The sequence below is a fragment of the Glandiceps talaboti genome, chromosome 15 (genome assembly GCF_964340395.1).
Source record: "Glandiceps talaboti chromosome 15, keGlaTala1.1, whole genome shotgun sequence".
Lineage (NCBI taxonomy): Eukaryota > Metazoa > Hemichordata > Enteropneusta > Spengelidae > Glandiceps > Glandiceps talaboti.
The window spans coordinates 17,422,000-17,686,878 of record NC_135563.1 but is presented as its reverse complement, the minus strand read 5'-3'; the positions used below and the strand labels follow the sequence as shown (position 1 = coordinate 17,686,878).

The window sequence follows — 264,879 nt, the reverse complement described above, 5'->3', positions numbered from 1 at the left end:
AAAATAATGTGAAACAATACAGCCCAAGTCTAGATCTGCATTTGTAACTCAAATTGTAAAACACAAAATAATGTGTAAAAAGTTCATTATTGTATTTGTATGTACTGGGAGTGATTTGTAAACAAACCTTTTCACACTTTTCCCCAAGTTTTAATTTAAATTCAAAGTTTTTCCTTATCAATATTCAATCCATATGGCCACTTTATAACACACATACTAAATAGTGTAGTTTTCATTACTACCAGTACCCTCAGACCACTTATTCTTTTTAGTGGTCTGAGCAGTACCTAGTTTTTCCAGTTCATTTCAGTTGTTCCAAAAATCACCCTGAGTTAACATGATCAAAGGTAAAAAATATAAAATTAAATGCTAAATGTTTCATTGCCACTTTCAGTTAAATGAAAAACATAACAGATTTTTCATGTTCTCTCAGGTGCAATGCGAGTTGTAATGCTATAAACAAGAGTAAGTATTACTCTGGTAATTGAGCTTCTGTTTAGTAAGATAGACACAAACTTAAACTATTGTAGCAACATGTTGATACAACAGTGATAAGCTATTGAATGGATGTTAGTCTAAGTAGGGAGGTGTCTGCAGAGTTTTATGGACAGAGTTCCATGAACTAGCACTGCACTGTTTTAGTACTTCCAATGTTTACACTATCTGGATCACAGGGTGGTCAGAATTGCACAACAGAGGAACTGCTATGACCCATGTGGGTAATCTACAACACTGAAGAACGGATACATTTAGTTTATGCCTATCTTAGTAAACCAAATGTTCGATTACCAGAGTCGTATATTGGCTATATGTGTATACATTGTATTGGATTTTCTACCATCTACATATATACTGAAATAATGTATGACTGTATTTAGGAAATAAATTGAAACCCAGATAATATGTTAAACCTTTATTCAAAACATTTACATCTTGAACTGTAAAGTTTGGCAAAAAAAAAAGAGTTGTTTGGTCACTTTCTACTTAGATTCATCTCTTCATCCTGAAGTCAGATCTTGAGATTTGATGCCATAGATAGCATCTAGAGTACTTTCTACTTTGGGCTGAGGGAGCCCTGATTGTACTTGTGCGTAAGTTTTGGAGAATTTGAAATGAAAGTTACTTGATATGAGCTTGTAGACAGACAGATAAATCTACAAGGTGATATCTGGAGTGCTAGTCGTACAAATGACCATACTGTAGACCAAGGACTAGTGCAGAGTGTGGACCCATCAATGAATGTACTCTGGAGCAAGGACTACCCAGATTAATAAAGTTACATATGCACAGACTTAGGACCTATCAAGTAGCCTTGTCAGATAAAAGTTACAGATGACAAGAGTTTTGACCTACCAATGACTGCACTATGGCGTAAGACCTTGTCAGATTAATAAAGTTATAAATGACCAGAGTTTGGACCTATCAATGACTGCATTCTAAAGCAAGGACTAACCAGATTAATATAGTTACAAATGACTGTACTCTAGAGTAAGACCTTGTTAGATTAATAAAGTTACAGATGACAAGATTTTGCACCTACCAATGACTATAGTTCCCTGGAGTAAGGACTAGTTTAATTAATAAAGTAACAGATATGCAGACTTAAAACTGAACTCTGGAATAAGGACTACAGTTCAATTAATTAAGTTACAGATGAACAGAATTTGGCCCTTCAAAATGACTGTTTTCCACATATGGAATACCATAGCAGAATATGTATCCTGTTGCTTTTTTTTACCATTTTTTCTATGATATGGATGTTGGTGCCAAGAAGTCGTTGTTTTCATATACATGTTTATATACTAGTACTGATATATCACTCAGTATAATATCCCTGGATTGTACAAAATATATAACAAAATATTACACATGAAATGTAAAAATATCTGAAAAATTTTATTTGTGATTAAAATGTTTTTACATATTTACAAGTTATAAAAGTCTTTCTATCCAATTTCAAGTGGCTACCTATTAAGGTCGGTGTCTCTCTGTCGGTGTGTCTCATTTAGTTTCCATGGTAACACTTTCTTATTTCCTGAAAGTGAAACAGAAATAGAAAATTCATCAGTCTATAGTAAACCAACCAAGCATCCGTCCGTCCGTCCGTCCAACCATCCATCCATCCATCCATCCAACCATCTAATGAACCAACCATCCACCAAACCAACCATCCAACTAACCAACCAAACACAAACAAGTAAGAAACAGACTAACCAACAACCCATCCATTCATCCATCCATCCATTCAACCAACCAACCAACCAACCAACCAACCAACCAACCAACCAACCATCGTACCAACAAACCAAAATACCTCTGGGGTACTCATTTCATATTATTAGCTTTTTATAGCAACACACTAAGCATGCTTACTGAACAAGGGAAACAATGTTACTAAAACTGGCCTGTGAGGGCAGTATACAACCACTAACTGGTACTACTTACTACGAGTATGTTGGCAGTGTTTTCCCTTGAAAGGCGCTGGACAGATACATTTTCCACTTGTACACACACCTCCATTGAAACATAAACATTTTACTGTAAATAATAAACATGGTATAAGGTAAATGAATTTAGCCTTGTGGGTGTGTGTGTACATTCAGTTGTTGGAATGTGCATTCGCATGCAGTGTGTGTGTGTGTGTGTGTGTGTGTGTGTGTGTGTGTGTGTGTGTGTGTGTATGTGTGGTGGCTACATATTTCATAAAAGACTTAGATACATCATGTTGTTCAGTCTTCTCAAATCAAAGTGGTATCTGATAGGGCATGGCACGTTGTATCTTAGAATTTTGTTTCAAAAACAACAGATCTTCGTGTAAAAAAATCAAACCTAACTTTTAGGGGGTCTTAAAGCAGGGAGTTTGTGACAAAGCACATTCCACAGAACACATAGTAATGGACACTTGAACCTTAATATAATATGTTATGCAGCATCAGTGATATGTAAGAAATATGTTACTGGTTAAATTTCATGAAATTTGGTTGACATGATGACAACTGTACAGTATTTCTTGCCTACCTTTCACATCACAAAAGCTACCAACAAAGCCAGGATTACATTGACATGTTCCAGGTTTGGTACATGTACCATGTGGACCACATTTTGGCTTGCAAATGACTGTGAAGGAAAGAAATCACATTTTTAGACCATGACAAGCAGTAAATCAAGTTCAAGTTTAGTAACAACTGTACCAGCATATCAAAAATGATAATACATATTTTGAAAGCTCTTTTTCAACAAAATGCTCACAGTACTACCAACTGTTCCCCTGGCATGAACATACAGTGGTACCCTTGATACGACGCCTATGAATTCTGACACTCTGGACACACAACCCTTACGCTGCATATATCTAGGTGCATCAGGTTTAGCCAGTATATCACAATTATATCCTACCAGGTACCCAGTTATTTGGGGGCCTGGGTGCTGCATCTAGGTGCATAAGGTTTAGCCAGCATATCACAATTATGTCCTACCAGGTACCCATTTATTTGGGGGACTGGGTACTGCATCTAGGTGCATCAGGTTTAGCCAGTATATCACAATTACGTCCTACCAGGTAGTCATTTATTTGGGGGACTGGGTGCTGCATCTAGGTGCATTGGGATTAGCCAGCATATCATAATTATGTCCTACCAGGTACCCATTTATTTGGAGGACTGGGTGCATTACATATATGAATAGGATTATGATCCAACACACAATAATTAAATGCTACCTGTTACCCTTTTGCTTGAAGTGTCAGTAGGCTATGACAAAAGTGCAGTTAATGTCTCACAAATCAAAAATGAAGGCGGCACAGACATGACTGAAAACAAATCTGAATTAGCTGTTTTCATTAAGATCTATATTCATGCTACCTCTAACTCAATAATCTGATTACATGGTTTGCCCATCTAACTATACAATCATACCACCTATCCATTACCAACATACCATTTTGGCAAGAAACACCCTTAAAACCAGCTGGACAGTGACATCGGTTGTCTTCACCACATACGCCACCATTCTGACATTCTGATCGGCACTTTGGTTTGTCTGGAAGAAAAATAAAAACAAATCTTTACATTGGTCTAGTTCAACAAGTTTGTAAAAACTATCTTGTTTTAAGTAATTACATCTAATGTAATACCTAGAAATGTCAAACTTTTCAAATAAAAACAAAAGCATCATAATCTCTGACATGCCACTTGGTGGCGCTATTCACATTTGCTATCACCATAGGAAACACACGACGGACCATGTTTTCACCCCTATTTCTTTCAACGGATTCAGCAAAGAAATGTCAATCAAAAACCCTCACATGTGGACCTTTATTTCATCATACATGTACAATGATGTAGAGTTGAAATGAAAGTGGTTACGACACAAAATACCACTAATGGTACTTTTGACATCTCCAAATCTGTTGACAAAAGATACAACTTACTTTTTTTCCTCTTAGCTGGAAATGTTTTACAACAGAGAACTCCACTTGTAATTCCAGGTTGGTGTTTGCAATTATATTTTGTACTCTTTTTTTGTCCTAATACAGCATCTATCTTTCCTTCAGCAAGGCAGGAAGACTGTTTTTTGTGTTTCCGTTGACAATCTTTCCCTATGCCAGCCATGCTCCAGCCATTTCTCCCTGTACACCTGCAAGAACATATCAAAGGCAATGTGTTTAATTATAACTGTACCTTTCTGTAAGTTTCAGCTCAAATACAGTATATAGTAATATATCTGTAACAGGTGGAGTGGTTGACCAAGAAATTGAACAACTGTTATTTTCATAATCATAAGAGTACCTCAGTCACAAATTTTTATTTCAGTTTACAAGAATCTACCTACCTAGTACATTGCCCCATGGCATTGGCTACGTTGTATGCATAACATCCATCTATGCTAGTAGCATCTTTCCAGGTAATCTCTTTGAGTGCGTCTGTATCCTGTACACTACAGACATGCCAGCCTGTAGCACACAGTATTTTACCATTTCTTACATGTCCATACCATGACCCTGCACATGCCGTAACATTTGGTAAGTGATGTAAACCCTCCACTGTGTTGTCATGACAACCCTTTTCCGAAAACTTGATTTCTAATTGGAACAGAAGGAAAGTATATTATTTTACATTATGGTATGTCAGCGTATGTTGCCTTGAAATCTAATATGGACGATTTTTAACTCCATTTTTTCACTATTCAGGACACAGATATTTATTCTTCTTCTTGTGCTCCACTTTTGACACATCACAACTTAGCAAGTATCTTGAAACAGAAATTCTTATTTTGATCATTCAGGCCAAAGAAAATATCTTATATCACATCAAGCTGAAATCAAGTTATATGGCTTTGAAAAGAAATATGAAATTATACCCAGGTTATTCTACATCACACTGACATGCACATATGCGGCTGGTTCTGTGGCGCTAAAAAATAGGACTCAAAATTAACTTTCAAAATTGCAGTCATTTTCCCCAAATTTTAAAAAGAAAAGCTTTCACAAGTATTACATTATCCCCAAATATTTTTCTTCATTCAGCTGGAAAGTACTTGTGACATACAAATTTTGTTATTATTCATCTTCAATTTGTAGTGACAAGGCCCCTTAGGACACTTGTTTTTCCTCACTTGAATAACAACAAATATTCGAGACTACCGTAATACCATTTACTCAAGCTGAAACATATCCATTTACCTGGATACAACACTGTTACATCTATTGTCTGTGACTCATTGCCAGCAACATTCACAGCCATACATTTGTAAACTCCAGCATCTGATTCTCCAACATCTAAAACTTCTAGCATCCCTACAAAGGAACAGACATAAATTTAGTGCAAAAGAAAAGTTATGTAACTGCATCAACTCTCCCCTCCTGACATTCTTTGCAAACTTTAAAGAATTCTTAGTTGCTACCTAGACAAACTTGACAACTTTATTTCCAATTGGTAAAAAGTTTGACCAAGTTTTTTGATTGTTTGTTTGTTTGTTTCTTGTTAAAACTTGGTTTTGTTTTGTTTTTTGACAGATCAAGAATCTTTACGACTAAAGCACAACTTAGCAGCATTATCATAACACAAGTGTACTTCGGCAAAAAGCCATACTTTTTTGATAGCTCTGCCAGACAAATGTTTTTCATACCCAAATCTAAATCCTAATCTGACATTGGGCCTTTAAAATTTGTACATTTATCACTAATCATTTGGTAGTAAAGTTCTTTACCTAATTCAGCAGTAATCCTGACATTGCTTGAGTTGTTCGACAGAGGTTCACCATTTCTATACCATCGGATTTCTGGTTTAGGTTTTCCAGTGGCACGGCATTCCAGCATCATCAGACTTCCTTGCTTAGCTTGGACTCTACCTTGAGTTGATACGATGATGTGAGGAGCTTTCTCTAGAAAGTGATGAAAATGTCTGTCAAATGATAGCATTGCAGCAAGAATGTAGCACAGTGGACTGACTGTACAAAAGACACAAAGCTAGGGGACTTAGTTGGGATAGGTATAGGGTTAGGCTCCCTAACACACAACTGATTTGTATCAATAATGGAGACCAGTGACTGACTGACTGTACAATAAGAATAAGGGTACATCAAAGTTATGGAGTTATGGTTGGGGTAGGAATAGGGATAGGCTCCATAGCATTAGCTGATCTGTATCCTTAACAAAAGTAGATCAGCGGACTAATGGTACAAGAGATACACCTATGTATTAAAGCTACGGAGTTACAATACAGTTTATGTTGGTGGAGGAATCTACAGGGTTAGACTATAAAGCAAACCACCCAATGTAACACAGCTGGCTCAACGACTGTATAAAGTGAAGGATACATGTTTGTACCAAAGCTAAAAAGTTAGGGTCTACAGTTCAGACTTACCCTGTGGTTTGCAGCATAACACACCAGACATTACACCAGGTATATAAGTACATGCTCTCTTCAAAGTACTGTCAATGCAGCAACTTGCATCAATTCTACCACTTGCTAGACAAGAATTTTGGCCTGCATTTTTATGTGGACAGTCACGGCCAACACCTCCGAGATCATCCTGTAGTGAAAAGAAAAAAGAAACAGTGTTAACAAAATTGAAAAAAGAAAACCATGGGGTTTTTTTGACGGGGTGGTGGTGGGGGGTGGGGGGTGTTAAACAGTATTCAAAAGAAGAAATGTACATTGTATACTTGAATTTTTCAAAATCTTACAATTTTTTTAGACGCTTGACAGATTATGGTATTAAATTGTGATATCATCTCGTGCAAGGTTTTCCCACAAACCCTTACAGGAAGTCCCCAAAATGGCAGAACACAAATGGGCTTTTCACAAGATTTCAAAGTTGAATATGTTACCAAGGTGTTCCGGGGTGCTAACCAAAGCTTGATACATACATAGGTTAATCATAGTAACAAGTATGACAAGTGTTCTAAACTCAAATAGAGAAATAATCCTGACTGGACTTTCCTTTTAGTATATGTATCTATCATAGTGTATGTAATAAATTCCTCATATGTGTTACAACACTTTGCCAAACAGTATGAACACTTTGCTTTTTTTTTTTTAGACAACATTAGAAGTAATTGGATATGAGATCATTATCAAAGCTGACCACTTATCCCCACTGAGTGACACAATCAATAGCAGTACATACACACAGGTACTATTAAAGACATACACATAGCGACTGAAGTATTGATACAGATACAGATACAACTTTATTCAAAATCCACATGTGTTTATCTCAGTACCTGACTGTGTGTGTGCTGCTATTGTGTCACTGCTTTGATAATGTATCAAACCAGCATTTTTGAAATGATCTCATATCCAATCATTTCTAATGTTGCCTTGCTCATAAAAATGTATGTGTCCCTAGCAAAGTGTTCATGTATGGATTTTAGTCAAGATTCCAGTGTGTAGGTAACACAGACAAAAATGTGGTATTACAAAAGTAACAAACAGCAAACCACTTATCAACATTAGTAAAAATCCTACTCAAAAATGTTGGTGCAGAAACCAGATTCCTTCTTGGTAAATTCTTATCCTTCTTATAATACCATGTCTTTTGTATAAACCAGATCATATGAATTTGATCAATGTATCATTGACAGTTACACAAAGGCAACAATTCTGAAAGTTTCCAGAAAGTAGTTTGCATTGCCGTTGCTTGAGTTCGCTCTATGTAGAGAGTCATTCACTCTCTTTGTCTGCGTTGTTTATGTTAGCGTTTCCCGTGGAATGCACAAAAACAGGCACAAGTGAATGACACAGGTAGAAAAGGTACATAATCTATTTTTGTTACAATGTAAGTAGTTACATCAGTTTTAGCCAAGAGTTAATTTACTGGGGCACTCCAAGCTGAAGTAGTGTCTTCACTAAAGTGTGACAGATGTGATCACTGATATTATCAAATTTGTGACAAATTTAACACAATATTCTTTGAGTGTCTTTGTTAAGGGTGGTAAATAGGTAAACTCTTAACAAATAAACTGTTTTTCTCGTAGGGTTTTGTTCAGAGCAGTATTAGGTAAAATCTACCAACATTCCCAGGTATTCGCTACCAGAGTTTTTGTTTTGAGTACTAAGTAGGTAAAATGGACTGGAGTACCAAAGGTATTTACCAGGATTCCATGCTAAAATTATGGTACAATAGCCTGTTTACTGCACTGTTTGGATACATCATTAGCTGGTCATACCTCCTAGCCCTCATAATCAATGCTAGTAGGTACGACCAGCTATAGCTAACGATGTATCTCAACAGCGCAGTAAACAGGCAAACGGTACAAAGAACATAAACCCATTGTATAAATTTAATTTGTTTTTCCTATATTTCATACAAAAATATCATCCCTCAACATTGTTTAAAGTATTCTCCAATTATTTTAGAACATAAAGTTTCCGACATATGTTTTCAAAGCACTTCGTATCAGAACCTCAGATCAAATATCTCCTTGTTTTTCTTGTGGCTTACAATAGTGAGGAGACTAACTGACTTTCCACTAATGAGAGAAAACCATCAGTAAACTTGACTCCAATCCAAATTATAGACTTTCCTTGTGATGTGAATTCATTGATTTTGTACCTGTGTCATTCTCAACAAAAAAGAAGAGTTTAAAACAATAGGATATTGTGTGCTCACACAAACAAAATCAATCACAAGCATGTTTGTTTTCTAAATTTGTAGGTAATAGGTTGTAGGTACACTGAACCGTCACATCAAGCTAACAATGAAAACGAACAATGCATCTTTGGATGTTTTCCACAAGCTTTCAGGTAAAAGGACACATACAGAGATGACGAGCAGCTCACTGTCATTTTCAGATGAATGGACACACACACAGACAGATGAGGGCGACTCACTGTCATTTTCAGATAAATGGACACACAAAGAGATGAGGGTGGCTCACTGTCACAGTACCAATAATCACAATAAATGTTGGAATTTGTAGATTCACTAAGATACATAAAAAAAAAATTACTAGAAGACACAACAATAAATTTTCTGTAAAAGCCAATGATTCAACTCCTGGTCCACAAACATCTGCTCATCAGATGATGGCCCACCGATACCAGTACTACATCAGTGTTAGACGTAAGCAGGTAAAATCTAGCTGACTTCCCGAGTCATTTTACCGGGGTTTCCGACCAAAATTATGGTATAATGTATGGGAAAGATGCCAGTTTTACCAGATCTACTCCCATTCTGTTACCAGCGTTCCCTAACCTTAGCAAAAATACTACATCATTATATGACTTGTACAAAACACAAACTTTCATAGCCCAGTTCACATCAGGATTAAAATTTATGGGTGAAAACAATTGTCTGGGGGAGCTATAGTAAAAATGAGTTCAGAACTAAAGATGACCTGTGATTGAAACATAACCCAGTCCCTTTAACTTGGCATGTTACTGGGTTGACCAATGCAATCTTCACAGACATGACACCAGCATGTAAGTCCTCAACAAACAATAAAACTTTTTTGGCATTTACTCTTCACCTTTTCCACAACTCTTCCACATTTACTAGTCTTGGAAGAATGCCCTTGCTTTGATGACAATAGTTACCTAGTTATTATATGACACTTGTGCACAACTAAAGAATGTACAAATGTAGGTCACCTGCAGAGCTTTTCAGTTTCATTGAAGCACTTGAATGCACATCTCTACATGTGTAGGACCACGTCTTTCCCCTCTACTTTATGTTGTGAGCCAACAATTATCTAGTAAGTAAGTGATTTGTACTTAGCCCTACATGAATGACTGGTAAACATGCACGTAGCCTGGAATTCATGCTATTAAACTGAGTAACCATAGGACTTTCCATTTTGGATTCATTTCCTCCAGTATACTGAAGACCAGAACTGCATAGTTTCTTGTCATTGGTTGTAAATTGCAGTGACTTTTCATTATTGCTAGATTTGAAAACTAACTACAGGTCCTTTTAAGTTACCCGGTAATGGTTTTTATGCTCACTACAGGGAACATTTATAAGTTTCCTCCTGTAGAACCAGATAGTATGACTACAATAGAGGGGCATGGTTCATAAAATTGTTAGTCCAAAACACAAATAGGAATCTATGATTGTGTTGTTGATTTGATAGTCAGGCACACCCCTTACGCTAAAATTCCTACATTTTCTCGGCTGTAAAACTATTATGGGTGGGGGGTGTATAGACTGCTATATATTGTACTAGTAGGGAACCCAGGTGAAAACTACCTGGGGAGTCTGGATAACATTTACTTCATTCTATATTGCCATTTAAAAAAATACCAATTTCACAACAAAATCACACTGTAACTATGGAATTTGTCATTCTGATGAGGATCGTCAACCCAGACAGATCGAAAGCTTAATGCTAAAAACTTTGAACTGCTTGCGTGTTATAGCCTATGTAAATCAATCTACCAAGCTGAGAACAATTTGGGTCAAAATTACACTACGATAAACTTGTGTGATGCACAGCCAATACAACATATCTGTTCTACGTTTTCTTGTATAATTATTATTGCAGTAATATATGCTTAGTTGTATTTCATTTGTATATACTCGAGTCTAACTATAGCAGTGAGTTCACAGAATGGCTGATACTATGTGATAGATTGCAATGCAATGCATGACTGGTATGCAGCAGTGCGTGAAAGCAAGGCACCAGTCAACTAATTTGTTCACAAAATTGATAAAACCAGTAGGAGTGTGCCGACAGCCTCTAACATTACATCTAACAGAATAGGAAGGTCTAAAGGGGATGGTCTGGACCATTAAGGTATTCATTAAATTAAAAAGACCACTGGAGTAAAGTTTCATTGATTCCCTTTCATAGCTATGCAACCATGGGTGTCCTCAGAGAAATATCTCTGTCAAACCTAGAGTTAGTATGTGTAGATGTATACCCTGGAATGCATGTTGACAAAATATCTCACTACTGGAAATAATACCAGAGAACAGTTTAGATTCACAACCTGTCATTAGTTCATCCACAAATCATCAAACTTCACATATTGCAGAGTCTTGAGAGACTTGGAAGGGAATGCTTCATGAATCAATAATATATGCAAATGTACCAGAAATGTACCAGTGACTTGTTCTGTTTTCAAATACAGGCTTTGAATCTACAGGTTGCCGGTTTGAGCCCTGTCGCTACTGTTTGTTTCTGAGTGGCTAAAGTCCTTGGGTAAGATTTGAACCACGATAGTGCTTCAGTCAACCCAGCTGTATAATTGGGCACCTAGTAGGATAAAGGTTGCAATGAGAATGCTTTAATCCTGTGCGCTTATAGAGGCTGCAATGGATTGTATGCTCCTCAGGGAGTTGAGGAAGTAAGGGGCCATTGTACCACAATAGATCCGTGCCAGGGGTAATAACTATAAAGCGCTATGAGCACAGAGTGGGAAAGCACTACATAGAAACCAACATTATTATTATTATATAGCTGTGAGATACAAACAAATATACATCCAAGGAGTGTCAAGACAAAGAGATTGTGGTACATGTCATGTCATCACCAGAGGTTTTCCCATCAACCCTTGCAGGAAATCTCTAATATGGCTGGACATATGTCAAGTGCGGAAGGCTTCTTTACAAGATTCCAAAGTTGATGAAGTTGCCAATATTCTATCACTCAAAACCATATTTAAGTTGATAGCAGTAAGTTACACAAAGGAGGCAATAATTCTGACTGGTCATTTCCTTTAACTTGGCTATCTAAAAGTAAAACAGTCCATAACTTTATCCTTATTCAGCATCCTCTGAAACAAACTATGAATATAACTAATTCTGTCCACTATAAATTCAAAACAGTCAATGCATACTCTGACATAATTTTTTCAGAGTTCTCTCTCCCTCCCTCCCTATACTGGTTGGTAGAAATCCAATATCACTCAGAAAATGTGACCTTAACAATGTGCACCTAATCAGTCCTATTGTTCACTCACAGGTAAATCATGAACTGATTATCTTCTGATATTGATTACCAAATGAACTGTATTGCTCATGATTATCTGGGGAAAACCCAACTGCTACCAAATTTTTTTAATAACTCATGAACTTGATCATTTCACAACCTGCAATCGCCAATCTTCTAATAGTGATTACCCCCCTCATGAATATTCACAACTGACCAGCACACCTGGCTGGGGAGATCCCAACTGAAATATTTTAATAACCAATGACTTACACTATGTATACTCATTAATACAGCTGTTCAAGTGGCTAGACTTGAGATCTAATTGACAGATATGTGAATGCACTCATTTTTCTTAACATCACCTGATAATTGTGACAAAGTCCTGGCAGCAAATCACATGTATTATCTAGTACCCTACACTAAAACGATTTTTGATTCGCCTGTTCTTGTCTACACGCTTGTATCACTTGGTGCCAACATGTGTAACACAATGACAGATCTCTCATTCTACTACCCTACGCAGAACAATTTGATTGTTCTGTCCTCATCTTCAGGCCTGTAATCATTCGGTACCAACACGTGTAACACAATGATGTATCTCTCACTCTATCTATTGTACCTGATAGCAGACATCTAAACGTGTAACAACATGCTGGATAAATCACACCACATCAAACATCAGAGGTAATATTGATAACGTTAGACTTTCAAAACATTCCAGCTGACAAAGCTTTGGAAATTTTTCCTATGAAATACATAATCTCTAATTTTAGTGTAATTTTAATAACATCTGTCACTGTTGTACTGAACGTGGAGACAAAACTTGGAAACCAATACAACTAATCTATCAACATCTAATATTATCATTCATTAATATTTACAAAGAATAGTGAATCAAAATCAAAATTCGTATGCTGAAACTGTAGGTTTTGCAAGAATCAAGTTTTTGGAACAATCATAAAATTGTCATCAAGTTAGGGAAGGAGTACAGCAATTTTCCTACACTGCAGTCCTGCGACTTGGCTGTCTGGGGTTGGCGGGGAAGGGGCCTACTCCTCCTGTTTGACTTTACATAACATACATTTAATATATATGTGCCCTTTGAGGTGCGTTTTCTAGCCCTTTAGTCTAAAATGGTGTGTTTATTTTGAACTGAAATCTAAAATGGGGTCCATAAATCATAACTGTGTCATTAATTGCCCAAAAATGTTGCCTTGTGAGGGGAAAAAATTTGAGAGTGAAAACTACATTTTACAATCCACCATTTTCTTAATATGGAACTACTACAAATATATTTTGGTTTAAGATTTGATCTTCTAAAAACCTGTAACGGTCTAAAATGGGATCTTGAGTTTTGGTCAAAATAGGTCAAAATGGGGTCTGGGGTTGGCAGTACTGGCCACATACCCCTACAAGAGTTGGCTGCTGGTACCACTCCCAAACCTGGGGGCGGTCATCTGGGATATAAACAAAAGAGAGACAAAAGAGAAAGAGTAAAGGCTAAGTACAATTGATATGAAATATGGTAAATAAAGCTATACAGCCTAATAATCTCCTTGGTCAAATTTTAATCAGCCTGACAAATTCTAGACTCTAGAATCTCCAAAGTTGACAACATTGTAAATATTCTTACCTGGTTGGTATTATCAGCACATTCCTGGCATAAACCCCTGTCATGCACTGCATTGTATGCATAGCAGCCATCTATAGATAAAGCCTGTGACCACGCTATTGTACGTAACAAATCCACGTCCTGCCAGCTACACACATGCCAACCTTCAGAACATAGATTACTACTGTTTCTAATATGACCTTGCCATGAACCTTCACACGCTGCTAGTCTTGGATGGCTTGTAAATGCTTCCCTACTTTTATCAGCACATCCTGTAACGCAAACAAAATATGGATTGTCAATCAATCTCTTATCAAAGTGATCAACTTCTTTGTGACAAAAATTTACTATGAAATGACACATCAATTGAAATTTTGAAAATGAACACTATAAAGAGAAATTTTAATTATTAATTTACTAGTGACAAACATAAATATCAAATAAAATATGCCTGTTAAAATTTAAAGGACAAATTAAAAAGAGAAATGTTCATTCCTAAATCATTAATATTCTGTATATTTTCACGTTTACCATTACATTTTCATATTTACATTGACCACCTTGGATTAAAACAATATATTGTTGTAGTCTGTAGCTACATTTTTGTTCTATGGATATAATAAAACATTTTATTATAATTGTTTAAGCTGTATATTTTCAAAACAATTAGGAAATACCTTCATCAACACCAAAAGTTGATTTTAAGCACAGTACTTTTTTCTTATCTTCTCTTATTGTTAACACAGAAAAAATATATGTTGTGGGTAACTGTCAAAACTTCAACTGATTAAATCATTTACATATACATACACACATACATGCACGCCTACGCACGCACGCACGCACGCACGCACGCACAAACAGAACACATATTGACAAAAAGAACAGATGCACGTTTCTGTACCTAAGAGTAAACTTTTTTTGTCCACATACATTCTGATTCTTACCCCTGAATGAGTTGCTCACCCTTAAGCACTGTGCTGCTGCATTAGTACAAATTGTTAGCTAGAGTTGGTGAACAACTGTGCCTTTGTCAATGTCGTTGGTGTTGGTTAAACTTCACTGACATCTCAATCAATGAGATTTTCACCCAATGGACTGTAACGTTGTCACAATATTGAGACCAAAATGACCTGAATATACCTGCACACATTCAAAGAATCCCAACGTACACAATACATTGTCAGTCAGTACAACACTGTACAAATACCCCAAGGTAAAACACATACCTATTTATTTCAAACCTTTCATGTCCTGTTGTAACAATCATTTACAAAATCAAATAAGAAACTGCCTTGAGAATCAAATTGACAACAGAGAGGATGAAACTCATGTTACACTATCCAGATTTAAACTTCCATTGTACCATTTACCTGGTCCAAACTGTTACCAGAAGAACTTTGTTTAATAATAGCCTAGATTCTACGCTTCACATGATTTGGACTATCAATGACACCCATAGAATCTAGGCTATAAATACATGTACTTTACAATGCCAAGGGTAAATCATTGAAAAACGAACGCAACATGCAGCCCTCACAATGATAGTTCACTATAAATTGTATATTGATCGGTAAAGTTGAACGATGAAAAATATATCTAAGTTATACTACTTCACAGTCACTATGAGTATGTACATACCATAACTTTGTAAACAAAACGAACACTTCCAGAGAGAGGCACTGAGTACCACCACTGCTAGTACCGATACCTTACAGGACCAACACATCTCTGCACTATGATCAGATCACTGGCACATTAGATGACCAATTCACAATAGATCTATAAGACCCGCCCTCCAGCCATCGAATTTGTTACCCGATTTGTCAGAATGAATGTCCATAAAGAGGGTGATTATTTCCCATACTGGGGCATGCTGGTACAAAAACAATTGATTAGCATGCTTTTCTAGCAACTAATTTGTTATGCATTGCTTCCATTCAAACACACAGACCCATGTAAATTTTGTGTAGTGTCAACATCTCCGCCATGTCGGCTACAACTATAAAGAAAACTCCACAAAACTTGATGAAACCTTAAAAGGAAGGCTAAAAATAAGTAAACAGAGCTGACATTCCGATCTTGCACCAGATGAAAGAAACACGGACCACTGTTATTCTCATCAAAGGGGGATTTTCTAGTACACATCACACTAATCCTAAATTGGCTATTCTTAAAGATGATTGAAACAGGGATGAATCATGAGAAGTATTCTTATCAAAATACCACAAATACAAAGGGTAAAGTAAATCATGACTGAAATTCTTTCGGTGAAATACATCATACAAGTTTCCCAACAATACATTTCTGTGTTATTATCAAAATTTCCCAAATACAAAGAACAAATTAAATTGACAAGTTCTTTCACCAAAATATTATAAGTTTTCTAAGATTCAATTCATTTCCATGTTATTATCATAATAACCCCAAATACACAGCAGAAAACAAATAGAAGTTCTTTCAGCGAAGTGTATCCTTCAATAAGTTCAAAAGAGTTGATTCAATATTTCTGAATAATGTGTTACAGTAGGTAAAGACAAAATCATTTTGTAATAGTAGTAGAGAGTAACAATTTTGGACTCAGAGCCATTTCAAAATTGCCAATATTAGTAGAAGTAATAAACAAAGTGACAAATGGGGACTAGAGATATTTTGACAACAACTATCATCAGACAACTTTTTCAAAATTTTTAAACTTTTTTTTTCACACGAGAAGATAACACAATGAGTGATATTTTAAATGAAGTGACAATTTTCAAACACAAAAACATACACTGCTACTAAAAAATTATGCCTAAAACCACCAGGGTTTTAGCAATCTGTCTAACTAACTGTCACAGCTTACAATCAATACATTCTGAAGAGCTGCAAGTCTCCTTTGAGGAGTTTTGAATAGTTCCAATCAGATAGCATAGGATAATCATTAGTCGACAGTAAGCCTTTGAATAGAGGGGGGAGAGGCAACATTATTGAGGAGCTCTAGCACTTAACAAGTATTTTAATTGGATGGTGGGAATTACATGAAGCTTTACAGCTTTCAAGATCTAACAATATCAGGGAGCTGACTCATTTAACTTTTGAATTCTGAGTTGCAATCATTCTATGGTGGAGTTGTACAATAACAAGGGGCTGACTAGCCTGCAAAAAGATTCTTCCTGTCCGCAATATCTTTCAGAGGTTCTACAATGTCTTGACACAGTCAATTTCTATCACAATAAGAGGAGGCAACTGTTCTTACTCCATAATTCTTTGTTACATTTTTTCAATTCAATAACAGTTGGAACTGTATTGCACAAAAGCTGGTATATAACAATAGCAAGACTTGGGCTAGCTAGTAATCTACTACCAGCTTTTCGAGTTTTATGGTTTCTCAACTAAAAGTCATTCCCAGAAATTTGCCTATCTAGCACGGCATCCTGGTAAATGATATTGTCAAACCAGATAGCTTAAATTGTCTGGGATACTTAACCCTAAATGTTGAGTATTACAGTAAAATTAAATTTTATATGTATGTCCAGGGGAAGCCAGCTTAGAAACTTGGCTATCTAGCAAACAATACTATCAAGCCAGATAGCCTCTGGGTTACTAATACTAGTAAAAGTTGAGTATTACAGTAAAACACTGTTATGTGATCTCACTTGTCTAACTACACTACTCTGTACATTCACTTCACAACCAAGTTATTTATTGTACACATTACAACTACTACACTCCATAGAATAGGTAATACTTGTGGTTGTATTCATGATTTGACACCCTGACTGACACAAACAACCCAAACAGATAAGTTAATCAATAGCAACAGTTATGCTAACTCAGCATTTTTTTTTGTTCCTCCTCCTCCTCAGTTTTTGAACAGTGGTTTAGATATATCATGTACATTAGTGTTTAAAGGCCAAGGTTTCAATACCAGGACCACAATGCAAAACACTAAAAAAAAAATTTCAGTTATTTTCATCAAAGGTATTCAGTGTTATATTTTTTGTGTCACTGTATGGATATATCCATGAAGTGACTACAATCTAAAAATACACCTGGCCATAGATTTGAAATTGTACACTTAATAGACACAGGTATGTACGTCTTTTACCCCCAACCTGGCATCATTGTCAACCTAACTTAAGTAATCAATCTTGCCAAAGGCAAAATTCCATTGTACTTGACAAACTGACTTCTGTATTATAAAACCAGGACACACATTTGTAAGTGAACTCGATACGCCACTAGCATCTACAAGGTGGCAGTGTTTCCAAAGGTGGGGTTTTCTTACCGGTTGTATGTGTGTCAGTGATAAAGACTTTCAACCATCCTACAAAGTGTCTAAGACTAAAATAAGTCTAATTCGGTCTGGATTTATTTCTGCTCTTTCCATGCATTTTGGTCTCTGCTTAGTTAAAATGAGATCTTTGGAAAGTATTAGATATTATTCCCCAATATTTTTCTTCATTCAGCCAAGGAAAACATGAGTGACCTAAGGGGCCTTGTCACTAAAAGTTGCTATACAACTCACAAGTACATCTGTAGTGTCAATGTGACAAAACCCTGAGGTCAGGAGTATACAAGTGTTATTCCAGCTGAATGAAGAATGCTCTTGTACATAGGTTATTTCATATGAAGATGATTATGGCAATATGGGAAATAGACTTAATGTTAGAATACACACCATGCCCCCAAAAACTTGTATTCTGATGAACAGTAAAGTGTAAATCATCAATTGCATTTATATAGCTGCAAAGCCTAGGTCAAAAAGATCTTCCCTCTGACAGTCACAAAAGCAAACTGCACAATAAACAGACCTTGAGTACACTAACTTAAGTAAAATACAATCACAAAAAGCACTCACAACAAGTTATTATTTCACACTACACTTCACTGTAAGGTTATAGTAATTTCCAATCGCATCTCAACTACTCGGGTAATTTCAAGCTACCAAAAGTTTTTTGAAGCAGAAAATAAAGAATCAGCCCTCACAAGTTTTAAGGCCGAAGACTAATTTGAAGCATTTTAATAGAACTTTCAAAAAGAAACATGATACATGGTAAAAAGTATAGGCATGAACATCTAGCACATGTTGTGAATATATGGAAATGTAACAGTTTATTCTGCAGGCTCCATCAGTAACATTGATCAGTTGGAGTCGTTACTGCCTGCAGTTACATCTCACATTTTTGCAATACAATGCATAACAATACGATGAGCAAATCTGTTACATGTTATATATTTCCATTGCCTTCTAATGTCTCAGCACTGTAGCAGGTTTGTTACAAGACTGTAGCAAATGTGTTACAGCACTGTATCATGGTTGTTACAACCCTAGCAAATTCTTTATAACACTGTAACAAATTTGTTACACTTACAGTACTGTGGCAGGTTTGTTGCAACACTGTAGCAAATTTCTTGCAGTACTATAGCAAGTTTGTACCAGATTGTAGCAGGGTTGTTAAAATACTAGCAAGTTTGTTATAACACTAGCAAGTTTCTTATAGCATTGTAATGGGTTACAGCACTAGCAGTATTGTTGCATACGAAATGACACACTTGTTGTCAAATATTGAAATAACATGCATTATGGACCTGTAGCTGACATATTCAGGCACACTTTACATAAATAAAGACAATAATAATAATATTGTTTACATTCTTGGTCACATCTAGTTGCTATAACTTGAGGTTGAGATGAGTTCCTGTAAAAGTGCATACATGTTAAACTTTTAAAGAATGAACCATGCAGACATTAAAATGATTTACCACAAAGCTGACCTTAGTAACATGGAAAGGCCTAGATTACCAAACCACATCATAGCTACCAGCTTCCTTTTCTTCCGATCCATTAGCTCAAGAATTTTCAACCCCCATAATTTAGTTAATTATCGGTGATCACACAGGGCGTTAATTACTGTCGTATGTAGACTTTGTATGATACATGATTAATCTAGGAATTTCTACTGACTGAAATATCGCCTGTGGGTTTGACTGGCTGGTTGGGTATAATTAAACAGTCTAATATGTGTACTGTCTGTTCACAATTATGGCTACAAGAAAGCTTTTTTTTATTTCTCCAAGCACATCATCTAATGTCTTCAGTATTCTTGTCTAACCATCAAAATAGTATTGAATGTGCGTTGTACATCCTTCTTTATCTTGTTCTTCAAGTTTTGCACATAGCTATTGAAATAGACTCTGAACTCAGAGACCACAGCTTTATGGCTTGATACGATGTTAGTGTCTGGTGTTTGCCAGCATGCTCACGAATGTTGGTGCTATTACATGTACAGATAGACTAGTCTGCTGTCATGATCACAAATGCCTGTCGGGGCTAAGATAGACTAGTCTGTTTACAGTGGAGGAAGATCTCATACCAATAGATTTATCCATAGATAATCCTGCTTGCAGACATACATGTGGTAAGTCGGGACTCGATTCTGACCATGTCCCTCTCCTTTCTCCATCTTTGTCAGAATCAAGTCATACTCCTGTCTGCAAGCAGGACTAATCAATAATCAGATGTAACCAACAAATGAAACACGCCTGCCCTTTTTGCCCTCTGCCCTCAACAAATTACAAACTGGTTTTGTGGCCATGTTGTCCCATGAAGACTATCAGCTTGATATAGTACATATGGCTGTAAGATGATATATGTTGTATTTCATACATGTACATCATTATTGTCAAATTCAATAGACTCAAACACAGTTAAGTAGATCCGTATGTCAGGGGAAGTATGGCCCACACTGTGATTTATAATCTCATACTGCCAGACCACCAGCCAGTGATGACCATATGGAACACATTCTGACCATAAAGTACAACTGGAACACATACAATTGGTAGATTCTATTTCATTTCCATGTTGGAGTTGTCTATTATTGTCACTCAGGAGTCTGTTTAACATTGCAGAATGTTTTAATCTACATGGTTAACTCAGGAACCGCTAGCCTACATGTAGACTTGAAGGACTAGCGCTACAACACTATCTGTTATCCTATCTGACATTTTGATTTTGAATTTCGCTGTCCTCGTCTGTGATGATAACAGTGTCTCACTGGTCTACAAGCCACACCTCGCCAAACACATAACGTGTGTGCAAAATATTAGTGACAATTGAATAGAATACACCGTACATAATTAGAATGAGGTCTCACTTCCATGATGACACCTAATTGTTGATTCATCATGTGAGCTGATGGCACGATTTAAATATGTCTCATTATGTATTCGACCAATAAAGGTCTATACGGAAATGTCATTCTAGACTAGAGGGACACAGCTATCATTGTAGATGAGGAAGGATAGCGAAATTCAAAATCAAAATGTTAGTTAGGATAGCAAATAGGGAACTTGCAAACCCGCCATGTTGAATGTTTCATCATGGTAAATGTGATAATAAATACTAATCAATTAGTATTGTAAACAATGTTGATACATTGTTTGTAACCACAAATAATCAATTCATAGTTACACTGACCATTGTGGGAGGTTAATTTTATCAGTAGCTCCAGATTAGGTATTACAATAACCACAGATAATCCCATAGTCCTTTGCATCTGAGCATGCTCAGTCTGGATTGCAAGATCCCTATTGAGTGGTAGTGCCAGTCCTTCGAGTCTACATGTAGGCTATTAGGAACTGCAGTCAGGCCTGAAAAAATTTTGTTGATTTAATTTCATGGTACAACTGATTGTTATTCAAGGAATTTGTAATACATTAACACACATTGTATTTAACTGTACTCAGTACATATTATAAATATAACAATATCTATTTCTGAAGTTAAGGAACTTTCTACAATTTAGAATCATTTAGACACAGTGTTCATGGTGCTAGCTGAACTCCATTATTTCTCAGTATGGTAAGAGAGATATTAAAACAGAGCGCAACTAGCATTCTAAACAGGCTAAGAATTATTTAACTTGTTTATTTTTTTAATGAAGAACTGTAAGTATATGACTTGGAATACTATCAGGACAGGTGTGGATAGATTAGTTTTGCCAACATCATATCCCTGTCTATAAACATTTCATTTCAAGACATGTACCAAGTCTTTCCATATAAGGCCTGGCATTTGGTGGATGGACAGTGTCCCTGAAGTACGAAGCAGTATGCCTAATTTAATGCACCACTGACAAAGCACAGCAATTTCTTGTGACACACTAACATTCGATGTTTCCTTAACCTTAATAAATATGGTGACTCACAAGAAAAACATAAATATTGTGTAGCTTTCACCATCTTGACAGAAAACAAAACAATATTGTCTTTCAATAGAGGACATATTGGTAGAGAAATACCCTAGACCTTCACGCTGGTAGATTTGAACTGCGTAAATCCTCTCTACAAACGCCAAAACCCACCAGCATGAAGGCCTAGGCTACTACTGACTACATCAAGTGCAAATTTACTTCTATCTGCATTTGTGATACCCTATTTCTTAGGAGAGCTGTCACAAACCAAGCTACCTCATTCAGTCAAGGATGGCATGAGTCTTGATGCCCTATCTGTTGTAAGTTATATGACTGGGTATGAAAGGCTCGGATAGATTCCAGTATAGCAGTCTACAACTATAGCAAGGCATGAGAGTACAGTGACTTAAATGTAAGAAATAAAGATCAAATGTTCCAGGTGATCGCCAGGTCATAACCTTTGACCTCGGGCACAATCTACAGGTAACCACACATAAAACCAGAAATAAAGACTACTCTGTTATTAGGTCGCATAATGCACCTGTTTACTCCTGAACCAAAATTATTTGGTTACAGCCTTCGAAAAGTACGCCTGAACAAAAATGGTATTATCTTTCTGAATTCCTATAAATCTTACAAAATCCGCATGGTTTTAGAGCACAGCAATCCGACACTTACACATGAATAGCAGCACAAAGTGTGCAGTGTGAATAACAATAATATCCCCTTTCACAACACCTACACAAAGGTGTGTCTGGTTGAATACACTGTAATCTGCAGTAATCCCCTATATGAGCTATGCAATACCTGAATTTCTTGACCACACAAACATCTTGATTCACTGAGCTCTGCTAAATATGACAAAACATTTTATCAATTGAAATTGGTCTTTGTACTTATTATGACATTGACCTTTTGTAAATTTCACAGATTTTGTCGGCTATAAATTTTGTTATCTTCATGCTTGTGGATTTCGGCCAAACATCAAAAGTTTTGACTGTGTACATCCTCTCCACAAACATTGAAATTCACCAGCGTGAAGGTCTAAGCTATCGCAAGTACAAACAGCCCCACTGAATTCGGCCCCACTGAATTCTCTCCTCTGAACAGTCCATGCTCTTTCTTGTGCAGTTCTCATTAGGTACATGGTTCCCAATTAAAATTAATTAATCAATTATCATAATCATTCATTAAAATATGCAAATGTTTGAAGGACTTATCAGGGCAGGGTTTCCCTTAGCCAAGAGACTTGGCTATCTGACTTTAAAATGTTGTCATACTTCCAAACCATTATTTCAAGTCAAATAGCTAAGTCAAGTTACTAAGTTGTCTGGACTATATTGTCAAGCCACTATATCTGTATGTTAAATCAGATAGCCAAGTCTCTCACAACCTAGAATCGATGCGGATGGGGATTTCATATTTTGGTGACGGAGAAAACCAAAACTTAAAATCCCCATCTACATGGATTCCAGGCTAACTCTCTCATCCACATTTTACCCATCCTGTACGGAATGCTGGTTGGCATTCATATCCATTGATCTATTGAGCATTGATATTCAATAGGGCAAACAATTTAAAATGAAGATTTTACAACTAAAAGTGTATTATTTCTAAATGTTGGGTTGACCAGTATCGGATAGCCAATCAAGAAACTTGTGGCCGACTCAGTTCACTATCATTTGAATGGTAGCTTGAAATAGTGGGACCATGGCAACTCTCTAAGCTAGTATGATGAGAACCCAATTAAGTCACTACAAAAGTTCTATTAGAAGACATATTGGTAAAGGAATAGCTGAAAATAAAAAATTTCCAGAATTAATCTGATTTGGTACTCTTCATACTTCTCTGCTAATGGTAGGTTTTTATCAGTACGTTAACGTAGATTTCAGTGAAGATGTCTGAACATGTTAAATCTGATAATTGTGTGGGTTTTCAATTATTGCTCGATGAAACTTAAACAACTACCAGAAACAGATACAAAAAGATGCTGAATAAAAAGACCACAGCTGCCAAATCTAGTGCTCGGAAAAAAACAAGTAGTTATAGATTTTAAAAGAGTTGTACGAAAGATAATGATATTAAAAGGCCTTGGATTCAGAGGGAAAACAAAATGGCCTCAAAGTCCTTGTATCCCGCCCTTGTATAGCTGTGATTATTTCAAGGTTGCCTGTACCAAGTATCTATAATTGTAAACTAAATAACAGAGATTAGACAAATATATCAGAACAGATAACAAAAGTCTTTTATTATGTCGATAATTTGATAATCAGATACTATACATAGGATAATGTCAGGGCAATCACAATATTGGTTGTACAAGCTACAACAGGTATAATTAAGACCAAAGGTGTTAATTTGATAAAGCCCCACGTATTATGTTGTTTCTCTTTATTACCTTTTATCATGAATCCAGTGGAAGAGTTGCGAAAAATAATCGATAAAAAACATGTTAGGCACAATCGGAGACACTATAATTCCAATTACGCTAATCCATGGCAGCAGATGTAATGACCAAAAACACAATTTTTTTTACTTCTCTTCTATTCTATTGGATAGTATTTATCTATTAATTTTGCCGGTTAAGGGTGCTTTATCTGTAACGACATTTAATACATGGTTAGGCTTGTTCCAACACAATGGAAGTGGTTTGATTTCCATAACAACATGAAAGCCTGCTGCAAGACAAACAAGCCCGATATCACTACCAGACCACTTATGGTTCACTCCAAACACAGTCAAAAGACTGTCATTTCATGCCTGAAAACATCATGAATGGACAGTTAACTATTCTAGAGTCAGACAATTCTTTTGCTACCTATCAGTTATGCATGAATGTTATGTTACAGACTAGCTTGCCAATGGTATCTTTTCTTCACTTTGTCTCTCAACAGCCTTGAAATTTAGTTGAGTCTCAGCACATATTGGCCAAGATTTGCCATTTGCCTTTTCCTAACCTGATGTGGGCAGCTATAAGGAAGCTACTTATCAAGCTACTTGAATATACTTGAATAAACTACACTACATTTCATTTAATATGTACAGCACTTCTGGCTTGTTTGTCTGTAACCCCTATCCCAAGGACATTGATTATTATTCAGCCTCTTTGCTTTTCAGTTCTACTCCCCTACTCTGAAGAAGATTGATCAAGTTTGGCTCCACTCCACTCCAAACCCCCCATCCCCACATACACTCTGGAGATTGATCAGGTTTGGCTCCACACCCACCCCAACCCCCATCCACCACGTCCCTGAGTCCCCTCTTGATTGTTACAATCAATGGACTTTTACACATGCAGGTTTTGTATAATTATATATATATATATATATTGCACTGGATAGTAGGGGCAAAAACCAACTACACGTAACAAGTACCGCTGCCACTCCTGATCCTGTAAGTGACAAAAGTTGGCAAAGTTTGGTGGCCCCATTTCAACCCTGTGATCCCTGGGTAGTATCATTAATTATTCATTAAACAACATAACACTGCAAATCTGATATCTAGAGCAACAATTTATTATAAAAACTTTATTTGAAGATAGTTACTATCAATACATCCACAGTCTGACTGTATCACAGTCATCACAGACTGATACATCATAATGATGTATGTGGATGCTCAGTTGTGTGAACAATGTGTAGGGCAAAACAACTGTAATGAACAGGTATAGCATTAGCTGCTAATGAGGTATCGAATCATCTCTGACCCCAAGATGTTGAGATTGATGCACTGCCAACACTAGACTGTGGTATGTAAAGCTACATGAATGATATGTGAAATATTGCATCAGCACCTCTCAAGATTATAAACCTTTAGCGGTACCCAGACCTTGGTTCATTCACTGCAAAGGTCTAAGGTACTTAGTGTTCCCATAGAAGTAGACAGTGATTGACACCTTCAGATAAGTATGTGACAAGTGTTAAAGTCTTCACAAATCATCCTGTATTGTTCTTGCTAAGTGACCACTAATTTGACAATACACAGACAAAACACATCTCAGACCCCATGTCTCCAAAGTCATCATTTGGACAGTCATAGCAATCTATGGCTGATATCCCTGCTGTTACCTGTAGCGATACACAGGTTGTATTGATATCAAGTCAGATATTTCTCCATGATCTACATGTACTTGTGTGTCTGTGATGGCATTTGTCACTCTGTGTTATGGTCTGTGTCGCTGTAGTGTCATCTGTAGTAAATTTAAAGAGATATTTAAATTGTATCCTCACACACAGACTGGGTCATCTATGTAATAAATTTAGTCAATGTCTTTTTACATAGGTAGTATCTTTAGGTTGCAATGATCTATAGCCTGTGTTTCTGGTGTCACCTGTCTAGTGATACACAGGTTGTATTGATATTGAATCAGAGATTCTCATGATCTTTTGGCTTGTCACTGTCTACCAGTAGGTGGCCTCAGTGATGACACAATAGTGTCGACTGAAGAAATATTTGATCTATTAGTAACTATTAGATTTAGTGAGTATCTTCAGTTTGACATCATCAGTGATATACTGTCTCTGCAGATGCCATCAAATTCACAATCCGTGATACACTGATAATTTATTGTCCTATGTTCTTGATGATTTATAATCCAACGTTTTTAGCTGTGGCATACCCTCCCCTTTCATTGTCTATGGTTTGACCCACTGGTCAAGAAGGGCACACTGATAGGGCCCTCCTACTTTGTGTACTGGTAATACATACCCCATCAACCGTAACCCACAATATTGTTACAGGTCAGTGTTGTTTTTGTTGGTGACATGAAAAACACCAGGGTTGGTGATGTTTTTGTCTACCACAGGTAGGTAGAACAAAAGCTGTCAAGTACACCTAATGAATGTAATAGCACTGACCTCATGCCAGTTGTACAGTTTTTTAAACTGTGTGTGACATTAATTCTATCATCTATGGCGTTTGATTAGCACTGATATCACCTACTGTGTTAATGATGTACTCATCAACACCCCTTGTTTATTCTTTCTGTCTTATTCCAGTTGCACCACAGATTTTAGTGTGAAGTTAGGGGTGGTACCATCTCTTTTCATTCCTTTTCTATCACACCAACTGTTTTGTTGACAAAAATGTTAAATTACAGGGTATATTCAAACTTTAAGTGCAGAAAATCTTCATTAACACTCATCAATTAAGAAGTGTTCATTAGAGAAATTTTCAATTCTAAATCAGTTCAGTGAAAATGAATTGCAGCTGGATCTCCTGTCCCCACATGCATAATTGCGACATTGTTTGAACCAATTTCATTGAATCAGTCCACCTCAGGAGTGTTTTTGAACAAATTCAAAATAAAATGGTTCAAAACCGATGCAAAAGCAAAAGTGAATTTAGTCAAATCCATTACTCTGTATTCTTGTGGGGGACAGAAACCGACTTCAAAACTGCTTTAAAATGAATTGATTCAGTCTCAATCATACATCAATGGATTCAGGCATAGACCCTCCACCCACAGGTTGGGACAGGGCTTTTGATAAGAATGTTTAGGTTTCGGGTTCTTGAGTTGTTTTTGATCATCAGATATGGTAGGTTCTGTCTGGCATTTTGTTGATTTTTTGAATTAAGTACCTCCTTAGCACAACAAGTACTTAAGAGGTGTGTGGTGACTGCTTTAAACAATGGATCATTTTGTGCAAATGACCTGACAAGACTCTAATCACATCTTTCATCCCCATTAGTCTGTTTTCTTTGAACTGCCTAACAATCACCAATGACTTGTTCACTACTCTAGGGGGTGACAGTATTACATCTGTAAGCCAAGTCAGTCACAGGACTGATGGTGCTAATACCTTTTCCAAAGAGTAACTGAAGCTGGGAACCACTTTAGATGGTGTTTTGTTGTTACAAATACTTAATGCTATGATTTTTATCACAATTTTGTCTGATTTTGATCCTATCTGTGTTTACTAGTTTAGACTACAGATTTGGATAAAGACACCTTATCACAAAGTTGGATCAAAGATTCCCCCCCCCCCCCCAGCCCCTCTCTTTTCAGTATCTGAAACGAACTTTATTCATGCAGATCCGGTTTGGCTTCATTTCATTCATGAATTTGTGGGTTTTAGGGGTCCTACAATGTTCCTCTGGGAGTTGGTGGCGGTGGGAACATGAACCAAAGTTGTGACCCTGTGCACACTTACCAAATATCACAACAAGATTTTTTTACCTTAATGAAATATAGAAAGGACAATTATATCAAAACTACATATTTAGACTCTACAGGTTCAACTTTGTACAGTCAACCTTAAATATATCATAATACAAACAAAAACTGACCACTGAATCAAAATCAGGACTTTCTCACAGTAATCTTTCCATATTTGCTCTTCTCTCAGAGTCTCACTATTGTAAAATAAACAATAACATGCCCATGATATCGGTGTCACTCAACAGCTACAGTAGGGTCTATGGTACCATAGAAGAGCTATCACAGTCACATGTCAGTGCCATACATCAGCTATCATAGTCACAGTCAGTGCCATACAACATTTATCAGAATCAAGGCTCGGTGCCATACCACTTTTATCAGCATCACAGTCAGTGCCATACAACAGCTATCACAGTCACATGTCACTGCCATACAACAGCTATCACAGTCATATGTCAGTGCCATACAACAGCTATCACAGTCATATGTCAGTGCCATACAACAGCTATCACAGTCACATGTCAGTGCCATACAACAGCTATCACAGTCACATGTCAGTGCCATACAACAGCTATCACAGTCACATGTCAGTGCCATACAACAGCTATCACAGTCATATGTCAGTGCCATACAACAGCTATCACAGTCATATGTCAGTGCCATACAACAGCTATCACAGTCATATGTCAGTGCCATACAACAGCTATCACAGTCATATGTCAGTGCCATACAACATTTATCAGAGTCAGGGCTCGGTGCCATACCACATTTATCAGCATCACAGTCAGTGCCATACAACAGCTATCACAGTCACATGTCAGCACCATGAACAGCTCTCTCTACACTGGTTTGCTATCAAGTTTAGACTAGACTTTAATAGTAATTCTCATTGTGAAACAGAGAACAAAGTGGTTTGGACTAAATAAAGATGATGTTCTGTCGGCTTTTGTAAGTTAAGACACATGAAAAGAAAAGAACTCATTATGAATGCATAAAAGTAAGCAGTTTTTATACTGATCTTCCTTTAAACCTACTTCTTGGTAGTAAAGAAGGGCTAATAGATGATACATAGACTTGTAAATGTGTTTCTTTTGTGTTCTTCTTTCCTACAATTGGTGATGTATGAGATAAATACATTTTAGTATGCACTCAAGTATTTTATTACCTAGTCAAGTACAGCTAAATATTTGGGGAATGTCATGGTGAGCTTGATAGAAATATTTGTACCACCATAATAGCTATAGTGCTTCATCAAGCCTTTTTTTTTTTTTTGCTCTTTTGAAAACTGTTTTCTTCTTTTTAGTTGATCCGTACTTCTTGCATGGAAAGGGTAGAACATGACATACTCAGTAGCAAAGTCTGAAAATATCGACCCAATAAATAAAATCAAGTATCTGTCAGCGTTGATTGCACTGTTTGTGTTTGTACACTTATAGGGAATCTTACATTGGGAAGGTATCTACCTAGTCTGGATGCCAACTGTGGTCTGTGAGAGAAGGTATAAATCGTAACGATACCGTATAGGAACTAGACTAGTATCTACCATCAGTAGAATGACCACATGACTAGAATCAGCTAAGATTTGAGTTATTTGAAGTGAACATGATTACCATGTTCTACTTCACTGCTGTAAATTGTAAGCTACTTTTGGGCTGAATATACAACCACTGTAGGGGAAGAGCGAGAGCAAAATCCACACATAGCTGGATTGTACTATGGTTTTTATTATCGAAACACAGGAAACTGAAGGTGTGTTAGATTTCTCCCTCTCTTTTTTGAGTGATTCTAAAACATATAACCTGATCTTTGCAATGGCCCATGGTGACACCACTTGGTACGATCAAGTGGTGAGTTTTTATAAGCTGTCATTACAGGAACAATAAGGAAGGAGAACCTCTCAAAGGTGGCTCTCAGCTATACTACCATATCTACACTACAGACTACAGTGCAATACTGAAAACACGTGAATGAAAATGCAATTGGTTCATGGACATGAGATTATGTGAACTGTCACATGGTAGCATTCTTTTTGCAAACTTTGCTGTTTTGGATAAATTTATATACATGTACATTTAATACTGGTGACAACAATAACAGAAATAGGGAACCCTAATGACATGTCCTGGGAGTGCCAGTGCAAGTACACTGAGGTGTGTGGGTACCTACATGTAATCAGGGATGTTAGCATTGTGCTTACCGTGTTCAGGGTCACACAGAACACTGAAACCACTCATGCAAATACCAAGATATACACTCATACATTATAGACTTCTGACGAAGTAAACTGAGTAAACCTTTCAAGATTCTTTTTATATCTTCTCAATAGTTTACCTTTGGTAGCCAGAAGATAAAGCTAAAAATACCCCACCAATGATTACACATCTACATAGTAGATCAAAGCCAGTTGTCAAGCAACAATTATCACCAACTAAAACTTTAAACAAGCATGCTTGTATTTCAAATGGAATAAAGACAAATAACTGACAGCAGCATCGAGATGAGTGAATTCAAATCAGGTGTTTGAAAGGCAGACTGTGTGGTCTAGAAAAGGAAATGTTGTCTATGTCTTGACTTCCCTGACAAATGACTAGCAGGTATGTACAGTGTTTGTGTAGTGGTACTGACTTGTTTGGATAACACACTTAATTGAGAAGTATTGAAATACATGGATAAATTTAGTACCTGTATCAAATAGCTTACATAAATATGACCAACCTTCAATACCATGTAGCTTAAAGACCACACTCTCATTTAGGATTAAAAAGATGGGTGTCAAATACAAATGTCTGGTAGAGCTATTAATTTAAAAAGTTGGTCCAGAACAAAAGAAAGATCCTCTCTAATAGTAATATAAATTTATGGTTCCATCGATACGATAAAAAACTAATAAAAAACCTGGGATTGAATCATGGACATTTTAACTTAATTCTTAAAGGTTCATCATATTTTAATAGAATTGCAATTATAACTTATGTGTGGAAAACATTGCCCTGGCAGCACTGTAGAAATTTTTAATTAGCTAATCCAGAACAAAGAATGATCTTATGTAATATCCTTAGGTCTCCACTGATAAGATAACAATAATCCCCAAACCTGAGATTGAATCATGGGCCTTTAACTTCAATTATGAAAATTTTGATAATTAATATCTTTTATCACAGAACTACACTTGTATATTTGATTGGCTGCAACCACAATTGGTGGCAAATGCTAGGAAAGGCTCAATTCAATACAGATGTGACAGGTTGGTCAACATTACCTTACAGACTGGATGAGGAAGTGGTCACTAAACTGAACACACAGGATGACCTGCAAAATACACCACCATCACCTACGGTACATTTAATTTTACCCTGATTAGTTATCATACCTACATGTTCACATTTATCTAAGTGCCTTTTTTCTTAAATCTATATCCTGGCTTAAAGACCGACACATTCTTACACCGACAATTCCTGAAACCCAAACCTGGTAAATGTATCAAAGTTTGTTTTGAATTGGAGCGGAAAGGTTTTTAAGAACAGGCTTAGCCTTTGTTCCTTTTGATTGAGTGTGAACTGAAATGCAGAAGAATGTCTATGAATACCTGAAACCAAAAGTAGATTTTTTAGTGCTTTAAAAATTTAGGAGAGAAAAACAGTCTGGCAAGGCTAGCTAGAGTACAGCCTACAGACTTGACTTGACTTGTCATTGGTTGTCAAATCTAGCAATCATTTCCAACTTTATGGAGGATCACAATCCAAATTTCAAAGGAACATTTACATTTATTTATAAATCCTGTTTTGTCCAACTTGTATTTTTTCTGTGTACAAACAAATACTCCACTGGTAGTGCATAACAACTTACAAGACTGTTCATGACAATCACAGCCTACAAGTGCCTGTGGTAAGTTTAATGTTTCAATATATTTAATTACAGTGTTGAAGGCAAGACCCTCACTTTCAATGTCATTTCATTGTTACCTATCAATATTGCTGTGACACATTTTCTGTACATGCAAATAAAAAACATTGGGTGAAAGTACTCCCTATACAATTTATTTTATCAGTACATAATGATACCACAAAATAAACCTGAATATTTCAACCTGACGAGTGATAAAAACCAGTTTCTTTACCAACCTCACTAAATCACATTTTTTCTTTCATTACCCTGTCACTTGAGTCATCCTGGTTTGTTTTCTTGGTGCCCTTAAGTATTTTTCTTGAAACTAAATCCTCCGAGTGATAAGATTAGAAACTGCTGACCAAGGTTAGAGTTGTAATAATCACGGTTTATCAAGTTTAGTTGCATTTTATAGTTACAAATCCTATCTCTTACTTATACCTTAGCAACCCTATACACTAATAAAATTTCAATTGCTTAGATTTAATTGGCAGATGTTTGCACAGGTTTTTTTTTTATAGTTTTCCAAGGCTTATGTAAATTTACATGTCTATGGTATTTTACAGTCTCTTTCATACATACATGTGTATGTGTGATTTTTACTTTAAACAAAAAATATTTTTCATAAAAAACATCAAAATATGTAGGAAAAAATATTTAAAAAATAAAGTATAAAGTATAAACACCAAGATGTCATGTAATAAAGATACTAAAACCCTTGCCATTTTAATTTTCAATAAAAAAGTATGTTTACACAGCCTTACAGACAGATCATGGCCATATGGATGAGGATTAGGCGTTTATTTTGGATTTTTAATTTCCAATACATCTTTATTAATTTTTTGCAATTTATTGAGTTACAAACAAGGACTTGGTAGGTTTCACGTTGATTTTTTTAAGTAGGAAGCAATGATAAAAAGTTTTATAAAATGTTTTCCAAAATACTGAAGTACCCAATCCTCATCTAAAGTCACTTTAAATAGCGGTTGATTTATACAAATTAACATGAAAAATTAATGCATAGTACAAAAATATAATTTAGATGCATGTCTTGTCTTTGTTACTTTGAATGTAAATTTTTTCCTTTACATGTACAATTAGCTTTTGCATTGGATTTGTATTGTTTGTGCTTCAGCCCTTGACAAAGAATGTATAGTACTGATGAAATGTGTTTGGTTTTTTTTTATTTCAAATTTCAATATGTAATAAAATATGGGTTATTGTCACCATACTTTAACCTCTTCTAGTTCTACTTTGAAATCATCTGTATATTTATTGACTGTTAAAATCACCTTTGTGACTATTCTCCTCTGGCAGCCAGTCAGTAGATCACAGACTGGCATGTATATAGCCTACAGGTCTTTGGCGAAATACATGTTGGACTTTACTCAGAAAGCTCACACGGGTGAGTAACGAGATTATTTTGAAAAATTGGCAAATATGACATTTGGCCCCAGAGTTCATTAAGTCATGTTTGACTATTGATATTATGTTGTTGTGGTGCCATTTACATGCAGTTATTTATTTAGAGATGTCATTTATAAGTGTCAGAAGGCATAGCTTTGTGACACACCACCACCACCACCACCATTACATTAGATACAGATAAAGCAAAGCCATCTAGCTAGTAACATGAAAATTGATGATAACTCGTTTTTTTTTTAATTTACCTCCACAAGAAGTATGGTAGGAATACTATGCAGAAATATTATGATGACTGACTTTTTAATACTACCAACTAGTTTGGTAGTGATTTTGAAATTTTTTTTTTTAAATTCGGCTTTACGTGCTGATCTACGTTTTTCTAACAGTTACAAACAAGTCTGGACCAGACATCTGCCACTTCATAATCGTGTTGGTGATACACCAGGCAGCATATTTGAACGTCTGTTTAAAATATTTAATTAAAAATAAAAGGGTACATCTTGTTTTCCAGGCTAAAAGCATCCCTTTCAGTTTCCGATCTACTAGTGTTTCGCATTGCAAGATTCAAGTATCAAGCATCCACGCTTTCTTACATTTCAGGAATGACGATTCTTTTTTTCAGCTACACACGACTGTCAATGTATGTGCATGTGAATTTATCTGTTACTCCTTTACTTTACACATAGACCCTAGGGTCTATGCTTTACACTGCATTCACAAAGATAACTAGTACACACTGTGCAAATGTATGCACACTTCGCTCAACACAATACGGCGGAGAAAGGTCACTGGCCGGAGCTCAATCATCAATGGGTCACTGACAAAAGTTACTGACGAGCGATCCATCGTTCAAACAGGCATTGCATAATTTCCATAAATACAAAACTATCTTGTAAATCTGGGGAAACGCAGGGAAAAGGAACGGTGCACATGGCACTGAATGTGAAACTGACTTCAAAATAACCATTCGCTCATTTATTTCTCAGCTGCTACCAACGGTAAACTTTAAGGTAAAATACAACTCGTAAAAACATCGGTGATACTTCCATTCCAAGCACTTCAAATTGTGCAATCTCACATAACACAAACTAATCTTTCAAGTTTCATGCGAAAGCATATGAACAGAACCACAACCATACATTGTGTTTCGCTCAAGTTTAACCACTGCTTTTACTGACTTAGGTTGCAATAGAAAGACGAAAACGTCCGAAAATTCTCACATAAGAAGAAACTGACACAAGAAAATGTACACGATATCCTCATTCAAACAGTACACAGAGAGTAAACATGATTTACTGGACGAACTTCTCGACAATGGTCAACACGAGTATTGCATATCGCTGCTCTGAAGGTCAAATTATTTACAGTGTATGGTTATAAATTCTCTTACCTGCAACATCGAGGTTGTTGGGAAAACTCACTGAGCGAGATACAATTACAAACTGCAAAATCGTGGTTAGATATATGAGCCCCTCTGCCGTAACCCTTGCCATGTTGGTCACCCTCCGTCCGTCTTTCAACTCTCCGTTCTGTTGTTTCGGCTGCTAAAACACCTGATTTGCATATCAAAATACGAACATGCGCTATGCGAAGGCGGCGGCGGCGCGCTTCATGCACTGGCGACTTGCTTTTCAAATTGCACATCATGTGTAACTTTATTTTGTGCACTTTATCATAGTTTAGAGACCACGTTGGCATCTAGACTATCTTTTTGTTCATACTCGATATTTGTTTGAAAAATTTCCAAATACAAAAAATTAACAATTTTATAATCAAAGTTTAGCAAGAACACAGAAAAGATGAAAAGAAGTTTGTAAGTCTCAACTTCACATTCCTTGTAAATGAATATGTTACAACCATACGACTATTGTAATATATATAAACTCACAAGCACATGAATGTGATACTGAACATGCAAATACAAAAAGAGTGTTGTATTTCTGTGCCTGTGTTTCTTTCGGGGGGGGGGGGGGGTGTTAAAACCATAGAAGAGATTCTACCATATTGTGGTGTGGAAAAATGTACATAGGACAGAGCCAATTCATGGTGCATTTTCAGTGGCCTGTCACAATTTACCTGCAAAGTACAGTAGTCATTCAATATGCAGGTGAAAGGTGGTTTTCTGTTTGTTGACAAACACGATGTATCATGTTATGATTACTTTGAAAATTCTTACCCAACCAAAAGTGTGATCTCCAAATTCAATTTTGCTCATCACAGTTCACCTAGGGGAAATCACTAATTAATACTGTCTAGGTTTTTGTGGCATGGGACCCCAAGGTGCATGTCTGTAAATCAGACAAATTTAAATTTCTCGGACAGTCTAACACATTTCATTGAGACCAAGAAATTTATTTTACAATTTCTTTACATGTCATACACAAATGAAAGTAAAGATTTCTTGTTTTTTTCATTTTTCTTTATTCATCATTATTATTATATATGTTACATACATTTATTTATTACTTTTTTACTTGTTTACCTACATAATATACATATACCAAATATCAGAGTAATCAGACAGAGTCTACATAGTTTACATGTACTGATTATCATAGTAATCATCCAGGGTCTAGATATCATATACATAAGTCACTTCACTTTCCAAGATTATGAGTGAGTTTCTATGTGACTTCATTTCCAACTATGTCATTGAGGCAGGGGATGAAAATCTTTTTAAAAATACAGTTCATTTAATTGCAGTTATATGTTATATCTGAGATGTGTATCAACACATCCACGTATATATTCACAGCAATATATTCACATATCACAAATATCTCTGTTTGTACATGATTAAAATTGACCTATATTTTGTAAGTAAATAGATAACATGAAAAATGAATGATAACTACACATATGATATACTAATACATTTATGGATAAAAGTGTTTTTCTAGATTATTACAAAAATATAGAAGTAGAAGTGAAACGTGAATCCAAATATACATTTGTGTACCAAAATTATACATTCCTGTCTAAATATGGGCATTTGTGTATCAAAATTATACATTCCTGTCTAAATATGGGCATTTGTGTATCAAAATTATACATTCCTGTCTAAATGTGGGCATTTGTATACCAACATTATACATTCCTGTCTAAATATGGGCATTTGTGTACCAAACTTATTCATCCTGTCTAAATATGGGCATTTGTGTACCAAAATTATACATTATTGTCCAAATATGGGCATTTGTGTATCAAATTATACATAATTGTCCAAATATGGGCATTTGTGTGGTAATCTACCCATGTGAGGATGGATGACACCCAGATCTAAAGACTAAAATGTCAATATTAAGGCTGTGATACTACTCTGGCAATCGGGTTCTTGGTTTACTAAACAAGGCACAAACAACAACTACCATTGCGACATATTGATATATGCTATTGAATGGATATTGATTTAATTGTACTCACAGTAGGGTGACATTTTTTAGGACTTCCAAACTCTTGCAGTGTACATTTTTTGGGGACTTCTAATGTTAAATTATCTTGATCACAGATAGCATGTGTATACTGAGGCATGTAATAACTACATTTCTTTCATTAGTCTAGTACAAAAAAATATTTGTGACATGTGTGTAGTAAAAAACAACGGTAGACTTTGTGATCAAATTGATAAAATACCTTGCTGGGTCCTGAGTATGAGTTCTGTATCAAAGTTGGTAAGAGTAGAAAAAAAATGTACACTACTGTGGCTAAAAATATGCACCAACTTTGAAAATTACAAGATTTATAGAATTTAAAAAGATTTACATGTTCTAGACAAAAGATGTAGTTAATGAACTCTTAAAGCATAAGTACAAATGGAATAAATTAAAAGTATGGAAATAAACTGTCTTGACACACCTCCATTGAATATTATCTTCTAAAAAGTCAAATTCACCATGTGGACAAATGCAAAATAACATTTTCTTAGGTTTTGACAGTTCTAGTTACATTTAAACCCACATTACTACATATACCCCCGGTATTACAGTACCTGAAGTTTGAAATCTGTTTAGTATATGCATACAAATATCTTAAAAGGTCTACTAACTGACTGTATTTTCATGTTAGACATGTGAGTCTGTGATTCCTAAAATAATAATTACTAACTGATCTGCATTCAATGTGTCTACTAGTATGGAAGAATTTGACTTTGGTGTATGACATGTATTGTCCTACTGTGGTAATCTGAGTCAAATCATCAGAAAAATCATGACTAGACACAATATTTCATGCTATTCTACACAAAGTGATTGGTCAATATAGTCATGTGACACATTTCCAAGTGCTGATTGGTTAACAGCCATGTGATATTTTTATCAAGTGTTGCCATTCTCCATGTGCTGCTTAAATTTGGCAACATAGTCATGTGACACTTTTTCCAAGTGCTGATTGCTCAACACAGTCATGCACCATTATTTCCAAGTGCTGATTGAGAAAGTCATGTGACATTTTCCAAGTATTGATTGGTCAGCAGTCATGTGACCAAACATAAGCCAATGAAATCTTATCATTTCATCATTTTGTAAACTGAATGAATTCACAAGAAAGGTAAATATGAAAATTTTCAATATGTTAATGAATGGTGTTGACACAGTTTTGGAACAGAAACAAGCAAAACATTACAACCAAGAAATTTAATTTTGATCATGTGATCAGAATTGAGTTAGACTATCTTTACCAACCTTATAACTTATTTAAAATGTGTTTAACAATACAAAATGAATACAATGCTATTAACACTGGAATAGAACACAACTAACTAGGTTTACTTTCACTAAATATTTCTGGTATGTAAAAATAAAGGTGCTGTACATTGACTAAAAAAAAGCTGACTCTATGGTTAATTAAAAATGTGGTGTCCCTACATATTTAGATAATGATAAAGTAAAAACAAACTACTACATATCCTCATTAAGGTAACATAAACACTTAAGTGTAGTAACACAATTTTAATAATTATACATTAATTTATTACACTGGGTTACCTGAGACATGTGGAACACATTTATATGCTGTAAATAACAAATAAATCTCAAAACATAACAAGGAAAACACTTATTAATCTTTCAAATGACAGAAATCTGTTTATGTTATCAAGGAATATTCTCCATCAACTGTATATGGATGTGTGGATGTAATACAGTCAATTAGTGGTATATGGCAAATACTGCCCTCTAAGGTACTATATGTAAATGTCTTTTGTTTTTCTCAATCCTCCTCATGAAACATGAATAGTATATATACAGTATACATTAACCAATATACATAAGATATGTACATCAATATGTTTACATCTGTTATGAAATAGCTATCACTCTTATCTGTCTCTGAGTTTCTGTCTGTCAGTTTCTGTCTCAGTTTTTCTGTCTGCATCTCTGCCACTCTGTCTTTCTCATTTTAATAGTATGTACAACTGTGTCAGCTTCAAGGAAAGTCTAAAGAAGTCTACTAATTCATTATTTGTTATTCAATAGATTCACAATTTTAAACAAATTTCATTATTTTTCAAAAACTAATCTTCCTATATGCATATAGTTAATTAGTTATAAATACAACACATAACACCAACGTGAAACGTTTACTGTTTTCACAATCGTTTACAGCATCTATATCAAGAGTAAAAGTACACTGTTTCATCTGCTAATTGACCACATTAGAAAGGCCACATGCTAGGCTTGTAAATAAACCAATGGAAACAGTATACTTTTACACTTGATATGAATGCCATAAACGAGTGTAACACACAGAGAAAGTGCCTCACTTCAGTATTACGAGTTGTACAATTTGACAATACATACAATTCTAGACTGTATTGTAGCACAGTTCATCTAGGTATGAGTGTTATAAAACTAGCAAGGATTAAAATGCCTTCTTGATGACATATAAAATTACTAATATATTCACACTCTTTACATCAAAATATTACAACTACGGTAATTCTGTGATAAAAGGACAATTCACATCATACTCCTAGCACAAGATTTTGTATGCTTTCAGTTTTCATTCTGTGAAAAACAGTGCATATACTTTTATACTACAGTGATATCAAACTAATGAAGAATCTAAGCACTGCATCACTTGTATGTTCAAGATGTCATCACTGTCATCAACTACATATACATGATGACGTCAATGTTGTCATCTAAGTGTCCAAGATACATGATGCCATCATTGTCGCCATCTAAGTGTCCAAGATAAATCATGACATCATTGTCGTCATCTGAGTGTCCAAGATACATGATGCCATCATTGTCGTCATCTAAGTGTCCAAGATCTCATTGCCAGTATCATCATACCAAGACCAGTCAGCAGTATCCAGGGTCTCTATTGTTGGGTTACCTTGTAAAAATCCTTTATACATGTATTTGTTTCTGTATTTCATCCCTGAAACAAATGAGAAACACAACTATTACAGACGATATGAAATATCACAGACAAACAGAAGTACCATAGTATTGACAAACACAGGTATCACCGACAAACACAACTATTACAGACGATATGAAATATCACAGACAAACAGAAGTACCATAGTACGGACAAACACAGGTATCACAGACAAACACAACTATTACAGACAATATGAAATATCACAGACAAACAGAAGTACCATAGCACAGACAAACAGAGGTATCACAGACAAACACAATATTACAGACGACATGAAATATCACAGACAAACAGAAGTACCATAGTACGGACAAACACAGGTATCATAGACAAACACAACTATTACAGACAATCTGAAACATCACAGACAAACAGAAGTACCATAGTACGGACAAACACAGGTATCACAGACAAACACAACTATTACAGACAATATGAAATATCACAGACAAACAGAAGTACCATAGCACAGACAAACAGAGGTATCACAGACAAACACAATATTACAGACGACATGAAATATCACAGACAAACAGAAGTACCATAGTACGGACAAACACAGGTATCATAGACAAACACAACTATTACAGACAATCTGAAACATCACAGACAAACAGAAGTACCATAGTACGGACAAACACAGGTATCACAGACAAACATAAATACCATATTACAGACATACACAGGTATCACAGACAAACTGATGTATTTGTAAATTGCTGACAAATACAAGTTTTACAAACACAAATATCACAGACAAACACAGATATCACAGACAAACACAGATATCACAGACAAACACAGATATTACAGACAAACACATAAATTACAGAAAAACAAAATATCACAAACAGATATTACTGACAAACACACTATGTAATAAACAGTTAATAAAATTGACCTGTACATACATATAAGTATACTCCTGGACAACTGCGAAGGGGTGGGGTGGGGGGGGGGGATAGACCAAGTTGTTTGCTTTGTATAATCAACAGGGAATAAAAGTGACCAATACATACCGGTACACACAAATGGATTTCTGAAGTATTTTATTGGAATTGGAGGGGCAGGGGAGTTTTTTGCTCTTATTAAGTAATAAACAGTAAATAACAGTGACAATACAAAAACGTGTATTTCTGGAGAATTAAGAGGTATCGTGGGTCTTAGTTTTGTGTACTAAACAATGAATAACAGTGTCCAACACATTTATACATACACACAGGTGTATTTCTGGAGAATATTAAGGGATGGTGGGAGGGGGTTCTTAGTTTTGTGTACTAAACAGTGAATAACAGTGATCAATACATACACACAAGTGTTTGGTGATAAGGTGGTGGTGATATTAATTTTCAGATTCAACTATCTTCTTTGTCCTGCCACCCTGAATCTCTAGCAAAAAACTTTTGAGTACTATGTTTATCGTGTAGTTCCTTGAATCTTCTCTGTTCTTCCTGGTCTTCTTGCTGTAATTATACGAAGTATATAGATATCAGTTAAATTCCTTTTTTTCATCAAAATATTTTTTTTTCAGTTTCAGCTCAAAATACAACATTTGTAAAATCTTATGTTCCGCTTGACATATGACATGTTAAAACTTTGGGAGTAACTTTTTGTTGTGTACTATAGGTGCTTGTAGTATTTTACTTGTCTGCTTCATGTATAGCCTTTGTAGATGTTGTCTCTAATTTCAAGAAAAAATTGTCCATTTGTCAAAAACTGTACTGAACTCAAAAAAACACAAAAATGTAGTAGTTTAAATTCTGAAGACTTTGTCACATTGAATATTTTGGCGGGAAATCCACTTATCGTATGATGGCATAACTTAGAGGCTATTGATGTAGTTTCTCCTTTCATGAAATTATCGTCTGCCAAAAAACTGGTAATGAAATCTGTAGTAAAAATTCTGATGTTTTTACACAGAATATTTTGGCGGGAAATGAACTAACCGTATGATGCCATCTCATGACAATGGCCCTTCCTTCAGTCTGCATTGGTTGAGAATACTTCATTTGCATAAGTTTCCGTTTATCTGGTGACACGGCTTGTTCTATGACCAATACAATCTTAGCCCACTGAAACACAATTATTAGATAGCATATAACTTACATATCATTATATATGATTTTCCAATAGTTTTCTATGTTCAGTGAGGAAAATATGACTGACATAAGGGGCCTTGTCACTACAAGTTGAAGATGAGTAGTGATAAAACCCTGATGTAACAAGTGTTTTCCAGCTCAAAAAAAGAACATTTGAGAAAAATATGAAACCATTATATCTGTGTAAAGTTAATTTTACACAGAAGAAAATAAGTGATTCTAAACATTTTTGACTTATTCTTTAAGTACCACAGAACTCATCACATAAACACACGTTCGTCATGACACAGAATAACCAAAGCAAAATTCTGCATTTTGTGTTCAAATGCATCAACTTGGCCTTATGCGGTATAATGAAAGATGTTCAAAGGGGATAATAAATATGGACTTTGTGAAATGTGACTCATCATACCTGTCGAAGCCATTCCTTTCTAGTTTCAGCTATCATAGTGTATGTGTTACCCATCATAGCAATCAACATGTTGATAAGTAGTAGAGTAACCAGGACCATATAGATCACAAACAAAAACTACAAAACAAAAATAAAGCAAAGACAGATCAGTACAATTAGAAATATTAGATATTGAATTTCAGATTATTTTATTTCATTCAGCCACAGAAAACACAAGGGACATAGGGGGCCTTGTCCCTATGCATCAAACGTTAGAACCTGAATGTCATGAGAATATTCTGGCAAAATGTATTGGAGATTAATAGTTATATCTGCACAAGTATATAGTATGTATAACTGGGGAAAAATAAATGCAATTACTAAATTTTTACCAACATCCAGGCAGCACCTGTGTTGGGGCTAAAAAGTAAAATAAATACATGTACCAACCTTTGCCATATTTTGATGTCTTGTATCGTTAAATGTTTTGTAGATATCACCAAATTCTCCAAGTGACATTATAAACATCCCCAAGACAGCATTAACAGGATGACTGAATAGCGAATCATCAGTTCCAATGTAGATGAGGTACATTCCTACAAACAAACAAACAAATAGAGAATCATCAGTTCCAATGTAGATGAGGTACATTCCTACAAACAAACAAACAAACAATCATATAGAGAATCATCAGTTCCAATGTAGATGAGGTACATTTCTACAAACATACAAACAAAAGCACATGGAGAATTGTCAGTTCCAATGTGTTCTACTAATTCTAGGTACATTCCTACATTACAAACAAACAAACAAACACGCGCGCACACACACACACACACACACACACACACACACACACACACACGCACTCACACACACACACACACACACACACACACATGTGAATCACCACTTCCAATGAAGATGAGGTACATTCCTACAAACAAACAAACAAACAAACACACAGAGAATCATCAGTTGGAAAACTACCAAAATACCCAAGTATTCATAGTGGTATCAAATACTATGACAAATGTTGTACTTACCTTGAGAGAAACCAATCAAAAAGACAAGATAAATGGCAAAGAACCTCAGAAGATCACCTCGAATCATTTTATATATCATCACCACAAAAGGTCCTACTAACTTGAAGGGCCTAAAAAACAAAACAATTTTGAGTTAGTTTGAATATCCTTTTCATCATTTTACTCCTGACACACTATAAAAGAGAATTGCTACTTAGAGTTAAAACATTTTTTAGAAACGTTTTTTTTGAAAAAAATGGGGGGAAAATGTTGACATGAATACAAATTGTCATTTACATCTGTGAACATTTATTCTATTGTTGATCTGTCATGTTATGATGGTATGGATTTTGATTCTGCTAGAAATTTGATTTTCATTTATATATTTTAATCTATAAGCACATAACATGCTCTGGCCATATTCTACTTTAATTAAAAAACTGATTTACATTATTGAAAAAATTACACGAGAAGTGTTGTCTTTTTGCAACTACATTTCTGACAATCCCAGTGAACGTCATAGCATTTAGAAATTGCAACCTTTGACCTCTGGTAAACAATGCCAATGAATCATGGGAAATACAAGAAGATAATGAATCATGGGAAATACAAGAAGATAATGAATCATGGGAAATTCAAGAAGAGCTGCTCTGACATGTTGAAAATATTAAAATTTGAATAATCAGCAGTTTAAAAATACAATATTATCAGTATTTATGATAACTCGTTGGAGTTTGCCAAATGTTAAAGTTAAAAAAACTCAAACAGTACAAACAGTTGAAAAATTGAATATTGAAAACATAGTGACCTCCACAAAGAGGCTGCTTTTTTTAAATACTTGTCTTCACCTTCTAAACATGAATGATTAGTACCCTGAATAACAGTTGCTTTTAAATTCATTTCTTCATACAATGATAGAAAGTGATATTTTCCCAACAAACTCACCTCAAAAAGAAAAGGAAATATGGACAGGTCATCAGCATAGCTAGTATCACCATGATGTCTTCATATATGGGTTCACATGTAATACGACCAGGGATGGCAAACAGTATACAGAACAGCGAGCATAGGAAGACTGCTTTGGCTGGAGCATTACGCTGTCAATATCAATGATATATTGTTATTTGGTGTCAATATCAATGATGTATTGTTATTTGGTGTCAATATCAATGATGTATTGTTATTTGGTGTCAATATCAATGATTTGTCATTATTTGGGGTCAATATCAATGATATATTGTTATTTGCTGTCAATATCAATGATTTATTGTTATTTGGTGTCAATATCAATGATGTATTGTTATTTGGTGTCAATATCAATGATTTATTATTATTTGGTGTCAATATCAATGATGTATTGTTATTTGGTGTCAATATCAAAATATATATTGTTATTTGGTGTCAATATCAATGATATATTGTTATTAGCTGTCAATATCAATGATGTATTGTTATTTGGTGTCAATATCAAAATATATATTGTTATTTGGTGTCAATATCAATGATGTATTGTTATTTGGTGTCAATATCAATGATGTATTGTTATTTGGTGTCAATATCAATGATGTATTGTTATTAGCTGTCAATATCAATGATGTATTGTTATTTGGTGTCAATATCAATGATGTATTGTTATTTGGTGTCAATATCAATGATGTATTGTTATTAGCTGTCAATATCAATGATGTATTGTTATTTGGTGTCAATATCAATGATGTATTGTTATTTGGTGTCAATATCAATGATATATTGTTATTAGCTGTCAATATCAATGATGTATTGTTATTTGGTGTCAATATCAATGATGTATTGTTATTTGGTGTCAATATCAATGATGTATTGTTATTTGGTGTCGATATCAATGATTTGTCATTATTTGCTGTCAATATCAATGATTTGTCATTATTTGGGGTTAATATCAATGATTTGTCATTATTTGGGGTTAATATCAATGATTTATTGTTATTAGCTGTCAATATCAATACAATTTGTCATTATTTGCTGTCAATGATTTAGGATATCACTCGGACACGGTCTTGAAAATACACATAGTTTTTGTAATTTTTATATTAAGATAAAAGGTAACTTTTACCACTTTCTCTGGGCTGTGCCTGCTAAAGGCCTAATTACATAGATACAAGTAATCACTGGTACATATGTATTGTAACAATAACATAGTACACACTCACCAAGTTAGTAAAGAGAAAATTCCTCCAACCTTGGAAGTACAGTTCTTTCGCATAATATATTAAGAACAATATTGTTCCCAATAAAGCGCCAACTTCAAAACCTATACGGACCTAGAAGTCAACATAAATACAAGAAAAGTAAGATGAAATGAACATATATAGATATGTAAACATTGAATAGAGTAGATGTGGCCTACAATGGAGTCAACTCAGCTGGGGACTGGATAGGACAAAGTTTGACCATGTTCATGGTTGTTTTATTTGATGGTAATAAACACTTAGGAGTCATGAATATTCATGTTCTGCTATTAATTATGCATGTCTGCTGACTCCCATGAGACAAAGCATGCCAATGGAAAGGTCCTACACTGAACAATGAATGAGCAGGAAGTTTCAACTTTTATTTTTCTCGGCAATCATGTGCACTGTAAGTGATGTAAAGTTATGAAATTACTCTCCAGAATGCAAACTTTACAAAATTTGCTTCCTGAAGTCACCTTCCCTTTTAAAGCCTGTTCATTACAATAAGGACTAGCTGCAAATGAAAAAGGTTTTGAAACTGTTTTTTGTGAGATATAATGACTTACTCATAGTATCACACAACCCTCAGGCCCAGTAGTTGATCACTCATGTTTAATTGTATTTGTGTAGCTGTACACATGATATAGTACAATAAATATAATCATATTGATTTTTGGGTCCACACCCAAAATTCAGCACTCCAATATGATCACGATTTCAACTTGTCACTGTACTACTTAGGGATACAACCGACTCCTAATTAACATGTACAATGTCTAATTATTGGTATTTGAACTATTTTCAGTGGTTGTATTGTTGGTTCTCTGATTGAAAAGATAATACTTCAGTTACAGCTAATGTAGCTTTAATGTTACAAGGGTAGAATGGAATGAAAGAACTGACCTGGTTCTGTAACGTGTGATGATACTGTAAATAACAATCGTTGTAGACTGTTTTATTTACAAATTGACTGGTACCATTTATTGTTGTATTCACTTCTTGTACTGTGGGATACAAATCCTGGAATTAGGAAGAAAGCATAAAAAGACATGTATTAGGACACAATCACATATAAAAGTGAATATTACTAGTACTTGCTATTCCTTTTGTGTTTTTCTAAAAAGAAAATATGAACAGCGTTTTGGAAACTGAGAATGTTTGTAACAAAAAGATTGATTTGGAAACTAACTTTCACCTGTTTTCTAGTCATAACAAAAAACAGTTACATCAAATCAAGGAAAGTAAGAATTCACAATAGTCTATAAATGTAACATTACCCGTCCTGGCCGGAGATAAAATGCTATTGTGAGTTCCACTAGATAAAGTATAAAAAAGGCAGCTCTTCGAAAGAAGCGATATCTGGCATAATGTTTCCATTTCTCTTTTAATATGTTTACAATCAAACCATCCATCATATCGAGATTTTCATGTCCAATCTAAAAAAGTAAAAAAATATAAATTGACAAAAATCGTTAAAATATGTCATGGAACCTGTTATTATACATGCTAGTGGAATTATGGCATTAGTGGATGGACTATCAGAGAACTAAGAAACACAAACTAAAACTACTTTCATGGCATGTTGACAGAATCCATCAGTGGACAGACATTATTGTAGTTACAAGTTTTCTTCCACCTCATTAAAAGGTTTGACAAACAAACCACTTGATTATTCAAGATGTACAAAAATACATCTGCATTTCAAAATTCATGACATTTTCACTTATAAACTGTATGTTCTTATAAGTTTTCTGACAGTGGGATGGGTTAAAATCACTATCTGATTCTGTAAATTGTATGTAGCAAACAAAAGAATAATTAGGTTATTTGGTTGAGGGCACCTACCAAGGTGGGTAAATCATTAGTTTTGAGCTAGTAAAAGCTGATGTGCATTTTGTGCATTGTACTTCACTATGTCTTGTATGATGTTCAGAGAATGAACAAAGATAAAGTTGACTTAATTGTTTTGCTACACATACAAATAATACTATACCTGGTTGACAATGATGTGTAATGCCCCTTTGTCATTGATCTCCCCATCTGCATGAATACTATCAAGTCCATTCAAAGCATACGCGGCACAGGTCACATTACCATATATCCAGTACACTTCTCTCTCCAACTCCAAGATATGATCAAACATTTCCTTTCTGGCTAACTTAGCTGCCAAGTTCAATGGTGTCAAACCTTGTCGGTTGCGTATGTTTGGTGTAGCGCCCATTGAAAATGCTAAATCATACATATTCTGAAAGCAAAGAACATAAAAAAGAACTTGATAAGATGACAGGTTTTGTGGCTGTGACAATTTTTAAAACTTTTGTAATAACATATGACTGTACAAACAGTACAAACAGAAATTAAAGTAGACTGCACCTCAGGGACAAATTTTCATGAAAATCTAAGTTTTTAAATCCATTCCAAACTTTGACATATGAAAGTTAATTCCTGGTCCTTTTGAAATAACTAATAAAAGAAATGTGAATGTTCAAGTTCTTGCTTGTTCTGAAACTTACATTAAACGTAAAGTTGACTACTTGTTTTGTCATATAACAAGATAAACAGTTGACAAAGTATTTATCAGAAGTTATCAAGCAAGGCCCATAATCACTTCAAGTTCAGATCGATGCCAGATCCTTATTGATATGTGAAAGTGAGTGAAACCAATGCATTTATCTGTTTTTACTAAACGATGTGAATTCACGCAGTATCCTTCCTCTTTAAGATCAACCCAGCAAAGGTTCCAAGCTGCATACATACTGTCTATTATATCATGCATTAGCCAGGTTGAACAAAATAGTACAGATTCAGGGAATATATACTTCCTGGTCGTTCTACGTCATGACAATGCCGTCCATGTCACAACAATGCGTGTCTACTTCACTGATTCTGCTGTGTTTGAAATATGAGTCAAAACACTCAAAATTGCCATTACTTTCCAAGATATGCTTTGATATTACTGGCCCTGGTATAATTATGTTATTCTCCAATATTTTTCTTCAGTCACATAGAAAATACTCATGACCTAAGGGATGTCAATATGAGTCTAGCGACTCAAAGTGACAAGGGCCCCTTAGGTCACTCATATTTTCCTTGGCTGAATGAAGTGTTTACCTTCTTGTTATGTATGACAGTCATGTGTAAGACTGTGTTACCATTATTATCCTTCATGTTAGGGTCACCTCCTTTCTCTCTCAACACCTTAAAACTTTCTTCTTGATCAAGGCACGCAGCAAATGCCAGAGGATACTCTCCCCAATAGGTGAGTCTAAAGTTTGAAAAGGAGTTTGAAAAAAGATCATTGAAACACTATGGACAAATATGCAAAATATCTCTGATGTAATTTTTTTCCTAAGTCATGTTCAGGACTATACATGTATGAGAATAAACTATCACCCACTCATGCAGACATAATCTAGGTTTTTTCACCCAGCTCCACCCATTCATGTTCAAAATTACATGTACATGAACTCGCTCTTCATAAAGTTTTTTCACTCATTTCAACCCATTCATATTCAAAATTATATATGTGTACAGAACCAACTTTGTCTGCAGCACTCTGCAGCTGCGCTGTGCACAGCAATGAAATTCAGTACTGCATGCAGCGCTGATATTCAGCACTGTGTACAGCTGTGAAATTCAGCACTGCATGCAGCGATGATTTTCAGGACTGCATGCAGCTATGAAATTCAGCATGGGTACAGCGATGATATCCAGCACTGTGTACAGCAGTGAATTCAGCATTGTATGCAGCGATGAAATTCAGGACTGGGTGCAGCGATGATATTCAGGACTGCATGCAGCGCTGATATCCAGCACTGTGTACAGCAGTGAATTCAGCACTGTATGCAGCGATGAAATTCAGCACTGTGTACAGGAATGAAATTCAGCACTGTGCTCTGCAGTGAAATTGAGCACTGCATGTAGTGATGAAATTCAACACTGCACACAGCAATAAAAATGATGTCTGCACACAGTGATGAAATTCAGCACTGCAACAGCACCGACCTGTCTTGGGCACAACAGCGCTGAAGCAGCACTGCAAGAAATGCTAAAAAGATTTTCCCTGTGTACATGTACATAAACTCACCCTTCATAATCTGTCTTTTCGCTCACTTCAACCCATTCATGTTCAAAATTACATGTTCGTGAACTTTTCTGGTCCTCTGGAGTAAAGAAGTTACCACAACATCTCTCATTTACCCTTGCTTCATGTTTCATTAGAAAGTTGACCATGTCAGGATCTTCATTCACCAATGCCATATGTAGGGGTGATTCACCTGTAATAATCAACACCAATAAATTAGTAATGCAAGCAGTCACTTTTATTTCAAGTGTCCAATACCAAAATGGACACTGGTTCTTGAGGGAAACACTTCGACTAGCAAACTATACTTATACTATATGCAGGTAAGGTTTATCAAAAAAACCCAAAAGATTTTACAGTTTGGCCACGAGGGAAATATTAAGTAACAACCTGTGGACAAAAACAATCTGTGGAATAGGCTAGATTGCTTTATTTACCTCTGTTTCCTTCATTTATTGTCATTTGTTTTCAATTTGTTTCTTTTTTTGTTGTTGTTATTGTTGTTGTTGTTGTTGTTCTTGTTGTTGTTGTTGTTTTCAAGCGTGAGCACCTAGTTGAAGCTACAGGCTTCCAACCATAGACCCGTCCACCAAAGTGGCGGTGAAGGGGTCTATTTTTCAACTTACCATAATATTCTTCTCCAAGATAAATATCAACTACTAACTTAGGGTAAGCTTCAACCAATTTTTTGGCAAGTTCATTATGTACGCGTGAGTTATTTAGCAGGCAAATATGTAGAATAGTCTCTCCAACTGTTCCTCTTTTGTCTATATGCCAGCATACATCTCTCGCACCATAGTCTGAAAAATAGATAAAATTGACAATCTCAACATTTAGATACCATACCTAGAGATGTGAACACTTTGAAAGACCAGTCATCAGAGAAATAAGAATGTATACATTGTTTATGGTTCCAAAAATTCATTCAAACAGCGGAATATAATCACTTTGGAAAAGTAAATTAGAAATTATCCTGACATTTTATCCCATTTATTACTGACCTCGATCATACAATAATTATGAATAATGTTTAAGGGGAATGCCACTCCAGGAAATCAAGACATCACGTACAACTATTTGCAATTTCAGAGAAACATCAAGTTGATCTTGTGCATTTATAGTGTACCTTTGCTATAAGCCATTGCATCATGGGAGATAACATAAATATTGTATTCAATGGTTGAACACTGAATATTCATGAGTACAAAATGCTATACACTTCAGTATGAAACAGCTGTCATGGATTGGAATGAGATGTCACACTACATTTCAATGTCTAAAGATACATATGATACCTGACTCCATTTACTTAAAAGTAACAGTGATAAAGTTTGCTTTTTTAATCTAGTTTTGAAGTGACTATATAGGTTTCATCTGAATCTTTCATTACACACTGATGACATCTGAAGGATTGAGAAGAAAACCATGTAGTCACATTGGAACTAGATTAGGTATTACTTTATCACCATTAATACATTTATTATTACAATGTATTTCTTGGTATGAACATAACAATATTTAACTTTTCTCAAGTATTGTGACTGGATATCAGCTACGACTGTTTCAATTAGTCACCATCTGAAGCATACTTAGTATATAACGTTGTGGTTGAATATGATGATTAATAATCTTTTGCATTAGTATATTGATCCCTTCTTTTCAATTTTTTGTTTACTCTGTCTTGCTGATTTAAAGTAAAGGAATGAATATTTTTCTACAACATGTATATGGATTAATAAATAGAATTTTAGATTTTTTAAAATAATAATTATAGTCTAAAATGGCAGACACTATATTCGAAAAGATTTATAACAATGTTATCATGGCAATGAAGACATTTAGACATGTATCTTAAATTTACAGATATATTTTTTAGTTATCTGTGGTTTTAGCTGCTTCCTCCATATTTTAGTGTTTGTTTATCGTTCTACACATTTTAGTTCTGTTGCGTAATGATACACGTTCATCTGTTCTGGCCAGAAAAACACAAAACCCTTTCAATGACACTCACCGTGGTGTTCCGTTAAGGTGTGCAACGACACTGAATTACTTCGCAATATGTGTGACTTCTTCGTGTTTTTGACCTTGTTTTTCTGTCGTTCATCGTTCCTTCGGCTTATTAGGGTCGTTATTGGTATTCTTTCCGTTTCTTTACCCTCATTGTACAAATACTTCGGCACTTCTCGCTTGATTGCGGCGTCAATCTCTTCGTGATTATTGTCTCGCAATGCAGTTCGCATAAGATCGACCAACAACCCACCACCTTTCAAACTAGCCAGACTGTACAGTTCTTCAGCGGTTTCGTCACTCTGTTGATTAACACCCCCTCCTACGCATTGAGCGTCTGCTCCAAAATCTACTGGCATTGTTGTAAGAAAATGTGTATCTTATTAAAAAGATCGCGAACAGGACAACACTGCTTCACCACTGCAGGACTTTCACTTCATCTGTGAGCGGCCATTTTTAATGTATGCAAGGGATTTGTGCTTCCGTATCCAAGATACGAGATCGAGAAAGCAACGCGCGCTACTAAACTAGCCGCATTGTAGATACACAGATGTAAACAATGGACGGACACTAATGGGGATTTTTTTGAAGTCTCAAATCGTGTCCTGTCACTAGTAGTCTCAAATGGGCTTAGGCGCGTTCTCATGATAAGGTTATCACTACATTTACACCCAAAAGAACACAGTTGTGTTTGTAATGTGTATATAGAACGTAGTGTTTCATCATGGAAGTTGGGGGGGGGGGGGGGCGTAGTTTTAGACAACAACAAATATAATGTCCGTAAGGGCACCAAATTCCAGATACATATAATCCTAAATTGGAAGCTTATAAACAGTTCAAACCGTCACCTTTTCAATAAATATGAAGCGTTCATACTCTGTTACCGTGCAGGCGAATAAAGGAAGGCACAATATTGCGATGGGAAAGTTATTCATTGAGATTGAAAATTAATCAACTTCGATTTCATTCTGCATTCAAGAATTTCTTCTACATCAATAGCTTTGACTGTTATTTTGATAATCTGACGCTATACACTTTTAAAAATATCGTCCCAATTAAATAATAATATCAACTGGTTCTAAAGTACTGTAACATGACTCCGAGCCTAGAAAGACGAAGATAAATATAAGGTCGCCTGTAGATGGCAGTATACTTAACCAAGTCGATTTCTTCACAAAGGTAAAAAAAGGGGGGCAAAATTACGGTTGTTTGCAAGTGTGAAAACGACTTATTACATAATGGTTGCAAAATGTCAGTTACTTTGTATTGCCAATAGCAACACGTGCCCATGGCTCAAATAAAACCATGAAATTCAGAAGGGATTTTTGAAATGATATAAAAATATATATCTGAAAAACTATGATACAATGAAATAATAACGGAAAATCTGTGAGGGTTTTTTCAATATACATTCATGCCTTTGAACGGCTTCCCATAAAACAGTTCAGTATTTCTGATAAGTAAAATTACCTCAATATATTGATCGTTAATTGTGGTTATTTATTACCTGTATTGATGTCCGTTTGCAATAGCATGGACACTTGTTTGTAATTATACAAATTGCCAAGTAGTGGGATATTGAGTGACACAAGGTTTGGCCACTACTAGTTCTGCTTGCAGACAGAGTATGGACACGATACCGACAATGTCTTTCAATAGACGGAGAAAGAGAGGGACACAGTCAGCATCGAGTCCCGACTTACTCCGGACTAGGTCACTACTTGCCTATACATATTTCAACGACTATGACATGTCAAATTAATTGTGAACATGTGTTGTTATTGTTATTGTTGTTGTTGTTGTTGTTGTTGTTGTTGTTGTTGTTTACAGTAGATTAAGCATACTATTTTGCAAAGTTTGATATTTTAATACATATATATTTTTTAAATTATTAAAGATGACACATTTCAGATTTACAAGAAAAAGGTGAACCTTATTTATCCGCAGAGAGCAAAGATATATGTATCTTTTATTCTCGTTGCAAGTCAAAGCCTATATTTTTGCTGACGCAACGAAAATGAGGAGGCATTGTTTGCAATCATAGACCCTCCACCCACGTGGATGGAGGTCTATGTTGCATTGAAGGGAGCGTACGTCACGTGTGGTGGTGTTACCGTTGCCGTAAAAAGGACAGTGATTTACGACGATATGTGGAGATCAAGATCCTAGCAAAGTGTTTTAACCCCAGCTTTGACCTCAGGAGAGTTGAAACCCACGGGGCTCAAACTGATACCAAGGGTGAATTGCCCTCTCAACTACTAGTATTACTCATACATGCCTTATTTCTGGTAATGAAATACCAGAAATAACCCGTAACATAAATTACCCAGGAATTTCAAAAGTGCGAACGATCTACTGAGGAATATTTTGTATATTTGTCATCGTATTTCTGATCAAAATAGAGCTGATGACTTGAACTCAAGTGTCCGTCAACTTCGGACATGAGGCCCTGACCTAACATATAGACACCAGACATTGTCCGTGCCGAGGATATTCATAATTTAATTCACTCTAGAGGTTCAATTTATATATATATATATATATATATATATATATATATATATATATATATATATATATATATATATATATATATATATATATATATGTACATCAACATCTCCTGACGAGTGATTTACTCACGAAACAGGCTTGTAGAGACGAAAAACCCGACTTGATTTTCTTCTACCCTCAACATATACTCCGCTCTGTGTGCAGACGTATCGAGCACTGTACTACGGACAAATCTTACCACTGACTTCATATATATATATATATATATATATATATATATATATATATATATATATATATATATATATATATATATATATATATATATATATGACATAATAACACATTCATTCATTCATTCGTTCGTTCGTTCGTTCGTTCGTTCATTCAATTGATCGATCAATCAATCCATCGATCATTTGATCAATCAGATTTATATCTTGAGAGCAATAATCCGTTCAGTAGCGCTAAATAGTTATAGCACTGTAAGTTTCGGTGAACAAATGCGTTTGAAAAAATACAGGCTAGAGGCTTGATGGGTGTCAGTTGGCAAGGGTATCCACAGTTTAGGAGCAACGTGCGAGAATGAACGACCTCCATAGTTGATGTGTCTGTAATTTGTTGTTGTAAGCAGATTCTTGTTTGTACAACGTAGAATGCGAACGGGTACGGTGTGTGGCTAAAAATGTACCCTGGAGTTGAGTCATGATTGAAAGATGATATACTGTTAAACTTGATGTGTTACTTATCTTGCCATATTGGCAATTACAAATGTGCAAAGGACGTGGGAGGAGTACCATAACGATAGAGCATTGCTACCATACTAGTATTATAGCATCGTCGTAAACCACAGCCTCGTTTATTACGACACCTTCCAACAAGACGCCCCACCAATTTCGTTATTTCGCAGTTTCGCGGAAGGAATAACGGTTCTGGTTTGTGAGAATGGTCTAATCATAGACACTGTCTATGGTCTAACGTAACCATGTGATTTCTCTGAAAAAGGGGCGACAGAAGAACCAACAAAATGGGCAATTTTTCTCTTTTTTCTTCATCATTTGTCCCAACATTCTCTTCATTTTTGGTTTGTTCTTCTTACATGCTAACATGGTTACTAAGTTATTGTATTAAAACACCATTAGCTTTAGAAACTGCCCACTGACACTAGACAGTAAATCGTTGTATGATTCCATGACACGTATTTACAACATTTAAAATCGTATCATTATGACAATGTTTTAGTGAGTGTGACAATTGGAGTACTTTCCAAGTAAACTAAATAACGTGTAACCATTCACAATAAACAGTAAAAAATGTGGACTTAGTCCGAATTACGCATCGTCCAAGATACACCTCTTTGTGGCAAAGGTACTGAGTGTCTTGCTTTTTTCGCAGCCAAGGTGGAATATGAATATCATACCCTGGCATGTGATAATAGAATGAATTCCCATATTGCACCCTAAAAGAGAAGTAAATTAAAATGCATACTTAGTAGACAACTTATACATAGCGACAACAACTGTACAATACATTACATTTTGCGTTGCTGCCATCCATCTACTAATCAACCCAATACGTAAATCTAATTAACGTGTATTTTTCCCATGTTATATGTAAATGTTATTCCAATGTCTATTGTTAAAGTCAAATTTAAACTTTTAAATCATCATTTCCCGCTTCGTAATGAGGCCCCTAAAGACTATGATAATTCTTCTCTTTCATAATACTTTAACAAACCAACCACAAGTCCCATTATAAGTAAGGGGTGGAATTTCTGTCTGAACTTGAGCATTGTGTGCAAATAATCAACATGAAACACCGAAGGCAAGCGTGAAATTAGTATGGTATTCCTGCATACCTGTGGTTTCTTACTGCTGGCAAAATACCAGGATTCCTCCATGAACTGCTATCCCAGGGATTGTTATAATACTTAAATTTCCATATATGTAAATATGCTACTCCTACATACCGGTGGTTTCCCTGGTCTGGCAACGTACCAGGATTCATTCCTGAACTACTGACCCAGGGACTGGGCCCATACCAGGAATTACTTAGTCATTTGTATAGCATTTACATACATCATGGAGGTATACTAGTAAGTTCTCCCTTTATTCTCCTCGATGTATATATGGGAGCGGACTGGTACTACAATACTAGTAATTTCAGAAACCATAAATGATAAAATGTGAATATTTTAGTAAATTCTTATTTCTATAGTCATAAAACTTATGCATAACGTCAAAACATCAAATAAATATCTTTCAAAACTGCAAAGTGTATCAGATAAGGTGTTCTCGGCGCAATTGGAGAATTTGGAAAAGCTGATATTTCAGTCGTGAACCCTTCCTCTGACAAAGTGATTGCTGAAGACATGTATGGAAATAAGAACCCTTGAAGTAGCATTTCAACAACTTTAAGCAAGAGTGGCAGGCCAAACTTACTCTTGATTTGAACAGTTTCCAAGATATCTGCTATAAATTTACATTATAAACTGTTTGCGTTTATATGATTGTAGTAATAAAGTTATTATTTCAAATACATGAGGAATTAGTTAGTTAGTTGGTTAGTTAGTTAGTTAGTTAGTTAGTTAGTTAGTTAGTTAGTTAGTTAGTTAGTTAGTTGGTTGGTTAGTTAGTTGGTTAGTTAGTTAGTTAGTTAGTTAGTTAGTTTGTTAGTTAGTTAGTTTGTTAGTTAGTTTGTTTGTTAGTTTGTTAGTTAGTTAGTTAGTTAGTTAGTTACAATAGTTAGTTAATTTCAGTAAAACAACAAGATCGGCAGAACAGATGTCAGTCAAATAAAAACTGGTACAAATTGTTGAATCCACAAAGTTAAAGACTTGTTGAATAAATATATAATATTGTGTGAGATCGTTACAAAATTATGATAGATCACTTACACTGCTGTTGCGTTGAATTTTCAAGTTTATTGCTCAAAATGTTGTCTCAGTCAGTCGATAAATTCGAGCCATAAAAGCAAGAACTCGTGAACATCGTGACATTTGAGATATTTGAGGTGAACTATCCAGACGAGCGCTAAAGGATTAAAGATCGTTGAAACTATTTTACGCGTTGACTGAATACACGTGTAGTGTGCCTTCGTTGCATTCTGTAGAGCTACTGTATTTTATCATAACACCACATCAAGAGGCGCAACTCGTGTTTTAATAGGAAATTGCAGTGTCAAATATAATTCATTAAAGGGACACGTTCTACAACTTCATAGTTCTTGGCCATGTTGATGGTTATTTTTATTCCATCATATCTTTATATTATTCCAATAACTAAAACATATCGACTTTTTTTTTTCTAGAAACTGGTAGAACTCTCACCGCGTAAACTTATACAGATTTATAGAAATTTAAAAACTCTCGATGAGGTACGTAGCCATTTCATTATTGCGGTCCCAACTATCTCAAACACGCTGCGTTTACGTCGGTTTACGTCGGTTTACGTCGGTGTATGTTGTATTCTAATTTTGAAGTATTAGCACGAGTTGAGTTTTTGTAGGTTAGTTGGCCCACTTATATAAAACCATATTTTACCTTTGACAATACTAGTTACCACCTGCATAAAAGAACCAAGCACTAGTTGAATGTGTAGGCTATTTGACCCACCTATATAAAACTGTAAATCAAACTCTACTAAACTAGTTTTATATTAATGCCAATGCATATTTTCCATTGCACTGAAATTGTATTCTAAGTTGTTAGCATACTGGATAGCATGGTAATGGTAACTGGATATTTTTGTACACGTAGAATAAAATACGTCATCGAACTGTTTATGTAAAAATCCTCAATAACAGTTTTGAGTTCTGCCAATAGCAATTGACTCAGTAAGTAGAATACAACCGAATACAATTATCCAACAAAAGGTATACCAAAAAACGTATAACTCAATTTGTACCCCCGAAACATAAAAAGGGACCTCGGTTACGGACTGTCTCAGGGTCTTTATCACTCTTAATATATTTACCCGTCATTTCACTGAAACTGTGAAGGTTCTTTTGGTCTGTTTATAATCCACGGTATTATTAAACATAGTAGGATGCATAGTATACAAACAGCCATTACAGTAAAGCTGCCTGCGGTGTGTTTAGTACAAACTATAGGTGGATACAAAGAATGTTGCACCTCAGCACTGTTTATAGCACACCGCGTGGGTGGGTTCGTCCGCAATTTCCTGAAGGTGGAATCATACCAATTATTTTCACATGAGACTTGAAGGACCTTTTAATTCGAATATTGTTGTCTACATTCCTTCCCCTGTCTAGTGCAATCCACGTTTTAAGATTGATGGGAGAATTGAACACATGTCTGGTTTTATATATCTTTGACAATACTAGTTACCACCTGCATGAAAGGACATCGTCGTATTCAAGGTTCATGTCTGTCTTGCGCTGGGTGTTATTGTACCTAGATAAGCATTTTATGTCTTCATGTCCAAAGTATCTAAACTTGAGACTAAAAGCCATCGTAATGCATACAAACCATTCAAACAAACAAACGTTGTTTTTAAAAAATGACTTTATCCTATAGAAACTAGGAGTAGTCAATCTAAAACAACACAAATCCTACAAAGTAGCTTTTAGTCGTTTTAATCCTTGCAAAAACACAGACTCGTCAAAGCAAGCACTCATCCTAAAAATCGCGTGCTAAGCAACACTATACTTGTATAGCACTGTTAGGTTTTCTGGAGTTTGTTTTGTTAATTTCACCGTATTCTTGTGTGTGATAATCTCCTTGCCATGCGTTTCCAATTTGTCAAAGGACTCAGTCAACAACAAAGTTCTTTCCAGAGGGCTAACTTCATCCGAGGCGTTCTACCGACAGGACTGCGTTTGTAATAGACATACTATGTGAAAAAGTAAATTATACATGTTGACTATTGAGCGTAGGTCAAGAAGTTGACACGAGATTTACTCTAAGTGCAAAGGGTCAGAGTTTTAACATTCTCGTGACTTCGAAGGATTGTGTTGCAGATGTAATGTGATATTACAATTGTAAGAGGGTAAAACACTACGTAAAAATGAACTTCTGGAAATGGCATTAGTATAGTCAGCACAATGCAATATTTTAGTTCTTGTCGCTTTTTATCCTCTTGTTATCATCGTAGCATATCTTTCCAAAGTTTTCTTTTGAGTCTCGCTATTATTCATTACGGTGGACACGAGAAGGCAACGTGATATCTGAACAATGTTATTTGATTCATATCATTTTTCAAAAAAAACAAAACAACTTTGAAGTATGTTTTAATATTCTAGTCGCTTTATGAAAAATTTCGCAAATCTAAATTTTAAGTTGTTGCTTTACTAGTATTTATTTATTTATGTTTGTTTCTTTTGTTTATTTATTTATTACTCGTTCCTTCCTTTCTTCTGTCATTCCATCGTTGTTGTACATTGTAAAGAACTTATCGTAAAACTAGATGTGATCTAGGCCTGTTAAGCAGTAATACGGTTGTTACCAATGTGTACAGTTTTGGGAGTGTATGAGATTGCCGTGTGGTTGCACGAAAAAGTCCAAGAAAATAAACCACTTGTTATGAGCTATTTGTGATTAGTTTGTTATATCATAAGTTTTTCTTTATTTCGTGTAAAGTGTTGGCAGAACACATTATTCGTGGTCATCTCCCAAATTTGCTTTAGAGAAACAAAATGTCGTTTTGTAGTTTTTTGTGTGTGTTTTTTACACACTGTGGTATTTAAATGCCAAGACTTTAAATCGCCAACGCGTTATTTTTTTATGTCTCGCGTCTGTTACCTTTCCTGGTATTAGCACTTCTCTCCCGCTCTTCCCAGCTATTTGTCTGGATATTTCTCCTTGTCACCAGCTGATCTTTTGCTTTTAAACTAGTTTAGAATGTGTCTGCCTTGTATCTCATAGAAAGTAGTCCCCGCAGCCTCACCCTTACATAAGCAGCGGGAGTTGGTCGAATTTGCAACAGGGCAAATACCGTTACTGTGGGAAACGTTTGCAACCTTGAAATTGGAGTTAATGCTCCGAGCTTCGAAATCCAATGCTCCCTGAAAGATATTTGGCGGAAACAAAGGGTCCTATGACATATTAAATTGTTGAATTAACTCCTGTATGCTAAAAATCTCAGATATTTCTGTAACTCGTTTTATTATATCAAATTTACAATGAATTAAAAATCTTATTCGTCCCACGCATTCATAAGACATAGGGATCTCATCTGCAACAGATACTGACTACGTGCAAATTTGTCGGGAACCTCCAGATCGGAAACTGGGGCATGGATAGAATGTAACGACCCAGCTATTTTGCAACTCAAAGGTCGAAGACTGGTATCCGTAACGGAAAAGCCTCCGGATAGATTGCATGATATATGTAGAAGTTGGTGAGTGAGTAGAACGCTGATGAAATTGTCCGCATAACACGCACTGTCAACTTAATATCAAGTATTTTCCGTTGAATTACTCCCTAGAAAGGTCCATTGTTTAGACGTAACCCAAGCCTGGATATACGTCGACTTCAACGAGTAAGTTGGTAGGAATGGTTTTCTTTTGACATATGCTTTCTCCAGTTCTACACCTCGCTGGGCTCAATTATTGTATTTTCTTGCACACTTGATGTGCTACGTATAAATGGGCCCAATTTGTTACCGCCATTCAAAGGTTGAAGAAAAAGCAATTAATAGAAATTGGTCGGCACTGTTCTCTGAATGCCACGTAGCCGGCGGGGTCTACTACATTTAAGATTGCGTTAACACATCTCCTCACCCTCACTCCTCTGTCAACGGTGAAACGGCAGCCATTGCCATCTTCAACGTAACTCATTATCAAGGTACGTTCCAATATTCAAACTTACGCAAACCCTTTGATTTTTAACAGCAGACTTTAAACAAATGTATTATAACTCATATATATGTAGTATTTTTAAATCGAATTTCTGTAGAACTGACCTCACGATGCGAAAAGGACATTGGCTCGAGTCCAATACGATGTGTATGTGTGTGTGCCTTGAGATAGATTTGGAGTCACATTCCTAACGCGGCAGGAATTGACGAACTTTGAACTTTTTATTTTTTCCATCAAGATGGTGACGAAAGAGTTTAGAAGTCGGGAAGTTCATCTTTTTTGCTCTTATTTATGAAATATAACTTCTTGACCGTTATTGGTTTATGCATATTGGTATTTTCTTCAACGTACTTTAGTTCTGGGAATTACTAGTATTAGGTAACCGCCAATTATATTGATACAAAGTGTAAACAGAACAGGATTTGAACTACATGTGCTAAGTTAAAGTAGGTAAATATGACTTAGTAATACTGTAACAATACTACATACACCTGTCCAAACTTATCACGTTGATAAGCTATTGATAAGCTTCGTAAAATTGTCAATATATTTTCTAGAATTTATCACAAATTGACGATGAACTACAGGGTTTGCAAGTGCTTTGATGGAATATTTTTTTTACAAACCCGAGACAGTCGATCGACAGACAAGTAAGACTGGTAAAACAAACAAGTCATATAGACCATACGTCGGTGAATTTAATTACGTGTCACACTCATTCCAAAAACGTGATCGTCTAAAATGCATAAATTCTCGTCATTCAGAGGCAAGGATTTCAATGACAATTGTTGCACAGACAGTTACTAGATTTCAATTGAGACGAATCACAGTCGTATAATGTAAAGTCACTGACCTCGAATACCAAAACAATTGACTGAGCAAAATTATCCCTCGTTGTTTTTTTTCAGTCAAGTCATTAAAATTTGAAGTTGTCCTTCTTAAGTAAGATATGCAAACAACGGTGTATGCTGTCGACGATCGTGATCGATAAGAACGACACATAACGTTAGATTGGGTAGCTCCCGGGGGTTATACTAGTACTGTAAAGGAGGTTATGTATTGGGCGAATCGTACACGTGTACCTATGTTACTATAATTGATTGAGTGAGTGGGCGAAATGAATGGTTATTAACATCCAGTGAACATACCTTTATTCACATCGTGTCTGTTTTTTTCAAAGCCTGCCATCGGTGGAGACACTTACTATATATTGCAGCTGGTGAACCGCTTCCAAGATTATTTCTAAAATGCAGCTTCATAAAGCTTGGAGACGACAGTGTCATCTTCTCTTGGACATTTTCCTGGGATGTCTACTCATTTCTGTAAGTGCACAGCCAATGGACAGTAACCAAGACAACGTGAAAATTGAACTTAGATTGGCTGAAGGAAAAACCCCTTATGAGGGAAGAGTTGAAATTGCTGTGAACGGAGTTTGGGGGACGATATGTGATGACTACTTCTCTATAAACACAGCAAAGGTTATCTGCAATGAACTTGGATTGAGTGGCGCGGAGGCTTTCTATTACGGTGGCTATTATCCCGCCGGCAATACCGAAGGTAAGCACTTCACTTCACTTCACTTTACTTCACTTCACGTCACCTTTAAGCTTATACGATCCAGAAGAATTCAAATAAATAAAAAAATTGAAGTGTTCGGTCTTGGCAAAGTTGTAAAATTCCCATTTACCACTTACACACAACAATTTAAAATGTCGAAATGTGTGAAGGTCATCTCAACGTTATGTTCAGCAGTAACATCATCGTGTTCGTGTATGAAGCCGCAGTTGAAAAGTGTTTGCCTGCACTATTCAGAGAAACATGAAGCCACAGTTGAAAAGTGTTTGCCTGCACTATTCAGAGAAACTTGACCAGAGAAACCTTGTCAAGTTCAAGTGGTAAAACCAATACAATACACATATGTTTACTCAGTGCAGGGGAAGGCACGCTGCCAACGCCACACAACCATAATACTCCACTCCTCAAGTCCCTCCTCGGAGATTTGCAAGGAAAACAAACACTTTCTTGCGTCTGAGAGAATATACATGTAGTCATACAGCTCTTTTGAAGCATTTCTTCGGTTTTTGGACACTTCGTTTTGTTTGTAACCATAGAAACGTAACACTAACCGTCCAACTTGAAACAACATTTAAAACGATGATTCGTTCCTATATCCGTACGTTCTACTCTTCCCTATTTCAAAGCATCGACATGCAATAAACGGGTATAAAAACGTGGTATAAAAACGACCATTTTCTTTACTTTTTTCAATGAGTTTGATTCGTCTTTTACTTGAAAATCATTTGGTTCTCATTTCTTCGGACTTTAGTTCGAAATGTATATAACTTATCTTTACTTCCATCTGTTACGTCTACGTCAGTTCAAGAATACAGATGTCTATTTTCAAGGCAGTTCCGAACGTCGACCTCTAAACCCAATTGCACCCGTACTGAGGCTGTGTACTAACACAGTGGTGATTGACTTTCACACGTTGTCCATCCAGACGTCCCGACCTTTGCAGTCTATCACGCAACCAGTGTTCCGTTTATACGTACAGCCACACGTAATCTTGCTTTTAATTCTTTATTTGTATGCATGTGAAATTATTTACCGTAATTTCACGGGTGGAGTTTATAGTTATTTGGGGGTAATTTTTGCGGCATGGTTTTTCATTGAAAAGTACCTATATCTGCAAACTTAACCATACTTTAACCATCTTGTTCTATTCGGAACTCAAACTGCCAAATGCATAAATCGGATTTGATGACAGAATTTATCCTACACATAAATAATGTTGAGGAAAGTCTATTACGTCATCAACTATGTTTACAACACCTGAAGGTGTTTTGATGCCACCGAAGGCATGCATCGAAATTAGCATTACACTTAGAATGATTTACTCATAGACCCTCCACCATTTGGTCTATGGTTTAATCGTGGTTTAAGTACATGTGTAAGTATTTTCACCCTAGTTAAAAAGCTGATAAACTTTGGACTCTAGCTTGTGTCTCTTTCATACACAATCAGATACAATGAACATATTGATTACAACACCTTTTGTACGTATATATATATATACGGTAGGAAACCACCCATACATGCAATATTATGTGTCCCTGTGGTCGGAAGTGGGCTCCTGTCTACAGTACTAGCAAACAGGTTTAATATTGCGTAGCACGTTTGTCAATAAAGAGCTAAACATTTCTTCATTCACCCTGGGGAAGAATGAAAATGCAAACAACAAATTTGAAGTGTGAGCTCTAACAACAAATTAACGATTTCGCCGGGTAAACTTCGACTTTTTATTTTCATTCCTTGAGGATCATTTTCATTTAAAGAATGAAAACACGAGGAAAACGTTCAAACGCAATCACTGTAAAAAATCGACAATTTCGGTAAACTTCAACATTTCAGTCGATCTTTGCTTTTTTCTTACAAATTTCGTTTGGTTCTTCAGTACCCTAGGTTCAGGACGTAACGTCGAATGGAACGTGATAAACACCAACTTTTATAATAACAGGCAATGTTCTATTTATTTATATCTGGTTGAATAAAGATTCAATAAAGATTCAATTCAGCTCTTGTTGATTTCTTAGAGTACACCCCAAGGCAAGGACATTTTTGTCTCACCAATGCATTGGAAGCTTCATGGTGTATTTGAAAATTAAAATGAATTACGTATTTGCTGTTTCCTGCCTAGGTTGTGAGTTTTAACCTTTAGATTAGAGAGTAGTTCCGAATATATTCACAGGTACGAAATCACGTCTACTGTGTTACCCCCTTCCGATAAGTGAACGATAGTGAACATTTTCTGACAATTTTCTTTATTTTTGGTAAAATATCTTAATAAAGGATGCTAAGGTGGTTTTTTTTTGGTAAAACTAACAGATTCAATAACTGAAAGTTAATATACCGTGACGACTGAACAAGAATAGTGCTAATATTATGTTAACTACTTTGTCACGCTGTGAACTTCTAAAACTTGTATATCTTTCATCTACTCGTAATAATAAGCCAATTTTAGTGCCTGTGTCATTTTAACTTGAAAGGATATGCGTGTTTAAGAGGTACAATTTCCTGTATTATTATATTATGTTAAAAACCATACATTTGGAAATATAGCCTGCATTTTTATTACATTTCGTTTTGAATGGAGAATTAGTAAAAGAGGGACACGGTCGATTAGCACTTATTTCACCGATGCAGTAAGGTTCAGTCGGCCATCTTACAAGGTTCGTTAGCTCGGAGGCAGTGTTTACGTGTCTACGCTGTGCCTGGTCAAATAAAGAACGTGCAGTTATTCTCCTCGACCGTCTCAACGTTCCCAAACAACTTTGCCGTCTGTGACTGCAGGAAAACAGGGCTTGTCCCTTGTTGACCCCGCCGACTGTCTGGTTTTAATAAAAAGAATGGATGCATTCTATTTTAAAGGACATTCTACTATCCTCGGACAATTTGTCTGGTTTTGGCCTTTAAGAAGACTAAATAATTAATATGGCATTTCCTCTCAAGTTCTTTAAGGGTGATTTCTTGTCAAAAGGAGGGTTGTTCATTGCGCCCACGCACCTGTATGTTACACAGAAGAGACATTGCAAGGTAAAACATGTGAAATTAACAGACGCTAAGAGGTGTTATAATTATATACCATTATAATGTTCATTTCTGTACGCCTGCATCAAAGGTGGTCGCATTCGTTATGGCTGTATAGTACTTTCCAGTAATATTAGAAGTGCTAGGTTTTGGAGAGAGACCAAAACAAGAAGATTACAATATTATAATAAAAACGTTGGATTCTACATGTATGATTATATGGCATGGATGGAGAACTCACCAAGTTAAAATTATACATGTTTGTATAAATAAACACTGTGTAGTTTTCACAACGTTCAGGACCATTTTCATTATTCAAGTAATCAATGCTCTGCCATACTGGAACCCCCCCCCCCACCCCGTCACTACCACATCCACGAACACCATTTATCAGTACTCCCATCAGAAACCGTATCCCAACAACCATAACCACCTCTACTACTACAGACATCAACAGTACCGTCATCGTCGTCATCGTCACCCACCATCACCATCATCATCATCATCATCATCACCACCATCATCGTCGTGGTGGTGGTGGTGTCATAGTCACCATCATCATCATCATCATCATCACCATCATCACCATCAGCACCGCCACCACCACCAGCACCACCATAACCATCATCACCACCACCTCCACCACCACCACCACCACCATCATCATCATCATCATCATCATCATCATCATCATCATCATCATCATCATCATCATCATCATCATCATCATCATCATCATCATCATCATCATCATCATCATCATCACCACCATCATCACCATCGTCATCACCGTCACCACCGCAACCACCACCAGCACCACCATAACCACTATCATCATCATCACCATCATCGTCGTGGTGGTGGTGGTGGTGGTGGTGGTGTCATAGTCACCATCATCATCATCATCATCATCATCATCATTATCATCATCATCATCATCATCATCATCATCATCATCATCATCATCATCACCATCACCACCACCGTCATCACCGTCACCACCACCAGCACCACCATAACCACCATCATCATCATCATCATCATCATCATCATCATCATCATCATCACCATCCTTACGTAAAAGCTACAACCCTTACTACTAATGTGTATAATTTTTTTTATGCCTTTCACTTCTTTGCCGAAGTTGATGAGTCTAAATTTAGTGATATTGCCTTATATGGACTCCCCTTTATCCGGGTGCAGAAACAACAAACACTTTTAATAATGTATATCCTTTTTTTAGGCCAATCCAAGCAATAAACATCGAAGTAGATGAAGACTGGTTTAAATGTCTGGTTCAATTATACATGTCATTGACCGTGTTTAAATTTCAAAACGCTACATATTTGACCCATACACAACAATATGGGCATGTTGGCATTAATTGGTTTTACTGTTGTCGTTATATTCACATCCATCCTCCGTAAGATCGACTGCTTTGCTCGTGGCATGCGGGTTCTTACGGCGAGTGAATTTTAATTTACCGTATGACCATGGCAGTATATAACCCAACAATCAAAGCTATCATGCTACCGTGGGACACAACACCATCAATCACTGCTCACAGCTGAACATACATGACTGATCAAATGGGGTATCAAAATCAACCAATACAAGGTTGAGAGGCGTAATGAAATGAACATGGTGAAATGGATCTTGTTCAAAGAGCGTACCATACCCTTCAGCTCCCTGAATTGCTCACCCTCTGTTCCACGTCAAGCGTTCGTGACCGCAAATCCCGGTATGCGATTCAGGGATATGGTCTAACAGGTGTGATCCTTTTCTAACACATATTCTCATTTTCTCTTGTTCGAAAAACACGACAAATCAGTTTCTCAGATTTCAACGTTTGTAATATCATTTATCGAGTAGTCGCAAAGTCTTGTTATGTAGTTCGGCATTAATGTCCCATTTGGTACCATGGTAACGCCCTACTCACGGTAACGTCTTAGTTCATAGCCATGAGAACGTCCCACTTATACGGACCATCATCATAACGTTCAAATTACGGCCATGGTAATGCCCCAACAGTAGTCTTAGTAACTTCCTCCTATTTGCAACCATGGTAACGTCTTGGTTGTGGCCATAATAACGTCCCACTTCTGAGTCTGGTAACGTCTCAGTTTTAGCCATGATAAATTCTTATATGTATTGTCCCATCGTCGTCATGGTAACCCTTTTACTGTGGAAATCATAATATATGCCAAAGGTTCAGATTCAAAACACATATGGTTGGCATGATTTTAAAGTCCTGCCATGATATATCCCAGTGATTGAATACATTCTAGATTTACAATATACAAAATTTAATGTTACAGCATGTATTCACATAAAATGTGATAAACTCTGACTTTTGAGTATTCCAGACACGTGGGAAATGTGTGTTTTTCAGCTTTGCGGCTATAAAAGTGTGTTTCTTTCCTTCATTTATTTAAATATTCGATTATTTGATGGCGTTGATGAAGCTCACAACATAAATCTACTATAAATGAGACAGCACCAGAGAAATTAGAACTAGTGACTACACAAGGAATGATAAAAGTACGTTATTTTTATTACTTTAAACTCAGAGTTTGTTCTCTTCAAAGTCAACCGAGAAAGACCTGTTACGTGGGAAGTATAGAGACGCACGTAATGTCTTTAGGTCAATGTACTACTAAAACCAGAGAGAGCTGGAATACTCCATATGTGTGTATTTGGTGATTTTTTTTATGATAGAATGAAAATAGGGGAGTTGTCCCCGTTGTAAAACGTACCACAGGCAAGTAAGAAGAACGTACTTATCTCTGCGGTAACAGTAAAATACACCTTTGAAGGAGGCGAGCACGGGAACATACAACTCTGGCCAGTGAGAATGACGGGGTGGTAGGGTAGTAGATGGGTAGGGTAGTATGATGTTTATCCTTGGTTGGTACATGCAATATGCTATGATGTTTATCAACTAGTCTGTAAGATATGACATTTATGCCAAGCTATCAACTGAAGCCTAACACGGCTGACCAACACTACGTATCTTATAATTTTTCTATCAATCTCTCTTTTGGAAATACGTGATAATACATACAGTAACTTTCGTTTGAAATTTACACTATTTTAACGAAATAAACATTACATCTATTGGAAATCAGTACCTAACACAGATAACCAAGTACCAATGATGGCCCATTTCTTTTATCCCAGACTATAACACCGGTAAGACGGATGTCTCAGTCTAGCCACACTTTCAGACTGGAAAATAAAAGGTCAAAGGTCAACTAACACATCTGTTTTTACCAGTCCGAGGATTGGTGAGAGAGTCTACGACTTTGTCCTTTGTCAAATCTGAATGGGTAACACTAGTAGCTCGAGTTGAAAGAGACAGGGATCAAAAGCCATGACCCTCTTACATCGGTATTGAAAGATGGTAAAAAAAAAACAGAGCGAAAAAAGTGTTTGGACTGCGTGCGATTTTTTTCAGCAAACAGACGTCAAATATTAAACTCAGAAGAACGCTAATGCCAGATTGGTAACGTGTTACGATGATTACTAGCCGGATCAACTCGCTTTCAGAGGTATTTCCATTGGTCTATGATATACAGGGACAGATAAAAGTTATAGTTAGTGGCATAGTTATGATATAGGTCAATTTGTTTACGTCATGGGTACACAATGGAAGCACATGCAACAATTTATTAACATAGTTTCACATTGGTGCTACTTATTTTTCATGTTAATGACCCTTCTTCTGTCTGCATGTCGGTTTTATCATTGTGGTGTTGCCATAACGATGATCTGAGATTTTGAAGCAACGGTAGTACGGCTTACATTACTGCATAATGTAGCGTTTTGTGTATATTGTGCTTCTGCCTAATGGTGGAACTACATGTACTGCCCAGTGATGGAAACAGTGACAGAAATATAAAGTAACCTGGACACGTGCATGGGGATAACTTTGTACATTGAAAGCCCCATAATATTATTCCCCATATATATATATATATATATATATATATATATATATATATATATATATATATATATATATATATATATATATATATATATATATATATATAGTAGCATTTATTAACTAGTTTGTTTTAGCACCAAATACCTATTACAGAATTTCCAATGAAGAAATGTAGTTTAAATTTTTTTTTATAGATTTTATATATATATATATATATATATATATATATATATATATATATATATATATATGTGTGTATATATACATATTCTTTGATTGAACTTTTATTGATTTGTGAGATTGATTGGTTGATTGATTGTAATTTATATTTGAGCCTATCATTCGTTTAAATATGCAGTGAGCTATTTTGTGTGTCTCTGAAACTGAATCCATGAGGGCCATGCCACAATAAAGCCACAAACAGTATCACTGCAGGTGGATAAATAGATTTATGAATCTCTGCATGAGTTTTTTGCCAGTTAATTAATAAGTTGTGCGGTTGCTCTGTTAATATTCATCTGATGCATTCCGTCACCATGGAAATCATTATGATTTAACACGTCCTATACTGTGTATCAAGGTTTCCAAAATGCTAATTTTGTCTCTTGGGTGGTCCAGGCCTACACTACTGAAACCACACGAATGTTGCTGTGGATATTTCATCAGCAAAAGTCGATACAACAAGTCCAAACTGACTATCATTTTACTGATTGCATTCGAGATGTTTATAATATCAACATTAGACACTCGTGCGCTGTTTTCATTCTTTTCAATTCAAATTGTATACCTACAATCATTAAATACGGGTACATTGCACACAGCTAACAGGTTGTTTTTACAAAAACTCGCCGACACACGGATACTCTTGAATTAAGGATCGTAATTTCACCTCAGGTGTTGTTCGTACAGATAATAGATATGTCGTGGTATCTTGACATCTGGAGACCGTTTGTCTCAAACTACAACCGCTTAACGTAACACGAACAGTTTTAATTATATTTCTTCCACATTTGAGCCGTTAAATATTTGTCTTTGTTAGTGGAAACGTTGTAGGTCGAGTTTTGTTTTGAGTTCATTTACCCAAATTGTAGTGTTTTTACCTGTCCCTTACACAAAGACCTACCTACCAAACGAGCTACCTACTCAGGCAGGCACGCACGCACACATGCATACATACCTACATACATACATACATACGCACGCACGCACGCACGCGCACACGCACATACATACATACATACATACATACATACACACACACATACATACCTACATACATACATTCATTCATACATACATACATACATACACACACACACATACATACATACATACATACATACATACATACATACATACATACACACATACATACATACATACATACATACATACATACATACATACATACATATCAAGTTCATAAGTACATTAAGTATATTTTCTCATAGCAAAGTGGTTTTTTTTTTAAATTCCGGCATACACCGCGTCACTTATCATACACGTGTGGAAACCGTTGTCCTAATAGAAATATATGAAACTAAAGTCATTAAAAGGCCAAGAGGTGTACACAGGATCACCCAGACAAAATGTTTGATTACAGATTATCAGCAAACTGACGCGAACAGTTTTACGGATCCGTGGCAGTGGTTTACAAAGGTAGAGGCATATAGAGGAAAGCCATACAATTGCTAATGGGGGGTTTGGCACGGTTGACTACCATTACTAAACGGCCACTTGAAACGTCGCAAGACCACATAAAAATACCCGACATACCTGCTTCTCTAATACCATGACAATTTTCTTCCCAGCTACTATTGCTGTTTTTCCTTTTAGATATAATCATCACTATTTTTCAATTAAGATTATCAAATTTCATGCATTCCAGTTGGAAAACTTGACAAGCCAACAACGATAAGTCATAGTGAGCTGCATACACAAACTGCATACTTTTGATAGGAATCTCTGGCAGCCATTGTTAGTTGCCCAAAGTTTGACTCCATCTTGGTTGGTGTTTCCATTTTTCTGACTCTTCGAAGCCGCATAAAAATGGGACTTGGTATTACTATTTTTGTATCGAATGTGCAGTACAGTTTTTTCATTTACAATATTTCATATATTCCCACAGTCCATTTAGACGCCACACTTTTTTTTGTGTTGCATGGCACCTCAGACCACTAAAAAATCGTTAGTGGTCTGAGATGGCACATTCAAAGCCAGTTTTTTTTATTCGTCCACCACTGATAAAAGGATTAATTTTTTGTATTCAACTGCTGTAATGTTTGTATAAAATCATGCTGCAAATATCGTAGAAGTAAAACGAAGTACTGAGGCGTGTTTGACATCACGTGATACTATTGATAGGTGATTGTACCAAGTCTGGGTCAGACGTAAAGGTCACCGTGACCTTGTATTGAAAGGGCATACACAGAGTCGAGGTAAATGAAGTTACATGCCTCTGTGATAGATTAGATATCACTGAAATGAAACACCAGATCAAACTAGAGAACAAGTGTTTGTATAACGTAGAATATACTCCTTAAACGTTTGCTGTTACTTTGCTCATGAAAATTCCAACCTATTCTCAGTTAAAATGAAGAAACAAACCAAGTAAACGTAAAAATTATGGAAATAGGGGTAAAAATTATATCAAAATGAAACCATTTTTTATATAGAATCCAATATGGCCGCCAAATACTATGTCATGAAAACAAGAGAGTGAACCCCAGTTTCTTTATTATTTCAAAAGGCCAGGAACAAACTTTCAGAGAATAAAAAGAACTTTAATTTTCAAGAAAATTTGTCCCTGAGGCGCATTCTACCTAACGACATCAAATGAACAAAAAGCTTGACAGCATTTCTGAATTGAACCGTTTCTTACATTTCTGAGTAATCTCTGATTGATGTCAAGTGATTCCTCTGTTAAGATTAATCTAACCATGGTAACAATCTATATGTTCATATTTTCTTCTCTGTAGACAAGATCTGGCTCGACTCACTGCGATGTCTAGGTAACGAAAGCAGTGTGGTATATTGTGCCCATCAGCCCTGGGGTGTGTCAGATTGCTCCCACGAGGAAGATGTCGCTGTACGCTGTAAGTCATCGCAATTATCGAGACAAACGTGGAGCCCGGCTCTTACAGCGCCAGTAGTAACGGGAAGTGGGCAAGGAAATCAACTTGTAGAAGACCAGGAAAATGAGGAGGAAGGACAAGAAAATGAAGTTGTAGAACAAGGAAATGAGGCTAGTGTAGAGGAAAATACTAAAAAGGTGAATAAAAAGAAGAAACCGGTAAGACATAATATATCATCGTGTATGTGGTATAAAAGAGTCATTTTCGTAGAAGAAACTTGGTGGGATTGGTGAATCAGCAACGACATGTACACAGACCACCAATCAGTGCCAGCTTTATATCTAGTGATACTGGAGATCCGAGATACATCATTATGATCATGTTCATACATTTTATCAACGGTATTCTGGTGTCACAAAAATACTGGAGATACATGCATTGAAACATAATAGTCAAATGCAATGTAAGTCAGATTGGGCTCTGAATAGGGCTAGGCATAATGCATGTAAAATGCGAACGACAGGCCCATTTGATAGCGAGTAAATTGACGATAAATTCTTTTCAACATGATACATTTTGAACATTTTATGGCATGTCGTTCGTCTAAAACTAGTATGAATGACCAGCCTGTGGTTCTGCGAGTGAAGGTATAAATCGTAAAGATGCTGTATAGAACCTAGACTAGTCTAAAACTAAAGACCTTTATCTTGATTCGCAGGTCCCTGTTCAGAGGACGCCAGCAGATTTGGCAGGTCTTAAGGTCCGACTCCGAGGAAAGAGTACACCGCATCCCAAATCAGAAGGCTTCGTCGAAATATATTACTATAAGCGTTGGAGACCTGTCTGTGGAGATGCGTGGGATATGCGAGACTCTCGTGTGATTTGTGGCCAACTAGGTTTTAGCGAAGCCTTGCCGATCAAAGCAGCTGAATTAAAGTAAGATAGTAACCATGGTAACGAGGGTTTCTAATACATCGTGCTGCAGTCTTGTCAAAGTTGTGTAATAGTCGATTTCCGGTTCCAAGATGCATTGCGCGAGAGGGCGGCTTTGATGTTGTTATTGTTAGTCTTGTTTTGTCTTTAGTACGCTTGAAATGACATTTTTATCAGGAAATGATGGAAAAACATGTTGACTTCTTTGATTATGAGTGATTTTATATAACAAAGACTAAACGCCATTAATGATAGAGAGATTTTACGGCTGAACCCAGGGTACGGTCAGGTGACAACCAAACCCCTCAGCGCGTACACCATAGTCGATTTTCCGGTTCCAAGATGCATTGCGTGAGAGGACGTCGCTTATGTTGTTAGATTCAGTCTTGTTTTGTCTTTATTACATTTGAAATAACATTTTCATCATAACATGATGGAAAGACATGTTGACCTCTTTAATTATGAATGGTTTTATAGAGCAAAGACTGAACGCCATCGATGACAGAGAGGGATTTTACCGGTAAACCAAGGGTACCGTCATGTGACAACCACCCCCCTTAGTAGCGCGTGCAAACCCCTCCGCGCGTACAGAATATACATGGCATTGTATGGAGAGACGCGCAATGCATCTTGGAACCGGCAACAGGTCTATTATGAAAGGGATTGGATAGCCCAGAACCTCCAGAGCATCGAGACGGAGACTCCCTACGACCTCTCATATCACCTTCTCGAGCTCTTCCTCCTATAAATTTACACCCAAGATACTATGAAACTTTCTTTAAATATTATAACCCTATGTATGACGTGTTGTTTTGTAAAGTATTTTATATGCGAGACATCAAACTACCTACTCTCTGAGTCATGATGGCCGGTGTGTGAAAGACCTGGTGGAGATGGACGGAGGATGAGGGGGTCATCATGATTAGAAATGAGTGATGGGGTCTGAGACTTTTTGTTGGCCCGATGGAAAAACAATCCACCGACCACACCTCCCCCATCTGAGAAACTGACCAGTCCCTAATCATGAATCACGTTATTGAAAAAATACTATTCACTGTTCAGACTTCATGTTACATGTAAATTTGTCTTTTATAGTCAGATCTCCATTCATACAGTACACAGGCCACTTCTTTATTCTCAAAATATGTAGGAAACAAGAATATTAATACATTCTATTTCTATTTTTCCTCTCAGTAATGGTGTAGGACATCGTGTAAATCACGCTATGCTAACCAATTTTAGTTGTAGTGGTAACGAGTCAACCTTACAGGAATGCCCCAGCTTCATTCTACCACACCGCAAATACTGTCTTTCAAAAGAAGCCGCAGTAGCAAGGTGTGAAAGGGGTAACTTTGTGGAGGATTCCAGGGGTAGAAAGGCGACTGGCGATCCTCAGTATGTAGGTGACGAAGCAGTGGTATGTATTATATTATATTACTGCGAAACATGTGCTATTGTCAAAAACTAGCGCAAACTAACACTATTGTAGTTACATGTCACGTGGTAGATTGCACAAGTTGGTGATAATAGTTACAGACAGAGTTACATATATACATGTAAGCATCCTGTAATCAAGATAGTGTAAACACGTTGAATGTGACTAACTTGAGAGAAAAAATATTGAACCACCCTACTGTGCATGTGAGTGTAATAATGCCAACGTTCATTGATAGCTTTCTGCAATAATAATTTTGGTTTGTTTGTTTGTTTGTTTGTTTGTTTGTTTGTCTGTTTGTTTGTTTGTGTATGTGCATAGACTTCCCTGCGTGCTAGATTCCTAATAGCTGGTCTGCGCGCCACTGTCGTATCTGTATAATATTGCAAAAATACGGCGGGGTTTCAGAGTTCGAAATAACCCCCAAGCTCGACAAGAGACAACGAAACATACCGGCTCTTTGAGGCGCGCAAATATGTCAACTTTCTTTTCCTGTCAACTGTTATAAAGAAAGTCATTCTTTAATAGAAAAGTACATCAGATGATCTTTTCAAAAATAATGCAAAACTTCGGGGTATTTTGCTAAATAGCGTTACGGTACAATTATTTACATCGTAGGACGATAGGACAGACTACGATCATCAATACCACAGGAATGACAAGATCCTTCACACTGAAATGTAACCCAAGTTATCTCTGACTCCCCTTTTTACATACTAACACTAAATATGCTTTTACTTTTCGTTCTTTATCTCGTAGAAACATCGGATTATGAGACTCAAATCTGGGGCTCAGCTTGGTGAGGGAAGGGTAGAAATCTATCATAATGGAGAGTGGGGGACACTTTGTGGTCATCGGTTAACCATGAACACAGCCAATGTTGTCTGCAGAGAGTTAGGTTTCGGTACAGCCAGGGAAGTCTTCCTAACAGCTGCGGGTTTTGGTCAAGGTATGGATTGACATGTATACACTACAACGCAATGATATTACAATATGAGACGATACAATGTAATTAAATGCTATTGCCCAATCATTTTCTTCGTTCAGCCAAGGAAAATACGAGTGACCCAGAGGGCTTTGTCACTACGAGTCGATAGACTAGTCCACAACCCTTAGGTCACGAGTATTTTCCGGACGAATGAAGACAAATATTGGAGAATAACATAATGATACGATACAATGTAATAAGATGCATGTAGTGTGAGTAGCGATAAAAAACACAACACAACACAACACAACACAACACAACACAACACAACACAACACAACACAACACAACACTGGAATACTAACTCATAGTAATTTGATATCTTCCTATTTATTTTGCAGGTACTGGTCCAGTATGGCTAGAGGATGTTCGCTGCACGGGTGATGAAAATTCCATTTTAGACTGTCCTTATTTGTTCTGGACCAATGGCATAGAGAGTTTTGACCCATACTGTTCCAACTCCCATGATGCTGGCATCAAGTGTCATGTTCCTGACCAAAGAGGTAGACTTAAGGTGACCGCTTTCGTTTGTGTTGTTTAAGTCACAATTATGTTATGTTATCTCTCTCTCTCTCTCTCTCTCTCTCTCTCTCTCTCTCTCTCTCTCTCTCTCTCTCTCTCTCTCTCTCTCTCTCTCTCTCTCTCTCTCTCTCTCTCTCTCTCTCTCTCACTCTCAGCCACTCTCAGCCACTCCCCCCCTCTCTCTCTCTCTCTCTCTCTCTCTCTCCCTCTCTCTCTCTCACTCTCAGCCACTCTCTCAGCCACCCCCCCTCTCTCTCTCTCTCTCTCTCTCTCTCTCTCTCTCTCTCTCTCTCTCTCTCTCTCTCTCTCTCTCTCTCTCTCTCTCTCTTTCTCTCTCTCAGCCTCTTACAGTGTTCTGTCTATTTTTGGTCACTAGTTTGTTAGTTTACCACTTTGAAATTAGTTAAAATTATTTAAAGGTATTTAAATCATGCTAATCAGTTTACAGAGTGTCTAAGTAACGTTCCTTTCATGTGTCATTCCTGTATAGATGCCATGCATAACAATTCAAACCTTTTCAGCATTGTATGAAAATATTGACACATATCTTTTTACTTTCTTCTTGTGTGATTTTCATGTCATTCATACTCATAGCTAAGTTCATCCATCACATTAACTATGCACTTTGCATGAAAAAAAAGCACAGCTCAATCCTACTCTGTGCTTACAATAAGCGATGGACCCCAGCTCTAAACGCAGGATACAGCGGCATGGTGGAAAGTGGTGTATAATATTTGGAAGTGAAACAATGAAGCTATGCTAATGTCAAGCTTGCCTGTATTGAAAAAAAAGCCGAAATAAGCCGACACAAGCACGAAATAAGCCGAAACACGCACACAAAAAACCGTGTCCTGCTTTGCCGTCCTCTTATTGCCGAGCACTTGGTCGTGACCAACTCACCCTTGCACAGTGCACGTCGAAGGTCATAGTTCATATCATGTTTATTCACAATGCACGTAACAACTGCCTTCTTCATTAACTTGAAAAGTCGAAGTAAGATCCACCCAGTAACTTATCAAATAAAAGACTGAAACTATTTAAAGAGATAACTAATTTTAATTTGTTTATAATTATAGTTTCAGCAAGATTTGTGCTCTAAATTTTAGAAATGAACAATTTTGGTGGCTTGAAACATAATACCAATGCAAACTACAAATACATGTTTGATAAAGGATGGTGGATGAAATTAATTTGTTGTTAAATGTAAATGCACCCATAGGATAGTAAATATTTCCGAAATTAACTTGTAACCTTACTAACTAACTAATTAGAAACACTTTATTGATTCCTAATTCATCATTTCATAATATTTTAGTAATCTTTTCATAACATGTATAATTTCACTTAACAACAGTTGCTAAGTTACGGTAGTTCTACAATAACAATACTTGTTAAGTTACAACAGTTCTACAATAGTTGCTGAGTTACGGCAGTTCTACAGTAGTTGCTAAGTTCCAACAGTTCTACAATAGTTGCCAAGTTACGGCAGTTCTACAGTAGTTGCTAAGTTCCAACAGTTCTACAATAGTTGCTAAGTTACGGCAGTTCTACAAACAAAATTTAAGTTGGACAGAATAAAATGTTTATATTCATTTGAATCGAATCGAAAATTCTATTAGAAAAAGTGAAAATGTATATATGCTGCAGTGGAGTAATAAAGAAGGCATTTGTTGCGTTGTCTGACTATAAGATGCATACTGATACACAACAGATCAAGGCAGTGGGTGGTCGGACCAAATTGGAGGGTCGTTTAGAGGTACAGCATGGTCGGACATGGGGCTCTGTTTGTAGCGATAGTTGGGACATCATTGCTGCCAAAGTGGCCTGCAGACAACTCGGATATGGACACGTACTACAGGAATTGTCTGTAAGTAGTAGAATATCGTTCCTAGAAAGAAATTTTAGGGAGTGATGGTGATGATAGTGGTAGTGGGGATTAGGGTGTTGCTAAGGGTGGTGGTGGTGATGATGATGATGATGATGATGATGATGATGATGATGATGATGATGGTGGTGGTGGTGGTGGTGGTGATGGCGGTGATGATGGTGATGATGATGGTGGTGGTGGTGGTGGTGGTGGTGATAATGATGACGATAATCATCACGATGACAACGTGGTGACAGAAACCGTCGCTACGAGTGTAATATGGACGTCAAACAGTTGTAGAAGTGATGCGGAGTGCAATGAAATATTAAATGATTTGTTTGTAAATCCCAGGTCATTGATTTATGCACCTTGCACGTAGGTAACATACATGACCAGACATAACAAGACACGGTTCTTTATATCAACAGATGTAACATGTCCATCTCATACTGGTATTTCATATATTGCAATTATAGTGCTGTTTGAAATGTATTCTAAACATGCAAGCGTCTTCTTTCACCCTCTTTAGAAAATAACTTACTTTGGTGGCGATGATTCACCAATAATTATGAGTGGTGTCAAGTGTCGAGGTGATGAACTGTCACTGAATCAATGCCAACATGATGGATGGGACAACGTCCAATGCTCAGATCACAATATTGCTGGGCTTATTTGTACAGATGGTAACTGAAAACTTTACTTATTCCCACCTTTTCTTTCTATGTGTGTGTGTGTGTGTGTATGTATGTATGTATGTATGTATGTATGTATGTATGTATGTATGTATGTATGTATGTATGTATGTATGTATGTATGTATGTATGTATGTATGTATGTATGTATGTATGTATGTATGTATGTATGTGTGTGTGTGTATGTATGTATGTATGTATGTATGTATGTATGTATGTATGTATGTATGTATGTGTGTATGTATGTATGTATGTGTGTGTGTGTGTGTGTGTGTGTGTGTGTGCGTGCGTGCGTGCGTGTATGCACGATAATACTATAAAATTATCATTTCGCCATTATCTTACACATACCATGCATACTGTCCAAGCAATGTATTAGCATCTATGTCATACAGATAGTAATGCATCGTAATCGACTGTTCTGCTATTTTTAAGCTGGTCTTCCTGACCTGGTGCCAAATGCCAAATTGATTGAAACATCAGCCTACACTGAAGATCGCCCTCTACCAATGTTGGTATGTGCTATGGAAGAGCATTGCACATCGTCATCGGCTTATACTTACAGTCCAGGTTCCTATGAGTTTGCCTTCGGTACCAGGAGATTGCTACGTTTCTCAAGTAGTATCGCAAATCGCGGTACGATTGACTTCAGACCAAATCTTCATAAACTTTACTGGGAATGGCACCAGTGTCACGGGTAAGTTCTTGCAAGTTTTCGCAGAGATTAAAATATTTTCTGCATCCATAATACGTTATTCATAATTCAGTGTGGGCCTTGCACTCGGATCGTTTCTTCAACTAAGACATTGGGCAAATTTCTACCGTCTCCATTAGACTTCTAACCAATAGCTTTATTGGAAACCGTTCGTACTATCTCCGTCAGACTAAGTTCTAACCAACTCATTCCCACTTCTAACCAATAGGATTATCGGACGCATTTTCTACCATCGCCGCCAGGCTTCCAACCAATAGGGTCAACGGGCACATTTCTACCATCTCCGTCAGATTTCCAACAAATAGGGCCATTGGGCACATTTCTATCGCCGTCAGATTTTAAACCAATATGATTACTTTTTACAAATAATGTTATTACTTGTCATGTCAATGCATAGATCAAAGTGAATACGCTAAAATATGAATTAATTTATTCAAATATTTATTTAGATAAAAAGATTGTCTTATAAGTTGGACTTTGTGATTTTACTATTGCAGACATCATCACAGTATGGAAGCATTTGCTACCTATGACATCACTGATGCTGAGGGCACAAAAATAGCAGAGGGACACAAGGCTAGTTTCTGTTTAGAAGACTCACACTGTGATCCTGGAGTGGCTCAGTTCTATAAATGCCAAGATTATGGTGACCAGGGTATCTCTGTAAACTGTATCGATGAATACAAACATAGTATTGACTGCCAATGGATTGATGTCACAGATGTACATGCAGGGCAGTTTTTATTAAGGGTAAGAAACTCGCCACCACCACCATCGTGTCCTCAAAAGTGTATTTTACCATATAGACAATGGACGGTGGTAGCGTGTCCATGAACATGCTATAGAAACCGGTTAACCTGAAAGAATGTTGTCTGTCTTGGCAAAAATTTTGCTTTGTTTAAGCTCTATTTTATCCCTGGCACGACTATTTAAGTGAAATTGTTACATTTTAATTTTGTTACATATTAATACTGGGTATCAGATGCGAATCACCTGAAGGTAGTTTGTGTAAAGAAAACGTAACAATCATGGTATTATGTTTGTAGTGGTTGATGGAATGTAGCAATGTAGGTAAAAAACTTTACAAATTCATGCGACATTCTGTTTCCTGCTAAGTGCTGATTGTAATAAATTGATATTTATGTATTTTAAATATTGTTTTGTTCGTATCTGTAGGTGCACGTTAATCCACACAAACTTGTTGCAGAGTCGGACTACTTAAACAATGAAATTCTATGTAATTTCTACTACAATGGTGTGGAGGGACGGGTTACTGGCTGCAGATTTGGTATGTTAATGCTGATATGATGTCACTGAATCCCGAGAGTCAACTTTGTAAATTCATAAACAAGACACAGTTGGACTAGCCCTGCTTGCAAACAAAGTACGGGACTCAATTCTGACGTTGTCCTTATACATCGAAAGAGACAATGTCAGATTCGGGTTCCTACTTACTCCATCCACATCAATAACCGCACACCATAAACAAAACATCATAAGCTGTATTGTGCATGCACAAAGTCATATGTGCCTTGTAAAATTGTGTCGTATAACACTTCCACACGACAGACCTGTATAATTCACATAAAATGAGTGATTAAGATGTTTTCTCAGTATGCAAAAAAATGACAAATGTAGAACTACCATTATACCTTGCACAGGTTATTGTCGGTGAACAGAAACCATGGATTATATACCCTGGTCGTTCTACGTCACTGCAACCTGTGTGCACATCACTTGTTACGTGGTGCTTGAAAAATGAGTCAAATCGTTCAAAATTTTTTCGTGATTTTTCATAAATTTTGTCTGAGAAAGTATAACTATGTACCTCCCTATTATTTTTCTTCATTCAACTGGAAAATACTCGTAGCCTAAGGGGTTTGTCCCCATGAGTTTACCGACTTGATAAGGCCTCGGAAGAAAAACATTGGGGGATATCATGTTGGAAAATGTGGTCTTTCCTGGGGGGTCACTTTGCCTTTGATCATCGAAGCTGAAGGGCAGTTTGAGAAAACCCGCTCTCAACTGCAAAACAGTGCCCTCTATGTCAGTTAATAATGACTGCTCCCTAATGTCTAAGTATTACATTTCTAATAAACTTCTTTATTTTTTATTCCAGCTAACGATGACTAATCCATGACAGTGACAAGATACAAGAAAGTTTCGAGGACCAGTAAGGAGCCAAGAATTATTAAATTTACACATTTTTTTTAATTGTGAAACTAGATATCTAGGTATATGGTGCTTTTTTATACTGAAATACCCCAAACTACCCTCAGTAAATATTTGATAAAGAATGACATTTATTTCATTATAAGTTATATGTAATATTTTAGATAGATTTCAATTGATTTATATTGCAATCACACAATATCGCATAGTCCTACCATGTGTATTTAATACAGCACATTTCAAGTTATCACCCACCATATGTGTTTGATACATGATAGCAATTTCTTGCTACATTTTGCCTATTATGGAAGAAACTATTTAAATGTATTGCAACTTGATGTAGACACGTGGGCGCCGATGTTTTGATGTCACCATTTTGATGTCTTAATGTCTGGCAGGTTAGTTCATTTCATTTGGACAAAATGTAGCAAGAAACATTCATTCAATCTTGTTATCTTCAAAAGTGTGGCATGTGCAGTTTCTTATTGGTTTCTGCGCAGTTGAACAGTAACTTGAAACGGGCTGTAAGATATGTGCTCAAACCAGTATAGAATATATTGTAATAAACTTACGTTGTTACGTGAAGTAACAAAGTGTTTGAAATTACATTGTGAAATTTATACACATCACTCGTTCTGTTATTAGTTGAAATTTTAGAATACATATAGTAACTCAAATTACTCAGAGAGTATTTTTGTGATCGAGAATGCGTTGTTTTATCCTCACTTGCAATATTGAGTTATGAGTGACAGAGGTGGGAGGCATTTTCAGGCTCATGCGAAATAAAATAATTTACAGTAAATTATGATCTTGTATGATGTATAATGTCATAGCCAATCATTATCATTTGTGTGTTATGCAAATCGTGTCTACATGTAGCCAATCATTATCATTTGTGTGTTATGCAAATCGTGTCTACATGTTCATAACTATAACGTCAGCAGGCCAAAAAGAGAGCAACCAGATAATGAATATTACATTTTGCAGACAAAAGAGAAATTTCCCGCCAAAATCCAGGCAGTTTTGTCTTGTTTTTCATGTATGTTCTTTAAAATATATAGAAAAATATGGAAATTTAATTCTAAATAAACATGGCAACGTTTCCAAGATCATTTACGTTTTTTTTACAAACACAAGGGAACTGTTTATGACAAACTCACTCAAGGTTCAACTCAACCGAACTATTAAAATCCATGGAGCACTATTGGTCAGTATTATTAGTGACATCATCTCTGACCTTGCAACCCGTTCCTTCCAGATATACACTTTTCAAAGGCGATCTTTTTCAAATCAAATTCTTCATAGATTGATTTAAAAATAGACTCTCTGATTCTGTTTTATTTAAACAAGCACTAGAAGCTAGCCTCACCTGTCACTTTCTTTTTATCAAGTAACCATTGGCAAAGAAATGTTAACTAAAATTTGGGTAATTGCTTATAAAGAGAATTTGTGTCTGTTAATAAATGGTCAATATTATCTGTAGGTGGTGTTGTGACAAGTTGAAATCTTGAGCGAGAGTTTTGATTTTGAATGTGTCTCCCGTTAAAAACACTAGTTTATAACTAATATCATTTTCTATCAGACAACGAAAAAATATTCACTGAAAATTGTTAAAATGCCAATAAGTAGACATTATACATTTTTATTCAGAGTGGATCAATTTTATCCATGAATATTACAGTAATTAGTTGAGGTCATGATCACTGTTGAGGGTGCTGATTTTTGGGTACGGACCCCAAAATAAATTATTTGATTATTGTACCATTTCATGTATGCAGCTACACCACTATGTTTACCCACAGGTGATTCAATACTGTTCAGGATGTACGATATTATGAGTTAGTTATTGTATTTAACAAAACATTTTCAAAAAACTTCCAGTTACAGCTAGTGTAGCTTTAAGATACTGCAGCAAAAATGAAGACTTTTGGAGTTGTGGTTGTTACTGGAAGGTTTGAACCATTAACTAAATCTTTGACAGCACAGCTCCTTGTAGATTTGCCGAATTACTGTATTTTTTTTGCCCTTTTCTCTCTATTATTTGACTCTGCTATTGAATACATATTTGTTTTTCAATTTTTGTTGAATACTTAGCAAATATTTGGTGAATATGATATGTACAATTTCAAAGTGATTTGCATTCTCAATTTTGAACTCCACACAAATTTTTTATTCGATTTGACTTTTATGTATAGCTATATTCACCTTTTGTTTTAATGTTTTATATCTTTTCTTTAATAAATGTCTTATTCTGTCTTATGGTTCGGGAGCTTTTTGTTTTAATGCACATGCTTTGACAGTTTCAATCAGTCTGTCTGTCTGTCAGTCAGTCAGTCAGTCTGTCTGTCTGTGTGTCTGTCAGCCAGTCAGCCTGCCTGTCTGTCCCATTCTCGCAAACCAGAGGTTGACCACATTCACTTACAGCGTCGTAAATTTAATCAAATCAAAACCTGAATGGGTTTGAACCCCCACTGCAGTGGTAACACGCAAGTGGTTTAACCACTTAGCCACTGACAACCCTGCCATGTGACACATCACATCTCATTGACTACCCTCATCTTTCATCCAATAGAGCAATAGGGTGACTTTCAGGGCAAAGCTGCAAGGGGACAGTTCGTTCAAAGTTTATTGCTTCAAATCAAACACACACACACACACACACACACACACACACACACACACACACACACACACAGACCACCAGTCATTTTACCATGCTATAGCACTTCTGAATCACAGTTCAGTTGCATTGTAAAAACAACCGGTTTGACATACTAGTACAAACTAATAACAAAATTTATTGGCATCCTTGGCAATACAAAATAAATAAATTATCCAAACCATGTATATTTCAGATTATTCACATCTCCAAAGATAAATGAAAGTAACGCTAACTATATTTATCAAACATTGGGCAGTTCATATACCTGTAATTTCCTTTTTGGAACCACTTTGTTTGAAAATTAAAGCAACTTCAATCACCCAACACTTTGCCATACAAAAGTTTGTTCCTGGTTCTTTGTAATAAAAAATGAGGGTCTACAAGATAATCAACATTACTTTTCCATTAACTTAACTTAACACAGTATTTGGTGTATAATTTTGATAACATTTTGACCTGAACTTCAACAACTTCAGTGGAGCGACTCCTGATTTTAAAAAAAATTAATGAGAATAGTTTGGCTTTTTCTTGCGCACATTAACAGCAAAAGTTGCAGGTTTTTCTTTCTGAGGCATATTCTGCTGACATTTCCTGCAGCATTTCTAAGAAAACAAATCATAAAACCTATTCTAAATGTAAATCACTTAAACAAAATTTATGAATGTACTCAACATCAGTTAACAAAAATATACACAGCAATACAAAGATTTGAATTGAAAACTATTGCATTTAAACAACTACTGCCTGGCTATGAGGTTACTACTAGATGTCTATTACCTTGAGGCTAAAAGCAGAGGGAAATAGTTACAACAGCACAAGGGATAATATGGTGTCTACTAGTGCCCAAATAGGGCAAGGCAATAAGTGTTTTATATTAAAGCACAAGGGATAATATGGTGTCTACTAGTGCCTGAATAGGACCAGGCAATACATGTTTTATATTAAATCATGAGGGATAATATGGTGTCTACTAGTGCCCGAATAGGGCCAGGCAATAAGTGTTTTATATTAAAGCATAAGGATATGGTGTCTACTAGTGCCTGAATAGGGCCAGGCAATAAGTGTTTTATAGTAAAGCATGAGAGATAATATGGTGTCTACTAGTGCCCAAATAGGGCCAGTCAATAAGTGTTTTATAGTAAAGCATGAGAGACAATATGGTGTCTACTAGTGCCCAAATAGGGCCAGTCAATAAGTGTTTTATAGTAAAGCATGAGGGATAATATGGTGTCTACTAGTGCCCAAATAGGGCCAGGCAATAAGCGTTTTATAACACATCACATTCTCAGGCACACCTTTTTTTCAGTCAAAGCAAATCAACGATAAGTACTGCATGAACATGACTCATGCTCCTATATGCAAATTGAGGTCACTATGGGTCACTTCCATACCACATGATATAATCTAAACCAATCACTGAAGACTTCATGAAAATGTGTTATAATACAATATATGAAATCTGAATTGTACAAATCTTTAGTACTTGTATTCCTTTTATAATCAAAGAGTCTGTTTCCTGAGTCAATTTCTTTCATCAATAAATAAGTTTTGAAACAATACATCAGATGTACATATTTTGGCGTTTTCAAAAGTTGGATCCCCAGTTATTGATACAGGTTTCTTTTTGTTCTTGAGCTTAACCTTGGCTTCCCTGGGAACCATTGCTATGAAACCTTCTACCTTACTCAATATACAAATCCACACAATATGGCTATGGAGAGCAGACATGATAAAACCCCATTAATGATGATTTTTAAAAACTTACTGTATACAGACAATCTATTAGAAATAAAACTGTTGAAGTTTCTTGAATATTTCAGTTTCAATATCAACTTTACATAGACACAAGCTGAGTATATATATATTTTTCTTGGCTGAAAATACCAAGTTTTTTTACTTGGGTGAAAATACTGATATAAAACCTTGTTTGAACTATTCTGATCTTGATACATGTATATGCCTCTGAAAGCATTAAAAATCATCTCCTGGCATTGTTAGCATAGTTGATAGCCCAATAGCAGATTTTAAGACCTTTTAGTACTTGTATATTTAATCATATTGAATTGTTTATGAATCCCAGGTTTGAGTTCCAATTTGAACATGGTGGTTTACTAGTATGATACTACCAGTAACTTGTCATATGCAGCAAAAAAGTTTTCTCATTTATCAAAAAAAGGAGAAAAAAAGTAAACATGGCTTATGTTCCTTTCAAAATTTATGTTTTCGGACTGTTCAGAATTTGATTTGTCATGATTCATAGACTTAAACTTGACTTTATTCATTTCATTAAATGATGCGGTCAACAAATTCATTTATCTCATACATAAATATACATACCAATAAATACAAGTATGTTCTGTTTTTCACTGAGTATTTTCATGTTTCTTAGAACCTTCAAGCACACTACATTTTCCAGAATGTTCACATATTTTTGTGTGAACTACAAACTAAAAGCAATATTTTGTAGTTTGCCAGACCATAATTCAGGATATATACGGGTTGAATTATTTTTCTGCCATGTCCTGCTGACACGGATGATAACTCTTTTTATTAGAGTTTTTGCATATCTGGTTGTTTAGTATCAAAAAGTTCTTTCGCTAAACATTAAAACTTTTATCAAATATTGTGATTTGGCAAGTGGACTGCAAGTAATACTAGTTGAATGAGTTGATGGGTATACTATCAAAACTTGTCAAATGCTGCAATTCAGAAACTAGATTTTTACTGCAGCTGACCATCTACACACAGATTGTGTATTCCAGTTAGTATTCTGCCAACACTTGTCCCCACTTGTTGCTACTGATTTGTACTCAACCCCCACCCCCACCCACCCCAAATCTAAGACAAAGTTCCACCAAGTCCTAGAGTTCACATCTGTTACGAACTTGCTGACAATTTACACCTTTTGATAAATTTGAACAATATTTATATTACTAATAAATATAAACCATCCACTTGCATAGGAGAGATCAACAGAAAATCCACACATACAAGAAATCAAGTGTCACCTTTCAGAAATCTGTATTTCATGGTCATTAATTTCCAAAATTATACATTCATGAAGTACTTTTTCATATTATTTTTACTGCGTCCAAAAGTAAATTATGCACGATTTCAATAATTTAAAATTTCCATAATATTCTTGAGTTTTCTGTACATTTTAGAAATTTTTTTATAGATTTTTTTCAAAAATGGAACACTGAATAAAATATTAGTTACTGGTGGATACTTTTGTTATTTGATGGAGAAATAATGTGATGGTGTAACATAAGAATGGATAACTGTCAAATGTAGTCAAACACTCAAACTGTTAGTACAAACATACCTAGACTGTAGTGATGTCATCAGTCAAGGCTTATCAACCTGTTCTAATGTTAAGGGAAAGAGTGATTAGACGGTGCCCACAACAGCTGATATGTCAGTCTAAAACATACCAAGTACCGATAATATTACAACAGCAAGTCAACTACTGGCTAGCTAATACAGACTCAACCTATCACTAAAACTACCACTGCAACATGTTGATATAAGTTATCAATGGACATAGATGTAATTACACTCACAGTAGGGTGAAAGTGAGTTATACTCAAGTGACCTCACATTCAACCTCAATCAGAGATTACACTGTATTGATTACAGGGTGATTATATCCACATGACCAAGGCTATCAACCACATGTGCAATCTACGACATACAAAAATACTTTAAGTTTGCTGATAGCTTGTTTTCGTTGCTGTACTGTACGTGGTGGCAAATGTGGTGGCAAATATATACGGCAAACAACTTGAAAAGATACAAATACAAGCCTACATTTGGAATGCGTGGGAAGCACACATATGACGCTCTTTCTGCAATCATTTTATTTGGAGTTCAACTGTTGGAAAATAAAAGGAAAGCTCCAGTAAGGGTATATTTCTGTCTTTTAATACACTTGTATTCATAACTGCTATAAACTTAAGTATGATTCTGGGTGATAAAATTTCACTTTGGTCACTTACTCAACTTTGAAATCTTGTTAAAAAGCTCTGCTGCACTTGACATGTATTCAGCTATTTTGAGGATTTCCTGCAAGGGTTGATGGGAAAACCTCTGGTGATGACATCACAATTACTAATCTCTTTGTCTTCACACTCGTTGTGAAGTCAATACCAGTGTACTAAAAGCAGAAATAAGTGATTGGACTTTTTCTTGAAGACAATTTCTATGGTTTTTATATATCCTCTTATTCATGAGGTATTGCAAGACTTCTGGCAGCCCCCCCCCCCACCCCACCCCACCCCACCCCACCCAACCCCAATAAAATTTGTACAAATCCTTGGCTCTTGATAGTTTAGTATTGATCTTGTCCTGTACTCCATAACTTAGTTGCCGATCTTCTATATGGTGATGTGTTTTGATACGGTGAAGAAGTATTTAATGATTGATTTCTTCCTGGACTGTAGCCTGTAAGTAGAAAAGCCAGAATAAGCTTTTTTACACATAGCACATGACTTTGTACTGGTATAGCGAACTTGTAAGCCTTCCATTTTGAATGATGCATTGTGGGAAACAGAGCAAAATTTATTATTCTTTAAGACAAAAATCCATAGCAGCTGTAAACAATGTATGAACTTGTTTGCAACCACATATAATCAAGTTTTAGTTTAGACACATTGTATACCTATATGCAAATAAGCATGCAATGTACATAAATTCACTTAAACACAAGAACCCTATGGCATGTGATTGTCACCATGGATACTCAGGATAAGGGTAATTATCATGCATTTTCTGCTGCATTCCCATCCGCTTTACAGTTAGAGAAAACATTGCAAGCATACTGCATGCAAAAATCCAAAATGTAAAAGATTGGAACTCATGTGTCATGGGGGTTCTGTCATAGTACATACCTTGCTGTACTGGTGTCTGGGCAGTGTATTGTGGTGGCGGTGACCCTTGACCTGGTGCAAGGAACACATCAGGTCTGGCATGACCTCTGTAGTACCTTGGTACTATAAAAATATGATAGCCTGAAATAAAGATTGTAAGAAATCTGATTAGTTTCAGTACTCCTTGTTTAATCAAGTTACTGAAGTGGCCTGGATTTCAAATCAAAACAACGTACATTTTAGATTTTCAGGGCTTGAGCTTAATTTCCAATCCTGGTAGTCCAATTTAGCCAAATTAACAGTTTCAGCTACACTTTTCTATTGAATTTCATTGATCTGACAGACTACCATCTCATGAATGAATTTGGTAGCCTAGATATGATGTTTATTTAGTATAGTCTATGTATGTGCTGTGGATTACTGCTTATTTCAAGCCCCGGAAAAATATGGGTACACTTTTAGATTCTTTTGTCTTCTATTTCAAAATTATTGTATGGTGACCACTATTTTTCTGTTCATTTTAACTGAGAATGGGTGAGAGTTTTCTTGTACAAAGTAACACCAAAAGTTGAAGATTTGTATTCTCGAGATGTATAGAATATTGCTGTACATACCTATGAAAAGTAAGCCTATCGTTGCAAGTACTAGTAGAATATGATATAACCAACTCTGATAATTATCTGACATAAAACGGATGATTCTTGCAGAATTCGATAACTTGACAGGTTCAACTGGCAAAGAAAGAAAAATTATGAACATGAGAGAATGTGGAACTGTTTGACAATAACACAGATAAAGATACTTATAGGGTTGTTGTACTGTACTGTACTGCACTGCACTGCACTATACTGTACTGTACTGTACTGTACTGTACTGTACTGTACTGTGCTGTGCTGTGCTGTGCTGTGCTGTACTATACTGTACTGTACTGTACTAGACTGTACTGCACTGCACTATAATGTACTGTACTGTACTGTACTGTACTAGACTGTACTGCACTGTACTGTACTGTACTGTACTGTATTGTAAATTTCAATTATCATAATAATAGTGACAAAAAAAAAGAACAAAAAAAGGAGATACTTAAAAGGGGAATGCCACGCCAGGAAATCAAAGTAGTTTCATAAACTTTAGGTTCTGGACAGTCATTTCATTATTTCACATCACATAGTGTTCATGGATTTGCCAAGAAACACCAAACTGAATCCTGTTTCACATTTATAATAGTAAACCATTATTGCCTCATGGGACAGCAGACATGCATATGTATTAAATGAGCAATAAATACTCCTGACTTTTAAGTGCTTATTACCTTCTGATAAGAATTTCATATACACATGAATATATCTTAGATGAACAATAAATATTCAAGACACCCAAATGCTTATTACCTTCAGTGTTCTCCAAGAGGGGATTTAGCAGGGCTCGACGCCCTGGTATTGACGTTCAGTGCCCTGCTTTGATGTTTTGCGCCCCGGTATATCAGTCACATGCCCTGTTGTCATAGTTTCTCACTCTCTGTTTAAGATCCTCCGCCCGTATAGTTCCAAGAACATTTGTATTCTTTGAACCCATTACTAATTGTTATCACACGTTAAACCATTTAACCAAACTCGCTAGGAAAACAAATGCCCTGAAACAAACAATTGTTCGCACTTTTTCCGAAGTAAAGTGACACCATGCGCTATGCCACGCAATAACGTGTTTCCCCTCCACTGTCTATGATTACATAAATTACATGGCAAACGTGATGTTGTAGACTTTCGACTAGTATTCTTCAATGTCGTCAAAAAAGTATAACAGACTCATATACTCATATACCTTTTCATAAAGTGGTGATGTTGTGTCCAATCATTAGTTTTCTGTTCAAATTTATTCTGAAAACATTTTTAGTTAATAGTTGGCCATCATATATCATGACGTTTGACCATGGCGCCTGTATACAAAATACCAATATGGCAGATAATGACATCACAAACTCATAAGTCATCAATAGTAAAGTATAGTAAGTCTCACGTATCGCAAGATTTCGGCCAGATGCGACACCATACAGGTGTACACAAACGTTTTAATGCTTTTTAAGTCTACTCATCTCTGGACATTTAGTTTGAAATAAATTGTAGCTTTTCTGAGTGTTATGCAAATCATATGAATACATTATGCAAATGAGCCACCCTGCTGTCAAAACAATCCATGGAGAACACTGCTTCAGATAAATAGGCATGAATATTTACTGTTCATAATCTATTCCTATATTAGAATGTAGTATAGGGGTAGACACTTGATTTAACTCTCCTCTTGTTGTTCCTAAGCAACTATGCAAACAAATATGGCTGCCATTTAGAAAAACTGTGACATGAGCACTGTTTTTTGTTGTAAATTTGTTGTAGCATCCTTATTGAACTGAAGGTATTTGTGTAATAACATTACTGTATGTATGGTGTGTGTATATCCCTTGTTCTGTATCATCTTTACAAACATACCTGGTTTTCCCTTCATATCCACATAATGTATATTGACTGGTACTTTGAGATCCTGTCCTGTCATTGTTGATGTTATCTCTATATAAACCTGTACATTGTCTTCTTGTAGAAGTCTAGTCGTGTCTGTCAGAGACACTGTGTAGCGTTGACTGATTTGGCCCTCCTGGACACTACCTAGTTCAACAATGGACACATCACTGGACATCACCTGCAATGTATGAGTGAGTGAGTGAGTGAGTGAGTGAGTGAGTGAGTGAGTGAGTGAGTGAGTGAGTGAGTGAGTGAGTGAGTGAGTGAGTGAGTGAGTGAGTGAGTGAGTGAGTGAGTGAGTGAGTGAGTGAGTGAGTGAGTGAGTGAGTGAGTGAGTGAGTGAGTGAGTGAGTGAGTGAGTGAGTGAGTGAGTGAGTGAGTGAGTGTGTGTGTGTGTGTGTGTGTGTGTGTGTGTGTGTGTGTGTGTGTGTGTGTGTGGCAAACATCAGTAATATGTACACAACCTGTGCACACCTTTCTCACTTTATTGAAAAATATTTACGTTCAGATTTTGTAAAACAATATTGATGATTTACAATGTCACATTTATAAAACAATGTCACAGTAACACGTTCCACAACAGGTCAATCATTTTTTTTATTACAAATTTTTGAGGTAGGATGTCACTCCCGACTTTTTTTTCTCCCCTTAAATACACACAGACACAAAGTAAATTTACCATAGTTAATGTATTAATTCTGTTGTGTAAAGTGTCGCACATGTTTCTGGGCGGTGAATATTTAAACCAAGTTATGAATAGCAGGTCAGTATTTATAGTATGAAGTGTATGGTTTCAAGTGGGTACTAGTGCAACATCACTAATCACGGGTTTGAATGGTCAGTGTGTATATGTATGTAACTCACCCTCACAGTATCCCGTACTTTCTTCACACCTTGGATAAGTAATTCACCGTTAGGATGTGCATTACTGAGTGAAATCTCACTTTGGCTGACATGAAAACCAGGGATGAATGGCAGACTTAAAACAGACGACTGGACTTCTTGCTGGTGTTCTTGTCTTAAAACAGTTACTGATAGTTGTAGGTTGGTATTAATGGTACTCAATAACTGTGCTGAGTATCCTGATTCTAACTGACTCACAATGCATAAATATTGACCTGTAGGTAGAAAAACAAGGAAGTCAAAATTTAATGTTAAAATTGTTATGAGCTGACACACCAAACTTCTCAAATATCTTCTTTTTTATCATATACCCAGTATTGTGTCAAAGGTAACCTAATGGGAAGCGTGTGCATCATGCCCCACATACTTAGTCAAAAGATTTGGCTTTGATTTGTACTTTTTTATGAATAAAATAATGTTTCATTATCAATTTATACAGTTATGTTATTAAAATGATGTTTCCATGCCACTTCATAGGATGTATGGTAAAACATACGCTTTGAGGAACTTGGAAGTACAGCCTTATGGGCCCTCCAAAGTCAGGTCCATCTATCGTACAACTTCAGTTGGCAAATCTGGGCTGTAAAGATGATCATTACTTGAAAAAGATCTTACCTGTATCTACATCAAAATCTGCATACACTTGGAATAGATCATGTGCTTTGATTTCTATGTGTTTGTCCTGGAATGCCATGTTACATCTGAATGGCACACTATGCAGTACAAGTTTATTATACACTGTGGCTAGCTCTTCACTGCAGTTTTCTCCTATGGTTGGAAACAAACATGTTATTACAACGGATAAGTTATTTGTCAAGTAGGGATTACTATGGAAATCAAGCTATGGAAATTAAGGTAAACTAAGATAGACACAAACTAAAACTATTGTTGTGCATGTGGTAGGTTACATAAGTGATTGATAGTGGTAACACTAGTTTTACTTGTATTGATCAGTTTGCCTCTAGCTTGATTTCCATTGCAGTAGTTTAGGTTAGAACATTTTACACAGAATTATTGGAATTTGCTTTCAATATATATTTTTGGAATAGCTACACAACTGTGCATGATCACATTGCGATGGTAATACCATGGCACTACCATAGATTTATGTGTACCAATGTACTGCAGCATGTCACATACAAATATTGTCATGCAACAAAATGTTATAAAGGTTGACCATATTCCCTGTATTTATATACTAATGCATTACAGTAGGGCAGGTGACCTTTGACATAATATTATGACAAGTCATTGACCTTTGACATACTGTTAAGACAGCTTACTGACCATCATCATAATAATTTGACAGGTTATTGACCGCTGGCACAATGTCATGACCTGTTATGGACTTTTGAGATGCTGTCATGACCTGCAACTGACCTTTTACCATAATTTGACAGGTCACTGACCTTTACCATAATTTGACAGGTCACTGACCTTTTACCATAATTTGACAGGTCACTGACCTTTGACATAATTTTGAAAGATTACTGACCTTTGACATGACTTGTTGATCCTAACAGGACTGGGAAGGAATAGGAAGAACTTCTTACCAAGTTACTGACATAGGCAATAGTGTTACTATCAATGTACACATGTCTTATCGGATGGACCGTTATCTAAACAAGTAAAATCATAGAGAAAGAATTTATTTCAAAATGTACACTTTTCATTTATATCAAACTAGAACAAATTCTTAATATTTAGAAATAAGTAGGTATAGTAAAGATAATACTAACTATTTATATTCATACTAGATTAGCAAAATCAGTGCCAGCCTAGCTGCTAGACACTCAAGCAATTCTGTTAACTTTGAAAGTGACCAAAGGTGTTGTCGAGGTCTTGCCTGAGGTATGGTCATCCTTGGTAACCTTCCAAGCACAGATCTGATGTCTTGTTATAAGACCATGTTAGTGCTTGTCTCCAGTGAGGATCAACCCTCACTGAGTAAACTTTCATGATAATATAGAGAAAGAAATGAGGTTTCCTTCATTAAATGCTTGACATGATATGCGTACTGTACTGAGATGTGCTGGCACCCTCGGCTCTTGAAATGTAGCCAAGCCCACAATGGGGATGGGCACCAACCTGCACACCCCTCTTTACAATAATCAAAACCCAAAAGGTCAATTGTATAAACACAAATGGATAGAGTACAATCCTTTTTGGGGGCGTTTATTCTTGCACATAGGGGTGTATTTATACATTGACTCACCTCGGTATGAGTGACAAAGTTCTCTGAAATGTTTTGATAAATGGTTGTCGTTCCGGGTCTTTTTGCTACGGCTATCCCAGCCTGCCGGTCTATGGACAACACACTACTATCCTGAGAAATCCAACTTCCTCTCCTCCCTAGAATGCGGAAAACTCACAATAAATAACAAAAGTAGCACATATTTTTTAGTAATTGGTTAATTGTATATCATTCTCCAATTTCTTTTCTATGTTCACCCAAGCAAAATTTAGGTAACATAAGTGGCCTTGTTACCCCTTATCTCGAACTTGTACCGACAACACTTTTGGATCACAAGTATTGGAGAATGATACACTACATTCCGTATAACATTAATTTTGGAAAAATTTAGGAACGAATTGGGGTTTTGAAGATTTTGGGTATTGCATAATCAATGACAGAAACATACGTTGATCTTATGTAGATATGACCACAAAATAAATCCTATATTTTCCCTTTATTTTCAAATATTATTTACAAAGTGACAAAGAAAAGTGTTGAATTGCTTTGAAGGGTAAATATAAACTATGAGTGGTTGCCTGATCCATGCAGATTTTTTTGCAAACTTTATATCTTCATGTATTACTCACCGTCCTTTGCACGCAATGGTGAACTAAAACAGATAATATCAGCCATCACTATATCGGAATTACCAGACCCAATCACACGATCTACTGGCACGTTGATGTAATCGGCAATACGAGGATTATTCTTATCCCAAACCTAGATAAAAAATACAGAAATTAATCAAATTTATGAATGTTTATTTTTGAGTATGATGATACAAAATCCTATGAAATGTTTGATAATTTGATATCGTCTTAAACTTTAATATGTTTCATAGATTGCACAAAGATTGCACAAATTCCTCCCTATACATTAAAGTTGTACTTTGCCACAAGATATACATGTAAGATGAAATCTGGCAAACAAAAACAGCATTGAATTATAGTATATAAAATCACAGCTTGTAACAAAACTTGAACATTTTATTTGGTGAAAGATACTCATTTTAAAAACAGGTAAAACAAACAAATGTATTGTATATTGATAACTCTTACATATCACTTGTACTGTTTCCATGGAAACTGCTTTACACATCACCAGTGCATTTACCACAGTAATTGTTCTATACATCACTCATACTATTTCCATGTAAATTGAAAAACTGTTTTACACACCACTTGTGCTATTAGTATTACCATGGAAACTCTTTTAACTTGGTATAAAAAATAATATTTAGCTTTCTCACCTTGAATATTGTATTTCCAATAGATGTTGCCCTGGCAACAAAAGTACCATTTTGGAGGCCCTGGTTCACTTGTAGTAGGTCAAACCTGTGAAGGATTTATAGCATAAAAATGTCATTGGAATTGTTTGCCTTCTTATGTACAGTATATTCTTATATAAAGAATTACATCCTTGGACATCACCAACAGACCACATAACCAAGGAATTGGAAAACTTAAATAGAAAATGTGCAAACACTATGATTCATGTATATTTACCTGTTAATTCGGAAAATTAATTCAGTATTTGTAGCATGGAATTTTTCACCGACGTCGTCATGGAAACTAATAATGAAGGACAGAGCAATTCCAACAGGAAATGAGAAGAGTTTTTGTCCTGTTGTTGTAACAGTTGACTCACAGTTGATGGACAGATAGGAAACTGGCTTGACCTGGAATAAGAATGGTATATAGAGTACAGTTACCAATGTTGGTTGTTTGCTGACTGTCACATACTATGACAGAATTCTGTGAAAGTATGGCTGTAGAGAATACCACAATCACTCTTTGCAAATACCCCTAGTACACCACACTGACACTCCAACATCATGGGGTTCTGTTATTGCATAATTATCTAAAACTGCAAATTTCATACAAAATGCAAGTGTTCGTACGATTTCAAGTACATATGGAACAATTGGGCACTCATTTGATTGCAAGTATTGCACTTCAGTGTCAATACCAACAGTATAGATGCAAGTATCACTGGTACATAACAATACATTTTAACTAATGACTGTTGAAGGGGTGTGCTTACCTCAGCCATTCAAAATCAGATATACGAGTACTTGGTCATTATTCCTGCAGCATATGTGCAATTGTCACCTTCAGAGTATACATGTATATCTATGGCATAATCACCCAGTGCGTCGCCTTTAATTACTAAAGTATTTGACTCCGACCACTTAGATGTTGACAGAGAGGGACAAAATTATCAAACTCTCCTGGGTTTTACTTACTTTGACCAATATTACGAGTGTTTGATTAATTCCAAATTCTTCATGTGATGTGACTAAAATTGATGAGTGTCCTGATAATGCTGAGGACTTGACATGACCCATGGCATCCACGTCTACGACTGCTTTACTTATACCACCGCCATTTTGTATGCTGTATGTCATCTGAGCTGCACCGTCTCTGCAATGACAGACACAGAAAATGAAGAAGTCAGTAGAAACTGGTTGTACAGAGTGAAGCCTTTTGAAAAATTCATTCTGATTGGTTACGAAACATTGGAAAAGTGATTTCTGTTGTCAAGTGAGATGAAGCACTTTATAAGGTTTACTCTGATTGGTCAGAAAATATGAAAATGATAACTGTTGTAAGAAGACATGAATCACTTTGGTAACATTCATTTTGAAAAGCAAACATCATTTGTCAAATGGCCTTTTGAGAGATTTTTTCTGAATGATTGAGTTACTCATCAACCCCAAATGGTTGCACCTTGTTCTCAATTTGACGATTTCTAACCAGGCAAACATCAAATAGTTATGTTTCGTACCATCACCATCATTACCGGTATATTCCTAAGACAAATTTATATACTAACAAAATAATAGAACTAATAAATTGATTGCAGGCCTTACCTGTTTGTCTTTAGTGAAGTGTGAGTGTTCGGTGACATCAGCAACACACTGTGACAGGTATCAGGATTAACAAGAGATAACTTGGCAAATACCTACAAAATGAAAATCATCATATATTACCAACTAATAGTTACGAAAACTTGTATGAATGAGGTGAAAAGACACACGTTTATCATCTTCTTTCTCACAGTTACACTGTTTTCTCTAAGACTAGCATCAGCACCATTTCCTCCTAAGACCTTTAAATTGTTCCTATCCAATAAGTGTATGCTGCTTTCGTACTTGGGATAGGCGATATTTGATAGTTCACTTTTATTTCTTTTTATGTTAGCAACAAGTACCAACTGTAAATGGTCTGTTGTCAATAGTTGTATCACTGCCATCACCATCACAATCCTCCTCCTCCTCCTCCTCCTCATCATCATCACCACCACCACCACCACCACCATCATCATCATCATCATCATCATCATCATCATCATCATCATCATCATCATCATCATCATCATCATCATCATCATCATCATCATCATCATCATCATCATCATCATCATCATCATCATCATTGTCACTGTTGTCGTGGTGCTTGTCATCATCATCCTCCACACCATCATTCTCATCCCAATAAACCCTAGTGGTTGTTATACAGCCTACCTCAATCTGTACTTCCTCTGTAAGTACAATATCATTGATAATCTGATTATGACCAGGTTTAGATATTGTCACTTTGAGTTGTAGAGTTGCCTGTCCAGGGTTGACTGCATGTAATCGCATCCCAAAATTATTCTCATTTTCACTGTTGATGCCAATCTGTAAACAATCACATCAAATCTGTTGTTGTTGACATTAGATCATGAATTATATAATGCATTTATTAATTTGACACTGTGCCCCCCCCCCCCACACACCCACCCACCCACCCACCCACCCACACACACACACCCTCTGTTACTGGAGTTCTAAATTTCCAAAAGCTTTGCAAAAACACTGCTGCAGCAGGAGTTGGAGTCCAATATCTTGGTGGATTAGTTTTAGTGCTAGAAGAGACTTCCTGTAGAGGCTTCCTTCAGATTATGAGAGATTTTGACCTTTTCCAATATTTTTTGGCTCTTGCGAATTTATTATTATACTTCTTTGAAAATGGCTGCAAAGCAGGTGACTGGAATGATTCTTTTCTTGGAAGGCAAGCAGCATTTAGGAGTTATGAATATTTATGTTCTGCTAGAATATGTGTATCTGTCAACTCCAATGAGACAATACAAATGTCCATTGCAAGGACTCTCACTGAACAATGACTTAGGAACAAGTTTCAACACTGTTTCCTGGTGACGGCACATAGTGTAAGTGATGTAAAATCATGAAATTACTCTCCAGAACCCAAATTTACAAAAAATGTGATTATATCCTGCAGTAGTGTTTCCCTTTAACATTAAAAGTTGTGTTTTAAGATGCTCTTTGCATTACCAGCAAAGTTGACTCTAAGCCTACTGATGATTTGATGAAGAGCTTTAAGCTGAGGTTAGTGAGATGAACCCAAAGACATAATCCCCTTAATCTTAAATAAGTATTGCAAGTATTTCCTGTATACTTTACAAATTTATCGATGGGAATACTATGTTGTGAGAGAAACACATCAGCTGTGGCATGTTATGGCAGTGAGTGACATGCATCAACAATGTCCTTTATTTGTACATACCAGACATGGATACCCCATGGACCCTATGCTGTATGTATGACCACATGACTGGAGGAAATAAATGGTCAGCAACCACAAAGTTCAAAGGTCAGATCAAAGGTCAAGAAGAAAATAAAGTAATAAGGTTAAAGACAATCTTGAATTATTGTAGGCTTCAATTATGTTAACCTCCACTGGCACTTGATGAGGATGTACAATAGCTAATCTGATTGGTTATAATGGAGTGATTCACACTCTATTGACCAATAAGGTGATTCATTGCATAATACATGAACTTAGATATCAAATGTCCACTCCCATATTGAGATTCAAAGCTATAATGCTCCAGATGGTGCAGATTTCAAAGAGGAGTGTTCTGATTGGTGAATAAGCTGCAAGACAATGGTGATTTGTGGCCTGTGAGGGCGTACTACATACATAAAAAAACTTGTCCCCATCTTCAAGGGTTGCCAATGGAGGAGTACATACTTGCACAGCCTTGATAAGTCAAGATGAGTTGACATATGATAATCAAAATATATAACAAAGCCTTCAACAACTGCAGATTATTCAAAAAGAATAAAAGAAAGACAAAAACACAACTGACAACTGAACAATTAACAAAATAATGTGCATGTCGTTTGCATGGTACAGGACAGTGACAATATTTGTCTGTTAGAAATCTGGTTTAGTTAGGGGGTCTTAACCCGTTCTTCGTCCTAACCTTAACTCCCTAGCTTTATCAAAATATGTCTTTTGCAAAGCCAGTCTTCTGTTCTACATTCTTTTCATAAACAAAGTAAAAGTAACAGAAAAACTTTTTTGAAGGTGTATACTATATTAAGCTTAAACATAGATCAAAAAGTTCCTTTATTGCATAAAGTAAAATGTTTGTTGAAAAGAGTGTAAGAGTCCTTACCTTGTAGTACACAGATGATAACGTTACAACATCAATGTTGCTAACAGTCCAATAAAATCTCAAACCAGGTATTGCATGACCAAAGGAGAACGGTGTCTGGAATTCATTGATTCCCATAGCATACACTGGCATCTACACAACAATAGAATAAGTTTTTATCATTAGCAAATCAACCTATAGTTAGCGGGTTTCAAGTAGAGTGCCTATACTGTTATCAACACTGCAGTGTGCCCTCCAGGCTCTAAGTACAGTGGCATATAGCTGCCCTCCAAGTAGAGTCCATATACTGTCATCAACGCCGAGTTGCAGTGTGCCAAATATGCAAATTTGACATACCACTGATGCACAATGAGTGGTGTTACCCTATTTCTTGCTATGTGGTGGCCAGATCTTTATTTTGTTCCTCTCCCCCCCCCCCAACAACAACAAACAAACTGATAAGTAGTTATCCAAACAAAAACAATGGCGTCCTCCAGAATTGCAGCTCAATGGCTGGTGTTCATAATACAGTGGCTTCATTTACATGTAATATATCTATTCAAAATCATCAAATTTTCAACACTAAACTTATATAAAACTTTGACTTGGTCCTAAAGTGAATTTCTTTTATTAAAATGAAAATGAAATAACTTACCTCAGCCCCAGTCTCTAGCATAGATGATGGAGCATATATATTGACACCAGTTAGTCTTACTACATAGACATCAATACTATCCTGTAATGAAACATATCAGAAACTCAGTAGTCATGAATATTTATTGTTCATCTAACATATATGCATGTCTGCTGGCTTCCTGAGGCAATACTGGATAGGTCACTCCTAGGACTGGGAATGTGAACTGAGTTTCAATTTTGTGTTTCTTGGCAATCGCATGAAATTAATGTGATAGTAAATAATGAAATGACTCTCAAGAACCTAAAGATTATGAAAATGACTATATTTCCTGGAGTGCCATTCCATTTTAAAACGCTGTCAACTGTAAACGTACAAAATTGTTTCTTTAAGAAGATGAACAAAACACAAACTAATTTATTTCTTGAATAAGTGACATGTAATTTCCTTCTTATCAGTTACTCTTGATCATCCAAGTTCTGCCCTCAATTACACTTACCTGTGAGTAAGTCACTGTTTCTCCAGTCTCTGTATCAAATGCCTGTGCTGTACCAATAACTTTAGTATGTCCTAAGGCCACAGCATTAATAAGTCCGCTTCCATTTATAGTTGCAATCTGATCATCCCCAATACTGTATTGTATATGGGCCTGAGGTTGCGGCCCGCCATGGCTTCGTACCTTTGAGAGGAAAGAAGGAATTCTCCATCAAAGTCAAAATACCTTCTTTTTTTCTACTTTTTGTGCGTTCCATTCCACATGACCTATATGTATTTGCAGTATGGGTGTAAAGACTATAGGGAACAGATACGGAATACTAAATTTAGTTACACACACAACAACTCGGCAAAATTTGAGTGTTTTGCTATATTTCAGACATCTTCATAACAGACAAGTTGTCACTTACACATAATATAATAAACACACATTACTGTTTAAACTCATAATTTCCACTTCGTAATTTTATTGTGAACAAAAAATTAATACCTATAGTTTTAATGTATTAAATATTTAACTTGGTTGGACAGGAAACCTGAAAATGGTGAGAAATAAACTTTTATATTTACTTACTTGAAAGACTGCTCCAATAATCAAAGTAACATTTCTCGGGTCTAACCTCAACGAAGGAAACACCTGAGGAAAGAAATAACAAAATAACAACTTATTGGGTGTTTTGACAACCATAAATTGAAATGTGATAACACATCACAATGACCAAAATCTAGAGTATTTCTGCTGGACCATTAAAAGGTTTTTCTGCATCTTTGTCAAGAATCATCAATTTGACACAATATGTAGACATACTTTATTTCCTGGACTGGCGTTCTCCTTTTAATAAGATGCACTGAAAATGTTGTGCATAAGCCATCTTGATTGTTGACAAATATGGAACGTAGTCACTTACTTGTATTTCTCTGGCTTGGCTGGACACAATGTGTCCTGATTTGGCATTGGCAATAAAACTGAGGGTTGTTCTTCCCAATGCAGCACCATGGATTACATAACACGCTGTATACTCATCATTCCCGCATTCTGACTTTTCCCTGAAGTGGAAATCCAGGCAATATTAAAACGAAAAGTTTGTGGTCAAAATATGAGTTTTGATGACCAAGTTAACACAACGGTCATTTGTCATTTTCAATCGACAAAGTTGAAAGCAGAGCTTCTATATACAGTAGCAAAATCAACACAAATTGTCGACAACTCTAACTTTTGATAAGTCCATGCAGTTTTTGACAAAAGGGGTTGTTATGGGTGTATTTCCATGGTGATTTCGATGACACAAAATAACAAGTTAAACTAACCTGACTGAGATTATCATTGATGCTGGGTAGGGCTTCAATCCCATCAACATGAAATAAGACCTGTGTAATGGCTTGCCACTGGAATCTAACACTCTCACTTTGGCTTGGATGTCATGACCAATCTCAACCTGAAATTAGTAACAGAATTGAACAAACTGGATTGGTAAAAGAATTGAATAAATTGGATGTCTTATCCAATCTCAACCTGAATTGGATTGGTAATAGAATAGAAGAAATTGGATCTAAAATTTGTAAAGTTGTCATGACCAATTTCAGCCATAAGACAATTTTTAATGCCATTGAATACATCCATTGACTGGGTCACCATACAAATTTTTGAAATAGAGATTGAAATTATATAAAACTTTGTCATTTTTGAATCCAAAATGGCCACCGAATATTGATAAAAGATTGATGATTTCCTTAAAAATAAGCTGATGAACATCAAAAATTCTTTCATTATTTCAAAAGGACCAGGAACAAGCTTTCACATTGCAAACTTTTGGAGAGAATTGAAGAAGTTTGATTTTCAGGGAAATTTGTCCCTGAGGCGTATTCTGTCATTAACTTAGCTTGTGAATCTAATCACTGATATAAGTGTGTTGAACTTACTTTGTCTACCACTCTGACTTCAATTAAGTTCACACCTGAGATGTACACATTTGCTGTTGCATGTGTCGGGGAATCTAGGCACAGATCATAAGTTGTAATAACTAAAGAACCATCCAGTTGGGGAATAACCTGTAAGAATGAACAAAAAAAAACCACAGAAATAATAATTTCTCCTTGATTTCATCATTAAAACATGTTGGAGTGTTACTATGTGGTAATTAATGCTAGACAATTTAAATAAAAAAACAGTGCACGCATATCTATTACGGTTCTCTCAGGATAAGAATGAATGAAAATGTTTCCATGGATGTTGTCAAGCGAATTAGGAAAGACAGCTTCTTATATGTTATTGTGAGAATTATCCAGGCAAAACTCTACACATCACTACACTGTTCACTGCAACTAGTGTGGAAATATGATCCATCTACTACAGCCATAAAGTTCCTATGTAACTTGTACATAAATATGCCAGTGAGGTAACTAAGACCACATACCTCAATTTGTTTTTTCTTATCTTGATACGACACCTTGGCAAGGTTTCTGTCACTAGTCTGAACCCAGTAATGGCCAGATCCTCCTTTCACAGTCAAAGATACCTACAATTGTGATAATCAAAATATATACTGTACATTTGAAATCATGATTAAATGATCAGTTTTACTTCAAGAGCATACTGAATCTGTCATTGTCACACATACCTCATCGAGTAATAATGATTAAATTTCGATCTTGAGTAAAAAGAAGTAAAACATAACAGAAATGAATGACAGCTGTTGCCTTTAATGTTAATTACTATGATAAGACATAGGGATACAGAACTTTTCTCTCAATCAGTGAATGTTTCTGAGGGCTTCCTCAGGGCCTACACAAATAACTTCAATTCGCCCCATCTCTATCCATCAATTCAGTTTATATCACATGTATATTACAGTAATACATATCGGTATCTTACCTTACTGGATGGATGATTGAACACAGACACAGTATCAGGTGTGATCACAGCACTGTTAACAAGTAATAATTCTAAAGATGTGCTGATAACTGGTGAAATATTAGGCTGTAAAGACAGATAATATTATTATGATGGCTAAGTTTCTTAAGATTAGATTCAAAATAATTTTTTTTTTTGAGAAACTAGAAACTTTTCACTATATTCGTATTGCACATTTGTAGCTAGAAACATCATTTAGGAGGGTACATTGTGAGACTTGGAACATTTTGATGGTAACGTGAACGTGAACGTGAACATGAACATGTACAGGAATTAAGATGTTTTCATAAATGTTGGATTCTGGAGATTCATTTTATGATTTCACATTGTATAAATTTCACTCTGACAATTGCCCTGAAACACCAAATTTTAACTCTTTTCACCTGTATTCAATGGTACATTGGTGCCTCATGAGCCTTAGTAGACACAAATATGGAAGTGACGTGAAGTCATGAATATGCATTTTTCATCTGATAACTATTCATGTCTGTTAAGAGTCATGGAAACTCACTGAAAGAACAACAGAGGTGAAAGAGTTTAAATTTGGCATTTCTCCAGAACCCAAAGTTTATGAAAATACCTCTATTTTCTGGAGTGGTGTCCTTTAAAGGGGACAAGAATGTTTTGAAATCATTCTGCAAGTCACTGTGTGTCATTCACTGTCCTGATAACATAGAAATCATTCTGCACGTCACTGTGTGTCATTCACTGTCCTGATAACATAGAAATCATTCTGCAAGTCACTGTGTGTCATTCACTGTCCTGATAACATAGAAATCATTCTGCAAGTCACTGTGTGTCATTCACTGTCCTGATAACATAGAAATCAGGATCACGTAAGGGAAGATGCCTCCAGGTATTTTGGACTCTCCTCCAATACAAATTAATTTTGAATACCGTACTTACACTTTGTGATATCTGCTGTGCTTTGAGAAGTTTTGTGTCATATCCTCTGATGGACGCTGTTACACTCACTAAGCCTAGCTGGGACATCAAAACTGTTGTCTGAAATGCTGAATATATCCATCTCATATGTTATCATCAACAGAAATAATCAAGGTATGTTCCCAAAGTCCCTACTAAAATTACAGTACAACGTTTGGAAACCTGTGCATGTTTTAACAGGTTTCCCCTATCTGTTACCATGGTTACCCATTAAATATATGGTACAAAGTATGGTAGTCTATATGCAAGTTTTACCAGGTTTCTCCTATCTCTTACTGGGGTTCCCAACTGAAGTTACAATACAAGGTATGATAATTCATGCAAGTTTACCGTCTCTATCACCAAAGATCCCATCCAAAATTTGGGCACAAGGTATAAAAACCTATGCAAGTAGTTGTATGTTTCCCCCTATCTGTCAACAGGGTTCCAAAACCTAAGCAAAATACATCAAAAAGTTTCAGAGAGGATATCAACCTTTGTGGGTAAATCTAAACTTACCTTTCAGCTTCTTACTTCCTGGATAATCACCATCAACGTCTGTTAATGTTGTCACATGATTGACAAAGGTTGCTAGGTACTTATCACTGCTATCCCATGTGATAGTTAAAGATGTAAAGTTATCAAAGTTATGACCATTTTTATCAGCTACATAAACCAGGATTTCTAGGTTGTCAGAATACCGCACAGGAATCTATCAAATAAATAAATACAGTAATAGGTAGAAGCTGTTAGAAATGTGAGAAAAGACATAATAACATACCAAAAGCAATATCACTATTAAAATTAGGGTACTTTATATCTGGAACCAGATGTAAACTTACTTGATTATGAGAATCAGCTGTGATTGGACAAGATATTTCTAAATTAGGGTATTTCATAACAGGAACCAGGTGTAAACTTACTTGGTTATGAGAGTCAGCTGTGATTGGACAAGATATTTCTAAATTAGGGTATTTCATAACAGGAACCAGGTGTAAACTTACTTGGTTATGAGAGTCAGCTGTGATTGGACAAGATATTTCTAAATTAGGGTATTTCATAACAGGAACCAGGTGTAAACTTACTTGGTTATGAGAGTCAGCTGTGATTGGACAAGGTGTGTCTAGATTTGGGTATTTTATAACTGGAACCAGGTGAAGACTGGTAGGTTTGGCGCATGCAATTCTGTAATGACAATTAACATATTGATTACATCATCAGTATACAATTACATCATTACTACATCATGGATCACACATTCTCTTACCAAAACATTATGGAAACACCAAAATTCTCACTAACAAAATATCACACCCATAATGAATGGCATCACAGTTATAATTACATCATTACAGCAACACTACTGACATCATTAGTAAACAATTATGTCATCACTACCACCATTCATCAAATCACTGTTGACTACTGATTTCATCATAATTTCAAACATGAATGACATCATCAAAGACACAATGGTGACATCATCACTGGCCTATAATTACATCACAACTGCAATATTGATGACATCATCACTGGCCCATAATTACATCACAACTGCAATATTGATGTGATCACTACTAGTGCTATAGCCCCAAAACTACATCATCCCTGACCAGTGATACACCAGTTAGTGTAAAGGAAAACTACACAATATAATATGATGTGATAAAGATACCTTAGGAAAGCCTCAGTGACAGCTGGGAATGGATTTTTAGATGATGGTTGATTTCCAACAGTGACCTTCAATTCTTGTTCACCAAAGTCAAGACAAACAGCATCAAATAAATGATAGTTCTCTGAGGATAACAACAACAACAACAACAACAACAATGATATGTATTGTAGAGTTATATGTCTGCAGTTATATTGTACAGCTGATTACTTGTATCATAGCATTATACATAACATCATTGAAGAGTGCAGGTCATAATTATATCACAAGGTATTAAATATGATAGATAAAACCTCTTTGCAGGGTTTTTCCAAATTCCTATGGAGTGCTGGTCAATATCACAAGGTATGTTTGACAGAACATCTTTGAAGAGTTCTTCCAAGCTCATAAAGAGTGCTGGTAGAAATGACCGCTTTGAAGGGTCTCCCCATCCCTACAGAGTACTGGACAGTCATTAATATTCACAAGGTAAGTATGGTAGACATGACCTCTTTGAAGAGTCTCCCCACCCCTAAAGAGTACTGGACAGTCATTAATATTCGTGAACATTAATAGTCATCATTATTAGTACTTTATGCCATTTTTCATTCTTGATATTTGCAGATGTTAATTGTACACAAAGAGATCAACATACTTGTAGCTCCAAGCCCACGTAGATGACTGAGCTTCAACCACAGTTTATCTTTAGCTTCTATAGTTTGGTAATACTTGGACGGATCAAGAATCCAGGGTTGTGGTCCTCCTGTCAGTACCAGTGTTTTAGACGACCCTAGAGCCACTACAGCTAACTCTTCAGGATCCAATGGCTAAATGTAAAAAAATACACAAAACAAAAACACAGGAAAGAGATTAGACTTGACTCAGGCAGCAAGGAAAAATCATCTTTATTCTTTAAACATTAGAATCAATACACCATATCTATCTTACCCACCTTGCTGTAATTTTTTTGAATGAAGAGTCACAAGAGGGCATACAACATGATATTCATGACTATTTATCTGAAGGTAATGAATTATGAATTATGAATATTCATTGTTCATCTAATACATATTCATATTTGTAAGTTTCATGAGTCAGACCAATGCTATAATAATGAAGGTGAAATAAAGTTTCAATTAGGTTTTTCTTGGCAATTGTGTGTAATTTATGTTAATGAATGTTAAATCATGAAATGGTTTTTCAGAATTCAAAGATTAAGAAGTACCTTTATTTCTGGCGTTCACCTTTTAAAGAAACATTATACAGAACTTGACAGATTTCTGATAGCAAAGTTTCATTGAAAGTGTAGACTTACCTTGAGAGGTGGGTATGCTGCTATGGTAATGCTGGCTTGTAATTTACTGTCACCTTCTAGATAAATAGCATTAACTTGTGTATTACCAGCTATAAGTGCTTTCACACGTAGTACAGCACAGCTTCCTTCTGGTGGATCAATATCGTCTGTAGATACAAATATCAAATCTTGTTACCGCTATGATATACATAATCAGTACGTATGTACCAGTGTTTTACATGCATCAGTGCATGTACATACTATTGGTATTTGCACTGCAATGCAATATGGGAAACATTATTGCATACCTGTATGTAAATGAGAAGGCTATCATAATTTGATGCATGCTGCATGCGACTACAGCTGTAGGTTTTCAAACAAAATTTGCATAAATATATGCCATAATTTTATAGAACCTCAAGATGCTTGAGTGATAGTGTGGGTACTTGGGGTATTGCACTTGTGCTTGCAGTGTTTTCTACTGCATATTACTCATACTGCACTAGACTTTTTTAGCACTCACCATGTAACTGTTGAAATACGGAGATATCTCCTATACTGACTGAGAACTTAGCATGTCTGCAATCTGTCATAATAATCTTCTCCCCTGTTGTTTTCAGAGTTGCACTCACTATCAACGGTAGATCTAAAGTCGTACCAATTTCAGCCTCTACTTTGGCAGGTAGAAACTCCATCTCACCAGGAGGTATAACAGACACCTACATGATAAAATTACACATACAATGTCATCATCATGTACTATAAAACCTGGAAATTTTCACTGAAGACTTATTTTTGTTTATTTTGCTGGACAACAAACATGCAAAAATAAGTAGTGACTAGAATACCTTCTTGTACATGGGTACGATGTACCAGTAATTTAGTAAAAATTGGTCTTTGAGAACTAGCTGAAAATTTTAAGATTGCCAAATTTTCTAGTAGCGACAATATCTAGGTTTACAATATACTATATATATACAATATCAAACCATCACTCAAATAATGTCATCACAACTCACAAAGATTCTATTCTTAATTTTTCTTTAAAACCTGAATCATCAAAAACGAGTCTTCATACAAGTAGAAGACACAGCCCCTCAAATACTTCACTTCCAAGTGCATATGTCTCATGTGACAGGTCACATTTGTGCCAGGTTTGAATGAAATCGAATATAGCATATCTGACTAATGACATATTGTGGACAGGATAGACACACAAACAGTGTTTTGTTGCATACCTTGGCAGTTCCGTAATGAGCTACATTTCTGATATCTGATGCAGTTATAATACTTTGTCCAACGCCACCAGTTGTTGTCACCATTCCATGCACGTTAACACTCACTATCTCCTTCTTAGATGAAGTCCATGTGTAATTTCCACTGCCTCCGGTTGCCTACAAATACAACAACATACAATTATAATAAACTTTAAAAGCAGAAAAACTAAAGTAACTCTAAAGTAAACTGGAAAGTTATCACACTCAGTGGATAGTGTTTTAATGACTGATTTTAGTTGTCATTACAATGTATTGTTCTTATCACATCAAGTGGTTGTTATAACTAAGTAGTTGTCATATCAATAGATTGTAGTCGTCATAACAACTGACTACTACTCATAAACAGTTTATAGTTGTCATCATAGATTACAGTTGTCATAACTACTTGTCATAAAGTTTATAGTTGTTATCACAGATTACAGTTGTCGCAAAAACTGACTACATGTCATAAACTGTTTATAGTTGTCATAACAACTGATGATGTCATCAAAAGTCTTGTTCCAGTTGTAACTGGTTCAGCTTTAACTTAAAACCCTGAACATTCAGTGAGAGTAATATTTGCACCTAAAATATAATATGAATATGAGTAGACTTTGAATTTCATGTTGTCACTGTATTCTATCATTTTTTGTATACTAACCAACATTGTGTACTGGTAAGGGGCTCTCTGACTTGGTTGCCATGGAAACGTCACTATCTTTGGAGTAACGATGATTGGATCAAAGATTTCTGCTTCTTGTTTGTCTGACACTGGTACTGGTAGCTTTTCAACGTTTCCATTCTGGTAGTAAAGAAATAATGTGTGTCAATGTCTATATTATACCATGCAAGTCACTAAGAAAATGTATGAAATTGTTTATAGATCATGGATTTCTACAAATTACTGTGACTGTTTGACCAGATTTGTTACAGCTGAAAAAAAAAAAATCAACACATGTATGCTCCTTTGGTAAATCATCTTTTAACAAGGTTTGAATGAAATGACTGGGTATGTGTAAAATGGTAAAGATATGCCAAGTATGAGCCCCCTCTGGCATATCACCTTTATACCACGTTTGAATGAAATTACTGGGTATATGATAGAGATATGCACCTGTGCATACAATGGTCCCCTCGGGTATATCACCTCTAGGCTGAATGAAGTTAGTTGGGGGATGGTACAGATATACACCTGCATACGTAAGTCGCCTATGGTGTAATATCACCTTTATACCAGATTTGAATGGGATCATTAATTGTGCATGCATACATACTGCCCTGCCTATGGTATATCACCATTATACCAGGTTTGAATGAAATCAGGAAGTCTGTCACAGCGATGTACATTTGTCCGACAGTTACTTACTGGTAGCATGACTGATATTAATGAGGCTTCTATTTCTGTCACACCATGTTGCAAAGTTTCCACTATGTGATAGGAACCATTCAATGATGAATATAAAACTTTAAAGTAGTCCTGGTGAAAGTTTACATCTATACGGATATTCTAAAATAAAGGAAAGGAAGAATTATGAAAAAATTGACACTGACATATTCTAAAGTCAGGAAAGAAGTAATATTCAGTGTATTGTTGTCATGCCAATCGAATCATCCTCAACATCACAAATTCTACTCATGCATTGGATTTTATTATAAAGCAGTGAAACAGTAAAACAAGCAATGTATCTGTCACGACAATTGGCATATTCTGACCACTGGTGGCGCTCTGCTATGTAATTCAACCACTGAAACAGTTGAACAATTTACTATACATGTACATGAATGCACATACACTGGGTGATGCCATTTTTTGTTTAAATAGCAAATAACATAGAACATCAGAGCATGCACTGAATTCAGTCTCCAGTGAAGTTGTCAATTTACTGCATGAGTGTGTGTGTATGTACTAGTAGGCTAGCCAGCCTTGGCTTTAATAGACTGTGTTTACAATTAAATACCACGGAGTGAAAGACTACACCATGATGGAGAAACTCACAAGTAGGCTAGTTTTAGCACAGTTTGTTACAGGCAAACTCAGTAGCTTGGGAGAATTATGTTGTATGTAGTGAATCACCTCACGACAGCCGAACTATGGCAGTGGTGAAGGAGTGTAAAGAGCGCCACCAATGTTTGAATGTAGATGAACAAGTTTTATATCACAAATTGATCATTTATAACCATCTAACAATCCTCTAACACTATGTCTCTCATTCTATTCTGTTGACATGGATGGCATTTTATACATAAATAACTTCTCTTACCTCTGATGCATGTATTTTATGACTGTCCTTGTCATATATTTCTATAATAATTTCATACTTTCGACTTGTCTCTAAGACCCAATTTCTGCCAGGAAGAACAACAAAACCTGCAAACACAAAATTTTTTTAATACTGTGTATAGTTGACAGTCTAGACTACTACAATTCATAGTTAACATACAATGTCACTGGAAATGGCAAATGTGGGATAAATATTTACAGAAAACAATGTATATATTTCTACATGTCAAATATTTCTTTCTATTCCAGAATCCAGTTTACTTTCTCACAAACCAGATCTTATTTTCCTATGGTGTGTCTTGGAAAAGAGGCTGTGGTTTATGATGATGCCAGTTTGCTGAGGTATTGAAGGTATGGTCTCTCTTCCACAAACACATATGCAAATCACATCTGTACAAATAAAGTTGTGTCAAGATTTGTACAAATGATGTTCAGGCTATAGATTGTATAGAAATTGGTCAAATACATCTTATAATCTAGGGCAATTATGGTATAAATAGTCTGTATTCTTACCTAGGTAACTGGGTTCTACAACATGTATACCAGCTGTGGGTTGACTTAATTCCTCCTTCACATCTGATTCAAAACTATAAGGAAACCACTCACATATCAAACTGATTGGCATACGTACTGATAGTAACAGCCCTCAATAGGGTCCTATTGATTGGAAAAGCATGTCTAATCACCACTAGTATATCATGAAATGAGGAGCATAGCAGTTAGCTAAATCAAATAAATAACTTGACATAATTTTTGGGTGCGTCCAAAACTTGTCATTGATGTCAGGATTGCAGAGGAAATGCACATGCATAAATTATGTTATACTAATGAGTTCACATCAACCTGAAAATAATGCTAAATGAGTGTTATGCAAGAATGAAACATTTAGATGAAAACATGTCTGAAGCTAGACTGTATCCCTTCAAGTTTAAATGCAAACTTGGGACAAATTACAATGGAAATCAATTCTCTCCAAACTCTGACAAATGAAAGTTTGTTCCTGGTCTGTTTCAAGAAATTTGAGGGTTTAAGGTCTTCAATCTTTTATTTTCCCACATCCTCAAAAGCCAGAGTACAATTTTTCTGCTGACACAACAAAAAACAATACCTCTTGCATGGACAGTGCTGTAAAAGATGCTGTGGTTTATGACGATGTTCACCCATTGCGTTAACACAGTATTTGGCAGCCATATTGGATTCTCAAATGTCTAATTTTAGATATCATTTTGACTCAGTTTTTTTTTAAATATCGAGTATAAGTGACAATGGGTTGGAGTTTCTTGAATAAAAATAACAGAAAAAATCCAAGAGTTTATTTTCAAAGTACATTCTATGTTAATTATCACGTCTTGAATTAATAAGACGTCAAGCAATCAAGATTTGTCTTCAACTGGTGAACTCTTTCTAGTTAAGGATACTTTTATCTTTGAGTATGATCTCAGTATCTCCCTGAGTGATTCCTGTCACTGTACATGTAGCAGTATCAAGACTAGCAAACCTGCTGTCTTTGATTTCCAACCAGTACTGAGACGATGGCAGGGTCACCACTACAAATAAATCATAAAGACAAATATCAATTCTTTTCTTGACTGCAGATGTCAAATTTAGAGTTAAAAACACACAGCCTGGACTTGCACAAATATGCTCACATTTGTTAGGAATAGTGTCTTTGACTGAAATCAAATTGTGTTTTAAAAATTAGAGAAACAGGTGTGTTCAGACACACAGACAGAGCAAATTATAAGCACCCTTAGTGACATAATATTCAAATTCTAGCATCAGGGAATGTTTCACTAGTAAAGTACACACTATTGAAATAAAGCAATACTTAAAAAGTAGAGAGTGTCACATAAATAATATCTGAATAAATAGTTGTATTCTATCAGACACCAAGTATAACTTACATGTATATTTTCCTTGTCGTAGTTTGCCGACTTTATACTTAATGTGTGCATGTACAAGTAAGTAGACATCATATGGTGGGTTTAATGCCAAGTTATCGATGACTATCACCCGTACTATGCTGGGTTTCACCTCCTACAAAAAAAAAGAATATTAAATTACCAAGCCATAGGAATTGTGTTCCTGTAGGTCTTCTAATATACTGCATGAAAATTGGGGAAAACTTGATTTTCCAGTTCCAAGATGCATTGCGTCAGTTATGTTGTTATATTTATGCTTGTTTTGTCTTTATTACATTTGAAATAACATTTTCATTGTGACTTGACAAAAGGATGTGTTGATCTCTTTAATTATAAGTGATTTTACTGAAGAGACTAAACACCATTAATGACAGAGAAGGATTTTTTTTTTGTTAAACCAAGGGTACAGTCAGATGACAACCATCCCCCTACGTACTGCATGGATACCCCCTGTATGTACAGAATACATGTGTATGTAATATGGGGAGATGCATGATGCATCTTGGAACCAGCAACAGGTCTACTGTACACAAAGTTTACTTTACTCTAACCATTGAACCACAACGATTTCTCAAAATGAACTTGATATCTCGTCTAATCTAAACTGTATGCTCATTCAGCTAGTATGAAGGTGTCAATAACACTTGACTCTACTGTACTGTAAGCTCTGACACTTACCCTGAATCCAAATGCCTTGAGTTTAGTACTAACTTTAGCACTCCCTGTCTTGAGACCTTCTATAAGTATAATATCACCCTGTTGTCCTTTCTTCTCCATTTCAGCTATGTAAGGTGGCGGTGTGTATTGGGTTGGTTCAAATGGTAAAATTCTACACAACAATTATATAACACATTTCACTGATAAAATAATGTTGTTGTTTTTTCGATGCAAATATGCCACTTTCATGCATCTAAATACTAGTATTTTCAATGATTTGAAAAATTCTAAACAATAATGATACAACCTTGAATCAATACTGATGACTTTACTTGAATGAGGTAAGCTAAGAGAAGATTTCAAACAAAGACAGTATTAGGTAATCACAAGATAACATGTCACTGGCTAACCAAATCTATGTTTTTTAAAAATATGTCACTCTCATGGCGCAAGTACATCCAAGTACTAGAATTTCCAATATGAAAACACCATGGCATCCAACTGCCAAACTACCAATTATGATAAACACAGAAATACTAAAACTCCACAACATATAAGCAGAAGTGTAAGAAATGACACCAGATATACAATATTGAAGCAGCAGTGACAAGGTTTCACAGAATGTTTGAACAGTCCTACATACCTTAGTATAGTATTAGCATCTATGATTCTTCCACTTTCTGTTTCAGATATTAGTGTCCATTCAAACTGTAGACCTTCAAGACTGCTGAATGTGTTACCTGTAAAAACAACACCAAAGCAACTGGCGTTACATGAGTGTACAGACTATACCGTTGTACATATACATATAGATATAGATATAGATACATGTATACATATACATATACATATACATATACATATAGATATAGATATAGATATAGATATAGATATACAAATATATATACAGATTAGTGCAACCAAGAAAACATGTCCACGTCTGAAGTAGTTTTATGCCATGCTTGTTTTCAACAAGAGCAATGATTGAACTACAATATACTATAGATTGTTGTGGACTTTAAAAATTAGACTGAACCAATACATGAACACTACAAGGGATTATATGAGCCTTTGAGGCTTTCTTCCCAGTCTAGCCATGGTTAATTTACAACTATGGCAATCACGTTAAATATAAACAAAACATAATTAGTTGCACACAGAAAAGACACATGGATGTATTTATTTATTTATTTTTGCTGTGTGTATTGTATGTATTTGTAAGTTTTGAGGATCCCAGATTTAGTATGTTATATTGGACATGACCAGATAATATTAATTTTTTTGTCAATTGTCAAATGTATTTATAGGGGCTGGACTAGATCAGTTGCAAGACAACTATTTCCATTCCCCCTTTCCTGTTAGCTATTGATATACATAATTATTCATCTTGACTAGTATTTGTAATTTGTAATACTATATACTATTGGGAATAAATTATTATTACAATACATTTTAGACATCACAGGATACCCTTACCTTCATCATCCTTTGCTCTCACTTCAAACTGTTCAGGAGAATCATCTAAATATAATACTTGTGTGATGGTGACAATGTCAATTGAAAATATGACATCAACTATGACATCACAGCGTAGAATATGTCCTGTTCCTGTGATTAAATGATAAACATGTAACAAGTTACGATCATTTCAAGAGTACCTCACAAGAAAACGTTTATACCAAAAATATGTTGTATTAAAATTACCATCATGCCAAAAATACCTCGCATGAAAATGTTTACACAGATGTTGACAGATAACTGGTATTGGTTTCCAAGTTTTTCTCAACATTAAGTACAACAATGACAGATATTGTTGAAGTTATGGGACAGTCATAAACTACAGTGTACAATACTACATGCTAAATACTGTTACACTTCCTTCCTCCATTCATTCATTCATTCACATGTTCCCACATTTCACCTACAACCAATATGCTGAGGGATGCTATTAAGACACAGAGATCATGGTATTTGCATTCTCATCATATGTTGTTTCTCCCTACATCCTTGAAGGAAAGCCTCCAAATGAACACTAAACACACACCAAGTTCAGCAGGGCTTAACAAGATTTCAAAGTTGAGTAACTTACTGAGGTGTTATTTTATCACGCTACATTCAAATTGATAGCAGCAATCAATACGTGTGTACTACAGGCATAAATACATCTGACTGAACTTTTTGTTCCTAGACTTTGGTAATTATCTTGTTACTAGACTACTATGATTACCTCGTTCCAAGACTACTATAATTACCTTGTTCTAAGACTACAAAACTTACCTTGCTCCTCTGCAAATACTTTTGTATTAAGTCTGGTTGGGTGTGTTGACAATGCTGTAACTGTAGCCCTATTGGAGCATGCTTTACCAGTATCATCTGGAATTGCTTGCACAGAAGCTATCTCTGGTCTTTCACTTCTCCTGTAAAACAAGAATTTGAAAATTAAATCTTGTGTATTGTACATCATTTAGACACAACACAAACACAGCATAACAATAAATTATAGATTTACTTTCTGGAGCGGTAAAGTGACTTGTTCAGAATCTGCAAGTTACCCGCTCAAGTTTCATCACTGCCATTTGATTTTCTTTTGACTGGTTGAAGTCCTTGGGTAAGATTTACCCATGAGCAGCCACCTTGTGCCTCAGATTATGCACTAGATACACATCTAGTTGAACTTTAATAGTGACCATTTTGAGCCTCAAATTGTTTACTAGATTCAAATTTAGGTGAACTTACCAGGAATAGCAGCCATCCTGAGCTTCAAGAGTAAAGTTGATTGGTCTCTCACCATGATAATAGGGTAATAGAATCTTTGGAACATTTAGTCTGGAAGCAGTAGATATCCATAAAAAGCTGTGAAGTAAACATATAAGTTAAAAAGTTAGCACTTGATCCCAGTCACTACTTTTAGCAATTACAATATACAGTTGCTCATGTATGTTTTCGCTGTAAATATTACAAAGTTTAATACTGGGGAGCTAAGAGAGATTTCAAATACTAATATTGCTGTTAACTTGGTAACATGTTTGACAATGGGTTCATGTATGTCCCCATGATGCATTCAAAGATTGACACTTCACCACTTTGTCATAACAATATTAATTTTGATGTAAGGGTAACAACATTTCAAACCCAATGGGGACCAGATGAGTACAATTACCTATAGGTTGACATCTTGTACGCAATGTTTTACTGAATCAAGCAGTCTTGACCAAGGCTACTCTGTATAGTGTATGTTATTCAATTCCACTCTAATCTGTCAGAATTTTCCCCAGCTATCTTCACAAGTTGTATATATAACCCTAGTCTAAACTTTTCAGCTTAGCTAGCCTACAGAATGTTTAGTATGTCATATGAATACAACTCGGAAAGTTTCCATACAGGTACACTGTATGAGGGATTTGTAATACTGTATCATGCTGCATCAGTTCTAGTACAGTAGTGCATATCTGTCAACACGCCTACAAATTAACGGTATTGCCATAATTTCGTTTTATGGCAAGGCAATGTCCAACACAACAATTTATGTCCTTCAAACAACACAAAACTGATGTACAAAATTGGAGTGAAAAAAAACGTAAAGAGTTGAACTAAAACATTTGCGTATCGATCACAACACACAATAGCTTTGTTACATGTGTGAATTTGGATGTATTATTATTACAGGTTGTAAAGCTAAACCGTAAACCGTTACGGACGTATTCCGAAAACGATTTACAAATATTTTAACCAAAATCTTTGTTTTCCGTGTACATCGTTGCTCTACAATCGATCAATGATCGAAGTCCAGTTTGAAAGTTTGGTATCAAAACTCAAACTTGAGAGTGTTTCCATCATCACTGCACAGGCAATCCTACGAATATTGTTTCGCTTTCATTTCACAAAACCATGGCATTGAACGTTACACGGTCATAATACACGGTGAGATTTGCCTGAATTCAAGGACGGCTAGGAGAGGAGAAATCAGAAAGATTTTGAGGAATTTCTGCTAACTATGCAGCATTGTCTACAACTTCTCTCTTCAGCTCCACTGCAGTAATTTTCAGAGAGCAATCCCGTTCAACTTCGTTTTCGTCGGACATGTTATCATTTTCAAAATGGCCGCGTTAGTCGAAGTTACAATTTCAAATTCAATTACTTGTTTCGGGTCGCGTTTTTAATCTTCCTCGTTATCAGTTTGCCACGTTCTAGGTAAAATGGTAAACTATATTAATATAGCTATCATATACAATATTTTTCTGCTTATGATTACATTGGTTACATTGCTTTTCTGTGTTAGATATGAGCTCGATCGTTTCCCAGGGTCATTTCTCGTTTCAATGACAGCAATGTGCCACTACTGGTCGATTGTCAATGGCAATGCTATGAACAAGGATAGCACGGTGGTAATGTCAATGTTTGTAGAATGTAGATGGGCAGAGGTATTCTGAGTGGCGAGCATTTTCAGTCATGCAAAATTTAAATTCTCGATGTAAGAAATATCGAAAAGTTAAACCACTTACTTGTAAAACATTAGAAGGACAACAGATAGAACTCGCGCCATGTTGACCGCCATGCGTCTTCCGGTAGTGTAGGTCAAAGAGCAAAACGTAAATTTGCATATGACTGCTATCGTCTTGACAATGGATTGCCAGTCCACATCCTCTCACATTTGTCTCAGGGCCTGCATCCTCTGGTCTACATCATTACATGGTCATATGGTGTTTCTTATTATAGAACCTCCCGAAACGTTGGTGGAGGGTCTATGATTTATGGATAACCTTTCATAGCAGAGCTTTCAAATAGCAATCAAATGTTCCTAACATTTCATGATTCAATATAACTTTCCTCCTCTCCTTCTGCATCCATTGGCTGATCTCCGTTTACAGAGACTTTGCAAACATGGAAGAGAAATAAACTAGTCACCCCAATCGTTATATTTCATTTTAATGTTCAAAACTGCAATAAACTTATTGAAAACTGACAAACTGTTTGCTTTAGGCCTCAGTAAAAAAATTGTGTGGTTCCGATTACGCTCAATTTAGAATTGGTGGTGTCGCTGAGGTAGTTTTTTTTTTCATGTGCAGTGAGAGTCTAGTGTAGGTTATTGGTTTCATCCCATCATATCAGATATATAGCTACTACACTACGGCTTTATATTGTCTTTTGAAGTTGATGTTAGTTTCCGCATCCATTATTTCCCCCGAGGAATTCATAATTTTCGCGATTTCATTTTTTTCTCTCACAATAATACGTAAACAAATGTTTAGGATCGACTCTGGGTCGACAGTGAAAAACTAGGTGGCTTTCATACATTTTACCTTTTTGCATGTGAAAAGAATGTTTATGAAGTAGGGTCGGTCTGGCTATCGGAAACACTGTTTTTTTATTTGGGCTTAACGAAAAATTACAGCTAGCAGTGCATACCGTTGTCTTATGGTGATGGCTATGGTTATGTCATTCAATATGGTTGCGATACAAACAACACACGAACGCATCACAGCTGTATACGCATGTATGTTTTTCCTTTCCCAGTTTGAACGCAAAGTAAAGGTTGTGATATTTTCTTCTTCAAATACACGCAAATAAAGGGTCAACGGAATAAATAGCGTAGTTTGGGGCATGAGTTTGGGGGAGCACAGATGATGATAGCGCCGCCAACGACGGTACTTTGACATTAATTATCATGTGTAATAAAAAGTTGTAGGAGGGTTATACGCTATCATTATATAATATACATCTATATCGATAAATATGCCTCACTGGAGAGAACATAGTCTGTATTCAGACGCAGATTATTTTTTGTCGTATTCTTTAAAAACATGATGAAATATGTTTTATCTGAATAATAATTGTGTGCAAATACATGACCTATAACCATGGAAGTTATACTTCAATGCGAACATATAAAATAGGTTTAGAGAGTAAATTTAGCTGCATGATGTTTTCTGCATATTCCTACAACGATCGATGACTTTATACATTAATAAAAATACAAAAACTGACAGTAAAGACATTTATGACATGACACACTTAAGCTTTGTCCTGTCTGATCTGACTTTTGGTAGCGATTGTTATTTAAAATTGATTGGTGTGTGTAGTGAGATAACAATTAATAATTTCATATGTGTGCGTTTTATCAGAGTTTGTGTTTTGCTTATGTGATTAAGTCAGAACAGAAATCGTTCTGGTGAAAACTTTCTTTTAAAAGTGACAATACTCAACCAAACATTATATGGCCGAATTGAATCTTTACACTTCGTTTCCGTTGTTCAAAGACTCTGGAGTATTGTTTACTTCTGATAGGAGTGGCATGCGCCCTCAACACATATTAGATGATTACTTTTGTTTTTTTAGGGGGCTCACAATTTACGACCAAACATTATCTCTACAGTGTAGTTCACGATTATGACTATTATTTACCTCTAATAAGAGTGACATGCGCCCTCAAAGATTATGAGACAATTCCTTTTCTTTTTATCATTGCCGCTATTTGTTGTTCACATACCTTTACGTGTAACCAAACCCGACTTTTAGCATTTAGGTGAACGGTTGTGGTACGTAAATAAGAAACTCTACGTCAAACTTAAAAGGTTTTAAAATATATCAGCAAAATGATTTGCGTAATTTAGCCTAAATGTATAACTTTTATTCAGGTTGTAAATCTGAAATATTTTCAATTTTTAAATACAAACTCGCACAATTTCGCTTGAGATATTATTCCATATCTTGATTTGACATTTGACAAATGACGAACTTCAATAACAGTTTAAAACAGGTAAGGGTTAATATTTCTACACAAATGTTATGGTCTGCAGACTAAAATACAAAAGTATCCTTGTGATAACACATGTATATGGAAAGTACAGTACAGCAATTTTAAGGCGGCTACGTACGTTCATACCATTTTTTCTACGTATTCTCCATCTAAAGTCTGATGAGAAATCCATATTCCTTTGGTGGCAGAAGAAACTTTTATAGAACATGCATGATGAATATTCTGCTTATTTTTCCAACAAAATTGTATATTATCACAGCCGACTGGTAAATACACACACACCTGTAGATCAACAACGACGTCGATTCTAACCATCTTCCGACCGCAAGGGACGGGCTTTCATTTACACTACTGCCCGTGGAAACGGACGAAGTTTCCTTGCAAATCGAGATGTTTCTATTACTTGTAATTCTGCCGAAAAGCAATGGATGCAATCTGCACATGTCACGTGAGGAAACTTGTACAGTGCAACAACGTCACGTAATCCAAATATCACTCAACAAGTCTTTTGTTCGTATTGTTTCAAACTTTTAGGGGGAACTCGGAACGAGGATATGCATTCCAGCCAACTGCACCTGTCGAATTATATCAGTCGTTATTTCCTTTTTCCTTAATTAAGAAGAACGAAAAAAATCATTGCTTAAATGATAATTGGGTGTAATGTTTTTGCAAGCTAATGTTGAGCAATCGAAGTTTTAAGGAAAGATAACGGACGCGGATTTGTAGTGCCACCACCCGGCGATATCACGAGTTTGTTAGCGGTGTGATCAAAGCGGTACATGACACGAGACTTCACACAAACAAGTTCGGGCCTTGATTTCAAAACATAAAGACAGAATCGGAAAAAATACAAGCAAGTGTTTGATGAAACATTTTCCCATAATTACAAATGTAATCATTATATTTGTTCATCTTTTTCTTAGTAAACTCGTTATTTTGATCTCAGTCAACCGAATAATACTATGTTTGTCAGTTGTCTGATCAGTCTCGGTATGACACCGTTTTGAATATTTGGCATTGTGGTCGGTCAGCGTGCAAATTACAAGATTCGACCTGATTTCGAAGTCAGGAAGTTGCGCGAAAAAAACCTTCAAAGTTCCCGATTGTGTAAAGTCGTTGAAATACCGCGTACGTCGAGTCGAGTTGTTCCGTCTTATCAACTCTCTTTTCTCTTGAAGTGGTGGCTAATAAGTCAACACGACACGTCGTATAGCTGAAATAATCTTGACAGGTTAAACAACTGAAGTTGTACAACTATATTGCACAATGGTCGTTGTTATCAAGAAGTTGGTGTGTTATTAGAAAAACATCACTTTTGATTCATTGTTATAATTATGCAATATCATTACACATAGTCCTGCTTCTATGACGGTGCACGAGTCTGTATTACTGACTTGACTCTAAGGAGGGGGAGGGACAATTGTCAGAATCGAGTCCCGAATTCCTCCGTATGCAAGCAGGACTACATTACACACATTACATCGTTATTACTGTTCACAGGCTCTGTTTTACAACAACCAAGACACTACATATTCAACACCGACTTTTAGCACGATCACAGTGTTTGTTATTCGTTAAATTTTTGAGTGGTTGTATTAAGGTAAACAGAGGCGGTGAATGGTAACTTGTAATGGACTGTACACAATCCCCATATACTACATGTAACGTGTTACATGATAGTGTATATAGTACTGTGAAAATGCCTGTGTCTTGGTAGTTTTGGACTCTGTTCCGATTCCAGTTATAGCTGGTTCGTTCTTTCATTGTACATTTTATTCACACTCATATATTTGATTTAATACTCGATAACTTGTGTGAAGATCTGTGAACAAATAAGTGCGACAAATTAAAAGTAATGGTTGTCAAGCCCGAAACGCCAGTTTGAAAACAAAAATCTTAGTTGGACATTCACCCTACCCCCAACGACTTAGTCCATATCTCAAGGAAAGTCCATCGTAGGCATAAATTATGGAAATTAACAAGTTCTAGCATTTCTGCAAACTAAAAACAAGTTTATAAATTTGTAAACAAATTATAATTGACCACTTCACTACAAAACCAGAGTGGCTATAGAGTTTCAACTGGGCGATGTTTTTTTTACACTTACCGCGTCTCACACAAAGTTTTTTGTTACGAATTACACAAACAAAAAATACAGAGGTCTGACATATTTATCGTGCCGCCTAATTGAAATGTCTTCTGTAGTAACTTGTGTATGAATCTTGGTTATATCTCTAGTGGTCTGACATTATATTGAACCATACAGTAATAACTTGAAAACCGTGAATTCCAGACTACTACATTGTATGTACCAAAACATATGGTCATAGAGTTGGTTGAAAATTAGTCTAGAATTCTAAACTGGTTTTTAATACGTAATACACTGTACCCGTTTAGAATTCTAGACTAGTTGAAAATATGTGACAAATTCACAAATTTAGACTAAATTTGCGTAAAGTGTCAATACATTATTGACGACACACACCTACTAAATAGTCAAGTCGAGTTTGTTTGAGTCCAGGAGTGAAAATGAGAATATACTATACCAGAGAAAGCAACGGTAAAATCATAGACACAGATACAGATACAGATACAGATACAGATACAGATACAGATACAGATACAGATACAGATACATACGCATACACAGTATGAAATTGGGATGTTCTTTGATGTTATGTTATGTTTATTTATTACAGTGTCATGTGTGGACTTACACATTGCCACGCCCAGTCCCTAGGGCTTACAAGACATACAGTAGTACAAATATTTGACTTATGAATATTAATATAATATAAAATTAATATACATACAATTTGATATTAATTTTAAGATGTCCTCCTACAAATTGTAGTTAGTAAATTTAACAACTGTGTAACTTAGTATACTATCTCGGCAACTGAGGTTTTTCAATAGCTGACTCCCGCTAAACCAGGAATGAGGTATGCGCCACATGAGGATAACTGTATATATACCTTTAAGAGAAGATGACAAAAAATTTTTTTTTCAACATTACAAAACAAGATTGAGTTTTTACTGGTTTCCGCATAAATAATGAATGGGAGGGAGGTGGTTTTTCCGACACCACCCCGTACCGCGACCGCGCCGATTACTCGATTTACCTCGATCCCCTCGGTATATTGTCCTTTGTTTTCGATTTTGTTCCGGGAGTAAAACACTTCCCTCCCATGGAACAACAAAGTTGAAAACAATGATAATATACGTGAGAAAAAGAGGTACATAAAGCAGCAGAGCTCATACATCAGATTTTAATCAGATTATATGTGTTTATGTGGCACTGTCTGCGACTTTAACTTTATATATAAGATTTTGATATGGTCATCCCTCTTGTTTCATATATAAATTTACTTACTAGTACATGATTTCAACTATACCTACATATATTCAATGAAGTCTAGCAACCCGTACAGCTAGCAGCTGCTGTCACCAACAAACTGTGCATGGCATTGTTTTATAAATGGCAATATGGCTATGTATTGGGACATTCGGGTATGAATAATTTGAAAAATATCGCACCGCTCGCGCGTACGCTAGGTTTTCAAACCTTTCCGTGCATATATCCAGGCTGATCTTCGCTGCGTTCTACTGTGTTGTATCGACTCAGATTTGCGTCTAAGTACATGTAGTAAAGTTTAATTGTATGTCATTACTCCACTCAGCAACCGAAATCGGTAATTACATTCAAATTTTGATAATTTAAAGGCAAAGCAAGTGGTAAATTCTAGTATTGTGAAAGACTCGTCTATTTTAGGGTATTGCTCATGTACAATTACTAATGTTTCTCTGGAAATCGAAATATCACCGACTTCCCTGATCCAACCAATACAGCCATTTCTTCCCTTAAAGTTTGGTGTAAACTTTAATTTTTTAACAATGTTTAATTCTAAGATTTATCGACATCATCAATTCCCAAAGCGCGTCTAGGACACAGGTGAATAAGGCCTATATCGTAATGTCGTTGGATGGTCAACAAATCACCGATCGCGATAACATGGGTAACTGACAGTATCATGTTGGAATGCCATAGACTATAGTGTGTTGTATATACTGGACACCTGACACACAATTAAACAGTGAAATTGATAAAACTATATTTTGCTTGGCTTTCTATTTATATACCATTGGGTTTTTTTTTACCACTGACTTGTTTACGTGTACATATATAACACCCGTGCAACGGATGTTACTTACAGTTACACATGGGTATGTAGAACACGATTGAGAATTTTCTATGTTTATGCTACTAGACGTAAATGTTTATAAAGAGGCTGAGTCATGACAGCCCGTAGGCCTACCCTTTCGTTTAGAGTCTACTGTATGTGTTCTCATCGAAGTCAGGGCCAAGTGCCAGAAAGTGGCTTTAAAAAGTTACATTACAGGTTCTGACGTCAAATTTGTGATGTCGGATATACTTGTACACTATACATGTAATTTAAGGACTCTGTGTCCAAGTCGCGCAGCACTTAAAGTTATGATAATTATCATTAATGATATTACATCCGACAGATATTCTTTTCCTTGTCTGTGCTATAAACTCAGCATCCGTGGCTTATCTACAGACTTAGAAGAATTTCGTTATAATATGAATTTTTATATCCCATGGTCGACATTCAATTGTATTTCAACAATTTATATCGAAACAAATATTACCACCATTCCCATCTATCAGTTTACAACATGTAAACTGTCTACCGAATTCGGCTTCCGACCACCATAGTGTACTTCCTTGATCTTGTACTTCCGTGGGCTACTCCCGGAGGGCTACTTTCCCTGTTCTCAGTACATTTACTTTATTTTGTTGTGTATCGTCTTCCTACATGTTTTTATTTACTTGTATTGTTTACTATATCAAATTGCAACCTACTATCAGGACGGCCATGGAAGTACCACCTACATGGGATGACATAAGGCCTGTCTGGACATTACGCATACATCCATGAATCATAATACACGTACGTTGATCCTTGGTCATACGCGAAGTGTTGGCCTTGGTGCCGACCGAAAACTTCAGCAATGGCATGTCAAAATGACTTAAATCCTTAGGCATCAAGTGCATGGTGACCACTTGACTTATAAAATACTGTATGAATAGTTTTAGTGCTCGCTGCCGATGTTTACCGACGAGCAAAAAAGTCGAAGCCCACAAATTCTCCCCATGAAATAATGGTGCAACACCTCGGGACTGACCCAGTGGTATTGTTATGCAAATTGTAGGGGAAATCCCTCGAAAGGACCGGAGTATCATTGGACCCAGGGTTCGCTGTTCGCTGCCAATTTTAGTTCTCCGATATATAGCGACTAAACTTCCTCATGTGTTCAGTTGTTCCTCTTTAGTTCCAGGTGGCAGTACCGATGGTGAGCGATCCATCAAGGCCAACCGTTTAACGTTGCGAAGTGAACATTAGTCCAAGGCATTTTGTCTCCTTCCATTCCAATTCCAGCATTGTATTCCGCCATTTTCACACTCTTTGAAATCCGAGCGCGGCTAAAGTTTTTGAAAGTTATTGGCAAAGTGTTCCTAGTTTCTTTTGAAGGCAAGCCCGTACGTACTCGTACTCGAGTAAGGAGCTTCCCTACGTTGTAGGAGTCTACGTCGGTATTTTGGTAAGTACCTGTAGCCGCACATACTAGTAGTACACAGTGCCTGCATGTTGTACCGAAAATTTTGACTGAGAACCATCGTTAACATGGCTAAAATTCACAGGGTGTAAAAAATTGGATTTACATGACTTTCTCTCGAACTGGTCAAACCTTAGTGAACGGTTGTACTTCAGTAGTTCTGAGACGTATTGAAGTCGGAAGTTAGTGATCAACAAATAATAGTTTATGATGAATTATAGTGATGATGATGGGGTTGGGGTTCCATATCATATTAGGCTCTTTGTACATAACTAATAAACGTACCAGACACTTTTGTTATTTCATGACATTTTGACCATTCAGGTGTCACTTGATAAAATTCATGCCCGTATACTTTTTTTTTTAGTTTTATTTGTCTCAGCTACTCCAGCAACCTGCCTATAAAAGTTGAAAATGGTTTCTGACGCAATGGATCAAAGCTCATAACCATGACATTACTAATGTATTAACCTTGATCTCTCGTTATTTTAATGTATTTCTACTATGTTTTCATAGAGAGCCAAAAAGAAGCAAAAAAACACCAAAAAAAACAAACAAGGACAGTTTTTGTTATTATAATCTGTGGTAAACACAGCCTTGGCCCCACTTCCCGTTTTTTAACTATTCTTTTACTCAAAAACAAAAAATATTGTTATTGGGGTGGACAACTTGGCAGAAAAAGTTGTAAAGGAAATTTGAAATTGATTAACCTGAGGTTAGGAATTTGTGCGATATTTATTTTACTGTTTGCAAACAATTATGACACCCACTCAACTACCAAGCCTTATAGTTCCACTATTGTTCTGGCAGGTCACAAGAGTCCAACTTCTCTAGTGGACAACAATGGCGACACTGAGAGCACCACAACAAGATATCCGACGCCAAGGATACCTGATAAAATCACCAGATTTAGACAAGCACAAAGGAATCAAAGGCTCATTCAAGGTAGGGTAGTCTATATACCATTTTGCTATGATTTTCATTTTATTTATTTCATATTTAACATTACTGGTGGGTTTAATCTACATTGAGAGAGAGAGAGAGAGAGAGAGAGAGAGAGAGAGAGAGAGAGAGAGAGAGAGAGAGAGAGAGAGAGAGAGAGAGAGAGAGAGAGAGAGAGAGAGAGAGAGAGAGAGAGAGAGAGAGAGAGAGAGAGAGAGAGAGAGAGAGAGAGAGAGAGAGAGAGAGAGAGAGAGAGAGAGAGAGAGAGAGAGAGAGAAGGGGGAAATCTGATAAAATTGCACATATTATGAAGAATGTGCATGTTTAATATATAACACACATTTCTATCAGAAAAATACCGGGGATAGTCACAGATTGTAATTTCTATCAGAACTAACTTTCCTAACTTTGTGTTCTCATTCCCTTCCCCAACAATCCAACTTGTCTTTTCATAATTCTAACATCAAATTTCATGAATAAAGGGTCCATTCTACCAAGAGTACATTACATACTACTTGGGCAGTCGAGGTTTTGGTTTGAAAAGATAGACATACACTAAAACTATTGTTGTGATATGATATAAGCTATTGAGTGGATGTTAGTTTTTGTACTCAATGTGGCATTTCTGACGATTTTGTGTACATATTTTGGGACGTGTTTGCACTATCTTGATCCCAGCGTGACTAGATTCACAGTAGCATTTACCATGTGTAATCTACCTATTGAACAACAATAGTTTTGGTTTGTGTCTATCTTAGTAAGCCGAAACCGCAGTTACCACTGTTGTATAATGATGCAACAAAATGACATTCATTATTCTGGTATCTAAGATGACAAAACAAGTACAAAATATAATTATTACGCAATAGTTGTGTTTTGAACACTGAAAGAAAAATTATGAAAATAATATAAATTTATGGCCTAATAAAATTTTAAACTTTAGATATTTGATGTAAGTTGTTGAATAAATTTTAAGACAAATAATGGCACACTTGAGAGCTCAAGTATGTGTTAGTAAGGGAACTACTTTTTGTGTCTCGCTTGTGCTAAATTTATACAGTAACTGTTCTGAAAATGAAAGCATGGCAACACAAAAAAAAAATTAATTGCTATCATAACAATTGTTGACTATAAATGTATTCTTTTAAAAGTTATTTATGATTATTGTTTAATTTTATGACATCAGAACATTAATATAAAACTTAACTCAAATTATATTCCATAACTTAAGTTTAATGAAATAAAAAAAATTAGTTGCCATGGTAATATATGGCAGCCATGTTTGTTTGTAACACTTGGTGTACCATATCAGTATGGCAGCCATGTTTGTTTATAGAAACACTTTATTGGCCACAGTAGCATATATCAGTTTGATTTATGTTTAATAGAAATGTTTACCTCTTTATTTATTCAAACATGTAAAACTAGCCTGAGAAAAAGTCAAAGAACCCTCATCAGGTGAGAACTTAATGAAAATATGCTCTCTAGAAATGTAAAACTGCTAATGTACATGTAATTGTGCTGTGATGCTAAAATGTATAAACATAGTGTTATGCTGTTTTAGCTGGTTATGTTGTCAATGTGATGGCATTTCAATATACTAAATATTGCACTGCATTTGACTAACAGTAATATGAACTGTAGGAAAAGCACAAAATGTAAACTGAAGTGATTGTTTTTGTGTAAATTCCATACCTGGGATATATCGCATGGTTTGAGACACACCATGTTGCCATGGCAATGTTAAAGAAACACACTGAGTTGTTGTTGTCAAGGTGGAAATAGATGTCAGTCTGGATGACAGATGTTGATATTATGGGATGTTAATGTTGTCTGGTTTGTGTGAACGGTTTCAACAGCAGTATATGTGTGCTGGTGGTGGTTAAGCCATATGGTTTAGTCTAGGAGATAGAATATGCACTGCTAGCCACTTGTGTTTTTTTTTTTGCTATATCATAACACTGTATACATAATTTTGATGGCTTATTCACTCACCATCAAAATCAATATTCACACCTACTGCACTCGAGATCTATATACCAGATGAAAGATTTATTTGTCTTTTGCACTCTCCATGGATGCACTACATACAATGGAAGTATGTATATAAGCAACTCAGCTATCATCAGGGAGCCAGCAAATGTAATAATCAGAACAAAAAAACCATGTCCTTGACATGATTCCATTTTTCTTTCTGGGTGAAAAATATACTTGGCTTTTGAGAATAGTCAGCTTATGATGTAAGTTTAGTTCAGACAGTGCTGCGTTTTAGTATTCACAGAGGAGCTTTGATCGTTTGAAGTGCATAGTTCATAAACAATTGCTCTTTGTATTGCAGTCCAAGTAGGCTATTGAAGATATGTGTGGTTGTGCATGATAATGAGATGGTTGTGGTGACCTGTCATACAACCGACAGGCAAGCATTTACAAGCAGAACTCTTACAAACAGGGGAAATGAATAAATTAATTAGATTAATTTGATTGTTGGAATTTATACAGAGACTTATCGTCATTTCATGGTTTGATGTGAACAGTTTTGTGGCCACTTATAGTTGTACATGAAATGCAAGTGGAACTTGAAATTTGTTTATGAATGTGAGCTATTATGTAGAAGCCATAAAACTGTTCTTATCAAACCATGACATGTAACACAAATACATCTCTGTAGTTCCAATACTGTGCCAAGTATTATCAATCCAATTCTCTTTATTTACTTTCTCTGTTTGTGACAAGTTCCCTTTGTAAATATCTGCCTGTCGCTGGTTGTAATGTTCTGTACTGACTGGTACAAGCAGACACAGCACATACATCAGTTGTCAGTGTTAACTTTGTCTCACCTCTGTGACAGTTGTCAAAACCTGGTGAACCGTTCATCAAACTCTGATCAACACAGTGTTGAGTATGATGAACTATGAGAGTGAATATAGCCTGTTGTTATGTCTAGGCATAATACAAACAAGTCACAGGGACTCAACGAGTTATTTTGAAGTTTTTGTGTTGACTTGGATAACAATGAGTCTACCAATAATACATACATAACTGAAGAGATATTTCAAAAGTTGGCAAAAAATCAAGGTGTTTTCCTACAACAAACTTAACTTGTAGGGTACGTTGATATCATTGTTGTTGTAAAATGCTAAAAATATCACAGACGTGTTTGATTTCAGAAATTCAGCATAAAAGTTACCATTTCCTAGTTTTGTCATAGTTATAAAATCCATGTATTTATAAACACAAAATGTTCTAAAATCTGGTGTCTGTGCATTGATTGCGAAATGGTTTTGGAAATTATGAAAGGTGCTTGCCACTAAAATAGAATTATTTTGTAGTTCTGTTGAAAATTATCAACTTTCATATTTTTGGAATTGTGCAGGAAGCAAAAGTAGTTTTCAAAATGACATATATTTAAAATAATTTCTATTTAATACTGTGTCATCATTTAGTTCAAAAGAAAAACTTCAAATTTACAACTAATTTTCAGGAAACCGAATTCAAACTAAACTGAATATGACAGTAATGCATTCACACACAAAAAATGAAATTGAGGACACACACACAACTCATTATTGGCGTCACCTGTGTCTTGTTATATATTTAGTCAGGTGTATTTTTAGATAGAATATATGCAAAATTTGGCTGCATGGATGTGTACTGTAGTTTTGTTGCTGGTCAATGGAGTAAAGACAACATGTCTATGTTGCCATGTTTTGAGAGATAAATATCAGACATAGTGCTTGCGTAATCCTGTAGGTCCGACCACTCTGTTGTATATTTTACCTGCGTATTGTGCAATAATTCTCGTTGAATGAGCAAAGATATTTAAAATAGCTGCGTGGGTTTTTACATTACCTGGAGTGTAAAGTGCGTCACTATGACAAATAGTTGTGCATCACAGAAGGTGATAAAGTACACAATAGATCTTGTTGAAAGTGATTTACAGGTCTTTTATTCTCTCTCTGTGTCTCTTCCCCTTTAGTGGTATCACATATCATGCAAGTCAGTAATTTGTCAAACTACAAGGTGTGTAGCTCTGACAGTAATATGTCACTCACAGCCTGTTTGCAGATGAAGTAAGTCGAGACTCGATTCTGATCGAGTTACTCCGTTTGCAAGCAGGAGTTACTCAGATTCCGGTTGAGTTACTCCGTCTGTAAACAGGACTATTAAATCAGCTCACAGTCTGCGGGCTGTCACTGAATTGCATTGTTCAACATTCAGGCTTCAACAACAAAATAGTTGTGTTTAGAAAATGTCTCTATAATCCACTTTTATCATGTGGGTTGAATTGACCAGGGGTATCGACTCAGTATGTAATTTTTTATTCCACAAACAAGTTTGAACATGACGGAAAATATGAAATATGGAAAAAATAAATATGCTATAAGATCTGCATAAAGGAATAATTATAAAAATCAATATTGAAATTAAAAAGTGATGGATTTAAAGAATTCTAACCACAACATAAAATTTTCTGCAATAACGTTTTGGCTATAAATAGAAACAAGAGAAATGCAAGATGAAAACTTTCGTGTACAGTTTATGATGTGCCACTTTCATAGTTGGCAGAACCCAACTGGGTCTGTGACAGGGATCTGAAATGTAAAGTTGGCTGTATGTAAGTTTTAAGGCAGTTATACCTTTCACAAGTGCCAAAACTATTGTCATGTCTTTTTTGTGTGTTTACTTACTTCAATTAAATGAATGTACTTCTCTGTAGACCTGGTCTATGATGTCATACATAGAATATGCAAGGTATCAAATTTGGTTGAAAATTTTATGCTTTGAGATTTGCATGTTTTAGCTACTGAGTATTTCATTTCAAGGCTTGTGACTAAGAACAGAACAGCATGTATTCCATGCTTTAAAATTTCATGGTAGTTATTTTCCTATAATTTTAAGCCTTAAACTCCAACATTGTTGTATCTTGTGAAATGTATACCCTGTGTACGTCAAATACTTGTTATTCAAATGAGGAACGTCTTTTGTTTGATTTTGCATACCATCAGGGGCTTTCTATATACATACCATAGCCCCTAGATCAGACCTTAATGTACTGTAGACACACAAAGCTGGTTGTTATATTGGACTAAACTTCCTCATTGCTGTTCACATCACTTTGCTTGCACATACACCTAAATCTACAATATAGCTAACTTTGCATGGTTGGTTTCATTCTTTCAATTTATATTTTCATACACAAGCCAGGGTATTTTTTGCAATTTTGCCAAAAAAAATGTGTTGACCATTGCTGCAAAATCGTGAGGTGTTCATAAAATGTGCCTACTAAAGTGAAGTGTTCTGAAGAGGAAAAGGGGAGTACAAACTCTTGAGTAAAGGATGGCGAGTGTCAACAGTACTTTGAAGTGTTTGTTTCTGGTTATGTTCACTTGGGTCATATGCTGTATAGTCCTAGTTACCATGGTGATGCTGCAGCAAACAGAACTGAATATGTGACTTGTTTGTCTGGCTGTTGATCTCTCTATGATTTAGGCACAGATGGATGGATGGACTAGGCATTATGATGATGAGAATGCAAATGTAACTTTTAGATAGAATATCTGATAAATTAGATTATGCCGTGCACAAGCCAAGTTGAACAAAAGATATGGAATATATACTCAGGTCGTTTTACTTTGTAAAGAAAACCCTGTAGTACAGTATCCATATCTTTTGTCACATTTCAGGATTTGCTTCGAGCAAACGTGAACGTTTTAATACTTTGTTGAATATGCATTGTATAAAGTATATTGAAAATTTCAATAAGTAATATTGGAAGGTTGTCAATGAGTTGTTTTCTTGTGAATTCTTGGGAAAATTGAGGCAACTTTGTAAAAAACTGCAAATGCCTCACTTACAGTATCCATTTCAGGATTTGCTTGAAGCAAAAGTAAAAGCTTAACACTTGTGTAAAGTATGTAGCAGTAGAACTTAAGAAATTATATCCTTGTTGGAACTTATACAGCACATTGCATGTTAGTGTTCACTGGCTCTCTTTGATAGCACTGCACAGAAACTGATAAGAAACTGTAAATGCTACACTTTAGGCTAGCAAGATTGAATGAATACAGTTTCTTGTGGAATTTTGTCTACTTGAAATGAACCAATGTGCCACCATACAGGCATCAAATGCAAACATCAAAACATTGGTGCTGGCATATCTGTGTCTAGTTGCAGTATGTTGAAATGGTTTATTTCATTCAGACTAATTGCATCAAGAAATGGTGATCTTGTTAAAGTTTAGCATGTGTAGTTTCATATTTGTTTCTGCATGATTGTGTCACACGGAGACAGTGAACAATAACCTGCACTGCGCTGTTGCTATAAGCTAATTCAGTTTGATTACCAAGTATTGAGGTATGAGACATAATGGAAATCACTTTTCCTGTTTTCCTAAAACATACATTCAGAGAAATGGAATAAAACCATAACCTGGAAGCTGTACTTGTTACAGGGAATTGTATTTCCCTATAAACACAGCAGGGAATGAAAACATGGAACCTATAGTATACCAAATGCATAATTTCATTTCCTTATACCAAAAGTAGATAACAGAATAGCAAGGATTTCAGACGAAATATACAATACAGTAGCTATTTTTAAATTGCACGATAACAGAAAAATTAGGAAAAGCTACTTAGTATTGTTATCAGTATGTGTAAGTTTGGTACAAAACCGGTCAACGTTGGACACTTCGTCCTTCACAGCTAAAATTATGTAGGCTTGATGTTTCACTCATGGGACATTGCGTTTTTTGACACAAAGATAGACATATTTCACATTGCGTTTTTTGACACAAAGATAGACATATTTCAACTCTAGACTAACAATAAACTCTGACCACTAAAAATAGTGGTCTGAGCAATAACAGAGATAATCATTAAATAAACACAGCAGGATCCTTTGCCCAATCACATGGAGCAATGATAAGCAAATACTATTCTTTCACACTTCAGTCCTTTATCTATATGACACAGGGTTATCAGCATTTGTATGTTGTTGATATTTGCCTTATCTTTTGTACAATTTATTTTGACGAATTAAACAAACAAAACAGAAGCCAAATGAAAACTTTTCTCTTATAATTACGCAGTTTCATTCTAAATCCTCCCATTAAAAGTTTTTGCAGAAGAGAAACTTTTTATTCAAAATTCCAGTCATATTTTAAGACATTAAAATGACACGTCTTTGACAGAAAGTAGAAGTGGAGCATTTCCTTTTTCAATTTACTGTCAATTTTTAGAATTTGAACTTCTGCTTGGGTTTTTAACTTCATTTAACTTCCCTATGTGCGGTTGTAACTATCACAACAATATGAACTTCCCCTTGGTTAGGTATACTTTCATACTTTAGATTTGAACTTCTGCAGGATTATAACTTCCTGTTTGATGAGTGAAGGCCACTACCAACAAGGTGACTGTCATTGATAACATCCATAAATTCATGTAATTTCCTATTTCAGTATTTATTCTGTACTAGTTGATGAAATGTTGTGACTTTGTTTAAAATGAAAAGCATTATGTGAAATTAATGCAAGTGACATGAGTATGCACCTTATGAAATTACGAGCAAGATGTATGCATCTTTCCCAGGATTCTGAGAGTAAGAATTGTGCATCTTTCCCGTAATTCCACAACTAAGAAGTATACATCTTCCTTTGAATTCAGCGTGAGAACTAAACTATATAAAATGGGATTCACATATATATTGAAAATTCAAAATATCTGTACAAATTGTTTTACTTGAATCAGTAACTTGACCTGAACCAAACATATGGACAAATACATACATGTGCTATCAACATGCTAAAATTGGGAACTAGAAGATACCTATTTGAAAATTAACAAATATTTACATATGACATTCTTGCAAGCATGAGCATATATTTGTACTGAAGTGACGAAATATGAAGACATGATGTACATTTCAGACGGCTCTGTAAAGAATCCTCTGGTTTTTGTAAAGATGACAGTATTAAACTGAATCATTATAGAACTTATAAAACCATATATAAATAAATTACATGTGCTGTCAACATGTATAAATGGAACTTTAAGCAAACAAACAACAAACAAACAAACAAAGGAACTATCATGCTAACAATTTGGTGCATATTTTTCTCCTGATGTAGTGAAAAATAATCCTGTGTGGGAGCACTAGCTGTTAAACGCCACCGTAAAATGGCAAAAGTTGACAGGGTTTTACAATGATGGGTAAACCTGTATATCTGATTGGTTTGTGTAGGTAGAGATGAACTTTAGATAGTTATAATAAATAAAGACACCTACACATGTCTGCTTTTATCTAATTTTCTATATAAATAGCATGACTACTCATCTTTAGGTAAACTTCTTGTCATCAAAGGAAGCCTTGAGATTGTATCTCAGTAATGCAGGGGAAAACAAACAAGATGGGGCAGAGTGCAAGGAACTGATAATCCCTATCTCGTCATCCACGCCTCCTTTGCAAGGATTGTTTAATAAAATGTATATCATAATGATGAATGCTAAACGAAAATCAACATTTTTGAAATTTTTCCTCTTCGCATATTCTGTTGGGTTATTTGTTCAGTGCAACTGTGAAGTCCCGTGGTAATAGGATCAATTAAGGCAAACAAAGAGATAGAGATTTATCAGTTTTACATTGTATAGTGTTATCCAGTTGATTCTTGATTCAAATCTAGTGAGATAACAGATTGTTTATACTAAAACAAGGAAGTGATATGACAGCAGAAGACTAATTATTCTCCCGATGTTTTTCTTTGTTCAGCCAAGGAAAATACGAGTGACATAGGGGGCCTTGTCACTATGAGTCAAGACAAGTAGCCACAAAACTTTTGGGTCACAAATATTTTCTTGCTGAATGAAGAAAAATGTTGAGGATGGTATAATTATACATGTGCATAAGCATAATTTATGAAAAATTTGGAAAAATAATAAGTTATTTTAATCGCTTGGCTCATATTTCCATCACTGTAAAACCAATGGTAAGATTTACAGCATGAAAAAAGTATATTGTTAATGAAAGTGCAGAATTTAAGTTAATATGTATTCGAAAACCATTTTCTCTTGAATTCATGGTGATAATTAATTCTAATGATAGACTTTTTAATAACCAAATGAAATCAGAGTGCAAGTTGTTGAGAAAAACAAAATAAAAAAAAAAAAAAAACAATTATCCAAATAATCATAGTACAGAAGTGTAAAGTTAATTCTTTTCCCTTTATGAAAGTAGCAAATGTGTTGTTATTCTATTTGATGTAAAGAAGAATTAATCATATTAGGAATGAGTATGTAACTTGAAATGATTACAAATTGAAAGGAAATTATGAGAATGAATATTTTGAAATTATAAAGGAAGTTTAATTGGAATATATATATATTGAAAAGTTGCCAATATCATATTGAATATGTCAACACAGTGTAAGAAATTCTGAAAACTTCAGGATGTTCTGACATGACAACCCTTCATGATAACAGATTAAAAGATTACTGATATGTGTTATGAACACTACTTCCTAAATAAACCACATACTGTCATATATTACACAATCCTCAACATCTGTTTACAGTGATTAAGGAGATGTATGGTTCCAAGTTGTTTCACGTTTCTAAGTCGTGAACAAGTTTGGACAAGTGACACACTTGTCATCATCCCATTGTACTTGTTGTATATACGCCCCTGATCATGTTGATGAAAGGCAGCGAAAATTTGGGAATAGCTTCCTGAAATGTTTTTGAATGAGTAGAAAGTTTCATTCTTTTATAAAAAGAAGAACTCACTAAAAGTATTTCAATATAGCTCAAAGTCAGGCTTAGACTGTTGACAGTCGTTCGTGCCTTTTTTTGCTACGTTTCATCTAAATCAAAGTCGTCGCCTCATTCTGTAGCACTGAATACTAATGTGTACTGATAGGAATTGCGATTGCAGAAGGCATGAACTGTGAGTGCCTCCGGCACTTGCTGATCAGTACGCGGTTATGGTACTGCTCCGGATCGGAGTGAAGCAACGACTTTAGTTTTAGATAAAATGTAGCAAAAAGGCATGAACAACTGTCGATAGTCTAAGTCAGGCTTTATATATATATATATATATATATATATATATATATATATATATATATATATATATACAGCTGCTGGCCATAATGAAGTGCACTTTGATATAAATGCATGTATAGCCGTTTGCGTATAGGTATAGTCTATCGGAATGCAACCCATGCATGGCCCAAAAGGCTTGCCATTGTTGTGGACTCTAGCTAGAAGTATAGAAAGTGACAATATATATAAATCATTTTTCTTAAGGAGAAATAATCTCTTCTGAAATATATGTGAGAAAACATGGAATAGCCACCTTAATTTCTATCATATATAGAATGACAGAACCATCGTGTTCAACAGTGAATTTATTGTCAATGTTGGAATCACTTGGTTGTAGGATTTTTTTAGTCTAGTCCCTGTACGAAATCGTTATGTTTTACACCTCCACTCATGGTTTTAGAGACCACATTGGCATCCAGACTAGATTTTTTTGTCACTATTATTTGTTCTTTTTCCTGTGCAAGTCCCTAGAAAGTAAACAATGTTAGGAGATATGTAAAGATGACAATCATGCTTCAATACTCTTGATAGGGAAATAGCAAAGTTTAATCACTCATTGGTGTGAATCTTCCCTCCCGGGCCTTCCTTCTCTCTACCCCCCCCCCCACACCCCCCACCACTACCGCCACTCCATTATCATGTCAAACATACAGTTATCAAATTATGATGAAATGTTCCTTTGTGTGTGATTTTGAGAGAGATTGTTTACTCAACAGCCAGTATTGTTCTGAGCTGTGTCATGGGGAAATTTCTCAGCTCTATAAATAGACTGTAACATGGAGTGGCTACACATGCCACTGAATGGCATTTACTTCCTTGTATAAGTTGTAATGTGTGTATGTTGATTTCTTGGCTGCAAATCAAAATCTGGGGGTCACAACAATAGGGTCAAACCATTCCTGTATGGGGAGTAAAGCGAGCTCTTTAGAAGAGGAGATTAAATGGGGTTTAAACTGCAAACTGTATAAATTATCGAACTGTGAAATAATGATTTCATTCATTGGATACCCTTCAAAGTTTCAACAACAAAAATAATCAGAAAGTGACTAAATTTGTTGGAGGTGTGCAATTTAAAGTTAAAGAGAGTCACATGATGTACGATGAAGATGGCATAGATAGAGTGACACAGGTAATTACATCTACCTGCCCTATCTTTTACCTTTGGAAACAGACCAGGAAAAAGTAACTAACCTGTATCACATGATATGTCGCATGCATTGTTCATGGTATGTCTGGGTATATAATAGCACCTTTGTCTGAGCGTAACCAAGCCAACTATTTGACATCACTGCTTATGAACCCGGTCCCTGGTACATCAAAGCACAGGGGACATACATTAGGTAAAGGTGGCATACAGTTTCCATATTCAGTGCACCATAATTCTATTTCAGAACCTTGGTGAAATGACTTGGGAACCTTGGTAGATATTACCCTCTGCATTGTATTAGTAAACGTTGTCTAACACAGACAAAATGATATGAAAAACAACACATTGAACAAAAATATTCATCAGCTTGGTAGATCAAATAACATTGTTTATAATGCAAAAAATCTGAGACTAGCTCACTACTGTGAGACAGAAGTGCAGTTCCTTCAGGGATAAAGCATGTGATTATCATGTGACATATTCCTGCCTTGGGGGCATTTGTCACACATGACATACCTGGTCCCTGGATGAGTTAGTATAATGGAAATACTAATCTCAAGTTGTCTGATAGACTTTTCTCTATCTTAATGGCACACTTGGTCTTTTGTGAAGATTTTGCACTTCATTTGATGTTTTCTCCAGTTGTTGGAAATAAAAGGGTGCATTTGAGTTTAGGAGATCTTGGTAGATGATTTAATGCCGATGTGAATCCTTCGGAAATCTTTTTTCATCTGTCGGCGCTTCTAACTATTCTGTTGGTTTTGTGACAGGTAGATAGGTAGATAGACAAGGCCTAGGTAGAGTTGTTTGACTGTTTTTCAGTATTGGCCTTGGAACAGGTATATCCACTGGCTAGGATCACTTGGAATCTTTTGGCTTGAAAAGAAGTTAGTTTGATGCAGGAACTGATATTAGCTTGAATTCTCTGAGACGCTACAAACACTGAGATCTTCACTTGTTTTGGTTCAAGGACCAGACGGTCTTCATGATTGAGTGCATCTTTCCTTGGCTCACTTGTTTTACTAGTTCTAGAACAATTTTCCAGTCATAAAATAGATACCTGGGAGGTAGTTGTTTGTTTTTGTCTGGTTTGATAAGTCACTTTAAGATTTTATGCATCAGCGATGACAAGGACAGTGAGTGTATACTTTCAACAACAATACTTACCTGTCAGACTTTTGCACACTGTCTCACTTTTGCTAGTCTGTATATTTGGTAGACCTGTGACATTCTGTTTTTATCCAAGATACACTAAGTCTTGTTTTCATGAATACGAAAGATTGTATTAGTCACAGATCTAACAAATATACAGACTAGACTATATTTACTACTATATGAACAAGCACAATGTGTGATTTCTGTATAGACACATGCATGCTGTCTCAGTTTTGTACTGACATATTATGCTAACTGTTTGACTTATGTGTTTGCTCACTAACTGTGTGTCGTCAGCAATATGCTGTGTAACTTTGGCAGTAACATGACAGCTATATTTACTTGATCTGTGTTTGCTGTGATTTCTGTGTCAGAAGTCTGAGTGTGTAACTTTCAAATTGGCTGTAACATGTTAGCTATATTTACTTGATCTGTGTTTGCTGTGTCAGAAGTCTGTGTAACTTTCAAATTGGCTGTAACATGTTAGCTGTTACTGATCTGTGTTTGCCAGCTACTTGTGATTTTTCTGTCACTTACTGTGTAACTTTGAGGTTTACATGCCAAGTGACTTTGTTGTTTCTTTAACGTTAGGGTTCTAACTTGACTTCAATGGTACGCCATTAACCCAAAGATCTAACCTGCATGCTTTTCTATATGACTAAGTAACTTTACGGTTTGTTGCCATGATCTCTAACTTACTAACACTTATTAACACATATTCAGCTCTAATTAATTAATAATTTAATCAAATTTAATGTTAGCAACAATAAACAAAGATGTAGTCTGATAAAATGTTTATATAAAAAAGGATATGGATGATGATGGCTGGTATGTTGTATTTGTAACAGCATAAAAATTACGAACTAATAAACAATTATCAGACATTGAAAAAATATTTTATCACGCTTTTATTGTAATTTTGATTAAATTTTTTCCCTAAATAGTAAATTATTTTGACATTTCTCTTACTGCTACTTGTATAAGGTATACCAATATCAGCATCATAGCTTATCCTTTCCTCTTAACCCTTTTGAGATCCTAATTCACAGAATTAAATATGAGCTAGCTGCTATAATATACCTGTTGAATTATGACTGAAATACTGATTCAATGATCTGAAACCAACAAATCTATAAAGATAATATTCTGTTTTCTGGAGTTTATTCAACAATAAATAGTAAGATTGCTGTGATTGGGGGAGTAGGTTGTCAAGGAAACAGTACATTGTAACTTTGTACTGTTCTGAATGATATGCTATTAATCTACATTTTAATAGTTATATCGTAAATTTGGACACAACCTAATTCACTGAAAAAAACACACAAAAAGAACCAACTTTGTATTTGTTATAAACAGTTTCATCCATTTGTCACAGAAGTAAAGTTTTTTTGGGGAGGGGCTGTGTCTTCCACGACCACGAAGACTTGTTCAATATTACACAGTAAGAACTAACTTTGATGTTTCTCATTTTTAATAGGGATGGAAAAAACGATGGTTTGTTTTCCGTGATTCCGGACATAATCCAGTGTTATCCTACTATGAAAGTGAGAAAACATTCAACAAAGAAAAGAAAAGACCCAATGGAATTATTGAACTTCTGAACTGTGATACCATCGAGAGAAAGCCTGAGATTGAGTTATCAAAGCACAGATATGAAAATGTGCTTTGTATTACTTGTTCCCACTCCATCAAAAAACCTCATGATAGGCGTGTCTACTACCTCAAAGCAGATAGCAGGTATGGTATAAAAAAATGCAAAAACTCTCAACCTCCAACTTCATGCCCAAGTTTTAAAATTCATTCAGTGGTGGTTCACCCTAGTCTGAAAGGTCCAGTGATTGGTCCGTAAATGTAACCACTCGCTACTGGGTTGCGCATAAATAAATGGAAACAACTTAATCTTCCAGGCTACATTCACCCAAGTTTTTTCAGTTTGGAATAAAAAATTTCTACCTCATTCTATCAATCATATTGAAACAAAAGTTCTTCATTTTTTGTAATTGGTGAATGATAGTTATATTATGATGTCTGGTTTGAAAAAAGAGGTCATTGACAACAAGTTCTTCAATTTCTATTTAAAACTTTTTTTTACCATGATCCCGACCTCACAGAAAAGGTTTTCTTCTGGGTAAAAAGGTGTACGTCAAAGGTCCAGAAGTAGCTGGGCAGCAGCAAACTGAGATATACACCTCCAACCCTGAAGAAGACCTCCTGTGTGGGATTGAAACATTGGTATATAAAATAAAGTTGTAAAATTTAATGTAGACTGAATCTCAAGTCCATGTCAACTAACTGTATGGCATCACAAGAAGTTCATTTATTTTTTCATCAACAGAGCTGAAATGGAAGACTGGTACAGAGTTATACAGGATGTCTTGGTTGCTCTTGGAGTTATGCAACCCGTTGAAGGAGATGGCTTAGTCAGATGTAACACTTCCCCAGCTGGCATCACCAGACCGCTGATGACATCCATAATTAAGAAACGCGAAACATGTAATAGCGCCCCCACTGGTAACCTGATAGATCAGTTTAAACGAAGGTCAGGAACAAGTACAAGCAGTAGTGAAAGTGAAATGTCAGATGGATTCAGTGTTTCCAATACCTCCATGACGATGACAACACAGAAAACTATCATATCAGAGGAAGATGATGACAGAGTAAAATGTTGTCAATGTAGACACGTCATTGATTTCAACACAGAAGGTAAAATATCCAACAATATTTATTGCATTTAAAAGACTCCCTAAATGTTCACGTAGACAAAAGATTTAAAAGTTAATTGCATTTGAAAGAATGTTCAGTGACATATAAATGACAAATTTGAAAGTTTATTACATTTAAAAACTCCCTGCATGTCCAATGTCATTGTCTCATTCTGCTTACTGTGAGAGAGCAAATACACCAGTGTTTTTTGTGGGTTGTATTGCCATAAGGTACACAAGGTTACCATAGTTACAGTACTAAATTTTCTGTTGCAGGTGAGAACATGGCCGATCAGGAAGTGGTTTACGTGAATGTGCATTTCATCAGGGATCAAGCCCAGTGGGAGAATGAAGTACAGCAAAGGAAACACGGAATGGCAAAGCATGAACAAGATTATCAAAACTTTAGTGCTATCATAGCACTACAGGATGAAAATGTAATCCAATCAGAGACTAAACCTGCCCCCAAAGTACCACCCAAACCACCAGCAAGGAATCAAAGTTTACCTCGTGCTGCTTCTCTGACGTCAATGCCTTCACAGCCAGAACCCATGGCAGAACCCACACCAGAACAGAAAGCTGGTAGGGTTAGGAAGTTATCACAACAACTGGATATTCCTATGCTATTGCCAGGAGCATCACAAACTGAAAGGAAACCTGAGTCACCGCCTTCATCACCACAGATGGAAAGGCATAGAAAGCGTGGTGTACCTTCCCTTCAGCCTCCTGATTTGAACACCTTGCAGTATCAACAAGTTCCCGAAGCTAGTGTTAACACCTATCAGTTTCCTGAAACTGATTATCCTCCTCCTGACTATGACATACCACCTGTGCCAGTGCAAGACTTGGTCAATAGACCTCTACCAGTGCCAGGGGAGTCTATCAATGTTAACACAGCATATGGTTCACAATCACAGAGGTACTCGGCACAAAGCAATCCTGAAAATTGTTCAAGGAAAATGTCTCACGGTGAGTTGGTCAATCGACCATTGCCTGTACCTGGACAGCAAAGTGATAATAATACATCACCGTATAGTACTGAATCAAACTTGACGTCACAAAATGGAAACCCTCCACGGCGAAGAAAACTATCACTACAGGAGGTGCAAGCAAGACCATTGCCGATACCAGAAGACACAGTAAGATACAGTCCTGAACCAGAAGCCGTGCCACCAAACCGTCCAAGGGAAAGGAAAATGTCTCGTCAGGAGTTGCTAGCAAGACCATTGCCAACTCCACCAGGTAGTGATGCTCAAAGTCACACAGAACAAGATTACACTCCATATCAGCCAATGCAACGAGCAACACCACAAGAACTGGATCTAGGACTTCCAAGCAGACCTCTACCACCAGTTCCTTCACGGTCCTATGGACCAAAACACACATCAGACTACATGTCCTCAGCATCTCAAACAAATCATGCTGCTATTCTTCTGAGTCCAACATCATTTAGTGTGTCTCCAAGAGTGAAACGTCGGTCAAGGTCAGGTTCATTGCCCAACCTACTTGACGATGATGACTTTCAAACTTTCGCTGCCCTTCATCCAGAGGTTCAAGCACGTATTCCTGATTGTCAAAGCCATCCAACACCACCACCACTCTCTACATTGCCAAGACAAACAGCATCATTATATTCTTTTACTGAACCAAGTAAACCAAAGATACCAGAAAGTAGGAGGACTATTAAAAAGCGAAGAAAACAACTTTATGAGTAAGTAATATGTTGATAAATGAGGGATCGACACAATTAGGCATGGATGTAAAATATTCAGACGAAATATTTATTTCACCATTTCGGCTTTACACAAAAAGCCTCCTTCAGGACTTAAACAAGAATGTGATGCATTCCCCACAACCCACTTTTACCAAGTATAATCACTTTTCAGTAAGACTGCACTGAGTTTACATGAAAACTGGATTACTATGGTACAAACAATGCACTCTTAGCATTTTTAGGCTTGAAACTTGGGTATATACATGTCTATGAAAAAGACACCTTATACATGTTTTACCATGATAGATAAACTTTAGAATAACTTTTTTTACAGCAAATTGCAGGAAGAGATAAATCAAAAGGATGGACTTACAAAGAGATTACCTAAAGAACATTTGGTGAACAGAAGTGTAGCTTTGGTTGAAATTGTGAACAAAGTATGGTGAGTGTAGATAGTTATTTCACTCATTAATGACACTGCCAAAGGAAGGGTACAACACCCACCTGTCTGTCAAACTGTATGCTGGATTAATCGCATACCCAGATATTAATAACACAATATGTATAAGGGAGGGGGCTTCTACATTGAGTTGTATCCATCCATCTGTCAGTCAAGCTGTATATCTGCACAAGAAGTTAACTTTAATACCGGTACATATCTAATGCAGTGGAAGTATATTTAAAGAGAGAGGAGTTTAAAGTACCAATGAGACTTTCTTTTGATTGTCTGACAACAAGTCTCGTATTCTTTTTTCTGTGCTTTCATTCTCTTTGATGAGGAGATAACATTTGAACTCTGACCTTTGACCTGTTCTTTCTCTATAGGGTTGCTGGATGGAAGTCATCAATCCCAACTTTGCCTGAACTATTTCACCTGGGAGATCAAATTCTAGCAATCAATGGTCAAACTGTGACATCAGTTATGGACACGTATACCAAAATTGAACAAGCACGTACGGCTGTGGTAAGTAGCGTTTACAGAACAGATAATTCAATACTAATGAAAGTGTAGCAGAAAGTATTGCAAATACCCCTGAGTACCCACACTGCTGGGAACTCATGTGGCATATGGATTCTGTTATTATTACATATGTTTATCTGAAATGGCAGATTTCCATAAAAATCGTAGAAATCATATGCGATTTCTTGTGTAGTGAATGAATGTGACCTCATTTGCATATCAGTTGCAGGCAGGTATGCAATAATGTTTTTGATATTGCACTGCAGTGAAAATACCACTAGTATGTATGCACACCAGTGCAAGTAATCTCTGGTACATATGTAATTATGTTTAGAGTGCATGATATATGATGAGTATATCTAAACAAAACAGTTTATAAAAATAGTTGCAGTTTTATATAGTGCAGCTATATCATTACTGAGGGTGAAGATATACATGACAAACAGATTTCTTGTGAAGGGTTACAGAGAGGGGATATTTAGTTTTTGGAGGAAAATGTTGGTGAAATTTATACGACACTCAATCACGTTAACTGACTTCTCATAACAAAAGCACCAAGTGAAACTGTTCATACCAAAAGTGCCATGTGAAACTGCTCATAACAAAAACACTGTATGAAGAGATATCGTACTTTCATTTTGCAGATTGAAGTGAAATTTCGAAGAGTACCACTTGGTCAACTTTACTTCATGGATAGGAGAATACCTGAAGAGTCTTGGGGTATTGTAGTCAAGGGGATCAGTGGAGGAATTACAGTCCATTCAGAGGTAAATATCAAAGTTTTGTCGTGAAAAATACACTCAATATACAGTTTAAGACTGATACAATACAAGTGGTAATGTGCCAAAACTATCATAATCTATATATAAGTAATACTGGACATTTTCTGATGAAATTACTTTTAATTCTTGTATATATATAGAGAGAGAAACTCTAGGAAAACATCACCTCATGAGATATCTTCTACTTCAATAATCAAAATATGTAATTGTATCATGAAATTCTTCATTGAAGCTAGATATTGATACAACAAAGTCCCTTAATTCTTTCAGCTATAAATACTTTGAATCTGTTTTAACATACCAATCTGATGATGCTTTCTTTCTTTGTATTTCTACACAGATTGACCAAGTCCTTATCGGAGGATTGGCATTTGACTGTGGACTTAAACCCAAGGTACAAAGTATCTTTCGTAGATTGAGCTCCTGGGCAATTACTGAGATCAACTTTACAACTGTATCATTGTTTGCTGGTGCCAATAAGGTAAGTTATAGAGACATAGTGGAGTTCTGTCTGAAGTTTTATCCATGTTATTTTGGCAGCATATAAAGACTTGTTCATATTGTTCTGGTTTACTGAAACATGGAGGTGTGAATATTTTGCACATTTGTGGCATTCAGAGAAATCCTACCAATTTCTACCAATGACTGGTCAATAACATTTAAGAAGAGAGTGAATTTGAAAAAAATGATAAAATTTACCGTTTGAATAACCACATCTCTACCCTCATATGTCACTAGAAATTTTATCTGATATATCAAAACAACTGAAGCAAAAGTATGAAATTCATTATAACAATATGCATGTTATAAAATCAACTGAACTCATGCTTAATACTTACCTTGTCTTTGAATCTAGGTAAGAAAAGACCTTAACACTGGAGAACTAGACATCATATTACTGGTCCAACCTTGCGATTTCATCAAGGAAGTCAAACGACAGCTACAGGAGACCAAAAACTGGTATGCATACGATAGCAGCAAATCTTTCGATCAGTAGTTATTTAACTAATAGACTTATAACACCTGCTGCAACAGTAAATGCACAGTGTGGAACTCTTCTGCCAACTACTGCGATCAGTACTGCACTAACAACCAGAAATGCACCACCACATGCCTGAACGCTACACACGTGTAGACACAACATTGCACATCAATCTTGCCAGACTATGTAATCTTGCAACAATGTTGCATAGTGTAACGACTTTGCTCCTGACTTGATAGCTGCAACTATCAACATAACTTTACACACCAAGAGATGCACAACATAATGCACAAAGGAAGAAACTTGAAGGAGACAATGAATGCAATCTTCAATAACACAAATTAATGGGTGTAAGATAAATAAATTCTTTGCCTTAACATTGGTTAGTGACAAATAAATCTTCCATTGTAATCCTTTCTGTAATGTAAATCTTTATAAAACAAACTGTACTAATTTACAAATTTAACAAATGTATATATATGCTTGTGAGCAAAAGACCTTTATATAAATATATGTGTGTGTGTGTGTGTGTGTGTGTATGTGTGTGGTATATTAATATCCTAAAGTAACTGCAACTGTAATCTGTAAATCTTGTATTACAAGAACATTTCACAAAAGCCAGTTAAATATTTAACAAAAATAGCACTATATATTTTTTGTTTGCACAAAGTTATTTGGGTTTCATTTCATATTAATATGGTGGTAGGGTTAAAACCAATAACAACTTTACTGTTTTTAAAAAATTGGTTATTTTGTTATTGAACACTATGGCAATTTCATCTTATTTTTAATACAGGATTGGTGAAATACTGCAAACATCTGTGGTAATTGATGAGGATGCGTAATTAGAAGCAGAAACTATTTTTGAAGATATTATGTATTTCATGTACAGTTTTAAAATCTACTGCATTGTATAATGTGATGTATACAACTGCTAATGAAGTTTTTTTTTATAGACAAATTGATCAAAATATTCGCTTTACTTCAGTGTAATTGACTGTGAAGTGATAAGCTTTGTTCACTTGCAAAAAGATAATGAAAAACTGCAAACATAGTACTAAAGTACAGGGATTTTTCCACAACTTGGACAATGTTTTAGAGGAGGATGGATGAGGGGGGAGGGGGAGATGTAAGATGCTACAGATCTGATGCAGTTTACTTTATAAAACATATCTCCTGTGGAGAGTAACGTTGAGATCGGAAGAGTGTTGAAAGTGGTTACTATGTAACATAGGAGATGTTACAAAAAAAGAAACAATGTATCAAAAGTCTGAATATTTGTGCAGTTTTTTTTCTACATTGTAACAGTTGATCTCATATTCCATTCTCTGTATGAAGAGATTTTATCTATGAAGTTTTTTAAAACTGATATATTAAACCAGAAGTTTTACCATATTTGGTAATTGATAGTGTTTATGTTTCCTGGTAAATATGATATTTGTAAAGTGTGTACAAAGAGAACTGTTAGTCTGGTTATATTCATTCAAGTATTATAACCAGTTTCTGGTAATTTCCTCTTAAAATAATCATGCTTTTCCACACTTGATTTGGATAGTTTAATATAACAAAACTGAACTAAGTTCTATGTATGAAGATATAGCCCAACGTTTAGGTTCTCTTAATGGATGTCTAAGATATGGCTGTCCACAGACAAAATGTTCATTTACATGCTTCTAAGATACAGGTGTTTACAAACAGCTGGACAGATAGACATGTATCATTCCTATCACCTCTTTTAGGCTGTACCTGTAGTGGTCTAAAAAGACTTCAGTGCCACTAAATTAAACCTTACGTTAGCCAGCTCAAGTGTAGAAGGAAAGATGGGTTGCTGTTTCCACTTATGTAATATGCTTGAACCCAATGCGGTAGAGAGAGGTTACATAAAAGGATCAAGGACAATCTTCCAGTCTATCTCAAGTGATGAAAAGTATGATAAAAATTTGAATCCCATTCACATTATTTAACAGGATTGATATGAATACTTGTACACATTCAAAACTACACCAGGAAGCATACAACAGTATGTACTATGTACCTAGATTAGAGACTATGTCTTTAAAAATTAAAAATAAGACCCCCCCCCAAAAAAAAAAAAAAAAAAAAAAAAAAATCTGTTTAAAAAAAGATATATTTACTCACAAAATGTTTAAAGCTGCACTAGCTGCAACTGGAATGTTTTTTTAAAATGTTTTTTTTTTTGATATAATAACTTGTTATTGTATACCTTTAACAATATTAAACTGTGGGGAAATGCATTTGTGTAGCTGTACACATGATACATTAACTCCTATCAAATTGCTTTTAAGGTCAACACCCAAAATTCACCATCCAAATGTAATCACGATTTCCATCTGTTTCTGTACTACTTAGGGATATAGCAAACCCTAAGTATACTTGTACAATGTCTAATTATGGGTATTTTAACAATTTTCAGAAGTGTATTGTTGGTTGTCTGATCAAAAAATAGTATTCCAGTTACAGCAAGTGCAGCTTTAAAAAGTTTTTTTACATACTGCATGAAAGGTGGTCTGTCCGGTTCCGTATACGTGACGGTCACACAGCGGGATTGCAGCAATTCCGGATTTGATGTGTGACTGTCATGTATATATAACCGGAAACACCACCCTTTCATGCAGTCACACCTGTGTGCTATATCAACTTTATTTACATCAGTGCCTAAATATTAATATGATGTATTGTGTTCTGCCTATAAGACTTTTATTAAATTTGTTTGAGCCATCAAAAAAGGCATATTCTGTTTTATAATTATCTTTGCTGTAAATATGTTATCTTGTAACATAGAACAACCTGGGTATAAATCCAGTGTTTTCTAATCAAATGCTTAAAAGTTGGCTTTCAGTGATATATTCGTGGTTATCTGTTGTCAAGATAACAACCATCGTTTATACTACAACTGAATCACAATCATTTGATCAAAATTTGTATATTTACTGAAATTTCTGTTTTGAAATTTGGTGCTAAAATTAACCATGAAATCCCAAATTGTTTACACAGACTGTGTTATTTTATGTGGTATTATTTCTAGGCTTTGTATAGTGGACATGTCTATGAATATAAAAAAAGAAATCAAGTTAAAAGGACAGGATATTTATGTAGGAAACTAACCATGTGTTTCAATAAATCATAAGAATTTCACTATTACTTACTGGTAGTGATGGTTTAGCTTGATTTACCAGTATTTTTCTATGACTCATGCAAACATAGCTATGAGCCCAAATCAAAGAATTTCAGCAGGTAGTCATTACATCTAAGTTAATTCATAATATGTTGATTATTCATGTTATTAATCTTTAATACTGGGAATCATTTAAATTTTATTGGAGTGTGGTATGTTATTTCTGTATTATAGTATTTAATTATTGTAATGGTAATTATTAACTATTATTCCTGTACCATAACATAATGTCATAAGTGAAGGTTGAAACATTATTGACCAGACTTTGGTTGTCTCGTTTGTACATAAGGATTTTTTATGAGTATATTTCAGAATTTTATGCCAAAGTCAATGTGATATCTATGGTGAATATATAATAAATTGTCACTTATAATTAAGTTTACTTGTCTTGTGTGTGTGTGTGTGTGTGTGTGTGTGAGAGAGAGAGAGAGAGAGAGAGAGAGAGAGAGAGAGAGAGAGAGAGAGAGAGAGAGAGAGAGAGAGAGAGAGAGAGAGAGAGAGAGAGAGAGAGAGAGAGAGAGAGAAACATTATAAAAGGAGAGAAAGTTGAGGGGCAATGTGGTACTGACATCTTCTTTCATCATCTTTCCTACAAAAGTGATAGTTTTACTTGAATAAAAGTTGTGAAGACATGACATCCATTCTCACATTTATTCTAAAGGACAAAGAAGTAGATTTTTATGGACATATATGTCACCATTTCCAGACTAAAAAATATGAAAATAATTGTTTCTGGCATGGACAAGAATAAAGTGTAAACATCTCAAGTACTATCCATTGGTAGATAAGAACAACACAGCTCATTAGAAATGAAAACAAATACAAGTACCACAGAAATATTGAAGGGTCGCCGACAAGCAGGCACTGTATATGTACACACGTCACCATGGGAACCATGCGAGCAGACTCCAATTCTTGCTGTCATCAATTGGTATGTGTCAAAATCTGAGCATGCAGTGTGATGACATTAAATAGCTGCTTTGTTCCAAGGACTTTGTGTGTGCCTGTGTATATCAGTTGGAGTCAGATAGTGTTGTTTATATTTGTAGTGAGTGGTCTGTGGGAAGCCTGTTTCTTATCTATCTAAATTGTTCTTGGGGAACATAAAATGTGTATGATACACAGTCTTTTGGCGACCCTTCAATATTTCGGCTGTAATTGCGATACAAGTTTTTACTCAGCCCATAGCAGTAGACTACATGAAGTGTATCATGTACACATATTCCCTGGACTTCATTGCTAACAATGTGTTATAATTACTTGTATATTTGTTTTCATTTTTATGGAGGTAATGTGTCTGAGTTGTTGTCCCTATACATTTAGTTGTAGGAACCAAGACTAAGTTTAAAAAATGCATTTGTGACACTCACTAGCTGTTTCAGCAAGGTTAGGTAAAACTTGGCTGTATTTACTTGTATATATTGTAGTCAAGTAATAAAGAAAACATGAGACATTCACAAACTCTACACTATTGTTGAGAACAAAACCGTGCAAGTTATTGCAGTTTTGAACAAACTCTACACTATTGTTGAGAACAAAAACAGTGCAAGTTATTGCACTTTTGAAAGGGGTCAGAATAGGGTCAGGGACCATTGTGCTGCCACAGCAGTTTCAGCTAGATCACATACTAGTACTACAAAGTGTAAAGTAACATTTATTTATTTGATTATTTTTTTTTATTTATTACAAGTAACAATAAAAGTGACATACCTGATGTTGACAAGCAGTCATTTTTATCTCAAAATCTCAGAGTTGTAAATGGCAAAAACAATGGAGATATTCAAGAATTTGCTAGGTCATGCTTGAACAATTGCAACATACCTAATTTGTTATCATAAATCGCCTGTCTGATAATATATTGCCTTGTTGTTCATCATTTCTGATGAAATGCGAATATGGTATAATGGTACTTTTCAAATACTATCCATCTTAAAATGGAGGTCAAATGACAGACATCTATATAGTCAAATTAGTTACTTTGTAGTATCATGTATGCTTTTGCTACTCTGAAATACAATGTATACATTCTATATACTAACTGTTCCAACATCATTTGCTAAGTTGTGGTATAAATGTCATGTATCAAGCCCCCACCCCCACCACCAGTTATTTGCTCCCATGTTATTTAATGGCTACTTTGTATTACATACAATTGTTCTAATGTTATTTGCTACCTTTCTTTAGCTTCTTTGCTTTACCAAGTTTACTATCAGTTTTACTTTTCTTGGTTGGTGGTTCCTCATTATCTTCTGCATCACTTCTGTCCTCCTCAGAATTCTGAAGACACACACAAAAAAGAACAGAGAAAAGTATTACACAAAGAAGTAGATCTTGCCAAGTAAACAACTGTCAAGGTAGTAATGAGAGAGAGTTTGTTATTGAAATAATTATGTAGGCCAGGGTTACGTAGTCATATTTTAATTTATTATTGTGCAATGTACACAAATATCAATAAAATACTCTCACAGTGTCTTTATAACCATGACAACTTTATTGATTAACCCAAGGTTTCACAACCAATATTTACTCAACTTTCTATAACTCAATGCATAATAAAAAGTCAGTTCTTCATCAAAAAAAATTTGGCAGACTTCAGAGGCCTCGCCTCAGTCTGAGTTTACTTTTTATTTGGCGAGATATTAGTCTAGTTTCTATACAACGTGTTATGATTACTATGATCATCTCCACTCATCGTAACGCATCATATAGGAACTAGACTATGATATATCAACATTGATATGGAGAAAAGTTGCAATTTTGAAGTGTACTTTATATCATCACAGATTATCTAAAAATTCCTCAAACCTAATTATTTTTTACAATGATCACTTCCCTAACTCTCGGTACCTGTAATATAATTTTACTCCCTGCTAAAACTGTGAATTGCACAATTTCCTAACTTTCGGTACCTGCAATATCATTTTACTGCCTGCTAAAACCGTGAATTGCACAATTTCCTAACTCTCGGTACCTGTAATATCATTTTACTGCCTGCTAGAACTGTGAATTGCACAATTTCCTAATCTCAGTCAGTAACTGCAGTAATATTTCACCTTCTGCTAGATGGTCTAAAAAGAATAAGGAGGTCAACTATTTCCCACATTCACCTATAGTATAAATGCATGTGTAGTATAGTGTACGGAATGGAAGACATTGTAGAAATCGAAGTCTTTATTTTTATATGCCTGGGTGGTAAAATACTATTTCAAATATTAATTTATTTATTCACTTACTGATGGCAATGCATCCATAAAATTGTTTTTTTTGTGTGCAATTGCAAAAAAATATAACATACATTGCAAATACATAAAATAGATAGAAATACAATTGAATCAGAAAATAAAAAAACAAGAAATTAAAAACCAGAATATACGGAACACTAAGAGTACAAGATACCAAGAAATGTTCAACAATACATTTATTTCAAAGGTCAGTACATGTTACCTATCAAATCTGTAAGCAAATATACAAAATTGCGGTAGTTTACTTAAATTTCTAAATCAGTTTCATGATACATTTGGCATTAAAATAATTGGTAGGACTGGTAATTAGACAGTCACACATTTCTTATTTTGAGAGATCAGTGGTTGTCCAATATACATATCAAGATGGACAGCTTTTTGTTTGTTGATGAGTTGTGTTACAATATTAGGATGTAACCTGCTCGATCCCTAGATCCACCACTATGTCAATTTGACCTATTTGCATGACGGCAAAGTTTGCTTGGGAAAAAATATCTTTCATGAATAATTATGTAAATTTCTAGCCAGAAGCAAAGATTTGTCTGAGTGTCTCTATAGTCTAGATACTCTCTAGGTTTTTTGTTGCATTGGACCCAAAACTTAAGGTGTGTGTGTGTGTGTGTGTCAGTGTTTGGTGTGTGTGTGTGTCAGTGTTTGTTTGTGTGCATGTGAGTGTATACATTATGTGTGTGTCTCTGTGAGTGTCTTTGGTGTGTTTGTGAGTGTGCATGTGTGTGTGTGTGTGTGTGTGTGTGTGTGTGTGTGTGTGTGTGTGTGTGTGTGTGTATGTGTGCATGTGTGTGTGCGCATGTGTGTGTGTGTATGTGTGTGTGCGTGCGTGTGTGTGTGTGTGTGTGTGTGTGTGTGTGTGTGTGTGTGTGTGTGTGTGTGTGTGTGTGTGTGTCAATCAAGGGATTACTACACTTTAGCATAACCTTGAGCAAAGAGATTATTAGTTGGAAGTAAATTTCTCATTTCCTTGTCTGGTCTGGTCTGGTCAGACACTGTAGTTGGCAGTTTGTCAAGGTATTCATTTATTAGACCGTAAACACAAGGCAAAGTAGTTGGTCATAAAATCAAACTAAACCTGGGATTACAGCCCTAATGCCACTTAATTGAAAAGAGATGTAATTATATGGATGTAAACAAGAGGTATGCTAACAATTTAGAAAAAAACAACTTTAGTCAGAAAACCTGTGATTAGTCCTAATGCAATTTACTTGTCAATAGAGATGTGTATTAGACCTACCAGTAAACAAGAGGTATGCTGATAATATAGAAAAGCAAACTAAGTCAGAAAACCTGAGATTACGCCAAATGCTATTTAGGTTGTCATCACCTATTCATGAAAACAATTTGAAATCTTTGGACAAAGCAGTGATTATATGGAGACTTCCTCAATTAACAATCAGATATTTCAATGACAGGTAGTTATTTATATGCCACTTATCTTTGACTAGACAATGCAGGTGAAGCAGTGATTGTGTCAATTTGTTATCTGATAGATAAGAGAAGATCTATACTACCCCCAAAGGGTCTAACCTTTGCTAGACCTCTGTCGTGGTATAATTTGTCAGCTGTCTATATATTTAATAGTAAATTATCAGTTGAAATCCACGTTCCACATCCAATGTTTCAGCAAACTATGTTACATTCATTCTAAGGAAACAAACTACATTTTTAATTAAACTGTATTTCTAAACTGAATTTTTTAGGACTGGTGTAAAAGTGACAGGATCACATAATTCGTCATTTAAATTTTATTTTCCTCAATAAAAGTACTGCATAACCCCCCACCACCACCACCACCACCACTTCAGCTTAAAGTTATTTCATAGTGCCTCATCATTATTCTCAAAAAATGACTAAGCTTTTATCAGAATGGTTTTCTATCCTAGTTTTTTTGGAAATAATTGAAGACTACACATGAAGTCTGAAAATAGTATACATTGTGTTCAACAGTTTGATACACTCGTTGAAACAGAGCAAAAGTGATATTTCTGAAACACCCTAAACAATGACAGAAATTGGTTATTTTTGTTCTGCCAGCAAGCTAGGGAGTCTTCTGTTTAAACAATTTCAACAGATAATGTCCAATCCTACAATGGAAATATTTTACTAAGCGCACAAAGACTCCCTGTATCTGTGCAGACATGCAAAGAGTGTGATCAATGCTGACATTTACTGATCTTCTACAGGCCAACATTTTCGGACTTAGTAATTTTCTACTCTTTTCACACAAATAACTAAATAGGCATATGTTGGATCAATAAACAGAAAACGGAAAAGCAATATAAGCCAAACATTTCACAAGATGAGGTACTATAACTTTAAAAAATATAGGAACTTTGACTGTTAATGAATTCTTACCACATCGTCATCATCTGAGCTGGTGTCTTGTTGTTCTAAAGCAGCTTGTACAGCAGCTGTGTTGATTCGGAAATCACGAGATGTGCTCACTTTGAAATGTTCCATTAGATTTATCTATGAAGTAAAAAAACCCAAAATACTCAGTTTTCAACATTATACACAATTCATCCATAAGAACATTTCATAGAAATGCCTATCCCTTGGTCCAATACCCTCGGAAAAACATAGAAATCAATGCCTAATAATTATGCAAATTAAGCAATTCAACATGTAGATTTCTTTTACAACACAGAAGAATCCTTATCTTACATGCAAATTAAGCTATTCAATATGTAGATTTCCTTTACAAAACATGCAAATTAAGCTACTTAACAGTCACGACTTTCCTCTAAACATTTCAGATATAAGCACTGTCAAATAGAAAGGGGTTGGCAGTATAATTTCATTTCAAAGGTTTTTTTTTTTAGAATTGAAATTTGGAGTAATTACTGCTAAGACAGACACACTGTCACACAACAGACAACCGAACTGATAGACACACAGTCCCACAGACAACCAGACTGACAAACACACAAAATTTCAATTACATCACTATGCCTTCACTTATCAGACTGAAAGACCTGTTGTTTTCACTTATGCAATCACCAGGGGACACTATATCCAGAAGTGGGGTACCAAAAACTTACACTAGTACAGCAGTGTACATAGTACAAATCCTTGTTTAAACACAAAACTATTCTAAATCAAAAAGGGATAAAAAAGGCCAACTGTCTGACAATATCATTTTGTTTTGTCCTTGAGATACCTTCATTCTATCTATCAATCGTGGGAATGTTCTTGAAGGAAGTTGCAACCAAATTTAAGCTTTTGTTCACTCTCAATACTCTGAACAATAGTGTCCATACAAATTTCAGGTAGGGTGAATAGACCAGTACCACAAAATGGCTACAGAAGAAAGGGTGAATGCTTGCTTGTCGCGGCTACTGTTATAATACATATAAAAAAACTGGGACAACGAAATCGGCCAAAAAATAGCCTTCTTCAAATACTTAACAGAAAATTTCAAGCATACAAATGTATGTAGCATTATGGTACACAATTTCTTAATGTTTTTCAAGTCTTTACGTCATTACATAATAGTAAGAAATACTTGCTTGTCTAGAGGCTATCACCTAACAACAAGACATGCAAGACATAATGGAGTTGTTAGACAATGATTCTGGATAGGACAAATACAATATTGATATACTTTACTGCTGGTCATGGATTTTATGAAGTTTACCCCAAAGTGTGTTGACCTCTCAGAGCACAAAGTGTTGTATTCCTTGATGGAGTTTCTGTTCTGTTTTGTTTTGATGACATCCTTTCTCGGTCACTTTTATATCCTCACCTACTTTTGAAACATGAACTTGCCACTTTTAATTATGAGAAATGTGTTTTTTGTTTGTTGCTATCATGAGTTGCCAATAGTTGCCTACTTTATCACTACCAAAATGTAGGGAAGTATATGTTATTTGACTTAGTCTACCAAACATGGGGAAGTACATTTTCAAGTATCAATTACCATAGAGGCAGTTTGACATTAATTGGTATTTGACATACCAAGTACAAACATTTGACATACCAAGTACATACCTGTGTGACAAGTACAGTAAGTTTATTATACTGGATACAATGTACCAAACAACATTGCTACACAGTAACATTTGGTGATTAAAGATACAAGGCTTAATATAATCAAGGTGCAAATGACATCCCATGAAAGCACAATGAAATCATTTAAAATGTGAGAATGATGAGACATGCATTACATGTACTGACTGGGGTAACAATAAGATTCATAGTTACCACACATACCTTCTTAAACCTGTGAGTGAAAATTATGTTCAGACAAAACAGGCAATTATTTTCCCAGTGAATATTAAATTCTTCGACAATATAGTATTTCAAAATAATCTGAGTTTTAGCTCAGTCAAATTATATTTTGGATACAATTTTCTTCTAATTTATTGGGATCTCATAAGTGTGTCGTGAGTTGCTCTCACTTGAACTAATTTATTGGGATCTCATAAGTGTGTCGTGAGTTGTTCTCACTTGAACTTTAATCCCAACATTGTTCGTAAATCAAAAACTCAGCCAGGGTTTAGTTAAAGGTAAGCGGCTAGAGGTATAACGACTCGGGCTGCCATAACTTTTAATTCAACTGACCTCATTTGCAAGGTCATTAAGGTTCTACTGAGTCTCTAATGCATGTTTTTGGTGACAACATTTTATGGTGGTACTAAAATAAAGTTTGAGATAAGAAAGAGTGTGAAAATTAGGTCTACACAAAACACTCAATTTTTTTCTCAGTAAAAATTAAATCCCTTGAAAATATAGTATTCAGTAGTACTTATGATCAGAGTCCCATCTCAAATTAGATTTCAGATAATTTTTTTTTCTAAGTTTGGGATCGCATGATCATGTTGTATGTCGATCTGTTGTGTTTTTGTTTTTTTCACTTTTCTCTTTTTCTATCCTGTAAGAGTTTACCATTCAAATCTCCTACCTTTGACTTCTTAGAGAGTTGAATCAAGAACTTCTCATACTGTTCAATGGCAAATATCAAGTTTGGTATAGACTTGGTTTCTTTTAACATTTTAGCTTTACCAGAACTGGATGAAGCTACAGAATCTGTTTTCTTTTTGTCTTTTCCTTTGCTTGCTTTGCCTCCTAACGCTGTCTGGTTCAGTTGTTCATTTTGACTTGTCTATGAGAAGAAAAAGATGAACAAATAATATAAGCAAGAAGACAATTGTTCCCAAATATTTTTCTTCATTCAGTCAAGGAAATTCGAGTGACCTAAGGGGCCTTAGTCACTACGAGTCGCTAGTCCCAAAGTCCCACAAGTTCAGGTCCAACTTTCCAAGGTAGTGCTGCATTCATGCAGTGGGAGCCATATTGGATTTTGTAGTAAAACCATAGCATTCGTATACTAATGATAACATTGCATTTAAGGGCAGATTTGTTCATATACAATATAAATATGAATTACTATTTCTGTTTGGCGAAAGTGTTACATCATAGAAATTTTTTCTGGAAGATATGTAAACGGAACACTGTTTGTTGACATACCAACTAGTAAACTTTGTATATATACACTGCACTAGCTTTTGGTTGGATAGTATATAATCATTATTTAATGTAATATATTTCAGTGTATTTTATCGATAAAGTAATTATTATTAACACCTTGAATGTTTTATGTTCAATATACATTTCAAAAAAGTACCAAACGTGTGACATAAACTTTGGGACAGGGCAAAAGTGACCACCATTGAGGGCAGCAGTGTATATCACCCCAGACAACTATAGTTGACTGAGATATGACCAATGTGTATAGGAGCTTAAAGTATTTATTCAAACTAGACAGACTCAGCTTTAGTGTAGTTAACAACAAGTGGCAAAACAGTTGCCAATAACTATGAGTTGACCTAACCTGATTTCAGAGGTCATTAAAGTTATACTGACTAGTGCACAGCTTTGGTGGTGTTGAAATGAAGTTTGTGATAAGAAACAAGACACACTAAAGTAATTGTGAGATTTATGGAGTGGAAGGAGAGAAACAAGGACAAGAAAATAAACATACTCCGAGAGGAATTTTGAACAGTTGTCAATAATGATAATAATAGTAATAATGCGAATTTATAATGTGCCTTTCCTCCTGAGAGCTCAAGGCACTCACAATTATCACCCCTTGCATGGATCAATGGCAGCACAATGGCCCTTTACACTTCCTCAACTCCTAGGGGAGCACACAATCTATTGCAGCCTCGGATTAAAGTATTCACATTGCAACCTCTATCCTACCAACAACAAGAAATGTATTTTGAAAAAGTGCTATTAAGCAGAAGAGTAATTTACGTTTGTGATTGGAAAAATCGCTATCAAGTATAATTTACAATATGGTTGGTTTCACAATAAACATAACAATTGACTTCAGCAGTTCACAATGGGTTCATTTGGTCTTTCTCCTAAACACCAATTTACAATGTTGCTTTTTCATTAAATACAATTTACAATGTTGTTAGAGAAATAACAACTTTGGAATGTTGTAATTTATAATGTATAAAGGTGGTTCGTGCATAACAGATTCAAGTGAAAATATGTTATTTCACTTTGAAAAAAAAGTGTTGAAACTAGACTAACAAGAAGTCTGTATGAAATTACTCAAACTCTATGATTTAACAATGTAAAAGTTGAATGACACAGACTGAGTCAGTTGAATGTCAGTATACGATCTAACCATTGAATGTCATGATACAACAGTTGAATGTCAGTGTAAAAGTTGAATGTCATGGTGTAACAGTTGAATGTCATGATACAACAGTTGAATGTCAGTGTAACAGCTGAATGTCATGGTACAACAGCTGAATGCCATGGTGTAAGTTAGTTGAATGTCATGATTCAACAGTTGAACGTCATGGTGTAAGTTAGTTGAATGTCATGGTGTACATTAGTTGAATGTCACGATGACACCACTAAATGCCAAAATGTAAGCGTTGAATGTAAGGTAATTTGAAAGTTGTATATCATAGTGTAGTAGTCTCCTGTCAGTGTAACCACTGAATGTCACCACTGAATGTCACCATCTTTCATTGAGGGTTTGTATATTTTTTTGTAATTTACCAATGAAAATGTAAAGCTTCCAAACTCAACCTGTGTTTAATATCTACACAGCCCGGCTGTATCAAGTCTATTAAATTTTGTATGAGGAAGTATACCATTATTGTACCGAGTAATTTTAATAGACTTACCTGTATATAATTAATCATAGCATAGCATATAGCTGTTATAGACCTACCTGTATATAATTAATCATAGCATAGCATTGCTGTGTGAGATGGGTACCTGTCAATTTAACCAACTTCTCAAACCGTGGCGATAAATGTCCACTATGTTGACTGTAAAGTGTTAGGTACTGAAAAATGAAAAAGAAAATGAAAAAAAGTTACAAATTCTGATTTTAAGTGAGTACATGTGAAAACTACTGGAAATTTATCCAAGGTGGATGTAAATTAAGGGATTATTAAAAGTAGAAATGTAAATCAAAGGAATTATCTCTTTTCCCCAACTTCTAGTATTTTGTGTCCAAACAAGTACCCCCTGGCAGAAAGAGGATTAATATGCACGGTATACTTCTCATAATTTTTGTAAGAATTCAATATCACACACAAGAAATATCTGGTCCAGGTGTCTAGGAGATGCCTACTATCAGTTCATTCAAGTATTATAAATATGTGTACATGAAAAACAACTTCTGTAAATACATGTCTTCGTTGATGACAGGCATTTGGACAGACATAACCCAATGTAGTACTAGTAGGACATGATTCTTTGGGCCTTTGGCAAATGGAGACAAAAAATCTATCAAAAGTCATGTAAATGGTGAAAATTCAGTGCCTGATATATCTAGTACATTTTATATATGTGTACATGAAAAACAACTTCTGTAAATACAAGTCTTCATTAAAGACAGACATATGGACAGACAGAACCAAACGTAGTATTAGTAGCATTCTTTGGGCCTTTGGAGACTAAAAAATCTGTCAAACGTTATAAATGGTAGAAATTCAGCTCCTGATATTATCAAAAGGTTAAGAGCTTTGCATACTATTCTGACTAACACATTTAAGTGGCTGTCTGTTAGGTATGTTGATATTGATATTAAAAACAATAGAAAACAAGGAAGTCAGGAAGATTAATGTGGTAATGTATTGATAGTTTGTGATAATAATACCACACACAGAGAACAAAACACTCAAATCATGAATCCTGAGGAATGTAAGGTAACCACTTCAATGGTGACTAAATCAACTAACATTACGAAACTAAGCATGGAGGTAGAAATTGTGTGACCTACTCTCCACACAACTCCAGGTGGGAATTAGGGGTTTCCCCTGGACTATCCACTAAGTGGTTTATCTAACATTGGATCAAAATGGGAAGAAGTTTTGTACATAGAACAGTACTGTTTGTTTCATGTTTCCTCCTGGTTTTGATGGGATGATAACATGTTTTTATCATTTCTACTGAGATAGGTGGGTCAGTGATGAAGGTCATCAAAGAGGAAGTCATCCACACAGACAGACATAGAAGGGCAGGTGAATTAGTAAAAGAAATTAAGCTATACAGAATTGACAAAATACATACAACTGTGTTTGTGTCTGTCTCACAGAGGGGATTTATATACTTTTGTAATCCACTTGTTGCATGTGTCTGTCTCACAGAGGGGATTTATATACTTTGTAATATAACTGTTGCTAGTGTCTGTCTCTTGCAGAGGCTGATTTATATACATTGTAATACAATTGTTGCATGTGTCTGTCTCACAGAGGGGGATTTATATACTTTGTAATATAACTGTTGCTAGTGTCTGTCTCTTGCAGAGGCTGATTTATATACATTGTAATACAATTGTTGCATGTGTCTGTCTCACAGAGGGGGATTTATATACTTTGTAATACAACTGTTGCTAGTGTCTGTCTCTTGCAGAAGGTGATTTACTGAACAAGGACTCCATGAAAGACAGCAAATGTTCCTGTCATAATTTTGACAGACAAACCAAATACATGCATGATATCATTATTGTACACTATGTGCGAACTATACAACGCAACAATTGAATTACAACGTATATAAACCACCCTCTGCAAGAGACAGACACACGCAACAATTGCATCTGTTCTGACTTTTGTTCAGTGTACTTTCTTGTGCTGTAAGTTACTTTCTTGTCCTGTAAAATTTTGGTATGAAATACAGTTGGGTGGTAGAGCTATAAAAAACCCAACTTTGTCCAGAACAAAAAAATGGTCATATCTAATCTGTATTGCTGTACTGATAAGATAACACTAATATGAGGTCCTGGGGTTAAAACAGTGGCTTTTAAAAGACACAGTTCCCATTAGGATTAACATATCGGTGTCAAATACACTTGGCTGGTAAAGCTATATAAAGAGGGTGATTTTCACAGTACGCTACTGAACTGAACAAATCTGGCCCACACTTTCAGCCCAAATCTGCTGTAAATGGCACCACTAGTGTCCAAATTATACAATGTTATGTCTTTATGATAAGCTGAGTATGACATGTGGCCAGTCAAATAGCGCCACCAGTGGCTAAACTATATAATCTTTTGTCTTTATGATAAGCTGGGTATGACATGTGGCCAGACACTGCTGTCAAATAGCACCACTAGTGGCCAAACTATACAATCTTTTGTCTTTCTGAAACTGGAATATCACGTAGGCATGCTTGTATACTTATTTTTTTCATTTGTCTTGAACTGATTGTATAAAACAAGAGAAAGAGGAATTGGATTTATAACCAAACAAATTTTAACAAATAAGTAAGTAAGATATTAAGCTTTGGAAGTTCTTGTACCATGTTAATTACTGTTTACTGTTTGTTAGACCCAAAGCGTATTATTGGGACAGCTAGTACTTTTACTTTGTTTGAAAAAAGATTTACAATATAACGTACTGGGGAGTGCATCATCCCGTCTTGCAAAAGTTTGGCAGGTCAACACAATATTTGGATGACATTTTGTGAGTGAATGTAATAATTGAACTTGAAAAAGTCCACTGTTGTGGAAAACTGAAAAGATTCCAGCCATTGTTTTCACTCATTGCAGAACAGAATGAATTGAAATAAATATGTAACTTCTAATGTCTGACATTTGTGCCAGGTTTGGTTGAAAATGAGTGCTGGGTGTCAAAGATAGGGTTGTCTATGGATGGACAAAGAGACAGGTGTATGGATACTTGCAGAAAAAAGCACTACAAACAAATGAAACGTACAGTATTACATAAATACAGCCTGACATATTTAACTAGTACTGCAAATGTTCTGTGCATCTAGAGAAAGCGTCGCACACAAATGTACATTACAGGGGTGAACAAATCATTTTGTGAACTGGTGGTCCCCGGACCAGTGCCTTAAAAAATCCAGTGGTCCTGCTGAAAGAATAAGTGGTCCCAGATCCCGCTAATGTGAAACATTAAATCTTGCCTATGAATCTGTATATTCAGATGACTTTTTAACATAGTTATTAATAGTAAGGTACTGGTCCGACGGACCAAACAAGGCAAAATTTGTGTGGTCCGCCCCCCAAAAAATCGCTAGTCTCGGACCCAGGACCAGTGGATTTGTTCACCCCTGATCATTATCATGAAAAACAGAGCCTTATATATTATCTAGCACTAAACCGTGATAGATAATATTCCATACATCTAGGGAAAGTGCTACAAACAAATGTATAAAAGTAAAGTCTTACATATTTAGCCAGCAGTGCTAAAGTTCCATACATCCTGGTCAGTGTCTTCAGCAAGGAGTCTATAGACATACCCACTGGTACAGCTGACTGTACCAATTCATGAAAAGCTGTTACCATGGTACCAAGGCGTGTACACACTGCTTTGTCCAATGTGTCTCTCTGTGTTGGACCAGGAGAATCAATATCTACAAATAAAGATAAATGTTTTACCCTCAAGTTAGTAGTTTTCATCTTCTCAAAATTCAATATGTATAAAATACTACCAATGTCCCATCAAGCATACTGATTAAATAGTCTGGGCACATATGAACAAAAATACATATGTATATTTTCCGCATAGAAGAAAAATACGACATTCAACAAATATGTAAAATGCACAAATAAAAACAAAAATGGATTGGTAAATATGACTGGGAGGCAGAAATGTTCAATTTATTGTGATACAAGGGTTGGACAGTAACTTGGAACTAATATTGGACCACTGAACACAAAACACTAGATAGCAAGTGTACGAGTATATATAAAAACAAAGGATTTAGAAAATTGATGATTGAGGGCGGTATTTAGAGATTGAAATACACGATGCATTGCATTTAGTAGTTGGGCAGTAGCTTTGAACTACAGAGGCCAGAGTAAATGATGTTCCTCACCTTTTGATGCAGTCATTTTACTGTTAACTGCATCAGCTTTCAATAAACTCAACACCCACTCTGTCTCATCAATGTACTTCTCAATCTGATGCATCAACAGTAGCTAGAATTCAAAAGAAAGATAGGAACACTTTTTGTAAACACTAGCCATCACTGATTTCTCGGCTGAGAACATTAAGACTAGTCAGAAATTCAGCCATCTTTTATGCTATTTTATACAGCAGATTCTTTATGACTGACATTTTCAGGTCTAGATTCATCTTAATCTAATCTTTGAAAAAAGAAAAGGAATCAATAAAAGCTGGCTCTTTGGTAACTTCAGCTAAAAAAAATGTTTCTGATCCCTCAGTGACCTTTGAACTTACCAATACTGTTGGTGACCTCAAGTGACCTTTGAACTTACCAGTACTGTTGGTGCTGCAGTTCTTGGGTTAATAATTGCATAATGAGTTTTATCCTCCACTTCTACTTCCTGGTATTTATAATATAAAAATAGGTATCATTTATTAAAATTGAAACAGCAGCAGTCATTTGGTACTATAAAACTATTATATAAATTTTGAATGTATGGTCACTTTAATCATGGAACCACTAAAAGATATCTAAAAACATTGTAATGTAACCATCTAGTGTCTTCATTCTTGTAACAATGAACAATATATTTTGCATCACATATACACTTTGTAATACTAATATATGGGCTCATAATTCCATGTTTTAACTATCCACAATTTTCCATTTTTGACAACATCTAATACCTTGGTTTTAGAGTCAGTTTAAACAGGCCCTTGGCCTATTGAATGAATCAAAAAAGGACAGGAAGGGAACAAAATGATAGGAAAAAGCAATTGACAGAGCATATCAGGAAATTGTTATCTGGGTGAGTTGGCTAGAATTATGCATAGCCTCATAAAAGTTCTAACTTTGACATTTGGTAGAGATGCTCTTGGTAGAGATGCTTTTCCTAACCCTTAAATATCTCTAAATTTGTATTATTTTTAATAACGTACCTGATCTACATCACCTAGTTGACTGTGGATATCCTGTGCAATTTCTCTTGTAATTATGATATTAGAAGTGGATTGAGTTGTCAACAAAAGCAGTAGGTTGATGAAAACTCTTGTAAGAGATGTATCATCTGAAAGAAAATATGAAAGGACAAAAACCCTGAGAGATGAGTTATGAAATCAAAGCAGTGATTAATATTATAACAGTAATATCCTGGTAGTGTTGCTGTATTATGAACAGTTTGGCCATACATCTTGATTACATTCTGTCTTTAGCATGACACTTTTACTGAATTGTTGGCCCATATTACAGTTTACAGTCTGTTTCTTGCAAAGAAGAACAGTTTGAACATACTACCCACCTAAATTCTGTTCCTTGCATATCTTGGACACCCAGGAATGGAGCTGTACAAACTGAAGTAGAACATTTAGGATTTAGAAAGGCTTCAGTTAGATGATTCTGACATTGAAATTTATTTTTTACCACAATACCATTTTGTAACCACCCTCCTCAACTGTAGACAACAAGAAAGTTATATTACTACATAAGTACTCTTATACATCAGTCAGCTTGCATACTATTGGTATTTTGCACTGTAGTGTGATACCGAAAACATTACTGCATGCATATGGACAAATGATCATGCAAATGTTCCATGTGCATGAATCACAACAATATACATTCATTATTGTTTATGATATTTGCTGTTTTGGATAAACATATGTAATGATAGCAACACCACAAGATATGTATGTGCCAGAGTGGGTACTCTGGCCAGGTATTTGTAAGTGTTACAAATAATCCAGCAAAAGTATGCCTCGCTGGCACTGTCATTAAGGTAAGTTATAATATGCTAGATATTATAAGTCAGTGTATGTTATACAATGTAATATGCTAGATATTATAAGTCAGTGTGTGTTCCTACCTGTTGTCCAGTTACACTAAGATACTTGGCAAGTAATGATATGATATTACAAAGTTGTACGGCATCCTTAGAGTTCACATCTTGTTCCTCTGTTACATTCAGAATATTCATAGTCAACCTCTGACAAAATATACGAAGAGAACATTACAACAGAATTTAAAATGGAACAAAAGTGAAGCTGATTTGTTAAGATGACACAGGAAAGTCATTTTCACTAGCTCTACACAATGTTACTTCTCTGAAGGGGAACAAATGCGAGACAGATTTTATCTTTCTACAATTCTTTATGGTCCAGCAACCAAGAAGTCGTTTTCATCAACTCAACATTGTGTGACATATCTAAAATAGAGTTATACATATTTGTAATCTGGCTTAGAAAATGTCTACTGTATACTAGGGCAAGGCATTATGGGAGTAAACAATGTCAGGAGCTTCACACCTGTTGAAACAATGGCCACGAAATGCCAAAGCTAGCTGTGAGCTTTGATACATGGCTGATACCACGTCATTCTTGCCTTAATGCCCAGATTGGTCAACGCCCTCATTAGTAACTGCCAGTCAGAATGAAATGCTCACACTGGAATAGAAAAGGATGCTTCACCAACCTGAAATTGTTTGATATATTGATGTATCACATCTTGATCATCCATATCTTCAACTCCACTTGTATCCCCATCAGTATTAAGGTGTTGTAGGAAATCCACTACTCTATCAGAGTATCGACTACATATAATATTTATGATGTTATACACTCCTTCCAGACACAGAGATGACAAGGCTTTACCCTGCATGAACACATAAATACAGTTAAAGTATTAAACTTAGACTACCATTACACGGAGGGTTTGGGGATCATACATGACTATTCACTACCACATCATAATCGACTTTTCAACACTTTCCATATTCCTGCACTTGTACAGATTACTGCACAGCTTACTATACACTTTATCTTATTACTTTGAACAACAAGGTTGGACTGTGGAGATGTTTTCACCTTTGTTAATCTTTGATTCATATGTTAGTCTTTGGTTGTTGGTAGAACTGCTCATCAATGCCAAAGATATACTCTACAAGTGCCCTCTACTTTCACCCAACAAGGTCAATCCTCTAACTGTTGGTAAGATTAATTTAACATATTTCTAAATCTTACCTTTTCTTTTTTTGCATGCTCATCAGGGGTATAGGCATCTGTGGAGTATTTCTTCAACATAACTCTGAAATAATGCATAGATTGTATTCATCATTTAAAATGCATTGATATATCTTAGGAGTTTGCAAGTCATATTCTACAAGATTTCATAGTCTGCTTATGACATAATACAAACTTTGTAGTAAATTCCACAAATAGACTGTCATTTGACTCATCACCACCATTGTAACTTCAATTGGAAAGAAATGCAACTTTTCATCATTGAGCATTCCATAGAAAGAAATTTAAAATCACATAAATTTCATGCAGTTGCCACGAAACACAAAATTCACATTTATTGTCCAAGCTGTGACCCACCATTGCCTCATGAGAGTCAGCAGACATATATGATACGTATATAATAATAGGAGTCATGAATATTCATTGTTCATCTAACACATATGCATACCAACTGACTCCCAATGCTGAATCAAGGCTAAAATGGTCTCAGAACAATGAATGTGAAACAAGTTTCAATTTGGTATTTCTTGGCAATCGAGCACACTTTATATGATGTGAAATCATGAAATGACTCTCCAGAACCCAAAGTTTACTGAAATGCCACAGAGTTTATCCCCTTTATTACCTACCTTGCCATTGTGGTGCAATACTTATAAATCTTGTCTCTATTCTCTCCTCCAGGTCCATCACATTGTCCTTTATCGTGTATTTGTTGAATCTTCTGCAGAGATACATTGACTATCAATCGTAGGAAGTCTTGATTCTCTCGCAGGACAGTCAGACTTTCCTGATGACTTGGAATATCATCACTGCAGGATGAGAACAAATCAAAGTAAACTCCTACACATTTGTTACTGTAAGGTAATCCTGGCATGAGCAAGGACTGTATTTGGCTTTATTACACATTTCTATACATCAACTTTATATAATCATATGCTATCTTTGTAATATGTCTATTATTGTGTAATAGAAAGTGATACTTGACTCCGTTATTGATAGCAGTAGTAGTAAAGTTATTGAAATCTAGTTTTTGAAGCGAGTACGTATCTTTCGTCCGAATCACCCAGACGTCATCAGTATAATAAAATCACCTGACAGTATATTATTATTCAACCCTTTCGATGGGTCAATGTTATTGTATCATTGTGCTATATAAGTTCAAGTGCAAAACTCTCCAAGTTCAGTTTTCATGAACAATAAGCACACACAACTCAAAGAATCTGATTCAAATGAAGGGTGCCAAATGGACTTACATGAAGAGTGCCCTAAGCATAGTAGTAACACATTGACTTACATGAACAGTGCCCTAGGCATAGTAGTAACACATTGACTTACATGAACAGTGCCCTAGGCATAGCAGTAACACATTGACTTACATGAAGAGTGCCCTAAGCATAGTAGTAATAAATTTGATAGACAGGAGACTTCTTGCTGTTTTGTTTCCACCTCCTGGTCTTCCCTTCTTTCCAGCAGCAGTATTGGATTTCTCTTTCAAAATCTCAGATAATTTATGGTAATTATGAAATAAATTAAGTACTTCTTCACTACTGCTTGGACTGTGAAAGAAATAACAAGAAAATAAGTTAGTAGTTGTATTGGAAAAAATACTGGATTTAAGTACATCTGTAATCAGTAATCTGAAAGTATTCCATAGGGTTACTGAGCCCTATAGTTGAAATGTACATAGCACAAATTACATTTCAGATTAGGATATGTTCCTCTTTTTCAAAGACGCACAATCTCAAAATTCTTAACATAAAATGGTTTACAGGTATTTCTACTAAAATGAGAGAGAAGAAATTAATAAAATAATGTACAAAATTAGATACAAGTATAACAATTACGATAACATTATTCAAAATTTGAATGGAAAAAAAAGGTGGTTCTCAGCATGGTAAGACTCACTTTTGTGCCAAGTTTGAATGAAACTGGACTGAGCATGTCAGAGAAATGGCTGAACACACTCTAGTCTAGTGGCTATCTGTTGGCTTTAAAATATGAAGATCTTGTTGAAAGAGATCATAGATTAAAAAAAACAATGTGTAGCATCTAGACTAAACAGACACATACAGATGGACAGATGAATGCCATTCCTATACCTTTGCCTGCAGCCTTTTTCCATTTTGACTTAGAATTCTATGATTTTCATGTGTTCCTTGACTACTAAGACTTTCATCTGACATTAACAACTGAATAACGTGAAATGAAACAATTGAAGGAAACGTTTAACTCACCTGAAATCTGCACCAGTAAAATTATATTCCATCAAAACTTCATAAATGCCCATCACAAGGATAGCAAAGATGTTATTCTTGATTCCAACCCCACTACCTAGAGAAAAGTCAGCCGATTTATCCTTGAAAAACAAAAAATTACCATTTATTAATCCATATGTAAAGCAGCAAAATCATCACTACTTTATAAATACACCATATCATGGTTATAGAAAATACAAAAGATCATGCAGTTTGGTCACTAAGAGTGCTATTCATGACCTAGAGAAGTCAGCTGATTTATCCTTGAAAAACAAAATAAACATTTATCAAATCACATGCAAAGCAGGAATATCATGATTACAGTATGTATGCCAATTCTATAAAGACAAAAGATAATCCAGTTTGGCCACTTGGAGTGCTATCACTACCCACAGAAAAGTCAGATTTCATTTTGTATTACTATAACAGAATTGAGAGTTGTCTTACCAATTCAAAGTCTTCCATCTCACTCTTTACCATTCTCCGAGTAACAGACTCAAGCATTTCCTCCAGTTCACCTTGAATACCCTTGCTTTCATCTTCATCCCCATCTTCTTCTTGAGATGAGCGATCTAGCCACATCAATGATTGCGTTATGCAGCACAGGAGATGAGCCTGAAATGATATACATACTTGTTCTCTGCATTTGTATGATGATGGGAAGTCACTGGATACTATTTTTTTATGGTATACACAAGTAATAACCATAGCAACTATGGCATTATTTGTCATGACAAAGAGATAAGGGTAAGCTGTGATGTCATCACCAGAGGTTTCCCATAAACCAGTGCAAGAAATCCTTAAAATGACTGAGTACATGTTTAGTGCTATAGGGCTTCTTTACAAGATTTCAAAGTTGTGTACGTTACCAACTTGGAGGTGCTATTTCATCATCCAAAATCACATGTAAATTGATAGCAGTAATCAATACCAGTGTACTAATACAGAAATAAGTCTGACTGGACTTTTCCTTCAAATGATTTTCTATATCACTAAAAACTAATAAACACAACATTTCACTACTTACTAGAGGTTCAGATAAGAAGACCTGTTCACCCTGTGCAGTGATACATGGTTCCAGTAGGATTGGTGGATTGACATCTGTACTGGACTCATAATATTTCTTGAAATGACTAACTAACATATCTAGTATTGTAGTCTTCAACTGTGAGTTGATTTTCAGTACTTTATACAGTCCCTGTAGACGAAACACAATGAATTCTTCATATCACAGTTGATGTTGAAATTGTCAGTGATTACCGAGAATAGAAGTTAAATCTGTGCCCTGATATATACAGTAAATATACTGTATTTGTACTCTAGAATGGGCCATGCAGTTCCATTGAAAGTGACAAATGATCTTAGCCCTGATATATACAGTAAATACACTGTACTTGGTACTCTAGAATGGGCCATGTAGTTCCATCGAAAGTGACAAATGGAAGTATGGCGATGGGCTAGTGCTGATGCATAATAAGTTTGTATTTGTTACTTTCACTGTCTTATATCTGTTACTTACCTCATAAAGTATGAGTCTGACATCAGCTTGTTGACTAAAACATCTTCTAAGGTTGCCAAGAATTTCCAGACACAGTGCTTCATTACTAGATTGGTTGTGTTGTGTGTGGACATCAACTTGTACCTGTGTATCAGACAGAGTAAATACATGGCTGTGTTGTGTTGTGTTGTGTTGTGTTGTGTTGTGTTGTGTTGTGTTGTGTTGTGTTGTGTTGTGTTGTGTTGTGTTGTGTTCTGTGTGGACATCAACTTGTACCTGTGTATCAGACATAGTAAATACATGGTTGTGTTGTGTTGTGTTGTGTTGTGTTGTGTTGTGTTGTGTTGTGTTGTGTTGTGCTGTGTGTGGACATCAACTTGTACCTGTGTATCAGACATAGTAAATACATGGTTGTGTTGTGTTGTGTTGTGTTGTGTTGTGTTGTGTTGTGTTGTGTTGTGTTGTGTGTGGACATCAACTTGTACCTGTGTATCAGACATAGTAAATACATGGTTGTGTTGTGTTGTGTTGTGTTGTGTTGTGTTGTGTTGTGTTGTGTTGTGTTGTGTTGTGTTGTGTTGTGTGTGGACATCAACTTGTACCTGTGTATCAGACATAGTAAATACATGGTTGTGTTGTGTTGTGTTGTGTTGTGTTGTGTTGTGTTGTGTTGTGTTGTGTTGTGTTGTGTTGTGTTCTGTGTGGACATCAACTTGTACCTGTGTATCAGACATAGTAAATACATGGTTGTGTTGTGTTGTGTTGTGTTGTGCTGTGTGTTGACATCAACTTGTACCTGTGTATCAGACATAGTGAATACATGGTTGTGTTGTGTTGTGTTGTGTTGTGTTGTGTGGACATCAACTTGTACCTGTGTACATTGTGTATACGACAAAGAAATATATTGTATGCACTAATTTATTAAAATCTCTCATGGCATGGTATCCTACAACAACCTTTCACATATAAAGTCATTTATATTTCCAAGAGTGTCAAGGAGTTCAGCAATTTTTACATGTAAATCCAGGAACTTGTAAGGTGACAACCATGTGACTGAGAAGCAATGGCAGAACCCTCTGTACATACAATATAACTGGTATGTGCCATTGCAATTGTATGGGGAGGCAGACGATACATCATGGAATTGTCAATAGGTGCATTATATTATGTTAAATTTTAACACAGTGAGTGGAATTCAACAAACATGTAGTAACAGTAAATGTTTTTGACATTACCAGGCTTGAACTTAATGACTGGCTACACTGACTGCTCGGTAGACCACCAAACACTCTAAAATGTGTCAGTATCTTCAGGAACCCTGTTACTGCTATCTTACGGGCATCACCTTGCCTGTACAGAGGATAAGATTTGTAAGGTTTTTAGTAACCTCCTTCAACAATCCTTGAAGTAGATTTTTTTCAAAATTACACATATACACACCAAGTTTGTCAATGAGTCAATGACATAGAAGTGTCATATTACAATTGAGTAACACTGAAGTAAAGCACTTTCTCTATATGCTACACTAGTTTATAGCATTCATATTACAATGAGTAACACTGAAGTAAAGCACTTTCTCTATATGCTACACTAGTTTATAGCATCCATATCAAGTGTAAAAGTATACTGTTTCAATTGGTTTATTTACAAGCCTAGCATGTGACCTTTCTAATGTGGTCAATCAGCAAATGAAACAGTATACTTTTACACTTGATATAGATGCCATAAATGATTGTGGTACATGCAGAAAACTCTTTACTTTGGTGTTATGGGTTGTACTTGATATGGATGCCATAAAGATTGTGGTACATACAGAAAACCTTTACTTTGGTGTTATGGGTTGTAATTTAATTGACAGAATGGGATCCAATGTGATAACAGTAAATCACCATACAAGTGGATTTTTTCTAGATTTGAAAATCCCAGTATAAATGGAGAGTTCAAATCTGGTAAACATGAATCCTTTTGTACAACTTATGACATTATTTTTTCAGGTTACTTCAAGCGATGTGTCTAGAGATTGCATATAGATTTTTATTACAGAAACAAGTTACTGGTACTCTTAAGGTTAATGAAATTACATGTCTGCGTGACATTTTAAGTTATGCATCATTACACAGACTGACAGCAAAATGCCTTAAAAGAAATAGAACCATTGTTTATAATGTACAAAAACTCTATATGCAATGATGTGCGTGTTTACCTTGAAAACATAGCTTTCCTCAGGACAAGCATGAGTGAATCTTTCAACGTAATGCTGAACTTCATCAATGGTTGTACAGCTTTCAGAAGACCCTCTGCTGAACTTGTTGGCAAGTAAGCTAGGTAGTCAAAGGCTTCACGTACTTTAGGCAGGGAATCTAGAAGAATCTGCGGAGCTGAACTGATGGTGTTGGATAGTAGTTCTGAGAATGGAAATTAAATAATCTAATTTAGAGCTCAACAGTTGATTTGGGAAGGGAAACAGAATAAATTTATTTTTGGAGTTGAACTAAAAATGATGGACGGCAGTTCCGAGAATTTCTGAAACTTGTTCATAGTGATAGTTACTAACTACCTCTGTCTTGGAACAAAGTGTCATATATTTTGTTGAAATGATCTGATAGTGATTAACAACAGTTCTGGAAAGGAAAACTAATAGAATCTGATTTTTTGAAGTTGAGGAATAGTGTTGCCAAAGAAATTTATTTCTTTGAACTATTTGGTAAAAAATAAAATATACCCCAAAAAACAAACAAACAAAAACCAAAAATATTGGAAAAGTGGTCAAATTATATCGGAATCCATTTGTATTTGTATATTTCACTATTTCTAGCAACTTTTGTACTTTCTTAATAGTAGATATCAAATGATCAAACCATTGAAAAAACAATGACATCATAAATTCAACGTGATTGACAAATTATTGATCCACACTGAGTTTTATTGCTATGGCAACTTACCAATGTAATGACTGACAGGTGCTGTTGCCTTGGTGACCACTCTGTTTAGAATCTGTTCTAATATTTCAGATCTTACCATCTCATGTACTTTGAAAGTTTCTAGAAGCACACTGGCTCCTAAATCACAGGCTTGTTGGCTGGGAGTTTTCACATGGGTGTTGTTCTCTGATTTAGAAAGTCAATGAAATAAAAGAAATGATGACATGATAGGTAATCACTCTGAGCTAGCACAGAAAATAATTTTCTTGATACAGGAATGTGGTTTTTACTTTTTTAAATTTTTTTTTTTTTAATTTAGATTAAGAGCAACTTTAGAGGAATATATAGTTATGTAAGTATTAACAATTACAACTTTTCTGTCAGTAGTACTCCTCAGTACCAGTATTTGATGTTAAAACACAAAATACTACGTATTCATGAAAGTGCATTGTTAACTCGGAGTCACGTTTTGACCTGAAACATAGTTCCACTTTTTAAAAATTATTATGATATTGGGCAAATGTCCTCGATGATTTGATTTTAATATATGAATGGTGTGTGTTCCCGTTTCATGAATATTTGCCTTATTTGAATGAGCTAAGCTTTGATACACAGAGATCCAGGATTATGAAACCTGACTGCAATGTCATTACCACCCCATGCGGTTTACAAATTCTGACTTTACTAGATTCAGCCTTTAAATTCTTCAAATTGATAGGCAAACCAGACAGAATTAATTACCCAAAATGTAAACGTTCTATTCCAAAACTCACCAGCACTTTTACCAAATGGTCCAGCCTTTGGTCCATATGAATCCATCAAAACGAAACCAAGTTGTACTAAACCTTGGGTGACATGATCCCAACCATACAAACTACAAACACAATGGATTAATTGAAATATCAACACAATAAAATTTACCATACCAGTGTTGTGCAAAAACGATAAAAATAAGTCTTGCTTTCAGTTACAGTGCTTTATCTATTGGCTTATTCAAAGAATGTGAAACCATATCAAGTCTTCATCCTCGCTTGTGCTGCCCACACACATGCATAACCACAATTGGCGTGACACTTACTAGTGTTACCAAGTCAACAGAAAGAGAAACAGAAATGAATGCTGATTTTCCATAGCTTTGAGAATTGTCGTTGGCTTTCTAATCTGGCAATCATTTCCAATGTCAATGGCAGATCACTGCCCTGTCAAAGATTTGAAAGCAAATAACAAATCTGTGGGCTAGATTTTCGACAGACTAAGATGTGTCATGTCGCTCCTTCCTCACTTGCCTGCTCTGAAAAGGTTTGACTGCACAGGTGTGTGAGAGAGCCCCTTCACACCATACCTTACAAACTAGATTTTCGAGTGAGTTTAAAATTGCATTGTCCTGTCTAAGTATTCTAATTTAGTATGAGATGAATTAAAACACTTATTACAGTATGTCTGTATTTAGACATCACTTTTACCACCTGTCTGGGATAATATCTTAAAGTCAAGGAGGTATACACATCATGATTTTACATCCTGAAGATGGTTGAAATCTAGAATAATTCAAGCATTTTGATGAGGTGTAAAGATTGAGAATTTATTTTAAAAAGACAGACCTGTTTTGTACAGTATCAAGTACGCTACTTTCAACACTGAAAGATTCAGGAACTAGTTCTGGAATGACACAAAAGTGAACAAAGAGTATTGTGAATTGTGTCTTGAATATCAACTATTAACTTCAAGGGGAAATTAGACACTACTTTAATTAACTCATCTGATTGGCCTGCTGTATTCAGTGCAACTGTTGCTGACACGTTTCACAACAACAGACTATACAAATATATGTATAACTATGCATAATGTACTTGAAGTATATTAACAAGACTTATTTCCATGGAAAAACATTTTGCACGTATTGAGCTCACATAAATCTAACACTGAAATACATGCAACTACAGTATACCTTCAGTCCATTTAGAAGATTTCTTCTTGTCTGCATCTTTAAAACTTTTCAAAACTGACGATTTAAGAAAGTCAAATATCTGGGGATAAAAAGAAAAACAGAAAATCAATGGATTAGTCTGAGACACTGCAGTTTGAATACTACTAGCATGTGCATGCACCAATGCAAGCAATCACTGGTACATATGGCATCCTATAACACATTGTTTTCATATAGTCTTCAATGAAATTGGCTTAGATTGTATCACATGGTATGGATTAATGGCCCCAATTTGCATACAGTGGGCACAATTCATATTTTATTTGCCTTAGGGCACTCTTAATGTAGTATGGAAGTCCTACAGGTGATTAGCTTTGGCTATGGAAAGAATATGGGTCTGAGAATGCAATGCAGCCTGTTATAATTGTCGCTTGGCCTGATTGGGGTTCTAGTAGATGTTTCATTACCCTTAATACTTGGTTAGATAGACACTACATAACAGCCCTTGATGTATACTAATGGCCTCATAGCCAGGCAAAAGTGTTAACTACTGCTAAGAAATTTTAAAACAATATACAGTATACTACTCACTGATTCTTCAAATCTGTGTATTCGTGCAATGGACAATGCTAATGCCAGGTTGAATTGAGTTAAAATCTTAGCAGAAGAACCCTGCTGACCTGCCTGCAAGGAAAAAAAATCATTGAAATCTGAAATTCACATATTTTCGTACAAACTGAAATTGTATAATCGATTTTCACACCTAGAATTTATTCTTAATCCGGAGTGGGCATTTAACTATTGACGCATGCTGGGCCTTTGAAAAATAAAACTGAAAACAAATGGAAATAATCAAATCTTTTCTGGACTATGTTACTTTATGTAGGTGTTTTTAAAAAACTCAAGAACACTGATGTAACTTTTACTTACTTTCAAATATTTGATGAACTCCCTACCAAGTTCCTGGTCTTGTTTTATGGTAAACGTTATATGTAAAATAATTGTACCCTCCATGTGTCTTAGCTGATCACTTGAAACTGTTGTAAGTTCTTCACTGAAACTAAAGAAATATTCAAAACCATATTTTACGTTCACTAATGGGAATCAATGCCATTTGTTTCTGGAAGGAAGATTTGAACCACGACTGTGCTTCAGTCAACCCAGCTGTATAATTGGGAACCTGGTAGTCCAGAGGCTGCAATGGATTGTATGGTCCCAGGAAGTGAAGGAAGTTATATACAGCCATTGCATTGATATTTAATGTGACAGGGGTAATAATTGTACAGTGCTATGATCATCATATCACTTGTAGAAGGTGCTTAGCCTTTATAAATGTGTACTAGGTTATCACTTATAAATGGTTGGAGAAAAAGATAACAGTTTATCAACTTACTCATTATCCTGGTTCTGTTGTTTACATTGGGTGTCTTGATCATTGAAGAATGATGATATTCCTTCAAGGACAAGTTTTTTGTGACCCTGTGAAATCCAAGAAAAATTTCTAATTCAATTTAATGATGCAAAGTCAAAAACTATTGTGGGTCATTGCTATGACAACACACCATTCAATATGGAGTATTTATCATGAAAAACCACACTGTTGACAATATTTGTCCAACAGAGTCAACAGTGTAATCTTGCTTGAAGACACATGTTTATCCAGAACAACATATGTAAAGTTAATCATTTTAATTATTCTTACAAACTTACCTTAGTAGATAGTAGCAAGAGTTGATAGACAAGTGGTGGAAGTTCTTGTAAATCCATAGTGGTGAACATTCTCAGAATTTTATCAATCACAAACTTTAATTCTTCATTTGTCAGTGGAATATCCCTGTATCAATAAAGACAACAGATCTACTATCCTTTCCTCAACCTAGTATTATATTTGACAAACTTGAAACCATCTATACCTACAACAACTGAGCTAGCTGTAACTGGGTTACCGTATTATTTTTTTGATTAGACAACCAATAATGTATTCAATGAAAATTATTAAAATACCAATAATCAGAAATTGTACAATTTTTATAGTAACCATTTTAAAACTTTCAGGAAACTCCAGTAGACATTACTTTAACTTTATTACAGCCCTTCACAAAACGTGTGCTCTGTCTGACTCTACTTCAATTTTCATTGCACAAATAATTACTCATTGCAGAGTATTTAACTTGTCTTCCTTAAAACTTTGGATGGAAATTGGCAGATTTACCATCCCACCTTTGTAGGAAAACACCCATATTTGGGCTTTAATATACTAGTAATACCAGTTACTTCAAAGAGAAAATTGACAAAAAAATACCTGAACATAGCAGCAAGATGAATCACACACTCAGAACCCCATCTGAAAGTCAAGTTAGAAATAATATATTAAGTACTTCAGTTACATACCATTACATGACAAAAACCATTTTAGAACCAAAATTTACAAAGTGGTAGAATCAGGCAAAAGTTCGACTGTTGCAAAAATTTTGAAAGAGGAATCAGAAAAGAAATATAAATTCTCCGAAATGAAATTAAAATTAGAATAAAATGAAAATTTATGAGAAGACTTACTTGCTGGAGCAGAGTGTATTTAACACATGACGTTTATAATCTCCACCACTCATCTCATTGTTACCATAGGCAACCATCTCTTTTGAAGCAAGGGAAGATAAAATCTTGGGGAACAGTTCAAAAGCTCTGGAATTATCAATTTGAAAGTAGTCACAAACCTGATTACAATCTGAGGTAGATTTTACCTACTTACAATTAGGGGCAACTCTGGTAAATGACTAAGAAACTCAGGTAGATTTTACATGTACCTATTTACCACCCTTAACAGAGACACTGGTAGGGAACGCTGGTAAAATAACTGGGAAGCTCAGTTGGGTTTTCCCAACTTAACACCCTTAACAAAAACGGTGCTAAGAATACCAAATGAACTCAGGTAGATTTTTCCTACTAACCATTTATAACAAAAATGCAGAACAAATTGAAAATCAAAAGAAGAGAGTTAAAGCACTGCTGATCAATTATTTGGCAAAAATTATCTACTATGGTATAATATCATCTCAAACATAACTGCAACACTTTTCTTCTTCCATTTTAATTTTTTTTTAAATGTATTACTTTTTTAAAAGTATTTCTTTTGCCAAGTGTACCTGTATGAATTTGATGTAGTACTTCACTTACTTTCCATTGGTGACTTCCCCAGTTTTGACTGTCTCTACAAACATATTGGCAAGTTCAGCCAAAGTTTTCCCGGGAAAGACATCCACCTGTAACAAGGATAAATTTGGCGATTAAAGGCCAAGGTTTCAATCCCAGTTCTCACAATGATTAGTGTTATCTTATTTGCAGGATTACATAGGATCATTCTAATATCATTATTTGTCCAAATAAATCGGAAATTTGTTGAATGGTCACCACAAGAGCAACACCATAGTACCCTAGTGTTGAAGGAGGAAACTGAAATAATCATTGAAAACCTGTATTTTTTGGCAGGGTCAAAGTCGGCATCACCCTTCTTACATACAGACCTGGTTAATCAAACCCAGCTGACGCTTGGTGGGTTTGATCCCAGACTGAAGAGGTAAGAGGCATATGAGCTAACTGCTCGGCCACTGACAACCCTGAGACTGAAAACTTTTCCTGTAGCTCCACCAGACAACTAATTTCCACATCTAACACTTAACACTAATCTGATATGCAGTTTGAAGAATTCTTCACCGAGTGGAATGAGTATCACATACCTCCATCAAGAGTACACCAACCATTTCAGAAGCAGTCTTGTTACTGAGGTCATTTCTAGCTAGTAATTTCATAGCCTGGGTGTACATATGTTGTCTGTGTACCACACCTTCTGTACTTCCAGATGGTGAGCCTAGGAATACAGCTTTAAGGAATGCCACTGGATCTCCCTTACCTCTCACTGCATAACTCATCAAAGTGTCTGACAACTGAGTGAGAAAGATCAATCACATTTCATTAATATACGAGCTGTCTGCATGTTTAGAACTCCAGAGAAGTAACTAATGTTTTAACTAAGGGTTTGGAACCCTGGTAACAGAGGGGAAAAATCTGATAAACCTTGTATAGATTGCCATATTGTATGCACTGCAGTAATTTTTTGGTGGTAACACAGGATAAGGTCAGTATAGTGTTTCTGAAGGTACAACACATGTGTGACTTCAATTATCCCAATTCTTGGAGTAGAAAGTGGTCACACATTTTTTTTTGTTATGAAAGCTCATCTGTGCAAATGCTATCTCTATATTCATAAATTTAACTTCAGTTTGCACCAAGAAATAATAGTAGCCCACTCAAACTTTTGCCAGGTATGAACCATGGGGGGGGGGGGGGGGGGGGGGGGGGGGAATTACCAACTCCAAGAATTTGGGATAATTGAAGTCACACATGTGTTGTACCTTCAGAAAAACTAATGAAGCCATGGTGGATACCTGGCAAAAGCTTTGGTGAACTACTGGTATTCCTTGATGCAAAATGAATTTGAATTTATGAAAATAATTCATGTGACTCCCCAATGACACACAACTGCTCCAGCCACTCACAGCACAGACTAGTCCTGCTTACATGACGGTGCACGAGTCTGTATTACTGACTTGGAGGGGGAGGGACAATTGTCAGAATCGAGTCCCGAATTCCTCCGTATGCAAGCAGGACTAAGCACAGACAAAATTGAAAAAAAACAAACCAAAAAACCCCCAACACTTTTCTGGTGATTGTTTTCCCCAATCTATTAATTTTGATTTTTGATGTGATGGTTAGTGGTGCTTACCTGTTTAACATCAGCTTCCTCTAACATCTTTGTTAGTGTGTCTGTGTCCCCATTTTCTGCAAGCTTTATTAACTTCCGAGGATCCATAGTTCAACATACATTTACAATATACACATCTCCCACAGCAAATTTCTTTGCAAAACTTGGCTGAAGGCAATTAGACGAAAACTGACATGAATTTCTGTTTATGTCTCCCTCATATATATAACAGGTTTTCAAACAAAACAAAACAAACAACAACTTTTTTAGAATGAAGTTTTTACATTTATAAGCAATCTAAGGACTCAACATTTTGCAATAAATAACACTTTGTGACAAAAAAAATTCCACATATATAAAAAAAATTGTTGCTGAAGTGACGTTTACGTCTGAGTGAAAGTTGCTTTAAATTTTGGACATCAAACTCATAGTCATACAAAAAAATGAATGAATGTCTTTACTGGCAAAATTTATGGTGTGTGACAACACAACCCCAAAGTGGAGCATGATTAACCTTGTCAACGCCCTCTCCGGATCAATGTAGATTCGGTATAGTAGCCCTTCTACGTTCTTCGGCATGTTATCTCGAAAAGCGAACTGACGATGAGACTACGAACACAGTGTTGACAAGTTGAACTGGAAGTTGAATTCATATTATAAGTTGCATAATATTTGCCATGCTGAGGCCAGGAAGTTGGAACACATGATTATTTTCAAAATAACTCACCTCTGCTTCTCTGAACGAGGAGCCTACACTTGTCAAAAAACTGGGATGCAGATATGATCACACAATGTGACAAATCAAGATAAATAAAATATCTGACTTGAGAATTAACAAGTCACAAATTACTTCGAAGACGACAACTTGGCAAGTGAATTTCGCGCCACCATAATAAGGCCATATCATTTCGATTACAGGGGGATGTTGTCGTATTTTCAAACAGTATCTATTTGGTAGATTTTCATATTTACACTGACTGAAAAGAAAAAGATAACTATGTGTGCATTTAGGTTCGTTTTATTTAATTTAATTTAGGAATGATACTGCGTTGTTGCTTTACATACTATTACATTTTTAGATTAGACAATATTACCAGCCCTCCTCAGTATGAATGGTTTAGTCGATCCCAAGTCACCAATGACATAGCACATTTAGAGACTGCGCTCAAGGAAGGGATATCCCCAACATGGCGACAGCATGTACTGAGTGCACGTTACGAAACAACAACCAAAACGAAACTGTGTTAGCAATGACAATTTGGAGTTATTAACAAAATTGGTGGTCGATTTGGTGTATATGGTTTGACCAGAATTCAATGTTACGGTCATTTCATATTTGAGTACAGGTGAAAAGTTATAGCTGACTGCGTGGCGCACGTACCTTGGACTGGGTGGTTGCAATATATTTCATCATAGGTAACGTTACAGATGGAATGTGATTACATCAGCCCAGTATTTTATGACAACATCGTTATTTTCATTTAGAAAGGAACGTTATAAATGACCGATGTTGTGTAGGACCATAGCTACAGCTTCACGGAGTGGGCGATATTTCTATCAACCCGTTCGAATACTGCACAACAAAATGGCTGAAACAAGAACAGAACTGGTAGATGTAGATGGACAGCCACCACTAAAGAAAATTAAACTGGATACACCAGAATTCCATTCACTTTTTACACCAGAACTTGACAGACTGGCAGAGCTGTTCAAAAACTATAATCATGAACTTAGAATTGCTGGTGGTGCAGTTAGAGACCTACTTATGGGAGTGAGTAAACTTTAATTATATATGATTTATGAAAATATATTCATAGAAATAGATATTTAATATATTAGTAATATTTTTTTTATTACAAAGTGCATATATTAATTAAGCACACTCCGTCCTACCTTCATGCTCAAACTCTTGTTATCAGGCAAGATTAAAGAAACAAAATTGTTTATTTTTAATTGATAGAAGATAGTGGGTGATGTTCCCCTTTAAGTGCTGGACTTTATGAAATTCAACTGTGGTGACACTGATCTGCACATATATTTAAATAATCATGACCTACATATGGGTTCAGATTTAATATTAGAATTAGTTCCCTTTTCTTTCTTATTTACTTGAAGTAGTTACCAGCTAGGAAACCACTGTTGGGGAGTTTTGTTGTCAAGTCGTTAAATAAACATGATTCCACTCAATTTCAGGATGTGTCAGAACCATGGTAACCTTGAAAATCCCTCACCTGAAACTGATTGTACAGTGTTAAAGTTATTTTGGATTTTTAATTCATAAAACAACTCTATGTTTTTATACATGGAACAACAATATGAAACTAAACCCTTCTTTGTAACTCAAAAAAGTGCAAAACATTAAAAAAAATAACAAACATTTCACACGTTTTAGCTTTTTGTAACTGATTGAGTTACAAACACAGATTTGATCGATACTGTTTCACATTGTTTTTTCAAGTAGAAACACAAAGTAGAGTTATTGTAAAAATTAAAAATCCAAAATAAATATTAATTTGTCATCCATATGGCCACTAATTATACATTTCTCACTGTTAACATGTAAATCATTGTAGAATTCTTGTTTTTATTTCATATCAATGGAGACAGTAGGCTTTTATCAATATTTAGCTGTTAAATCTGAAATTTAAGACTCGCCCAGCCCTGACTTGATGCCCAAGAAAACCAAGACAATTAGTGTGTGCATTTAAAGACACACCCAGACTTTGGAGTCAGGGCAGGACAGTGCTTCATCTTTGAAGGTTTTATATAGTAGCTGAAAGTTGTCTGTGGTGCCAGGTGCTTGATATTACTTGGCAACAGTAGATTAGTGGCAGAAACTAAGTAGAACAGTTATTAGGCTATAAATTCAGCGTTTTCAGGTTTATGATTATTCCTTTTCTAGAGTGGCGTTCCCCTTTAAGTTTCAGGCTTTCTTCCCTGTCTTGCTATGGTGACCTCACTACCATGGCAACAATGTTAAATCTAGTTAAATATTTATGGTCCTCTTTCTACAGAAAAAACCACAAGATTTGGACTTTGCAACAACAGCTAGACCAGATGAAATGAAGACAATGTTTGACAAAGAAGGAGTGAGAATGATCAATGCTAAGGGAGAGAAACATGGCACAATCACTCCAAGAATACACGATAAAGAAAACTTTGAAGTGACAACATTACGAATAGATAAAGTGACAGATGGAAGACATGCAGAGGTGGAGTTTACTAAAGATTGGAGAATAGATGCTGAAAGGAGAGATCTTACTATTAATTCAATGTTTCTAGGTAAGGTGACTAATAAACTTTACTGGCCATGGTGATACAAAACTTGATCAATTCAATGTTTCTAGATAAGGCTCGACTTTTACTTTCCTATCCAGTGATACACAAGTTTAAATTTCTAGGTACATTCAGAAGTTCTGACGTAAACTATTGAAACTGATCAATTCAGTGTTTCTTGATAAGGCTATACTTTCCTGTCATAGGTGATAGAGAGCTTTATAATTGTAATGCCATATTAAAGGTACTATAGTTTATTAGATAATGAAGCATTGTTGATGCATTATGTGTAACTTTTAATGTTTTTAGTCAGGTTTATTTTTTGTTTCATTTTGAATTACACATGTACGTTATTTTGTTCCAACTAGTCAAAACATGTTGAACCACAGCTTAACAACCTTAGAGCTTTTTTAATGCAAAGTATCAATAAATGCTTAAGAATGGTTTAACATTTATGTTGTTAGATCTTGATGGAACTGTATATGATTATTTCAATGGTAAAGAAGACTTGGACAAAAGGATAGTACAGTTTGTTGGAAGTCCAATCGCAAGAATACAAGAAGATTATTTACGAATTCTTAGGTATTTCAGGTATGGGTCAAAGATTCACTTTCTATCTGTATAAACCTAATAACTAAATGAATGGTTTGAAAATTGTTAAAAGATATTATTCAAAAATTACATCTAGTAGTATAGATCCAGTAGTATCAAGGTTGTTATTCAGTTAACTCTACCTTACAACCCAGAATTTTGCAAATACCAGGAAGGGGTATAAACCAAGATGTTTTTCTAAAGGTTGGTAAGCAGGTCAAATCTATCTGTGTTAAAATATTTTACAAGGGTTCTTCACCTTGGCAAAATACTGAACCTGCTCCTGCCTAGTAATGCAAATATAATAAATGTCCATGCTATAAACACAAGATGTCACTCTGACATACAAGACTTTGGCTTGAAAGTTGCTCTAAAAGGTAAAATCGCAGTGGTTTGCTGATGAAGTCAATATTTTCTGTCTGTAGGTTTTACGGTAGAATAGCAGAATCTGCTGACAGTCACTGTTCAAAAACACTAGAAGCCATCAAAGCAAACGCTGAAGGTTTATCTGGAATATCTGGAGAAAGAATCTGGATGGAACTCCAGAAAATTGTTACTGGTAACCATGCAGGAAGTTTGATGAAATACATGTATGACCAAGGCATACCACAATATATGGGTAAGTTTGCCAAAGGACAATGCCAGTGGTATAATCTTTTCAGCTGATGTCTCACCATGTTTTATTTATTTTTGTAGCCCTCTTTGCTCCCTTGGACTCACTAAGTATGTTAGGTTATCCCATGTTTGGGAACATATAAAACAAAAACTTTGAGATGTCATGACCCCCAAAATAATCAAAAGTTCAATTACATATTTTTGGAAACCATATAATTTATCTTGCATGGCTATTTACAAAGCTTGGATGGCAACATTAAAAAATTGTACATTTGTCTCCAAGATCAAAAGGTAACAAAAACCTTTCATTTCATTTGTGTAGGTCTTCCAGAGTATGGTGACGTCAAGGAATTCCAGGCTGTATTTAAAAGATCTCAAGCACTCAGTCCAAAACCAGTTACTTTGGTATCGGCGCTACTCAAGGATGAAGGTGATGTCATCAACTTTGACAAGAGACTGAAAGTGTCTGCAGAGGAGAGAAAAGTGGGATTTTTCATTGTTGGTCATAGAAACCAAGTAGAAATCATTGAGGATCGATTGAAACCATATAAGGATATGCTTGTCATGGTAAGTGATTGTCATGGTTCAAAGTTCATAGTTGAAAGGTCATTGTACACAAAAGTCCATTTGAATACAATTCCTCAATAGGTTGTGCAGACTGAAAGGTTCATCATTGTTGTCATAGTAACCAAAAGCTAAAAGATGAGTGGTTAACTGAGTGTATAAACGATGACGCTTTCAGTTGTGGTGAAATTTTCACATGGAATTTACTTTTAACTGGTCTTTTATCTAAGTGGAATCCCAATAAAAGTCATGATTTCCTTTGCATCATATGCATCTCAGTTGATCGCAATGAAAATAAAATAAAAGCACTGAATCATCTACTCTTTTTTTGAAACTTTACAAGTGTACCAGTCGAGTCCTGAATATGGCGCCCTCTTGTGTCATAAATATACAATTATTTTGTTTTAGTATAGTTAAGGTTTTTAAAATTGACATTGTGTTACTTTTTGTGTCACTCCTAGGGTCTATTCAAGGACAAAGACACCATAACCAAGGTGACAGAGCTACTCAAGTACAAAGGGGAGGCTGCAATGCTGGAAGAATTACAAAATTGGGAAATCCCAAAATTTCCTGTTTCCGGAAATGATTTGATCAAAATTGGAGTCAAACCAAGCAAAAAATTTGGAAAGCAAATAGACAAGTTACGAGAAGTTTGGAAAAATAGTAATTTTACTGCCACAAAAGAGGAACTCTTAGATCATGCTGAGGACTTCAAGGCAGGTACTTCCAAGGATACATGAAAGACAGAAAGTTCACAAGTCAAAGTTGACAGGTCAGACACTCAACTTGGAGAAGCAAGAGCTCATAGGTCATAGTTGAAAGTTCAGACATAGTGAACTTATGGGATGCATTTGGGTGCTCTGTTCTCAATGCAAGAAAACAACTTCAGGAATACTGAAGAACCTTGTGTATGTTTGCCCATGCTTCAAGAGAATACTGACACTTATTCCTGAACAGACAACACATTGCCTGTTCCAGCGGGAGGACTTGATGACAGATCAATGATCATGGTCAACTCTGAAACTCATTTTCAAACTTCAACCTAATATTTTGATATTAAGTTTTATTAGGAATAAATAGGGTCTTTGAAAGCAAACAAGCCAGTCTATACAAAAAGTGCATATACCAACAGAGATGCCCAAAATGCTACAATTTCATCAAAAGGCAATTTTCATGAATGTGTGGGTAATCTGTACAAAAAATAAAAAACATGTAAAAGAGGACTTGGAATGCTGCCCTCAGCAGCTGTTCTTGGATCAAGAGCAGTGCTTCCAGACACATACATAGAAACAAGAGTTCAAAGGTCAGAGTTGAGAGTTCAGACTGACTCAATGTGAACTGAGTGTTACCTTTGTTCAAAGGTCATAGTTTAAAAGTCAGACACAACTTATGGAATCAAGCATGTAGATGTTCTTTGGCAAACCTATGGCAGTCATGTGAAAAAACAGCTATTTTAGTTCACACCTCCATGGAAACTATTAGTTATTTTCATGAGTATACATCAACATTACATATTTCTTGTAATATTAATAGTGCTTGAGGAACAGTGATTTTTTATCAAATAGCTTTTGCCTCAAAAGTGTTTTATCTTGCAGACAAGTCCAATATAAAGATGTAGCATCCAAACTTTGCACTTGTATGGGATGTGGTATAAGAATAGGTATCCAATCACTTCAACCCCACACAGTGCACTTTAACTCTTCTCATTTTTAATTTACCCCATGTCAACTTATCCATAAGAAAACAGTCTTCCCAACAATAGAGGGCTATTGTAATTTGAAATTGTGAATTGTGTTAATGTTTTGATATACGCTAGACTTGACATTGCAAAGTATGCATTTTTTATACACAAAAAGGAAAACAAAACTGTATTGATGTAAAGAAAGTTTATCGTGGCATGAGAATAAGTTGAGATTGAGATGGGTTAAAGGGGAACATCACTCCAGGAAATTAAAGGTATTTTCATAAACTTTGGGTTCCAGAGTGTCATTTCATGTTTTCATATCCCATAATTTTCACTTGGTTACCAAGAAACACCGAATAGAAGCTCTATGCCTTTGTATTTATCTAATAAATATTCATGTATGCTTAGTCCCATGATGCAACGGTGTTCCACTGAAAGAATAACAGAGGTTTGAATTTGGTGTTCCGTGGCAATTGAGCGAAAATTAAGTCATGTGAAATCATGAAATGACTCTCCAGAACTCAAAGTATATGAAAATACCTTGTGGTGTTCCCCTTTAATATTGAGACGGGTTTATATGGGACGAGTTAAAATTGAGACAAAGTGAATCATAAGAATAAAACACATTATAACAAGGATTTAAAGGCTGTTGTACTTTATTAAAAATGCATTCATTTTTTGTATAGCTTACACGACACATACTGTGGTTAGAAAATATGGACTACTATTTTCACTGTAGTTGAAATTGAAAACAAACTGAAGACAAAATCAAAGACAACAGAATATCAAAAAGTTAATGCATGACTATAATATCAATACACATACACAGTAAAACTACTTCATCACTATGATGAATGGCTGAAAAGAAATTTGTCAAATTCATCATGGTGGGGGGGGGGGGGTGGAAATCAAAATACTTGGACTTGGCAAGACAGATCAAATTCTAACCAGTAGTTGTCAATATCTATATGAATTCTTCCTATAGAAATGGCAAGAACAGCATTCATTGACTACGTTGTATGTACTTCTACCCATTCTGTATTAAAGGAGACTGTATGAAATGAATGGCTATATCCGAGGTTTCATTTACAGTATTGTAGGGCTTGGAACTCTGGCAATAAATCTTATCATCTGAATCTATCAACTATAAAGTTGTTATTTATTGTGTGGATGAAGGTATCGAGGTATGTAAGGGTAGCTGAGACTAGTCTCAGTTCATAAAAAATCGTGCTCTGAAACCAGTCTCAGTTCGCAAAAAAACGTCAATCTGAGATCAGTTTCAGTTCGCAAAAAATCCTGATCTGAGGAGGTATTCAATGGTATCTAAAATGGGTATCTGCGACTTGGAGGTACCTTTACATACCATGTTGATGGGTAAACACTTGTCACTTGGACAGATAAGATTATTGCAATGTTGTTCAGTATTTGATTAGTTTATCTCAGACTATGTATGGTTCATAGTAAGCAGTCATCTATACAATTCAGGCCAGGACAAGATAGACTTGAAAACAAGTACCGTATACATGTGGTCTAGCTTTCATAATAGTTTGCAACTTTTTAGTCTAAATATCTGTAAACCTTGCAAATTCTATATTTACTTTCTGCATGTTCTGTGCATCACTGTAAATTGTTGTTGACAGAAGTGATAGCTAAAACAGTCAAATATAATCACTTTGGAATATTAAACTTAATACAATTGTGTCGTTTTAATCTACTACAGACATTCAAACTGTATAATTAACATTACTGTGTAGTCAAAGTCTGTAGTAGATAAATCAAAACATTGCACACATTTCAAATTTACCATTCCAAGGTGACTATATTCCATTGTCTGATTCATACTTGATAGATTTTCCAGAACTGATGACAATTTGAATTTGAAAGAAAACATACCAGGCAAACCTTTGGACATTATTATAGAGATGGTGTAGAAAAAACAGTTGCCTGCGTCTAAGTTTGCATATACTGGCTATTGAGTACATATATACCTATTACTACAAGTGTTTTGAAACCCCTGAGAAAGATTCTAAACTTAGCCAATGGTAGACTCTATGATTTATGGTTGTGAGGGCTTGTCTAATTGCTCCCACATATACATCACAGTAATGATTGACGTACTGGGTTTGGTTGTTAAAAAGCGGCTACAGGACTTCATCTAACCAGCAAGACCGAAAACTATGTCTTGTTCATTGCATGTCTCTATAAAATTGACATGTATCTACATCAGCTGGATTTTGATTATCAAAAGATCTAATTTGTAATATTAGTTTGTAAATAACACACCTCATATTTAAGCTCAGTGTCATTATGATTGCACTTCTACAGTTCTAGTTCTGGTTACAGGGATTGGAAAGGAACACTTGCGAATTCACTGTTTAATAAAAACTTGGATGTTAAGATAAAATGTGTTGGTTTCACTCACTTTTACTTATCAGTATGGAGCTGACATCAATCCAAATATCAGTGGAAGTGACATACAGGCCTTGGTTGGCAAATTTCACTGAAGATGCACTGTTTCCGTTGTGTTGTATTGGCAATGCAAGTTCCCTAAAAAGGTCTGTATGTACGTCACTTCTGCCCAAGTTCAAGTTGATGCCGACTCTGTACTAATAAGCGAAAATGAATGAAACCAACACATTTGATCTTGTTTAGCATCCATGTTTTTATTAAACGGTGACTTCACACGGTATCCTTTTAAAACTAAGTTAAATTTTATCAGTCTATATTATATGAAATACCTTGTCCAGTTATATAAACTGCCTGAAACTACAGCTGAAATGTTAGTTAGCCTTCTGTGTCTGGTTTCTTGTGACTTGCCATGCCTGATTTTACAATGAAGTCTGTAAGGTACATCATGGTAGGGCGCCCTCACACAACACTCGACCCCTTATGGGGAGACCGGTGAGGGCAGTGACATGATGTAAGTTACAGTCTGGTCTAATGTGCGATGTATGTATATTCATGTTACAATTGGTACTATACAAACTTTACTATGTAGCTTGTTCTATATAGAAATCACATTGAAATTGAAATACAAGTTGACAATCACTTCCAAGAAGTTTATGTTTCCAAGTTGAACATGGAACGTTGATACCCTTCAATAGAGTAAAGTTTGCGATATACTGTTAATGATAAATGTCATAGAATCAGTGCTACACAAAGAAACGAACACATAATCTAAGCCAAAAACACTGCAATAATATTCACTAAAGTATTTGTCAATAAAATGTACTGGTATATTTATTCCCAGCAGATGATTGTGTGACAAATAATAAAAACGTTGTGCTTTGAAATCTCTGACAACCAACAGTTTGTGTTTGTTGTCCGACTTTAGAACAAAAAACCATAATACAAAACTAACTCTGAAATATATATAAATAGTATTATTATGAATTACGCAGGTATTTTCAGCCAAGAAGTTTTTTTGCGTGTAAATATATACGAACTTAATTAAACTCTGGTAAAAACCAGAACACTTGTTAAAACAAAGCCTACCTTTAGTTATACCAGGTTTGATGGAGGAAGAGAAATAAGGCACTGCTGATAAAAAGCATTACAGCAGAGTTTTATAACATGGAATAGATTTACTGTGAGTAAAATGGAATGAAACATAAGCGATCTTAGTTCCTATGCCTAGTTAAACTGAAATGTATATCATTTGCATGTATCGGTAAATAGAAGAATTTTATCACCAAATTCTGTAAAAAAAAAAACCCAGAACAAACACTCATGGAATGTATTTGCTACAATCATTAATACTCACTGCAACAACTGCGTTTCTTCACTATGTAGACATAAACAAATTTCTGTGTCTATAAAACAAATGACACACTTTACTTGCCAGCACTGTATTTATTTCTTCAACATTTAGTGTCGCAAAATAGGTAGCAAGATTGTAGAACAGTGGACTGACTTCAAATGATAAATATCTGTATCAAAGCTAGGGAGCTTTAAGTTAGGGGCAGGATTAAGATTAGACCCCCTAGCATACCCCAATATCTATCATCAACAATGAATGGCCACTATTTTACACTAGACTACGATAAATTGTATCATTCAACAGTCAGTCTGTGAAAGAGGTTGGCCGATGCATGAGGGCGCCCAACATTATGTTTCTTTTAGACTATATTTTTTAACTTAAATACCCCAAAAAACTTATGATGTTTCGGTAATCTAAACATTATATAATTACTGGTGACCTTGTATTTGACTTCTGACATTTTTAGGACTATCATTGGAAAGATAACTTTGTTACAAAAGTTTTGCTACATTGTTCCATTCCATTTTTCTGCACAATATTCCATGCTGCTGTTGATGATGGCAAAATAACCCTGGCTCTCCGTGTGCTGTGTGACTCACTCCTGGTATAGGAGTAGTCAGGTACACATCTCTTCAAAAAAATGTAACTGAACTTTTCTATCTACAATTCAATTATTAAATGCACAATTAATAATTACAATTCATATATTTAAATTGTTCTCTAAGGTAAAACGTACATGATTAATATTAAAAAAAAAATTCAAGAATTATTTCTGGATACATACAATCGTTGATTTTCCTGGAATTTCAGTGAATAAAATTGGAAAGAATTATTGTGAAATAATAGCTAGTGTCAATACTTTAAGTGAAATATTTGCTTGCCATTACTATTGTAAGTAAATAACCGCCTGTATCGTCCATAAATCAACTATGGCCAATCACTGCATGTGTTGCATCACCTGCACCAAGTCTGACCAATCACTGCATGTGTTGCATCACCTGCAGTCTGTCTGACCAATCACTGCATGTGTTGCATCACCATGCAGCATGTCTGACAAATAGTCTATGTGACAAATCAGAGCATGTTTAGCACAAACTACAAACAGTAATCCTGACAGACAAACCAAAGCATGTGTAGCACATACCTTTGAGGTTTGAATACTGTAATGTATTATGTACAGCTCATCTCTGATTTTTAATGAAATTGTTCAAAAAATAAACTGAAATATTATTTTCATAAATCTTCATATGATAATCAACATCGTTTTGTTTGTTGTATTACAGACCTTTGTTATTTCAGTGAAATTAGAAAAAGCAATGGAGAAGTGAACTTCAGTATTTTTACTACAGTCAGTAACATTTTTACGATCAAAATCACTAGGAGAACCAAGTTTTCCAATGTATACACAAACAACAAAATTATGTTATCACGATTTTGGATCATCAACAAAATGAAATAGCAAGCTGCACGACAAAATTCAGCATTACTGTAAACATTTAAATGGACATGTTATTGTCAGTATTTGAGCTTCACAGCCAACTACAGAATGACTACTTTGCACTATTACATTGCACTTGAGATACAGTGTTAGATTCTAAAAACCAGGCCATGTCAGAGTTACATTGGTGGAGAATCCGGGTATTGGTCCCATGATAGAGGGACTGTGATCTCGGTATCTCTCATACATTTTTTTTTATACACATCAAAAAACCACTTTCATTATATTTAAAAGACTGTACAATAACATCAAAAACCATCATTTTGTCTGCACACCTATCATCTCCAACTTGGTATTAAAATTAAATATATATAAAAAGAAATCAGTTTGAAGATATGAATAATTTGATATTTAGTTTCTAATGGATGACTCTGCAAAGTCTGCAAAGTGTAAAATGATGAATTATTCACTGTATTAAAATCACCATAAGATGCAAACAGTTACCTTCATTGATATCCAGGTATTGTGTGTATTCTAATGTACAATTTATTACCAAATCAACATTTGACCTTGAATGCTAAGGTCAAGGTCAAACTGAATAAAGCACTAGAGTAACCATATTTGACAACATAGGTGTAGACATATTTAGTTGTATCTATTGTAGTTCCTGAGCCACTCTTCAAACAGTTTTTTTCGTCTTTCTTTTTATTACAGTATGGCCGGTCATATTTAATATTCTGCCATGCTTTCGATGGTATGTCATCTATAATACGGTGCCAAGGACCTGTCGTTTGTTCAGTTTGGTTTGTTCATATACTTCTATTTTGTAACACTAACAAGATGAGAATATTAGGGAAGTTATTATTGCACTTTTTAGTTGAGTTAGAAGGAATGTACATATGTTAGTAGGAAATTGACACTTTCATGATGGGTATAGTTGCTATACGACTGGTGATGGCTCTTCTATGTATTGCGATAACAAAAACCTTACAATCATTCCTTGCATGTTGTGAGTCCATCATTTAGAATCGTTCTATGTGTTTGTCACCCAAAATAATCCATAATCTTTGGTTTTCTATAGAAATTTCTAAAGCCATCAGTGAGTTGCAAGACAAAAGAGTGATTTGTTATTATATATTAATTCCTTTAGTAGCAATTACAGCCTACATCCCATAGCTACATTGTACAATACACTCATTATAACACTTCATGAGGTATTAAGTGAAGAGTGTGGAGTGCTGCAAAGGAACTATAGTTTAGACGTTAAAGAGATTTGTGAGTATCCTGGGAGGGTTTAGTAGTACACCAAAACCTACAGTATGCTTTAGCCATTCAGCACTACTAAACAGAACCCTGGAGAGTGATACTACAGAAATTTGATAGACTGACTTACTGATTGATTGACTTACTGATTGAGACTGTAAGACAAAGTTGTTGCCAGTGCTTTTTCAAACACTTTGGTTAGGAAGTACCCCTATCACTTAGACTGCAAGATACGTCATGTCGTTCAACCCTCACCGGCCTCCTCCATAAGATGACAAGGAGGGGGTTGACCGATGTGTGAGGGCACCCCATCACGGCGTACCTTACATACTAACCTAGCTATCACTCTATGATACTGTCTAGGAATAATATAACAGATCAGAATAGAGACAAAATGGTTTATACTATCTACCCAACTACAATGCTGAGTACTGTTACAATAATGTAAAGTCAAATATTACATAGACTTGTAGAAAAAAGAAGTTTTTTTGCCTTTACAACTGTAAATATTACATGATACAGTAATTTTTGATAAAAAACCAAACTGATACCAAACTGCTATTTTCCTATTTAATATGCATACCCCTTTGCATATTATTGAAAGTCAGCACGCAGTTTGGAAAATACTTTGCATTAATGCATTAAAATCTCAGCCTCAAAATAAAACAATTTTTGAATTTTTGTGACCATACATCAAATTTGCATATTCATTATTTCGTGGGTAATGCTAATTTGTCTATCTACCTGTCTATCAACTCTATAACTCTATATCTATACCACGGTATAAAACTACTTGTGTCTCTACTACAGTGATGTTTAAAAGATGTTTTGTGTCTCAGGGAGCAACACTAACACAGCCACACAGGCAGTGTTTCCTTCTGGTAGCCAATGTACACAGTGCACAATCCAAGGCCAACAAATATTCAAATTTTATAATGAATCATTATCATAAATTTGCATATGGCAACAACACTCCTTAACATAATTTAAGCCTGGTGGAGGGTACATAGATCAATTTTAGACAGGGCAGAGCCACTCAAGTTCCAAACATCTACCCATTTATAAGGACTTTTTTTAGCCAAAAAGGGACTGTCACAGTACACATAAACACAGTAGGACCATGAATATTCCAACCATTGAGGGCAGTATACAGGTCATCAACTTTGACATGACCTTAACATAAATAAATAAATACTAATTACCCTTGGCTCATGCACTGGATGATCCAGCTGTGCTCAATGTTGTAAATGCAAAGTGCTGTGTTGAAGATTTACCTCTGTACTTTGTTTTTCATGACAACATTTCAAATCACAAAACATTTTAACAAAATTACGGTATGGGAAAGCTTTTATCACTTTGCTTGGCAAATTCACCCATTAATGCACTCTATTCTAAGCATCGACACAGCTGGTAACCAGATTGATAAACTGTCATACCAGTGTTTCTGCACTCTAGACAATAAAACATCTTGAGAAATCACTATTCCCGTCAGATTACCATAGAATACTTGGGGATATAAGTATAAGTATTTATTAAGTTTCCTTACATGTTTTCTGGAGATACAATCTCCTCATATCCTACTGACGGGAAGGATACCCTATAAGACTTGTATCATAACACATAAAGACACACTAAATCTAGTTCCAAACTGTTTTGACATACAACCCACACGTTGCACGTCAGTTTTAGACATTTTATCAATTGTTTTGTTACAAAAAAAAAAATGGCATTAAATTTGTTCATCTTATAAAATGTGTGTTGCAGAAAAAACCAACAAAGTAGCTATGTTTAGCCACTGACTGTACAAGCAGTCATGGTGGGGGTTGGGGGGTGTTGGGGTGGGGGTGTGGCACAGTCTAGAAGCATTGCCAATGATTGTACCTAGCAATTTATATGTAGCTACTACTACATAACTTTAAAAGCATTGTCAATTCTTAAGGTACTGTTTCTCTGCATGTATTCTTTGTTACTGTACCATGTGCATGCCAAGTTGTACAAATGCTGGATTTCCTTGTCATCGCTATCACATATTTGTCAGCACTTCTCAAACACATGAACTATGGTTTCATGGAATGTACTTCAATATCATAAACTTACTTTTTGTGAATAAAAACGACATCACAATATTTTTTGCATTCAACAATTACATATCATTCTCAAATATTTTCTCTTCAGCGTAGGAAAACAGAGTAACATAAGGGGCCTTGTCACTCTGAGTTGAAGACATTTGTGGTGACAAAATGTAATTAGATATTATTCCCTAATATTTTTCTTCATTCAGCGAAGGGAAATACGAGTAACCTAAGGGGCCTTGTAACTATGAGTCTCTACACGCATACTGACAAATCCTTGGGTGACAAGTATTTTCGGGTTGAATGAAGAAATATAGTGAGGAATATTATAATCTCCTTCAGCATAATTTATGAAAAATCATAAAAAATAATGACCATAATTCAAGCACCAGTGACGTATAGACACGGGTTGTTGTGAAGTAGAACGACCAGGGTGTATAATCCATATTTTCTGTTCAGAGACAATAACTTGGCTTGTGCATGGTATAATGTTGCAAGTATTTTATTTTTATTTTGAATGGAGAAAAAATGTTGAAAGAATAACATGATTTTTACCTGCACTGGTATAATCAATGAAATATCATGGAAAATCTTGGTGATCTTTAATGTTTAGTAGATGTGTACTGTCATGATGTAAAATGACAACAACATAAAATAAATCCTGTATTTTCTGTTTGAATGCATACAACTTGGCTTGTGTCTACATGAGTCTACATGTATACAAATCTCTGACAAAAGGGCTTCTTAACATGTCAACCTTATTTCCAATCAAAATAATACAGACTCCTATCTAATAACTGTCACCACTATATAACCTAAATGATTTCAATTTTACCTCACATTGCCTTATACACGGCAAACTATAAGGTTAGTATTGAATACTAGCAAACTGTGGGATTTGTGTTAGGTTTTTTGGGTACTATTGGTCTCCTGGGTTGATTTGGGGCTCTCCTGGGTGCAACAGGTCGAAGAGGTAGACTATTTGGCCTGGACGGGGTTTCTGGTTTGTTGGGTGTTGGTATGCTGCGTCCCGGTTTGGGTGGTGGTGTCGGTTTTGGTTTGCTGGCTGCTGGTGGTATCAGTGGTCTTGGTGGTGGTGGTGCAATGGCATTATGACGATCATCATTAAGATTGATTTCGGTGAATTGTGGATTTCTTTCGGCAGATTTCCTTTCCAGTGACCGTCTGTCAAAGTTTCCTGTGTAGGGTACTCTATGGATGGGTCTGTTTTGTGTCTTGACAGCTGGCTTGGGTTTAGTCTTAGGTAATGGCTGTGGTTTGGTAGTTACTGTTAGCTGATGTGTTTTGACTACATCTGGAGTTGACTTGGTTTCCATTCCATTACTTTGAACAGAAGTTTGTCTGAAAAATAAAGTCATGGTAAAACCTTGTTACAAAATTTATCCATTATAGGTATGTGCATTGTTATTTTGAATATAAGATTGTCTGTTACTTTTAACAGAAATTTGTTTTTATTGTTGTAGCAAGTAATACACAGTAATGTTCCAAGGCACACAATGGCTGTTAATTCATGTTGTTCTTGTCTGTTTTACACATTTGTGTGTGTTTGAGTATGAGTCTGGGTAAGTGTGTTAGTGTGTGTGTTTATGTATGTATGTATGTATGTATGTATGTATGTATGTATGTATGTATGTATGTATGTATGTGTGTGTGTGTGTGTGTGTGTGTGTGTGTGTGTGTATGTATGTATGTATGTATATATTACGTATGTATGTACGTACGTACATATGTACGTATGTATGTATATGCACGCATGAGTAGTATGGGTATGTGTGTACACTTGTGTGTATATCTGTGTGTATATGCATGTTTATAGTGTAGGTATGTAAGTGTGTGTGTGTGTGTGTGTGTGTGTGTGTGTGTGTGTGTGTGTACATGTATGTGTATGAGTGAGTGTGTCTAAGCCATAAAATACAACATAATTTTCCACTTACTTGTATTTTTTGCTGAGCCACCAAGCCTTCATCTTATTGCGATGATAAAGCAGACAAATAGCAGTGACCAGAACACAAGGAATGACTACTAAACACATAACAATGATAACTATAACTGTACCACTGGAACCAGTATCTGTAAGGTAACCATATTATCCATACAGCAATCATTAATACTTGACTTGTAGAAGCCATTATGTGTACCAACAGTGTACAACCTGCGAAAAATAACTCTGTCAGTTTGCCATTTTCTACAAAGTGCGAATTGGGTACTTTTATGCACACTATGTCAATTTTGGGACCCTTACATACCTGTGTGTTTGCTTGCTTGTAGTAAGCAGGAATGAAAGCAAGGTTCATGTAAAGACATACAATGTGCAGGATGACAATTTATCAAACTATAAGCACCACATGAGCTGCAGATTCCATAACTCTGTTTACTGATAGAACGCTACATATTGAAACGATCAGGTTCAACTGTTACTGTTACATTATAACTTCCACAGATATAAACAAAGTGATAAAAGCATCACTTGAACCTTGCATCAGAGGCATACCAGCTGTTGTTTTTCTATCAGATGTTTTTCCCTGGTTCACTTCATTCCAGCAAACACACTGGTGTTTTTTTAAGCAGGTTGTATCATATTCGGTCACTATACATTTCTTCAATGTAAAAGCAAATGTGCCAACAACCTAATATCTTTATCTACACAAATGATTGATAAAAATATGAAGTCGAAGTCAGGAATGTACCAAAGGTGCAATGAAATCAACAGGTCAGCTTTCCATAGGTGACATAAGACATACACTATTAACTTGTTTACTAATGATAATATTGCCAAAACAAAGCAGGCTGTCTACTTTTCTATGACAAACCACAGATTGGCAGAACAGTTGCCTGCTGGGCACTCTCCTAACAAACTGCCATGTATTCAACAATTCTTGGTATACCTGTAATAGCATTTTAGTCAACCTAGTGCATCAAAATAGAACAAGATTATTGGAATAAAATTGCTAGATTTCAAAAGCTAATGACTGCATTCTATCCTACTTATTCTCATGCATACCAATAGAAATGCATGTGTAGTGAGTGAAGCAGACAGAAGTCATGGTGTTAACCAAGACATCAAATTATATAATTTATAATTACATTATGATGTGCCTAGCTGATAAAATTCTATTTCAGGTAACAAATAATTCTACAAGGCTTTGAAAAATGTTAAAAATAGGAAGGTTAGCGGAAAAGTGCTTTGCGTTAAATGACTGGCTATCAGAACACTCTTCTCTACCAATATTAAGATGTTAGAGTGTATTTATGGAAGACTGCAGTGAGACAATTGAAAGTCAGTAGGCAAAGATGCAAATGACGCCCTCTAGTGATACAGTGGAGTACAGGAATGTGAAGCTAGTACTTGTAACTATCCTGAATCAACCAATTCTGGTTATTCAAAAACAAACAAAAGATTTTAATTGTTTGGCCACTTGGGGCACTGTCTAGAGTTTGCTTGAAAGGTGGGTTTGGTTCTGTGAGTGTCTTCTCCAACAGTTTGACAACATTTACTGTAATTCATGGCCAATACAAACAGTTCTGTCTTCTTTGTTTTCAATGATGTGATTTTTAGAAATTGACAAAGCTCAATTTTTTAAAAACTTCTTCACATACTACCATACTGCTGGCACCCATGTTGAATATTATTTTAACCGTCATTTTTCTACATCTGGAGTGGCATCACATTAAAATGGCTACAAAAGTAGGAAGCCGCAATATGGCATATCCAATGTACGCATTGTATGATGTGACGCACACAGTGCAATGTCCATTACTGCTATATCACTAGAGGGCACTATTTACCAAAAATAAGACATTAATTGTGAGAATTATGGTGCACAAAGCTGACTTAATTGGCAGGTTACTGCTTCCTCTGAAAATCGTTTTTCCACCTGTACATTTACATTCGATATGTCTTATTTCTAGAGAGTACTTGAGTACTGTGTCTCAAGTCAAGCAAGTAAAGCAGAAGAAGTAATTTGTCAGCAGTAGATTTCAGATACTCTGCACTCAAAGCAAAGCCTGAAGGAACATACATGCCATAGTTTTGACGGAGAGAGTCAACATGCTCTGACTCTGCAGACACTGCTTTGAACGGCAGTATTAAAGTCCACACACATATGGGCTGCCTTCCCCCTCATATGTTTGATGTCCCTGCCTACCCTGACTGTCAAGTTAATGAGGGGGGAGGGGCACTTTTTAGAGGGTGTGTTACCTGGATAAAGTCTAGGTTTCGATCTAAGAGTGGTTTGATCATGGCCATGAGTTGTAATGACACTTGGTACAGTTAGTGCTGTAAAGTTGAAAACAGAAAACAAAATACTGTCAGGGAATCATGCTAACAGGGCAATCTGATTAAAATCTGTAGGGAACACAGAGGTGGAATACAGCTCGATTTCTTCATTTACCTCTATGTTCTTCATTTACTGTTGTTTGTTTTTTGATTTTGTTGTTCTGTGAGTGAGCACCTCTTGTTATGTCTCACGCAATATAGCATAGGAGTTCACGTTCAACTCTCAAGTGTTGAGTAACCTACTCTACTCACAAGAACGCGTCTTTATGTTGAAAACTTACAAGTACAGTATCTTAGAATACACTGTTTGAACATTGTGTAGATAACGATATTATTGTCCTTGTTTTGGTGGGTCTGTTTGTTTTCATCATCAATCCTGAAGTGTTAACTGTACAGCGGATTTACGGCAGATTTAGTTTGGCTACATGTAAGCACAAGATTTGAATGTCAATTCCTATGGTATTGGGTCAGATGTAGGAAGCAGACACTCATTCTCAGAACAACAAAATAAAAAACAAACAACAATAAAAGGACATAGAAGTAAATAAAGAAATCAAACCAAATTCACCACATCAGATTTTAATCAGATTGGCTAACAAGGGTAATGGAAAGAAGTGGTGATCAATATGAGAAAAAAAATGGGAAAAAAACAAAAAATACAGCTGTGTAAAAATACCAGCCCAAAACATACCACAAGACAAAAAGACTCACAAACAGGAAAAAAGTTATAAGACTAGAGTAGAGTTTGGTGTATCGGTTGAATCAAAAGTATTTGTGGACACTGCAAATGAAAAAAAAAGGAGCAAAGGAAAAATACACAAATGTTCAAAACGAAACAATTTTGAAAATTACAAAAAGGAAAGTGTTCAAAGAGCGAAAATAAAACATTCATTCTTTCATGCTATGTAATCAGAAGATAATCACAATAATTTACTACAAACAAAATTGTCAGAATATGAACTGATGTTGTATTTGTTCATTTCACATTCAATTCAATTACATGCAGAAATAAAAACGAACATCAGGCACAATCACAAAGCACAAAGAAACAATTAATGTCTTGAGTATTCTACGATGAAATGTGAGTGCCATCAACCAAGTGAAAAGTTGAAGTCTCTACATCGCCATTATTATATTATTGGACTACTTTCATAAACTTGTTTTTGTAATTCTACTCATTACAGAAACTGGGTTATTCACCATCTTGCTTTCAGGGAAATAGTCAATCCAATATTTTTCCCACGGAGTTTATAACACTGTGTTTGGTGGCCATTTTGAAACTAGCACTGTGACCAGAAAGTTGCACTTCTTGATTTTACATACAACTGAGAATGGTTTGGAGTTTTCTTGCCCAAGCTTACGGCAAAAGTTTATAATTGTATTATATTTGATGTAAGAGTTATATCTATGATGCACATACTACAAGTAGTCTTTTACTCATTGTTGAGTTTATGCAAATTATATGGTAATATTTAAGGAGCTGAACACACTACCATTGGTCAACTATGCATGAAAAGAACAACACAGAACAGTAACACAATGCTTAATGAAATGAAACTTTGTGTTATTTGCTTTGAGGAGGGCTTTGAGGAGGGAGTGTCATCGCCAAGGGAACAAATATACAACAGTGTCCAGTTGTGCATGTGGTGGATATTAAATACAACTCAGCTTCAATTTAGGGGGTTTACTCCTAGTCTATTATCAGCTTCAAGTTAGGGGGTTTACTCCTAGTCTATTATCAGCTTCAAGTTAGGGGGTTTACTCCTAGTCTATTATCAGTTTCAAGTTAGGGGGTTTACTACTAGTCTATTATCAGCTTCAAGTTAGGGGGTTTACTCCTAGTCTATTATCATCTTCAAGTTAGGGGGTTTACTCCTAGTCTATTATCAGTTTCAAGTTAGGGGGTTTATTCCTAGTCTACTAGTATTATCAGCTTCAAGTTAGGGGGTTTACTCCTAGTCTATTATCAGCTTCAAGTTAGGGGGGTTTACTCCTAGTCTGAACTCCACAGCATTAACTACTAATGTGTATGTTGTACAATCTGTCAACTGTACTGCATTCTTGCTGCATCAAGATATCTTGCAATCAGTTTGTGTAATTTTAGTGTGATTCTAAATTTGTGTGATGAACAGCTTTGGAATCTAAACAACAATGTATCTTCAAGTATATGAGATTTCTTAAATTTCTCTGTAGGGCAAACCATTGTTTAATACTACCAACATATTTGGTTATAAGCACATAGGATTAAAGTATTCACACTGCAACCTCTATCCTACCAGGTCCCTAATTATACAGCTGGGTTGACTGAGGCACAGTCATGGCTCAAATCTTGCCCAAGGACTTTAGTCATTCAGAAACAATTGGCAGTAACAGAGCTCAAACCTGCAACCTGCAGATTCCAAGTCATCATGACTCCACTTCATACAGTTCTTTGCTTACAAACTTAGGTTTAAGTAACTTCTGTGCACAAGCTTCACACACCTGTGTGCATGCTAAATAAGGATAGCAACACAGTCATATGTTGGACAAGCTATATCACAAACAGGCTTTGATTGAGTACAGAGTTCTTGTGTCTCTATAGCTGTAAACAACATTAGAAACTGTTACTCATCACATCTGAGTACCCTTGCATATCGCCATTTGTTAGTCTTCTTGTGATCGTTATAGCATGGTAGCAATACCAAAGAAGAACTACAAAACACACACAGATGCTGAAATTTATATTCTCATCTATAAATGAAGATTAAGTTACCGTCAAGAGATTAATCTTTAAAGGCTAATGTTGGATTAGGATTAAAATTGAAAAAATGTTGTCAGGCAAAATTATCGGGGGGAAAAAAGAATTATCGAAAAATTGGTCCTCAGCACAAGAATATAACTCTTTTAACTCTTTACGGCTTCACTGCTAAAATGATACTAATCCAACCCCGATGTGATTTACAAACTCTGGATCAGCAGATATTGACTAGCTGAAACATAGAAACTCCAGTCAGGTAACTAAATCTTCATTTAAGAAATTCTTTTTTATAGACAAGAAGACTTTCTTGATAGACTTATGCAGTACAAAGAATATCGGTGTTATAGGTTTCAGTTGAAGTATTGGGTTAATCACAAACTCATAGGTATACTGGGAACTAGCAGGGTGGTTCTTACCTTCAACTGGAGGTCTGATTGGTCCACTGTCTTTACTACCACCAAAACCAGGTGTATTGCAATATGGTGGTGCCCAGTTTTTGTCACAGTGACAGTGGTTATTGCTGTTACACACCTGTTAATGAGATTATCATTGTTTCTTACATTAGCTTGTTTTCATTTGATCACTGACTCAATAATGTAATGTGATATTTATTCACTATGATTAGTTTACATGCATATGAAGCAAAAGGCAAACATTATAAAACAATCTGTTTCCAAACATACTGTAGTTCTAGGGTATGGTCAGGTCCACTAAACTACTCCTAAGTATAGGGTGGACATAGTCCCTGTGTGTGCCAAGTAGGGAGGGGTGATGGGCATACTTCCTGTGCGTGCCAAGTACTTGCAATAGGGTGGGGCAGTGGACATAGTCCTTGTGTATGCCAAGTTCTTGCAGTAGGGAGAGGAAGTGGCCACACTCCCTGCATAGAGGAAGTCTATTCTTCTTGAACTGCAATGACCCATTTTCAGATCTTGACAGGTTACAAAATATCACGGATCTGCTAGAATATACAAGTGTCTAGCTAATTAACATTACTGGGAAGGAAGGAAACTATTAGCAAGTCTTACCCCATTGTTGGAACAATTGTATGCACAATTCTTGATACCAATTTCATCAAATGATTTACATTCATAGTCATAGCACATCTGTGACAAAGACAATAAAATGTGTAAATATAAATAAACACACAGACAGAAACAGACACAGACAGACAATCAGAATGTCATAACATCCTTTGCAATTCATTTATCGACGTTAAAGTATTAAATTTGAACTCATCTCACACTAGTATTTGATCATTTGACAGTATCGATCTCCTTGAAAAGACACAAACACTTGTAGAAAGTTAGGTATATCTGAAACCTAGTACGATGTTTAATACTTACCATTTTCTCTCCACATTTTGTGCCTGACAGAACCAAACCAGGATCAGGTACATCACTTCCTAGATCTACCGATGCTGCTTTACATTCATGAGGTTGGCCATCCACATATACAAAACTAACACGTGTTAATGACAGAGCACCCTTGACAGGGTAATCAGTGCCTTTCTCACACATTAGTCTTCCACACATTACATCCCTGTAACCAAAACCAAACAATATGTTTCACAATAACATATAATATGTAGTCCTAGCTGTTCTATAGAAAAGATGCTGAATTCAGCTATCAAAGGCAACATAATATACCAGTGGTTATTTGGATTGATGTATTTGCACTGCAGTACAATACTACCACAGAAACCCCATGATGCATAAGTGCACGTGTGATATACTCAGGCTATTTCCACAAGTGCTTGCAGTGTTCTCTATGGTCATACATTCATTAGCATTGCAAATGAAAGTGCAGCAGAAAACACCACAAGCAAGAGAGCAAATACCCCCGAGTACCCACACCAAGACTCACACGGCATGGGGTTCTGTTATTACTACATTTTTATATCCACCCCTCATTGTACATTGAGTGGTGAATATCGAACTACCATGAAAATGATTTTTTTTGGACCATGATTTAGCAGTTCCTGTATATTTTTTCATAACTTCTACTTGTAGTAAATGTACTTACTCAAGAGCACAAGGAATAAAGACACCCTCAACTTCTCCACAGTTGCCTAACTGATCTCCTCTTTTGTTAGTGTCTTCATAACAATAATCAATAGAACTTGCACCATCTGTAGAACAAATATATCAAAATCATTATTACACACCATTAACGTATAGATGTATACTCGGTGACTATAAACCACCCTTATTGGTGTTGAGGGTGACAGCTTACTTTCTCCCAATAGTTGATTACACAGTCTATCATGAGTTACAAAAGTACCATAGTAACAGTTGGCATGACAACTTACCTTCTCCCACAGTTAATTACACTGTCTCGTCTGTCATGGGTCACACAAGTACCTTCTCACAATAATTCATTACACTGTTTGTCATGAGTTATGCAAGCACCATGATCACAGTTGTCGTGACAATTTACCTTCTCACCATAGTTCATAACACTAGTTCATTACACAGTCTGTCCAAGTCACACATGCACCATGGTAACAGTTGTCATGACAACTTACCTTCTCCCCATAGTTCATTACACTGTCTGTCATGAGTCACACAAGCACCATAGTAACAGTAAGCATCTTTTGTTTTGGCACACAGCTCACCATTTTGTCTGTACACATTCCCTGGACACTAAAACAAATTGAATACCATGAAAAATGGATTATAACCGAGTTTGATGAATGTGCTAAATTGACAACATATACATTTCTTAATTCAAATCATTGACACTCAGAAGGAGACACTCTCGTTTTTGTCTTCTACCAGTAACCTTCAAGGAAGTCCACACACCACTTCATGACAAATCATTGTCAATGAGTGTATACTACATTGGCTGTAAATTAAAGTTAACTCTTCATTTTCATTTTCGTCGGATGTTGAAACCTGAAATATACATACCTCTGGTGAAATTCCCATGCAATACTCTGGTAAGTCACATTCATTGACAACATCTCTACAAACAGTGCCAGCTTCTTTTAATTGGCAGTCCTCACAGCATTCACCCTCAGCACATGTAGCATTTAGTTGTAAAGTACAGTTGTGGGCATTGCAACATACATTCTCACAATCCTACAATGCAAGAAGATCCAAAGAGATTCATCAATAACAAAGAAGGCTTGGTTGGCCGATGTGTGAGGGCGCCCTTCACGGCATACCTTACAGACGAGCTACCATACTGATCAGGTTTTAGTATTACAGTATCTCTCCAGATATACTAGTCTCGCTGCCAGACTAATGAATATCATCCCTTATCTTTTTATGTATGTCGAGCGGCTCAGCTGTGAGTAGAGAGGGCCTTGTCCCAACAAGTCCCTCTCTTCTCGTGTCTGAGCCGCTCAGCATACAAAGCTTAGGGACGATAGTCAGGAGTCTGGCAGTGAGACTACTGATATACCTCCATTGATTTCAGAGAGGAGAAAATATAACAAAACCTACATAATCACTTACAACAACAATAGTACGGTAAAATGGTTTAAACCCCAATGTCTGAATCCCATCTTCTTGAATTATTACTACCTTATCAGTGGAAAAATACAGATTAGAGAGGATTGTTTTTTTTGTTCAGGACCAATTTTTCTATCACTCTGTCACACAACTGTTTTGTCATCCAATAATCCTAATCTACAATTGACCTTTGAACTCATTTTTTTTCACATTAAGAATAAACTCTGCTTCATATATATCATCATGAAGCAATCTCACTGTCATTTCATTTTTCACACATAATTACATGGTGAAAACAGCCTCACTTCTCCACACCTGAAAATGTTGTTATCTTAACTGAATCAGAGGAGCTCAGAAGTAGCCAATACATTTTTTAGATTACTTTATACAAACATCCTTTATGCAGGGTCCAACGTAGAAATAAAAGTCATATCAAACTCCTAGCTATCTCTTCAAGTTCTGGCCTCCTCACAAAGTGTGCATTCTCTGTAGTTCCACTAGTTGGATCAATCTCTGATTTTTCTACAAACTCACACTATTTTTTTTGATGTTGATGATCATTATTACGTTTACATTTATTACTCACCTCTGGTTTACCACAATCACATTCCTCACCAGACTCTGTAAAGCCATTTCCACAAATTGGTCCTCCATAAATAATTGATGGATAATCAAATAAACATGCCCCTAAACCTTTTTCCAATGCTTCTGTTAAATCGTCATGGCTACATGATGACCAAACAGTTGGCGGAATAGATCTAAAATCAAAACACATAGATAGAAACATAGTCAGTTACGTTTAGAGTTTGTTACTTTGTGCTGTATCTATTTGTTATGTTATGTTATGTTATATTATGTTATATTATGTTATGTTATGTTATGTTGTGTTGTGTTGTGTTATGTTGTGTTATGGTATTTTATGTTATGGTATATTATATTATGTTATGTTACAGCCTTCTTTGGATACATCAACATTAACAATTTATGTTGCATTTATGGTATGTTAACAATTTATGTTGCATTTATGTTAACAATTTATGTTGCATTTATGTTAACAGATTATGTTGCATTGTGTTACTATGTTATGTAACATTCTCATACTATGTTATTTAAATTGTTAAGTTAGTTACTTCATGTTATATTATTTTGTTACTTTACATAATTTACATTATGTTATGTTATGTTATGTTCTGTCATGCTTTCGGAGATGTCACCTATATGACATCTCAGTGCTTTTAATGTATGCATCAAACATTTTATTGGCAATAAGGGATGCATACAAAGCACGTCTCTGAATTGGAATATTTTAATTGCACCATGTCTACACTTTACCATGGCAACCCCTTTTTGTGAAAATCCCAACAGAATCTTTCCTCTAGATACAACAACTATTTTCTCATGTATTACCATGACAACCATTTTCATGGATTATTCAACAATAAAAAGGCAAGGATGCAATCCTAGGTTTTCATATTAGTGCTATCTTTAACGTATCAGTGGATCTATTAGAATTAGAATGTACAATCAGTCTTCTGTTCAGGTCAGGATCTTCCCGACCAACTTTTTCTGTAGTGCTGTCAGACAATTATTTTTTAAATGCAAATTTTAACCAGAATCTAAACTAGGTTTTTACATGCATGGTAACTACTACTTCAGACTACTACAGCTACATCTGTTTGTTTTTCTTAAAGTTACTATGATTACTGTATAATGTCTCATGATTTAAATACAGATTATTAACTTCATACTAACCCACTAGCTGCCTCCATTATACAGCCTTCCCTAGGTGGTGCAGTGCACACACAGTTCCTGTCATCAGAGTCATGTACCAAACCTATATTGTGTCCAATTTCATGGGTCATAGTGGAGGCCACATCAGCGGGATGTAAACCATGGTCCTAATGGCAAACGTATTTATATAGGAATTGTTAACAATGGCAAAGTTCACAGTTTAACAGGAAATAGCAATACATAATTTTAACGATGGATGTCATCGTAAGTTATACATGAGTATTTACTCTGCTTGTACATGAGAGGCATATAGCGGAGACAATTAGATGTTATTCCCCCAAATTTTTTTTTGTTCAGCCAAAGAAAATACAAGTAACCTATGGGGACATTGTCTCTACAAGCCGCTAGATGAATAGTGACAACCCTTAGGTCACAAGTATTTGCCGGCTGAATAAAGAAAAGTATTGGAGAATAACATAATTAATAACGTAACATAATAAATATGACGTATACTTTACATCTCTGCATCTCCTGAAGTTACATGTTGCAAACACTGCAGTCATGAGGCTTTCAAAACTACAATATATTTACGCCATCACACAACTTTTAATTCCATTTTCAGACTTTCATTTGAAGTTGGTTAAATTGACATCACATGTGATAAGATGCCAACAAGAAAGTTTCACTCTTAAACATGTTGCACTAAGGTTACACCCTCGGTTTGCAAGCATCACAACCATCATTATAAAGTAGGCTTTCAAAATTACAAATTACTTTACATCATAACACAGCTTTCCATTCCCAGTGTTCCTTTCCTTCATAAATTAATTCACATATGACAACAGTCAGACACTTTCAGAATTAAATGTTTACTTTAGTTTGACAAGAAAGATGTAATAGGGGTGAAAATCCTGGTCTAATTTTGTAAACTTTGTACTGTGTCTCTGTTTGTCAGATAATGATGGCACTATTGTTGCCTTCCTTACCTCGTTGACACCAGCTGACCTCTCTGAGGAACACATGCCTCCCAGTGAGGCCATACCAACCGTACTGCCTTCAAATGTGCGTCCTCTGTAATCATACAAATAAACAGAAACGTTAGATAACTGATTAGTTTATCTAATAAAGTACCTGTCAGCTTTCACTGTTCTTTCACTAAGTAGTGAAATCACAGACATTTTCGAGTTAAGAATCTTAACTAGGTATTACATGTAAAAGGTACAAGAACTCTGCATAACAAACACTGCAAGCATTTGTGTATAAAAAGAACAATATTGAACAATTCTTCTTCTTCTGTATATAGTTTGTATGATTAGAAAGTACTTCAGAGGCAACTTTATATGCAGATAAAATTCATGTTGTGTTAGGACACACACTTTGAGTACATCGCATCTATTTTATATTTTAAAAATTTACATTACCAGTAACTATAATATGAAATGTCAAATATTGAACTCTTTTCACAAAATAAAATAATAAACTTACGTTAAAAGTTGTGCATTATCGTTGTAAAACGATGGAAGTAAATCATCTTTTCTCCACGTTTGGAAGTTATCCATGGTAGTCATTGGATTGGAACTGACTTCTATCATATCACCGTTGGACCATACCTCTAGACCTATTAGAGCTACACGTACATTTAACGGTCTGTAGTACTAAAAAGTAACAAAAGATATAAACCAGTTAGTGAGTATAGCAAAGGTATAACACACAATCTCAGCAAGTGATAATAATATTAACTTGTACACCTCTCCTAGACTTTCATTCTGCTAAAATCTTGTGAGAAAAGTCTGGCAGTCTTAATACCTGTATTTCCAAAACAGTACTGGTACAGTAACATAATACATGCAATTTTTATATTCTATCTAAAAATACAATATTACAGTTACACTGAGAAAAAGTGTCATCAAAATATTTCCTGTTTGGATTTCACCATGAATGTGACCATGAGTGAATCTCAAAGTTCAAATTATTAGGTTTATGGTCATACAAGTGAACAGAGTTCTTGATTTTGGTACCAGTTGTCTGAAAAGTGTCTCTATATTAATTCTGAATATCTTTTGAAGTTTTTGAAGCACTGTATCCTAAACTGTGGTGACCAGACAAAAGTTGTCAAGAAACCTTTCAAGTTCTTTCAAGAATAAAAAGTGTGTAGACTTACTGTGTCTATTAGGTTGGCTATTTCTTTTGTCCTCTTTCGTACACTGTCAATATTACCAAGCATGAAATTGTACTGAAAAAGAAATACATTGAGAACACAGGTTAACTGCTGAGTTTGAAAAGTGTCACAAGATACAGCCATATCACAGAAGGAAGTCTATCTCCAATCAGTGTAAACTAGTTTTACTTCATATTCATAAATTGATAACCGTTTGTCTGTATATTTAAGTAGGTCAATTTTTTGTGGTTTTTTGTGTTTGTGTGTTTGTTTGTTTCTGTCCACCTATATATATATAATGTATTTTGTAAATCCTTTATGATTTTTTTCTATTCTGTCAATCTTGCAATACATTCAATTTGATCAGCAGCCCCAGTAATTAGTAATTCCTAAGATTGTAAAAGGGGACGGGCTCGACTAGTTGCGAAGACAACTATTTTTGTCTCCCATGTTGAATACTTGATACATTGTAGAATTGATTTGTATATGTATTTCAGGGAATAAAGATTATTATTATTAAGTCATTAAACATTGTTCATAAAGGATGTTTCTACAAGGTTAGTTCAGAACCTTGGCTCAGTTTTGCTAAAAAAAACGAATGGCCTCAACAAAATTCAACTCAAATGGTTTTCAAAAAGTTTCACCCTGTCCACAGAGCATCATAAGGTCACAATATATAAGAAGAGCAGAAAGATAGGCAAAGGAAAGCTGGGATGTGAGAGGCTAAACACAAGAAAATAGGGGTGAAAAGAAACAAAATTGTGAAAAGTGAGGGCAAAAGTAACCAAGTTTGCTCAAAGATGTTTCACTATTCAGGTCCTCAAACCTCAAAGTTCACAGTCTTTCAATTTTTTAAAAGTCACTCAGGTATATTAAGAAATGTGGTTCTTGTAAATTCTTCAATGACAATCGCGCTTTTAACATGCTTACAACCATTCTTTTCAAACCAATAGTCTTCAACAATTTCATGATTCATTAGTACCATTAATAAGTTCTGATTGATGCCTGCATCCATGTTGATAAGTGAATGTGAATGAAACCAATGTATTTTATGTTGTTTAAATATCCAAGATTTTATTTATTAAACATTGTGAATTTACAAATGTATCATTTCCCTCTAATTTATACAAATGATAGAATCACTCACCTCACTATGATCACTAACAATGTAAAGTTCAATATATTTAGTTTCTGTATGGACATCTCTTCTAACTCTCTTTAACTGAGACAGTTTTCTCACATCATCACCATATATTGAACTGAAAGCGTTGTTTCTGTGGCCTAAATAGGGTACAAACAACAAGAAAGTGTTATATGTTTTGTAACATAGTAAACCTATCTATATACTTCCTATGTAACCCAATACCACACGTTGGTTTTCTTCAAAATACTGGAAATTGATATTTGTATTTACAATATGAAATATACATCACACTAATAAGGTCATGATGGGTCAAACAGAGACACTGAATATCTACCCCCCATGGTTATTATTCTCTTAATACTTTCAAAAGCTGCCAATCTAAATACAATGAACTTAGGCCGACATGTACTAAAAGTTATGGTCACACATAGCCTTGGAGTGGCTGAAAATAACATACTAAACTGCTTTAACCAAGTTTCTTGTTTAAATATAGTGTTAGTTTATAAAGTACATCATGTCAGAGTGCCTGCACTATTACTTCACAAGGCCACTGAGGATGGAGCAACATGTTCTATCTTAGAGTCTAACAAATTGTTTAAGAATATGTTAAAGAAAGTACAAGATCAAGCCTCTGATCTGGTTTTCAATCATATTTAGCAATTTCATCCTTTGATCATTATAGAGTAAGAGAAAGTGGAACTTGTCCTCCATTTTTCCGGAGTCATAAACTTTTCAAATGTTTCGCGACACAAACAAGGTTTTTGCTCCATGGAAAGTGTTAGTAGTTGACCAATGGCACACTACACTCAGGGAACTTACCACATGTTGACCCGTGAGGGCGCTTTGCATCATGTGACTTGTAAATGAGATGCTGATTGGACTGAGAATCTTGTAATGGTTCAACGTAGTAAGTATCACTGCCATCTGATATCACACCACTGAAATGACAAAAATGATATTTTCAACAGATGGATAAAATCTAATACAGTTGGCATTACACTGATTGAAAATATTAATATTTCTACACAGGCAAACAGATGAAAATCAACAGTTGCAACTTGGAGTCTCGATGTTGACAGAACAAAATGATAAATGCTGACAGAGAAACAGAGATAATGATGACAGCGAAACGTACAAAACCAGCTGTCACATCTAAGATCTGGAATCTAAGATCATACGACTGTAAAACACAAAATGAGGAAGACAAAACAACACGATAAAATTAAAAGTAATTGAGGTCATAATAGGGACAAAATGATGAATTTCTATGGAAACACAACTTTTTATACACACATCATATTAAATGATAATCATCATAACATTTTCCAAATGACATCATCTATATACAATATTACAATGATCAATAGAACTGCATGCTTTCTGTGAAATGTAATTCCACTAATAACTTGGCAAGGGATTCTCCAATTTCTGAAACTCAGCCCTAGAGTATGACTACTTATTGTGGCAATGATTCATTTACAGCTAAAATGATGTAGGTTTGGTGTTTCACTCATGGGACATTATGTTTTTGACACAAAGGTAGACATATTTCAACTATAGAGTAATAAGCATTGCTATTCTTTTCGTAGTACAATAAACACAGGCATCTATTGAAAACATTACACATGGACTTGATGATTTGAATGGCTGCAATTTTTCATTTTCTAACACATAATCAACATTTCAACTTTACTACTTCTACATCCCCACTGTGTGCGGCACCTATGTAATTGTTTCTTTTGTGTTAGGAATTGTCTGAAAGTGTGTATTAAATGACAAGTTACATGCTTGAAACACCAAGCCTACATCATTTTAGCTATATCTAGGCCTTACTCATTGTTCTGATACAAAAACACTACATGTGAAATACTAGACTGAAATAGATAGTCATTCTAGACTTCATTTTGTGTGTAATTATATACCATGTTTTATTGTATGCAGCAGTCATACAGAAATAAAAGTTGTTATAATGACAGACTATTCATTACATGATTACATGAGTTACACTGAAATGCATAAGTGAGTGTGTGGGGTGAGGATGAATGAATGAATGGATGGATGGATGGATGGATGGATGGGTGGGTGGGTGGATAGATAGGTGGATGGCTTAGTTGGGTGGGTGGATATGTATGCATGCATATGAATACACGACATGGATGATTGAAAGTCACAGTATAGCGTCACAGTGTATACTGCACAAAAGGCAAATCAAGAAAATCAGTAATACAGAACTTCATGGAACAGTTTGAATAGACACAAAACCAGACATATAAACTAAGCTATCAAAATTCTATTTACATGTCTGTACTATGTATTCGAATGTCATAACAGTTTTAACTCCATTCAAATATCACACAAACAGAGACATTAATATATTGCAAAGTCATATAATCATCTCAGATTACATCAACTATTGCCAAAACCAAGTTCCTTTACAAGACCTTCAAAACTGCATGACCTCATAAAGTATGATTGACAGTCATAATCATAATGGCAAAGATGACTAATTTCTGGCACCAAGGACTGATACATTAACTGTTTGACCCCCTTGTTTATATATATATATACCATTCATTGACATCAAAATTTATTGCACTGTTATTGTGGCACTGTTTGGAAAGTGAAAACTATATCAATGTTTATAGCTAAGTGTATTGTTTCTCACTATCTTCCAAGGTTTCACTGCATACAAAAATAAACATGATTTGTAATATAATGGATAGACTCATTTCGACAAGCTAAGACAGATACACACTAACACCACCACTATGGTATGTTGACATTAATCTATCAATGTATGTTTAGATGTTATAGTTACAATGTACACTCACAGTATGGCGGCATCTCTGATACATCTTAACATAGTTTCAATGTACACTCACAGTAGGGTGGCGTCCCTGATACATCTTAACATAGTTTCAATGTACACTCAAAGTATGGCGGCATCCCTGATACATCTTAACATAGTTTCAATGTACACTCACAGTATGGCGGAATCTCTGATACCTCTTAACATAGTTTCAATGTACACTCACAGTAGGGTGGCGTCCCTGATACATCTTTACATAGTTACAATGTACACTCAAAGTATAGCGGCATCTCTGATATCTCTTAACATAGTCTCAGTGTATACTCACAGTAGGGTGGCATCCATGAAACCGCTTTACCTTTGTATACACGATTAGATAAATGTGATACTATTAGTATTACTAGGCTATTGCAATCAGCATCTTAAATCATTTTGTTGTCTTGCTTGTTAATGTCTAAAGTGGTTGGTTGAGAGTCAATGTGAAATTTATATGGCAATTTCTCCCAAAATTTATCAAGCCATCGCTCAGAAGACTATACACTTGGTGCTGAAACTATATTAATGTCACATGTCAGCATGTATTTAGACCTGCAAAATATCTCTGTTTACCAGCCATGAAAACAAGGTTCAATCTATAGGAAGATCCCAGCAGTGCTTCATGTTTGTAGACTTCCAGTGTTTTCATATATTACATTTTGCACACCAATCATTGAAAAACAGCAATTGTCCATGTTATGCAATCCATGCTCCGATAACTATATACAAATGTAGTTTATGCCTGTCTTAACTTGTCGAAATCCGAATCCCCACAGTTGTATCCCCAGATTAAAGATGTTAGAGGTCTGCACTATATGGCTTACAGTTTTATATTTTTAAATCTGATTATAAACATATTGTCAACAGCTACATGGATACAATGACAGCAGCTACATGGATACAGTTACTCAGAGATTCATAAATCATTTGTATTACATCTAAATATTGACAAGTATGCCGTATGACTATGTGGGAGACTTACAAACATTTCTAAAGAGTTGATGAACAAGTCATAGCAGGAGAACCTTCTTTATAACTTAGGATGGAGTTTTTGTTGAGGGTAATATGTGGGTATTAAAAACTTAGCAAAAGATGTCTTTTACTATCTACACAGGTGTGTAATGAAACAGCAAATAATTTGAGTTTTATCAGAACATATTGGTTGAATGTATAGTGCATAATATAAGGATTGATGTCTAGTAAACTACTCATGACTTATGGGGTATGTGGCATGTCTTGATTCTAAGTGACAAGGTCCCTTGAATCACTCATAGTCATACTTTCCTTGGTTGAACAAAGAAAATTATTAGTGAAATTCCCCACTAATTTATATTGGCAGGGCTCAAATTTAGCAGGTCCAGGGAATATAGATTACTTAATTAACACTGTATCTAGATTCTAGACTACTAACTTTATAAGGTGGTAATCTATTAGACCAATGGAAAATGATAGAAAAATTGTAGCTGAAACAGTTCAGTTGGCTAAATCTACTACCACGCATAGGAATTAGAATTGAGTCCTGTGTATGTATGTAAATAAAGGTTCTATGTGGGCGTGCATCAAAGCATTTGATAGAAATCAAACATAAAGGATTTGTGGAAAATTAAGCCGAACGTCAGAGTTGTATATGTGTGGGTAACATTGGTTAAATTGTCTAAGATGCCAGGATTATTCGTTCAAATCGTTGACAATTCCCATACACACTTTTCTATAGATCTATACACTCCAGACTGATTGAAACACATGTAAAATATCAGGCGGGTGAACAATATCCTCACTGTTCCAGCTGATGGTTTAGAACTCTGGAAGTACAGCTGAGGAACATAGAAAGATAGTAAATGCCATTATTTATGGCTACCTATAAGTGAAATGGCTAAGAGAAACGAGTTTAATTTCATACTTATTACCCTCAACATAAACACTGCAGACACTCACATATTATGAGAGTATACTAGTAGAAATACTGCCAAAGGCAATGTGCACATACACATGCAGTAGAAGATACAGACTTCAATTTCAAACATGAGAACACCCCCTACAGGATAATGGAACATCCCATGGACTTTGGCCAAGCGATTATGTAACATAATCATACCTCATAGATATCCATTGAAAAGGACCAACTGTTTTTATAGAAACTCACTCTTTTGGATGTAACTTGAAAACCACTGATCAGATCACTTGCATTTGAACAGTTTTTCATCTAGACACCCACAGTAATGTTTCAACCAAATCTCAAGGCAACTGCTCAGGTGGTTTTTGACTTTAAAATCGTTTACACACACACATACACACACATATTTTATGATGCCTATAGGCCTACTGAAATACTTTAGTGTTCAGTTGTGCTAAAAAAAATCACCGCCACTACAGTCGAAATAAAAATTCTTCACCATCAATAAATTTAGTGAGTCACTGCTAGAAATGTCAACCTTAATAATCAATTGCTTCCAATACTATTAAGAAAGCATTCTACCACATACAAGCCAGCTTGATGATTTTCATCATGTTCGTGCAAAAATGTGGGTTTATCACAATTATTCTACATCATGATGACTTGCATCTATGACAATGTTCGTTCTGCAGTGCTAGAAACATATGAGTCAAAATGTTTCAAATTACATTATTTCTCTTGATTTTACATAAATTAATATGCATGAGGAGCGAGGTACAGTCATATTATTCCCCAATATTTTTCTTCTATGGGATTTTGTCGCTATTCATCTAGCAACTCATAGTGACAAGGCCACTTAGGCCAATAACAATAGAACCTATCAACAGAAGTTGCCTACCAAGACCTCTAGATCACTTCCGCCGAAGTTCTGACTGATACCAGCTCTGTACTGATAAGTGAAAGTGACTGAAACGGTGAAACCAGCACATTTTATGTCATCCAAGTTTTGATTACACAAACTGAATTTACAAGCTGTCCTTCCACTTTTAGAGTTTAGCTCTCTCCATTAAAAGCATTAACAGGCCTGGTAATGGAAACTGAATTGTTGTATCCAGCAGTTTCATTTATCTCATATCAAATACGAGCCATGCAATTTTTTCATAGCTTTTTAGCATTAGTATCAATAATCATAGCCGAGTATCAATGTAGATTTCATTTGACAGTTTTCAGTATTTGAGTGACAGTGTTTACTTTTCACTTTTCATGCCTGTAAATAAGACCAGTTCCCCCATAGGATTTCCTCCTAATAATGAAATAAACATAAATAAATAAATTGACTTCCCCAAACACAAAGGAGAACTGTCTATCTGTATTTACGTTGCTAAAAATAGCTCTCCCAGATTGCAAGACTAAATTGTGTGCCATAACTGCATTACTTTGATGTGAAATCACTGAGGGAATCAAGGCAGACTGAATAATATACTTGGTGGAGATTAGGAGGTCAACTCAGACATTTTGTCTTAACTCTGCCACAACACTATACTGTACAGTAATCCTTCCATAATACAAATCCTATCAAACTCAAATTACCAGAATAGCAATATAATATAGCATTATATTTCAGATTTTGACAAATAAATTTTGACTTATCTATGTAGTATCTGCTGTATTATTTACTACATAGTGATCAATTACCCTATTAGAATCCAAAAATATTAACAATTTTGTTGGCAAACATTTTCCGCTTAACGGTTTAAATGCATGGGCTGTTTGTTGTACAACTTAGTTTCTACACAGATCTAATCCCTATCAGTATGCCTAGAAATTTACAATTTTGTTGGCAAGCATTTTCAGCTAAAGAAGTGAATAATATGGAGTGTTCATTGCACATCTTTTATATATAGGTCTATTGGCCTATCAGTGTCCCATGATATTTACAATCTCTTGACTATAACGTTTTCAGCTAAAAACGATAAATTGTATGGACAGTTCATTATATACCCGACGTGTAGTTCTCTACAGATCAACTTATATATACTTATCACTAGCATCCACAGATATTTACAGTTTGTTAACAAATGATCACAAATAAATGACTGCATGTTCAGACTTGTTCATTGTACATTTTCCACACATACATGTAGATGTCAAGTGAGTATAGACCATCAATGACAAATTCAGTTACTACGTTAAGACAACGTTTAGGGTTACTAAGTTATAGACAGACCAAAAATAATTCTTTAGATAGACATCCGCTATCGAATTGACATTGATTTAATTATACTTAAGAGTCGGGTAGCATTTCTGATGACTTCTGTGATCTTGCAGCGTATATTTTTGGGGACATCCAGAGACTCCACTATCTTAATTACAGGGTGATTACATTTTACATCTGCACAACAGAAGCACTGCAATCATCTATTTGTGTAACCGAACAACAACAGTTTTAGTTTGGGTCTATCTAAGTAAGTGAAAACCTTGATTACCATCGCAGAATAAGGACTAAACTGTACACCATTTTGGTGAATTTTTTCAGTGAATAAGTAATGAAAAATAGTGAAAAAGAAAACTTCTCAACAGTAAAATGTACATCGTGTTCTTTATATACTTTGGTTGGATACCCTGTACTGCTTTCTCGCATACAAAACATGACTCCTTGTTAAACTCAACTTTAAAATGGCACAAGTTGACTTTATAAGCTTTTTACTCAAATGAAAACACTTACAAAAAAGCCTTGATTAAACTATTCTAAGTATAATCATTAATCTCAATGCAAGTTGTCTATGACATTACAATTTGTGTTCTGGCATTGTTAGAACTGTTGATTGCATAAGTAGGAAGTTCCTGTACATTTTTTGAAACATATAATAAATTATGTCATCGAATCATTCATTTTTATATCCTAATACCAAGTTTCAGTTCAGTCAATTGCAAGTGATGGCTAAGTATACATCAGTATAAAGTAGAATACTGTGAGTACATTTTAATATGTAGAAAAAAATTACACCCTAAAAACATATAAACTCAGCTTGTGTCCCTTTGATATGATGTAAAAATCAATAATTTTATCAACAATACATCAGTTAATCTTCTTGTCCTTCTACTAATACCTAATTAAACTTTGATTACGGATAATCTAATCATAACATGGCATGGCATATGGCACACATAATGTATACATTGTTGTGGTACAATGCTTAGTATTTGATACTGTGATATTCATGTCTGCTACAACATACAGCATATCTCCTGGGGGAAGTTTGACTTTGAAAATCTGATTATTTTCTTTATACAATTACTAATTATTCAGCTGATACTATACAAAATTCATTTTAGTTTACAAATTATTTATATCTAATCTCTTTCTACTATGTAATCTGTATTTATTTATCATTTCACTATGTGTAGTTTTGTTATGTTTCTGGGAATATCAGGATGTCTTCTACTACAAGACTATCCGAGTACACTAAAGCATAGCCCCTCCACTCGTACTAAGTACCTTTTCCGGGAAATCTGTATTCATTTATTTATCATTTCACAGTTTATGTATACATAAATGGATGTATTTTGTACATATTTCTGGCTACATTGTATCTTGAATACAAAACAACTCCTGCAGTGCCAGAGAGAACGTTCTTGGATTATGGGTTCATAATTAAAATAAATGGTTGGTGTGCCTGCAGGAACATTTACTGTCTGTCTGTCTGTCTGCCTGCCTGCCTGCCTGCCTGCCTGCCTGCATGCATGCATGTATATATTATGTATTTACCGTACAGTATTTATTAATTAATTTATCTATTCATCAGTTCATTTATCATGTATATTTCTCAGAAATAACAACTATACTACATTATATTTTCTAATCAAAAAACAAGTCTTGATGTGCCAGCATGAAGGTTCACAGATTATGAGGAGCAGATTGTGAGTTCACAAACGAAATACCTGGTGTGCCTACAGCACTGTATTTTGTTGTGTAATATGCCAATACAGCTGACACTGTGTATAGTACTCCCTGCCCTTATACAGACTGAATGAATGTAATCACATTCTAGCACTCTTAGAAGATTATAAATCCTTTTACAGACTGTAAATGAACGATGTGTGTCTGCCATAATTATATTTACTATACTTAGCATCATCTTGTAGACTATTCATTGGATACAAAGGCTTTAGATGTAATAAATCATATCCTGGAGGTTGACATACAAAACTATCCTTGATAACGCCTCTTGAACGAATAAAAACTTAGGAGTATGACCCAAAGCTTTACACAGGAAAGAAACAGAAATGATATCTCATTATGAGTTTTAGATTATACAGTGTACATGAAAGGAAACAAAGATCACTAAAATATAATAATAAAGATCAAACAGTTTTGTGATTCAAGAAAGTGGGAATTTATAAAACCACTTACGTTAATTATTTCAAGAAAATATTAGTGGGATGTAATATAGCGAAAAATAGGAAAATTTGACAACAATTGTACATTCAATGAAAGTGTTTGTAAGACAAAATGTCCCAAAGTATTATGTAGAAAAAAAAACAAAAATTTTTCATTGTTATTGGTTTCAGATCATACAGTGTACATAGATGAAAACCTAGAATACTTAAGTTAACATAAATATCACACTGATCTCATGGAAGTTGTAATTTGTTAGCCATTAAATTTTATCATTTCTGCAAAAACATGAGTGGGAGAGAAGAATTCAGTGAACAAGGACAAAAGAGCTGAATTTAACAAATAACACTTTGGTTCAATGTACGTAAGAATCACCGACATGCAAACAAGTAGGAATTGCCAATATGACGTTACCAAGACAACGGCATACCAGACAGTAGTTTCATATCCTTGTGCCTTCTAATATAAGACAATTTTGTTTGCAGGTTTCTTACAAGTTACAGTACTATAATTGTTCCATCCTTGAAAAAATAAGAGGAACGCAATACCCGGTGGTCAGCAGTCTACATGTAGTGTTATCCTTTGCCAAATCTAATGATGATCAAGATCTCTGGGGTTAGAGATGATTCAATACCCCATTGGCTATCAGACTAGGTGGTCAGTGGCTAGCTATAGTATCCATTTCAAGTATAAGATACTTGTCACTTGAAATCACACTATTTTGTTCTAAACGTACACCCTTCCTAGCTATATTTTAGTTGCCTGTACTGTACTCTCATTTATCAAATGAACCTTTCTAACTATTCAACACATCTCATTCACATATTTATATGCCAAACCCCAACCCTAGATGGCAAAGAATTTCAATTCAGAAGGTCTATTGGAACTCATTCAAGCCATTTTAATATCTCAATTCATATCAACAGTGAGCTGAAGGTGTGTTAGTTGTTGGAGAGGTTATAAAAGCTTCATATAATGCACTTGTGATGTCATTGCTATGTGTCATGCTGAGACAATGTATGTATAAAGAAAGTTGTACAGATGTAGCTCAGAAACTTGGCTATCTTGGTCGACATACTCAGCTCATATTCCCAGACTTGTGTTCTTGTGGATAACACTGTCAAGCCAGACCACCAAGTTTCTGAGCTATACAGAAAAGTACATGTAATTAACAGTGATAAAAGTATGTACCAATATTACTTGAAATGTATATATGAGGGATGAGGGATGAGAGAGTAACTGATTTTCATCATTACTATTTGATTAATAGTAGCATGGTAACATGAGAAATGAGATGGTTCAGCTGTCCACTCTCTAGTCTAGCTATATATTTGTTTATTCAGGCTAGTCTAGACATTATCAGTGAAGCATTACCTAAAAGGGCATTATGTATGTTTTCATTTCACAACTGTAAGATTGATAAGGAGTTTGGTTTAGGAGAGTTCACACAGGAGGCACACATACAACTAAATCTGACCAAGTGTCCAATTTAGTTAGTTAGCCTCTCAAGTGGTGCTAAAACTACAAACTAGCAATATGTTTCTCTATTTATCACAGTGTAATCTTTCACTACCTGGTGTATAATTGTGAACAAATTGTTGACAGGGCCAAGGCTGGATAGTCTACTACACATCTTACATCACACAAACAAAACAAACACAAACAAACAAACAAAAAAACAAACACACACACACACACACACACACACACACACACACACACACACACACACACAATGCAGTATAATAACTTCACTGAAAACTGTGATCTCACTACATACTTGGTGTTCTGTGTTATGTAAAAAGTGATATGTGAGTGAGTAGATGATGAGATTTATCTGATTAACAGTCTGGCTTTATAGTGATTTAATGAAGTAGACTTTATCATTTTATGCAGAGGAACTCATCACAAGTGGGTAGTTTTAGCACAGCTTGTGACAGGCAAACTGGGATGGTTGAAAGTAACATGTGAACAGATGTATTGCAACATGTGAACAGATGTATTGACATGCCGATATACTCCTTACATGTAGCTATTACAAAGTACATATAGGTGTGCCCAAGAGAGTTGTAGCTTTCATACAATCAAAGTCCACTCATAACACTAACTTAGACAGTAAAATACAGATTTAATGCAGAGCCAATTCACCACAATGTGTTAGGTAATGCTGAAGATGAGTCATCAATATGGTAACTTTGAAACAACTTTGTACTGAGCTCCATGGAGAATGTGAAGAGTTTTGATATGGTAAATATGTCCAGTATAGCAAAGTAGGTGTTCGGAATGATATTTACATCTCCTCAAGTGTTTGAAATTCCTCTAATTGTTTCTAATCAACTAATTAAGTATACTAATAAAGTGCGTGTTTTCATTTCATTTTGTCTTTCCTGAGATAGCATTGTGTAGAGTTAATGAGAAACATTTTTTAACATACAAAAAAACCAACAGGAAGTAACAGCAACAATTATAAGAATATATAATTTTGCATTTAAATTATCACTGCATGCATTTGGTATAATTCTTGTGCCAGTCTGGTGTTCCATCAACAGCACATAATGTTCATGAAAACTTTTATTACATGATTGGAAGCCTGTACATGGTTGCAAAGTAGGTGCAAAAGTCATTTTACTAGTTAGCAATCATAGTGGTAATCAAAACGTTAAATGGTACAAAACTTTGTTAGCCCAAAAATTTGGTTATCTTGCTTGATAATGTCCTCAAGTTCACCAGAACAGTCAGTAAGTCAGGCCAAATAGCAAAGTGCCTGTGCTACAGTAAAACTCTGTATAACTATATAGTTAAAAACAACCCACCACACTTGTACCATTCACACAAACCAAAGCTGCTATTTCTTCCATGGACAGTGTTGTAACAGAGACTGTGGTTTATGATGATGACGTGTACAAGATGTGTTATCACCTTTAAGGATCAGATTTGCTTATCATTAACCTATCCTTCAACTGTCTATAACTTACCTGAGGCCATCACATGTACTGAGTGCTACTGTAGAAATGTTACTATCCCTGACTTCACCATAATAATAACAGTGTTGATGCTGTAAACAAATTCAAAACAAATTCAAATTATTGAATCCATATAGAAGACAAGAACATCATGGTATGCTAAGATGAATTCATGTAACTTGTAACAAAGACATTTTCAATTTGTTTATTCTACATTAACATAGATGACATTGACATAATATACATTTATTTTCTTAATATTAACACCACATCTAGCAGTTGATAGATTGCATATCACATTGCTATGCTTTTTCTGTAATATCAGGAGAGTTGAAGAATGCTTTGGTATGGATATACGAAACACACAAGAAAGATGTTCTTACACAATGTACCATTGTATTGGGGGTTTTTTTGACCACAGGAGGTTGAAGAATGTTATGGTAAGGATACATGAAACACACAAGAAAGATGCTCTTACCGTTGTGTTAGGTCTTTTGACCACAGGAGTACCATCTTCTAAATAGTATCTTTCTACAAAACCTTCAGGAAATAAAACTCTGAAATAAACAAAGCAAACACAATATCATAATCTATGACAACACCAATATTTTCAAAGCTGTTCAAATACACATTGATTGCATGACTTTACATCAGGCCCACAGTGTTCCTAAGTCAATATTTTTCTTCTTTCAATCAAGGAAATAGCTGTTAGATATGTTGCATTGTTCATCCCTAACCAGTCTTCCCTTACATGTACCTGTATGTTACATCTGATAGGGCAGCATGACATGTCATATCTGACAGATTATCAAGAAAAATAAGTGTGACACATGTAAGGCCCTGTCACTGTTGGTAAAATTTCATACACAAATTTGTATATAACATTACAAAGATTATATTATTTTCCTTATTATGAAGATATTGAATATTGCTAGCCTGGATCCTTCAGATTTTGGATAAATATCTCTCTGTATCCTTCACATTAGCAGATTTCAACTAACATGTCTCCACAGACGGGGTGTTTAGTAGAAATCCACCAGTGTAAAGGATCTAGAGTAGAATATTGCAGACATGGACATGATAAAAGCTACATGTACACTACATGTTCTTTGATTCTTTTATATTTCATGATGCTAAATGCCAGCCATGTAAGTTTGAATCCAATAGGAGATAACGATAACTGCAGGTAGTAATGACAAAAAGATTATGTTGACTCATCTAAACCATCAAATCCTACATCGAAAATGGCATTAAGTGACTGATTCATTTCTTGATCTCAGCATATACTAAATATGGCTACATATACGTACAGCCTCAGTTTGTTGATTTCTATCGGCAAAATGTCACAGACAAAGTGTACAGATACTCTACTGATGACTACATGACTTTTAAGAACATCCAAGTAATGGATTGATGGCCTTTTACTTCATTTAAAATGCAGTCAATTTCAGTGCGAGTTCACTGAACCTGACCTATAGTCATGTTTTATGTATGATATGCGCTTGTCTGATAGTACACGTACAGATCTATTCACTTGGTAATCTGCCATGGGATTCTGTGTGTTTATCTCTCTATTACACCATGCACGAGCCAGATTCAACAAATATGGAATATACCGGTATACTCTGGCCGTTCTACGTCACAACGACGTGCATCTATGTCACATCAACATGTGTCTACATCATTTGTTCTGCTGTGTTCAAAATATGAATCAAAATGTTCAAAATTGCTATTCTTTTCATGAATTTTTTTTCATATTAGTTACTGCCAATGGTATAATTATAATATTCTATTCATTCAGCCAGAAAATACTTTTGACCTAAGGGGCCTTGTCACTTCATCTATCGACTCATAGAGACAAGGCCCCTTAGGTCTCTCGTATTTTCCTTCCCTGAATGAAGAAAAATATTGGGGAATAATATCTAATTCAGTCCTCACAAAACACTCCTGTCCCCTAAAGCATCACCCTACATATGTATATACAATATAACTGATCTATAATTTGCATAAATAACATGTTTTGGCTGCAGAGCTGGTAGCTAATCTTTCAATATTTTTCTTCCAAAACTATTTGATCCTTCCAAAGAGTCAGTAGCAACAATTATACAAGGGGAAAGGTTTATGTTCAATATCAAGTTGTCTAAAAGATAGTCCTGCAATCAAGACAGCAGCTGGGTTATATCACTTGTCCGTCCTTTGTACATACTAATTGAGTATGGCAAAGTGCACTTAGACTACTTTAAGATGGTTCTAATTTATTTCATTTGATATCAAACACACTGCCACAGGTTAGAATGCCTTTTTTCAGCCAATTAGAAATTACCTTGGAAACCTCAGATAAGAAAAACAAGACATGCTGTTTTTTATCAGAATGTAATCTTGGGGTAATCTATTTAGGGACATGTGGTTGATGTGCATGTGGTCAACAACAAAACCATTGACAATAATGTGAAAGTTATAGAAGGGGAATATATAAATCATGCCTGATTTTGTCAGGAATACATTTAGAATGTTATAAAAGTTACACTGTAAAGCAAACACATATGTCCAGTGCCTCTTTGCCGGTGTCATCAAAGTAAGCTGTTGTTTGAGTTTGCCACCATTTACACAATGTTGTGACTACTATAGCTACTGTACTACATCTAAATCTACCTCAATGCATCAGAACAAGATCAGGATTGTATCTATATGTTCATCAGTCAATATTTTGATTTCATGCATAGCACTGTAATCATAATGCAACTAGTATAGCTATTTTCTGACTCCTGTAATACCCAAGATGTTTTTCTCTTTAACATATTTACTTTTATGATACGATGTACATCATTATGAATATTTTTGTTTGTTTTGTTAGGGGAGGGGTGTTAAAATACCTATATTAAATATCAATACCATTCATGGTCAATAATCTGTCAGATTTGGATTAAATTTTTGGGGTTTGGAAAACAGTTGTCTGGCTAAGCTGGAGAATGCATTGATCCTAAACAAAGGAATGATTCTAAAATTATTACGGTTCCACTGATAAAATATTCCTAATCCAAGACAGATGGATTCAAACATTGGGTTTAAAGATATACTGATACACTGTATGTGCACAGAACATATCCCTGTATCCCCCCCCCCCCTCTTAACACAACACCCCCCTTTCTTTGACTCTCTCTGGACCATTAGAGTTAGACCATGCATGTTTTAAAGATTAAACAAGTCAGTTCTAGGAATCAAAATAATATCTCAACAGACCACAAATGATGTCTACAGTTATCTATGACTTAATTCCATCATACATTTTTAAATCTAGCAGGATATAGACTATGACTTGAAGGGATTCAAAATGTCAATTATTGACACTTGAGACTGCCATCAAAAAACTATTATGTACAGGTAGAAATGGATTTGATGTCTCAAAGCTTTATGATCTATGACAATATAATACATTTTTTACAATCTAAATGTACAAAGGTTGTGATCTTTGTCACTTCACAACATCTCCTTCCAATCATTACATAACTACGGTCTAATGCATTCACTGAAAATTGTTAAAATATAAATAATTAGACATATGGTTGATATTATCAATAAGCAGTACAGAAACTGTTTGAAATCGTGGTCACTGTTACGGGCACTGATTTTTGGGTGTGGACCTAAAAATCTATTTTATTTGATTTATCGTGTATACATTACAGCTACAAAAATATATTTACCCACAGGTGATGCAATACTGTTCACAGTGTACTATATTATAAGTTAGTTATTATGCCTAACAAAACATTTTTTTTAAAAAGTAAACGTCCCAGTTGCAGCTAGCAGAGCTGTAATGGCCATGCACGGTCATCAACTTTACCATGAACTCAACACTTGTTGGTCTCTTGAGAAAAACAAGGCAATGAATCAAAGGACACTGTCATAAAAAGGTCATCAAAACCTTGAATTCTACATTGAAATATAATGATTTCTGCACTGAAAATAACTAAGATGTACGTGTAATTCTAAACTACTGACGCTCAATAGTTGCTTCTTTTTTTTCTTTTTTTTTTTGTTGCTTTTATTCTAATACATGGCTATGTCAAGGTTTAAATATCAAAACCAATGTATCAATTTCTAATCCTCAAGGGATTAATTTTTTGCTGAGATAGACTTTTGTTACTTTGCTAAAATTCAAGTTTCATTTTTTTAAAATGTATAGGTGAAACCTTGTTTTCATTAGCATTCTATTTCAGCAGATAAAGATGTCAAAGATATGTAGTGAAAGTGCTTAGTTCATGATTGTGCACTCAACATTAATTAGCTGTCAAAATGATTCTGTCAAACCTTTTAAATGAACAGTAATCCGTGAATGTCATAGAGTACAAACAAAAGTACCTACACAGGTAGATATCAGTGCAAATTCGCTACTACAGGATAAAATCTTGTGCCTTACTGGCAGGAAACCCGTCATCTTAAAAGGATTTCTGGGCTGGTTTTTAGTTAGCTTTATACAAGAAAACTAGAAATAGCCTGCAGTTATAGCTACATACATGGCTTCTTATTCTTTCAAGATCACTGTTTCTGAAACAATGGACCAGATAGCCTTAGGATTTCATCACATAGAGCTATATCTGTGGCAATGCTATAGGGAATGTTGCATACACACATACACCTACATGTACTACACACTTATTACACACCAGTGCTCATTCATTTCATCAAGTCTGCAATTATTCACGCTAGAATTGAAATGCTTAGTCACCACTGCAATTATTGACTTCTCACAAGAAACAGAACCAATATAGCACGATATGCTACTGAATGTGTCAGCAGTCATATTTAATGGATTTTGGGGTCATTTCTCTATCAGACTACAAATTTGAACGTTTATTGCTGCCTGATTTGTGTAGCACGTTGAATTGACCACATGATGTGACTTTCAACGTCTGGTCGATATGATAACAGCAAGCAGTTAGATAGCTAGGCAATAGCTGAATAGTGTGTGTGTGTGTGCAAAGCTTGAGTACTCAAAAGTCCAATTAATCCACAGGCATTACCAATCTAAGCCTACGACAACAAATGGAATACTAAGTAACATACATGACCAAATGCACAGCTACTGCCAGCTGAATTTCCTTCTTGTACTATGAACCAGGAAATGATTCATGCACCATACAATGTACATCCTTCATACCCCCCCCCCCCCCCTTTGACACTTACAAAATTCGAAAAATTACTGCATGTTTTTTTTTATGAAATAATTTATTATTTTTACGAAATTATGTTTTGGTACACAAAATTGAACACTTGCCACTTATGAAAATCAGAAGTTGTTGACAACCTGTCACCATTCAAGATGACTTCTAAACATGTTAGAAACTAGTCGTGGTTCATCAAAACTGAAAAATATGGGTCACATTCTAAAATATTGATGCAAATAAAGTTGGCATAATTTTGATATATAGTTTGTCTATTACTGACAAATAAAAAAATAGTGTGTTCCTGATAACCTGACTGACCCTAGTGTAAGCTCCCGGCCATAAACATATTTTTTGCAGGCAAAAATGTAAAATTTACTTCTATCTCTGTGTACACCTTCAATTCATGCCTTTGCTTCATCTGTGGTCACTTTTTAAAATCATATTCCAGAGGAAAACCAGACTATGATAGTCTGCATAAAATGTTCGTCTTTTTAAATTATAAATTAATATAATTGTCTTCATTTACTTCTTTTATACCTCACCAAACTCTTGTGGGAGTATTGTGACCAACGATCTTACGCTCTTATATTAGGGTCGAGTAATTTTTAAAGTAAAATAAAATAAAATTCTGACCAACCTAACCTATTTTCTGAAGTCATGCAATTGGAATTTTTTTATTACTTTGCCTTATCAAACTGGCATGTACACTGAGCAATGATTCTGCAATGACAAATTTGCTGAAATAACTGTCACACAAAATGACATGTAAAGTAATACTTACTCATTTAAGTAAACATCTAGGATAAAATCTTTTCCAAACGCTTCAAAACTAAAGCTGGCTTCTTCTAAGTGACCATCCTAGAAGAAAGTGAAAAGGGAAAACATTAAATCTTTTATGCATAAAACTGGTATACACATTGTTGTATCTAATTCAACTCTATTCCAATACTAAAATGTTCAAAAAATGCAGTGTTCAGGAGGAAAATGTCTTACTGTACTAGTAGAGTTACAAAGGTTGTAAAAACCTCCTCTTTGTTGGTTTTATAGATGTTTTTAGCAGAAATTATCAACCTGCCATACAGTGGGTGTAACTCATGACTCATGACAATGTCATTGATTCACAAAATTCTACCACCACTAATTTCAATATTACAGTAATTTTTTTTAACGTTAGAGTACTTTCAATATCACAGTAATTTTTTTACTGTTAGCATACTTTCAATATCAGTCATTTTTTTAACGTCAGCGTACTTTCAATATCACAACATTTTCTTTTAAAAATGTTAACGCACTTTCAATATCACGGTAATTTTTTTAAAATGTCAGTGTACTGTATTCTACTTTTAAAATTTTTCTAGCGAAAGCATAGACCCTCCACCAATGTGGGTGGAGGGTCTATGGCTAAAGTATGCCATCAAAGTATAAACTATTGACATAACATTACTAAAGAAGTGGTACATAAACAAACACATTCACATTCAGAGATAAAGAGTTACACAAAGGGATAAAATCAACAGAAGAAGACATGGTAATTGAAACAAAAGCAAATAAGATACTACAGTAACATTATTTACTTTGAAGTGATTTCTATCAGATGAAGATAGGCAGGGAAATACATGTACATTCATTCACCTGAGCTCAGTACCAAATTAGATGATAATGGGGTTCTATCTCAATCAACTACAAGACTTTATATGCAAAATGTAGGACACGAAGACATCACTTTTTCACTGTGACCAGTTTTCAATCTATTATTTGGAAATATCCTGTCTTTCAAAATGGGGTGACAGTTGTAATTTTAGCAAATAATTAACATGTCCATCTTGACAGTGGAACACAGTCCCTCTATAGACATGATAGAGGGAGTGATATTCCTCGTCTGTGAGTGTGTAGTAGCTGAATAGGGGTGTCACTTGATGTGATACACCCTAGACAAGCCATCCTTACTCTTCGTCATCCTTCTAGACAATTCATGTGGTATTACGACAGCAGTATGCTTCACGGATAATATTTCTTTCATATTTCATCCCTACTATAAAGGTATATACATTGTAGGTACATGTATATCATATGGTGAATGGTGTTGATGGTGTCCACCACTCAGACACTCGGTGCATACTGATCCTATCGATACCTTTAAAACATTTCTATTGGAATAGCATGGAAGTATGGGTTATACTTCCATAGAAATAGTAACACTTGACTTGATACATCCTTGAATCCACCCAATCATGTAGTTTTCCAACTATTTTGACAGCTGAATGCTGCATGGATGGTGTTGGTTCAAATTTCATCCCATACATGATGTATACTGCAGTACACTGTACCCATAGACACTCCCATTCTCTAGGATCTGTGGCTTACATACATTGTACAGTCATCAAAAACCTATTGAAATAGTCTGTGTACATCATACAATTCACGTGTATAGGTATATCACATATTGTGAATGGTGAGTTGGTGACATCGTTGATGCCCCAATTTTATCACTCGAACACTAGACTAGATGCATTGATTGTTATCACCAAAACATTTCAAAAGAAAGAGTGAAACTTGAAACATTCACCGTGTTGCAGTGTCTCCCATCATTCTAATACATAATAGTTTATGTTTATTACACTATGCAGCATAAACAATGTTTTTTTTCATAAATATTATATATACTCTACCAGGTGATGTAACACTAACATGTGAATAGTGTTGATACTACCAGTGGTAACCACTCAAGCATACATTTATAACTGATTGACATCTTCAAAACATTTCAAAAGACTCAGTGACTCTTGTTAATTGATACATCCTTTTCATTGTCTTCGTTCTATTGTTTATGTTTATCACAGCCATACAGTGTCTGTTTCAGATTTCATCACATATCACATATGGTGAATGGTGTTGATGCCCCAATCCTATACCCACTCCAACACTTGGTGCATTACTGATTAATACTTCAAAGCACAATCAATAGAAATTGTGACACTTGACTTGATACATCCTTGAATGCAATCCCACTGCATTGTTTTTCATTCTAATAGTTTGTTTATCATAATATCACAGCTGTACACTGCATCAATGATTTCATCCCTACTGTACACATGTTTATATGTACTGTACCCATAGACACTTTAGGATCTATGACGCACATACACGATACAATGAGTTCAATTCATTCAACAGACATATTCAAACTGTTTGTGTATGTCCATTGAAAAACATCTTCGTTCATGAAAGTACCTAGCATATGGAACACAATGGTCACTTTCATATGTGTACATGTATACAAGCATGAATGTTTGACATGAAATACAGTCAGTGGTCAAATATGAGTACATGTATTATGGTACTTATCAATAGTTATACAAATCATAAAGTAGGTAGCCTAGAAATATTGGTTTTCAAATCTGGCAATCATCTGTTACTGGAAGATCACTTGATTTGAAAACCAATACATGGAACAATTCTCTGAGCTAAAAGTAGGGTATATCCCTAATCGGATGTACATACATGTACATATGTACTACAGCATTACATCATCTATCTATGTAAGGATTGTGCAGATACATAACAATCCATCTTTTCAAATGGTACACAGTAATATTTCATGACTGTCTTCCTTCTTTTTGACTTCAGTGCATTCAAGCTTGGCTAACTTTTCATGAATATTGATGTTCAAGTTGTAAAGGAAAATACATTCACACCATCACACTATCTTGGTTTCACTGATCTATTCATGACTTTTACCTTTTCACTGAAGTTGTTCCAGTGAAAGACAAACTGAAATTTGATCAGTGCAGTTTCCGACTGAAAAAATCACAAAATTAAACTGCGCTATCATGCATGCCTAAGTATTGAACATTAGCAGGTTGAATGAGAACTGTTGTGATTATTGATAGAGTTTTGGATTTAATATTATCCCTCGCTTTGAATGTATATGGCTAAGACTTACATCATGTACATATATGCGTTTATGTGCACATTTGTGATACAGCCCGTGAATATATACCGCAATGACTCTGCTTGATGATGGCAATCAGGAATGAGAGAAGTTTTATATATAAACATACAGTAAACTTATCAAAGCACAAACATCAAATAATCCTGAATCCCAACCAACTCTGTTTTCTGATTAGAATCCTACTAAATGCGACATTTAGTGGTAAATTCGAAATTGTCCATATACAGAATTACACTGTACGACATGAATAAGTGTATAGACAGCCTCGAATGACAGCAAATTATGGAAAAGAGATGCAGACCGAGCAAAGTTATCAGTATTGATTTTAAAGTTGTATTAACCAAGTGTATGGACAGCAAATTAGGGCACAGAGACCCAGAAAAGACAGTTTTTGACAGCACATCATGGAAAAGAGACCAGACCCAGCCAAGACAGCACATCATGGAAAAGAGACCAGACCTGGCCAAGACAGCCTTTGACAGCACATCATGGAAAAACGACCAGACCCAGCCAAGACAGCCTTTGACAGCAAATTAGAGCATGGAGACTCAGACCCAGCAAAGACAGTCTTTGACAGCAAACTATGGAAAAACGACCCACGCCCAGCAAAGACAGCCTTTGACAGCAAATTATGGAAAAGACACCACGACTGAAATCATCATAGTATACAACATGTGATTTCCTATACTCATTATGGCATCCACTCTCACCTGCCACTTCAATTTCATACAAATCACTATTACAGTGTTCACTGATGTCCAGATAAATCACAAAGGAGAATGACAATTTGATTGCATTTTAAGTCTAACTTATTATGATTATGATGATAAATATTTTATGAAGCAAGATGATTTTATGTAATCAAATACACAAGACACATGAGAGATTTTGACAGCATTTTTCCATGTACGTTATTACATTTTATAAAGATAAATGTTTTAAAAGGATAATTTATTTGAACCATTAAATACATAAAATGACATATTTTCATCTTATTGATGGGTGGAATAATTCCAATAAATCAATATTTTATGAAAAAATTGATTTGTCTATCCTAGTATATCTTGAAAAAGCTACCCTCTACATGTACATGTTTCTACCATCTGCAATTCTGTTCTCATATTGACGATTCCCAATAGAATGGCAGATTCTACATTGTCTATGCATTACATGTATAAAGACATTTTTTATGGTGTATTATTTTAGTCTGTAGGCTAATTGTCCTGTGCAATTTATCTTGTGAGAAAATGTTGACAAACTGATTATGATTCTCAAACACTATACTGCACTGGTGGGAATGAGTTAATATATCATTTCATGAGGCCTGTGCTACTAGTACTGACCCCCAACATCTTTTACATACGACAACGAACATGAAACGAGTTTCAATTTGGCATTTCTTGCTAATTGTGCAAAAATTTATGTTACAATAAATGCTGTGATACGTATGTACATGTACACTAGTCCTGCTTGTAGGAGTAAATCTGGACACGACTCTGATATTGTCTCATACTGAATTGTGATAATGTCAGAATTAAGTCCCAACTTTAGTGTCTGCAAGCACGACTACATATAAACACATATATAGACTCAGTCACTCCCGTGGATCATTTCATTTCTGTATACAATCAGTATACAATAATTTGATGTCCTCCAGAAAAAAAAAAGGATTTACATACAATTACACGATTACAATGATTTTACCTTTAAGGAATCAGCTCTTTTATTTGCACTGTATCTATTGATCTTTTAAGATACAGTAAAACTTTCATGTATATTTGTAAATTGTACATCAAAGGAAGGACTTCCGCTGGGACAGTATAACCATGAATTAAATAGTGAAAATAAATCCCATTTAGAAGATACTAGTCACATGTACATGTTTATCTGACATTTAGATGTTATTCCCCAATATTTTTCTTCATTCAGCCTAGGAAAATACAAGTGACTTAAGGGGCCTTCGTCACAAGGAGTCACTAGACAACTTCACAGTGACAACCCTTAGGTCATGAGTATTTCCCGACTGAATGGAGAAAAATATAGAATAACATCATTATACCACCGCCAATAATATCAAAGAAAAATTGGGAAAAGTAATGGCAATTTTGAACGTTTTGACTCAAATTTCAAACACAACAGAACCAGTGACATCTATAGACATGTGTTGTTGTGACATAGACGCATTGTCATGATGTAGAACAACCAGAGTATATATTCCCAGATAGTTATGACATATGCATGATATAATATACCTTACATAAGTCCTGTACATGTAACATGCATTCAAATATACACACCATTTATTTTTTTTATGGTTCTTAACACAATAATATGTATATACCTACATCACTGCTTCAACAGTATTCAGAATTTTTAAGTCACAACATTCAAAATTGCAATTATTTTCCTCAATTTTCATAATTTAAGCTTCTACAGGTCTAATTTCACAATAGTTATCTTCAGTTTGCTTGAAAACATTGTAAGATAAGGGGCCTTGTCACTACTTGTCTCTGACTCAAAGTAACAAGGTCCCTTATGTCACTCTTATTTTTTCTCATCTGAATGAAGACAAATTGTCACGTTAGTGCAGTAAGGTCGTATCTGTCTATACAACTACATAGCAGATACAACCTTTCTGCAACGACGTGACAAAATATTGGGAGAGAAAATAATTAATAAATTAAGTACCAAAATAATACTATGTACATGTATATACATACTACTGCTTAAATATTACACATATTGTACTCTTTCATTTTGCACAACTAAAATAGACCATGTTATCAGTCTTTTTGCCAGTAGAAGCGTGAAGAAATCCTAATCTCCTCATACATACATAATTACAATTCCCTGTTTGTAAAAGATTTATATATATATGTCTGACCTCCTGTTATGATATATTGAACATCTTCAACATAGTACTGTATATTTGTATAATGGCAGCCGTCCCGTACGATTTAAATACATGAGTCATGCTTTAAGTTTAATTCATGGTGCTTTGAATATATTCAGTGTGAACTGTGAATGCGAAATCTTCATGGCTAAAATATGGCTTCTAAATATCATGTTTGTCACACTTTTGTAAATTTTGCTTTGCTGAAGGTACTCTACGTGTATATCTACATTTTGCACCTGTACATGTACCTACTGCTTGAGATGTCATATTGCGGTCTATGGGTCTACCCTTATAAAAAATAATGAGGGGTAAATTCTGGGTGTGACGAACTTGTATATTAAGGAAATGCGGATACATGTATTTTACATACTACTGTCACTAGATAGACTAGCCTGACATGTACACATACATGTAGCTTCAGTACAAATTTTTGACATACTGTATTAATATCCAGGAATTTACAATATCACGGTATAAACAACATATTCTATGAGGCCATTATAACAATGTGATAGTTTCTAATGTTTCATAATATCTCATTATCACAGATCAGATAATGTCTACATTATGTATATTGTGTGAATGATGCGTGATGTGTCATCTGAGTTCATCCTCATATAAACTTTGACAGTTCATAGCAGGGTATAGCCAGCCTTAACTGTCAATGCTCACAGTTTGGATTATTAACAGATTGACATTACAGGGTGAAAAACAGTTGTCGGGTAGAGTTATAGAAAAAGTCGGTCCAGAACAAAGAAATATTCCCACGCAATCCTTATAGTTCCACTGATAAGACAGCACTCACTCAATAATTTATGTATAATTTCTCTTTATATATTTCCACATATATGTATATGATAGTATGAAATTCACTCACTTTTTATAGATATTGTTGACTAAATACAGACCATGTTATTGTTAACAGATTATAGTTAACCCTTCCCCTTTGATAACCAATATCTATCCGGTGTCTCCATCTCACCCCCTGGAGGCAGTACAGGTGGCCAGCTCTGGTAGGGGAACATGGCCAGTGCTGGAAACCCCAGGTCCCATACTTGACCAACTTTGACCAAAAATCAATATGCTATTTTAGACCATTACTGGTTTTTTAAAAGATGAATGTTTAGACCTAAGTACATTTTCCTCAGGAGGCAACATTTTGGGACAATTAATGGCAGTTATGAAATGGTAAAGGAAAATGGACCACATTTTAGACCAAGCAAAATCGAAAATAATGCAAAGTGGACACCTTTTTAGATTCTTCAGCTCGAAAAAAAGAGACCCCATTTTAGACCAAAGGGTTAGAAAATGGTGACACATACAATGTACTTATACTCAAAAGGGGAGTAGCCCCCCGGGATCACACCCCTGCAGGAATCATGACCATGTTGTTCAGTTTTATAGTTAATATGTATAAATATCTCTTTGGGTATACATACATGTACATGAACACAGTTTATACATTGTTGTATTTAACTCACTTTATGTACATGTGCAGTTGAATAAATGCGCTTTTCATACAAAATACAAACTGTACATGTACGTGTGTATCTACTTGTACACGGAACTGCTTTGTAAGTAAAAAATTTGATATCAAAAATAAAATAGATAATCTTGGAAGGAAGCCAGGTAAAAACCCTAGGGAATGCAGTCACATTTTACGACTACTGTACATACCCCACACATACAGTTTTAACTTTCTGCTATGTTGGTAACTTTCTTCCATAATGTGATGGAAGTATTTGTTCTCTCTTGACTGATTGATTTCTTGTACAGTTGCAAATTTCATGAAAGTCAATATTTCAACTTGTTCATTAAGGCTAGAAAAATATGGATAACCGAAACAGTCTTGCCAATACGAGTCAAAGATAAGCACATAACAAAAGCCTTTCGTCACAAGTATTGTTTGGCTAAACGAAGAGAAATATTTGAAAATAATGTAATTAATGTACACATGCACAACTAAAATTGAGAAAGAGTAATGGTGACTTTGCATACATTGACTTATATTATGAGTACCACATGATGTATAGACAAATGTTGGTATGACATATTAGAATGACAAATATAAATTCCCACATTTTTGTTCGCACACATACAACTGGGTGTGTGGTAAAGTGTACACATAGCCGACAGCAGACAAAATTCAATCACATGATTCTACAAGACAGCTACAAATTACAATTGGCACAAAAACACCAGTGCTTTTACTTGAATGAAGTTATTTAAAGAAAGACTTCACACAACCACAAACCTCTGTAAAAAAAAAAAAACTGATACAAAAACAACAGGGGGTGCCTCTGATGTACAAATGTAGAGTCATGCTACACTTTATCAGTTTGTTTATATCTGTGGAAGTTCTAATATAACATTTCCTAGTATCATACTCAATCATTATTACATGTAAACAGAGTTATGGGGTCATGTTTGTGCTTTGATATGGTATGGACTTACACTGTATGTCTTTGCATGACATGACATCTCATGGCTACCTAACAGCAAGCAAGCAAGCAAACACACCAGTGTTTTTTCATGGGTTGTATAAGCCCATTTTATACTAGGTAGACTTACTATGTGATAATCACATAATCATCCCTGGAGATAATTTCCACTTCAGTTCACTTGTTAGTGTAGAATTCAAAACACATTGCAAAATAAGCTGATATAGTGTGTATGTCACTATGGACCACAATCACATCCAAAGTAATTGATTAATATTAATCTAGCAAAAACAGCCCCTCAAGGATTATTTTGAATGTAACTTGGCTGCATTTTTATCATTTATGGGCTATACATGTTATATCAATGTCTCCGAGATTGTCGATTTCATGACGTTATATATGTAGATTAACACTGCATGTACAGTTGTGTTTAGCAATAAGAAAATATACCATGGAGTGACTCAATTTCACTGAAGTTATCTATTTCATTTTACTAGTTCATTTCATTGAAAATTATCAAGTGAAACCACACCTTAGGTCAATTCCACATCTGAGCTGTCATTGTCATTGGTTTATTCACTGAATTCATTGATCCGGCACACGGTATTCTTAAAGCATCAAGCAATGAAAGCCCAAGCTATTTCAAAAACAAGCTACATATTCTATTTCTGTTCATGAATCTATAGCCTAATACAGTAATAGTTAAATACCCTTTGCTTGGTTGATCCAAGCTATGTCTTCTCAACACTTACTTATTTGAATTTAAATTTTTACTGTAATGAAGCTTTGGCCAGAAAATGAGCTGCAAATTTTTCCGACGTTTTAAATCTACCTGCAGTGTCAGATGACAACAGTAGTAGCGTCACTATGTGATCTGAATCTATGAGGAGAGTGGAGCTGTGTGACATGTTAAAACATAGTCGGTTGACTAGCCTGAAACATAGTCAGTTGACTAGCCTGAAACATAGTCAATTGACTAACCTGAAACATAATCGGTTGACTAGCCTGAAACATATTCAGTTGACTAGCCTGAAACATAGTCAGTTGAATAGCCTGAAACAGTCAATTGAATAGCCCGAAACATAGTCAGTTGACTAGCCTGAAACATAGTCAGTTGAATAGCCTGAAACAGTCAGTTGACTAGCCAAAAACATAGTCAGTTGACTAGCCCAAAACATAGTCAGTTGACTAGCCTGAAACATAGTCACTTGACTAGCCTGAAACATAGTAGTCAATTGACTAGCCTGAAACATAGTCAATTGACTAGCCTGAAAGGTCCAATTGTTGTTTCCACTTATGTAATGTGGGTAGCAACTGGTTGTATAGGCAGACCAATGACTGCAGCCCTTTCAGACTATCGGTTGACATGATCAGCCAATCACAAAGGAAAGATTTTGTGGTTTGTTCATAGCGTTGATCTCAACATTGTCTTCTCTATGTATGAACCTAGGTCGAGTCTTTGACCATTTTCATTTTCATTAATCTGTACTTTATTTACAAATACTTCACTGATGCATCATGTCTTCCCAACTTAATCTTGGTCACCTAAAAGTACAGTATCATTTTTATTTGATTGCTCATTCATTCCATTTTAATATTGCCTCTTTACCTAAAAAATTCTAACTTTACAACTGTCATTTTCATTGGTTTGCTCTTTGTGTTGACTCCGATATTGCGTCAGTCTTCTTCTCTGTGAAACTCGGTCGACTTGAACTTTAAGCCGTCATTTCCGATGGTTTGTCCATTGCTTAGACACCAACACTGTGTCTCATTCTCCAATGAATGATTTCTCATCAATAAACTATACCTGCTAAAGGTGTATGTCAATATTGTTAAAAGCTACACTTGCGGAAACTGGAATGTTTTTAAAATAGTTTTGTTAGATAAAACAACTTATATTTGTACTGGTAATATTGCAAACTGTTAAAAAACACTCATCACCTGTGGGTAAATGTATTTGTGTAGCTGTGCACATTACACAATACTAAATCCACGCAATCTGATTTGTGGGTATGCACCTGAAAATCAGCACCCCAATGCTATCACAATTTCAACCTGTTACTGTACTACTTATGGATACAACCAACCGCTAAATTAACATTTACACATCTAATTATTGTTATTTTTAAAAATTTACAGTAATATATTGTTGGCTGTCTGATTGAAAAAATATTGCACTATAGTTAGTTATGAAGCTTTCAACAATGGCACAATAATACATGTAGTACAGTAACTGTTGACTGAGATTATACACATTGGCAGAGATCTGTACATGTAGGTCAATGCACTTTTGAATCTCCATCAGCTGTATACCAAATGTATACTGATATAGGAAATTGGTTATGATACATCTCAAGAGGATTACAAAAAAACATGGCTGACATCATCTCTGAGAAATTCTACACCATTATCATCATCAGATCATTGAAATTTCTACATGGATTAGGAGGCTGAAATGTGACTAATTTCATCTTTGTTTTCATTGTTTTTATATAAAAGATGACGAATCAATAAATGCTAATTATGCACATATGTTGAGTGTATACTGTATAGTCACAAGTCTCTATAACAAGGGCAACAAAGACTTATATTGATTACCAAATATGTGAGGAATATTTTTCTTTTGTCCATAACTATCCATAGAAAAGCTTGGCGGACATATGAAAGTGTCATACACCGTGAGCTATTAATTACAGAAATGAAAGACAGTCAGTCAGTATTAAAATTAGTGAATATGTTCAACTTCATCCAACTCTGGATTCATGACTACAAATGAATATCTCTACTCACTCAGAGTGATCGAGTCTCACAGTCAAAAATTCTTTGAAGCAAATCCCAGATTGTTGCTGATGTCTTGTCACATGATAACCCCATTGTAATACAACCCAGCTGACACTATTGATGAGACTTGTACAGCAAAAATTTGGGATTCACTCTCAAGAATATTTTACTCTGCGAGTAGAAATTTTCATTTGTAAGTATTAAAACTGTTTTGTGACTACAAACGTTAATTCATAAATGTTTCCAACTGTTTATTTCATGAGATAAATGTATATTTCTAATCTACAGGGTAAGTTTCAATCATACATTTAATTTCAAGACTATCCTTTTTCATGCAAATGTACACATACCATACACACAGAGATAAGAATGACTCAACCTACACAAGCACAATCAATTTTCTGCCAGAATGTTTGCATAATACATGTAATACATGTAGCACATTTTTGTTGTAGTTATGAATGTTTTGAGGTCTCTGGACTACCTAGTTTTTGACATGGCATGATTTATCAAAGGCAAGTGTTCTCCTCAAATGAAAACTATAAAGCTTTGCATTGTTTTGCTATACACTACAAAACTGTGTACCAAAGTACTTTGATGTCTTGTGTATGATCATAATGGAGTCACCTGAACAATACAGAGACAACTGGGAGTCTGCAAGTCAGTGCACACAGTTTATACAGAAAGCAGTAAAGAGTGTCTTCGTGTCTGTTATGAAATCAACTATCTGGTATCCCAACCTACATCGAAATGTCAGATTTCGTTATCAATCATCTCAATACAAAAAGACAAACTCTTTTCACAGTTTGGTTATCAAATTATTTTACTATGCACCTGTCTCAAGTGTCTACATATATTAGAATATCTCAGTTACTGTATTTGAGTGACTGTCACTTCCAAATGTACAAGTGCATGTAATATGTATGTGTATGTAAAATGTTATTCCTAGATCAGAACCATTGACAAATTTACATAATGTATACATATTTATACATTGTTGAGGAGAAATGGCTATGATGCGCATGATGATGCTACCACACGTAACTTTAAAATCACTGACAGCTGTTCTTCTTTCATATCTCAACACATGAATGTATTCAAATGCTTCATGTATCCCTGCCCTACCCAGTGTAGTCTAGAGACTATCCGTGGCCTCAAAAGGGTGAACAGAAATCTTGAGTTTCAAAGCCCAGGATAGCTTCTAGACTCTACACATGCAGTGCCCCCCCCCCCCTTTTTTTCAGGCTGCCAAACCCACTGATTCAGAAGAGCAGAATGTGTCCATTGTGTATACTAAAATATAACTATTAGTTATTCAGTAATTGGAAAAATAACCATGATCTAACAATATCATATGGTATGGTGAACTGAAGGTGAACATTCTGATGCTAGAATGCAGTCCATGCCACCCTAGAATTTGATGTGTTCGAGTGAAAATTTCACACTGCACTGCTAAAACATACTGTGAAAGTATGAATCATCCTTGTGTGTGTATACTTAACATGAAGTGACTATTAGAATGGATGACAAGCTGAAAATGGTCAGTGTCAAGAAAAGATCAAGTTAGGTGCACACAATCTTCAAATTCAATCTCTGAATTGTCAGAACATGTCTCCATCGTATGTGTATCATTAATCACCCCCTCCCTTTCTGCATATGTTAAACCTTTGCACTGTTTTGACCTGTGTGTTTCTGTTGAAATGAAGCTGACACTGACAGCGTCATCAATATAAATGCCATTATTTATACATTCAGATTTAAATTGAATAAAACGACTTTCGAAATTAAACAATTTTCATGATGCTGTCACACTTTACATGTCTTTATCATAAAACCTTGGCTTACCTTTCGCAAACTGCACTTATTTAAATTGACTAAACACGGCACAAAATGGCTGTTTTGACATTGAATGATTAATCATGTTGTCAATTAGTCTGATATCATTACAAATTCATTACCCGGTCAAATATAGATCTCTGAGTCTTTGAAAATTTACATTAATTATTGCTTTCAATATCAAAATACGCTAATCAATATTACATTAACATCAGTCTGCAGATGCACATACTACAGTATAAATTATTTAACAGGAAGAAAAATCTGCTAACACTGACGTTTTCCCCACTGACTCAATAGTAATGCAGGAGGAGGGGAAAACAGGTAAAAACCTTAACTGTCGGCTTTACATGTATTTGGGGGCAATAATGATGTTACTATTATATTTATACAACACACAAGCCAAGGTGAATGCATTCAAACAAAAAATATGGTATCATTCTATATCATGACAACTCGTCATGTCTATATTGGTTCTGCAATGTTCAATGTATATGTATATGAAATCATCCAAATTGCAATTACTTTTCCAGGCTTTACATAAATCATACTTGTGTAGGCATAATCATATTATTTCTCTATTTTTCTTCATTCAACTGGAAATCACTGGTGAGCAGCTAAGGGTTTTGTCATTCTAAGTCCTTGACTTCAAGCAACAAGGCCTCATACATATATGTCATTTATGTTTTCCTTGGCTGACGGAAGGAAAACATAAATTCTAGTCGTACCTTTGTAGCACAACGACGTAATTTATTGTAATTGGCCAGTAACACAGGTAACCTTTTCTAAAATGCATACTAAGCGGTAGTATTTCAAACATCAAGAGTAAAATTTTTCAAGATATCTCTAGTTTCTTTGCACTGAAACAGTACCTGCACATACATGTATGTGTATAGAACGATGTTATGTACTATTATGGGCACTAACTTCAGCAATAAATACTTAAAATAAATAAATAAACATTTTAAATACAATAATGTACATCTTTTCACTGTGCTACATTTTTAGTGCATAAATTTCAGACGTAAATCAAGCGATGTTTTCACTAAGGTTTGGGAACTTGAGAATCTGGGCAATTTTTGCACCATAATTTTGGCAGGGAACCCCACTAACAAAGAGCTGAAATCTGGTAAAACTTGCAGAGATTTTCCATACCATGTACCATAATTTGATGGGAAACCAACCCCGGTAACTAACAGGAACAAAAACTTGCATGTATTTTCATTCCTTGTACCATAATTTTGAGTAGTATTTAAACGCTGGTAAAAATATACTTTTAACTCAGGTAGATTTTACCTACTTTAACCATTAACAAAATTACTGTCAATCATATCAGGTCAGATAGTCAGTATATGAACAACACAGCTGTTTTCTGTTAAAAGGTAGTAAATGCTCAAGCAAATGAATGAGAACATTATGAGTAATTTACTTAGCATGACATCCATCATGGTTCTTTTTTTACATTAGGGTGACCTTATTTCTTTTTATGTTTCTCATTACTTTTTCATGGCAAGTATGGGTCCGTCAGTTTTAAATAAAGTAAAAAAAAAAACAGTTTTAAAAATCATCTTCTTCATCTTTTCCTTCTCTCTATCTTCTTTTTATTGGATTCCTGGTAACAAGACCTATCACAGCTTCTCTACACAATTGGCATGTTCTCAGCCCCCTACTTAAATAACTTCCACATCATGAAAGAAATTCTCTGTTTGTGAACAAGTGTTGTTGTTGCCGCCATGACTGTAGATGATAATGACAGTCCAGACATTTGCTTACTCTTGCCAGAGTGGGTAGTTTTAGAGGTGAGCAAAAATAAAAAAAAAAATTTTATTTTGATGTTGTCGCTAAATATTTTGTTCAGTTGGATAATGGGAAACAGAAAAAAAAAATAGGGTCACCCTTATACATCTTTGATATTTGAATGTGTCTGCCTTTGTTTCCTATGATTACAAAACACTATTCAAACTAATGTGACAGTCATGTTTCCAACAAGACATGTCTGCTCAATATTGATGCTGTAATACCAGAAATTTATCTCATTTTTAAAATTCCATTTTGTTGTAAACATACTGTATGTACGTGTACTCTATCATATAAGTAACACAGTTCCACGTTATCGTTGGGAGAGCCATTAAACTTGAACGACTGCTGGTGATCAAAAACAAAGTCATCTGAAGATTGCTGTGACTGAAGGATGAACTCCAGGATTACAGCTCTCCGAAAACTATCTGACCACTGTGTTACTTGTATTGATCACTATACGTGTAATGTATATGTATAATGTGATATTATCAAATAATGAAAAATGGTTTTCATCATTCACCTCTTTCTTATGTTTACAGACAGACATCTTCTCATTAATATGTGCAATATTCCATATATATACAAACAAATCAAACTGAGACAGATCCATCTCAAAAGACGACTTGCCAGAAGATTTACTAGTCTTTGAAAATGACAAGTATGGTGCAAAAGCCATTATACACTGTACATGTACATAAAGAGGTCATATGCAAGGTTAATCTCGGACAATACATGTACATAGGATGTGACAATGAAATCACACCATACATGTAGGATTTCCAGGATGTCTAGTAAGGTCTTTACCTTCATCTATAATTTGACCGGTAGTGCCTATTTATAGATACTGGACCTCTGCATTGTTTTATGACATAATGTTTCTTGCTTACAGTCGGCTGCATCCTAGATTACATTATTGCTACTGCTGCATTTTAAAATTGGAAAAGTTCCAAACTCAGCTAAACCTATAGTTATTCAACTGTGCTGTCTGAATGACTGAGTGTGTGTGTGTGTGTGTGTGTGTGTGTGTGTGTGTGTGTGTGCGTGACTGTGTGTGTGTGTGTGTGTGTGTGTGTGTGTGTGTGTGTGTGTGTGTGTAGTACATGTACATTGGTACCATTACAACTAGACAAAAAGAAGAGTTTTCTATCAACAACAGTCTGACCTTGTACACGTTTAAGCAGCTGTCATATCGCACGTTTTGCGACCGAGTAAATGTAAAACAAGAATTGACAGAATAGACAAGATATAGGTTGAATTTAGTGATTTAAAGTTGCTTTCTGTACTTTTTATAGTCATTAGCAAAGATACCGGGTATGGGTGGTTTTTTTTACTGAAAATCCATACGAATGAAATCTGTTTGCAGTCTCGCTGTTTGAGATAGGGAAGAACGATAGCAGAGGGGAGAAGAACCCCACAGTGTATACATCCAGAGCTAGTGCCAACAATGCTGAATGTGAAGTTTTTATTTTTAAACTGCTTTGGTCACCCTGCTGGGATCTTATCACAACAGACATTAACCACTTCTGCAGTTGAGCATGTAGAGGTGAGGATGTGAACACCTTTCTGAGGGTGTTTCTTTTCTCGCATGATGTAAAAGATGGCTTCTGTGGTCTGTGATAAGGTATGATACCAGGTTAATTAACACTATCTTGAATTGAAATGGTCAATATACAAGTCACTTGCAAGCAGGCTGTGAGTGTGAACTCTGTAGACCTCTCCCTGGAGAACACTCCAGATATTGAACCAGAGATTTGTGTGATGTTGTTTCAGAACCCTAGCAACTTAATAAAATATTCCTGGTTTATTCATGAACATTTTAAAACAGTTTTAACCTTTTACACATAAGTGGATATACTGGCCAGATTCCAAAACTAGCGTCAGTTATTAACAAGAAGTGGTACTAATATATGACAACTTCCTTGTAATAATACCTTGTTCATTGTATTTCGATCGGATTTTTACTTCTTTCTTTTCCGTATAAGGTATTACAATTACAACATATTACATGTAACAGGCAAGACATAATATCCTGTTATTTTTATGAATGTTTTAATAGTGACTGATTCTCAAAATTATGATAAAAATTAATATCAGTAGCTATATCACATATCGATGCTTCCTGTAATAATATATACCATTTGTATGAATTCTATGAAAGGATTCTATTTTATCTTTCTTTTGATAGTTCCAATTACATTTATTATTACCCTTGCCAGTTTTTCCCTGGCAACTGAAATTTTTTAATGTACGAATGAATGCTCATGGACATTGGGTTCAAAGTATCAAATTAAAATTTCTACTCACACTGTGACAGAGTCAAAAAATATTTGGGAACGTATCCCAAAGTTCGCTGATATCAGTATCATCAGGGGTGTACTAATGTACATATACAAAGGCCTAAGAAATAAAATTGTGTGGTTCTGAGTACGCTCAGTTTTAGAATAGGTGGGGTAGGTAGATTTTTTTTCCCATGTGAGTGTCTAGTTCAGGTAGTTATGTTTGACGTTGTTTTGCATATAGTCTCTGTGTTATTGGTTTCTTCTTATCAGATGTACAGCCATTACAGATTAGAGGAACAGTTTGTCTTTTTAAATTGATGTCACCTTCTGCATCCACTATTTCCTGCGAGACTTCACAATTTTCACGATTTTATTATTATTTTTCCCAAATATGTAAAAAAAAAAAGTTTAGAGTCACATGAAAAACTAGGTGGGTTGGGTAACCGAAACCAAACAATTTTTTTTCTAGGTTTTATGTACTTTATAAAATATATTAATGTCAGAGATTTTTATAAAATAACACAAGCAGTGATGCCATGACCCCTTCCCATACCTAAACAAAGGTATAGATTTGAAAAAATTCAGTAACGACCCCAATCTGATTAAAATCCGATGTGAAAGTGGCTAAATGCTTTATTTACTGTACCTCTATTTCTATTGTTTTGTGTCGTTTGCTTTTGTTCCAAGTGATCGCCGCCTTCCCCTCATCGGATTTTAATCAGATTGTAATGCCCCCAACCTTTTTTTAAACATCAAAACATTTTGCTTGGTTTTCAATAAACTGAAAGATTCAACTTTGCTACTTTTAACCATTGTAAAGAATGAAAGGAATGCATATTATGACAAAGCTTTTAGACGAGTAATTTTTCGACAGCTTCAAGGAAAATATAACCCGGAGACTTGACTATCTGGCTTGAAAATGTCATAAAGTCAGTATGTCAAGTCAGATATCCAAGTCTGCAGGCTAAGGAAAATAGTACATTTATTACAAGTAGCATCTATCCAGTATCTGTGACTTTAATTTCCCTGTGGGTGAGGGAATTCACAGAAGTTAAATGCACAGATTGAATTTTAAGCTTTAGGATATGCAGCCCAAACGAGATCTTCAATGTATAAAGTCACGCCATATACACATGTATGACAAAGATGACCCTGCATGCCCAAATATGGTCAAGTGTTGCTCCATTGTATTATGTTTCTTATGACATATTTCAAAACATATTTAAATCTCCAACTCCAATACGAATGCAAAAAGTCTATGCATGGGTCTATTTTTCCACAGACAGAATTTAAAAAAAAATGTTGCTTCCTTCCCCCATAGACCTACACGAAAGTAGGGTCTATACTGCCCTGTATGAAATAGTCAGTCAAAGCCATTTCCTAAGGAGAGACGTTACTTACTAACAGGCTGAGAGGATTATGCTGACATACTTATCCATCCCACCAAATCCTCATCCTGTATTACATTGTATATTTGTGAGTGATTTTATTCACAGTCCACTTATAAATAAGGCTATTTTTGAAAGACAAATTGACTTTGCATCTTAACATGATGGCTCAATGGTCCATCAACAAGACACTGACCTGGGGCACTGGGGATTTAATAGTCTGTTCACGCACATTTAAAGTAATCCCATGGCTGACTGTATTGTAATACAAATATGCTGAGGTCCAGATGATAGTGTTATATATCAATATTTCAAATTAATGATTTTTTGTACATGGCATTAAAGATCTCTTTTCTTTCTCTAAAGCTAAAATGAAGGAGATTTTGGAACATTTCATTGGTTCATTTCTGATGTCTCCATACATAACCATATAACAAGATACAGACATTTCTCACCTTGCCAAGAATGTAAGATACATTATCATCCTCCCAATCAGCACTCTCTTTAAATTGGTACACATAGCTGATAGGGTAGCAAAGATATTACAAAGAGACTTGTCCTGCTGTCACTATCTCTAGAAGCTCTCTACACCAAGTGTGGAAAGTGGTGTGGAGAGATTTTTGAGGTAATAACAACAAGATACATTTTTGGAATAAAGGTGGCATAGCATGTTGTATTTCACAAACTATCCTTACCCCTACACATTGTAATATGCTCTTCTCACCAAAATCACCCACAGGTGCAGCATCTATCATTGATTCTAATAAAACATGTTACTCGAAACAAAAAGGTAATGCCAACATCATAGGTAATGTTGCACAGAAATCAATGATAAAATCTACTAAATTAATATTTACTTCGGATGTACAGTTTACAAATAGCTCTCCTTGAATAATGTTTTAAATCCTTCTTCATTCCTGTTCACACAAGGAACATACATGTTCTAGGAAGTTTAGTAAGGTCATTCCATTATTTGACCATGGTTTTGAATTAATATTGAGTAAGCATCAATTGCCAATGTTGAATTGATACATGTACATAACACAAATATTTGAAACAGAAAACGTTTACCATAGCTAATACTGAGTCAGATAAATGCAAGTCAGCTTATTAATTCAATGTAAACATTTATTTAGAATGTGTATGTACAGAATGACTGAAAGCCATTTCATATCACTGTAACTATTAGTATTACATGTAGTTCAAGGACTTCTGAACCACTTCCACAGTTTACTTTTATTTTGGCTGAGGGAACAATAAATCTGTAAGCTGTGGAATGGCCGTGTTTTAATGTTCTCTGTTTACCATTTTATGGCCTGGAAGTACATTTTGTAAGATTGCCACTCCAATCTGCACTCATACTAACAATTTACTAAGTAAGGGTTGTTCATGCAGTCACGTTCTTACCAGTATATCACACTGTGATTTCTAAAGTACCAACAATATCAGTTTTTCTTTCTACTTTCGTCTAATTTACATTTAAACATTGAAAATATAGTAAAATATCATTAACCCTTTTACTTTGTACTGACTTGGTTTCTGTAACTCTACATAATTACACCCTAAATATAAAGGTGTCAGGCTTTAAAAGGTTCATTTTCAAAGAAACAAAAAAGTCGATGATTTTCAATATATGCATTGTAGAGAGAGATACAATTCAGCCTAAAACATGGTGTTCTTCTTATACTGCACTAGAAACATGATAGTTTAGTTCCAATATACAGTATCGTTATGATTTCCACCTTCACTCACAGTGGTTAGAAACCACACTTGGTATCCAGACTAGAAATATGACAGTGACAATTAAGGTTTATGGTTTTAATTTTTTTAAGATAAGACACACACTAAAACTATTATTGGCAGCTGTTGGTTTAATTATATTCACAGCAGGGTGGCATTTCTGGTGACTATCTATACACTAGTTATAAACTTAGAAACCACACTGAAGTGAGAACAGGTAGCATAAACTTCATGATTATTATTACATCTATGTCAGTATTTTGCTATCAATATGTTATATTAAAACCCACAGTTAATGTTCACAGACTTTGAGTTCAGTTACAAATGAAAATTTCTAGACAGTCAAAAGTAAAATTGGCAAACCTTTAGCATGTAAACCACACTTTACTTGGAAAGACTACTGGTTGTATATCCCATGAGAATCAATGTTCACAGACTTAGGTAGTCTGGATGCCAGCATAGTTCCTCACTAAGTGTGTGGGGGTGTAAATAGTAACGATACCCACCATATAGGAACTACACTAAAAATTAGGCCGAAAAAAAATAATTGTGTGTTTTCAATAACATACAGAAAATAGGGTAGGTTAAGGTCGGTCGGCAATTTACTTTATTTTATTTTATCTTTTTAATTGTTTTTATATTTGAAAAATATTGCTTCGACCTCAAGACATTTAGAACACACAAAATTTCGGTCAGAATACCCCTTCTGTGATAGTTTGATGAAATACATACATCACTGGGGAAAGAAAACAGATGTGCATCACGAAGGTCAAGAAAACAAAGAATTTTTCATCTTTTTGTTTTAAATGTTTAAAAAAATGTTGAGGGTCAGAAGTTTAAACTTCGGCTACTGACAAGCCAAAATGTGTTTTTTTAAAAAATAAAATGCCTTTTGAGTAGTGATACAAAAAGGAAGTAATTGTTATTTGTAAGTACACAGTGTACCAGTCTGTTTAGTTTATTTACTCTGGCAATCACAGACTTCTGATATTGTAAACAGGATCTGATACAGAGTAGTTGACCATTGTTCCCCTTCTTAGATTGACACTGTTATCATTGTGTCTACAACCATGCAACTTATCTTCTGGAGAATTTCCATCTCAAATCACAACTAACAGAAACCATTTACTTGATACATAATGTATGACTTGAATGGACAGGAAGCTACCAATTTAACATGGTTCTGCACATAAAAAGGTTTATTTGTGCTTGAAAGCTGCCTGCATGTCATTTTACATAGATTTGCTTGCTTGTTCATTCATTTGCATAATGCAAAAACTAAACAGAATATGTAACATCTCTTGCCACAATACCTCATATATACTTGCATTCCGTGTTGTTTTCTTTTCTACTGTCTAAAAGTCTTTATTTAATATGAATGTTTGTCTTTTTCATGATAAATCTGTATTTTTTCACCATTATCATAAAAAGACAAAGGTTTTTTTTTTATAATAGTCAATCGTATTCTGTGAAGAAGTGTTTTCTGAATAAACTCAGAGAAGCCACTTAAATACCTACTTGAATTTTTGTAGATAGGTCCCTCTTCTGCCTCCCTTCTAGTCTAACTGGAGTGAACACTTCATAATGTTGTAATTTTTGTAACTGTTTCTTCAAACTTGGTGATGTTCCATCAAATAAATCTTGAGAGAAAAGAGAGATATAATTACTATCAAAATAAACTACCAATGTCAAATTCTTTGTCTAAGGAAGGGCTTGGTCTTTCATGACCATAATGTGGTCAGTGACACAGTCCATCACATTTACTGCATTTGTTTAACGTTTTGCTGTAATACACTATTTGGACACTAGCTGCAATAATTGTTGCCTTAGTTTTTTTATTTTGAACTTTGACTATTTTCTTTCTTTTTTTAGCTTCTTTGTTTATCTTTCCGGGTTTATACTCAAAACTAAATTTACACTAAAAACTAAGAAAAAGAGAAAAAAAAAGACAATTAAAACTAATGTTACAATTACTGCAGCTGTACTGGGACACTAACATGTCTAGTGCCCCATCGTGTTGAAGTCCCATGGTACCGTACTGAAATAAAAGTAACAAACTGTATTTGATACCATATATTTCTGTCACTGTTTGAGATTCATACCTTAAAACTCCGACTCTGTTGTTGTATAACATGGTATACATACATACAAACAACTACTTTGTATATACTTGACACATAAAACAAAAGAAATACCTAAAACTTAGACTGGTTCATGCACAATGAAGGTGTTTTTAACACAATAACTATTACAATGATGTATATATATAGCTTTTTACACAGCTGTGTTGTCATTTTTAGCCACAGAGATCTGAGGTATGCATCTAAAACAGTGACAATCTTGAGAAATACAGTTTGTTACTTTTACTTATGTACGGTAGTATGCGGTTGGTCTCCTATTGTGACTTTGTTTATGTTGACCTGTGAGTATCCATCGGAGATCCCAATTTGTCATTCTTGGATCGCCTTTATCAAGTCTGCTCAAAATTACCTATAAACGGAGACTAACAGATACACCAGGTAGGCCTTGGGACATTTGTCACTTTCCTACTTCATAGAAAGCGAAACGACTATAAATCATGGTACAAGTACTACGATTGGGCGTATGGAAACATGTAACGTTACGAAGGGGGATTCTGATCGGCGAAGTGTCGTCCGTTTTCAAAAGGAAGGCACGATCATGGTCGATATCCGCGTTAGCGTTAAAGATCCGTATTCTTCTTTGAGGGAGACGAAAAGGGACATAGAATGTGTCTAATACAGCTCTTAATCGATCAAAAATATCATACTTACCAAATAGATTTCCATAAACGACACATGATGACACAAGTACAATGAATATTGAAAGAAAGTTATCCATTCCGAGCGACCGTTCGCACTGTGACAGTGAACTGCTCGCCTATCTGTTTAATATTCTGCGTGACGTACGTTTACGTCATATTTGTTAGTTTGAAGGGCAATCCCCTCTTGCCTCTTGTCAACCTGACCTTGGTGTGACCTTTGTTTTAGGCTCCCGTGCTTGAAGCCTTGCAAATTATTTTATGCTCTTATCGACATCATTAAGTGACCAATGGAAGGGTGAAATGTGAAAAACCACACCGTTTTAATAGGACATACTCAATAATTAATAACATTTTTGCTTTTATCTTCGAATGAGACCGAACGAGGTTGGGCCGTGACGGCGCTTCACAGGAAACCAACAGAGGAAATCAACGCACTTTCCCTGGAAAACTCTGCCACCTTGTACTTGGTAAAGCATGCATGTCATTCAACTTGAAAAGCATCAACCCTTTCCTATATCTATGATTTTGTGTACAGGTGACAGTGTTGTGTCTTGTGATAGCGCATGCCATCATCAACTGTGGAATGATGTCGGCGTTCTATTATTACATGTAACATTAGCTGTAATAATTGTAGCGTTTTGCTGCGGTTTTGAGGGTTTTTTCGTCTGTTTTGGGGACTTTTTAAGTTTTAGTGTTTAACCCACACCTAACCAAAACCGCAGCAAGACGCTACAATTATTGCAGCTAATGTAACATGTGTAAATAGTTAGTTTAACAGACTACGTATAACTTCATTTTATCTTGTTTTATTTTATATTCTCCATCATTTACAATTACATATCATTGCAACTTATTCACTGTTTAGAAAACAAGCTCCCTGTGTACAGTGTGGTACGTATTCAGTGCAAGCTGGATTCCTCTCCTATTCGAAATGACAGATTCATTAAATACATTTACAGAAAAGAAAAGAATGACCAAATATAGTATTCAACACATGTGCATACTTTCAACACCGTTGGTTCACTGTATCAGGAGTTTTATATATAGTAAACTAACAAAACATACACACACTCAGGACATCAAGAAAAGCTCAGCAAGTGTTTGCAAGCATAACAGAGATAAATATCTATAGTCTAGTTCCTATACAATATCATTACGATTTGCTGTATAGTCAAAGTTATTACTCTAGAATAAAATTCATCCACAGCCACCCACACAGTCATTAACATCATGTCTTTGTTAATCATTCACAAAATTCTAACCAATTAAAATACATTCTCATTAAATTAGTGTTTATTGAGGCAGTTATAACAGTTGGAGTTCACTGATTGGATGAACAACTTTCTGTGCTGATTGACGGACTTTGACCAGACGTGGTTTAGTTACAGACCACGTTGGCATCCAGACTGAAACATTTAAGACTACCACATAATTACATCTGTAAATATCAATATCAACGTCCCTATGTAAAAAATATTGCAATAGATTCTTAAAGAATGTATAAATGGTCAGTCCATATGGGCTAAAGATTAGTTATGTTGTTACAACAAATAAACAAGACAAAAACAAAGATAAAAAAACATGTATATCAACACTAACAAAATTTCACATTACAAAACACAGATAACTGAGACTGCCAGAATGAAATAGTAATGTCAAGGCTCCAATGCAACAAATAGATTTTCACTATGTTATACAGTTCAATGTTGCTATTGTTGGTTTTTGAAAAGTGTTGCTAACATCAAGGCATCTTGGTAAAAGTGACAGGAATTCATTGTCAATTATATTCAACATTGATTACTTGAATTTCTTGTCGTATGTCATCACTGTTCTTGTTGGAAACACTGGAGGTATCTATAGTGGGATTTGGCACATGGTCTCCATGGTGATCTTCAAGATATCTTTGGCGTAAATTAAACAACAGCTATCGATAAAAGAGTAGTTGGGGAAAAATGAAAGAAAAGGAAAGGTTAAAACAATAATTAAACTTTGTGGTAAGTAACATTCAATGGGTGAATGTGAAGTACAAACTGATGAAATCTACATTTCTTGTGAATTGAAATCTGCGTTAAAAATGTAGTTTGTAAATCATGTACAGGAAAAATTCACATGAGGAACAGTTATGACAAAATTAAATTCCTTGAAATTGATCACACTGTTGTGAAGACTTTGAGATATCTATTACTAGTATTCGTCATATGTTCTTCTCAACAATAGAGTATTTTTACCATACCTGTAGCAATACTAACTACTATGTGAACATCATGATCAGACTTAGGTGGTCTGAGTGTGAACATATCAAGAAAGCTTGAAATACCTTTTCATATTCCTTGTTTGAGGTTCCACAAACTTGAATGTCATCAGATTTCCGACCACAAATTGACCAACAGAAATATTGACGGCAATAACGTACACATTGAACAGAAGGTACTAGGTTGTACGGTGGTGGTAGAGTCGGCAGTCGGAAATATTCCATCCAGATCTGCGTTCTTTGGAACTTCCATTCGATGTCAATCTTGTCCTAGAATTTTAACATCAAATTACTAGTTTTCACATGTATACAACCCCATGCACCTGACTACATCAATAAAGCAATATGGAGGAAATGGATATTTCTTAAGCTAACACACCATTTTAAAGGATGTAACAGAGTTGACTATAGCTAAAAGTCACATTATTTGGTATTTACAGGATTTTTTGCAATGTCTCATTTTTAGATAAATGTTCGCACGCAACAGCTACACTTATTTCTAAACTTTAGTGAAAATACTTTAATTACTGCATCTTTATCAATTATGGGGTTTTAAATAGCATATTTTTGAAAAAAGACTTTTTATGGATTCTTTTTACATTTGTACTATAATGTCATTGTTTCTTGTTTTTTTTCTTGCAATCTTTGATGCGTTCTGTTTTAGTTTTTTGAGACTCATATTTGTAACTTTTTCCCTATGAGCTGGTTCTCTAAAAGAAATTATTAAATTATGATTATCACAGACACTTTTAATGGTATTCGAGTGTGACTGATTTCTTTCAAATGTTTTTTCTTAGTACCAAACACCCATTTTACCAAATGTCCTTTGTGGTGTTCATTTGATGTCTGTATTTTATTTATTTATTTTCTGCATCCCTTTTATATCAGGGGCTCACTAAAAACATTAGGAGCAGCATTTACATAGAATCAAATACATACAAAAAAAAAAAAAAAAAAAAAAAAAAAAATGTATGGTGACATGTGTAGTTCAATTCACTTAGACAAAATGTAGCAAGAAACTGTACTCATTCATCGCATGTCCACTTTCTTATTGGTTACTACGGTATTGTGAGAAATTCACTGTACCTGTATTCGTACGTATGTGTCTGCTACCATAGCTATGCAAAGGTTCAGTAATATCACATTGGTCAGAAGTCCAAATAACATATACATAAATGTCCCGACGTCTGTGTATAGTTCTTCTAAGGTATCTGCAGATTCAAATAATTCTGTGTCGTTGGTGGTGATGTTGACATTACTCAACCCAAAATCAAAACTCAAAACACTGGGATCGAAGAATCCAAATAAAGAATTTGATAATTGTTGAAACGAATCCCAGACGCTGAAATATCCAATACAAGGGAAAATCTGTAATCGTGTTTAAAAGGATGACTATAACAAACTATAGACCCTAATTTATAAACTGTATGTCTGAAAAGACTGGCTTGGAAGAGAAAATTATCAACTTTATTAAATTCAATGATAGGAATACTTCAGTGATCTTCAATTAGGAGTAGGATTTATGATGTTAGGGAATGTTCACTTTTAACTTGGTGGGGTGTTTGAGGGGTCATTAATTTTCCACAAGCAACTTAAGGGGTATTATCTCTTAAGATGTTCAGATGTACTGATTATGCTACTTGTAATAAAATGACTAAAGTGTGTGTGTGTATGTGGAGTCATGATGGGTGAATGGTTAGCGTGACGTGCTTGCAACCTACAGGTTGCAGGTTCGAGCCCTGTTGCTGCCTGCTGTTTGTTTCTGAGTGGCTTAAGTCCTTGGGCAAGATTTGAACCACGACTGTGCCTCAGTCAACCCAGATGTATAATTGGGGACCTGGTAGGATGTAGGTTGCAATGTGAAGGCTTTAATCCTATGCGCTGAAATGGCTGCAATGGATTGTATGCTCCCCGGGGAGTTGAGGAAGACTAAAGGGCCGTTGTGCGGTTCTGATCCGAGTAATAATTGTAAAGCGCTTTGAGCACAGTGTGGGAAAGCGCTATATAAGAACCCAACATTATTTATAATTATGTGTGTGTGTTTGTGCTATATATCAGTATAATTACCAAACGCCAATAGCTCCATCTGTTAGCCTCTAGACTAGATTAACATTCATAACCTGTATTTAATAACAAAGGGTTGTCGTAGTCTATTTTCCTATAGGAGTGTTACAATCGTAGATGTATTATGTTATCACTTGGAAGAAAACTCATCTTTTGCCAGGCCAACTTAGTTTGCACGAAGTTCATTTCTCCATGTTCTCAATCGACTCTACGTCGATAGATTTTTAGGTTATCGTTTGCCAGTGTTATGGAAGGTGTTACTTAGATTATGTGCTTTTGGATTAGTGTCTAGAGGTATAAATCATTGTGAAAAAAATGCACTGTTTACGTTTGTCCAAGTGTTATAATCCTTCTTACTAGATGGTACAAACAGATTACAGCCCTCTTCTTATTTGTCACTCAGAAGTGGGCTGTATAAACGTTTATTTAGTTGTTTTTAGTTGTTTGTATGTATGTATGTATGTATGTATGTATGTATGTATGTATGTATGTATGTATGTATGTATGTATTTGATACATTACCTCTCAAATCCTGCAGCTGCTCCCTTGGCAGAATAAATAGAGTAAAAGAAGAATGCAAAGACAGCAACAATGAGAGTGAAGAAGAAGAGAAATCGTATTATATGGCCCTTAATTGAAGCAAAAATGTGTAGCATGGGTCCAAAAACAGAATTTATGTAAAGGTAACTTAAAAGGTGCATAAATACCAGTGGTTGACATATAGAAAAAACAGAAGCCAGATACCACGCAATATATTTGTTTAACATATTGAGCCACATATAGTTGACTATTGGCACAGTAACTGTAACAAAACATGCGAACATGTAAATGACATTCCACGGACGAGCAAAATATTTGCAAAAGCCTAAAGATTTTGCTTTCAATAGTTGGTCAATACTAAGAGCAAAATTCCATGCAAAATGTAAAGCAATATCTACAGCATTTAATCCATTGTTTATCGCGCTTATACTAATCAGAAAATGATATACAAGGAAATGACTGTTAGCAAACATATGGAGAAGAAATTTGGATTTGGGGCGTCTTAAGATAGCAGCCACTCTGCTGCATGGTAAAAGTATATAGATGAGGGCTAACACAGGCTGCAAGACCCCATATAGAGTCACAGCATAAATGGTATACAAGATGCTCCATTTCCAGCCGTTGTTCTGTGCCCACGAGGGTTGATCTTCTAACCATCGGCATCGTATGATATGTTGGAACTTGGTATGACAGACAAACTAAGAGAATTGACAAAAATACAAGAAATTATGAGTTAACTTTATGGGCAACTTTACAACCTGCGGTAAAAAAAAGCACCAGTGCATTTACTTTGGATGAAATGAGTGAAGGCAAGGCCACCACACATTTATGATATTAGGTAAAAACACACAATACAACAGAAAACAACAGGTGGTGTTTATTATGTACTTTCGTGAAATCCTTTGGTCAGTTTATTGTAAAAACTTATATTGGAACAGTAACAGTCGTGTTCAATGTTATAATTATATCAGTAAACAAGAGTCATGGAAACCAACACAAATATACAATGCAAATACTGACATCATGACTACATAGACATATATATGGCAAATGTTCATACAATGGTATATATGATACAAAGGGGGCTATCTTTGGAAATATGCTCTCGGAGAACTCCAACATGTGCTCATTCCCTCTCCTCTATGAACACCTAAGTGGATGTGCATGAAGACATCCCAGAGTTCTCTTAGCATATACATTTCCAGAGCAAGAAAAGCAGAAAAGAGATCATCGTCTATTAAACAATTAGGATCAGAGATCATCAAACATTACCCTTTTCAGATTATTGTCAACTGCTAGTTGTGCAAGTTCTAACGATGTTGGTTGAGATGAGGCTTTTTTAGCACTCTCTAAGTTGACAATCTGTTTTCCTTGAAGTAACATCTCGGTCTCTTGGGTGGTATCACAGGAATCTAACAATGCAATAGCGAAGTCTTCAGTCTGACTTGCCAATGTTAAGTATTGTGCCTATCAATTGAACATACGATATGTGTTGTCAAGTTATGCTAAACATCAAACCACCTTTATATTGGTTGTTTAAAGATAGACTTAGAACATGATACTACTGGGCAGTAAAGCTGACGGCACATTTGAACCTGCACAAGCTGCAATAGGGACATTTTTTTCATCAAATAAACAAAGATATAGTCATTAAAAATTAGTCAATTATGTACTAAAAAACGCTGTAGCTGTAACTACGTAGTGAAGTGGCAAGTTTAAATCTTAAGCAAATGCTTGGTTTTGAATCTGTCACCATATTAAATTGTACTAGTTGTAACTAGAGTCTCATTTTCGATCAGACAACCACAATAAATATATTCATAGATATTGCACATATTAATTGGTGGTCGATATTATCATCCATAAGTATTGCAGTACCAGGTTGAAATCGTGATCGCCGTTGAGGGCGCTGTTTTTTGGTTCAGCTCCAAAGATCAATTTGATTTAAAATTGATTTTAATATTTATCCACACTTGATGTAATACTTGGGCGCGTTCAATTTGCACAATCATGATTGTCGTCGATAAATCATGATTATGATTGGGCAAATCGAACGCGCCCCAGGTGATCTTACGAGTAGGTAACCTAACAAAACATTTTGGAAAAAAATTGTGTGTAGCTTTGACTCAAGTTTTCATTACCATATTCTTTATTGTCCAGAGAAATTATACTCTTTCTACTGCTAAGGGAAAGAGAACAATACACAAACACCTACTTAAAAGACATATGCGCGTGACTTAGCCTCTCAGGTACATGGCAGAGATTTATATAATGGTGGTGCCTCAAACATAAACACTTATTTGTTGGTTGTATGTTTTAGTTTCTATGCTGGTCAACAAGCAATAGAATGAATATGCCTACCTTCCAAGTATCTATCAAGACTTTCGAATGTGCTAACACAGCAAGCTCGCCCGACAGCGACAGAGCCGCAAGGAGTGGATCATCATGAGCAGTTAGGAGATAAGCCGGACTTGAGAGGGCGCTGTATATCCTAAAACGTTCCACGTCATCTCTTATCTCTCCACCTACAGAAGCTGTAAAAAATTGGTTGGCTGAAAGTTATTTAATAGAAATGTACTTTTTAATGTACTCTAGGCCTTGGAGAAGCAGATATGTTATTAGTTGTTTGCTTTTTTTAAATTTGATTTTGTGAGCTTTGACTTTTCCTGAAACAATTTGAATATTGGAGAAGTCCACTGTCACTTGTGGGCTAGGGCTTCGGACACTTCAAAAATCACAAATGGCATGCGAAATGAAAAACTTGTGATACATAAACTGTTCTCTCTACCTTTGGATTGTGGTGATTGAAGTCTGTTTGCCCCGAAGTCCATCAGCAGTCTTGTCATACGTGCATCGTTATTATAAGCAGCTAACTGTAAAGGCGACATCAGATGTCTTCGATACCTCGACCTGATGTTAACATCGACCCGTTTCGTCTGAAAGTATCGTAAAAAGGACGGTGTATTCAGAGTAAAGATCTTACTGAATTTGTAAAGGGTTGAGCCATAAATTTATCAAATCGGTTGTACCTGGATTGCTTTCATATCTACATAGCTACGATTGAAATAATATTTGGCACATTTAGATTGTATTAGTTAAATCTTAAGCAAGCCAAGTTAAACGCGTTCGAACAAAACCATGGAATGTATACCCTTATCAGTCTCCGTCATGACAATGTGCATCTACATCATTGGTTACGAGTGGTGCTTAAAATATCAGCCAAACTGTTCACATTACCATACTTTTTCCTATCACATCCTATAAATTATGCATGAGAAGGTACAAATTATATTATTCCCAATATTGTGTCTGAAAAAATACGCGTGACCTAAGTAAGGGTTTTGTCACTACGAACGAGTTGTGATAAAGACCCTTTAGGTCACTCGTAGTTTCCTTGGCCGAACGAAGGAAAATGTTACGTTGTAAGAGGCACGTGTATTTGGCGGACAATACAAGGGAGTAGGTCAGATCCAGCGACCATGAGTAGAACACCCCAGAGGGTATCCCCCATTGTTTTACCTGAGTCGTTTCAGTTGTTTCAGAAGTCCATCAAATGACTTAAAGTCTAGCATTTGGTCTATGTGCAAGAGACAGGTTGATCGATTGTTGCATTGGCTTTATGAAATATAAATCTGTCATCTCTTTATATGGTTGACACAATGTCAATTTTAAGTTAATCAAAAAGGACAATTAGTTTTATCGTTTCATATTATATACATCTTCATGTCACAGATGTATACTTTCTGATGATCAAAGATTATATCTATAAATGGACTCCAGATCTGTAGTTCACACAAACACGTTCATCATTTCCGCTATTTGATACTTTATCTTGGCAATATAATAAGATTACAGTAAGATTACACATGCCACGGTCTCACACAATACAACATTAACTTACCATTATCATGTATTGTCATTTGACAAACATACAGGTCTCACTAGAAAGAAAATCGATTTTCTACATTACTTTGTAATATTTTAATAGTTGTAACTATAGTATTATGACAAATACACGATACAGAATTACTATTTGTAATTAACAGATACATTTATGTCATAATGGATGACAAGGTTTACTACATCAATAAGATGTCACTTTATTTCTTTTCACATTTATAAAACTACAATCCAAGGTACATTAGGTAAAATCTAAAATCTAAAATCAACATGAAAACCATTAGTCTGAAATCTGGGCCATTTCACAGCATATGATTTTTAAAGATTATATAAAACTGAAAATTGTGTCTGTATTTGTGAATCAACAACATCTCAGATGAAATGGAACAATTATTTCAATTCAAAATATAAAGATACTAAATACTCCTGTGGGATAAAGACAGCAAGGGTATATGTCGGCCTCATCCACCTTTACGACGTGGTCGTTATCGTGTTACCACATCAGTCACGTTTAACTAACTAATGCAGAAACAAACGAAACTGAAAAAATACAATAAGCTTATTGATTCGCTTTAATTACATGAAGTATGAAGATTACATCTTCTATTACTAGTATCTTCTCTCCTCTCCTCGTTCATCCTCTCTTCCATAGATCCCACCCCATTCTATTCTCTTTTCTCCTTCCCTCCCATCCCCTCCTCTCCTGTCCTTTTCCCTCCAATCTCCTCCTCTCCTCTCCTATCCTTTTCCCTCCAATCTCCTCCTCTCCTCTCCTAGCCTCTCCTCTCCTCTCCTCTCCTCTCCTCTTCTCTTCTCTTCTCTTCTCTTCTCTTCTCTTCTCTTCTCTTCTCTTCTCTTCTCTTCTCTTCTCTTCTCTTCTCTTCTCTTCTCTTCTCTTCTCTTCTCTTCTCTTCTCTTCTCTTCTCTTCTCTTCTCTTCTCTTCTCTTCTCTTCTCTTCTCTTCGCTTCGCTTCGCTTCTCTTTTCGTAACAATCAAATGCACACTTGACATTTAGGGAGTGACTCTGTCCATGGGTTATTAAACACCATTGACGTCTAATCACGACTTATTCGTAAAATCATGACGATATGCTCAGTTTTCATTCTTACCTCTAACATCTTCTTTACGTTGACGATGTCTCCTTTCTCAACTGCTTCAAAGAATTCCAACTGATCCCTTGAACGTTTGGCCGATATTTCCAAGTTGAAAATATCATCATGGTTATAATGTTGCCCTATCATCGACATTTTCAAATGCTTCCCTCAACTCAGAAAGTACTACGTCTTTAAATTGTTTCTTCAACGCATGCAACGATGTAAATGGATTGTGCGAGAATTGTCTTTTGAGTAAATCATGAATGTCGTAAAGTGCATGCGCAGAACTGTCTTCGGATTAATCATATTACGGTCAACATACTGTTCTTAAGATATCTTCCATTAAGAAATTATACATTTTAAAAAGCATATGAGTTTCTAAATGGTTTCTGCGTAGTTGTATCAAACAGAGCCGGTGAACAGTAACATGAAACGGGCTGTAAGTCAGCGGACATATAATACTTTAGAAGACACAATCTGATCGGGGTTGACATAGTTAACAGAAACTATGGATAATAAATGTCTTCTCACAGTGTCAATGGGAAGTTACAAATCGTTAGGTGAAAGGTACTTTATAAATCCCCAAACATGTCATGTTACTTTTCAGTGAATAATTGTTACGAAAATATAATACATTTGCTTGACAAGTTCAGTCTACTATACAAGTGTGATAGACGTCGGCGCCCTAAGAGGATATTTTCAAAGTGATAACGGGGAAGCAATGTGTTCCACACGAATTAACTAAACAGCTGTAAAAATAAGTGTTTAATAACGGTGTTTTACTACATCCTACAACACGTTGGTAAATGATCTAATTACTCCAATGTTAGCACAGCATGAGGGAACCAAGGAACTGCGTTACAAATAAATAGTCAAACAAACAAACAAACAAACAAACAAACAAACAAATAAACAAATTCCAGCCCAGTCTTCTCAATAGTTTTCTAGACTTAATTTTCATATTACTGATGTATCATGTCATGAACAGTTTATAAGCTACACAACCCTAAGAACATTCCCACCAAATTTCAGATTGATTTACCTTGTAGGTTTGGAGTTTGAAGTTTTCTGACCAAAAATTAACACACCTCTGATGTGATCATTTTACATTGAATAATTTCCCAATTAGATACCAAAAGTATTGTCCCCACCATATACCAAGGCAATCACTCTGGTGGTTTTTGACTTTAAGTTAACAGACAGACAGACAGACAGACAGA

General features: G+C 35.4%; 8 protein-coding genes across 9 annotated transcripts; 3 read left to right on the top strand and 5 right to left on the bottom strand.

The window, feature by feature from the left end:
• Positions 1-3,487: 3,487 nt before the first annotated feature.
• Positions 3,488-35,161, bottom strand: LOC144446284 (uncharacterized). Its single transcript, XM_078136033.1, has 9 exons — positions 35,032-35,161; positions 14,013-14,263; positions 6,864-7,032; positions 6,208-6,381; positions 5,681-5,794; positions 4,831-5,080; positions 4,430-4,635; positions 3,929-4,038; positions 3,488-3,592 (listed from the first exon to the last, which is right to left on the bottom strand). The coding sequence occupies exons 1-9, from the start codon at positions 35,132-35,134 to the stop codon at positions 3,488-3,490; spliced, it is 1,482 nt and encodes a 493-aa protein (XP_077992159.1). The 5' UTR covers positions 35,135-35,161.
• Positions 35,162-39,835: 4,674 nt separating this feature from the next.
• Positions 39,836-52,203, bottom strand: LOC144446283 (transient receptor potential cation channel subfamily V member 6-like). The gene is made up of 15 exons (XM_078136032.1): positions 51,849-52,203; positions 50,464-50,637; positions 49,841-50,030; positions 48,865-49,018; positions 47,747-47,998; positions 47,031-47,189; positions 46,657-46,773; positions 45,733-45,843; positions 44,489-44,640; positions 43,565-43,674; positions 42,969-43,114; positions 42,540-42,656; positions 41,975-42,100; positions 41,338-41,491; positions 39,836-40,022 (listed from the first exon to the last, which is right to left on the bottom strand). The coding sequence occupies exons 1-14, from the start codon at positions 52,201-52,203 to the stop codon at positions 41,384-41,386; spliced, it is 2,271 nt and encodes a 756-aa protein (XP_077992158.1). The 3' UTR covers positions 39,836-40,022; positions 41,338-41,383.
• An 8,618-nt stretch (positions 52,204-60,821) lies between these two features.
• LOC144446512 (lysyl oxidase homolog 3A-like) lies at positions 60,822-84,266 on the top strand. The gene is made up of 13 exons (XM_078136290.1): positions 60,822-60,858; positions 62,358-62,734; positions 72,692-72,894; positions 73,506-73,723; positions 74,915-75,137; positions 75,915-76,104; positions 76,485-76,657; positions 78,377-78,532; positions 79,062-79,215; positions 79,660-79,921; positions 80,437-80,689; positions 81,116-81,227; positions 82,059-84,266. The coding sequence occupies exons 2-13, from the start codon at positions 62,425-62,427 to the stop codon at positions 82,070-82,072; spliced, it is 2,268 nt and encodes a 755-aa protein (XP_077992416.1). The 5' UTR covers positions 60,822-60,858; positions 62,358-62,424; the 3' UTR covers positions 82,073-84,266.
• A 4,804-nt stretch (positions 84,267-89,070) lies between these two features.
• Positions 89,071-118,845, bottom strand: LOC144446282 (nuclear pore membrane glycoprotein 210-like). Its single transcript, XM_078136031.1, has 44 exons — positions 118,757-118,845; positions 117,500-117,616; positions 117,041-117,180; positions 116,240-116,371; positions 115,407-115,503; positions 114,785-114,935; positions 114,089-114,221; positions 113,603-113,731; positions 112,698-112,760; positions 112,165-112,271; positions 111,270-111,410; positions 110,565-110,705; positions 109,886-110,041; positions 109,171-109,366; positions 108,669-108,814; positions 108,009-108,180; positions 107,378-107,498; positions 106,788-106,887; positions 106,222-106,414; positions 105,685-105,791; positions 104,740-104,844; positions 104,282-104,383; positions 103,788-103,916; positions 103,176-103,303; positions 102,776-102,914; positions 102,442-102,504; positions 101,872-102,051; positions 101,394-101,474; positions 100,760-100,891; positions 99,862-99,909; positions 98,820-98,975; positions 98,166-98,257; positions 97,539-97,716; positions 96,799-96,971; positions 96,543-96,627; positions 95,881-96,013; positions 95,273-95,409; positions 94,553-94,676; positions 93,673-93,825; positions 93,019-93,272; positions 92,125-92,332; positions 90,256-90,372; positions 89,663-89,782; positions 89,071-89,216 (listed from the first exon to the last, which is right to left on the bottom strand). The coding sequence occupies exons 1-44, from the start codon at positions 118,843-118,845 to the stop codon at positions 89,104-89,106; spliced, it is 5,781 nt and encodes a 1,926-aa protein (XP_077992157.1). The 3' UTR covers positions 89,071-89,103.
• An 8,211-nt stretch (positions 118,846-127,056) lies between these two features.
• Positions 127,057-148,830, top strand: LOC144446687 (uncharacterized). The gene is made up of 11 exons (XM_078136509.1): positions 127,057-127,145; positions 127,971-128,105; positions 141,979-142,238; positions 142,837-143,204; positions 143,480-144,914; positions 145,252-145,359; positions 145,743-145,881; positions 146,523-146,645; positions 147,001-147,141; positions 147,517-147,620; positions 148,439-148,830. The coding sequence occupies exons 2-11, from the start codon at positions 128,004-128,006 to the stop codon at positions 148,485-148,487; spliced, it is 2,829 nt and encodes a 942-aa protein (XP_077992635.1). The 5' UTR covers positions 127,057-127,145; positions 127,971-128,003; the 3' UTR covers positions 148,488-148,830.
• A 3,876-nt stretch (positions 148,831-152,706) lies between these two features.
• Positions 152,707-181,968, bottom strand: LOC144446662 (Fanconi anemia group I protein-like). The gene is made up of 33 exons (XM_078136478.1): positions 181,882-181,968; positions 180,836-181,042; positions 180,276-180,361; positions 179,658-179,783; positions 179,404-179,445; positions 178,812-178,935; positions 178,495-178,580; positions 178,032-178,155; positions 177,693-177,785; positions 177,123-177,201; positions 176,776-176,833; positions 175,948-176,048; positions 175,196-175,360; positions 174,457-174,658; positions 173,493-173,603; positions 172,275-172,404; positions 171,783-171,953; positions 171,203-171,370; positions 170,735-170,856; positions 169,877-170,056; positions 169,130-169,309; positions 168,501-168,564; positions 167,953-168,132; positions 167,348-167,467; positions 166,784-166,835; positions 166,425-166,552; positions 165,818-165,886; positions 165,415-165,517; positions 164,765-164,949; positions 161,294-161,410; positions 158,999-159,199; positions 156,451-156,564; positions 152,707-153,115 (listed from the first exon to the last, which is right to left on the bottom strand). Exons 1-33 carry the CDS (start codon positions 181,966-181,968, stop codon positions 153,002-153,004), a joined length of 4,089 nt encoding a protein of 1,362 aa, XP_077992604.1. The 3' UTR covers positions 152,707-153,001.
• Positions 181,969-183,041: 1,073 nt separating this feature from the next.
• Positions 183,042-189,702, top strand: LOC144446483 (CCA tRNA nucleotidyltransferase 1, mitochondrial-like). The gene is made up of 6 exons (XM_078136253.1): positions 183,042-183,631; positions 184,875-185,142; positions 185,601-185,727; positions 186,153-186,346; positions 186,665-186,909; positions 187,368-189,702. The coding sequence occupies exons 1-6, from the start codon at positions 183,368-183,370 to the stop codon at positions 187,644-187,646; spliced, it is 1,377 nt and encodes a 458-aa protein (XP_077992379.1). The 5' UTR covers positions 183,042-183,367; the 3' UTR covers positions 187,647-189,702.
• On the bottom strand, positions 189,229-253,932 carry LOC144446482 (zinc metalloproteinase-disintegrin-like NaMP). Of its 2 annotated transcripts, XM_078136251.1 has the most exons (21): positions 253,820-253,932; positions 252,546-252,667; positions 230,696-230,772; positions 225,228-225,306; positions 224,762-224,841; positions 213,468-213,586; positions 212,652-212,785; positions 211,508-211,579; positions 210,832-211,001; positions 210,333-210,417; positions 209,368-209,513; positions 208,202-208,373; positions 207,070-207,240; positions 206,685-206,802; positions 206,183-206,288; positions 205,504-205,699; positions 205,186-205,263; positions 204,574-204,688; positions 201,343-201,420; positions 199,079-199,214; positions 189,229-198,485 (listed from the first exon to the last, which is right to left on the bottom strand). In XM_078136251.1, the coding sequence occupies exons 1-21, from the start codon at positions 253,884-253,886 to the stop codon at positions 198,005-198,007; spliced, it is 2,802 nt and encodes a 933-aa protein (XP_077992377.1). In that variant the 5' UTR covers positions 253,887-253,932; the 3' UTR covers positions 189,229-198,004. The 2 variants fall into 2 exon arrangements, with proteins under 2 accessions (XP_077992377.1, XP_077992378.1); XM_078136252.1 differs by lacking the exon at positions 201,343-201,420.
• Between the last annotated feature and the right edge of the window lie 10,947 nt (positions 253,933-264,879).

Excerpts from the sequence above, each read along its gene's own strand:
- LOC144446284 (XM_078136033.1), bottom strand. The coding sequence starts at position 35,134 with ATGGCAAGGGTTACGGCAGAGGGGCTCATATATCTAACCACGATTTTG. Across the intron at positions 6,382-6,863 it reads GTTATGCTGCAAACCACAGG|AGAAAGCTCCTCACATCATC; the intron begins GTAAGTCTGAAC and ends ATCACTTTCTAG. Across the intron at positions 4,039-4,429 it reads TCCAGCTAAGAGGAAAAAAA|ACAAACCAAAGTGCCGATCA; the intron begins GTAAGTTGTATC and ends TTTTTCTTCCAG.
- LOC144446283 (XM_078136032.1), bottom strand. The coding sequence starts at position 52,203 with ATGCCAGTAGATTTTGGAGCAGACGCTCAATGCGTAGGAGGGGGTGTT. Across the intron at positions 46,774-47,030 it reads TTTATCTCCGGCCAGGACGG|GATTTGTATCCCACAGTACA; the intron begins GTAATGTTACAT and ends TCCTAATTCCAG. Across the intron at positions 44,641-45,732 it reads ATTTTCTCTTTACTAACTTG|CGTAATGCTCCAGCCAAAGC; the intron begins GTGAGTGTGTAC and ends TGATATTGACAG.
- LOC144446512 (XM_078136290.1), top strand. The coding sequence starts at position 62,425 with ATGCAGCTTCATAAAGCTTGGAGACGACAGTGTCATCTTCTCTTGGAC. Across the intron at positions 76,105-76,484 it reads AGCTGCGGGTTTTGGTCAAG|GTACTGGTCCAGTATGGCTA; the intron begins GTATGGATTGAC and ends TTTATTTTGCAG. Across the intron at positions 78,533-79,061 it reads ACGTACTACAGGAATTGTCT|AAAATAACTTACTTTGGTGG; the intron begins GTAAGTAGTAGA and ends CACCCTCTTTAG.
- LOC144446282 (XM_078136031.1), bottom strand. The coding sequence starts at position 118,845 with ATGTCCGACGAAAACGAAGTTGAACGGGATTGCTCTCTGAAAATTACT. Across the intron at positions 112,272-112,697 it reads TGTAGAACCCAGTTACCTAG|GTTTTGTTGTTCTTCCTGGC; the intron begins GTAAGAATACAG and ends TTGTGTTTGCAG. Across the intron at positions 96,972-97,538 it reads CACTCGTAATATTGGTCAAA|GTCAAGCCAGTTTCCTATCT; the intron begins GTAAGTAAAACC and ends TTCTTATTCCAG.
- LOC144446687 (XM_078136509.1), top strand. The coding sequence starts at position 128,004 with ATGGCGACACTGAGAGCACCACAACAAGATATCCGACGCCAAGGATAC. Across the intron at positions 146,646-147,000 it reads GAATTACAGTCCATTCAGAG|ATTGACCAAGTCCTTATCGG; the intron begins GTAAATATCAAA and ends ATTTCTACACAG. Across the intron at positions 147,142-147,516 it reads TGTTTGCTGGTGCCAATAAG|GTAAGAAAAGACCTTAACAC; the intron begins GTAAGTTATAGA and ends CTTTGAATCTAG.
- LOC144446662 (XM_078136478.1), bottom strand. The coding sequence starts at position 181,968 with ATGGATCCTCGGAAGTTAATAAAGCTTGCAGAAAATGGGGACACAGAC. Across the intron at positions 176,049-176,775 it reads CTTGATACTGTACAAAACAG|TTTGTATGGTTGGGATCATG; the intron begins GTCTGTCTTTTT and ends TTGTGTTTGTAG. Across the intron at positions 166,836-167,347 it reads TTAGTGTAACTGGACAACAG|TTTGTACAGCTCCATTCCTG; the intron begins GTAGGAACACAC and ends GTTCTACTTCAG.
- LOC144446483 (XM_078136253.1), top strand. The coding sequence starts at position 183,368 with ATGTTGTGTAGGACCATAGCTACAGCTTCACGGAGTGGGCGATATTTC. Across the intron at positions 186,347-186,664 it reads AGGCATACCACAATATATGG|GTCTTCCAGAGTATGGTGAC; the intron begins GTAAGTTTGCCA and ends TCATTTGTGTAG. Across the intron at positions 186,910-187,367 it reads ATAAGGATATGCTTGTCATG|GGTCTATTCAAGGACAAAGA; the intron begins GTAAGTGATTGT and ends TGTCACTCCTAG.
- LOC144446482 (XM_078136251.1), bottom strand. The coding sequence starts at position 253,886 with ATGGATAACTTTCTTTCAATATTCATTGTACTTGTGTCATCATGTGTC. Across the intron at positions 210,418-210,831 it reads GATAATGCACAACTTTTAAC|AGGACGCACATTTGAAGGCA; the intron begins GTAAGTTTATTA and ends GTATGATTACAG. Across the intron at positions 206,289-206,684 it reads TAATGAACTATGGGGAGAAG|ATGGTGCAAGTTCTATTGAT; the intron begins GTAAGTTGTCAT and ends TTTGTTCTACAG.